This window comes from Schistocerca nitens, chromosome 2 (assembly GCF_023898315.1).
Source record: "Schistocerca nitens isolate TAMUIC-IGC-003100 chromosome 2, iqSchNite1.1, whole genome shotgun sequence".
Taxonomy (NCBI): domain Eukaryota; kingdom Metazoa; phylum Arthropoda; class Insecta; order Orthoptera; family Acrididae; genus Schistocerca; species Schistocerca nitens.
Window position 1 is genome coordinate 1,001,944,782 of NC_064615.1, and position 288,358 is coordinate 1,002,233,139.

The 288,358-nt window shown below is 41.6% G+C and overlaps 2 protein-coding genes across 3 annotated transcripts in view; both read left to right on the forward strand.

The window, feature by feature from the left end:
• The first annotated feature begins 20,580 nt into the window (after nucleotides 1–20,580).
• On the forward strand, nucleotides 20,581–146,022 carry LOC126237330 (outer mitochondrial transmembrane helix translocase). The gene is made up of 7 exons (XM_049947301.1): nucleotides 20,581–20,907; nucleotides 21,646–21,687; nucleotides 65,037–65,223; nucleotides 97,336–97,536; nucleotides 97,647–97,843; nucleotides 144,999–145,183; nucleotides 145,276–146,022. The coding sequence occupies exons 1-7, from the start codon at nucleotides 20,758–20,760 to the stop codon at nucleotides 145,436–145,438; spliced, it is 1,125 nt and encodes a 374-aa protein (XP_049803258.1). The 5' UTR covers nucleotides 20,581–20,757; the 3' UTR covers nucleotides 145,439–146,022.
• A 53,457-nt stretch (nucleotides 146,023–199,479) lies between these two features.
• The window catches only part of LOC126237331 (phosphatidylinositol 3,4,5-trisphosphate 3-phosphatase and dual-specificity protein phosphatase PTEN), a 97,596-nt gene continuing 8,717 nt past the window's right edge, over nucleotides 199,480–288,358 (forward strand). The window contains exons 1-10 of one of the 2 annotated variants that reach the window (XM_049947303.1): nucleotides 199,480–200,040; nucleotides 200,128–200,363; nucleotides 201,766–201,895; nucleotides 208,472–208,646; nucleotides 210,647–210,754; nucleotides 224,057–224,198; nucleotides 224,302–224,465; nucleotides 226,103–226,281; nucleotides 235,909–236,029; nucleotides 262,465–262,627. In XM_049947303.1, the coding sequence (XP_049803260.1) occupies nucleotides 200,021–200,040; nucleotides 200,128–200,363; nucleotides 201,766–201,895; nucleotides 208,472–208,646; nucleotides 210,647–210,754; nucleotides 224,057–224,198; nucleotides 224,302–224,465; nucleotides 226,103–226,281; nucleotides 235,909–236,029; nucleotides 262,465–262,627 (1,438 nt within the window). In that variant the 5' untranslated portion in view covers nucleotides 199,480–200,020. Of the gene's footprint in view, nucleotides 200,364–201,765; nucleotides 201,896–208,471; nucleotides 208,647–210,646; nucleotides 210,755–224,056; nucleotides 224,199–224,301; nucleotides 224,466–226,102; nucleotides 226,282–235,908; nucleotides 236,030–262,464; nucleotides 262,628–288,358 lie in introns of both variants that reach the window. The other variant, XM_049947302.1, reaches the window with a different exon arrangement.

Sequence of the window (288,358 nt, forward strand, 5' to 3'; positions counted from 1 at the left end):
ACAAAAGCCCCAATTGCAATCCTTCTTCTTGATGAGACCCACTGGTGATGACCATGGGCTCTGCAAAGGCTGAATGATGTCATTCTTCATCATTTTCTCTACCTCGTCACAAATTATTCAACATTCCATTACTGATACATGGTATGCTCTCTGGCTTATTGGTTGATGGTCTCCAGTGCTAATCGGGTGCTTCACCATAGATTTGTCTAATTTGCTCTTCAGCTGTGGACTGAAGCATTCAGAGAACTCTTGAAGAATGACGAGTAGCTTCTTCTGTTGTTTCTTAGTGAGATCAGGTGATAGTCGAGCTAGAAGATCTTGAAACTTCCTGGCAGATTAAAACTGTGTGCCAGACCGAGACTCGAAGCAGAACTGAAACTGTGAGGACGGGTTGTGAGTCATGCTTGAGTAGCTCAGTGGTAGAGCACTTGTCCGAAAAGGCAATAGGTCCTGAGTTCGAGTCTCAGTCTAGCACACAGTTTTAATCTGGCAGGAAGTTTCATATCAACGCACACTCCGCTGCAGAGTGAAAATCTCATTCTAGAAGATCTTGTCTCGTAGTGGTAGCACTAATTGCACCCACAGACTCGGCATGGGAGATTTATATGACGCTCAGCTGTTCTGCAATTAAAGGTTCAGCATTTGCTACGCACATGCGTCTTGGAAGGATCTGCAGGTTTTGGCAACAGTTAATTATGCACAATTCACTGAATCCATTCTTAAACAAGAAGACAGAGGCTGGGACAACCAAGTTATTCTTCAGTGGTATGCTTCTCTTACATTGCACTACAAGATCTGTGGGTTGATGCATGGCATGACACATGACAGTTACCCTTCTAGTGTTGACTGCAGGAATGATCACTTCATCCAGCACACATAGTCTCCACACACTCGGATGCGCATCTCCCTGTCCATCTCATCTCGTCTAGCATCATCTTCGAGCGACCAAAATCTATAATTACCTGAGAAGCTTGCAAAGAGTCCCATCAGAGAATTTACATATTTCCCATTAGCCACCTTCAGCAGAGATGTTTTGTTGTCAATGAATACGATTTTCTGCAACTGGTGATGGTACATCTCCAAAATGACTCAATATGATGCTCCAGAGTCCACAAGAGCTGGGGCAGGTCGGCCATCCATGAAGATATCGACGTAGTTTCCTACCGTTTTTGTAGTGATCAACAGCGGAGGATTTTTCTCTTCAGTGGCCTCACCTCCAAGGAAGGTCACACCCTTTAGTTTTCCAGGTTGCTGGAGCTTCTAAACAGCAATGGAGACCTTGTTTGGCATGTTAGGGAACATCCTCTCCAGTGGCTAGCTTGCAGCGATGATGACACATGTTGTCCTGCACCCACATCTTCTAGTTCATCTTAGTCGTCCCAGAGTTGGCGTCGGCTAAGATCGGTCTGCTGTCTTCTGGCATGGGCATCATCAAATATCCGGCACCTTTCTCAACAATAGCACACCACATGTCCTGATCGTCCGCAATGGAAACATACTGGTTGTCTTCCTTGGTGCCCAAACAGGTTCCTCATGCGGCGCTGTAGGAACGTAACTTCACCTGAGTCTCAACTTTTTTGCCATTTTAAAGGGAAATGAAAGACGAGAGACTGGGTTCAATGTCTGTTCCACTTCCTCCCTTATGACCTCTTGAAGTGTCTCGGTTTCTTGCTCGCCGAGCAATCCAAGTGCCTTCTGAACTTCCTCTCTCACTATCTGATGAAGAACTCTTGTGAAATCAGTTTCTTCCTCCATCACAGACATCGATACAACATTTGGAAGCCATTCAAACTTCTTGCATGTAATTCTTTTTTGATGCATTGTCTCGGTATACTGGCACCATTTTATGAAGTTGTCTGCTGTCGAAACCTCCTTCAGGAGTAGGGCTCGATACATGTCCTCAGCCCAACACCCTTCATGAGATGTGCAACCTTATCTTCCTCCTTCATTCTATGATCCACTATTTTACACAGCTCCAAGATGTCTTGAATGTAGGATGCTGTAGTTTCTCCTGGACACTGTGCCCTGCACTTTAATTTACCTTCAGCCTTGCACTTCTGTCATTGTGTGTCACAGAAATACTTGCGCAGTTCCACATCAAATGCTTCCCAGCTTGTGAACTTCTCCTCGTTGTTCTCATAAAATTGCTTTGCAGTGCCCTCCAAGTAGAAAAATACGTTAGCCACACATGGTGTCATCCCATTTGTTAAATCTGGCTATACACTCATATACCTTTAGCCACTTGTTTGGATCTTGGCCATCACCACCAGAGAACCTGGAAGGGTATCTCATGAGGTAGCACACAGTTGGTGTCATCGTAACGTCCTCTCCTTCTTTCATCTCCAATAGATCACGATCTTTTGAATATGGCTCGAACTTAGGTTTCTCGCCACATAAACAAAGGCTCTGTCATGGCCTGATGTCGTCGATAATGTGTGCTATCACAAGTTCCAATACCCAGCATCTACACCATAATAATGTCATGTAGAAGAAGGTGTAATTAGATGAACGACGAACACTAACTTCACTTAACAAAGGTTTATTGAACACTTGCACATACAAGAGTGCGGAGCGAACTGCCTCTGGCCAGAACACATACAGTATATATACAGTTACAGAACATTCCAGTACAATGATTCTTGACATTTGTGGATACTTCTAGAATGTACTCAAACAGAATATAGAAATTAAAATTTTACAGTTCCAGCAAGTTTTGAACTCACAACCCTCCATGCAACAGTCTAGTATCGTCACCACTACACAACAGTGGCTGTGCTACTGAGCTTCTTCTGTGACAATATTGCCTTAACAATACTTAGTGACTTTAAAATGACATTATCTATTGATGTCCTGTTGATTAGTTATAACATTGTCTTTTACATCAGTTTCTACTAAATAATTTGTGGGATGCGGTTATTCAAGATTTGTAAGTTGCTACTGTGGAATAATGTGTTTGAAATAAGAAACAAAAAGCTACCTTGAACAATGCCCCTCCAACCTGCAACCAAATGGCACCATTGGCAGAGAATGTCATACAGGTCCATCTGGACCAAAATGTGGAGTTAAAGAGTCTATCAGGATAAAACTGAAAATATATTTTCTAGCTTGTGTAATTCTGTGGCTGATCTCAAGTCCATTAAACTGTTGGATGTAAAAATGGACTCTAAATTAACACAGATCCTTTCTACAGACTCCATATTTATTAAACTATACAGATTTTTGCAGCAATTAAGTGAAGATGCATTTTCCATAGCCCGACAGGCTCCATATTCTTATGGAGCAGCCCTTCTTAGGCAAAAAGTGTTTATCTAGTAGAAGAAAGCAATGAAATGTATTATGGGTGTCTTAATACATAATGTGTAAAGTAGTATGCCACTTCTCACTAAAATTAGTGCATTGACTGATCTCTCATTATTCATTTACCTCTGCACACTACAGAAAACCTTGAATTATGAAAATTTTTCATCACTGTAATACACATCAACAAGATCTGATAAAACTCCAAATACTTACATATGCCTTGGAATTAAACTTTTCAGTGCATTGTCCTCACAAACACAAGCTTCTCATTAAACCTTTTCAGAAATGTTGTACAAAATTCTGTTTATTATTATCCAGCTTTGATTTACTCCAGCTTTAACTATTTCTGAAGAAACATTTAGTACCATTCCATTCTTCAAGTCTGGAATGGCTTTATACAGGTTATTGGGCATGACTTCCAGAATGTAATTATTTCCTTTATGAACTATCTGTGTTTCTGACTCATTTCTTGAAGTACACAAACATTTAAAAAAGCTTTGAATGCATCCACAATATCCTCTGGTTATTGGAACTGTACTGTCTACCATGTTAACTAATGAAATATAATGTCCGCCCAGCATACATTTCTGTTTGTGAATTTTTATCTTTATTGGTTTTAGTTTTTCCTTATTTCTTTTCATATCATTTTATGTAGGAGCCTGTGTAGAACTACAAAATGATTCTATGAGGTAAGTACTGTTCCCACAGATAAAGAAAACTTGTAAATTCACCCCAAATCGCTCCCACCAGTGCATCAGCCAGTCAACTGGCTTTTAAAAACACCCTTTCAGATCACTGCCATGCCAGCTGGCTTGATAATAAAAAAGTTAAAAGCTTTCTTTGTACCATGCACAACTTTTGCCTAATAGCTTCAACATCTAAAAGTAGTTTGATCTGTTCTCATTCTGCTTTCATTCAATCAATAGCACGTCTTCATTCATTTGTTTGTACATGTAACTAGTGACATGGCAAAAAATGACCTTTGCCTTCAACTAAGAAACAAATCCTTTAAAAGGTGGCAAAATGTTCTTAAACACTGTGGTAACAATCTCATTCTTGCCTTCAGCAAATCCTTATTATAGCTTATTTGTTTTGAAATAATAACACTGCAGTGCAACATATTCCAAGAGTAACGTAACACAGAGTATGAACTTTCAGAGGTCCACATTACTTCATAAATGTTAATATGTCAGAAGTATTCTGATCTATGATCATTCCATGTCATATTCTTACAAACTGTAACTCCCAGGCATTTGTAGAACTAACAGACACCAACTGTGGCTTATTAATACTGTAGTCACAGGAAGTACCTATTTTCATTTTGTGAAAAGCAAAATTTTACATTTCTGGACATTTGGAGTAGGCTGCAAATATACCACTTTGAAATGTTATCAAGATCTGACTGAAAATTTGTGCAGCTTTTTTCAGACAGTACTTCATTACAGATAACTGTATCATCTGCAAAAAGTCTGAGGATGCTGTTAATATTGTCTGCCTTGTCGATAGTATACAATATGAACACGAAGGGTCCCTGGGACATATCTTAAATTACGAAGCTGTGACCTCTTTACCAGGAAATTGTCCATCCAGTACCAATAACGAGTTTTGTTTGATATTCCACATGATTACACTTTTGAAAATAAGTGTGCTTGATATTGAGGCAAATGCTTTTCAGGAGTCAAGAAATCAACTGTTCTCAGTATGATTACAAAAAGTTTCAGAGTGGCAACAAATGAGAGACTGAGTGATCAGTTTACCATGCATCTCGCTGGTTGGCATATGAAATGTGACGCTCTTGTATAATAACAATTCTTAATACTTTATTCACCCTTGTACATGGAGCAAAATCATGTCAATGGAAAACACAGCTTTGAGAAGCTTTACTTTATGGTAGAATTATCCCTAAAAAAACTGGCAGGATAATTAGTCTATTACTAAGAACTATTTATCATCAGGGAAGGTAAAAGCTTCATTCTAAAAATAAGTGTGATCTTGCAGAAAGCAATGTCTCTGGGGCTGGCATGAAGATATTTTGACAGTGCAATGTAGATAAGCACTTGCGGCATCACATAACACTGCGCTACAGTGAGGAGTGGTGATCTTGGCCGCTACATCAGCCCCCTCTGGGAAAGTGGAGCACCATATAAGAAGTGTGCTGGAAAGTGAACAAGTCAACCTGATCTTATTGTGTGTCCTGGAGGCCTGCCTGTGCTGGCTGATGAATGTGACAGTGCTGGTGTTGATGCTGGTGCTAGTGCTGCAGTAGGTCAATATCATGGTACAGCAGTGGATGGCTCTTCTTGAAAAACATATGTGGGCTTCACCCAGTCGAGAGAGACGGTAGAGGGCTTGTTGTTAACAGCTATGTCAATAGTGCACACTCTCCATCATATTACTTTGTGTGCGCCTGTGTACAGTGGTTGTACTGTAGGCTTAACACATCAGTATGAAGTATGACATGTGTACCTGTCTAGATCCTTATGTACATAGCTGGAAACTGTGCCATGTCTTGATGCCTGTTGGGGATGAATACAAGACATGTGTTCCCTCAATTTATTAATAATGTCGCAATTGTCATGGTCAGGCATCTGTAGGGAATTTGCATCTACAAACTCTCCTGGTAGGTGTAATGCTTTTCTGTACACTTATTCAGCTGCTGAAGAGTCTAAGACTGGTTTGTATGTACCAGGTGATCAGAAAGACAGTATACATTTGAAATCTTAATAAACCACACATGCTTGGAATGACATAGGGTTTTATTAGAACAAAAAAAGTTCACAAAATGTCCGACAGATAGCACTGGACAGCAAAACGTCAGTGACTGCGCATGACAATCGTGTATAAAAGGAGCTGTAATGAGAGAGAGAATCAGATGTGCCAGCAGTTGCAGCATGTTGACGTTACCTGAAAAGGCACTTTTAGTGAAGCTGTATTATCAGAATGGGGATTGTGCTAGTTCAGCATTACGATCCTATCGCCATAGGAAGGGGATTTGAATGGGTAAAGGTCTGTTGACAAATGCAGCTGTGGCGAGAATGATTTCGAAGTTCGAAGCCACCGGTTGTTTAGATGATAGACCCCATAGTGGCCGACCGAGCACAAGGCGTAATGGGGCTGAGACAGTTCAGGAAGAAATGGAGACTGTAGCGGGTTCGGGTCTATGTATGGGGAAGTCAGCGCTTGTGCAGTCGCACGTCGCACTGACATTCCATACACTACTATTTGGTTGGCAATGACGTGTACCCTCCGATGCTATCCGTACAAAATCCATTGGCATCATGAACTGTTACCTGGTGATTTAGTGAAGCAGAGGGGATTTGTGGTGTGGGCATTTCAAAAGATGGCAGAAGATGACAATTGGTTGAGTAACGTGTTGTGGACCGACAAAGCTCATTTCATGCTCCCAGGGTCTGTCAGCGCCCACAACTGCAGAATTTGGGCTACCGAAAACCAGTGTGCGATTTGTGGTTTTACCAGTGGGGGGGATGTCTTAGGGAGTTAGTATAATTATATATGTTATTAGCTTGGACTGTGGCATTACCCATGGTTAAACAGTTATTTATAAATAGATGTTAAGGCCGAAACTCACTATTCACACATATGCACTATCAGAAAAGCTATCCCTTGTTGTATCTTTAAAAGTACGTTATAGGTAAAGCTTATTTACAAAATCATCTACATACAGGTATATGAGGGGAATTAAAAAAGTAAAGGCACATTTGTGAAAAGCTGTATTTATTCTGATGATAGAAAGCTGAAACATGCATTATTTTGCTAGGTAACCTCCCTGGACTTCAATGCAGTTTTCCCGACGTTTTACGAGTTTTTTTATTTCATCAGATAATACATTTATCGGTTGCATCTGTAACCAATTTTGCACCGCAGCAATGACGTCTTCATCACTTTCAAATCTTCTTCCCTGTAGTGCTTCCGTTAAGGGTCGAAACATGGGAAAATCGCTTGGAGCCAGGTCTGGACTGTATGGTGGATGTTCCAGCACCTCGAATCTGAACTCTTTTATTGCGTCGGCTGTCCATTTGGCAGAAAGTGGGCAAGCGTTATATTGCTGCAGGATGACACCTCTTCAGTTTTCCTCGACATTTGGATCTGATTGCAGGTTTTAGTTTTGTACGCAACACATCACATCCACCATACAATACAGACCTGGCTCTAAAGCCTCGTTTACGCTGGGGCAACGTCTTGCAACATTGTGGCATGCTACGGAAATGTGGCGTGCGTCGTCTTGTCATTTAGTTCTAAATGTTTTGAAATGCTTAACTACTACATAACACTTTTTCCAAATTTATAAGCAAACATATTAATAGTAAGCTTTCAGTGTTCGGCTCCACAAATTTAAATTATATGTAAAGTTTTACTCCAGTGCGTGGGAAATAAACATCCCAGATTGGGATGCATAAACTAAAACCAGAGGAGGGGATGGTCTGATGCAGAGGGGGGGAAATCCCCCCCATCCCCCCCTGCAAATCGCACACTGCCGAAAATCCTAGAACTGTTGTGGAAACTCCATTGCACGACGAGAAAGTCACGGTATGGGCTGGATTTACCACATCTACTGTTATCGGGCCTTTTTTCTTTGAGGAACGCCGATATGTTACAGAACCGCATCACCCCCAGCCTGGCTGATAAACACCTGCTGGAACATACATTTTTTATGCATGATGGCACTCCACCCCATATTGCTAGATGCGTGAAAGATCTCTTGCGCGCGTCGTTTGGTGATGATCGTGTGCTCAGCCGCCACTTTCGTCAAGCTTGGCCTCCCAGGTCCCCAAACCTCAGTCCGTGCAATTATTGGCTTTGGGGTTGCCTGAAGTTGCAAGTGTATTGTGATCGACCGACATCTCTAGGGGTGCTGAAAGACAACATCCGACGCCAGTGCCTCACCATAACTCCGGACATGCTTTACAGTGCTGTTCATAACATTATTCCTTGACTACAGCTATTGTTGAGGAATGATGGTGGACATATTGAGCATTTCCTGTAAAGAACACCATCTTTGCTTTGTCTTACTTTGTTATGCTAATTATTGCTATTCTGATCAGATGAAGCGCCATCTGTCCGACATTTTTTGAACTTTTGTATTTTATTTTATTTTTTTTTATTTTTTTTTTTTTTTGGTTCTAATAAAACCCCATGTCATTCCAAGCATGTGTGTCAATTTGTACCTCTCTATCTACATTATTCCGTGATTTATTCAGTTTTCAAATTTACACTGACTTTTTGATCACCCGGCAGAGCGGTAATCCAATCTTTATCGTGGCACATGAGGGCTGCCTACATAGAATGGTGCCAGTGTTGCATCATCCCATTACTGGTTGGGTGGTAGCTTGTGGTCTTATGGTGTATTGTGCCACAGAATTTAGTAAGCTGAGTGAACAGGTTGGACTCGAATTGGCTTCCGCGAGCCATCATCACATGTAGAGGACAGCTGAAACTTGATATCCAGATGCAGATGAAGGTGGAAGCTAAAGTCTCGGCTAATATGTTATCTACAGGTGCTGCTTCTGACCAACAGGTGAAACAGTCAATCACTGTCAATAGGTAACACTGGCCATTGGATGGAGGTCTAGAGCCTATGACATCAATACGTATACTTACAGCAAAAAAATTTTAAGTGCAGATTTGGTCATTTTTGGGTTATTTATGCATTCTGTATGAGCAAATGAATATATTTTGTCTGTAGAAACCAGTTAAGTGCATTTCTCATTCCAAGAAATGAAACAGATTGGTCAGAAATCTGTTAAGTGCATTGTTGAACATTTTATAGAGTAAGGTGCACTTTGGTGACTGGCAAATTGAAATTATTTGAACAATGATAATCCTTCAAGTGCACTTAATGGATTTTTCAAGTGCACTTAATGGATTTCAGTAGAAAAAATACATAATGTAACAGTGATAAATTTTATAACTAGACTGTGGTAAGCCTCAGCTACCAGAGAAGTGCGACATTAGCTAAACAGTGTGACGTAATTGTTATTGTCCTAGCTAAACAGTGTGACGTAAATGCTATTGTCCATTATTTGAAAGATATCAAAGAGAAATTTTATTAGCATACTATGATAAATTTGTGTTTCATATTCTCAACAGCTGGCAACAATGCAGGTGACTCAAATTTTCACGTAATAATATAAATGATATCCACAAAACATGAAATTGGAGGTAAGTAATAAAATGATACTCTAAGTGCAGATTGAATTCTTACGATACACTGTCGTTTTAAAAAAGCATACATTAATTTTATTTCATATTTACATTTTAAAGAAATGAAAGTGAATCTCCACACTGAAACAACATAAAGATTGTAAGGTATACTACTCAAATAAAGATAGTAAATAAGTCAAGAGTCTGCAAGAACTCCTTTATTAAAACTTCATGAATTTCGGTTGATGGTCACTGACAGTGCATAAAAAGGAAAAGGTAGGGGCAAGAGTGGACTTTTCGTATGAAGCAATAAGGAAGGGAAAAGAATCCCACAGAATAAAACCAAAAAGATGACGTACAGATATTTCAAGTACACTTACACAGAAAAGTTTCCTACAGTGGAATATCATTACTCAAGGAAATCTACAAAACTAATGTACCTAGACCCCAAAATAAGTTTAGCTGAAATTTACAGTCTGTACAAGGAAGAATGAAAGTATTTCAAGTCTGTCAGCGAAAAAACTTATAGGAAAATGTTTTTTCGGAACTACAATCTCATCTTCTATAAACCTAAGAACTATCAGTGTCAAATGTGTCAGTTCATTAAGCTTTTCTAGACATCATCATTGTTAGTTAATTACTGCAGTCCAACAATTCCTCTGATGACACAATTATTTGAGGCTTAATAAAGAAACTAAAAATTCATTTGTCTCAGAACTTGCTAAAATGGAGTTAACAGGTTTTTGCAGTAAGCAAGTATTGTGTTAGCCATACTGCAGAAAATTTGAGCATTTATACATACTGTAAACTGGACCAACTATGGACCACTTTTTCGGTTTTTCAGGATTAAAGTTGATTTAAGTCCTTCATTTTTGCTTCCAAACACAAAAAAATTATATGGTAATTGAAGGTTTTCTGAGTACATTATGGCACAAAGTCAATCATTATTGTTTAAAAAACTCTGTTTTTCTTAAATTGGCTAATGCTTCCCCAAATTTAGCTGATTTAGTTTTATTTTTTGGAAAATATTTTTTAATCAGTTGGTGAATGTTGTAGGCCTACTTAATTTATGAAGTAATAATGTAACATAAATTAAAGCAGAAAAAGGGCAGTTTAAGTTAAGTACTGATACTTTACTGAATATTTTATTGAATGGAAGTGATAGATATAGGGGAAGTATATTTATGAGATCAGAAAAGAATGAAGTTAACCAGTCAAAAACAGAGTAATATCCTCTCCTAATAGGTCTGGACTCATTTATTCCTATTTTTATACCTGAAAAACTACAGGTCATACATTGTGGTGACATAAGCAGTCAAATCAGTAACTGAAAGTGTGGACTATTTTTGTTCATAAGTGACAATTGATCTAACAGCATCTTTGTTTATTTGTTACCCATAATTTTGTGAGATCTCTCTGGTTATCTCCCAAGTATTTTGTTCCTTTATTTTTGCATTTGATTCTAGTAATAAACTGTATTTTGTTGTGGATGATAGTTCCCACAGACGATAAGCTAATAAAGAATGAGATCATTTTGCTACTAACATGAGCACTACACCTCCAAGACACTTACTGGGTGTTTCAGATTACCTTCAGACTATTCCACAGCCAGTGTTAACTTCCAGGCAAGTGGCAGGCACTTCACATCTTATGCATCTCACAGACAGTTTGCCACAAAGCTGCGTTGCAGCTTCTGACCTGAGTAGTAAATTCACTGCATCACTGTACATGCTGCAACAGCCTGATCTTGGTGCCAGCTTTTTGAGCTTTCCCTTAAGGCCTGTGGTATCTCAGATGATAACATGCTATTCGTCCTCATTACTGGAGCATTGGACTCACAAACTTTATTGTTATTTCAAATGTTGTGCACAGCATGCCTTCTGAGGGTAAATATACACATGTACAAAACAGGACATTTTTCTGAGTGTGCAAACCAACAGACATTCGCTTTCGATAAGTGCTGCTGGATAAAACTATTCATGACAAGCCCTCTTCCACTTTTTGGCATCTCCTACGATCATTGGATTCCATGAAGATTTGGGTGAGTCAGTTATCTTTTGGAGTGGAAACCACAGGGATTTTCAGTATTTCCTCACCTTTTGACTCACAATTACTGATTATGGATCAATTTTATCATGTTCTATCATTCAAAGACGCAAGTGGACCCCCACAAACAGGACAACACGGTACTGTCAATATGGTTGTGGATGCCGCTGCTAGGGAGCAGCAGCTTCTATTGATGAATAAATGAGTGCAGGGTCAACACTCTTCAGCGGCAACTCCAAGAAGCTCCAGCCATCCCAGCAGCACTGAAATTACCAGATGGTGCAGCACACAAAATAATGTCAGTCAGCATGCAAAACTGTGCTGATACCATTTGCATACAGCCACATGGGGGCAGTGACTTAAGTTAGGCATGACCTACTGCTCTGCTGTACAGTGTCTACTCCCTACTATAAACAATTCTAACCCCACCAGAAAGGTGTACCATCCATACTCTACTATGCAGTAACAGTGTACTCCCTTGTATTGCCAATGTACCCGCTCAAACACAGCTAAAGGGCACTCTGTTCTTCACAGTGTTTCAACGTCACACCAGCTGTACATCAAGGGCATGCAGAATGATCTAGTTGGTTTAACTGGCACAGGTTTGGACCTCAGTTTTCTTCCTGCAACATCAAGAAACCGATCATATATACAATCATGGCTCACAACATCAAACAGTATGAGAATTCTGACATTTTGGCACCTAGATGCAGTCACAAATTTCTGATTCTCACAGAATTTTTGATGGACTTTCCTGATTTCTGACACTGCTGACCTCATACTCAGTAAGGGTTTTGCTTCACTGTTACAACATAACTGTGTCCATATGGGAGGCTACACTTCACATGAATAGCGAAATTGTACATGGTCATATGGTAATTGTAGAAGATGCTTTTAGGTCAGCAACAACCACAGCCCCACATGAGAGGATCTCAGCATGTTCGGCAGCAGGTGCAAAAACACCACTGCTAAAGGAGCTCCCAGTGAGATCTCTCTGGTTTTCTCCTAAGTACTTTGTTCCTTGATTTTCATGTTTGATTCAAATAATAAAGTTTATAATACTTACACCATCTGTATCAGTTGTGGACTGTAGTTCCCGCAGATGATAAGCTAATCAACAACAAGATCACTTTGACTACCAACATGGACACTACAGCTCTGAGACATGTACTGGGCATTTCAGGTGACCTTCAGACTATTCCACAACAGTTCAGTTTTGGTGATCTAATTTCACAAGTGCACCAGACTTGATCACTAGCCTATACTCCACTTACATGATTTTATGGCTGCTTGGCCGGCTCACAGATATTTAATATTACTGACTTCCGAAAGGGATATCATCAGATCCCAGCAGCACCAAATGATGTACAAAAGAAAGCAGTAATCAAGCATTTTAGCATGTTTGAATATGTACATGCCATATTCAGTCTTAAGAATGCTGCACAAACATGAAAATGTTTTGTTGACAAGGTTCTCTGTGGCCTGAATTTCTGCCTTGTGTACCTCGACGATGTGTGAATTTGTTATGTATCTGCTACTGAGCATGAAATTCACCAACAGACTATTTTTGAGAAGCTTTATGATTATGGATTGAAGATAAACAGTGACCAGTGCATGCTTCAGAAGCAGTAATTGCACTTTTTGGGACACTGTGTGACTGCTGCAGGTCCTTTCAGTCTAAGGTGGGCTTGTAATTTTTTCCCCTTCCTAAAACGTGTCAACAATTATAATATTTCTCAGGCATGGCTAATTTTTACAGGCACCACATATCACATGCAGCAGTAATTCAGGCCACACTCACAGCAGCACTTTCCAGCATCACTCCACCAGGAAAGCACTCAATCACATGGACACCTGAAATATTGTCTGCTTTCCACAGAACCAAATCCTGCTTGTGAGAGGCTGTCCTCCTTGTTCACCCTCTTCCCTCAGCACCTCTGTGGTCATAGATGCTAGCCAGACTGCTATAGAGGCAGTGCTACAACAGAAGGTAAAAGTGTTATGGCAACTTCTCATTTTTTTCCCATAAGTTGTCTGATATACAAATTAAATGGAGTGCCTGCATCCATGAGCTGTCAGTAGCCTATCAAGCAATTAGACATTTCTGACCATAAGTTCAAGCACATCATTTAACTGTCTTTACAGACCATAAACTTGTTCCTTTGCTGTTTCACAACTCTCAATTCCTGCACTTCTTGGGATTTCTGCCAGTTTGAGTTCATTGTACAACTCATTACCAATTTCCATTGCCTGTGTCCATCACCTGTGAGGAGCTGACAACATAGTCACCAGCTTCTTACGAATTAACACACTCTGCAAGAGTGGATCTAACCCACCTAGCTATGGCCCAGGAAATAGATAAGGACTTACATGAGTTCCTTATGAAGGAAATGACTGGAATGCAAGTGAAACAAGCACATACGACAACTACCTCGACTCGTATGAAGTTTCTCAGCGTCAACCCTAACCTTACATTCCTTTCCATTGTAGGAAAGGTTTCTGATGTAATTTATGACATCACGCATTCTGGAGCCAACATGACTATTCATACAATAATGGACAAGTATGTTTGGGTGGGAGTACGAAGTGAGTGTCATTTATGGTTGTCAGTCGACCAATGTTGGTCACCACGCCACAAACCTCTGGGCTCTTTCTGAGACCAACAGATTGTTTTTCTCATGTCCATAGAGAAATCATAGCACTACTATCACCAGTGCAAGGATTTAAATATATTCTCATGCCTACTGATAGGTCTACTCGCTGGGTCAAAGCCACACCTATTAAGGCCATTTCCGCAAAGACAGTGGCAAAAGTCTTTTTGACTAGATGAATTTTAAGTTTTGGGTGCCCAACAGAGGTGATGATAGATCAAGGTTGACAATTTGAGTCTTCTTATTCAACAAACTTGCTGCTTTATGTGGATTCACTCATCATTCTTCCACCAGTTATCACCCGGCAAGCAACAACATCATGGAATGCTGGCACAGAATACTCAAGTCAACATTAGTGTGTCAGAAGTCTTCCTGGTTAACAACATTGCCACTGGTATTACTCAGGCCACAAATTGTATTCAAAAATGGCTTCGGTGCTTCAGCAGCAGAAATGGTGTGTGGCAAAGCCCTGGGATGCAAGTCCCTGAGGCTTCTGTCACACTTTTTCTCCATGCAACAAGAAAATCAACCTAAATATCCTTGCTCAATGGTACTCCATGGGTCTTCAGGTTGGCAGGAAGCTAAAACAATGAAATTTTCTTTACAGGCTGCAAGCAATTCCATGCTAATTCTGACTTGATAAATGTCTCCTATCAACAACTTTTTTCCATTTTGTTTTTTCTAACCCAAGAAGCACAAGACTATAAAACCAGTCCTTAAATGACGTGGAGTCAACCATCCCCTGTTTGATCGATTATAGCATGCACCATAAGGACCACCTTCCACTCAGGTGTTCCACAGCTTCTGTGTCTTGTATACAACATAAGGTTGTAGTAACTATCCTAATACATACGAAGTCCACCCCCGGTAGCTGAGTGGTTAGCGTGACAGAATGTCAATCCTAAGGGCCCGAGTCCGATTCCCGTCTGGGTCAGAGATTTTCTCCACTCAGGAACTGGGTGTTGTGTTGTCCTAATCATCATCATTTCATCACCATAAATGTGCAAGTCGCCAAAGTGACATCAACTCGAAAGAATTGCAGCTGGCAAATGGTCTACTCAACAGGAGGCCCTAGTCACACGACATTTTCATTTACTACACATGATAATCAATGCTGGTATTCTTGAGAAAGCCATTAGTTGCTCCACGTCTTATTTCTCATCTTGAAAAAGCTTTCCTACTTCTACAATCATCTGTCACGTTAATTTCATTGTAATTCCACATGTTTTCAAGTGAAATGCTATCAACACTGTTCTCTAAATTTGAGACGTACAATATCAGAGTCTCCTTGGATATTGTCACCCAATAACTTTCGATATTTAAAGGAAACATGAGTTGTTTGTTGAGGATGATAGTGGGTAAAGTATCTTCAACAGTCGCAAAAGGCACCTGAACCTGGCAGCAAGGGGGGGTACACCGACACCCCCGGGATAACAAGGCCGCCCAGCAGTGTTAGTGACATCACACTAAGCGGCCCATAGCCGACGCAGCAGTCCACGGACACCTCCGTACAGACGTGCCTGATGCTAACGATCTTCTGTCCGTCATACAGAAGGGAGCGAACTATAATTCGAACCAAAGACCAAATTATATATATTATTGTAAACAGCATAAAGGTTCATAACGAAATACCGATTACATATACGGGCAGGAATAGGTTCTAGAACTCCTCTGAAAAGTGTTTATCTTCAGTACCAGAATGAACATCAAATTGTCAGGTTTTCTAAATAGAAAAGCACTTTGTTAGTAACAGACAGCAATAATGAGACTTGCAGTTGGTGATTTCTATGTGGAAAAGGAAATAAGCTGTAGAGAAATTGAAAATGGTAAGTAAAGAGAGCCTCAGCCTTTTGCTCACATTCTTACACGTAATGCACTTGGTTGTTTTTCATTTCCTTACCTTTCATAACATTTTTAATATTGTTTTAAGAAGTGTATCTTCAATAGCAGAGTGAACCTCAAATTGTGAGGCTGTTCTTAAAGGAAAGAGCAGTCCCTTAGTATCACAGTGCAAGACAGAATCTTGTGTTCAGTGATGTCTATGTTAAAAGGAGAATATTTGATATCTATCTTTTGTTTCCATTCTTTATTACTGGGGATACACTTGTAAAAATTCTTGAAAAGAGCTGTCACCATGAACATATGAGTAAATTCACAATAGTCATGTGTTTTATGAGATAAAGCGAACTCTTGTTACCTTATTGTAAACGAAAGTTGTGAGGGTTTTGCTATGTATGACAGTGTTTAAGATAGTTTACTTTCAGTGTAATAGCTTGAAAATGTTAAGTCCTGCTGTCAGTTGACATTTGTCACCAACTGTATGCGAGTTTTAAAGCTAAATAGTGTTCTGACAATTATAAAATAGTGGTAAAGTTCCTCAATCGATTAAACTTATTCCTGCCCGTATATGTAATCGGTATTATGAACCTTTATGCTGTTTACAAGAATATATATAATTTGGTCTTTGGTTCGAATTATAGTTCGCTCCTTTCTGTATGACGGACAGAAGATCGTTAGCATCAGGCGCGTCTGTACGGAGGTGTCCGTGGACTGCTGCGTCGGCTATGGGCCGCTTAGTGTGACGTCACTAACACTGCTGGGCGGCCTTGTTATCCCGGGGGTGTCGGCTACACCCCGACTCCCCCCCACCCACCCACCCTCTCATGGAAAGAAAATAGTAGTGTAGCCAGGTGGTTTCCTTTCAAGAAAATGGTTGAGAAGTTGGTATTATGAAGATTTTTAAGAGTATTGGAACTGAAACTTTTTTGTGGCTATTTACAAGTTGTGATTCGTCTTCCAAAACGTTAAACACTCCATATCCACAGATCGAGCCTCCTGCCCCACTTACAAACTATCGTATCAGCACCCTTGCAGTCATAACCGGGTAGATTACCACGCAATTCTTTATCTTGTCTGCCCATCTTTTCTAAACACACATTGACAACACGCCTCATTTCATTTTTCGAAACGGAAACCCAAACTCACACGAAATTATGAACAACTGCTCTTTCTTCTCCCACTGACAGCACTGGTTTCTTCGTGTTTTTTTAGTTTGTTTTTAATGGGAGATGTTCTTTGCTGCCTCCCTCTGGGGGCAGTCAGCCTACCTTTATGTCAATCAAATACTTCCATAAAACATCACATAAGAGTCCTTGTTCCTCCAGCTGCCAATTTTTTTACTATTTCCGTTCCTCTATTTAACGATGTATTTTGTAAAAAGAAAAAGAAATAAACGAAGTAAAATATAGTCTAACTTGAAGACTATAAGCAACAGTATACTGTATGGAACGACCATATGAATAAAGGTATTTTACTGAAAATGGGACAACTTTGGCCGGTGACAAAGTTAAATAACGAAACTAAACTGGTACTTACTTGAACTTTTAAGTTAGAAATCAATATCCACAAACAATAAACTTCTTGTACTACTTCACGACGACCAAAGAGGGGAATCCCTCGTAGCAATGCTTCCAACATGAAAAGATAGTTGGAAAACAGTGTGACCAACTTAAGGCACCCGTAAACAATCAAACATTTTGTTTGACTTAACTATGCTTGTGTCCGCAGCTCGTGGTCTCGTGGTAGCGTTCTCGCGTACCGAGCACGGGGTCCCGGGTTCGATTCCCGACGGGGTCGGGGATTTTCACCCTCCTCGAGATGACTGGCTGTTGTTGTGTCGTCATCATCATCATCATCATTAATCCCCATTACGGTGGGAGGAAGGCAATGGCAAACCACCTCGAGTAGGACCTTGCCTAGTAACGCAGTGCGGGTCTCCCGCATCGTTCCCCTACACTCTATCAAGCAGTATGGGACTTCACCATCATCACTATGCTTGCCAAGTATTTGACCGTGTACGGTGCAGTTTGACGTGTTTGTCAAGCATACATCGTATTTGACGTGTTTACGAGAAATTTCGATTAGCAGAAAGTTTGACAAGATGTGTGGACGTTGTGTCGACGTTTCGCCGTATATGTTTAGTCATAAACTGGTTTATTACTGTTCATCTCACTGCATTGTGAGTTCCGTTGTACCATGAAAACTACGATCAAGTATAAAAACAAAATAACACTGACAATAATCAAAATTGCAGAGATGGCATGTCTTTCCCAGCAAGAAGAGGTTATGAACAACATCAATATTTTACACAAACAGTGACATACTAGAGGAGTGTAATGAAATAAAAGAAATCGAAGTTCTCTGGTTCTTCCGCGGACGACGTGGGTTATGTGTTCCCACGTTGCTGTGTCTTAATGACTTGTCATTAGGGGACCAAGTGGAAGAGAATAAATTTTCGCATACTTGTGTCTTCTTTTTCAATGTGAGAGTGAAGTAACACTAAACAAGTTATTAAATGTTTCACTGTCCATCCGCAGAAAGTTGATGTAATCATTAGGTTCCGAATGCAACATTTCCATTAACAGGTTTCCAGTAGTAGTACATTCCTCAATTTAAACCATTCCATGCATCATCGTGTTCTTTCCTTCTTCTTTGAACACAGTGCCAGACGCAATGTTAGAAATGCTTCATCTGCGTTTGTAGACATTCCCACTAGTGTCAAAATAAATCATACACGAAAAGCGTCTGCTTCAATTGTAAGGTTATATTGACAAGCTTTCTTAGTATGTGTACGCATTTGTTTGACACATCTGTGGCTACATGAAAGCGCACTTGACAGGCAAGGTTGCTCTTTTAGGAGGGACTTAATAAGTTTTAAAAAGTTTCGTTGTCCATTCGAAGGACATTGATGTAATCATTGGGTTCTGAGAGTTTAGGATATTTTCATGGAGAAATCTCTAAGCCATACCCTGGACCAGAGTCTTGTCTTCTTCTTCTTTAAACACAGTGCAAAGTCGTTGCCAGGACTGCATTTTCTGCATTTGTGGTCGTTCTCACTACTCTCAAATACACACAAATAAGAACTGCGCCTGCTTCAAAGTGAGGTTAAACTGAAAAACATTGTTTGGATGTATACGGGGTCACTTGGCTAATCTGTGACTAGATAAGAGCGATTTTCTTAAACACGTATAGTCGTTTATTGGAGTATTTAGAATGGGGTTTTACATGCTAGCGAAGTTTATAGAAACAACTGGATCTCCAGTATCTTCAGCATAATCTCTGGAGGAATATAATTAATCTTTTTTCTGTTGGGACAAAGTTGCCCCAAATGGTCGCAGTTCACAGTAGCGAAAACTCATTTAAATCGTATTCGCAACAGATACACATATTCTATATGTTCTCTTCTGTATTTTTGGCGCTACACTTTGGTTTCCCTTTTCTTCTTTCAAACGGTTTGTTTCCTACTTTACATTTGTCCTATACTTTTACCTGCAAGTACTGCTGCACCTTATATCAACATATAGAAATGAGATGTTTCTTCAGCTTTCTTTTGAAGCTGCCCAGTTCCTTTATGCTTTTCTACTAAGTGGAAGTCTGTTATAAAAGTAACCTTCCTGCATTTGTAGTGTCCCTATCTGCCATTTTCAATCTTTTGCTTTATTTCTTATGCTGTGGCTCTAAAAACTCTGTTTAAAGATGCTGTACAATTTATCATTAAAATAAATATTGTCTCTTGTATGTAGAAATTTGATACCATTATTATTTTCAATCCTTTGAATTTGTTTTTGGTAGAAATTCCTTGGTGTTAGTTTTGCTATGCATCAGGCGGCTTTTTTTAAGTTTTAAGATTTTCTGAATGTATACATCTGCTGATCTTCCTCATACTGGTATACAGCCAAAATATGTGGGAAGAAAAGTCTTATGGTAAACTTTAGCAAGGTTTCTGTGACCACAGTATAGCACATTTTTTACTTAAGACTATATTTGTACTTAGGTTTGGGCATAAAAAAATATCCAAGTCGTCATGGAACACTTGCAACGTTTGCAATTTGCCACGAAACAAAGCACAGTGATAGAATAAGTATTAAGAAGATGTAAAAACACAGAAGCCACTGCTATAATGTGAAGTGGCGAAAATAGGTGAACTTCCGATGTTAGCGGACGGCGCCGCGATCATAATTTTCTCCCCGAGAAATCATTGTATCCAGTGATCTCTATACTAGTATTCAGATCACTGATTATATCACATGACGTAACGTGGCGGTTCGTTGACAACCTGTGTGAATGCTGCCAGTTGAAATGCATTGTGGATGTTTTGACGTGACGTGGACCGACGTGAATTGACGGCTAGTGTGAATTGGTCTTCATGCACTCCTTATTATCTCTTCTTTTTACCATAACTTATATTTACTAAGTTGAATCCCCATTATTTTGTATGAACATCTGTTAAATCTTCATTGACGCACTGGCACAAACAGAAATGTATTTACTAGCGTCTCCTGCAGTAACAAAATTTCTGACTTAACTGACTGGAACTGTGACTTTGTGTCACATCTCTGGTTCACGTGTTGGTTGGTATCTTTGATTTGTGTGCACATCGTTGACAAAGTTTTGGATTTTCCCCGTTCCTTTGATTATTGCTGTTCAAGCTATCAAGGGAAGTGTAAAATTGGGCAGTAGCATACTCCAATGTGTTGGTTGTAATTTTGATTGGGCAATTCTTTAACTTCCGTCGCCGCCAAACTGTCACTTATTTAAGATGAGCGAGTCACACGCGATGTTACGATTTGAAATGATTAGCTTAATAGTCAGACTGACACTATTTGGGGCTGTTACTTACTATAGCGTAAGGTGGATGATCAATCAGATGGATCCAACCAATAATCAGAAGAAGAACGCCAAAAAGCGGGCAAGTACCAAAGCTAGCGTAATTTCTTTTGTAAATATACACGCACGAATTTGGATTGATTGTAATTTCAGAACGAGTTTGTGTGGTAAGAGCAGTTTTAATAATTAATGTAGTGTATGTATGTGTTCGGAAAAGAGGGACAGTATGCATTTTCAGGAGAAAGTAATTTGTTTGGTTGTTACTGTACCACAGCCATTAGGTACTCACATCATGGTAACCAGCATCTGTTAGCTTATAGAATGTAACAAAATTGAAAGATCCTCATGTTTCTGTTGAAGAGACATTAAAATTCGAAAAGCTGTCATATTAAGGTTACTGACAGAAATTTTCTCAGATTTTTCTGTATTCTTAGTCTTTTTTTCAAAAAAGTACAATTTTGGCTAATTCGCTACTTATTACATATTGATTTAAAGACTAGTGCTGTATAAATTTTGTCACTATTTGACATTTTCTGGTTTATAAAGGTTGACTCTGTGTGGAATGGTTTCAATGGTGGGGAGTAACTACTTCTATTAAACATTGTACGTGGTTTTATATTTCAGTTTATTAAAAGCAGGAACTTCACAATGTAGATTTGATACAAATAATAGTATTGTGTAATTGTGTACAAAAATTTAGCTGAGCATTGATTATGAATTCCTTTTTATCTTCTTTCTGTGAATGGTATGTGATTGCTTCTTTTTGTTACTTCAATAAATTTACTCCTGACTCATAGTTTGATTTTTTTTTTCCTATTAGGCTTTGGAACATCTTCGACGACTTGGAATAACTGGGAATGAGGTGGGTAGAACCTGTAAGTTTGCTGCTATTCCTGGAATAGAATGAAGTGATTGGCAGCTGATCGTGGTAGAGAGAACATTTTCTGTTCAGTTACCTGCAGGTGTTGTGGTCTGTTAGCAGCACCCATGCAGTTCCACATTGTATTTGTCTTCCCAGTTAACATGAAGTATCGTGTTCACATCACAGTAGTGTCCTCTCACCTTTCTAAGCAATTTTGTGGTTAGGCTCATAGATTCGGTGCATTGATAACAAAAAAGACACATTGCTAGAAGGAATCACAACTGTTAGACTGCAGTAATTGCTGCCTGCAGTGGACTGTTAATTAAAGGTGAGGTAGTGAAGTGGGGTGACAATTGTGGACAGAGCAGAAGTTGTGACCAAACTTGTGCTCTGGTTGTTACAGTAGCTGTTCTGTAAACAAGTAGCCGCCACTCACTTGATTCTGGTATAGCTGTTGTCACAAACTATTCTGCATTAATAGTATATCTATAATGTGGTCTCCTTTTAAATGTTTGTTTTGCTTTTATGTTGTCATAGCTTACAGCAACAGTTTGTTTTTATTGGTGTCTTTTGTTTTGGTGGTCTTATTTAGCTCTGGATTAAAGTGCTGGTGAATGTATTAGTGTGTTGTTCCTATTTGAATTCAGACATTTTTGTACTTGTAAACTGATTTTAGCCACATCCTTATTTAAAATTTTGTATTTGTGGGAATCCACAGCCTCCAGATGCTTATTAAATGTAAAGATGGTCCGTAGTAGGCTGTAATGTGATATTTAATCATTCAATTAGCTAATTTCAGCTACTTGTCATTGTCAAGAATGTGTAAAACCCACTTCGAAAAGCACTACATTCTATGCATGAATCACATGTATAACACTTTACGTGATTTGTGTGAAGTGTTATAAATGCGATGCATGCAGACAATGTAGTGCTTTTCCAAGTTGGTTTTACAAGTGTTTGACAGTGACAAGCAGTTGAAATTAGCTAATTGCACAATTAAACAAAAATCATGTTACAGCCTACTACAGACCATGTTTGCATTTAGTATTTGATGACCCTGCAGTTTCTTGACCTAAAACCATAATCCTGTCAGCTAAACATCTTAAGTCACATGTAATCACATACTGCTCCGTTTTGTTTGCAATATTTTTTCCCCAGGAGTCACGTATAATGAAACACCCAGTTATACCCTTCTGAACTTTATGAAAGTTGTTGATTGAAATTAATACTGAAGAATGAACTAATTTCAAATTTCTATAGTTTGTGGAATGTAGTAACAGCTTCAACTAGTCTGTAAATTTGTTCCCAAACCCTATTGGAAGGGTGAACAGGGAGAAGAGAGAAAAGGTTCACTGTGGATAAGGGATCAGCAGTGTTGTGGAGGTTATTGGCCTCCATCACACTTTAAAATTACTATACTGCTGCTTATATCTCATACAAAATACTTACCTTTAACTGTGAATAGTGTTTGTTTGAAAGAGTTGTAGATAATGCCGTGATGACCAGGAACTGCTTGATTAGTTATTTTAACCCAAACACAGTGCAGCAATATGACGCATCAATTATGCTGCTGCACACAGTATTGTTTTGTCATTAATATTGTCTGAGGTAAATTTGGAATGATAATGGTCAACTCCTTCAGTTTCAATCCTAAACTGGGTGATAGTGCTTAAGAAAGTTTCTGAATGCCAGAGAAGCTAATATTGTTTAATTCAAATAAGTTGGCCTTTAATAACGACCCAAAGTATTTGACAGTTGAGTAAGGAAGAGGCAGTGATGTCTGTTTCTTTTCTGCTGCTCTGCATCTCAAGAGTCTTGGGTCCTTCAACTATCTCCTTCCATTTATTCTGGTCCCTTGCTAGAATTTTCCAATTCCTTTAGCCCATCTTCTAAAGGTGTTCTATGACTCTGTCCTCCAGTCTAGTTTTTGGGTGATCATGTTCTCTCTGTCCACCTGGATTCACTAGAAAAACCTTGTTTGATATTTCCATATCATTCATGTGTCTAGCCCATTTCAGTCTAGATGACTTCACATTTCTTCTAACGGGCTGATCTTTGTAGATGGCATACAACTCGTGGTTGTATCTTGTCCTCCAATTTTCCCTTTTGCAAATTGGGCTGATGACTCTCCTGAGTATCCCCCTCTTGAATGCATCAAGTTATTCAACATCCTTTGCTTGTCAGAGCCTAGGTTTTAGAGGCATCTGTAACCACTGTGCTGATCAGAGTTTTATAGGTGGTTAGTTTTGTGATTCTAGTCAGGAGAGAAGCTTCGTTAAGGTGAAATAAGCTTTATTGGCTGCAATTAGTCGCTACTTTATTTTATAGGAGATATGACTGGTTACCGTCAAACCCAGTTACTCGGAATGACTTTCAAATGGATAACTAAACATTGTCTTTTTTGCATCCGTGTTCTTCCTGTGTGCTTTCCCAGCAGCTAGGTATTGTTTTCTGCTTGTTTAAATATTTAGTCCTACATTCCTGTTGGCTTGTTAGGGTGAATGTCCCTTTGATTGCCTTCAGAGTTCTTGCTATTATGTCAGTGTCGGCTGCATAGGCCAGTATTGGCACAGATGTATGGCATTGAATAGTGAGCATGCCATTGCATCATCTTGCTTTTAATTTCCATGGTACTGACAACATTCATTAATTTTAATGCAACATTGCATTCATCTTTGTCATTCTTACTATCCTTAGCAGTTTTTTGTACTGCCCAATCCACTTAAAGCTTGACAGTTGCCCTCGGTCTTGGCTGTTATATGCTGCTTTAAAATCAATAAAAAGATATGTTCTGATCCCATATTCCTTTTTTCTAGACTTTGCTTTGAAGTAAATATCTGGTTGATGGCAGACTCGGCAGGGTTACATCCACATTCACACGACTGTTTCCCTCTGTATTGTTGGAAGAGGTCAGTCATGCAATAGGTTAGAGAGTATTTTATCTCCCAGATTAAACAGTGTGATCAGTCTGTAATTACTGCATTCCATTGGGTCGTCTTTTGTATATATAGTGCATCTAATTCCCTCTTTCTGTGTTTGAGGCATTTCTTCTTCTTCCCATGTTGCATTAACCAGTTTCATGCTACTCCTTTCCAGTTCAGAGCCAGCGTGCTAGAAATTTCTGCTGAAATGCTACCTGTTGCTGCTGCCATGTTGTTTAATTTCCTCATTGCAGTCTTCTAAGTTAGGTGGGTCCACACTGTTATCTGGGTCCTCTTCCTCCTGCACTTATCAGTGCACACAGTATGAATAGAGTGGAAACAGATGGTAGTTTGTTCTGGATACATTCATATGCTATCTGTTAGCATGCAGTGTTGGGTTGGAAAGTTTGCACACTCCTATGTGCACTTTTTGCAACTAGTTTGACAGTCACAAAGTACTATACGGAGAAACAGTGAAATCAAATAGTTGTTAAATTACTAGCTGTAAGTGTTGTCTCCACCTGGCAGTTGAAATAGCAGAGCATGCTGACTGTGAAGAGAAGTGACAGCTCATTCTGATGGGTTAAGTAGCTATCAATCAGTTTATTCCCGTTATCTGATCTCCAGGTGTATATATCATTCTTAAGCTGTCATCCAACATTAACATAGTGTCGACAACTGGTTGCTGATACATTCCTTGCTGATGCATTCAGGAAACTGGCAGATGTCCTGTAGAAATAGCAAAATATGCAAAGAGCACAAAATACAGTACATATTAGGTTCATTAGCACAGAGCCACAGCCGTAGTCATAGTCAAATCTTCATATCTACCAGTGCCACTTCAGTGCCTTTTTACCTCTTCCAGCTCAATGGAAAACATCTTTATAATCATTAAGACAAATAATTGGTACTGACAGTTCATGTGGCCAGGTTGCAGTGTTGCTGAATGTGGCTTTTGGCACACCATGCCCAGGTGCTACTACTCGCATACTCTAGTGACAAACTGCGACACCATTCAGATTGTAATTGTATGCCTAAATTTACAGTTATTGTTATATATTACTAGAAAAATTGAAGAGTGTTACAGTATCTGAGGTGTCAGATCAGAGGGGTGTTCTGAACACACTTTTGACACAAAGCAGCTCAATAGGCTGTGGAGTGGAAGGGGTAGGCTAGCAATAGAACAGTGCATTATCATTGACTAGACACTCATTTATTGAACACACAAGTCAGGTAGTACCCAAAAGGAACAATCAGTACAAATTACAAAATATTCTTTTCCTTTAAGTCACTCAAACATATAAACAGGCAAATAGCAATCATTTAACTGAAAGCCTTTTAAGAAAGCAAGACTCGGAAATTTGAATGATGAGTTAAAATCATATTTAAATAGGCTCTGACCGAGCACATATTTTAAAATGAAATACTTCCTTTAAGGAACCATAAATTAATTACATAATCCTCAACAACCATATTACATCCAAGACATTTAAGATTAAACAGTAATATAAAACATCAGAGAGCTGCAGTCCCAAGTTTTAAGCAGCACGTTTCAGATGGACTGCACTGCAACAGTGCAGTAAAAGTCCCTCAGAGGATCTCCCCACACAGGAAGTTATTGCCGCAATCGACAAAATATCAACATCATTCCATGTGCAGACCTAAAACCAACTAAAAGCTGTCTTAAGTTTGGTACAGTTAATTCCCTTTCAACATAACATACATCACAAGCCTAGCCCTAGGATGGCACCGACACCCCGCAATTTAGCACGCGAAAAACTACAGCGATGCACTCATCACGTATCCTTACAAAATCCAAGAACAGAGAGCCGGCTCCCCAATAGCAGAACATTTAACCACGCACAGTGTGCGGGTTTGTGGGATGCTGATCTCGCCCTTAACATCAACACCAGTTCAAATACTAGTCAGCCTACAATCTTGAGCCACAATACACATTCCTTCAGTTACTGCATAGAAAGCCAATGTGGTAGGCAAACAGACCAGCATATGATAAAAGCTTAAGCAATTTCCTTACTAGACAATCCTGATAAATAGTAGCTGTAATTTATTTTTTAAACGTGAGCACACCCACAGTCAAAAGACAAACAACGCCCATCATAAGAACAGTAGCACATAAACAAGTAGCAATGGTAACTTATGCTTAGATTGGCTAAAAATCGGAGCGTGATTTAACACACCAGAGAACAGTCTTTACAACATAACCATCAATACAATAGCAAATTACTCAACGTGTACTCCCCCACGATTTCGATTCGCAAAGCCATAGGCCTAGACAAAATGTGGAGAACGTATCACTTACACCAACATAATGGTGCTTCCTCAGTTACCCCAAATAACTGACTCCCTTAGTTGCACAGCAAAGAACCAGACCTAATGAAACGACCACAGTTTTCGCCTCTAAATTGTGACAGTACAAGTGAAACTCAATCACAAATGTAATTTTACATCACCAGTTCCCATATAGTCAATACAAGTGCCTGATTTTCACCCGTTTATAACGTCAGGCAGCATCATCATATGGAAAATAGTGTAGACCCAAGCTCTTACCAATTTTCTTCTCTGAAAGCAGCCACCACAACTCTTGGGAACCACTGGGACATCCAATGCAAAAATCGTTACTCCTTGACACAAATTACAAGACGCCCGCTGCTTGCTACGGCGTCTTCCGTTCAGAGCCAACTTGTATATCTCCATGCGATAGGTCCGGTCCCACACTCGCTGCGTCAACCCGACAAGTCTTGCACCACGTCCCGGAGCACACCCCCCACTGGACCTCACCCCCCCCCCCCCCAGGGGATCCACTTTTGTGGATACGTGCGTAGCGAGCACGGGACCCCGAGCTAATGTGGCCCTCCTTCCTTTCCGGGCTGCATACCTTCACTTTCCGCATCCTTCCCCATCCCCCATCTTCACCCCCCCCTCTCACCTCTGGCTCTTCCCTTCCCTTTCTCCCCCTCTGGGAGTATGGTTTGTGCCTACGTCCGGAGACGGACGCTCCAAACTGTTACCAATTCCTTGCTTTCTACGCTTGCAAGTCTTAGTCCTTCCTCTGTCCTTCTCTTTTCCTTACTTCTTCTCTTTGCCATTTTCTCCGCTGCGGCGATCGAGACCTCTCTTCTTTCCTTTCCCTTTCTCTTTTTTCCTCCCTGTGCGTGTCTGAAGGCCGACCCACGCATTTCCATGCGTAGCCGGTGATGGGGTAACGCGTAATTCCCCGCCCCGGGTAGACAGGTAGGACACGTATGTACCCCCTGGTAACGGCCAGGCCCAGGGAGGGGTGATTACCCGAGCTGATACCTTCCGAAAGTGCCGATTGGTCCCTCCGTCCGTTTGTCGGGAGGTGTGACCTGAGGTGTGAACAATCACCTAAGGCGGGAGTGCCCTCTGAGAGGGCCCCCACAAGGGAGGAGCGCGCCATCGGAGACGCCGGTAATCATGGGGGATTCTTCCGCAATGGTTTCCTCACCTTCCACTATGTCTGCTCACAAACGTAAGTTCACTGAGTCTCAGCCACAGTCAGTTCTTCCATCGTTGCCACAGTTCCTTGTTGTTTCTCGGTCTGACGAAGGTCACGACTTCTCCACGGTCAACCCTTTCATTATTCAGAAAGGTGTTGACACAATTGCAGGTCCTGTAAAGTCTTGTTCCAGATTACGGAATGGCACCTTGTTAGAAACAGTCAGTGCCCTCCAGGCACAAAAATTGCTGCGTACTTCTCTGCTCCACACCTTCCCTGTCCGGGTTGAACCGCACCGCACTTTAAATTCCTCGCGTGGAGTCGTTTATACACGCTCCCTTGATGGATTGTCTGACGAAGAAATTCAGCACTACCTGTCTGATCAGGGCGTAACGGCTGTTCATAGGGTTATGAAAAGGGTTGACACGAACATCATTCCAACCCGCACTGTCTTCTTGACATTTGACAAAGTTCAACTCCCATCGAAAATCAAAGCAGGCTATGAGATAATTTCCGTTCGCCCTTATGTCCCAAACCCTACGCGTTGCTATCGATGTCAGCGGTTCAATCACACCAGCCAGTCCTGTTCCAATCCGGCCAAATGTGTTGCGTGTGGCAAGGATGCCCATGAGGGTGCTTGTCCACCTCCATCCCCTCACTGCATCAACTGTATGGGTGACCACGCTGCTTCCTCTCGAGATTGCCCCATTTATAAAGACGAAAAGCTCATCCAGGAAATCAGAGTGAAGGAAAAGGTGAAGACCTTTGCTGCTCGAAAATTATTCGCCAGTCGACAGCCCACCGTGCCTCAGACAGGAAAATACAGTACTGTCCTTGCTTCTCCTCGGCCAACAAAGGTGGAGGCCACGCAGACTTGCGACCTCACCTTTAGTACCACGGTCGTCCGATCGGCCAGCGTAAAGATTGCCCGTTCAACCTCAACACTTTCGCCTGCCCACTCTATGGCTCACCCTTCATCCGTTTCTGCTAAATCTCGAGCCCACAAGTCAGACACCAAGACTTCGAAAAAAGAGCATACTCGTGAAGATTTTTTACGTACCCCAACTTCACAACCATCCACAACCATCGGTTCCTCCTTCATCTAAACATCATATTTCCAAGAAGGCTAATGAGAAACCCAGTTCATATCCTTCTCTGCCAAGGCATGTCTCATCTACAGCACCACCTGGTGGAAATCGCTCTCTGCCATCTTCCGTGTCGCCGAGGTGCACTGCTGGCGGCAGATTAACCGGCCGATCACTGGTGGCAGGAGTTGCTCCTGAACAACCTATGGATCAGGATCTTCGGCTGAATGCCATTCCATGCTGTCGGTCGCAAGCTCTGAGCAGTCGTTGAGTTGACAGCAACCTTGATCACATTCCTCCATTTTCTGTTCACCCTATGTCCATTATCCACTGGAATATCTGCGGCATTCGAACCAATCGGGATGAATTGTCGATCCTCTTAAGATACTACTCGCCGGTCATCTTCTGTCTTCAGGAAACAAAGCTGCGTCCCCATGACCGCTTTGTTATCCCTCATTTTCAGTCCGTCCAATATGATCTCCCTTCTGTTGAAGGCACTCCAGCCCATGGAGGACTCATGATTCTTCTCCATGATACTCTTCATTATCACCCAATCCACTTAAACACTTCCTTCCAAGCTGTTGCTGTCCTTTTTTCCCTTTCTGGTTATACCTTTTCTCTTTGTACTGTATACATTCCATCATCCACACTAATGGCACGAGCTGATCTCCTTCATCTTCTTGGTCAGCTTCCACCCCCCTATTTGCTGGTTGGGGACTTCAATGCCCACCACCCGCTTTGGGGATCTCCACATCCTTGTCCACGTGGCTCACTATTGCTAGACGTCTTCCACCAAGCGGATCTAGTTTGCCTCAACACTGGGGTCCCTACATTTTTGTCGGCCTCCATGAAAAATTTATCTCATTTGGACCTTTCGGTCGGTACTGTTCCGCTAGCTCGGCGCTTCGAATGGTTCGCCCTTGATGATACACATTCGAGTGACCACTTTCCATGTGTCCTTAGACTGCAGCCTCAACTGCCATATATGCGCCCGCGACTCTGGAAGTTTGCCCTAGCCGATTGGACACTTTTTTCGTCTCTAGCGACGTTCGATGACAGTCACTTCCCAGCGTAGACGATGAGGTCACGCATATTACCGACGTTTTTCTTACAGCTGCGGAACGGTCAATACCACGCACCTCCGAATTGCCCCGGCGCCCCCCAGTTCCTTGGTGGAACGAGGCATGCCGTGACGCAATACGTGAGCAGCGACGTGCTCTTTGCGTTTTCCGCCACCATCCTACTTTGGCCAACTGTATCCGCTATAAGCAGTTCCGTGCGCGATGCTGTTGTCATCCGCGATAGGAAGAAGGCAAGCTGGAAATTCTTTATTAGCTCATTTAACACCTTAACTCCCTCCTCGGAAGTTTGGAGTCGGCTTAGACGGTTATCAGGCGCGCCTAGTTTCTCCCCAGTCTCTGGGCTCACTGTAGCGCATGATACATTAGTGGACCCCGTCGCAATTTCTAACTCATTGGGTCAACACTTTGCTGAGATTTCGAGCTCTTCAAATTACCCGCCAGTGTTTCTCCCGAAGAAACGTGCAGCGGAAGTGCGAAATCTTGCTTTCTCCTCTCAAAATCGCGAAAGCTACAATACTGTTTTCTCCATGCGGGAACTCCAACATGCACCCTCTTCTTCTCGCTCCTCCGCCCCAGGACCGGATGGTATCCACGTCCAAATGTTGCTGCATTTATCAACCCATAGTCTGCGTTACCTCCTTCGCCTTTATAATCGAATTTGGACTGACAGTAATTTTCCCAGACGATGGCGGGATGCTATCGTCGTTCCTGTTCCGAAACCTGGAAAGGACAAACATCTCCCCTCTAGCTATCGCCCCATTTCTCTCACGAGTAGTGTCAGTAAGGTTTTGGAGCGTATGGTGAATTACCGTTTAGCTTGGTTGCTGGAGTCCCGCAGTCTTTTAACACCGGCCCAATGCGGATTCCGAAAGCATCGTTCTACAGTTGACCATCTTGTTGCTCTCTCCACTTATATCATGAACAATTTTCTCCGGAAACGCCAAACAGTAGCAATATTTTTTGATCTGGAGATCTGTTGGAGGACAGGCATCCTCCGCACACTGTTCTCTTGGGGCTTTCGAGGTCAGCTGCCCCTTTTTCTTCGCGAATTTATGGCAGAGCGCACATTTAGGGTGCGGGTGAACACTACTCTCTCCCGTACTTTCTCCCAAGAAAACGGGGTACCCCAGGGCTCCGTGCTGGGTGTTGTACTGTTTGGCCATTGCCATAAATCCATTTATGGATTGTCTCCTTCCTGATGTCTCGGGCTCCCTCTTTGTGGACGATTTTGCGATCTACTACAGCTCTCAATGGACCAGCCTTCTTGAACGTCGTCTTCAAGGATGTCTCGATCGCCTCCACTCTTGGAGCATCGAAACTGGCTTCCGTTTTTTTTCCAGTAAGACCGTTTGTGTTAATTTTTGGCGACGTAAGGAGTTTCTTCCGCCCTCCTTACATCTAGGTTCTGTCAACCTTCCGTTTTCAGACGTCGCTAAATTCTTGGGTCTTATGTTTGGCAGAAAACTGTGCTGGTCCTCCCACGTTTCCTATCTTTCGGCTCGCTGTCTGCGATCCCTCAACACCCTCAGTGTCCTGAATGGTACCTCCTGGGGAGCGGACCGAGTGGTCCTTCTCCGCCTCTATCGCGCCTTAGTGCGCTCGAAATTGGATTATGGAAGCATAGTCTACTCCTCTGCTCGGCCGTCTATTCTTCGGCGTCTCGACTCTATCCACCACCGTGGATTACGTTTAGTGTCTGGAGCTTTTTACACCAGCCCTGTGGAAAGCCTTCATGCTGAGACTGCTGAACCTCCGCTGTCCAATCGGTGAGCAGTCCTGAGTCGTTATGCTAGCCATCTGTCTTCCATGCCTGCTAATCCAGCCCATGACATTTTTTTCGATGCCTCCTTTGATGTAGGGTATGCAGGCCGCCCCTCCTCCTTACTACCACCGGGAGTCCGCTTCCGTCAACTGCTCCATTCTCTTTCCTTTCACTTTCCTAAAACCTTCTTGACAACTTGGTGTACAGCACCGCCTTGGCTCCGTCCCCGGATCTGCCTGCTCCGTGACCTTTGTCAATTTCCCAAGGATGGTACCCCTTCACTTGTTTATCGTCGGGCATTTGCTGCTCTATGTGCACAAATGACGGACGCCACATTTATTTACACAGACGGCTCGAAAACATCGTTAGGTGTAGGGAGTGCCTATATTGTTGGCGACATCCAAAATCCCTTTAGGCTTCCTGACCAGTGTTCGGTTTATACTGCGGAGCTTTACGCTGTTCTCCAGGCTGTCCACTACATCTGCTGCCTTCAGCGGATACAGTACGTAATCTGCTCAGATTCTCTCAGCTCTCTCCTCAGTCTCCAAGCTCTTTACCCTGTGCACCCTCTGGTCCACCGGATTCATGACTGTCTGCGCTTGCTCCACCTGGGGGGCATCTCGGTGGCGTTCCTCTGGCTCCCGGGACACGTTGGTATCTGTGGAAATGAGGCGGCCGATATTGCAGCCAAGGCTGCAGTCTCTCTTCTTCGGCCAGCTATCCAATCGATTCCCTTCGCCGATCTACGGAGAGTTTTATGTCGTCGTGTTGTTCATTTATGGCATGCGCATTGGTCGACACTTCCCCATAATAAATTGCGGGACGTGAAAGCTTTTCCTTGTGCTTGGACCTCTTCCTCCCGAACGCATCATCGGGAGGAGGAAATTTTAACTAGATTCCGGTTAGGGCACTGTCTTTTTAGCCATCGACATCTTTTAAGCGGCGATCCTCCCCCACTCTGTCCCCACTGCTCTCAGCTGTGGACGGTAAGGCACCTTTTAATTGAGTGCCCCTATTGTAATCCGTTACGCTCCCGTCTACAGCTGTCGCCTGATATATCCTCAATTTTAGCAGATGACACGCGCTCAGCCGATCACGTTCTCGAGTTTATTAGTGCCAGTGAAATGACGTCAGTCATTTGAAGCTTTTTTTGGGGACAACCAACCCCTTTCTGTAGTCGATTTTTAAGCCTTCCTTCTGCTTTTAGTTTCTCTAATTTTATGACTTTCGTTCCCATTGCTGCTGGTTTCCATTTTCGGTTTTTTACTGTTTCCTAAGTCACGGACCGGGTGCTAATGACCATAGCAGTTTTGCGCCCAAAAAAAACAAAAAAAAAAAAAAACAACAACACTGGACCTCGCCTCGTTACTCCTCGTGTAGGCCCCACCAGAGGGCACTGCTTACCGCCCTGACCGTGGCAGGAAAGATAAACCACCAGAGTGGCACTATCGATATGAGCCGCCACAGCTCAGTATCTATAGTTGGCCATTTGTAAGAAGATCCCTGATAGTTGCTGTGGACTGAGCATGACAGCTTTGCATGTGTGCTGCAGCCAGTCAACTGTGTGTATGGGAACACCCTAGTGTTTCAGGAGTTCTATTTAGGTGGCTTTTCTGGATGTCAGTATTTCGGTATGTACCAATACTATTTGCAAGGACTCCCCTTAATAGGTCAGGGGCGCACTACACAAAGAAAGCAGCCACTCAGGTAGCAGAGTACTTGTGGAATGCACATGAGGGTTTTCTAGGCTATGCATTAGTTTGGGGTGCTCTGATGAGCACTTGCCAGTCGATGAACACCAAGGGTAGTCAGTGTTCAAATTCCCCCCAGGGGGTCCACAACTCTTTTGTGGACACGTGCGTAGCGAGCACGGGACCCCGAGCTAATGTGGCCCTCCTTCCTTTCCGGGCTGCATACCTTCCCTTTACGCATCCTTCCCCGTCCCCCATCTTCGCCCCCCCCCCCCCCCCCCTCACCTCTGGCTCTTCCCTTACCTTTCTCCCCCTCTGGGAGTATAGTTTGTGCCTACGTCCGGAGACGGACGCTCGAAACTGTTCCAAATTCCTTGATTTCTACGCTTGCAAGTCCTTGTCCTTCCTCTGTCCTTCTCTTTTCCTTCCCTTTTCTCTTTGCCCTTTTCTCCGCTGCGGCGTTTGAGACCCCCTCTTCTTTCCTTTCCCTTTCTCTTTTTTCCTCCCTGTGCGTGTCTGAAGGCCGACCCACGCACTTCCATGCGTAGCCAGTGACGGGGTAACGCGTAATTCCCCGCCCCGGGTAGACAGGTAGGACACGTACGTACCCCCTGGTAACGGCCAGGGCCAGGGAGGGGTGATTACCCGAGCTGATACCTTCCGAAAGTGCCGATTGGTCCCTCCGTCCGTTTGTCGGGAGGTGTGACCTGAGGTGTGAACAATCACCTAAGGCGGGTGTGCCCTCAGTGAGGGCCCCCACAAGGGAGGAGCTCGCCATCGGAGACGCCGGTAATCATGGGGGATTCTTCTGCAATGGTTTCCTCACCTTCCACTATGTCTGCTGACAAACGCAAGTTCACTGAGTCTCAGCCACAGACGGTTCTTCCATCGTTGCCACAGTTCCTTGTTGTTTCTCGATCTGACGAAGGTCACGACTTCTCCACGGTCAACCCTTTCATTATTCAGAAAGGTGTCGACGCAATTGCAGGTCCTGTAAAGTCTTGTTCCAGATTACGGAATGGCACCCTGTTGTTAGAAACACACAGTGCCCTCCAGGCACAAAAATTGCTGCGTAATTCTCTGCTCCACACCTTCCCTGTCCGGGTGGAACCGCACCGTACCTTAAATTCCTCGCGTGGAGTCGTTTATACACGTTCCTTCGATGGATTGTCTGACGAAGAAATTCAGCACTACCTGTCTGACCAGGGCGTAACGGCTGTTCATAGAGTTACGAAAAGGGTTGACACGAACATCATTCCAACCCGCACTGTCTTCTTGACATTTGACAAAGTTCAACTCCCATCGAAAATCAAAGCAGGCTATGAGATAATTTCCGTTCGCCCTTACATCCCAAACCCTACGCTTTGCTATCGATGTCAGCGGTTCAATCACACCAGCCAGTCCTGTTCCAATCCGGCCAAATGTGTTACGTGTGGCAAGGATGCCCATGAGGGTGTTTGTCCACCTCCATCCCCTCGCTGCATCAACTGTATGGGTGACCACACTGCTTCCTCTAGAGATTGCCCAGTTTTTAAGGACGAAAAGCTCATCCAGGAAATTAGAGTGAAGGAAAAGGTGTCGACCTTTGCTGCTCGAAAATTATTCGCCAGTCGACAGCCCACCGTGCCTCAGACAGGCAAATACAGCACTGTCCTTGCTTCCCCTCGGCCAACAAAGGAGGCGGCCACGCAGACTTGCGACCTCACCTTTAGTGCCACGGTCGTCCGATCGGCCAGCGCAAAGATCGCCCGTTCAACTTCACCACTTTCGCCTGCCCACTCTATGGCTCACCCTTCGTCGGGTTCTGCTAATTCTCGAGCCCAAAAGTCAGACACCAAGTCTTCGAAGAAAGAGCATACTCGTGAAGAGTTTTTACGTACGGCAACTTCACCACCATCGGTTCCTCCTTCATCTAAACCTCATACTTCCAAGAAGGCTACAAAGAAACCAAGTTCCTCTCCTTCTCCGCCAAGGCGTGTCCCATCCACAGCGCCACCTGGCGGAAATCGCCCTCGGCCGTCTTCTGTGTCGCCGAGGCGCACTGCTGGTGGCCGGTCAACCGGCCGATCGCTAGTGGCAGGAGCTGCTCCTGACCAACCTATGGATCAGGATCTTCTGCCTTCGGCTGAATGCCATTCCCTGCTGTCGGTCGCAAGCTCTGAGCAGTCGTTGAGTTGACAGCACCCTTGGTCACAATCCTCCATTTTCTGTTCACCCTATGTCCATTATCCACTGGAATATCCGCGGCATTCGAGCCAATCGGGATGAATTGTCGATCCTCTTACGATCCTACTCGCCGGTCATCTTCTGTCTTCAGGAAACAAAGCTGCGTCCTAATGACCGCTTTGTTTTCCCTCATTTTCAGTCCGTCCGATATGATCTCCCCTCTGTGGAAGGCACTCCAGCCCATGGAGGACTCATGATTCTTCTCCATGATACTCTCCATTATCATCCAATCCCCTTAAACAGTTCCTTCCAAGCTGTCGCCGTCCGTCTTTCCCTTTCCGGATACACGTTCTCTCTTTGTACTGTATACATTCCATCGTCCACACCAATGGCACGAGCTGATCTCCTTCATCTTCTTGGTCAGCTTCCACCCCCCTATTTGCTGGTTGGGGACTTCAATGCCCACCACCCGCTTTGGGGATCTCCACATCCTTGTCCACGTGGCTCCCTATTGCTAAACGTCTTCCACCAAGCGGATCTAGTTTGCCTCAACACTGGGGTCCCCACGTTTTTGTCTGCCTCCACGACAAATTTATCTCATTTGGACCTTGCGATCGGTACTGTTCCGCTAGCTCGGCGTTTCGAATGGTTCGCCCTTGATGATACACACTCGAGTGACCACTTTCCATGTGTCCTTAGGCTGCAGCCTCAACTGCCATACATGCGCCCGCGATGCTGGAAGTTTGCCCAAGCCGATTGGACACTTTTTTCGTCTCTAGCGACATTCGATGACCGTCGCTTTCCCAGCGTCGACGATGAGGTCACACATATTACCGACGTTATCCTTACAGCTGCGGAACGTTCAATACCACGCACCTCCGAATTGCCCCGGCGCCCCCCAGTTCCTTGGTGGAACGAGGCATGCCGTGACGCAATACGTGAGCGGCGACGTGCTCTTCGCATTTTCCGTCACCATCCTACTTTGGCAAACTGTATCCGCTATAAGCATCTCCGTGCGCGATGCCGTTGCGTCATCCGCGATAGCAAGAAGGCAAGCTGGAAATTCTTTATTAGCTCCTTTAACACCTTCACTCCCTCCTCGGAAGTTTGGAGTCGGCTTCGACGGTTCTCAGGCGCGCCTAGTTTCTCCCCGGTCTCTGGGCTCACTGCCGCGCATGATACCTTAGTGGACCCCGTCGCAATTTCTAACTCATTGGGTCAGCACTTTGCTGAGATTTTGAGCTCTTCAAATTACCCGCCAGCGTTTCTCCCGAAGAAACGTGCAGCGGAAGTGCAAAATCTTGCTTTCTCCTCTCAAAATCACGAAAGCTACAATACTGTTTTCTCCATGCGGGAACTCCAACATGCACTCTCTTCTTCTCGCTCCTCCGCCCCAGGATCGGATGGTATCCATGTGCAAATGTTGCTGCATTTATCAACCCATAGTCTGTGTTACCTCTTTCGCCTTTATAATCGAATTTGAACCGACAGTACTTTTCCCAGACGATGGCGGGAAGCTATCGTCGTTCCCATTCCGAAACCTGGAAAGGACAAACATCTCCCCTCTAGCTATCGCCCCATTTCTCTCAAGAGTAGTGTCTGTAAGATTTTGGAGCGTATGGTGAATTACCGTTTAGCTTGGTGGCTGGAATCACGCAGTCTTTTAACACCCGCCCAATGCGGATTCCGAAAGCATCGCTCTGCAGTTGACCATCTTGTTGCTCTCTCCACTTATATCATGAACAGTTTTCTCCGGAAACGCCAAACGGTAGCAATATTTTTTGATCTGGAGAGAGCATACGATACCTGTTGGAGGACAGGCATCCTCCGCACACTGTTCTCTTGGGGCTTTCGAGGCCGGCTGCCCCTTTTTCTTCGCGAATTTATGGCAGAGCGAACATTTAGGGTGCGGGTGAACACTACTCTCTCCCGTACTTTCTCTCAAGAAAACGGGGTACCCCAGGGCTCCGTGCTGAGTGTTGTACTGTTTGCCATCACTATAAATCCAATTATGGATTGTCTCCTTCCTGATGTCTCGGGCTCCCTCTTTGTGGACGATTTTGCGATCTACTACAGCTCTCAACGGACCAGCCTTCTTGAACGACGTCTTCAAGGATGTCTCGATCGCCTCCACTCTTGGAGCCTCGAAACCGGCTTCCGTTTTTCTCCCAGTAAGACCATTTGCATTAATTTTTGCCGATGTAAGGAGTTTCTTCCGCCCTCCTTACATCTAGGTCCTGTCAACCTTCCGTTTTCAGACGTCACTAAATTCTTGGGTCTTATGTTTGACAGAAAACTGTGCTGGTCCTCCCACGTTTCCTATCTTTCGGCTCGCTGTCTGCGAACGCTCAACACCCTCCGTGTCCTGAATGGTACCTCCTGGGGAGCGGACCGAGTGGTCCTTCTCCGCCTCTATCGCGCCTTAGTGCGCTCGAAATTGGACTATGGAAGCATAGTCTACTCCTCTGCTCGGCCGTCTATTCTTCGGCGTCTCGACTCTATCCACCACCGTGGATTACGTTTAGCGTCTGGAGCTTTTTACACTAGCCCTGTGGAAAGCCTTTATGCTGAGACTGCTGAACCTCCGCTGTCCAATCGGCGAGTGGTCCTTCTGAGCCGTTATGCTAGCCATCTGTCTTCCATGCCTGCTAATCCAGCCCATGACCTTTTTTTCGGCGCCTCTTTTGATGTAGGGTATGCAGGCCGCTCCTCCTCCCTACTACCCCCGGGAGTCCGCTTCCGTCAACTTCTCCATTCTCTTTCCTTCCGCTTTCCTAAAACCTTCTTGACAACTTGGGGTACAGCACCGCCTTGGCTCCGTCCCCGGATCTGTCTGCTCCGTGATCTTTGTAAGTTTCCCAAGGATGGTACACCTTCACTTGTTTATCGTCGGGCATTTGCCGCTCTATGTGCACAAATGACGGACGCCACCTTTATTTACACCGACGGCTCGAAAACATCGTTAGGTGTAGGGAGTGCCTATATTGTTGGCGACGCCCCAAATCACTTTCGGCTTCCCGACCAGTGTTCGGTTTATACTGCGGAGCTTTTCGCTGTTCTCCAGGCTGTCCACTACATCTGCCGCCATCAGCGGATACAGTACGTAATCTGCTCAGATTCTCTCAGCTCTCTCCTCAGTCTCCAAGCTCTTTACCCTGTGCACCCTCTGGTCCACCGGATTCATGACTGTCTGCGCTTGCTCCACCTGGGGGGCGTCTCGGTGGCGTTCCTCTGGCTCCCGGGACACGTTGGTATCTGTGGGAATGAGGCGGCTGATATAGCAGCCAAGGCTGCAGTTTCTCTTCCTCGGCCAGCTATTCAGTCGCTTCCCTTCACCGATCTACGGAGCGGTTTATGTCGCAAAGTTGCTCATTTATGGCATGCGCATTGGTCAACACTTCCCCGAAATAAATTGCGGGAAGTGAAGACCTTCCTTGCGCTTGGACCTCTTCCTCCCGAACGCGTCGTCGGGAGGAGGTAATTTTAGCTAGACTCCGGATAGGGCACTGTCTTTTTAGCCATTGACATCTTTTAAGCGGCGATCCTCCCCCACTCTGTCCCCACTGCTCTCAGCTGTGGACGGTAAGACACCTTTTAATTAAATGCCCCTATTTTAATCCGTTACGCTCCCGTCTACAGCTATCGCCTGATCTATCGTCGATTTTAGCAGATGACACGCGCTCAGCCGACCGCGTTCTCCAGTTTATTAGTGCCAGTGAAATGACGTCAGTCATTTGAAGTTTTATCGGGGACCATCAACCCCTCTCTGTAGTGGACTTTTAAGCCTTGTTTCTGCTTTTAGTGTCTCCAATTATTTGAGTTTCGTTCCCATTTTTGCTGTTTTCCATTTTCAGTTTTTATTATTTCGTCAGTCACGGTCCGGGCGCTAATGACCATAGCAGTTTTGCGCCCTAAAACCACAAAAAAAAAAAAATGTTCAAATTAAGACACAACTGTCAAAATTTGTCAGTAAAGTGTTGGAAATATTCGTATTAAAGTTTCCGAATTTACTGACCTCCAGGAAAGTTTGTGCACTGAAATTATTCTTGGGACTGAGAGCTGGCTGAAACCCGAAGTATAATGCTCAGTTATTCAGCAAGCCATAGAAGATTACATTGGAAGGACGGATTAGAGGACAAAGGAGGGGAGTGTTTATTGCAGTTGACAAAAATATTGAAGTTGGATGTGACAAAGTTCTCTTATCAGCCACCCAATTCCCCTGTGACAATTTTAGTCTAAGTCTAATCAGTAGTGTGTAAATACTTGGATCATTCAGTAGTAGTTGGAGGTGGCTTTAACCTACTGAGTATGGACTGGTATGTCTATGGATTCATTGTGGGGGTACAGTCAGTCATGTGAAATACTGTTGAGCAACTAGCTTGGCAGCCCACATGCAGTGGAAATATCTTAGACTTTGTAGGTACAGATAAGCTGGTCCTTATCAACAATGTCCGTATATAAATGGGGATTAGTGATCATGATGTTAAAATAGCAACAACAATTATGAAAGCTTATAAATCAGTCAAGAAGGCTGGGAGAGAGTTTCTGCTAGATAGAGCAGATATGCAGTTGTTAGCATCTCACCTACACAGTGAACTGACATCACTTGGTTCCAGTAACATGGATCTACAGGAATTATGTGCAAAGTTTAAATTGTGATCTAGAGAATTATGTGCCTAGTAAGTGGATTAAGGATGGAAAAGACACACTAAGGTTTAATAACGAGACTTGGAAAATGCTAAGGAAGAAGAGGCTGTTGCATTCTTGGTACAAAAGTGAATGTGCAAATAATAAGCAAAGGTCTGTGAAAAGATCTATGCACAAAGCACACAACTACTACCATTGTTGCCCCGTAGCAAAAGATCTATCAGAGAGCCCAAGAAAATTCTGGTTATATGTAAAAGTGGGCCCAAGGCTTCCATTCAGTATTGTGTTGACTAGTCTGTTATGGCAGTTGAAGCTAGCAAAACAAAAGCTGAAGTTTTAAGTTTCACATTCAAGAAAACATTAACACAGGGCAATTGCACAAGTATACCATCATTTGACCATCAGATAGACTCCCATATGGACGACATAGTAATAAGCGTCTCTTGCTTAGAGTAACAACTGAAAGATTTGAAAGCAAATAACCAGGTCCAGAGGAAATCCCAGTTCGGTTTTATAAAGCGTACTCTACCGCATTGACCCCTAACCTAGCTTATATTTATCATGAATCTCTTGCCCAGCACAAAGTCCCAAGTGACTGGAAAAGGTGCAAGTGACTCCAGTATATAAGAAGGGTTAAAGAGTAGACCTGCAAAATTAGACCAACATCCCTAACTTTGGTTTACTGTAGAATACTTGAAAATATTCTCATTTCAAATATAATAAACGTTCTTGAGACTGCGAAGGTTATGTCCATGAATCAGCGTGGCTTTAGAAATCATTGCAAGTGTGAAACTCAGGTTGCCCTTTCTTCATTTGATATAACGCGAACTGTGGGTGAAGGGGACAGGTGTCATTCACATACCTAGATTTACAGAAAGCATCTGCAAATGTTTAGTTACTACTACAAATACACATCTGGGACATGTTTTATTAGGTTCATCAGACCAATAACAACAAAATAAATGGAAATTGTGCTTTTCTTTAACCTTGTGCAGTTTTATGATGGCTTCATATTAGCGAAGTTAATAAATTTCAGGCAAAATCTTTTATTAGCCATAACTCCATAACAACATTTGTGGACCTATGTTTATATGAACATTTTTCTTCAGATTTACTTGTAGAATAACATATTAACATATTTGCATATCATCATGAATCACCCTGTATATAAATAAATGATTTGGTGGACATGGTGGGCAGCAATCTGCGAATGTGTTGCTGATGATGCTGTGGTGTAAAGTAAGGTGTCAAGAGTTGTTACTGTAGGAAGATAAAAGATGGTGTGATGAATGGCTCTAAATGTGGGAAAAATGTAAGCTATGCGGATGAGTAGGAAGAACAAACTTGTAATGTATGAATACAGTATTACCAGTGTCCTGCTTGACAGTCAAGTTGCTTAAATTTCTGTGCATAATGTTGCAAAGCAGTGTGAAATGGAATGAACATGTGAGAACTGTGGTAGGGAAGGTGAATGGTCAACTTCAGTTTACTGGGAGAATTTTCGGAAAGAGTGGTTCACCTGTAAAGGAGACAACACGTGGCATATATTAAGCATATTACTGTAGAAAACAATACCTTAAATGTAAACACTTATTTGACTGTTGGAAAGTGGTTTATTTACTGGCAGTGCAACAGATCTTTCCATTGTGTTAAGAAAAATTGGCTTAAATTGGAAGACTTTCTCGGGCGGAAAAGTAATGGTGGACCATGGAGAAATTGTGACAGATGTCATTCCTCTCTGGAAGTGCTAGCAGTGAATACGGAGCATTGATCACGCAAGCAGTGCACATTACCAACATGTTCCAAAATGCGGCACACAAAATGAGATTTTTGGGATATTATCAAATTATATTGATGACAGAGATAAGGGATAAAGTATTTTGGATAGCCTGTGGCCTAGCAGCATTTGTATGTATTTCAGAAGAAAGGGCATAGTGTAGCTGCCTACAGTACAGGGTCAACATTAAACATTACACAGTTCCTCCAGCCTAGGAAAATTGAGCAGTCATTGGTTCTTTTACATTGTGGTCTAGGGTGGTCCTTAGACTGCATTCACACTGCCGGCTGGTCCAGCATGACCTGTACTGCCCAGCCTGTGCCTAGCTGCCTCAAGCCACCATCCAGGGTGTTCACACTGCACACTGGGCTGGGATGGTGAAAAAGGGGAAATCCATTCTCCAATTTTCACATCATAAAAGCTCGTGGCAGTATATGTGGCTATACAACATGGTCATTGTGTGAATTTCTTTTCCATAAAAGCTTTAATTTTCATTTGAAAAAGGAAAACGCCTTTTTTCTTTTCCGCGTGGCTTTTTTCTTTTCCGCGTGGCTCTTTTCCTTTCCGCTAATGTTGGATGTCTTTTGACCAATCATTATTGTAAATGAAATATAGTGAAAAGCACCAAAAGGTTTTTAAAATGGCATTGTGACATCTCCATTCCTAAGTAAATGAGAGTTACTGAGTGGTGCCAGTGCTGCAATTGCAAACCTCCAGAGTTCACGCAGGTTCAGCTTGATGTGAAACACTGCAGGGTAGAAAAAACAATAACTAGCTGTCACTGCAGTCCTAGTGTCAGTCCCTTGTGTTATTTTAATGATCCACAAGTAGAAAAATACAAATACGTACTAATTTTCTCCCTGACATCAGACTGTACTCTCCTCCAGGGTGAGTTCGTGCTTGGCTACCATGGGGCCCCAGCCTTTGCAGCATGTTTTCTGTGCTGCATGTCTATCCTGCTGTTCTTTTTCCTCTCCCTTGGGAACATGTCTGGGATATTTTTTTAATGTGTTCTAAAGTTCCAGTAGCCTGACATCAGAAAGGTACTTCCACTGTTTCTTTGCTCTGTCTCATATCTATTAATCCTCTGCTTGGTGTTCTCTTTTCCTCATCCTCCCTGTTTTCTATTGAAGGCTGGTACACGAGTTTGACGTGTAACAGGTGGTTGGGTAATGTGTTATTTCATGATAATGTGTGATTTTCATTTTTTTCACACGAGCCCAATGGGCCACTTCCACTGAGCTGTGACAGTCTCAAATTGACATTTGATCCCTCTGTCAGAAGTTTGGGAGGTTTGACCTGAGGCATGTGAACAATCACCTAAGGTATGTGACACTGGCAGTTGTGGATTTTTTTGCAGTAAGCCTATCACCACCTCAGGCTGAATGTAACTGGAATGAGGATAAAGTTTCCAAGAATCTCAGAACTGCACCTCAGTTCCTTGCGGTACCATGTGAAGGCAGTTAGTCCTTGCTAAGGTTAATCCGTTTATTATTCAGAAGAGTGTTCATGCAATTGCAGGCCATGTAAAATCCTGCTCTCATTTATGTAATGGCACGTTGCTTTTGGAGACCAATTGCGATATTCAAACCCACCAACTGCTTGTAGCTTTACTCCTCTATGGCTATTTTGTTCGTGTCGAGGCCCATGAAATGCTGAATTCTTCGTGGAGTTATTTACAGTAGGCTGCTTGATCTGACTGAGGGAGAAATCCAAACTTACGTCCCTGGTCAGGGCATCACTGCAGTCCATCGGGTGACGAAAAAAATTTATGCAACTTGTGCCCACACACTTTTTTCCTCATGTTTGAGAGTAGTGCTTCCATCAAAGATAAAAGCAGGCTATGAACACATCACAGTCCACCCGTACATTCCATACCTGATGTGATATTGCCAGTGTCAACTTCATAACCACACTCAAATGTCCTTTCGAAACACAGCCAAGCGTGTTACTTCTGGTAGGGGTGCTCAAGAGGGCAATTGCCCGCCTCCTCCTCTCCACTGTATCAATTGCAATGGCAACCGTGCAGCCTCATCCTGAGAATGTCCCCCATTTCCTGATGAGCAAACCATCCAAGAGATCAGGGTGGAGGAAAAAGTTCCTTACCCTGCCACTCAAGTTATTGGCTAGTCGAAAGCCCTGCTTCTTACCATCTGGCACTTACAGTACTGTTTTTGCTATGCCACGCTCCACAAAGGACATGACCACGAAGGCTTGTGTCCTCAAATTCAACACTGCAATTGTCAAATCGCCCAGTGTTGCAGTAGCATCCCCCCCCCTCCTCCTCCTCCTCCTCCTCCTCCTCCTCCTCCTCCTCCTCCTCCTCCAGCTGTGAAGCAAGGCACTTAAACTTCATTTCTGACAGTGAAACTGTTTTTATGCCGTGGAATCTGCAGGCTTCCCCCAGTGGGACAACTCACACCTCTGTAGATCATGGAACCCGATCCTCCAGTCTCTGTGCCTTGTAGCAGTGTGTCTTTGAAGGCAGGCAATCAGCAGCTGCTGAGGTGAAAATCTTTCATATTTTTCCCTCCTCCCCTTTGCCCATCATGACTCGCCTCCAATGGAATGTACACAGCATTCAATCCAACAAGGCAGCATTACAGCTGTTCTAAGAATTGCAGTGGCCCCTTGTTTTCTGCCCCCAGAAAAAACATTGCATCCTCGCAACCGCTTTGATCTCTCGCATTTCTTTCTGGTCCGCTTTGACCCCCTACCATGAGGATGGCTTTCCATATCATGCTGCTCATCTTGGATGACGTTTAGAGTCAAACCATCCCACTGAACACCAGCTGTGAGTGGTTTAATTTCACATTTTCCTTCCTTGCTTCAACTTTTCTCTTTGCAAATTTGGTGTCACTGGGGCAGACTTCCTCCAACTCAGTGGTCAACTCCCTCACCCCTTTTTACTGCTTGGTTACTTTAATGCATGCCATCACCTTTCGGGACTCTTCCATAGCCTGCCTGAAAGGTTCCTCTTGGCTGACCTTAATCAGCTCAACCTCATCTGCCTTAACACTGGAGCACCTACTTTTCTTTCAGACTCCAGACACCTATTCCCATTCAGATCTCTTGTTCACCCCAGGGGGCTCACCACTCCTTGGCGAGTTCGTGCTTGGCTATGGCCCCAGCCTTTGCAGCACTTTTTCCCTTCTGTCCTGTATGTCTGTCCTCTTGCTATTCTTTTTCCCCTCCCCTGGGGAACATGTCTGAGGTATTACTGGGAATGTTCTGTCACAGATCTGCGAACAGTCTTAACTTTCTTTTTGGCTCCCTTTTCCTTTCTTTGTTTCCCTTCTCCTCTCATTCCTCCACTTCGTTGTTTGAGGATCCTCTTTTTTTTCCTTCTTCCTCCCTGTGTGCTCGTGAAGGCCGGCCCATGCATCTGATGCATAAAAGGTAGCTGGGTTACATAATTCACAGCCCTTGTGTCGACAGGTAGGGTTCGCACATATCCCCTGGTACAGGCCAAGTCCAGGGAGGGATGATTGCCTGAGCTGTAATCTTCTGACGTTGCTGATTGGTCCCTCTGTCAGTGGTTCGGGAGATGTGACCTGAGAAGCTGGCAATCGTGGGGATTTCCTTGTGATGTGTAAATCATCCTCTCCATTGACGCCGACGAAACGTAAATGTAATGAGGCTACTGATTCAAAGACCCTTCCCACTGCGCTGCGGTTCTTTGGGGTATCACGTCAATCCATTTATTATTCAGAAAGGTGTTGATGCCATTGCTGGCCCTGTGAAATCCTGCTCTCGTTTACGGAATGGCACTTTGCTTTTGGAGGCGGCTTCTGATTCTCAAGCACAACTACTTGCTGTCTCACTTCTCCATGGCTACCCTGTTTGTGTAGAGGCACATAGAACTTTGAATTCTTTCCGTGATGTAATTTACACCAGGCTGCTTGACGGTCTAACTGATGCTGAAGTACTACGCTACTGGGCATTAAAATTGCTACACCAAGAAGAAATGCAAATGATAAATGGGTATTCATTGGACAAATATATTATACTAGAACTGACATGTGATTACATTTTCACGCAATTTGGGTGCATAGATCCTGAGAAATCAGTATCCAGAACAACCACCTCTGGCCGTAATAACGGCCTTGATACGCCTGGGCATTGAGTCAAACAGAGCTTGGATGGCGTGTACAGGTACTATTGGCCATACAGCTTCAACATAGTACCACAGTTCATCAAGAGTAGTAACTGGCGTATTGTGATGAGCCAGTTGCTCGTGCAACTGTATCCAGAATGGCCCGTGCAGGACCTGCAACATTCGGTCATGCATTATCCTGCTGAAATGTAGGGTTTCGCAGGGATCGAATGAAGGGTAGAGCCACGGGTCGTAACACATCTGAAATGCAACGTCCACGTCAATGCAAACAAGAGGTGACTGAGACATGTAACCAGTGGCACCCCATACCATCACACTGAGTGATACGGCAGTATGGCAATGATGAATACATACTTCCAATGTGCGTGCACTGCAGTGCCTCCATACACGGATGCGACCATCACGATCCTGTAAACAGAACCTGAATTCATCCGAAAAAAATGACGTTTTGCCATTCATGCACCCAGGTTCGTCGTTGAGAACACCATCGCAGGCGCTCCTGTATGTGATGCAGTGTCAAGGGTAACCGCAGCCATGGTCTCAGAGCTGATAGTCCATGCTGCTGCAAACGTGGTCGAACTGTTCATGCAGATGGTTGTTGTCTTGCAGACGTCCCCATCTGTTGACTCAGGGATCGAGACGTGGATGCACGATCAGTTACAGCCATGCGGATAAGATGCCTGTCATCTCGACTGCAAGTGATACGAGGCCGTTGGGATCCAGCACAGTATTCTGTATTACCCTCTTGAACCCACTGATTCCATATTCTGCTAACAGTCATTGGATCTCGACCAACGCGAGTAGCAACGTCACGATACGATAAAACGCAATCGCGATAGGCTATAAATTGACTTTGATAAGTCGGAAATGTGATGGTACGCATTTCTCCTCCTTACTGGAGGCATCACAATGTTTCACCAGGCAACGCTGGTCAACTGCTGTTTGTGTATGAGAAATCGGTTGGAAACTTACCTCATGTCAGCACGTTGTAGGTGTCACCACTGGCGCCAACCTTGTGAATGCTGTAAAAAGCTAATCATTTGCATATCACAGCATCTTCTTCCTGTTGGTTAAATTTCGCGTCTGTAACACGTCATCTTCATGGTGTAGCAATTTTAATGGCCAGTAGTGTATCTTACCTCTCTGATCAGGGTTTTATTGCCGTCCATTGTGTAATGGAAAAGGTAAATTCCTCCGTGGTGCCCACCCGCACCCTTTTCCTCACCTTTGATAGTGTGGTGCTGCTGTCAAAGATTAAAGCAGGCTTCGAAATCATCACAGTATGGCCGCTCATTCCGAATCCGATGCGCTGCTACCAGTGTCATTGTCTCAACTACACTGGAACATCTTGTCAGCACCCAGCTGAATGTGTAACCTGTGGCAGTGATGCACACAAGGGCAAATGTCCGCCTCCTACTTCCTGCTACATCAACTGCAATGGTGGCCATGCTGCCACCTCTTGGGATTGTCCCATGTGTCTAGATGAGTGGGCTGTTAGTTGGGTAAAGGAAAAAGTGCCTTACCCAGTAGGTCGCAAGTTACTGGCTAGTCGCAACACCTGTGTTATCTCCCATATGGCACCTATAGTTCTGTTGTTACCCCTCACTCCATGAAGGACATAGCCACGCAGACATATGACCTCAAATTTGGCTCTGAAGTTGTGAAGTCACCCAGTGTCAAGCTAGCATTGCCCCCCCCCCCCCCCAAATCCTGCTGTGCAACAAACCGTCAAACCCTCTGCTAAAGGGGAAAAGCTACCCACTATACAACCAGCAGGCGGGAAAGGACAGGAGTACTCCCGAGAAGACTTCCTCTGTCCCTCCAGCCAAACAACACCAAAGTCTTCCTCTAACCAGAAGGGCTCGAAGAAGTCCGCTAAAGATTAACGGTCTTCTCCTTCAACTCGAAGATCCTGCTCGACAGTGTCGCCACGTGATCACTTAGCCCGGCTGGCCTCTGTCTTGCCGGCGCACGCCACCAGCCATTTTTCAGTGTTGGACTCCACAGACCAATTGCACAAGCATGCTGATGCTTGTGTGGACCCCATGGAGCAGGATACTCATGTTTCTGTGCCCTGTAGTAGTGACTCTACGCTGGCTGTCCCTTGGCGACCGCCGAGTTGATACCCCTACATCTCTTCCTCCTCGTGACTGTCCTCCAATGTAACGTTCGCAGCTTACGGTCCCACAAAGAGGATTTATGGCTGCTTCTAGCATTGCGGCATCCCCTTGTACTCTGGCTTCAGGAAATGAAATTGTGCCTTCAAGACCACTTTGAGCTTTTACATTACTTACCGATTTGTTTTGACCTTCCCCCCTGAGGTCGGCATCCCATCTCATGGGGCGTCAGGCTGCTCATACACGATGACATTCATAGTCAACCCATCTCCCTGGCTACCCGTCTTCAAGCTGTTGCTATTCACCTTTTCCTTCCCCACCTGCCCCCCTGCGGGTCCGAGGTAAGAATAGGCCCGAGGTATTCCTGCCTTTCGTAAGAGTCGACTAAAAGGAGTTTCAACCGTTTCAGCCTTCCATGTGATGGTCCCCCTTGGGGTTTGACCTCCATTTTTCAAAATTCTACAGAAGTACGAGCCTTTTGGGGAAGGACACCTTAAGTGGTGTCTCACTGGTCCTCAGTGCACTAAGACCTTGGCACTCAGCATTGTAACAGCGTTGTAACCACACCCACTATTCCTCAAATTGGGCCTAAACGCCTGATGGGTTGCACAAGTTACGCTCATAGTGCGTACCCATCTGCACCTACGATCATGATGGACTTTCCATGGCACCCGAAATCCAGCACGGTAGCCAGCCCATTGTGGTGGGGTCGTCATGTACCCTCTAGGTTGTAGCCCCCTGACAACACAGGGATCGTACTGCCGATACCTGAGCTGCACCCTCCCCACGTCGGCCAAGGAGTAGATGCCCGTCTCCTTGGGGCATCAGGACTCCCGGCAACAGTCATCCTACCAGGTGGCCCTTGCTGAGGCTGGGTGGCGCCCGTGGGGAGAGCCCCTGGTCGGAATGGGTGGTATCGGGGCGGACGTTTTGCAGATGAAACATCAACATGTATCGGGTCGCTCTGCGGCAGAGTCTTTTAAAAAGAAAGGTGCTGTCTCTGGTTCTGGTTCTCCTGCCCTTTCCCCCTTGGCCACTCCCTGGGAGGAAGGACAGGCCCACCAGCTTGGGGCGAAGTACTTCACCCGCTATTTAGTCTGTTCTTGGACCGATGGGGGGATGTTCGCCACCTCCAAGCCCATGTTCTTTGTCCAGCACATCGAGGACACCTTCGGGGAAATAGAGGCTCTCAGTAAAATGCGTTCGGGGTCCGTTGTTATAAGGACCGCCTCCGCCACACAGTCGGTGGCGCTCCAGGCGTGCGACCGACTAGGGGACATCCCAGTGTCTATTGTTCCGCATCTGGCACTGAATAGGACGCAGGGGGTTATTTTTCATCGGGACCTCCTGCTGCAATCTGAAGAGGAGGTCAGGGCCAACCTGGAGCGCTGAGGCGTGCATTTCGTCTGGCGAGTTCAGCACGGCCCCAAAGACCGTTGCATCAACACCGGAGCCTTTATCCTCGCCTTCGAGGGGGACATTCTCCTGGAGAAGGTAAAGGTGATGTGCTACTAGTGCGACGTGCGACCTTACGTGTCCCGCCTCCTATGCGCTGCTTTCGGTGTTTGCGCTTTGGGCACATGTCGTCACGGTGTGAGGCTGAGCCCCTTTGTGGCGATTGCGGATGTCCTCTTCGTGAGGAACATACATATACCCCACCACCTCGGTGCGTCAATTGTCTTGGCATCCACTCGCCTAGATCTTTAGACTGCCCCGCGTATCAGAAGGAGAAGAAGATTCAAGAATTAAAAACTTTGGATCGTCTCTCTTATTCTGAGGCCAGGAAGAAGTATGACTGCCTCCATCCCGTGACGTTGACAACTTCGTTTGCCTCAGTCGTGTCCACTCCTTACACAGTATCCTCACCCTTCTCCTGTCCCCCCTCCACCGCCTCACCCCATCCGGGGTCTATGCCTCCGCCTCCCAAATCCCTCCCTTCCAAATCCTCCTCCCTTGCGGCCCCTGCCCCCTCTGCCTCGGGGGCCACCCTTCCTCCTCCCCCCCCCCCCCCCTCCGCCGCCTGAGAAACGATCCTCTTCTGAGGCGTCCATTGGGGAAACGTTCCGGACCCCGGCTTCTGAGGTCCGGCGTTCAAACACGGACACCGCGCATGAGGACCTTCTTCGGGTCCAGCCCACCATCCCCGTGCCTCATCGGACTTCCAAGAAGGCCTCCAAGAAGAAATCTTTATCCCCCCCTCCACCCCGGCGCGTTTCGTCCGACGCTCCATCCGTGAGTCGCTGCTCCCGGCAGTCCTCAGTTTCGCCGGGATGCTCTGCTGCCAGGTGCACAGCTGGCCTCTCGTCGGCGAATGATGCTGCCCCTCCTACGCAACCCGGGAAAGCGGCCGCCGCTGGCGACGACTCGATGGAACAGGATCCGCCTCACGCTGGTTGTAGCGTTGTTCCCTCGACACCTGGCCCTCTGCAGCTGTCGAGGTGACCAGCTCTTCACCCATTTCGTTTCCCCTCTTTTCTGACTAGCGATGGCTTTGTTACATTGGAACATAAGAGGTATTCGATCTAATCGGGAGGAATTACAACTGCTTCTCCACCTGCACTGTCCGTTCGTCCTTGGTCTCCAGGAAACCAAGTTGCGCCCAACTGACCGTATTGCTTTTACCCACTATACCTCGGAGCAGTCTGACCTCCCCCCTGTGGACGGTATTCCAGCTCATGGTGGGGTCATGTTGCTCGTTCGGGACGATGTCTATTACCATCCCCTCCCATTGACCACCCCACTCCAAGCAATAGCTGTCCGTATTACTCTTTCTGCCTTTACTTTTTCTGTTTGTACCGTCTACACTCCATCGTCATCCGCGTTAGTCGGGCTGACATGATGCACCTGATTGTTCAGCTTCCTCCACCGTTTTTATTGTTTGGCGACTTCAATGCCCATCATCCCCTTTGGGGCTCTCCTGCATCCTGTCAGAGAGGCTCCCTCTTGGCGGATGTCTTCAACCATCTCCATCTTATCTGCCTCAATACTGGCACCCCGACTTTCCTCTCAGACTCTACTCATACCTACTCCCACTTGGACCTCTCGATCTGTTCTACCACTCTTGCCCGTCGGTTCGAGTGGTATGTCCTTCCTGACACCTATTCGAGCGACCACTTCCCCTGTGTCGTTCGTCTCCTGCACCACACCCCATCCCCACGTCCTTCGAGCTGGAACATACCGAAAGCTGACTGTGGACTTTACTCCTCCCTGGCGACCTTTCCGGACCACGATTTTCTCAGTTGTGACAGTCAGGTCGAATACCTCACGGCTGTTATCATCAATGCTGCCGAACGTTCCATTCCTCGTACTGCCTCTTCTTCACGTCGCGTTTCCGTCCCCTGGTGGAATGAGGCTTGTCGAGACGCTATCCGTGCTCGACGACGTGCTTTGCGCACCTTTCGCCGCCATCCTATGTTGGCGAATTGTATTGGATACAAACGACTCAGTGCAATGCCAGAGTCATCAGACAGCAAAAAAGCTTGTTGGGCCTCTTTCACCAGCTCCTTTAGCAGTTTACTCCCTCTTCTGTCGTCTGGGGTGGCCTGCGCTGGCTGTCGCACATTAAGGCCCACTCCTCGGTACCTGGCCTGACTTCAGGTGATGAGGTCCTGGTTGATCCTGTGGATATCTCCAACGCCTTCAGCCGCTTTTTCGCGGAGGTTTCAAGCTCCACCCATTACCACCCTGCCTTCCTTCCCAGGAAAGAGGCAGAAGAGGCTCAGCGACCTTCCTTCCACTCGCTGAATCTGGAAAATTATAATGCCCCTTTACTATGCGGGAACTCGAACGTGCACTTGCACTGTCCCAGTCCTCTGCTCCGGGGCCAGATGCCATTCACGTTCAGATGCTGGCACACCTTTCTCCGGCAGGCAAAAGCTTCCTTCTTCGTACCTACAATCGCATCTGGACCGAAGGTCAAGTCCCCATGCGTTCGCGTGACGCCGTCGTTGTTCCTATACCCAAACCCGGGAAGGATAGACACCTTCCTTCTAGTTACCACCCCTTTTCTCTTACAAGCTGTGTCTGTAAGGTGATGGAGCGCATGGTTAACGCTCGGTTAGTTTGGATTCTTGAATCTTGACGGCTACTTACCAATGTTCAATGCGGCTTTCGTCGCCGCCGCTCCGCTGTTGACCACCTTGTGACCTTGCGAAAGTGCCAAACGGTCGCAGTGTTCTTCGATTTGGAGAAGGCTTATGATACCTGTTGGAGAGGAGGTATCCTCCGCACTATGCACAGGTGGGGTCTAAACAGTCGCCTGCCCCTTTTTATTGATTCCTTTTTAACAGATCGACAGTTTAGGGTACGTGTGGGCTCCGTATTGTCCGACGTCTTCATCCAGGAGAACGGAGTTCCTCAGGGCTCAGTCTTGAGCTTAGCCATAGCGATCAATCAAATTATGGATTTCATTCCACCTAATGTCTCAGGCTCTCTTTTTGTCGATGACTTCGCGATCTACTGCAGTGCCCAGCGAACATGCCTCTTGGAGCGCTGCCTTCAGTGTTGTCTAGACAGCCTATACTCATGGAGTGTGGCAAATGGCTTCCGGTTCTCTGAAGAGAAGACGGTTTGCATCAACTTTTGGCGATATAAAGCGTTCCTTCCGCCATCCTTACGTCTCGGTCCCGTTGTTCTCCCATTCGTGGAAACAACTAAGTTTCTAGGGCTCACACTGGACAGGAAACTTTGTTGGTCTCCGCACGTCTCTTATTTGGCTGCCCGTTGTACACATTCCCTTAATGTCCTCAGAGTTCTTAGTGGTTCATCTTGGGGAGCGGGTCGAACTGTCCTGCTTCACTTGTATCGGTCCATAGTCCTATCAAAGCTGGATTATGGGAGCCTCGTCTGCTCGGCCATCCCTCTTACGCCGTCTCAACTCCATCCACCATAGGGGGGTTACGTCTTGCGACCGGAGCTTTCTACACTAGTCCCATCGAGAGTCTTTATGCTGAAGCTGCCGAATTACCATTGACCTACCGGCGCGACGTACTGCTTTGTCGGTATGCCTGCCGGCTGTTGTCAATGCCCGACCACCCCTCTTATCAGTCCTTCTTCGCCGATTCTCTCGACCGTCAGTATGGGTTGTATGTGTCTGCCCTGCTGCCCCCTGGAGTCCGCTTTCGTCACCTGCTTCGACAATTGGATTTTGCCCTCCCTACCACCTTCAGAGAGGGTGAGAGCCCGACACCACCTTGGCTCCAGGCTCCAGTTCATGTTTATCTCGACCTCAGCTCGCTCCCGAAGGAGGGTACTCCGGCTGCAGTGTATGGCTCACGGTTTGTCGAACTTCGTGTGCGACTTGCCAGTCACACCTTTATTTACACTGATGGCTCCAAAACTGACGATGGTGTCGGCTGTGCCTTTGTCGTCGGGGCCGTCACCTTTAAATACCGGCTCCTCGACCAGTGTTCCAGCTTTACGGCCGAGCTTTTTGCTCTCCATCAGGCCGTTCAGTATGCCTGCCGCCACCACCATTCATTGTATGTACTCTGCTCTGATTCACTCAGTGCTCTTCAGAGCCTTGGAGCTCCATATCCGGTCCATCCCTTGGTGCAACAGATCCAGCAGTCCCTCCATTCTTTCGCTGCGGGTGGCTCTCCTGTCAGCTTTCTGTGGGTTCCTGGCCATGTAGGAGTGCCTGGGAATGAGGCTGCTGATGCTGCAGCCAAGGCTGCAGTCCTCCTGCCTCGGCCAGCCTCCCATTGTGTCCCGTCATCTGACGTTAGTGGGGTTGTTTGTAAGAGGCTTGTGTCCTTGTGGTGGGATACTTGGTCCTCACTTCAAGGAAACAAGCTCCAGGCAGTAAAACCGTTCCCAACTGCTTGGACAACCTCCTCCCGACCATCTCGGCAAGAAGAGGTCCTTCTGACCAGGTTGCGGATTGGGCATTGCCGGTTTAGCCACTGCTACCTGCTCTCCGGTGACCCAGCCCCGCAGTGCCCTTGTGGTCATGCATTAACACTGCGCCATGTTTTATTGTCGTGTCCCCGTTTTAGTCAATCTCGTGTTGTCCTGTCTCTGCCATCTACTTTACAGGATATTTTAGCGGATGACACTCGAGCAGCTGCTCGTGTTCTTTGTTTCATTACTTTGACTGGATTGTCCAAAGACATCTAACTCTTTCACTTATTTTATCTGCATCTTTGTAAGAACTTTCTGGTGTCCCCCCCCCTCCCCTTGAGTTTTACTAGATTCTATGTGCTCTAACAATTGTGACTGTGCGCTGATGACCTCAGTAGTTAAGTGCCCTTAAACCCCAACAAAAAAAAAATGCAGATGTTGCCAAATTACTGTGCTAGTGTGGGGCACATCCCTCTTCCGTGCTACCTCCTATAGTGTGCTTTTGGTTATTGCTCCAGCAGCCTAACTTCACACTACATGCTGCTTTCCCAATGGGTGTGAACCCTTGGCTTAGCAGCAACACCAATCACCTTAAATGGCAACCCACCTTGGCCTTGTGCAGTGGCCCGTTTTCAGCTTGGACTTAGTTTGCTTCCTAATGAAACTACTCCAGATTTGATCTATCACTAAGTTTTTTGACCTGTGCACAGAACTTAGTGATAGTACCTTTTGTGTACACTGACAGCTCTTGGACTGACTGTTTGTTGGGTGTGCCTTAGTCATTGGCACTGACAATTTTTGGTGTCTCCTTCCGGAACACTGTTCAGTATATGCATCAGAGCTCTTCACCATGTATCAGGCCACACAGTACATCCAGTGCCATATGCTTTTCAATTGTCATGTGCTCAGATTCTCTCTGTGGCCTTCAGAGCCTCTGTGTGCTGTACACAGCCCATCCCTTACTGCAACAGATCCAAGAAAGCTTCTGCTTGCTCACCCTGGGGGAGCCACTGTGATCTTTATGTGGGTTCGTGGTCACATCTGTCGGCTGGGAAACAAGGCTGCTGATGCTGCCAGGGTAATTTCATGTGAAATCACCCAGTGGCAGTTGCTCTTATGTAACAGATTTTTCTGAAAATTTGGTGTAAGAATATACAAAATGAGTTAGGGTTAAAATATTTTTCTGGAATTTTTTGACCAAAATTGTAATTAGGAGACCATTTTGAAATGTTGGCCCCTTCTAACAACTGGCGTTGAGAAACAAAGTGCCTTGTAAGTTTGTAGCCTGTAACTTTTTATTTAATAATCAATTTTATTCAATTTGGTGTCATTGGAAAGTAAAAGAATAGAGCTATAACATAAAAATTATTAAAGTGCTGTGTCTGAGCAACAAATGTTTGAAAATTTGTAATTAATGTAATTTCTCACTTTTTGCAAATTGCAGGAATTTTTTTTCAGCAGAATCACAAGTTTCACCATCAGAATTTTTGTTTCAAATAATTCCTGTTGCCATACTTTTCAACATAAAAAAATCAGAAGGGCGTTTGTCCTCTATTGTTAGATTTTATAATTTTTCAGTAATGCTGCAATAATTAATTGCTTCAAATAGCTAATCAACATTACATGAAACAACAATGAAAAATTCATTCTAGCAGCAACTCGCATGCAACAGACTGTGGGTGTTAGGTTTTTGTGTGTCTGTGAACTTTATATATCTGAAGGACTGTTTTGTCTTGATTTTGTGCTTCTTACATAAACAGCCATTCTGTCTGGTAGGTTATTTGAAAGTACAGTCGAACCCCTCAATATGATAACGTTCGGGGAAATAATTGCGCATTAATGTATAACCAGGGAGACTAAATTTAACTTCCATAAGTGCAATGGGTTGCATTTTTCAACGTATTACAGTGCCCTCTGATGTATAATTTTTATGAAGTGACACTAGCCCACCCAATCATTATAACATACAAACAGTTGTTGCAGTATATGCTTTGTTTAGTTGTGGCTTATCAGATGTTTTAGCGAATTTTATTTATCAAATATTATGAGTGAAATAGAGCACGTATTTTATTTAATGTTGTTTTCTCATGTTTGATATCAATCATTAGAAATTGATATATTCATATAAATAATATTATTTATTAATAATTTGTTTCACACAAAATTATATTACGATCAATGATAATTCATTTAAAAATAATTTAAAATTTAGTCATATTTATAACTCCATTTTGAAGGTTTTTATAATTAGTTATTACTCTTTAAATTATTTATTCACTATATATCAATTTAATTAAAAATTAGATTTGTATATTTATTTATTAAACTTAATTTATATGCTTGAAATATATATATTACCTTCAAACCAGTCATTAATCCACTCAATTTTAACAATATATAATAAAGTAATAAATAAATAATAATTTTTGTCATTGATTTTGTTATTGACAGTTGAAATATTAATTTTTGTGTATTTCATTTTAAAGGCTGTTAAGACTTTATTAATACTACATTTTTAAGGTTATAAGTGTTTTACATATTTTCACAGAATTTAAACAAAAATATTTTCTTTATGTAAAATTTATTACTTACATACAATAATTCAAATCAAATAAATAAAACAAATTATAATAAACATAATTCAATTCCACAATTGGAGGTTTTATGTATTATGAATCTTACTATGCTCCTATAGTAGCATCTGATTGACTGTCATAAAATAAGTCACACTATAAAGTTGAGGGGTTTTACATATCAAGGGGTTCCATATTGAGGGGTCCAACTGTAATACAAAATTGTTCCATAATGTGAATATTAGAGATCACTTAATGAAGTGATCATTAACTCTTTCTCATTCCCCCTTACAGATACTTCATAGTACATTCTTGACTAATTAGAGAACAAGAAAGTTTCAAACCATCCAGTTCTTTTCTGCAACATACACAGTTGATTAAAAGTCACAATGGAAAACAAATGTTCTGTAGGTTTTGTCAGCAGTTGTGTGTCAGAAGAAAAGTAGTAGCAGTGAAGAGCTTGATTTAATAGATATGTCAAGCCTGAATCAAGCTGATATTGAATTATTGAAGCTAAGAAGCACCTGTGAAAATATTGAGTGTTTGTTCTTCTAACAAAAGGCTCTATTTGAGAACATTTGAAGACAAAGAATTTGCTGTGACCCTTTTAAGAAGCATGTTAAAAAGACTGCTAAGAAATCTTTGAAACATATTTCTTTAACCATGGCAAGGAAATATAAAACCCTTGGACTTATCCCAGGTACCAAGCTGTGCATAACATGCTGCAAGTACATTTTATCTCATATGGGGGATAACCTTCCAGGGATGGATGAATGTGAAGTTGAAGATAAAGAATATGCACCAGATCCATCTACAGCTCTTCAAAAACATAATGGAAGTTGTGAATTACTTGAAATTTCACCATTTAAGGGTATCAAGAGAGCACAAGACAGGTGTCCAGAATACATTCGATCCAAGTTTCGTTGCTTAGCTTTAAAATTCCAGCAAACAGCATCAGAAGTGCTATATGTTTCAGTGAAAATTGTCTGAAGAAACTGGCAGTGCCGAATGTACAGACTGTAATATTTTAATGCTAAAACTTAGAGAAATTCAGCAGAACTTCTGTTAAAGCAAAACTACAAATACTTACCTTACCTTAGCATCAGCTTCATGGAGTAAAGAAAAAATACAAATGTTTTAACACTACCGAATACATGGTAAGAAAATAAAGGGTATTGCTAAAAGATGGTATTTTGTCAAAAGGGAGTTATAAAGTGGGAAACAGAATAGGCAATGATATGTAAAAACATGTCAAGAATTTTTACTGTGAAGATGATATAAGTCGCATTTCTGCTAATAAGACAGTCTGTCCCTTCAGAAAATTGCAAGAGTGTATAAGACAGACTAACTTTACATCTGAAAGATGTATACTTAGCTTTCGGAGAAAAATACCCTGAAGATAAAATTGGTTTTGCTAAATTTTGTGAACTTAGACCAAAAGAATGTGTTACTGTAAACAGTCGTGGAATGCATAACGTATGTGTTTGCATGTATCACCAAAATGTAAAACTGTTAATACATGCTGCACATGTGAAAGAACCATAGCTGAACTTCTGCAGAAACTTGGGTGCAATCTGGAAAATGAGGAGTGCATGCTACATTGCTGTTCTTGGTGTCCTGACGAATATGAACTGTGCAGTTTTTTAATGGAGCTGGAGTCCTTAAAAGGTTGTGAAAATGTTGTATCCAAACAATGGATGCAAGCTGATTGATCTACACTGGAGACATTAATGAAGATGAAGATGACTGAATTTTTTGAGTATATCATGCAAAAACTTCAAAACACATAATTATGTATCCAAATCTGTCACTACTTCAAATCAAGCAAAGAAACCCTCCCTGATACATGTCGTCATAGTGGATTTTGCAGAGAACTATACCTGTTTGCTGCAGGATGCTGCACAAGGATTTCACTGGCAGAACATTAGTCACCCTTCCTTCTTTTGTGGTGTACTTTAAAACAGATGGTTGCATTAAGCTAATGTCATTGTGTTGTATAAGTGGCTGTTTGCAGAATGATACAAACACATTCTATGTTTTCCAGAAAACTGTTCTCACTTATGTGTTGGAAAAATTACCACACATCCATTATGTTTGTACTTCAGTGATGGCAGTTCTGTACAATATAAAAACTTTAAGAACTTTTTAAATTTTTCATCACAAGCAAGATCATGGAGTAACTGCAAAATGAAATTTTTGCCACTAGTCATGGCTAAAATGCATGTGATGGAGTAGATTAGATTAGTACTTGTTCCATAGATCATGAATACAACTATTCGTAATTATGTGGAATGTCAGGTTAATAAAAGGTGTCTATAAAAGATATTACATTACACAAAATATTGCAAGACACTTAATATTTTTTTTGTGGGAGGGAATTTCCCACTTACTATATCCAAAAATTCATATAACGAGTAGGAGTTGCCATTCAGAAATTCTTTTAATTTCCTTTTAAATGCTATATGGCTATCTGTCGGACTTTTGATGCTATTAAGTGACCAAAGACTTTTGTGGCAGCATAATTTACCCCCTTCTGAGCCAAAATTAGATTTAACCTTGAGTAGTGAAGATAATCCTTTCTCCTAGTGTTGTAGCCATGTACACTGCTATTACTTTCAAATTCGTTTGAATTGTTAATAACAAATTTCGTAAGTGAATATATATAATTGTGAGGCTACAGTGAAGATCCCTAGCTCTTTAAATAATTGCGTGCAGGATGATCTTGGATGAGCTACAGAAATTATTCTGATTACACGCTTTAGTGCAATGAACACTCTTTTACTCAATGATGAGTTACCCCAGAATATGACTCCATGCAGAAGCAGAGAATGAAAATAGGTGTGGTAAGCTAATTTGCTGAGATGTATATTGACAAAATTTGCAATGACCCTAATAGCATAAGTAGCTGAACTCAAACGTTTCAGCAGATCTTCAGTGTTTTTTTTTTTTTCCAGTTCATCCCCTCATCACTGCATACGCCTAGAAATTTTGAATATTCTACCTTAGCTACAGAGTTGGTGGTACTATTAAACATTTAGCAACAAGAGCAGGTTTACAGCATCCATATGGCAGTCACATTTTAAGTCCAAAAGATCTGTTTACATTTGCCAAAACTCGTGTTCCAGGAATAGAAACCTTTTGTTACAACAGAGGAGATAAGGAAGTTCAGACATGTTAAAAAAATGATTTGAGACTGGTTCTACCATTCCTGGGACAAGAGTGAATAATTTTTTCAAACCACTGAATGAAAAGTTGCTGATAGTGTGTTTCATCAGCTACTAAACTCATTAAAGTTCCTCTTGGAATTTGAAACACTGCCTCTAACACAATTAAAGAAGAAACATTTGTCGCAGCTATCTACGATAACCAGCAGTGGTTTCGAAAAATTAGAGTTAAGTGAAGAACACAGCTGCATGAGTCCAAGTGGCTCTTCCTCAAGTTATTTTTGGCCACTGGATACCTTATGAAAACATTTTAATGACTTTGCCTGCTCCTAGGCAAGCACAAGTATTGGTCGTTCATATACTTTAGAATCAGACATAATACTGTCTATTGAAAACTTGTTTGAAAGAATGAATGCTTTTTAGAATTTTATGAATGTGTTTTATGAGAACAGATCATTTGTGACCACTAGGTAAGTCACAAAATGAAATATGTATATTATTAATGTTCTTTCTGTTTTAAATGATTAAGCAGAACGAACATCCTTCTGATTTTTTGTTATGTTGAAATGTATGACAATAGGAATTATTTGAGACAAAATTTGAAATGGTGAAACTTGTGATTTTTGCGAAAAAATTCATGAAGTTTGTAAAAAAAAATTGAAAAATGACTAAGCACAGATTTGCACATATTTAAATGCACAGTTGTAGCATTTTTATAGTTTAGTGATATAGTTGGTCCTTTTATCTTTCTAATGACACCAAATTGATTAAAATTGACTTATAAATCAGGGAGTTAGAGTAGTTAAAAACTTTCAACCTACCCTTTGTACTGATGCCAGATGGAGAAAATGCTAGATATTTCAAAATGCCCCCTGCCTACAGTTTTGATCTAAAAATCTGAAAAAAATTATTATATCTCTTTCTATGTATGTACTAGCAACCCAGTTGCTTCATCAGGAAAGAGGGAGCAGAAAGACTTACCTTAGGGGCGGAAAAGGGACAGGTATACAATCGCGTGCGTGCGTGCGCACGCACGCACACACGCACACATATGTAAAGGCAAAGAGTTCAAAGCTTGAATTTGTGTGTTTGTGCGTTTTTTTGTTGTCTATCTACCAGCGCTTTCTCGTTTGGTAAGTCACAGCATTTTTTAAATATATTTATGTACTTCCTCACACCAAATTTTCACAAATATCTGTAACATGATAGCAACGAGATTTCTTTATTTTGGGTGACTAAATGAAATGAGCCGCCAAGGCTGCTGTCCTCCTACCTCGGCCCGCTAGTTCTTTTATTCCTTCAGATGATCTGTGTTGCTGTCTCTCAGCAGGTAATGTTCCTTTGGGATCACTGGTGGTCTTCTTTTCATAGGTACAAGCTCCGGGGAATTAAACCTCTCCCAGTGGCTTGGTCAATCTCCTCTCGGCCCTCTCACCATGTGGAGATCACTTTGTCTAGGTTGTGTATTGGGCGCTTTTGTTTTAGCCATCACCATTTAATTGGTAATCCCCCACCACTTTGTGCTCTTTGTCAACATCATTTGATGGTTCAGTTGCCTGACAGAATGCCCTTTTTTAAAAAACTTGCTTTCTAATGTATATTTGCCGAGTACTTGGTCGTTTTAGTGAACGACATGTGGGCTGTCGACTGTGTTCTACTTTTTATCTGTCTTAATAATACAGTGAAGGACATTTAATCTTTAATTCAGGACCTCTGTTGTCTCTTTGGTGTATTTTGTGGACTTCTCTGAGAGGAAGTCCTTGTTCTTAGCTTTCATATCCTTCAAGTGGGCTTAATATGTAGTTGCTGTTAACTCTTTTTGTATTAGTGTTCTAAGGTTCTGATGTGGAGGTGCATGAACTTAGTTGTTTTTGCACTGTAAAACAAAACAATAAGGTTGTACTGGACAGTCGTTTGCTGTGGTCTTACGAGCTACACTGTGCGTTGTAAAAGACAAACAATTGTTGTCTGTATCATATAATTATTAGAATGTACATTTCATGTTTGGAAGTAGAAGAATAAAGAAATGAGATGGCCTCCCTGTGCTGGACTGCAATAGTTTACGTTCTACATAAGTCCTTTCTAATCGGGGATGAAATTGGCATATGTTAAAAAATGTAATCACTTTTATTGATGTTTCTGTGTCTAAGTTGAATAATATGCAAGTTGCTTATTTTTGATATTTTTACTTTTGTAGTTCTGGGAAAGTATAGTTCTGCAAGGTGTAAATATATGCTTTCGATTGACCTTAAGTCCACTTTAAGATCAGTGTTAGCTCTCACGAATAGTTTACTTCAGGAAATTAATGGAGTGGCACACTGGCAGGGAGGAATGGCATTTCAAAGCAGGTTTTACTGGATCATTTGATGACAGTTGTTCTTTGCCTATAGTAGGATCCTTCCATTTTGATTATTCTACTTTAACTGAAGGGAAAATGTTCAGATTCAGTGTAGCCCCAAACACTGCAGGAGAGGTAAAATGACTAGATAGGTGTTGGATTGACATGCAGTTAAAACCAGTTTAAAGGTTGCAATGTGTCGCACTGTATCTGTGTAGTTCCTACCTCCTGTCTTCCTCCCATTTGGTGGGCTTGTACCCGGTGGCAATGAATCTTCACTCTGTAGCAGCTGAAAGTCAGACAATACAGGTGCAGATGGAAGTGTTTCAATGCTATCTGATTAGAGCTCTACATAAAAATGATTTTATTTTCTGTTTCATTTTCACATTGACATCAAAAAGGGTAACTTCCCCTCCTTTTCAATCTCCATTATGAATTTGATTTTAGGATGAAGACAGTTAAAATGGTTCAATAACCAGTACAAAGAGTCTACTTCATGTGGCAAAGCAAGAAACATATCACAAGTAGGCTTCCAAAAGTATGTTTTCAGGGCCATATGCTCAGTCCTCCATAGAAAGATTAGTGACTGGGGGGATAATGGACTTGCTATAACACCACCCTCAGTCTGTTCATAATATTTGTCATTGAATAAAAAAATAGATGGATGTCAGTACATGATGGCAGAGCTTTGTCGTTGATTTTAATTAATCAAAAAGTAGGTATGGAAATAACATACATTTGAGTTTGGACCACTACATAAACCAGCTGAAGACTTTAGTTCTGTGGCTTTCCTTCCATATGCAGAAAATATGCCATGATTGGTAGGGTTTTGAATAAACATGATATCAGATGTGTATTACTTCTGTCTGCTAAGACTAAAGCACTTCTTGGCTCTGTTAAGGATGATGTAAGTTTTGAGGAAGCCTGGCATTTACTAAATACCATGTGAGTGTGATAAAATATACCATACATTGGCCAAACCATTTGTACTGTCAGTGACAGGTGTGTTGAACATCGTCATATGTGATTATTACAACCTGACAAATCTTCATTGGTTGAGCACTGTCTTGCAGCGGGATGTTTGATGCTATACAGTGGACACAAGTGATTGCAAACTCCTTGTGTTATTGGGATTGTGTTTTAAAAGAATTTCAATACAGACTAAAAGGTAATATCATTAATCATGATAATGGATACCTGCTAAATAAAACTTGGAATCATGTTTCATCGGATACGAAGGAACAAGGGCATGTGAATCAGCTGGCTGTATTAATTTTTAACGGTATATCGTTTTTGTCATCACTAGTGGTGCTGCAGTTTTTCTTGCACAAGGGGCAGCAGCAACATTTGACTGCTTGCGTATTGCCTCCACGCATGTGCAGACAGCAGTTTGATTTGACTGTAGGCCTGAGAAGAATTTGATCTGTAAATACTTGGGGAAAGTCTAGTCACATCTCAGACTGACCTCTCATTGTCTTGTGGTCCAGAGAGATTGAAAGGTGAAAATTCTTGAGGCTCATTGGTTTCATTTCTGCTAACAATGAACTGTGGATATCTCATGGAATTAATATATAATTTAAGCATTACATGTGATGAAACCAAGGCGTAGTGGAATTGCATTCCTTTGGGCTTTTTCCTCTGATCTCACTTTTCCAAGTTTAAGTTCTTCTCTGTTACTGTCTAAGGTGTATCCATTTGGATTTTGCCATTTAACTGCATGAATAATAAAATTATGTAAGGAAATAGGCTCCTTAGTTCCTCACTGCTACAAAAGTATGAAAATAGACTGGCTAAATTAATATCCATTGAGCAGTATTGTCTTAAGACTAAAGGTTTTCCCGACCACCCTGCGACTCTTAAGGCAGAAAGGCATAATGGATATAACTTAGTTTAGTCAGGTTGCAGCAATTTTCAGAATTTACATTCTTTTTTAAAAATATTGTTTAACTACAGGAAACTTTCTTTAATTTCAAACTAAAAATTGTTATAATACCTGTGAGAATTCAGCAAAAAGAAATTTCTTGTTAATATTCAGCATCCTCTGTTGTCATCACATGGTGCTGTGTGGTGTTACACACACCATTTTAAAGAGCATTTGTAAATTTCAGTAGAATGTTCTCTGTGGTATGTAGGTGAAAGTTTGTTCAGTAATTTCTGCTGCTGACTGTGTAACCACTCCATGATTAAATGTTGCAGTTTAGACTATTTTCATTGAAACCTGAGGAACTAAGGCACCAGTAAAAGTATGAAAATTGTTGTGGAGCAAAATTGTGAACAGAATACACTACAAAACAAATCTCTCAATAGTATGCAGAAAAAATTGTCAGTATCTGCAATTGCCATTGGTTCTGATGTAGGTGACTAATTTCCTATAAAAGTATCAGATACTGACAGTTTTCACTTGCATTAGTTTATACATGACTACGTTTCTCCCCATGTTTATACTAGTTCCATCTCTTCCTCACCCCCCCCACCACCACCACCACCACCACCACCACCACCAAAACAAACTATCTTTGTTGATTAATCTTATTTTATAAAACTTTTTGTGTGTGGAAGTTACTTTGTCATTATGATTTGGTTTTTCCAGAAACTCAGCTTAACAGAATATGAAATGGTTATTGCTGCACATCTAGTTGATCCTACAGAGATAAATGTATCGTGGGATGACATCGCTGGACTCGATGATGTTATTCAAGAATTGAAAGAGACTGTAATACTACCAATTCAGCGAAAGGAACTTTTTGCAGATTCCCAGCTAACACAGCCACCGAAAGGTATTGGCTTTCTTGTAACTTTGGTTATTCACTTGATGTTTCCTGTCTAAATAACTAATCATGTTTGATGAAAGTTCATTCATAAGTCATTTGTTTGTGTCTTAGCACTAAAGTGTTCTTTTGATGCTATTTTTAGGCACAGTCGGTTTTCTCTTGACTCATCTCAAATATTGTTCCTGAATGTAAACATTTCATGCAGTCAGTTATGAGCATACGATTTTAATGTGCGGTGAAACTTTGTTACCAACATGTAGGTTAACCCTTATGCTGCTGTGGACGTGTATACATATACTGCTCTGTTGCTTCCCAGGTCCTGTGGACACTTATACAAACACGGCTTAGCTTTCCTACAGTGCTCTTGTCTGTCTGCATCCTGAGCTTCCAACCTCTCACTCCCCACCCACCCCCCACTCCCGACAAGTTTGCTTATATCTCGGTGAATAAAATAGGTTTAGTGTGTTTATCATACAACGTATTTGCTGCTTTGCATGCTACAAATTCTTGATCTGCAGGAACAGAAATGGATATTTCACATGCAACTGTCAGCAGGTTATAAAAATCAGTACCTAGAGAATGAAATATCATTCTGCTCTCGATTTTAAACAAAATATTGATATCTTACCAACATTTCAGATACTACAATTTAAAAGCTAAAATCAACCACGTGCAGTCTACACAATGCACTTTTACCATTGCAGACTCTTCTCAAAATTTCATGCAGTGTTATACTTAATGTGATGCAGTGCAGTAACTTTGATGAATAGCGGAAAGAAATTCAGTTCTTTATCAAGCAAAGGTATCTTACTTTAAGATTTGCAAAAATAAATTTTTTCAGTAAATAATTTTCTTAGATTAAAAAAAAAAATTAGTGGAAGAATACCATCTCTCAGCACAGATAGCAGCATTTGACAAGCATTATAGCCACAAATAAGCCACGCTAAGCACAGGAAGCAGAGCACGTGTGTAGTAGTGAAAGGGTTAATGGGTGCAGTCGTGAAACATAATCTGCAGGTAAAGCAAACTAATACGTAATTACTAACATTTATTATCATCAAATGTCGTCATTACAATTAATATACAGGAATACTGTTCTAAAGTAAGGATCTGACATGGTCAGTGATTAAATGTGGATTAGATTACATATGCTAATAATTCAAAAGACCATGCCATATTCATGCCTTTTCTTTTGTACGAGAAAGTAATTTGCCTGCCCTTGCTGTTGGGTGCACTGCTGAGGCTATGGCCCAGCTCTCTGATAGCTTGCATATCAGTTGTTTGCCCACCTTTGTCTGTGGGCACTTGGGTTGGAACACACTGCTGTAGATCCATATGAGATCATTTTGCTCTGAAAAGAAATGAATACAGAAGAAATGATAGTAATAAAGTCTAAAACACTGAAGAGACATAGTTGTAGCCAATAGGCAGTTGCTTATCATGTTATTGGGTGTTAAACATCCTTTCCACAGTTAAGAAAATTGCTAGGATAAAAATGCATTTTTGAATGAAATGTGTACAGTCAGCAGTCTACTTTCTTCCTTAATTTTAGGCTGCTTAGCTGGCTTCACCCAGTATGCTTCAAAATATAATAGCTTTGAATGATTTGTGGTAGTCAAAATAATATTGGCAACACATATTTTAACACTCCTCATTTATTATGTTACAAATAATGTGTTTCTAGATTTAAATTTCACAAGAGTGCTCTTCCTCTTAAAATTTATTTCCATTCTTGGTCAATGGCAAGTGGAAAATCTCAGCAGCTGACATTTTACTCAAGTGTGCAGCTAATTGATTAAAAAAAGATGAAAAATAAAAAAGTAATAATGTATAACATACTTCAAAACATTGAAAATGCACCTTGTCATATAGCAGGTGGTGAGTTGTGATATGACAACTACCTAACACCTGTTTAAATCCTATTTTAGCCAGACACTAAACAAAGTTCAGAAATGCACTTTGTGAGGTCACAAGTGATTTGCTGCAGTAAGCTCTCAGTATTGAATTATTTATCAATCAAAAGTATGATTGGAAATGGCAGAATGGCCAGCCTGACAGCTGCTGATGTGTGTTTGAGGTACACAAGTGTACAGGGTACTTTACAATATAACTACCGGAAACATTGCAACACAAGAACCACTGTAGACGCTTATGCATTACATATGACATATCTCCAGTCTAATAATGCCATATGTGATAGTGACCTTATGAGCTGTTTGTAAGTATCTGTAAGAGTGATGAAACCCTGATGTGACCTATAGAATCAAGGGTCATATGTAGAAAATGATTTAGTGACTGGTTTGTGGTTGTTCCTGTGTTTTGATTCTTGTTAACAATGTTCTAACGCTTTATGTATCTTCAGAGAATGATTAAAATACATTCAGACAGTATTTATGAAAGATTGACATGTCACATGGAGATAAATGTGCAAGAACTGAATTATTCTGAAAATTTTATTGTAGTGTGTTGTTGAATTTGTCTTATTACTGGTTACATTCAAATTTTTGACAGTCTTCAAATCCATTGTAGTTCCACAGAAGCCTGTCAGTTTTATGTACTGTGTGTGGCCTCCATTTTAGTGAGTTACAGAGGCTGCTCACAGAACATAAAACTGATAAATTTCTCTGCAAGCAAGAGTTTGTGCTGGACTACTTCATTTGGATAGTTAAAATATGTAATCTTTGTGTAATGGGAGTTTATAATATTTGTCATTGTCAGTGAGTTTTAATGACTTTTTCAAGAACTATACATGATTATCTGGGATAGCAATTTGATTCAAATTTAATACCAATTTTTAAGAGTTTGTGGCTTTAGTCTCCTTAAATCTCACTAAGTGAACTAGTGTCAGATAAACCCAGAGCTCCAAGAGCCAATAGAGAGCACTGATACTAAAACTGTTATGGGCAGTGAAAGCTGGAGTTAAGTTCAACCAGAATTTTTACAAAGGACCTAAACTTGATTAAGGAGGAGTGATAGAACAGCTATTATCCCCTCTACACCAGAATCAGTCCCATTCAGCCTTGCCACCTATGGACAGTGTATCTGCAGTGATTGCCTCCTTTCCCAGTATGCAAAATGTCTCAAGAGGCTCTTAATGGACAGGCTATATCCTTCAGACCTAGTCACCAAATAAATTTCCCATGACATGTACTCAAACAACCCTAGTGCTCCCATTCCCCCTTTGAATTGACTAAAAAGGAGCACCCCCCTTGTCATCCTTTGGACAAACAATTAAACCAGATCCTTCACCATTCTATCACAGTGTCGTAAAATAGGGACATTATACCCAGGATCCTTCTCACTGCTCCTAAAGTGGTATTGTGTTGCCTGCCCAACCTACACATCTTAGTCCATTCCTATGTCACTCGCACTCCCAACCCCTTGCCATAGTGATCTAATTTCTATGGAAGAATCAGGTGGAAGACCTGCCCAGTCCACCCATCCAGTACCCCTTATTCCAGTCACAGGTTTATCCTACCCTATTACAGGCAGGGCCACCATCTGTGAAAGCAGTCACAATGTATACAAATTCTGCTACAATCACTGCACAGTTTGTTATGGCAACCAACTAATGACCAGCATGAATGGCCAACAGCAGACTGGGCAAAAGCAAAGTTGACCGCCCAATGGTGCAACATACAGCTGAGCAAAACATGCTAGATTTCAGTGGCTGCTTTGTAACCTGAGCCATCTGGATCCTTCCCTGCACCACCAGCTCTTCTGAACTATGCAGGTGGGGGGGGTTACATAGGTGTCCAGGTTAAACACATAAGAATATAAAATGAAATAACTTGAAACATAATTGAGATATTTATTGGTGGTTTGCTTCTAAAAGTATGGTAACTCAATTTTTCCTGTGTTAGCTTGTTGCAGTTCTTACCGTGTGAATATGCATGTAACTGCTGTGTTGAGATACACACGTGTCAGTGGCCATGAGGTCTCTACAGCAAATGATCTTCTGTATGCTCTCTCTCATGGATGTACTGTCCTTCACACTGTTACAACACTGTTTTCGGTGTGAGTATGGACTATGACTGACGATGTTCCCTCTTACATAACAATCAAGAAATGGGACAAGTGGCTTTGGGAAACTGGGAGTTTGCTTTTGATGTTGAGCCACAACGCCAAGCCCACAGTTTGAGACTAGAGTTCTTTTCTTACGTACTTCCAGCGTAGCCCTCGTAAGTCAGTCTGACAAGCAATTAGGCAGTTATAGTTAATTTGTTTGACAATAGTCATCCACAAAAGGTTGAGCCTGTGAGCATAACAACTGTAGCTTCATCATAAAATCAAATCCTGAGGACAAGCTGTGACAGAAAGCATTTGCAGAATCAAGTCTGGCAAAAATGGATGAAAATGTAGCAGTCCTCAATTTTGAGGCTCCATTCCACACTTCTGGCTTGATAAGCATGCACAGTTGCCACATATAGGGAACTGAACCACAAACCACATAGTGTGAATGTGATGCTATGAAACTGATTGTGTGGAGGATTATAGGCCCAGCCATCTTCACACAGAATACATTTAATGCAGCAACTTACATAGACATGAGTTGCATACTGTGCCACAACTTCCCCGTAAAGTGACCTTCCAACAAAGTGGTGCACTGTGCCACTTTGAAAAAATTTTTTCTTGGATCATTAATTCCCAGATTGCTGGCTTGGGAGAGGTAATCCATTGATTACTTGGCCCCTGAGGAGCCCATACATAACGCCACTCAAATTTTGTGTGTGTGTTTGTGTTTGATTCTTGGCAACTCCCGACCTCCCCCCCCCCCCCCCCCCCAGGGAGACACCTTTTCGTCACCTCTTAAGACAGGCAGGAATACCTCAGGCCTATGCTAACCCCTGGATCTGCAGGGGGAGCACTGGTGGAGATGAAGTAGATCACAAACCAGTGTCTGGTCCATTTGATTCTTGGCAACTCCCGAACTCTCCCCACCCCCACCCCAACCCCCCCTCCTCCCCCCACCCACTAGGGTGGGGGCATTACTCGCTTGTGGCAAGTTGAGAGATGTTTCTGATACCACTGCTCCCCGTAAGAGCTTAAGTATGGTCCAGGGTATTGTGTTCCACAGGGACCTTCTTTTGCAGTCTGGCAATGAGCTGCGTGCCAATTTTAGTGCCAAGAGGTTCATTTTGTCTGGCATGTCCATCAGGATAATCAGATTGCCACCAGTGCCTTTATCTTGGCCTTTGGGGGTGACACATTGCCCAAGAAAGTCAGTGTGATGGTCTACCACTGTGATGTCAAGCCATATATACCTCCCCCAATGCGGTGCTTTAAGTGCTGAAAGTTTGGCCATATGTCTTCCCACTGTACTTCCAGCATTACACGTCGAGATTGTGCATGTCCATCACATCCCAATACTCCATGTGCCTTGCCTCCCATCTGTGGAGAGCATCATTCCCCTTGCTCACCAGACACTGTGATTTTACAGCGCGAAAGGGAAATAATGGGTTAAAAGATCCTCTGCTGACTAACCTACACTGAGGCTAAGAGGAAATTTGAGTGTCTACATCGTGTGGCTATGAGCACCTGTTATGCCACCGCTAGGAGAAAAGTTGTATCCCCATCCGTTCCGCGAATTCCGGTCTGCTCTCGGAGCCGGAATACTACACCTGCCCCTTTGATGGTGGAGGGCAGTTCCCTCCCTGTTGCTCCCACACCACCTACCTCGGGAGCACTGCCCCCCTAACCATCACGGACACCAGTCCCCACTTCTCAGCTGGAGAAGTGAAAGTCTTCTTTGGCACCTCTCACTAGGAAGGGATCCCTTGGGTCACTCCCTTCCCAGGTAGGTTTCTGCTAGTGGGAAAGATGGCACCCACCAGTGGCTGAAGAGTACAAAAGCATCTGGTCGTAGGGCTTCACGATCATCCTCAGTCCCAGAGACTGAATCAGTCAAGCCCTCCCAGCCAGAGAAACCCAAGGAGCAATGAGAGAAATCCAAAAAGAAGACCCCCAAGACCAAGGGACTTGGGGTGGCACCCACACCACCGCTACCTACGAGCTTTGCTTCTGAGGATGAGGTGTCTGCTGAGGACCTAGATCTCGCAGGACCCTCAGACGCCATAGGTACACACTGCTCAGGAAATAAATTGGTGGCAGCAAGTGACCCTGAGGCGTAAACTGCCTCATTAAATGTTCCGTGTCTTCCCAGCCTCACGATCAACTCATCCTCCATGCGGTTTTTTCCAACGCCTGGCTGAGTTATGGCAACTGTTAAGCTTTACACCTGCATTCTACATTGCCCTCCATAAAACCCAGTTCTAGCAATGCGGAACTCTGCCCTCTGCGGCTATAAGGGATATTGCAGGAACTGTAGCGACTATAATTGTCGGGTGGAGTTTGCATCTGTCCTGAACTCAGTATGCAGTGAACCTGTGCCCTTTCAAACTCCTCTTGAAGCTGTGGCTGTCAGGATAAGGACGACCCTGGAAATAACTGTCTACAACGTATATCTTCCTCCAGATGGTGCAGTCACCCTGAATACATTGGCTGCACTGATTGATCTACTCCCTAAACCTTTCCTAGATTTTAACGCTCTTAATCTGTTGTGGGGTGGCACTGTGCTAACTGGCCAAGGCAAAGATGTCGAAAATTTACTATCACAACTTGACCTCTGCCTCTTACATATAGGTGCCTCCCCCCCACCCCACCCCCACATATTCGGCCATTGATCTCTCGATTTGCAGCACTGGCTGGGTCCCGGTGTTAACGTAAATGGTGTGTTATCTATCGATGAAAATGCGATTGCCCAAGCACTTTGCCCAAGCCTCTGCATTGGAGAGTTAACCCCCAGCCTTTTACACTCTCTAACGGCACCTGGAAGGGAAAATGATTTCGTTCACTGCACACCACAGTGAATGCTAGAACACCCCATTTACAGAGTGGGAGCTGCTCAGTGCCCTGGCACAGCTCCTGGGCCAGATTAGATCCAATCAGATGATTAAAAATCCCTCATCTGACTAAAAGTGACCTCTCCTCGTCATCTTCAACTGTATCTGATGGTGTCTTTCCATCGCAATGGTGGGAGACCACCATCATTCCAGTGCTCAAACCCGGTAAAAAACAACTTGATGTGGATAGCTGTTGGCCCATCAGCCTCACCAATGTTCTTTGTAAGCTGCTGGAACCTATGGTGTGTGTGTGTGTGTGTGTGTGTGTGTGTGTGTGTGTTGGCGGTTGGGTTGGGTTCTGGAGTCACATGGCCTACTGGCTCCATGCTAGGGTGGCTTCTGCCGGGGTTACTCTACCACTGATAATCTGATGTCCCTCGAGTCTGCCATCTGCACAGCCTTTTCCAGATGCCAGCACCTGGTTGCCACCTTTTTTTATTTACGAAAAGCGTATGACAGGACCTGGTGACATCGTATCCTTCCCACATTTTACGAGTGGGGTGTCAGAGGCCCACTCCAAATCTTTATCCAAAATTTCCTGTCTCTCCATACTTTCTGTGTAAGATTGGGTGCCTCCCATAGTGTCTATTTTTAGTGGCCATTAATGGTCCATTGGCAACTGTAAGACAATCAATCTTGCCTTCTCTGTATGCGGATGACTTCTGCATTTCTTACTGCTCCTCCAGTACTGTAGCCCATGGCTTTGTTCTCTGCCGCGAAGTCATGTCATGCACTTCTGTCGGCATTGTACTGTTCATCTGGAACCAGAACTTTATCTTAGTGACGATCCACTCACTGCAGTGGAAGCATATTGAGTCTTAGGACTGGCTTTCAGTGCCCGATTGACTTTGCTGCCTCACCTTCGTCAGCTTAAGCAAAAATGCTGGTAGAACCTCAGTGCCCTCTGTTGCAGCAGCAATACCAACTGGGGTGCAGGTCACTCTACACTGCTGCAGCTCTACAGAACCCTTGTTCAATCCTGCCTTGACTATGGGAGTGTGGTTTATGGTTTGGCGGCGCCCTTGGCGTTGCGTTTACTTGACCCAGTGCACCACTGTGGCGTTCGCCTAGCAACAGGTTCCTTTAGAACGAGCCCATTGAGCAGTGTCCTGGTGGAGGCCGGAGTCCCACCATTGAAGGTTAGGCATGCATAACTGCTTGGCGAGTTACTTTGCACATGTTCACAGTTCTCGTGCGCATCCAAATTACTGTCTCCTTTTCCCATCTGCAGCAGCCCATCTCTCGCATCAGCGGCCAAGCTCAGGGCTAGCGATTGTGGTTTGCATGCAATCCCTTCTGTCTGAAGTGGAATCCTTCCCTTTACCACCTGTACTTGAGGTCCATTCACATACACCTCCATGGTGTACACCTGGGCCACAGCTTCGCCTGGAACTTTCACATGGCCCTAAGGACTCTGTTAACACTGTGACACTCTGCTGTCACTTCCTCTAGATTCTCGACATGTACCGGGGCGATGAAGTGGTTTATAGTGATGGCCAATGGTCATGTTGGCTTTGCCTATGTTCATGCAGGACATACAGAAGAGCACTCCTTCCCAATGGTTGCAGTGTTTCAACTGCAGAGCTGGTGGTCATATTTCATGCTCTTGAGCGCATCTCCTCACGCTCAGGCGAGTCACTTCTCCTGTGTACTGACTCCTTGAGCAGCCTACAAGCTATTGACAAGTGCTACCGTCGTCATCCATTGGTAGTAACCATACAGGAGCCCATCCATGCCCTGGAACAGTCCAGTCATTCAGTGGTGTTTGTCTGGACCCCAGTTCACGTCGGAATTCCAGGAAACGAACTTGCCGATGGGCTGGCCAAACAGGCTACGCGGAAATCACTTCTGGAGATGGGCATCTTGAACCTGACCTGCGTTCTGACTTACGCCGCAGGGTTTTTTGGCTTTGAGAGACAGAATGTCATAACAGTATGCACAACAAACTGCGTGTCATTAGGGAGACTAGAAATTTGTGGAAGTCTTTCATGTGGGCCTCTTGCAGGGAATTGGTTGTCTGGTGCCGGCTCCGCATTGGCCAGGCTTGGGCAACCCACAGTCACCTCCTGCACTGTGAAGACCCGCCTCGGTGTCGGTGCGGTGCCCGGTGACAGTGGCCCATCTTCTGGTGCACTGTCCCATTTTTGACTGCCCAGTGATGGAATCTTGGGTTACCGGACTCATTGCTAAGCTAATTTTATCTGACAACACCTCATTGGTTCATTTAGTTCTGCATTTTATTTGTGAGGGTGGGTTTTATCGTTTGATTTAAGTTTTAGCGCATGTCCTTTGTCCCTGTGTCTTGCTTTTAGGCTGGATGTTGTGATGTGTCGCAGAGTGGCTGGCTTTTAGTTTTTATTCTCGTGGTCGGCCAGCCACGGTCGCGTGCTCTCTTGTTTTATTCTCTTCATCCCGTTTCTGTGGTTTTCTTGTCCCTCTTTTGTCCATTTACACGTTTGTTGCCCATCATCATTCTTTTGATTTTCCTTTCATTCTGTTTTGTGTTGTCAGTCTCGTTTGTTTTATTCTTGCAATTGTGGCATTGTCTTATTCAGAACAAGGGACTGATGACCTTGTAGTTTTGTTCCTTCCCCCCTCCTTTATTTAATCCAACCAACCAACTCCCCTCTGGCTCTGGCAGTCGTGCATGACATGCCTAGCCTGTACACTTGACACCCTTCGCTCCAGCATTAGTAGCCAGAAAACTGGCTGCCTGCATCTGAGGCACAAGCTACCAGCCCCAACTCGTCTTCCTGCCTCTCACCACCTCTATCCACCCCGCCTAGTCCACCTGCCAAATTAGTTGTCTGTGTGTGTGCACTCTTGTCTCATTGTTTACCTGTTGACGACTAAATGCTTCTGCTGTTCAATGAGTGGTCTCCATTACTGCTAAGTTATTAACACACTACTGCACCTTTCCTACTATGTGTATCTTATAGTAAAATTGAAGTAGATAGTTCCTGTAAGTTATTATGGGTAGCAAGTAATTTGACAACTGTACTAAGTAAATAATGGGTTCCTTTTACTGATCCCCTGACTCTAAAATTGCTAAAAAATTTCAAAGAAATCTTGTCAGGTTTCAAATAGATACCACACTCAACTGCCCTCGATATGTTAGTAATGATGTGTGTAGAGGTAGTGATAGGCATAAAGCATCATCTGAAATTGTACTGAATGATTCCTCTGAGAATTATTTTGAGCAATTAGTTCAGGAAACAACTCCGTGTAAATGGCTGCAAAAACTTGACCTCTGCAACAAATAATCTTAAGCAAAGGTGAGCATCATGATGGAACAGGGATTAGTGACCACAAGGTCATTATAGTGAGACTGAATGCTGTAACACCCAACCCACCAAAAATACACACAATTTATCTATTCAAAAAGCAAATAAAAGTTTGCTTGATCTCTTCCTAAGAGACAATCTCTAATCCTAAACCATCTATGTAAGTGTAGGGCAGTTGTAGCTTAAATTCAAAGAAATGGTATCAACGGCAGTGGAGGAATGCATACACAGTGGAGGAATAGATACACAAAATTGATATGACAGAACTGTGATCCTCCATGGTACACAAAACAGGTCAGAAAACTGTTACAGAAGCAACAAAAAAAGCATATCAAATTTAAAAGAAAGCAAAATCTCAGATTGGCAATATTTTACAGTAGCTTGAAGTTGAGTATGAACTTAAATGTGAGATGCTTTTGACAATTTCCAAAACAAAGCTGTCTTGAAATCTGGCAGAAATACCAGAGATTGTATTTTTATGTAAAGTGCACCAGCAACAAGACACACTATACTGTATGGCATAATCCATATCAGTTCAGGTAAGCAGTTTACCTTCGTAGTCTCCGATGTTACTGAATTAAGCATATGTTAAAATTCACAAGTAAGAAACATGTATTTTTTAGCTTTCTCCAAACAATTTCTGCTCCAAGATACAGCCCTCCAAAGATGACACTGCGCATACCATTTTGAAGATGCGAATTTTGGAAAAATTATAAAATTCTGTGTATGGAACAGTTCTAGATATTTTGTTGGGTTTTTTATTTAAAAGATAATTGTTTTATGATTACAAAGAAATCCTCCATTTGGGCTAATCTGTCAATTCTTTTACTATAGTGTTCAGAACTTCAATAATTTACAGATTTTTTTTTCTCAAAAATGCCAATCCATAAAATATGGATTTTTTTGTTAGTACCATATAGTTCTACATTCCCTGAAAAGGAGAGCCTCCACTTTTAGGTTGAACAAACTTTTGTTTAAAAAACATTAAACTTTCAAGTCGTATGTCTTCACTGAAGTTGTTTCTTACTAATTTCTTTGTTAAATGTTTATTTCTAGTGTCTTTGTTGCAATTAGTTCTTATCACTTTTTGTTGCAGATATTTCTTACACTTCATTGTAGTTTCTTGTCAGTTTCTTGTCGTGGTTGTTCATTGCAGGTTTCTGTATTGTAGTTAAGTGCTAATTTGTTTACTGAAGAGGCTACTAAGAAATCTGAGAACATCCAGCGAGTGCTGTGTTTTCATGAGGAATTTGCCAGTTGTCACAGTTTGCAGTGTGTTTTGTGAAAAGGACTGTTTGAAATGTCTTCTGGCTGGGGCCACAGAAGAGTGAAGTGTGCTGACTATTTGCATATCCATAAAATGGTGATATATAAGACAAACAAAAACACTTTATTCAGGTTGGGAGTTAGTATTCTCATTTGAAGACTCTGTTTCAAAGTGAAGATGTTTCCAGTGACGACTTTTTGTTTTATAAATGTTTTGACAGAATAACAACAATGATAGTATCTGAACAAGGTGAAGCCTCCCATGGTGCAGATTTTGCATCAGTAGAGGAAGAATTACTCTGAATCAGTCAACTACAGAGGTGGGTGTTAGTCCTGTTAAGAAACTGTGGTCAATGAAGTAGAGTTGTAAGCTCTACACATCAAGAAAATGCAGAGTTGTTCCTAAAGCTATGGGTGACCACACTCTTCCATCTTCAGAAGAAAAAACTGAAGAACTCTTGCATCCCTTGCTAGGAATTTTTCACTAATATCAGTTCAGCTGTTGAATATTGAGCATCCCACAGTGAAAAGGTGTAAGTGTTTACTATTATTCCACAGAAATTTTCAAAGAAAAAATTTTTTGCCACTAAGTACATGGTAGACAAATCAAGAAATGTGAGGTCTTTAATCAGATTCTTTGGAAAACCAGACCCCTATTATGGTCTTCCTGTAGAAGCAGCTCAGTTCAACTAGTGCTGTTATTTCATCTGGAAGATAAATGGGACTGTTCTCACCAGATTGCCAAGAGAGACACTAACTGTAACAGTTAAAGGTCAAAAAGTTGTGATCCGAAATGTGAAAATTTGGATGTGTCTATAGGCCCCATGGCTCAGCAGCTGTTGTGGCTGAGCACCTGAAGGATAATTTGGAAAATATTTCGAGTAGATTTCCCCACCATGTTATAGTTCTGGGTTGAGATTTTAATTTGCCGGATATAGACTGGGAGACTCAAACATTCATAACGGGTGGCAGGGACAAAGAATCCAGTGAAATTTTTATAAGTGCTTTATCTGATAACTACCTTGAGCAGTTAAACAGAGAACGCTCGGGTTAGTCCGAACGCTCAAAATATCAAAGTACGGAAGACTATACGGTACAGAAGACTATTTTAATTTACACAATACAGTAAACATGTATCAGAAAAATTGGTGAGGAAAGATTAGGTTTAAACAATGCATAACAATGAAAGAAAAGCTGTCACTTTCTATAATACAGTTGACATTTATCCTTACTTTTAGATGACAAAAACTCATTGTTTTTTGGCCTAATGAAGACAGTCTGTTGTGAAGCATAGTTGTGCCATCGTCTCATAAACATCAAATCAGCAGGTGTAGCAGTGGGTTGTTTCTCCAGATACCGTAGTGCGAGGTCAAGGGCTTCTGCTGTGTCACTGTGCGGCACCAATTCTCCTTTGTCGCTTTCAGGCTCATTGTCACTTCCGTCACAGCAGTCCACTTCTTCCTGGTCTTGTCACAGCAACATCTAAATCTGCATCAGTAAGGTTCTCCACACATGCCTCATCTGCTGCCATCCACTCATCTACGTCTTTCACTGGCTTCTTCACATCCGGGGATTGTTTGTATCATTTGTAGTAGATTTTCCTCTTCATTTTCAACTAGGTTGTCCTGAAATTCAAGAAATGTCCAGTTTTCTCCACAATTTTCTCAGAGTATTTTCTGAAATATTCTGCCATGCCTCAGCGGCCCAATAAACATCCTTCACATTGGTCTTATTATTTTGTCCACTAAAGGATTGCTATCATCTTGAATCAGCATTCTTAAACATTGTTTTCTGTAAATCAGTTTTAATATTTGCAGTACGCCCTGGTCCACTGGCTATAGAAGTGGTGTAACATTCTGCGGCAAAAACGTCGCCACACTTTATCCATCACACAATTCCTCAGTGCTGCGGTGAAATGGTGCATTAGCAATCAAAATGATTGCACAGGTAGACAAATGATTTTTTCCTTAGAAAACCGTAGAACAGAGGGAACCAACTGGCCGTGAAACTATGCTTTTTTTCTGGTTGCGATAATATATGGGCAGAGACATCATGTTTCAGTTTTTAAAAGCTCTGGGCCTAGCAGATTTGTCGATCAGTGTTAAAGGCAGTTTATGATTACCAGCAGTGTTACTGCACGCTAATAGTCACACGATAAAACCAGTTACATGGTCTTCTGCTTTTGATGCCAGGCTTTTTGTTGGCAATGCCCTAAAATTAAGGCCAGTCTTGTCAGCATTATAAATTTTTTGGTGACAATACTTTCCCTCTCTTATTATTTTTTCAAACTCACCCAAGTATTCCTTCGGTCCATCACGGTCAGAAGAAAGCTTCTCTCCAGTAATTGTTAGTTGATGGATTCCATGATGTTTTTGAATCTGTCCAACCAACCCGTATTCACACTAATACTCATCACCATTCATTAACTTATTCAGGTAAACAGCCTTCTCCTGAACCAGTGCTCCACTCGTAGAAGTTCCCCTTTCTCTTTCTTGTGTAAACCAAAGGAAAAGAACTTCATCCACTTTATCGTACTGGGACTGTTTAAAAGTCTGCCGAATTTAGTGTTTTCCCGAAGACATTGCACAGGACGGTTCAAGCTTCACTCAGTTGTTCTTCCAATCACAAATGGTTGCTTTACCAACACCCAGTTCCGTTGCTAGTTTAGATAGATTCTCACCACTCTCTATCCATTTCAAAGCATTCAGTTTTTGCTTGAGAGTTAACGTTGTATGTTTCCATTTGCTCATGATGAAAATACATACACTACATCTGATTGAATACAATAAAACTGTGTGCCAGCGATCAATAACTAACATAACCAAGTGCTTTGCAAGCCAGCTGGCATTGCAATGACTAGACACTACAAAAGTCTCAACAACGCACAACAACAAGGGCAGGGAGTGGTGAGCCATTGTTCCCACACTTGTTCCCATTTGTTACCGTGGTGTACCTACTTATCTGCTTGGTATACTTCATTCTAGAAACTCGTCACCGTAGTTCCAGTTAATCCGAACAAGGTCCGGTCCCAGTTAGAATTAACGGGACTCTACTGTACTAGTAAGAGTTCAGTACTGTATTACTATAGTACTGTATTAGTTATTTTCAAATGCTTGAACTATTTCTAGGATATAAGACCGAATTAAGACCCACTTTTTTCATTCTTTTTGACTGAAAGTATTAGGCATACTGTATTAACTTCACTAACTGTATTAACTGAGATATTGTTTTTATTCAATGAACCCTGAGCCTTATTCAGAGTAAGCTTAAATTAGCTATTTCTAAGTGCTATTACTGTGCAACAGCAATATTTTGTTTTATTCTTTTAATGATAGTTTAGCATTTATTTAAATATAATTTGTCTTTCCAGATCTATATATTCACTGCTTTGTAATAGTCTGTAAATTAAATTAGCTTTTTCTGAAAATCCTTTGTGTATTTATTCTGTTTCTTTTTCAAAAGCCAAAAAATGCCAGGCTTGTCGAGTTTCCCCGGAGTGTCGAGTTATCAAAAGTCCAGTTTTCAGGATTTTAATGTTGATCATATGACTCTAAAATGCTTTTAAAAAACTTTAAAACTCAGTATTTTTCATCTAAAATTTAGAAAATTTCCTGGGGCAAGACCCCCAGTATGGATCTGCCCAATATTTTTTATAAGTCGGTGCCTCTGAAGACATAGCAGATAACTCTGTAGAAATTACATATGTGACATGAGAGGAAAATTAACTAATTAAGAAAATTGTTGCATCTGACAGGTCTATGTGCAAACTGCAAACAAGGGCAGAGTAGATCATTATTTCTGAAGGTGCTACTAGTCATTTTAAAAATAATACAATGGAGGGGTATCTGTTGAGAGGCCAGACAAACGTGTGGAAGAGGGGCAGAAGCCTTCTCAGTAGGTGCAGGGGCAACAGTCTGGATGATTGACTGATCTGGCCTTGTAACACTAACCAAAATGGCCTTGCTGTTCTGGTATTGCAAACGGCTGAAAGCAAGGGGAGACTATAGCCATAATTTTTCCCGACGGCATGCAGCTTTACTGTATGATTAAATGATGGTGTCCTCTTGGGTAAAATATTCTGGAGGTAAAATAGTCCCCCATTCAGATCTCCAGGCGGGTACTACTCAAGAGAACGTAGTTATCAGGAGAAAGAAAACTGGCGTTCTACGGATCAGAGCGTGGAATGTCAGATCCATTAATTGGGCAGGTAGGTTAGAAAATTTAAAAAGGGAAATGGATAGGTTAAAGTTAGATATAGTGGGAATCAGCGAAGTTCGGTGGCAGGAGGAACAAGACTTCCGGTCAGGTGAATACAGGGTTATAAATACAAAATCAAATAGGGGTAATGCAGGAGTCAGTTTAATCATGAATAAAAAAAATAGATGTACGGGTAAGCTACTACAAACAGCATAGTGAAGGCATTATTGTGGCCAAGATCGACACGAAGCCCACGCCTACTACAGTAGTAAAAGTTTATATGCCAACTAGCTCTGCAGATGAAGAAATTGATGAAATGTATGATGAGACAAAAGAAATTATTCAGGTAGTGAAGGGAGACGAAAATTTAATAGTCATGGGTGACTGGAATTCGAGTGTAGGAAAAGGGAGAGAAGGAAACATAGTAGGTGAATATGGATTGGGGCTAAGAAATGAAAGAGGAAGCCGTCTGGTAGAATTTTGCACAGAGCATAACTTAATCAAAGCTAACACTTGGTTCAAGAATCATGAAAGAAGGTTGTATATGCGGAAGAACCCTGGAGATACTAAAAGTATCAGATTATATAATGGTAAGACAGAGATTTAGGAACCAGGTTTTAAATTGTAAGACATTTCCAGGTGCAGATATGGACTCTGACCACAATCTATTGGTTATGAACTGTAGATTAAAACTGAAGAAACTGCAAAAAGGTGGGAATTTAAGGAGATTGGACCTGGATAAACTGAGAGAACCAGAGGTTGTACAGAGTTTCATGGAGAGCATAAGGGAACAATTGACAGGAATGGAGGAAAGAAATACAGTAGAAGAAGAATGGGTAGCTTTGAGGGATGAAATAGTGAAGGTAGCAGAGGAACAAATAGGTAAAAAGACGAGGGCTAGTAGAAACCCTTGGATAACAGAAGAAATATGAATTTAATTGATGAAAGGAGAAAATATAAAAATGCAATAAATGAAGCAGGCAAAAAGGGATAAAAACGTCTCAAAAATGAGATTGTCAGGAAGTGCCAAATGGCTAAGTGTGGATGGCTAGAGGACTTGTGTAAGGATGTAGAGGCTAATCTCAATAGGGGTAAGATAGATACTGCCTACAGGAAAATTAGACCTTTGGAGAAAAGAGAACCACTTGCATGAATATCAAGAGCTAAGATGTAAACCCAGTTCCAAGCAAAGAAGGGAAAGCAGGTGGTGTGGTGGAAGGAGTATAAGAAGGTCTATACAAGGGCGATGTACTTGAGGACAATATTATGGAAATGGAAGATGATGTAGATGAAGATGAAAAGGGAGATATGATACTGCGTGAAGAGTTTGACAGAGCACTGAAAGACCTAAGTTGAAACAAGGCCCCCAGAGTAGACAACATTCCATTAGAACTACTGACAGACTTGGGAGAGCCAGTCCTGACAAAACTCTACCATCTGGTGAGCAAGATGTATGAGACAGGCGAAATACCCCTAGACTTCAAGAAGAATATAATAATTCCAATCCCAAAGAAAGCAGGTGTTGACAGATGTGAAGATTACCGAACTATCAGTTTAATAAGTACAGCTGCAAAATACTAATGCGAATTATTTACCAACAAATGGAAAAACTGGTAGAAGCTGACCTCTGGGAAGATCAGTTTGGATTCCGTAGAAATGTTGGAACATGTGAGGCAATACTGACCCTACAAATTATCTTAGGAGATAGATTAAGGAAAGGCAAACCTACATTACTAGCATTTGTAGACTTAGAGTAGGCTTTTGACAATGTTGACTGGAATACTCTCTTTCAATTCTGAAGGTGGCAGGGGTAAAATACAGAGAGCGAAAGGATATTTACAATTTGTACAGAAAGCAGATGGCAGTTGCAAGAGTCGAGGGGCATGAAAGGGAAGCAGTAGTTGGGAAGGGACTGAGACAGGGTTGTAGCCTATCACCGATGTTATTCAATCTGTATATTGAGCAAGCAATAAAGGAAACAAAAGAAAAGTGCGGAATAGGTATTAAAATCCATGGAGAATAAATAAAAACTTTGAGGTTCGCTGATGACATTGTAATTCTGTCAGAGACAGCAAAGGACTTGGAAGAGCAGTTGAACGGAATGGACAGTGTCTTGAAAGGAGGATATAAGATGAACATCAACAAAAGCGAAACAAAGATAATGGAATGTAGTCAAATTAAGTCGGGTGATGTTGAGGGCATTAGATTAGGAAATGAGACCCTTAAAGTAGTAAAGGAGTTTTGCTATTTGGGGAGCAAAATAACTGATGATGGTCGAAGTAGAGAGGATATAAAATGTAGACTGGCAATGGCAAGGAAAGCGTTTCTGAAGAAGAGAAATTTGTTAACATCGAGTATAGATTTAAGTGTCAGGAAGTCGTTTCTGAAAGTATTTGGAGTGTAGCCATGTATTGAAGTGAAACATGGACAATAAATAGTTTGGACAAGAAGAGAATAGAAGCTTTCGAAATGTGGTGCTACAGAAGAATGCTGAATTTAGATGGGTAGATCACATAACTAATGAGGAGGTATTGAATACAATTGGGGAGAAGAGGAGCTTGTGGCACAACTTGACTAGAAGAAGGGATCGGTTGGTAGGACATGTTTTGAGACATCGGGGGATCACCAATTTAGTTTTGGAGGGCAGTGTGGAGGGTAAAAATCGTAGAGGGAGACAAAGAGATGAATGCACTAAACAGATTCAGAAGGATGTAGGCTGCAGTAGGTACTGGTAGATAAAGAGGCTTGCACAGGATAGAGTAGCATGGAGAGCTGCATCAAACCAGTCTCAGGAGTGAAGACCACAACAACAACAACGTGCCAACTGACTGGGTGTACAGTGCTGCTGGTCACAGGAAGGGGCCTTGTGATGGTGTAGGCAGCCTGCTGAAGCACCATGCTACAAAACATAATGTTTCCATACGAAATGCAGCTGCGATTCAGAATGCTGAGGATTTTACAAGAGTCATGAAATCTTACACATCCAAAGCCCTCATTCTTTTGCCCAAAGAGTAAAACGAAGAATTCCATGAACAGAAAAAAGAATGGTCCAAACAAACTACTCCTGTGAAAAGAATTCAGAGGACACATTTTTGGGCTCGAAGTGATGGGCGAACTCATACTGCACCCACTTTAAAGCGCAAGAAAGAAGAAATTTGTTCATTCAGCGAACACCTCAGAAACAGCAGGATGATGATCAAATTCACAAGCTGAGAAGGGGGATGTTTGTGCCGTGTGTGTATGAGTGTGACTGGTGAATTGTAGAGAATATAGACACCAGTTAGAGTTAAACAAAATTATAGTAAACTTTGCTACCACATGGGCTAGCTGCTGGATATAGGTTTCCAGCGGAAAGAACAGCAACAATGCCATCCGTGCTCACTTCCTGTTAACAATGTTTTTAAGATTGTAAGTGCTCCAGTTCCTATTGGTTCAACAGGCAGGCATCACTTTATATCAAAGGAAGATACTGAATAAGTGGAACACATTTTCAGTTCATTGACTGGCTAATTTCAGTACAAAACAGAGTACACAGAAGTTGGATAAATTGAAACCTTTAAGTCTTCATACCTTTCACGTACATTTTTGAACCATTTAAAATGCTTGAAAAAATGAGTATCTTATTCATCTTTCAAAACTATGTTAAATAAGGCTAGGTTTTGATTTTTATGAGCCTGTTATGTGATAATGTGGTAATAATAGTTTTTATGTAAGGCAAAAATTTAAACTGTTTATAAATCATGTGCAACCTGAAAGTGGAAGCTCTCCTTTTCAAGGAATGTAGAACTATATGGTACTAATAAACAGCAAAAATAAATTTATGTATTAGTATTTTTGAAAAAAAAATTCTGTAAATTTTTAAAAGTTCAGAATGATATAGCAAAAGTACTTTGACAGGTAAGTCCAAATGGAGGATTTCTTTGTAATCATAAGGAAATTATCTTTCAAATAAAAAACCCCAACAAAATAGCTAGAACATGTACTACCTCCAAACACGGCTTGTACATCACATGTAAAGTTCAAACTGAGTCCACGAAATACATTTGGACCTCCAATTAATTGTTGTTTATCGAACTGTCCAGGAAGATCAATGTCTATCGCCTTCAAAGCACGATATACAGGCACGCTGCGCCGCCAGCGACGACGGTAACCACGTCGCCGAGGCATTGCTGTGGCACGTTAATACAGGTAAACGTAGCAAGCCAACGCCCAGCGAGACACCCAGGGCTATGCATCCGCACTCCTCGACGTTCGCAGAGCGCTGTATTAACGTCCCACAGCAATGCCTCGGCGACGTGGTTACCGTCGTCGCTGGCGGCACAGTGTGCCTATATATCGTGCTTTGAAGGCGATAGACATTGATCTTTCTGGACAGTTCAATAAACAACAATTAATTGGAGGTCCAAACGTATTTCGTGGACTCTGTTTGAACTTTACATGTGATGTACAAGCCGTGTTTGGGGGTAGTACATGGCTCACACTTGCTGTAGTATGGGGGCAATCATTGTGATTGTGGTGGCCTTGAAGCTTTCCCAGATGCAAATATTCTTACATGGAAGACATGGAGTATAGCAGAGACAACAGGACTCTTAGCAAAAGTTCCATATGGTACACTTGTTCCCAGTATGCCATTTGTGTTGAGTACTAGAAGGAAGAAGAAACTAAATGCTGATGAGTATCTGTTTATATGGGCTAAGGTTGGTAATGGAAATTTTTTTCCAAAATCAGCATCTTCGAAATGGTATGCGCAGTGTCTTCTTTGGAGGGCTGTATCTCAGAGCAGAAACTTTTTTGTAGAAAACAAAAAATGTGTTCCTTACATTTTAACATATGCTAAATTCAGTAGCATCAGAGACTATGAAGTAAGATTTTTCCTAGCCTGCCTGAATTGATATGGACTATGCCGTATTTGTCATAAGAAAAAAAACTGATGTAGACATTACACCATGTATTCTTCAGTGTTTGTGTGAAGCTCACTGGGTTATTTTCATTTGGGGTGGCGTTGTCCATTACTGCCAACTACGATCATAAGGGCGCATTTTATACTGTTACACTAACAGAGACTGAACAATAATGCGGGAAAACAGCTTTGCCAGCACATTTAACTGGTACGGCACTGGCTGGCCAACTGGTCAAAGTAACCTGCAACAGTGTGAGCAGTTGTAGGTCAGATGTAGAGACGAATAGGGAAACAATATAGCTTCGAATGTCATTTAATTTCCAAGGAGAATGAAATAATATTCAGCAAATCTCCAGCACTACAGCACATTTTTTATGTGGCCAGACAGAAAGCATAAAATGCTCTCATTCTCATCTAACACAGTATTCTAGTTACAAACAAGAGTGATGAAAACTCCTGACTTAAACACATGGTAATTTTTTTGAGTGAGCTATGTGTGATGCAAAAACATACTGCAGGGATTTCACTGTATTGTTGAATACTGACACTACTAGAAGTATTAAGTAGTCAGTTGTTCCATCTTCAGGTGAAGACGGCCAGAAGACTTTGCGCCGAAATATTGTGGCAGGATGTTACTGATATCCGGCAGTTCTCCCGTGTTTTTATGGAACAATCAGTACGCCGGGAAAGCTTTAAACATCACAATTAGTCAGTTGTCTGGTGATCCTTTGGCTCCTTCCTTATCCAAATCCAAGGAATAATTTCATTTCTGGAACTGTCATCTGCTACTTTGATAATGCGTCAAACAACAGAATCCATAAAGGCATCCAGGCACCGTATTTTCTCTTTTATGATGTGACATTCTGTATCCCACCACTGTTAAACAGTGACGTGAAAAAGCTACGTACATTAGTTCCAGTACAGCTGGCAGCTTAACAGCCTTATTTCTTGTGGCAGATTCCTGAACTTGGCTCCAGGTCAGTTCTATTCGATACGTATTGTAATGGTACAGTGGCAAATGTAAAAATGCAGCATTTGTATGCTGTGCTCAATGCAGTGAAAATGTTTGTTTCTATGACACTTACCACTCTGGTTCGTGAGACTAAATCTGTGGTACTAAACAATGGACATAGTCCAAACAAAGAGTATTTGGTTTTTCATTTTTGACCAAAAAAATTGTTTTCTTAATTTAAGCAGACTTATTAATATCTTTAATATAAGATTGATAATTAAGAAATTATATTTGAAATGCAAACAGGAATTTTGCATGCAACATGTAATTAGGAACAAGAAGGCATGCACTATTTATAAAAAATTATTTTTGCAATTAAAAGATATAGGTATTTCAAATTGAATGAAAAAATAAGCAAGATGAGAGTTGAACCAGTAATCTGTGAACTGCACCTGATTATTAATCTACTGTGCTACCAATCCTGCTATACATCCAGTGTGTGTTCATGTTAGCTGTATCAAATACAGCCTCTCAGAAAACTTAAAAGCCAATATTTTTTTAATTTATGAAAAACATGGAGAATGACCTATTTCTCGGTAACTTTAACTGTGTTCCACACGTCTGTTCTACTATGGAGCAGGAAGCAGCCTCAGACATATTCGTACTGCATATTAACAGCACAATAAATTGGAGCAAAACGGTACAGAGACTGTGACTGACAAGATTTTTGAAATAAGAACTACATAGCTGAAGTGTGATTAAGGAAAACATTGATGGCTGTTTATGTATTACAATATCTTAGTTTCATTTAATGTAGCTTAGTAATAACTTATCTAATACATAAGTAGGACCTACTTCCAAGAGTGTAATGCCAAAAGTGTAAAAGTGCTACAGCTTCTGACCAATCATTGCTTTTTGTGTTTGTTCATATCAGGTTTATTCTCATGATGAACAGAGTATACCTTCACCATGTGATAACATTAGTAATGTTACATATGACAGCACCACTAAAGTACTTGCTAAACACTTTTCCCAAAATTTCCTTCACCAAAGAAGACGCTGACAATATCACAGAATTCAAATAAAGAACAGCTGCAAGCACAAGAAACTTAGAAATGGTTCGCTTCAGTGTAGTGAAGCAAATCATAGTTTGGTGGTATGGTTCTACATATGGAACTATTGTATTAATACATTCTGAAAGGAACATAATTGGTGTAAAACTGCAAGACTTTGATGTAGTAAGTGATTTGAGTAGCTTCACTACACCAAGGATATCTGCTTGTAAGCTGCTCAGGTTGGTAGCTGTTAGTGATTTGAATTATGGAATGTTTACTTTGTTTTAGTGGCAGTTTCAGAAAACTGTATATTTAGTAACTCAAACTTTGTTGTGCATATGATAGATCCACTAAGTGCCATATTTGACAGTGTTACTGAATGAGGTGTTGTGAAAAGGCAGCTTTCTAGTGATATGGAAAGCAGCTGAAGCAGTAGCATTAAAAAGGGAAAGAACAAACACCCACCATCATTGAAAAGCTATAGACCTGTTTTCTTATTAAACGTGTTGTCCAGAGTTCAGGAGTGTGTGCTTCGTGACTGGTTCCAGGTGCACTTGGAGCTCTTGTGTCCAAACCAATGTCAGTATGGATTCACAGAAGTGTCTAGATGATGCAGTTAATGCTGCTCTTCAGATTATAGAAAATTTTACAATGAATTATTCAATTGTACTCATGATTGATATTGCAGGCAGATTCGATAATCTCTGGTGGCCCACGATGTTTGCATGCCTCAGATCTGTTCCCCAAGATGTTTAATAGCTTTATAGATTACTGTAGTGGACATTGTGCCCATTGGCTTGTGGGGCAGAGCAAGATAATCAAAAAGATTACCAAGGATTGACCTCATGGCTCCATAAGTGGGATCTTAGTATTGGACCACTGCCAGTCTGTTAGATGGGGCAGATGTCATTGGTGGTCATGGTGTTGCATATCCAGGTGACATCCTGCTAGTTGTCTGCAGGGTGAGACTTAAGAAAAAACTGATGGGCTTGCTCAGATGCGGCATTGGTGCAAGGGCAACAGACTGACTGTAGCTGTTCATAAAACTACATACATACTTCTGAAGAGAAGACCCTCTCTTGCCAGAAAGCCTTCCATGAGGCTTGACAGAATCCCTGTGAAACGCAGCACTGTTAGAAGGTATTTAGGCTTTCCTGTAGATGGTTACTTTGTGACCACTTGAAAAATATCATAATCTAGTCTGATGCTTCAAAAAAATATTGTTTTTAATGATTTTATTATATTAAGATTCCATAACCATTTTAATTTTTGTAATAAAATGTAACCTAAAACGTCTTAGTGGTGAAAGTGACTTCTTGCAACAAATGTCATAGCCATATTTACAGGTTCAGGACTGTTTATACCCATCTGTACAACTTGAATGAAAATTAGCTATGATTAATGAAATTTGTATTTTTTTAATTTTTTGTGGTGGTCATAAAGTACTTTTCCACTTGCTGAAAATATTACAGAAAACAGGTTTGTGTTGCATGTTGTTTACCCTACGTGTAAATCAGTACTTATTTGAAAAGTATGTTTACAGAAATTACATATTTTACAAATTTCCTTTTTAGTCTTTTTGGTGGTGGGCACAAAGTACCCCTGTGCACTTGGTATTATACATTATGGAAAATGTGTTGGTATTGCTATAGCTACAACCTCTGACAGTTGTAAGTCTTCAACCGATTTTAATTATCACAGATGTATTTTTGATTAACTATAATTTATTGTAAATTATTTACTGTTCTTGAAATTACATTCCAGAGTGGCCTTGCTGATTAAATGTGCTTTTTGATTCATTATTGATGTTGGCATCATTACTCCAGGAACTATTTTACCATTCTTATCTGTTAAACTGTGGTGGCTATCATTATTCACACCAACCACTCTTAGCTTCAAAATACACATCGTAAGTGCATTCTCCTGACTTGTCCCAGTTACATCACTTGCATTTATATGGTGGAACCATGCATTCTGACAGCTTTCAATTTCGTCACAATACCCATCTGCACTAGTTTATTGACTACTGAAATGATGATTAAATGGACACCCTAGCTGCAAACAGGCGTTTATGTACTTCATTGGGGACATGTTGAAAATGTGTGTCCCGACCGGGAGTCAAACCCGGGATCTCCTGCTTACATGGCAGATGCTCTATCCATCTGAGCCACCGCGGGCACAGAGGATAGTGCGTCTGCAGGGACTTATCCCTTGCACGCTCCCCGTCATATCCACATTCCCAACATGTCCACACCACTACATTCGTAGTGCACCTAATAGATGTGGACATGTTGGGAATGTGGATCTGACGGGGGAGCGTGCAAGGGATAAGTCCCTGCAGATGCACTGTCCTCTGTGTCCGCAGTGGCTCAGATGGATAGAGCGTCTGCCATGTAAGCAGGAGATCCCGGGTTTGACTCCCGGTCGGGGCACACATTTTCAACATGTCCCCAATGAAGTACATCAACGCCTGTTCGCAGCTAGGGTGTCCATTTAATTATCATTTCATTTCTAGCAAAGCTGCATGGTCATCCATGGTAACTGTTCTTTCGGGAACAGATACTACAGTCATATATTGTTATTGACTGCCAGATCTCACCACATCCACTCTTGATCATACACACCAGTGTGTCTATGCTATGGGGGAGAGCTAGTAACATCATAAATCCTGTAAAGGATTATGACCTAGGAATGTAAGTTCCTGTTTTTGTTGTACATAAAAACTGTTTTCCATGTGGAAACATGTTACATATGAAGAACATCGAAGAAGCAGCAGGGTTTATCAAAGTAAATTTTCTTCTGCAATGCTCTTTCACAGCCAGTTTTAGCATGCATCAGATATATGTAATTTATACTACAGTGGAATCTCATTCACATGTTTTTGAAAGGACTGCAGATTTTGAGTGTCAAAAGTGGGGAAATGCACTACCAAAAATACCTAATTTGGTAATTAGACTTTTTCGTAGGTGAAAATGTGGAATTGCAGGGACCCGTACTTGGGGTAATAAGGGATCTCATAATGCCACACTTTGACCTGTGATGGCTATTAAGTATAATTCAAGATGCACATTTTTGAGATCACATTCAGACTATCAACCACAGAAACTCTACAAATTGTTAGTATACAAGAAGCAAAAAGTGTTAAATATGGAGACATTGACTAAATTTAGCATGTTGGACGTATTCACTTTAGACATCAGTCAACTGGAATGCAGGAAAGTCACTTCATGTGAGAATACACCCTCAACTGTCCAAAATATATACCTGGCATGTGATAAAGAAAAATAAAAATGCACAAAATTGCAATTATTACTTCCCAAAACAAATGTCATTCATTTAGTTAATCACTATTGCTAGCTGAATAGTGGTTATTTCAACAAACTATTGGTACTTATGTATCTTGTTAGTGTAATTACACTATAGCATAACATAAGGTGCATAGTCCTGTCTTAAGAAAGGTTTGAAAAACATGTCAGTAGTTGACTGTTTGCCCTAATTTTAATATTGCATTGTCCATCTTGGTTAGAGTTAATGACTTCTCAGTCAATTTTAAAACTCAGGTAGAAACATTTAACTGTGTCCATTGCTTCAATAGCTTTTGACACAGTGGGAAACTTATTTTTTGGCTATCTGTTCCTGCAACACATCATTAGTGTCTAGATGATGCAGTTAATAGTGCTCTTCAGATTGTAGAAAATTTTACAATGAATTATTCAATTGTACTAGTGATTGATATTGCAGGCAGATTCGATAATCTCTGGTGGCCCACGATGTTTGCATGCCTCAGATCTGTTCCCCAAGATGTTTAATAAGGTTTATCTGTTTAGCAAGAGTAATAGAAGGCAGATTTCAGACTACCTAACAGATCAAAGCAGAAAATTTCTGTTCCGACACTGACAATTTTGAGTGCTTATGGAAAAAGTTCAAGGCAATCGTAAAATGTGTTTTAGACAGGTACGTGCCGAGTAAAACTGTGAGGGACGGGAAAAACCCACCGTGGTACAACATTAAAGTTAGGAAACTACTGCGAAAGCAAAGAGCTTCACTCAAAGTTTAAACGCAGCCAAAACCTCTGACAAACAGAAGCTAAATGATGTCAAAGTTAGCGTAAGGAGGGCTATGCGTGAAGCTTTCGGTGAATTCGAAACTAAAATTCTATGTACCGACTTGACAGAAAATCCTAGGAAGTTCTGGTCTTACATTAAATCAGTAAGTGGCTCGAAACATCATATCCAGACACTCCGGGATGATGATGGCATTGAAACAGAGGATGACACACGTAAAGCTGAAATACTAAACACCTTTTTCCAAAGCTGTTTCACAGAGGAAGACTGCACTGCAGTTCGTTCTCTAAATCCTCACACAAATGAAAAAATGGCTGACATCGAAATAAGAGTCCAAGGAATAGAAAAGCAACTGGAATCACTCAACAGAGGAAATTCCACTGGACCTGACGGGATACCAATTCAATTCTACATAGAGTACGCGAAAGAACTTGCCCCCCTTCTAACAGCCGTGTACCGCAAGTCTCTAGAGGAACGGAGGGTTCCAAATGATTGGAAAAGAGCACAGGTAGTCCCAGTCTTCAAGAAGGGTCGTCGAGCAGATGCGCAAAACTATAGACCTATATCTCTGACGTCGATCTGTTGTAGAATTTTAGAACATGTTTCTTGCTAGAGTGTCATGTCGTTTTTGGAAACCCAGAATCTACTATGTAGGAATCAACATGGATTCCGGAAAAAGCGATCATGTGAGACCCAACTCGCTTTATTTGTTCATGAGACCCAGAAAATATTAGATACAGGCTCCCAGGTAGATGCTATTTTTCTTGACTTCCGGAAGGCGTTCGATACAGTTCTGCACTGTAGCCTGATAAACAAAGAGCCTACGGAATATCAGACCAGCTGTGTGGCTGGATTGAAGAGTTTTTAGCAAACAGAAAACAGCATGTTGTTATCAATGGAGAGACGTCTACAGGCGTTAAAGTAACCTCTGGCGTGCCACAGGGGAGTGTTATGGGACCATTGCTTTTCACAAAATATATATATATATATATATGACCTAGTAGATAGTGTCGGAAGTTCCATGCGGCTTTTCGCGGATGATGCTGTAGTATACAGAGAAGTTGCAGCATTAGAAAATTGTAGCGAAATGCAGGAAGATCTGCAGCGGATAGGCACTTGGTGCAGGGAGTGGCAACTGTCCCTTAACATAGACAAATGTAATGTATTGTGAATACATAGAAAGAAGGATCCTTTATTGTATGATTATATGATAGCGGAACAAACACTGGTAGCAGTTACTTCTGTAAAATATCTGGGAGTATGCGTGCGGAACGATTTGAAGTGGAATGATCATATAAAATTAATTGTTGGTAAGGCGGGTACCAGGTTGAGATTCATTGGGAGAGTGCTTAGAAAATGTAGTCCATCAACAAAGGAGGTGGCTTACAAAACACTCGTTCGACCTATACTTGAGTATTGCTCATCAATGTGGGATCCGTACCAGATCGGGTTGACGGAGGAGGTAGAGAAGATCCAAAGAAGAGTGGCGCGTTTTGTCACAGGGTTATTTGGTAACCGTGATAGCGTTACGGAGATGTTTAATAAACTCAAGTGGCAGACTCTGCAAGAGAGGCGCTCTGCATCGCGGTGTAGCTTGCTCGCCAGGTTTTGAGAGGGTGCGTTTCTGGATGAGGTATCAAATATATTGCTTCCCCCTACTTATACCTCCCGAGGAGATCACGAATGTAAAATTAGAGAGATTAGAGCGCGCACAGAGGCTTTCAGACAGTCGTTCTTCCCGCGAACCATACGTGACTGGAACAGGAAAGGGAGGTAATGACAGTGGCACGTAAAGTGCCCTCCGCCACACACCGTTGGGTGGCTTGCGGAGTATAAATGTAGATGTAGATTAGTAATCATGTACTGACAGGTGGCAACACCTTCTTCAGTCAACATATTCATCAAAGCTAAGACAGTATTTTCTTCTTGTGCCATCATTTGGTGCCCTTGCTCTGTAGCAATTATTTCCTTTCCTGGAGTGATGTCTTCTGTATCAGTATCCGATGAAAACAGCTGTGTGGAAGCAGTTTGAGATTGTGTTGTCTTGCTTGGAATCCGAGGCACTTAAAAAATTTATAGCGTCAGAGATCATAACCTTTCTCATGGTAGAATGAAGGTCAAGAATCTTCTTGTATTTTTGTTTCAGGCATTTTATAATGCTTTTGTCATGAGGCTGGATATGGCCTGTACAGTTGGTGAGAAAAAACACTGCCATAAATATATATTATGTAGATACAATGTGTCTTGAGGTTGAGTTACTCACTAGTCAATAAACAGTAGTTGTTTCCTGTTGTTTCTAATGCCCAATTTTACATTCCAGGCACAGAAAAATTGTTTGAAAGATTGTAGTTACCTGTGCACTTAGATTAGGTATATATGGACATGGATATGCTCACATTTTTGAACATTGTGGTCTCTTTGCTTTTCTAATTTGAGCATCATCAACTTTTCTGTTCCCCTTTTGTTACTACATAATAAAACATTTAGCCTCTCCTTACTAAATTTTCCACTGTGGCATTTTTCTCTTCTGAACGGAAGAGTTCTGTCAGGCAGAAGTTAAACAAAATAAGCATGTTTCATCTGCATTAAAAACATTGTTGGGACTGTACTTTTCTATGATTGATGGGTGTTTCTCCATGAGTGAACAGTGTCAGTGTTCACGCTTCCAGCCTCACCTTGATCAAATTGATACACTGAATTCTGTTCTTGAACCTTTCAATCCAACCATTGAATATCTTGAAATTTAAGAGCCCTAACTTTCTTGCCACATACATTGCTGTAGCACAAACCACTGTACTACCAGTTGGAATGTTGAGGCAAAAGTTTGTATTATCCCCTTAAATAGCACATTTTTTCCATTTCTAGAAGCTGACAAATGTGTGTTAGATTTTTTGCCATTTCCTACTTTCAAACATGCTGCTTCAATTATTTTTCATTTGCTCCTATTGGATTTAATATTGATGGAGGTATGTTCAGTCTTCATGTTATATCATCACACTTTGTGTGAATTTTTGTCCATTTCCAGAATGATGTTCCACGTTTTTCATTTGTAAACTGTCTCAATGTCTCTTTGCCCATGACAAACTGGTACACAGTATAACACAAAATTCCCTGCCTAAAAATCATGAAAAAATAACTGAGTCAGTCAAATACTAAAAATGAACAAAGGAGACCAGTGACTAAATTACATGCTTACCAATGTATGGAAATTACTTCCATGCCTCATTTCTATCATAGCAGATGATCCATAACAGTTGCTGAGTTGCCAGCACTGAATAGCACGTTCTCCATGCATATTTCCACACCATGCAGCAGTGAAAGTCCTACACCCTCCACTCTAGCAACTGTCAGCAACAAAAATTAAACTGGGCAAACAGTACAGATACTGCCAAATTTGAACATGCAAACTGGGGAGGGAGAGCACACAAACTAATCAGTTTAACATTTGTTTAATGGATTTGAACTGGAACTTAAAAAAATCGATGTACTGTGCGAGAAAGTGTGGTAACAAGGATGTACTGTGCGAGAAAGTGTGGTAACAAGGATGTACTGTGCGAGAAAGTGTGGTAACAAGGATGTACTGTGCGAGAAAGTGTGGTAACAAGGATGTACTGTGCGAGAAAGTGTGGTAACAAGATGTACTAAAGAGATTCCACTGTATGTAAAGACATGTGTTTAGCTTTATTACCAGAAATCTGAGTTCTTGACTAGTTCACCTCACATTTTCACAAAATACTCTAATAAACATTCAGATGGATGTAGCCAATTATTTTAAACAACAATGCACAGATTTTCTGTTAAAACCAACTGCTGGAAAGGAACTGCTATGCTGTGATGTGGAAAAGTGACTTTTTTTTTTTTTGCAGTCAGTTTAAACTGTGATAACAGGGCATTTAAATCCTTCCTTACACAGTACAGTATTGTAAACAAAAATTGTATACAAAGCTGTTTGCTGTTTTATTCTGCAGTGGTTAGTGGTTTTAACAGAAAACAGGAAAGTTATATTCCTGGTGTATCAACTTGTGGTTAGAATACTACTACGGAATCGGAATTGTATGAAATTCTGCTTCTCCCCAATTGCAGATTAAAACTACAAAATATTGTTATTGAAACTATTATCCTCACAGGTCCGGCAGCAGGAGAGGTCTTTCACATCATATACCAATGATCAGAACTGATTAATCCATTTATTTTAAGCACTCAAATTCCCAATCAAGGTTTTGTAGGTAATAACAATAAACTATGGTTAAAGGTCAGAGAAAAGGGGAGAAAGGGCGGACAGTGACTGGAGGAGATGGAGGGAGGAGGAGACGTATTGGGAGAGGGGGGGGTGAGGAAAGAGGAGACGGAGAGATAGGGATGTACATCTTGTGCCCATACATATTATAATTTTAAAAAAAAACTGCAAAGTATTGGCCGTTTCACTAATATTTTATATTGGCTATGAGTTTACAATTGGGATTCATGTTAGTACAACATGCAGATGCAGTTTATAATGGCTGCTTCTTTCTGCTATTCTACTTCATGACTGTATACATAAAGATGCTTCAAAACATGGATCAGTGTTACCCCTAAATATTGGTGAGTTAAGTATTCATGTGGTCTCTCTTTGACGGGGGTCCTGGGTTCGATTACCAGCTGGGTTTGCGATTTTCTCTGACTGTGTGTGTGTGTGTGTGTGTGTGTGTGTGTGTGTGTGTGTGTGTGTGTGTGTTCTCATCATTTCATCATTATTCGTAACAGTGGATAGATTGGATTGTGAAAAAATTGGATATTTGTACCGGCACGGATAACCACGCAGTTGAGTGTCCCACAAACCAATCATCCATCATAATCTCATTATCGATAAATTTTCTTGCAGGGACCTAATTACATTGAAGACTCATTTACCAACTATGAGCAGAAGTAGTTGTATTCAGACAAATTGTCACAGTAGTCTTTTACTGTGGTATTTGTGCATCATATGGCCCATGATAGAGGAGAACCCATAGCAGCAGCAGTAGTATTATAGCAGAGTTTGGGACACTTGTTGTGGACTGTTCTTACTGCAGTAACTAATAAGAACTGTTAATGGTAGATTGCTAATGTTATGAAGCACATTTGCACTACTCAGTTTGTCAGTAGGACATTAAACCCTAATCTTCCTTCCTTCCAATCAATTCATATACTGAAGCCAATAATCAAAATAACTTATGAAAATGCTACTAACAAAAGCAAAAGCATTCACTGCAGCAATGCATTTATACTTTTAAGCTGCTCATCTGCCCCTTAGATTTAATGTGCTTTTATAGATCTTATTGATTGTGATGGAATATGTAATGAGCAGATCTGCAGCTGAATTATAAAATTAACCACAGGTGTCTTTAGAAATGAAATAAAAATCATTCTGCTTCCCCAATCCAAGCTTTGAAAATGTCATTGCATTTACATGAAAATTTTGTTTGTGTTAGAAGCATCCTGATAAGTCATACTTTAACTTCAATTTGTTTCAATTGTAGGTGTGTTGTTACATGGCCCTCCTGGCTGTGGGAAGACATTGATTGCTAAAGCCACTGCCCGTGAAGCTGGCACTCGCTTCATAAATCTGGATGTTTCAATACTCACTGACAAATGGTATGGAGAAAGTCAGAAACTTGCAGCTGCTGTATTTACACTTGCTGTAAAGTTACAACCATGTATCATATTTATTGATGAAATTGGTAGGTTTTGAACTAAGTTAGAATTTAATGAGTTATAATTAAATTTGTGTAAAGTTACCTTGAACAATTCTTATATGGATATTTCGAACATATTGAGTTTTCTTTCCCAGATTCATTTCTGAGAAGTCGTAACACCAATGACCATGAAGCTACAGCCATGATGAAAGCGCAGTTTATGTCCTTATGGGATGGCCTCATAACAAATCCAGACTGCACAGTTATTGTAATGGGAGCCACAAATAGGCCTGAAGATTTAGATAGAGCTATTCTGCGTAGAATGCCAGCAACGTTTCATATTGGGCAGCCTGTAAGTGAATGAAATTTTTTACATTTTATAAATTATGTTACCAGGTAGTTACTGTGATATTGTTGGATCAGAATTGCTTAGTGTGTTGATCAGCAGTCTTCAGGCAGTACAGTTTTTTGTGGTGGTGGTGGTGGTGGTGGTGGTGGTGGTGGTGGTCGTATTCAGCCAAGAGACTGGTTTGGTGCTGCTCTCCATGCTACTCTAATCTGTGCAAGTGTCTTTATCTCCAAGTAACTACTGCAGCATATGTCCTAGTGTATTCATCTCTTGGTCTCCCTGTAAGATTTTTATCCTGCACGCTTTCCTCCAGTACTAAATTAGAATCCCTTGATGCCTCAGAATGTGTCCTACCAACCGATCCCTTCGTCTAGTAAAGTTCTGCCACAAATTCCTCTTCTCCCCAATTCTGTTAAGTACCTCCTCATTAGTTATATGATCTACCCATCTTATCTTCAGCCTTCTGTAGCACCACATATCGAAAGCTTCTATTCTCTTCTTGTCTAAGCTATTTATCATGTCGAAATTCCATACATGGCAACACTCCATACGAATACTTTCAGAAAAGGCTTCCTGACACTCAATCTCTACTCGATGTTAACAAATCTCTTCAGAAATGCCTTCCTTGCCATTGCCAGTCTACATTTTATATCCTCTCTACTTCGACCATCATCAGTTATTTTGCTCCCCAAATAGCAAAACTCATCTACTACTGTAAAGTGCCTCATTTCCAAATCTAATTCTGTGAGTGTCACTTGATTTAATTCAGCTACATTCCATTATCCTGATTCTGCCTTTGATGATGATCATCTGAACAATGTCATCAGCAAACCTCAAAGGCTTTCTTCTCTGTGGATTTTAATTTCTACTCCAAATTTTTTTCTTTGTTTCCTTTAGTGCTTGCTCAATATAGAGATTGAAAAACATCAAGGACAGGCTACAACCCTGTCTCACTCCCTTCTCAACCACTGCTTCCCTTGTATGCCCCTCAACTCTTTATTACTGCCATATAGTTTCTGTACAAATTGTAAATAGCCTTTTGCTCATTGCATTTTACTGCTGCAGGCTTCTACCAGTTTTTCCATTTGTCTGTAAATAATTCATGTTAACATTTTGCAAATCTGTCCTATTGAACTGATAGATCGGTTTTTTCACAGCTTTTGGTTATCATTTTCTGAGATAGTCACTGTTATCCGGTGCTCACCTTAGAAATTCTGTCATATTGTTTTGGTAACCATGCCTGTTCATGAGAGTAATGCTAAAATTGAATTTAAGATGCCCACAAGATGTCAAATGGATTCTGTACAAAGGTTTTATGTGATATCAACATGTCATTTCTTTGTAAACTCTAATGTTAATTATTTTCTGCCACATAATATGGCACAGACATTCTGTATTGCGTAGTAGTAACAGAATTTTGAAATAGCTATCAGGCGACAAATATTCTTTCAGATGATGACTCTTGTGTGCTCTGCATTTTTTGGGAGAATGCACAAAATGGTTATTACATAAAATTCAAGCTTAGATTCTTAACTGCAAAAAATTTCTATTAATTATAAAGGCAGTTAATGGCTTGTCATAGATAATGTGGCACTGACAATTTGTATCTGATAACACGTTAAACTGTAAATGGAAGGGGATCACTGCTGTCAGCTGCAGTGGGACGTTAAGTGGAATCGGCGGCGACGAGTGAAAATGTGTACTGGACTGGAATCTTGGCCCAGTACATGTTTTTGCTAATCACCACCGATTCCGCTTAATGTCCCGCTGCAGCGGGCAGCAGTTATCCCCCTTCCATTTACGTATAGTGTTTCACAATGGTGGAATCCGTGTATTGTCTGTTCTTTCAAGGGAACACACTACGCACTTCTATAAAACTTTAAATTATGTTTCTGCAATCAAGGAAAGCAGTAGTAATTATTTGTTAATCGGTACCTTCTTAGACTGTTTTATATTGTTGCATTTGGCACTGAGATTCACTTTATCTGTACCCAACTTTCTTAAGTGGTCTTGCGTGTGTTCGTCTATCTGTGGACCAGGTGTCATGTTTTTAGACTGATTCATGCATTACATGGAATGAAATGATTGGTTTCTGTTGTTATTGGTTGAAGGATATTAAATGTAACTGCGTGAGTAATATTTCAAACAAAACAAAACACATCTGTGCTCTTGGTGTTAATAAAGATGCTTCTCTTTTTTCCATAATTCTCTTTAATTTTTTTTTTTTTTTTTTTTTTTTTTTTTTTTTTTTTTTTTGGTGGGAATAATGTTCCTTATTCTTGTTACTTCTGTACATGCAGGTTATCCCCCAATTGTTGGATCATAGCCCTTTTGCAAATATATCTCATTTTTTAAGTGTCTGTGTCCTTTCTGTGTACTTAATTTTTCTACATTTTTATATTTTCTTCTTTCATCAATCAAATTTAATACCTTATCCAAGGATTTTTACTGGGACTTGTCTTTTGGCCTATTTGATCCTTTGCTGTCTTCACTATTTCATTGTTCAAATCTCTGCTGCATTTGTTTTGCGCTTTATTCCTGTTCCCTTTTTGTCACCTAACGGTCCCTTTGAAAATCTTAGCATCCTTTGTTTCTGGTTCTTTGTATTGATCAAGATCTAGATCAATACTCCACAATCCACCTTACGATGCATGGTGGAGGTACCCCATACTGCTACTAGTCATTTCCTTTCCTGTTCCACTCGCAAATCCCCCCAGGGGGCTCAACACTTTTTGGTGAGTTTGTGTTTGGCTACCATGAGACCCCAGCCCTTGCAGCATCTTTCCCTTCTGTGCTACATGGCCATCCTCTTGATATTATTTTTCTCTTCCCTTGGGGAATATGTCTGGGAGGTTGTTGGAAACGTGTTCTGCATATTCAGTCACCGATATCACAGCAGTCTCTCCACTGTTTTTCGTTCCTTTTTTCTTCTTTCGTTCCTTTTTTCTTCTTTCGTTCCTTTTTTCTTCTTTCGTTCCTTTTTTCTTCTTTCGTTCCTTTTTTCTTCTTTCGTTCCTTTTTTCTTCTTTCGTTCCTTTTTTCTTCTTTCGTTCCTTTTTTCTTCTTTCGTTCCTTTTTTCTTCTTTCGTTCCTTTTTTCTTCTTTCGTTCCTTTTTTCTTCTTTCGTTCCTTTTTTCTTCTTTCGTTCCTTTTTTCTTCTTTCGTTCCTTTTTTCTTCTTTCGTTCCTTTTTTCTTCTTTCGTTCCTTTTTTCTTCTTTCGTTCCTTTTTTCTTCTTTCGTTCCTTTTTTCTTCTTTCGTTCTTTCTCCTGCCCTTCCTCCACTTTGGCATTCAAGGTTCCTCTTCTTCTTCTTCTTCTTCTTCTTCTTCTTCTTCTTCTTCTTCTTCTTCTTCCTTGTTTGCTCCTGAAGGCCAGCTCATGGCATCTTGACACTTGGCAGGTGACTGGGTAATGCGTAATTCGCAGCCCTGGGTTGACAGGTAAGGTTTGCACGTACCCACTGGTAAAGGCCAGGCCAAGGGAGGTGTGGTTGCCTGAGCTGTTACCTTCATAAATTCTTGATTGGTCCCTCTGTCAGGTGTTTGAGAGGTGTGACCTGACATGTGAACAGTCACTCAAAGTAAGCCCCCGTCTGAGAGGCTCCCAGATGGAAGGAGTGTGACATCGGACACACTGGCAATCATTGGGGTTTTCTCACGATGAGTCAATGTAAATGTCTACGAAACATAAATGGAATGAGGCAAAAGATTCAAAGACCCTTATGTGAAGCCCTGCTCTCGTTTACAAAATGGCACTTTGCTTTTGGAGAACACTTCTTCCATCGCCCCTAGAGATTGTCCTGTGTATCTCGATGAGTGGGCTGTCCAGGAGGTACAGGTGAAGGACAAGGTGCCTTACCCAGTCACTCGCATGTTCTTAGTTTGAAGCTCACTTTGCATTCTACCATCCGGCACTTAAACAGTACTACCGAGAGAGGTGGCACAGTGGTTAGACACTGGACTCGCATTCGGGAGGACGATGGTTCAATCCCGCGTCTGGCTATCCTGATTTAGGTTTTCCGTGATTTCCCTACATCACTCCAGGCAAATGCTGGGATGGTTCCTCTGAAAGGGCACGGCCGACTTCCTTCCCCATCCTTCCCTTATCCGATAAGACCGATGACCTCGCTGTCTGGTCTTCCCCAAACTTACAGTACTCCCATAAGGGGCCCAGCATTTGTTTCTGAGTATGGTCTTGGTGACCCTGGGGTTCCTGAGCTGGGGACTGGGAAGTGCTGCCAGGCCTGTCACCATAAGCTCTGGGCATGCTTCAGTGACCATCGTGCAGCACAGCAGTGGAATATTGTGTGTTTTGGAGACTGGGGGTCTTGGCTTCACTGCCTGGACTACAAGGAAGGTACACATCTCTAAAAAAAATCTCAACCTCAAAGTGTGCTATGTGCTTATCAGGTGAATGCTGTTGAGGTAGAACAGTCTCTAGTGGGCAACCTCTGGGGCACCTGCCACTCCCCAGTTGTATAAGGCTTGCTCAGGAATACAGGGCTCTGCCTAGGTTGATAGTTGTTTCGTCAGCATCTCGAGCTCGGTTGGTCAGTCCTCCTGAAAAGAAGTCTTAGAATCATAGTAATAGGGCATTAGTGCACCATAACACTTTTGGACTCAATCGAACACGGGAACCTTCGAGAAGGTATCCCCTTTCTATATTCACAAGGTATTGCCAAGTCTCTAAAAAGTGTCAGATGAGTACGTAATGAACACTTCTAGTAGAAACTACTAATTCAAGCCAAATATCTAAGCTCGTGGGATGTAAGACCTTAGGTGACTACCTGGTAGAGTTTTGAGTTGCATAACATCCTTAACTCTAGTAAGGGTGTGGTTACCTGCTCCATTCTAATAGAGGTGGATCTCACGGAGTTTCACAAAGAATGGAAAAATATTGGTGTCATGGACTCCATGAAGATTTAAAACAAATGTCAATAGATGTGGACGAATGGCGGATAGCAGCAATGGACAGAATACAGTGGAGGAGGAAACTTGTAGATGCGTGCGGTCCACTGGGCCTGATCACGTAGTAGTAGTAGTAGTAGTAATGGAAGTGCAGACCTATATGAAGAGTGTCAATGGCAAATTTGAAAAATCGGCAACATTTATTCTAATGTTTAGTTCTACAGAATTACCTGAACATATACTGGCAGGCTGTATCCATCTTAGGGTTCACCCGTTTGTTTCTAATCGAATGGTATGCTACAAATGTCAGATTTGGCCATACCACTATGGGGTGTAATGGGAGGGCTACGTGTGGCAATTATGGAGGCTCAGCTCATAAGTAAGGCAGTTCTTGTACACTTCCTTCTAAATGTGTAAACTGCTCTGGGGATCACCCAGTGTGGAGCAGTCTGTATGAGGTTTACAACGAGAAAAGGAAAATAAAGTTGCAAGTAAAGAGGTGCCTACCCTATGGCGAAGCTAAAAAGCTTTAAACGCCATGCAGCTGCCGGTTTTTGCCACTTCTTTTGCATCAGCCCTTAAGACGCCAATCACTAAGTGTGATGCCTCCACACACTCAGGCCACAGATTAAAGTACAAGCACATACACTTGTCAGTGTACCTGCGAAGGAAGCATTCCGCTTGAATCTGAAGTCATACGGAAGCTGTCAGCAATGGGCTTACCACCTAAGCCACATACCATTACCCAACATCAGAAGCCAACTACACTGTCCCCACAACACAGGCAACCATCTCCTGTCATCAGAGCCGGCCGAAGTGGCCGTGCGGTTAAAGGCGCTGCAGTCTGGAACCGCAAGACCGCTACGGTCGCAGGTTCGAATCCTGCCTCGGGCATGGATGTTTGTGATGTCCTTAGGTTAGTTAGGTTTAACTAGTTCTAAGTTCTAGGGGACTAATGACCTCAGCAGTTGAGTCCCATAGTGCTCAGAGCCATTTTTCCTGTCATCAGTAAAGGAAAAAATCCTTCGAAAATGAGTTCAAAGTCCAAGAAAGCAGTAGTTAAACCTTCGGATCGACGACACACTCCCTCTCTGAAGGGACAATGGTCTTAAGGATATGGACTTCCAATCGGAGGAACCAGAGAATGGGAACCGGCTAGTGTTCCCCCTGCCCTCCATGGTAAACCACTGCTGCCAAGGGAGAAAGAAAATAATAAAGACTGCTAAACGATGGCTTCTACAGGAGAAACTGTTCTGCATCTGCTTACAAAAAATGCATCTTAGTCACTGACACCTGCACTGTGGGGTTACCATCCATACAGGAAGGTCAGTACTACTGGAGACAGGGGTCAAGGTGGAATGGCTGTTTTCATCAATGACTGATGTCATTCATCTCCTGTCCCTCTTACCACGACCACGCAATCAATTGCCATGAAAGTTCTCGCACCCTTTAATATAACAGTATGTTCTTTGTACCTTCCCCCTAATGATGCTCTGAATGCAGATGCACTGGCAGAACTCTTCCGGGCACTCCCATGCCCATTCCTCCTTGTGGGGGACTTAAGTGCACACAATGTGCTGTGGGGCTCTGCTACCACTTGCTCCATGGGTCGGGTGATCGACTCGTTCGTTTTGAGAATATTTGCCTTCTGAATATGGATCAGATGACACTTCTGCACATTTACAGGGTCTTTCTCAGCCATTGACATGTTTTTGTCTCCCAGCTATTGCAGACTCAGTTCAGTGGGAAGTAGCTACAGGTTTGCATTCTGGTGATCACTTCCCAGTGTGGATCAGTCTGCTGACTAGGGCGGTGGCTGGCAGGAAACCACGCAGAGGGATGATACCAAAAAGCACATTGGTTGCAGTACAGTCAACAGGCTGTTTTTGAACAAAATGATGATATACAGTAGGTGGTGGCCTGTGTCAGTTGTGAGATCAAACGGGCTGCCGCAGAGTCCATCCCCCAATCTCAGATGATGGCCTGTACCTTGGTGGAATGACGAGTGTCGATTGGCAATCAGGGCCAGATGAACTGCTCTGTGGAACTTCAAACACTATCTGGCTGCAGAAAATCGTCATGCCTTCAGATCTGTCAGAGTGCATGCGAGCAGAGTGATAAAAGAATGGAAGAGGGAATTAAAGACTTCCATTAATTGGTCCACTTCCACTGCGCAAGTTTGGGAATTAGTGAGATGGATTTCAGGCAAGGGTAGTACACATCCCCTTACAGCCTTGTCAAGTAATGGGCTCTTTGTGGAAGTGTCGGAGGACATGGCTCAGGTTTTAGCTGAACAGTTCTTTACTGTTACAGCATCCAGACAAGCTCCTGCTTTTCAGGTTTTCTGTCGGACTGCAGAGATTAGGAAGCTCAATTTCTTCTCGCATAATGAAGTAGTCTGCAAACTTCAGTTCTCCATGTGGGAACTGAAATTGGCTTTGTCTGCAGCCGGAGACATTGGTTCAGGACCTGATGAGATCCATTATGCTATGCGTTGTCACCCGTGCCCTGAGGAAAAAGGACAGCTCATTTCTTGTTTCAGTTGGATCTGGTTTGATGAACAGTACACCCACGACTTAGAAGGAAGCAATATCGATTCCATTCTGGAAACTAAGCAAGGAATGTAGCAGCCCTAACAGTTACTGGAGTGTAGCCCTTACCAGTTGAATGGGTAAGACTCTTGACCGTATGGTTAACAGCTGCTTCATGTGGCTGCTTGAATCCCAAGGTCACCTCAGCCACTCCCACTGCAGTTTCAGGCATTACCATTCCACCCTTGACAGCAGTCCTACTTACACCATAACCATTTGGTTCGTGGATTTTTGATCTAGAAACAGCACATAACACTTACTAGTTTATTTTTGTAATTTCTTGCGTGTTCGAGTGCTTACTAGGTAGAACCTTTTATTTCAATAACAGTGTAGTGTACAGTACCGCCATTGCTATCGACCGTTGTATCGACTCTCGTATCGTGCAGGCTTGTATGTTTGGTTAGAGCAGCTCAGTCAGTGTCAGTTAGACCGTCAGCGAGAGCGCATCGCTAGCTCCTGCTACTACTAAGGCGAGTACACCGTTTGCTTCTTACATATTTTACAAACAGCAGCGACTTATTTTCAGTTATCTGTGTAATTACTAGTTTATTTTTGTAATTTCTTGCGTGTTCGAGTGCTTACTAGGTAGAACCTTTTATTTCAATAACAGTGTAGTGTACAGTACCGCCATTGCTATCGACCGTTGTATCGACTCTCGTATCGTGCAGGCTTGTATGTTTGGTTAGAGCAGCTCAGTCAGTGTCAGTTAGACCGTCAGCGAGAGCGCATCGCTAGCTCCTGCTACTACTAAGGCGAGTACACCGTTTGCTTCTTACATATTTTACAAACAGCAGCGACTTATTTTCAGTTATCTGTGTAATTACTAGTTTATTTTTGTAATTTCTTGCGTGTTCGAGTGCTTACTAGGTAGAACCTTTTATTTCAATAACAGTGTAGTGTACAGTACCGCCATTGCTATCGACCGTTGTATCGACTCTCGTATCGTGCAGGCTTGTATGTTTGGTTAGAGCAGCTCAGTCAGTGTCAGTTAGACCGTCAGCGAGAGCGCATCGCTAGCTCCTGCTACTACTAAGGCGAGTACACCGTTTGCTTCTTACATATTTTACAAACAGCAGCGACTTATTTTCAGTTATCTGTGTAATTACTAGTTTATTTTTGTAATTTCTTGCGTGTTCGAGTGCTTACTAGGTAGAACCTTTTATTTCAATAACAGTGTTTTTGTACTTATTTGCTGCGCTTAGCTTTTAAATAGTTTTTCTGGGAAAACCTAGCGTAGTTTTCGCGTCTCGTATTTCAGTGAGTGTGTGTTGATTATCAGAGTAGCTCATCAGAAGATTATCTTGGGAATTTGTCACCGTATAGAGTAGGGTAAACATAGTCATGTGTAGGGACTGTGGTTGTTGTGAGCGGACGCAAGGAGAATTGGCCACTCTTCGGGGACAGGTGGAGGCTTTGTCTGTTAGGCTCATCGAGCTCGAGGCGCAGGCGTCGGCTCGTAGTGGCGTTGGGGCAACTGTGGTGAGACCTATGCCTACTTCGGTGGCCTTGGAATCACATGGAACCCCTGATGTCGCTGCGTCTTCCGGCAGTGAGCATCTTACCGGTCAGCCATCACTCCAGGGTGAATGGCGGACAGTGGTGGGCTCGCGCGTGCCTGGCCGAAAGGCGAAGGTGGGATCTGGCCGCGTGGCAGCTGCCTTACCCCTTTCCAACAGGTACGGGGTGCTTCCTAGTGGTGATGACATCGTTTCCGAGCCACCACAGGATGCCTCGCCTGTTGGGCCAGTGGCCGATTCTCCGGCAAGGTCCCGACAGTCACAGAGGGCGGGCCTATTAGTTATAGGGAGCTCCAACGTTAGGCGGGTTATGGAGCCCCTCAGGAAAATAGCGGGTAGGTCGGGGAAGAATGCCAGTGTGCACTCGGTGTGCTTGCCGGGGGGTCTCGTCCGTAATGTGGAGGAGGCCCTTCCGGCAGCTATTGAACGCACTGGGTGTGACCGGCTGCAGATAGTAGCACATGTCGGAACGAATGACGCCTGCCGCTTGGGTTCTGAGGCCATCCTTGGTTCCTTCCGGCAGCTGGCTGATTTGGTGAAGACAACCAGCATCGCACGCGGAGTGCAAGCTGAGCTTAATATCTGCAGCATAGTGCCCAGAGTCGATCGCGGTCCTCTGGTTTGGAGCCGTGTGGAGGGTCTAAACCAGAGGCTCAGACGACTCTGCGACTATAATGGTTGCAAATTCATCGACCTCCGTTATTGGGTGGAGAACTGTAGGGCCCCCCTAGACAGGTCAGGCGTGCACTACACACCGGAAGCAGCTACTAGGGTAGCAGAGTACGTGTGGCGTGCACACGGGGGTTTTTTAGGTTAGAGGGACCCCCCCTTGGGCGAAACGATAAAATACCTGACGGCTTACCAGAGAGAACATTATCATCGTTGATAAAGAACGTCCGTCCTCAGAGACCAAAAACAGGAAAAGTTAACGTAATATTGGTAAACTGCAGGAGTATCCAGGGCAAGGTTCCTGAATTAGTATCTCTTATTGAAGGAAATAGTGCGCATATAGTATTAGGAACGGAAAGTTGGTTAAAACCGGAAGTGAACAGTAACGAAATCCTAGACACAGAATGGAATATATACCGCAAGGATAGGATAAACGCCAATGGTTGAGGAGTATTTATAGCAGTAAAGAATTCAATAATATCCAGTGAAGTTATTAGCGAATGCGAATGTGAAATAATCTGGGTTAAGTTAAGTATCAAAGGTGGGTCAGATATGATAGTCGGATGCTTCTATAGGCCACCTGCATCAGCAACCGTAGTAGTTGAGCGCCTCAGAGAGAACCTGCAGAACGTCGTGAAGAAGTTTCGTGATCATACTATTGTAATAGGGGGAGACTTCAATCTACCAGGTATAGAATGGGATAGTCACACAATCAGAACTGGAGCCAGGGACAGAGACTCTTGTGACATTATCCTGACTGCCTTGTCCGAGAATTACTTCGAGCAGATAGTTAGAGAACCAACTCGTGAAGCTAACGTTTTAGACCTCATAGCAACAAATAGACCGGAACTTTTCGACTCCGTGAATGTAGAAGAGGGTATCAGTGATCATAAGTCAGTGGTTGCATCAATGACTACAAGTGTAATAAGAAATGCCAAGAAAGGAAGGAAAATCTATTTGCTTAACAAGAGTGATAGGGCACAAATCGCAGAATATCTGAGTGACCACCATCAAACGTTCATTTCTGAGGAAGAGGATGTGGAACAAAAATGGAAAAAATTCAGAAACATCGTCCAGTACGCCTTAGATAAGTTCGTACCGACTAAGGTCCAAAGCGAGGGGAAAGATCCACCGTGGTATAACAATCATGTACGAAAGGTACTACGGAAACAAAGAAAGCTTCACCATAGGTTTAAGAGTAGTCGAATCATAGCTGATAAGGAAAAGCTGAACGAAGCGAAAAAGAGCGTAAAGAGAGCAATGAGAGAAGCATTCAACGAATTCGAACATAAAACATTGGCAAACAATCTAAACAAGAACCCTAAAAAGTTTTGGTCATATGTAAAATCGGTAAGCGGATCTAAATCCCCTATTCAGTCACTCGTTGACCACGATGGCACCGAAACAGAGGACGACCGAAGAAAGGCAGAAATACTGAATTCAGTGTTCCGAAACTGTTTCACTGCGGAAAATCGTAACACGGTCCCTGACTTCAGCCGTCGCACGGACGCCAAAATGGAAAATATTGAAATAAACGATATCGGAATTGAAAAACAACTGCTATCACTTAGTAGCGGAAAAGCATCCGGACCAGACGAGATACCCTTAAGATTCTACAGTGATTATGCTAAAGAACTTGCCCCCTTTCTATCAGCAATTTATCGTAGATCTCTGGAAGAACGTAAAGTACCTAGCGACTGGAAGAAAGCACAGGTCGTTCCCATTTTCAAGAAGGGTCATAAATCAGATGCGAATAATTATAGGCCTATTTCACTTACGTCAATCTGTTGTAGAATAATGGAACATGTTTTGTGTTCTCGTATTATGACGTTCTTAGATAATACAAATCTCCTTCATCATAACCAACATGGATTCCGCAAACAGAGATCATGTGAAACCCAGCTCGCCCTATTTGCCCAAGAAATTCACAGTGCCGTAGACACTGGCGAGCAGATTGATGCCGTATTCCTGGACTTCAGGAAGGCATTTGATACGGTTCCGCACTTACGTTTAGTGAAAAAAATACGTGCTTACGGAATATCGGACCAGGTTTGTGATTGGATTCAGGATTTCCTAGAAGAAAGAACACAACATGTCATTCTTAACGGTTCAAAATCTGCAGATGTAGAGGTAATTTCGGGAGTACCGCAAGGAAGCGTCATAGGACCTTTATTGTTTACAATATACATAAATGACTTAGTTGACAACATCGGTAGCTCCGTGAGGCTATTTGCAGATGACACGGTTGTCTACAAGAAAGTAGCAACATCAGAAGACTCGTACGTACTCCAGGAAGACCTGCAGAGGATTAATGAATGGTGCGACAGCTGGCAGCTTTCCCTAAACGTAGATAAATGTAATATAATGCGCATACATAGGGGCAGAAATCCATTCCAGTACGATTATGCCATAGGTGGTAAATCATTGGAAGCGGTAACGACCGTAAAATACTTAGGAGTTACTATCCGGAGCGATCTGAAGTGGAATGATCACATAAAACAAATAGTGGGAAAAGCAGGCGCCAGGTTGAGATTCATAGAAAGAATTCTAAGAAAATGTGACTCATCGACGAAAGAAGTAGCTTACAAAACGCTTGTTCGTCCGATTCTTGAGTATTGCTCATCAGTATGGGACCCTTACCAGGTTGGATTAATAGAAGAGATAGACATGATCCAGCGAAAAGCAGCGCGATTCGTCATGGGGACATTTAGTCAGCGCGAGAGCGTTACGGAGATACTGAACAAGCTCCAGTGGCGGACACTTCAAGAAAGGCGTTACGCAATACGGAGAGGTTTATTATCGAAATTACGAGAGAGCACATTCCGGGAAGAGATGGGCAAAATATTACTACCGCCCACATATATCTCGCGTAATGATTCAGTTCAGTGGTCCAACCCATCTTTGAACGGCTGTTCAGGAATCAGCCCCATGCGACCAAGCCATTTGGGATAAATTCTATAAATTTTCTCAAGGATGTAGATCTATTGAGAATCGAAATACACTGCCAGGGATGGAACGCAGTGCACCTTGATGTCTTCAGAGGCTCCCTGACAGGGTTTTTTAAGGTGGGTGTTCTGGAGCAATTTACAAATTACGATGTAGAACTATATGGCATTCTGATGGCACTGGAGAGGGTTCAGACATCACCATACAAGGTTTCTTCTATGTTCTGACTCACTTAGTGCACTGCAACCACTTCACCAAATGTATCTAGTAGACCTGCTGATTCAGCTCATCCATGACTCCTTACAGTGGCTCCAACATTGTGGCAATGTAGTGATCTTTTGCTGGGTATCTGGCCACATTGGGATACAGGACAATGACATGGCCGACAAAACTGTCAAGGAAGCATGTTGGGTGGTACTCTTATGAATGTCCCATCCCGTTGCATGCCATCATCTCATTTTCTGACAGGCGCATCCTGCATTAGTGGGAGACTGAATGGTTGCAGGTGACAGACAAAAAACTGAATTCGTTCAAATTGACCACAAAGGCATGGCAGACTTCACGTCAGCTTCACCGCTGGGAGGTGGTTCTGCTTAAGATACTGTGCATCGGGCATAGCCCTTAAAACACGTGGCTTCAACCTCCGGCAGGAGGATCCACCACTCTGTGCAGTTTTTGCCATGCCATGCCATTTCCAGTTCCACATATTGTGGCTATGTGCCTCCTATATACTGGTATTAAGGCAGCCCTCTGTCTTGATGGAGATCTGCCCACTGTCCTTGCAGATACAGATTCCACTTTTCCAAGGGTGGTGAAATTTTGTGAACTATTAGGCCTCATTCCTAAATTGGTGAGGGAGGGAGGCAGACTTTAATACAATATAAACTGCTCTGCAAGTCGGGACAGCCTTTGTCCCCATCCATGAGATTAGCATGCTGACTTTCCATCAGGATGCTGGTGACCATGATGTCAAGTGCCCCTCACCTCAATCATCATTGTCACACTTACAGTACTGTTCTTGTTAAGTCTTGCTCCATGGAGGGCTTGGCCATGCAGACACGCAACCTCAAATTCAGCACTGCGGTTGTAAAATTGCTGAGTGTCATGACAGCAGCCCCATCTTCTCATCCAACTGTACCAGAAGCCACCAGACTTTTGCGTCATGGGATGAAGCCACGTGCTACACAACCAGCAGGGTGGAAAAGATAGAATGAATACTTCCACAAAGACTTCCTACATTCCTCCAGCCAACAAACATCAGAGTCTTCTTCTGCCAACTGGAAAGGCTCCAAGAAGTGTTTTACAAAGGTCTTCTCCATCACCGACTCGGAGATCCTCTTAGTGTCACCACATGACTCTTGCCCGGCCAAACTCGGTGTCACCGGTGCACGCTGCCAACTGTGTTTCCGCTGTGGACTCTGCAGACAGAAGAATGCTGACGCTTCTGTAGATCTCATGGAGGAGGATCCTCCAGCCTCTGCCCTGTAGCAGTGAGTTTTCAAAGGCTGGCACTTGGCAGCCACTGACGTTACACGCCTGCATTTTTTCCATCTTCCTCTTTCCTTGTCATGACTCCCTCCAATGGAACATTCATGGCCTTTGACCTAAGAGAGGGCTTATGGCTACTCGTAGAATAGCAGTGTCTGGTTGTTTTCTGCCACCAGGAAACAAAATTGCATACTCATGACCGCTTTCAGTGCTCACATTTCTTCCTGGTCCACTGTGAGACACACACACACACACACACACACACACACACACACACACACACACACACACACACACCCTGACTACCCGGCTTCAAGTTGTTGCAGTCCACAATTTTGTTCCTACCGTGACCTTTTCCCATTGTACTGTTTACATCCCTCCGTCATTTGCTGTCACCGGGGCAGACTTCCTGCAGCTTATTGAACAACTCTCCCTCACTTGTCTATTGCTTGGTGACTTCAATGCACACTATTCCCTTTGTCGTTCTCACTGAACGTGTCATTGGTTCCCTCTTGGCTGACTTCAATCAACTTAACCTAATCTGCCTTAATAGAGGACCACCCGCATTGGTTTCACTCTATGCACACCTATTTCCATAAGGCTGTCTGGGACCAAGGTCCTTTCCCCAATTTCTGGTCTGATCATAACAGATGTCATAGTGGATCCTGTTGCTATCTCCATTGACTTGGGCTGCCATTTTGTAGAGATCTCGAGCTCCACCCACTATCGCACTAACTCCTCCATTGGAGATGAGTGGAAGCAGCTCGAGTGATACCCTCTTCTTCACAGAATCATGAGTGCTACAATGCCGCTTTTACTATGGAGCAGCTAGATTGTGCTCTCACTTCTTCATGATCCTTTGCCTGTGGGCCGAACAATGTTCACATTCAGATGTTGCAGCACCTTTCTACGAAGTGCAAGCACTTCCTTCTTCATACGTACAATCACATCTGCGCAGAGGGCACGTTTTCCAGATGCTGGCATTAAGCCACTGTCATACCCCTATCTAAGCCTGGTAAGGACAAATGTCTTCATTCAAACTACCGCCCCATTTCTCTAACCAGCTGTGTTTGCAAGGTTACGGAGTGTATGATTTATGCCCGGTTGGTGTAGTGGCTCGAGTCTCACAACTAACTACTGCTCAGTGTGGATTCAGTGTGTGCTAGTCTGCTGTTCTTGTCGTTTTGTCCATCCATGCCATGGATGGTTTTCTGGATAAATACCAGATTGCGGCCATTTTTTCAATTTTGAGAAAGCATAAGACACCTGCTGGAGGAGTGGTGTCCTCTGTACTTTACACGTGGGGCTTCTGTGGCCGCATGCCCCGTTTCCTTCAGGACTTGCTATCTCCATTAATCCCATAATAGCCTGTCTCCTGCCAGGCTTCTCCGGCTCTCTTTTTGTTGACAATTTTGCGATCTATTGCAGTTCTCTACAGACTCAGCTCCTCGAGCGGTGTCTTAAACAATGTCTTGATCGTCTTTACTCATGGAGCATCCACAATGGCTTTCGTTTTTCCACTGAAAAACCCGTTTCTATGACTTTCTGGTGAACGCAATTGGGTTCTTCCACCATCTCTAAATCTTGGGTCTGTTGGTCTTCTGTTCATTGGAACTATGAAAGTCCTGGGGCTCATGCTCTATAGGAAACTTTCCTGGTCCACCCACATGTCCTATCTGGCCGCATGCTGTATGCAGTCCATCAGTTTCCTGTGTGTCCTCAGTGGTACTTACTGAGGAACAGATCAGGTTACTTCTCTCAGTTTGTATTGGTCCCTTGTCAGTTCGAAACCAGACCACCATCGTTTAGCCACTGGCACCTTTTACGCTAACCTGATTGTCTGTATGTAGAAGCTGCCACCATAACTTTCTCCTCAGCAGATATGCATGCTGTTTGTCTGCCATGCCTGGCCGTCCATGCCAGTATGGGGCAGGTCCCCCTTCTGCTACCTCCTGGAGTTCGCTTTCGGCTCTTTCTCCAGCAGCTTAACTTCACTGCGTTCCACTTTCCCAATGGGTGTAATCCTTCACCACTTTGGCTTCATGCAGTGGCCTGTATTCACCTAGGTGTTCATTCACTTCCTAAGAACACTACTCCAACCTTGATCTATTGCCATCGTTTCATGACCTTCGCACGGAACATCGCGACAGTACCTTCGTGTACACTGATGGCTCTCGGACTGACCATGGTGTCTGGTGGGCCTTCGTCATTGGTGCCGACATTTTTTAGTATCGGCTTCCAGATCACTGCACAGAGCAGAGCTCTTCGCTTTATATTGGACCATTAAGTACATCCAGTGACACAGGCCTTTCAGTTGTCATCTGCTCAAACTGTGCTTTTCAAAGCCTCTTTGCTGTACACCGTCCATCCTGCAGTACAATGGGTCCAGGAAAGCTGTCGTGCTCACTCTTGTTGGGGACACTTTTGATGTTTGTGGGTTCCTGGTCACATTGGTCTGACAGGAAACGAGGCCATTGACACTTCTTTCAAGGCTGCAGTGCTCATACTTTGACCAGCTAGTTGTTCCATTCCCTCTCATCTCTTTGTTGCTGTCTGTCAACATGTGGTGTCATCTTCGCATCACCACTAGTCTTTCGCTTCATGGGAACAAACTCTGGGGACTTCAGCCTGTCCCAGTGGCTTGTACAACCTCCTCTCACTGTGAGGAGATCATTTTTAGCTAGGTTGCATATTGGGCACTGTCGTTTTAGCCATGACAATTTGTTAAAGGGTGCTCCCCATCCCTTTGTGCTCATTGCTTTCAATCTGTGACAGTTCCCCATTTCCTGACGGAATGCCCTTCTTTAACCAATTACGTTCTCATTTGTGTTTGCCATATGAGTTATCGCCCGTTTTAGTGAATGACATGTGGGCTGTCGACTGCATTTTACATTTTATTCATTGTAGCAGTGTGGCGAAGGACACTTAATCTTTAGTTCAGCACCTCCATTTCTCTATAGCTTATTTTATAGACCTTTCTCTATGTCCCATGAAAACAGCCATTCCACCTTTCTCTATGTCCCATAGAGAAAGGTCTGCCTTCCCTTCCATCGATTCAGCTTAACAGGTTGTCGTTTCTAACTCCTTTTTTGTCTTCAGTTCTACAGTTCTGATAAGGGTTTTATGGTCTTCTTGTACCACAAAACAAGTGCTCATTAGTAGAGCAAGGGAAAAACGGCTGTCAATATGCCTCCATATGAGCCTAAATTTCTCTTATCTTACCTTTGTGGTCCTTATGTGCAGTGTATGTTGGAGGCAGCAGAATCACTTTGCAGTCAGCTTCAACTGCCAGTTCTGTAAATTTTATCCAGCTCACATCCCCTTAATTTTCTACCTTTCTGCAATTTCTTCAGCTTTAGTCTTCATTACAGGACTAACAAATAATGGGAACTCCATATCTGCCCCTGGAAATGTTTCATTGTTAGAAATTTCGTTTTGCAATCTGTCTCTCAATATGTAACCAGTTTGAAAGTTACCAGTGTTTCCATATCTTTCCCATGTTACAACCTGCTGTCATGATTCTTATTCAGAATGGTGTGCTCTGTCCAGAATTCTACCAAACTGTTTCCCCTTCCATTCCTTACTCCCAGTTCATGTCATCCTATTTTTTCCTTTTTTGTTTCTGTTGTCAAATGCCAATCCTCATCACAACTAAATTTTTGCCTCATTGAATGATCTGAATAACTTACTTCGTCTAATTTCCCTAAATATCATCTGCAGAACTAGTAGGTATGTAAACTTGTACCACTGTGGTGGATGTCGACTTCGTATCTCTCCTAGATACAATAATGCGTTTGTGTGCTGTTTCTAGTACTTGGCCTGTATTCTCATTTTCTTATTAAGTGTTAGACCTTACATTAAGCCTATTTCATTGTGTGTTTATGACCCTGTACTCGCCACACCAGAAGTCCTGGTCTTTTTCACCACTGCAGTGAAGTTCCCAAGATATCTAACTTCAAAATACCCATTTCTCTTTTTAAATTGTATAACCTACCTTCCCAATTAAAGGATCAAATATTCTATGCTCTGATATGCTGAGTACAAGATTTTTCCTCATGACAATATTGTGAATAACCTGTGCCCAAAATGTTTTCCCCAAGAGAACACAATCATTAAACACACAGCTGTGCTGCAATAAAAATATAACTATACTAAATTAGTGCATTTGACACTTTTAAAATTTGTTAGCTATGATTTTGTGATGTTTGTACAATAGGCTCCTCAATTACTTCTGAATGCAAAGGTTTTTTTATGTACAGTAGAAGCCAGATTGGTGAAAAAACTTCTTCAGGCTAATTGCAAGGTTTCGTAACCACCACACTCCAGAACCCCCGTAACTGAGCTGTAGAAGAGACTTGTTTTCATGTCCAAACTGCTGTAAGAAAGATAACTCTATTATTCAATGGTTTCATTTACACAAGTTGACACCTGACAGCTTGTATGCTGGACTGCTGCTTCCACCATACATCATGGGAACCTGCCATATCTTCCACTTCATTGCTTCCTACACTGAGCTACTTTCCAGTTAGCTATTACTGCAATAAATGAATGTAATATTTAGTTACACATGTTGTATAATAAGTGGTTAAACTAGTAAAGAGGTTCATTGACGCTATATAGATACGTACTGCACATGCATTTCAGAATTTTACTGTGACTTTAACAGGAGGTAACCTTTAAACTTCATAACTATTAAGATTTATTAAACAGTGATACAATTTTTTAAAAAGATTTTTCGGAATCTTGTACATAACAAACTAGATGCCATACGCAGCTTTGGAAAGATTTGTTACTGAGTGAAGTAGTTTGGTAAAGAGTGGAAAAAGTATAAATGCCTTGTAGCTCTCAGATAATGAAGGAGAGACACTTTAACACCAAAGCTGCTGTTTATTAACTGGCTGATTAGTTTCGGGCTTTGCCCATTTTTACAACCATTTGCATTTTGGATTAGGTTGATGTGGCCAGCTCTATTTGTCATCACACTTAGACTTTTCTGAGGTCTGTGTTAAAAGATGTCGCAAATGTAGTTACACTTTGTAGTATTATGTTAATTTATGTGAATAATATATATTTTTCTTAATTGTGGTACCTTCATTATCCAGCATGATGTGATCCATGTGAAACATTATTGTATACACAATGGAGAATTTTTTCTTTCATTGGATTACACTGTCACACTGGATTATTTGTCATAGGTGTTACTATAATTTTGCCATACTGACAAATTTTCTACTATGTATACGATCACATGGACCAAATCATGCTGGCCAGCCCCCCCAGGGGATCCACAACTCTTTTGTGGATACTTGCGTAGCGAGCACGGGACCCCGAGCTGATGTGGCCTTCCTTCCTTTCCGGGCTGCATACCTTCCCTTTCCGCATCCTTCCCCATCTCCCATCTTCACTCCTCCCCCCCCCCCCTCACCTCTGGCTCTTTCTTTCCCTTTCTCCCCCTCTGGGGTTATGGTTTGTGCCTACGTCCGGAGACGGACGCTTGTAAATATACTACATTCCTTGCCTTCCTTGCTTGTACGTCTTCATCCTTCCTTTGTCCTTTTCCTTACCTCTTCTCTCTACCCTTTTCTCCGCTGCGGCGTTTGAGACCTCTCTTCTTTCCTTTCCCTTTCTTCCTCCCTGTGCGTGTCTGAAGGCCAACCAACGCACTTCCATGCGTAGCCGGTGATGGGGTAACGCGTAATTCCCCGCCCCGGGTAGACAGGTAGGACACGTACGTACCCCCTGGTAACGGCCAGGCCCAGGGAGGGGTGATTACCCGAGCTGATACCTTCTGAAAGTGCCGATTGGTCCCTCCGTCCGTTTGTCGGGAGGTGTGACCTGAGGTGTGAACAATCACCTAAGGCGGGAGTGCCCTCAGAGAGGGCCCCCACAATGGAGGAGCGCGCCATCGGAGACGCCGGTAATCATGGGGGATTCTTCCGCAATGGTTTCCTCACCTTCCACTATGTCTGCTGACAAACGCAAGTTCACTGAGTCTCAGCCACAGTCAGTTCTTCCATCGTTGCCACAGTTCCTTGTTGTTTCTCGGTCTGACGAAGGTCACGACTTCTCCACGGTCAACCCTTTCATTATTCAGAAAGGTGTTGACACAATTGCAGGTCCTGTAAAGTCTTGTTCCAGATTACGGAATGGCACCTTGTTAGAAACAGTCAGTGCCCTCCAGGCACAAAAATTGCTGCGTACTTCTCTGCTCCACACCTTCCCTGTCCGGGTTGAACCGCACCGCAATTTAAATTCCTCGCGTGGAGTCGTTTATACACGCTCCCTTGATGGATTGTCTGACGAAGAAATTCAGCACTACCTGTCTGATCAGGGCGTAACGGCTGTTCATAGGGTTATGAAAAGGGTTGACACGAACATCATTCCAACCCGCACTGTCTTCTTGACATTTGACAAAGTTCAACTCCCATCGAAAATCAAAGCAGGCTATGAGATAATTTCCGTTCGCGCTTATGTCCCAAACCCTACGCGTTGCTATCGGTGTCAGCGGTTCAATCACACCAGCCAGTCCTGTTCCAATCCGGCCAAATGTGTTACGTGTGGCAAGGATGCCCATGAGGGTGCTTGTCCACCTCCATCCCCTCGCTGCATCAACTGTATGGGTGACCACGCTGCTTCCTCTCGAGATTGTCCCGTTTTTAAGGACGAAAAGCTCATCCAGGAAATTAGAGTAAAGGAAAAGGTGTCGACCTTTGCTGCTCGAAAATTATTCGCCAGTCGACAGCCCACCGTGCCTCAGAAAGGAAAATACAGCGCTGTCCTTGCTTCTCATCGGCCAACAAAGGAGGCGGCCACGCAGACATGCGACCTCACCTTTAGTGCCACGGTCGTCAGATCGGCCAGCGCAAAGATCGCACGTTCAACCTCACCACTTTCGCCTGCCCACTCTCTGGCTCACCCTTCGTCGAGTTCTGCTAAATCTCGAGCCCACAAGTCAGACACTAAGACTTCGAAAAAAGAGCATACTCGTGAAGAGTTTTTACGTACGGCAACTTCCCAACCATCGGTTCCTCCTTCCTCTAAACATCATACTTCCAAGAAGGCTAAAAGAAACCCAGTTCCTCTCCTTCTCCGCCAAGGCGTGTCCCATCTACAGCACCACCTGGCGGAAATCGCCCTCGGCCGTCTTCTGTGTCGCCGAGGCGCACTGCTGGCGGCCGATCAACCGGCCGGTCGCTGGTGGTAGGAGCTGCTCCTGAACAACCTATGGATCAGGATCTTCTGCCTTCGGCTGAATGCCATTCCATGCTGTCGGTCACAAGCTCAGAGCAGTCGTTGAGTTGACAGCGACCTTGGTCACATTCCTCCATTTTCTGTTCACCCTATGTCCATTATCCACTGGAATATCCGCGGTATTCGAGCCAATCGGGATGAATTGTCGATCCTCTTACAATCCTACTCACCGTTCACCTTCTGTCTTCAGGAAACAAAGCTGCGTCCCCATGACCACTTTGTTCTCCCTCATTTTCAGTGCGTCCGATATGATCTCCCCTCTGTTGAAGGCACTCCAGCACATGGAGGACTCATGATTCTTCTCCATGAAACTCTCCACTATCACCCAATCCATTTAAACACCTCCTTCCAAGCTGTCGCCGTCCGTCTTTCCCTTTCCGGATACACGTTCTCTCTTGGTACTGTATACATTCCATCATCCACACTAATGGCACGAGCTGATCTCCTTCATCTTCTTGGTCAGCTTCCACCCCCCTATTTGCTGGTTGGGGACTTCAATGCCCACCACCCGCTTTGGGGATCTCCACATCCTTGTCCACGTGGCTCACTATTGCTAGACGTCTTCCACCAAGCGGATCTAGTTTGCCTCAACACTGGGGTCCCCACATTTTTGTCTGCCTCCACGACAAATTTATCTCATTTGGACCTTGCGGTCGGTACTGTTCCGCTAGCTCGGCACTTCGAATGGTTCGCCCTTGATGATACACACTCGAGTGACCACTTTCCATGTGTCCTTAGACTGCAGCCTCAACTGCCATATATCCGCTCGCGACGCTGGAAATTTGCCCAAGCCAATTGGACACTTTTTTTCGTCTCTAGTGACTTTCGATGACCGTCGCTTTCCCAGCGTCGACGATGAGGTCACACATATTACCGACGTTATTCTTACAGCTGCGGAACGTTCAATACCACGCACCTCCGAATTTCCGCGGCGCCCCCCAGTTCCTTGGTGGAACGAGGCATGCCGTGACGCAATCCGTGAGCGACGACGTGCTCTTCGCATTTTCCATCACCATCCTACTTTGGCCAACTGTATCCGCTATAAGCAGCTCCGTGCGCGATGCCGTCGCGTCATCCGCGATAGCAAGAAGGCAAGCTGGAAATTCTTTATTAGCTCATTTAACACCTTCACTCCCTCCTCGGAAGTTTGGAGTTGGCTTCGACGGTTCTCAGGCGCGCCTAGTTTCTCCCCGGTCTCTGGGCTCACTGTCGCGCATGATACCTTAGTGGACCCCGTCGCAATTTCTAACTCATTGGGTCAGCACTTTGCTGAGATTTCGAGCTCTTCAAATTACCCGCCAGCGTTTCTCCCGAAGAAACGTGCAGCGGAAGTGCGACCTCTTGCTTTCTCCTCTCAAAATCACGATAGCTACAATACTGTTTTCTCCATGCGGGAACTCCAACATGCCCTCTCTTCTTCTCGCTCCTCCGCCACAGGACCGGATGGTATCCATGTTCAAATGTTGCTGCATTTGTCAACCCGTAGTCTGCGTTACCTCCTTCGCCTTTATAATCGAATTTGGACCGACAGTACCTTTCCCAGACGATGGCGGGAAGCTATTGTCATTCCCGTTCCGAAACCTCGAAAGGGCAAACATCTCCCCTCTAGCTATCGCCCCATTTCTCTCACGAGTAGTGTCAGTAAGGTTTTGGAGCGTATGGTGAATTACCGTTTAGCTTGGTGGCTGGAATCCCGCAGTCTTTTAACACCAGCCCAATGCAGATTCTGAAAGCATCATTCTGCAGTTGACCATCTTGTTGCTCTCTCCACTTATATCATGAACAATTTTCTCCGGAAACGCCAAACAGTAGCAATATTTTTTGATCTGGAGAGAGCATACGATACCTGTTGGAGGACAGGCATCCTCCGCACACTGTTCTCTTGGGGCTTTCGTGGCCGGCTGCCCCTTTTTCTTCGCGAATTTATGGCAGAGCGCACATTTAGGGTGCGGGTGAACACTACTCTCTCCCGTACTTTCTCCCAAGAAAACGGGGTACCCCAGGGCTCCGTGCTGAGTGTTGTACTGTTTGCCATCGCCATAAATCCAATTATGGATTGTCTCCTTCCTGATGTCTCGGGCTCCCTCTTTGTGGACGATTTTGCGATCTACTACAGCTCTCAACGGACCAGCCTTCTTGAACGACGTCTTCAAGGCTGTCTCGATCGCCTCCACTCTTGGAGCATCGAAACCGGCTTCCGTTTCTCACCCAGTAAGACCGTTTGTGTTAATTTTTGGCGACGTAAGGAGTTTCTTCCGCCCTCCTTACATCTAGGTCCTGTCAACCTTCCGTTTTCAGACGTCGCTAAATTCTTGGGTCTTATGTTTGACAGAAAACTGTGCTGGTCCTCCCACGTTTCCTATCTTTCGGCTCGCTGTCTGCGATCCCTTAACATCCTCCGTGTCCTGAATGGTACCTCCTGGGGAGCGGACCGAGTGGTCCTTCTCCGCCTCTATCGCGCCTTAGTGCGCTCGAAATTGGATTATGGAAGCATAGTCTACTCCTCTGCTCGGCCGTCTATTCTTCGGCGTCTCGACTCTATCCACCACCATGGATTACGTTTAGTGTCTGGAGCTTTTTACACTAGCCCTGTGGAAAGCCTTTATGCTGAGACTGCTGAACCTCCGCTGTCCAATCGCCGAGCAGTCCATCTGAGTCGATATGCTAGCCATCTGTCTTCCATGCCTGCTAATCCAGCCCATGACCTTTTTTTCGGCGCCTCCTTTGATGTAGGGTATGCAGGCCGCTCCTCCTCCCTACTACCCCCGGGAGTCCGCTTCCGTCAACTTCTCCATTCTCTTTCCTTCCGCTTTCCTAAAACCTTCTTGACAACTTGGGGTACAGCACCGCCTTGGCTCCGTCCCCGGATCTGCCTGCTCCGTGACCTTTGTCAATTTCCCAAGGATGGTACCCCTACACTTGTTTATCGTCGGGCATTTGCTGCTCTATGTGCACAAATGACGGACGCCACATTTATTTACACAGACGGCTCGAAAACATCGTTAGGTGTAGGGAGTGCCTATATTGTTGGCGACACCCCAAATCCCTTTCGGCTTCCCGACCAGTGTTCGGTTTATACTGCGGAGCTTTACGCTGTTCTCCCGGCTGTCCACTACATCCGCCGCCATCAGCGGGTACAGTACGTAATCTGCTCAGATTCTCTCAGCTCTCTCCTTAGTCTCCAAGCTCTTTACCCTGTGCACCCTCTGGTCCACCGGATTCAGGACTGTCTGCGCTTGCTCCACCTGGGGGGCGTCTCGGTGGCGTTCCTCTGGCTCCTGGGACACGCTGGTATCTGTGGGAATGAGGCGGCCGATATAGCGGCCAAGGCTGCAGTCTCTCTTCCTCGGCCAGCTATTCAGTCGATTCCCTTCACCGATCTACGGAGCGTTTTATGTCGCAAAGTTGCTCATTTATGGCACGCGCATTGGTCAACACTTCCCCATAATAAATTGCGGGAAGTGAAAGCCCTTCCTTGCGCTTGGACCTCTTCCTCCCGAACGCTTCGTCGGGAGGAGGTAATTTTAGCTAGACTACGGATAGGGCACTGTCTTTTTAGCCATCGACATCTTTTAAGCGGCGATCCTCCCCCACTCTGTCCCCACTGCTCTCAGCTGTGGACGGTAAGACACCTTTTAATTGAATGCCCCTATTTTAATCCGTTACGCTCCCGTCTACAGCTATCGCCTGATCTATCGTCGATTTTAGCAGATGACACGCGCTCAGCCGACCGCGTTCTCCAGTTTATTAGTGACAGTGAAATGGCGTCAAGTCATTTGAAGCCTTTTTTGGGGACAACCAACCCCTTTCTGTAGTGGATTTTTAAGCATTCCTTCTGCTTTTAGTTTCTCCAATTTTATGACTGTTCCCATTGCTGCTGGTTTTCAATTTCGGTTTTTTACTGTTTCCTAAGTCACGGGCTGGGCGCTAATGACCATAAAAGTTTTGCGAAAAACATACATTATGCAAATAAACTAACATAATACTGTAAAGTGTAACTACCTGTATGGCAACTTGTAAAACAGAAATGAGATACATCTAGATGTGATGACATAAATAGAATTTAAAACACCAATGCCACCTTAAATACAAATGTGGTTTGTGGTAATGGGCACAGCCCAAAACTACTCAGCCAGTAAATAAACAGTAACTTTGCTGTTAAAATGTCTTCCCTTCAGTGAAAAAAGTATTTTAATAAGGCCATGGTTGAGTAGTAGAAATTCTTTCTCCTGACGTTTCGTTGCCAGTTGTGGGCGACATCTTCCAGGGTGAGTCAACTACTGGCTGCTGGGCTGTCGAGGTCCCATTTATAGTGTGTGCATAGAGGATGCTGCTACTACTTGTCACGTGCTGTCGACAGTAAAACTGTCATTACTCTCAAAGGTGGTAGTCACATTGTTGGTACAAAGTCTACCACCATATCTTACGTAACTTTAAGCCTCCTTCTTTACTGTTAAAATTATTGTGGTGTTTATAAATCTCTATGGCTTCTCTGTACATACGTGTATAATAATGCGATGTCTTTGCACACTTGTCTCCCTAAATTTTATTTCAGTCTTCAAAAACATGTTGGGCTATAGCCGATATGTCAGTGTGTCCCCGATGACAGTTCCTTGCGTGTTTGGTTAATTGGGTGTTATCACTGCTTTTCATTGTCCCAATGTGAACCTTAACATTACTACGTGGAATTTTATACACTCCAGGGGCTGCTAAAGGGTGTCTTGCATCTTTCTCCGATCTTAAACATTCACTGATCATCTTCCTGGGTCTAAAGATTGCTGCTGCTGCATGTTTTTGGATACTTTTCTTCTGGGATGAAGTGCTCTATCTCATTATCAGCATATCCATTTTTCGTAAAAGCTGTTCACAAATGATTTAGTTCCTCTTGCAAATAAACTGACTCACAAATTTTACTAGCCCTGTCCACCAATGTTCTAATAACACCTCTCTTCTGTTTGGGATGATTGGAATCCTTATGAAGGTAATGATTGGTATGTGTTTCTTCATGACGTAAAGTCCCATCTTTCTGTTTGATTACTGAAAATCCAAAAAATTTAGCTAACCTTAAGTCTGTCTCCATAGCAAATTGTATCTTTGGATTAATAATATGTAAACACATCAAGAAACCATTCAGTTCCTCTTCACCATGATCCCATATCACAAAAGTGTCATCCACATATTGATACCGCCCCCAAGGGACTCGCCACCATTTGGTGGGTTCATGTGTGGCTACCAAGGGGGTCCCAGCCTTTGCAGCATCTTTTCCCTTCCACACTGCATCTGTATCATCCTGCTATTCTTTTTCCCCTCCCTTGGGAACATGTCTGGGGTGTTTTTGGGAAAGTTTCACATTGTCACTGACATAAGAATTGTCTCACCACTATTTTTCATTCCCCTTTACTTTCTTTGTTTCCCTTCTTCCATGTTCCTCCACTTCGGTGTTTGAGTTTCCTTTTTCTTCTTCCTCCCTATGTGCTCCTGATGCCGTCCCATGTGTCTGACGCACAACAGGTGACTGGGTAACGCATAATTCCCAGCCCCGGATCAACAGGTAGGGTTCACTTGTACCACCTGGTACAGGCCAGACCCAGGGAGGGATGATTGCCAGAGCTGCTACCTTCCCAAATTGCTGAGTGGTCCCTCTGTCAGGTGTTTGGGAGATGTGACATGAGGTGTGAACCATCACCTAAGGCAGGTGTGCCTCCTTGTGAAGGGGGCCCCCAGTTGGAAGGAGCGCACCATTGGAGATGCTGGCGGTCATGGGGAATTTTCTCTCAATCAGCCAATCATCTTCACAATCAGTCTATGAAATGTAAACAGAATGAGGCTAACGATTCAAAGACCCTCCTAGCTGCAGCCCGGTTCCTCGTGGTTTCAAGTACTGAGGACGGTCAGTCCTTCACAATGGTAAATCTGTTTATTATTCAGAAAGGTGTTGATGCAATTGCCAGCTGTCTGAAATCCTGCTCCAATTTACAGAATGGTACTTTGCTTCTGGAGACTACTTCTAATTATCAAGCACTACTGCGTGCCACCTCGCTTCTCTACTGCTATCCTCTTTGTGCCAAGGACCATAGAACTCTGAATTCTTCGTGTGATATTATTTACACTAGGCTGCTCAACAGTCCGACTAAGGCCAAAATCCAATCTTACCTCTCTGATCAGGGTGTCATTGCTGTCCATCGAGTGATGAAAAATGTAGATTCTTTCTTAGTGCTCACCTGCACTCATTTTTCTCACCTTTGATAGAAGGTGCTTCTGTCAAAGATCAAAGCAGGCTATGAAATTACCACTGTCAGACTGTACATTCCAAACTTGATGCTCTGCTCCCAGTGTCATTGCTTCAACTACACTAGAACATCTTGTCGACACCCAGTCAAATGTGTAACCTGTGGTAAGGATACGCATGAGGGTGATTGCCTGTCCCTTTTCCCTGCTGTATCAACTGCAGTGGCAGCCATGCCGCCTCTCGGGATTGTTCCAGGAAATCTGGGTAAAGGAAAAAGTGCCTTACCCAGCCGCTTGCAAGTTATTGGCTAATCACAAACCCTGTGTTCTCCCATCTGGCCCTTAGTTCTGTTCTTGTTACCTCTCGCTCCATGGAGGACATGACTATGCAGACGTGCGACCTCAAATTCAGCTCTGAAGTCATGAAATCTCGCCTCAAGGGGCGAAGCCACCAGCTACACAACCGGTAGGGTGGAGAGGATGGAATAACACACCTGTAAAGACTTCCTATGTCCCTCCAGCCAATCACCACTTGAATCTTCCTCTGCTAACCGGAAAGGCCTGAAGTCTTAATAAGGCAAACAGTCTTCTCCCTCACTGATTCGAAGATCCTCTTAGATGGTGTAGCCACGTTGTACCTTAGCCTGACCAGCCTCAGTGTCGCTAGTGCGCACCACCAACCATTTTTCTGTGTTGGACCCCACAGAGCAACAGCCCAAGCAAGCAGATGCTTGTGTGGACCTCGTGGACCAGGATCCTCATCCTTCTGTGGCCTGTAGCAGCAAGTCTTCACATGCTGTCACTGGGCAAATGCTGAGGTGACACCCCTTCATTTCATCATCATGACTCCCCTCTAATAGAACATTCACGACCTTCGGTCCCACAAAGAGGATTTACAAGCTGCTTTTAGCATCGCCTTGCATTCTGCTTTCTGGAAACAAAATTGCGTCCTCACGACCACTTTGAGCTTCCACATTTCTTCCTGGTTCATTTTGACCTTCCCCCAGAAGTCCACATTCCATCTCATGGGGGCATCATGCTGCTCATACGGGATGATGATCATAGTTAACCCATCTTCATGACTACCCATCTTCAAGCTGTTGCAGTTTGCTTTTTTCTGACTCTTCCCTGTTGTTGTTGTTGTTGTTGTGGTCTTCAGTCCAGAGACTGGTTTGATGCAGCTCTCCATGCTACTCTATCCTGTGCAAGCTTCTTCATCTCCCAGTACCTACTGCAACCTACATCCCTCTGAATCTGCTTAGTGTATTCATCTCTTGGTCTCCCTCTACAATTTTTACCCTCCACACTGCCCTCCAATACTAAATTGGTGATCCCTCGATGTCTCAGAACATGTACTCGATGTTAACAAATTTTTCTTCTCGACCATCATCAGTTATTTTGCTCCCCAGATAGCAAAACTCCTTTACTACTTTAAGTGTCTCATTTCCTAATATAATTCCCTCAGCATCACCCGACTTAATTTGACTACATTCCATAATCCTCGTTTTGCTTTTGTTGATGTTCATCTTCTATCCTCCTTTCAAGACACTGTCCATTCCGTTCAACTGCTCTTCCAAGTCCTATGCTGTCTCTGACAGAATTACAATGTCATCGGCAAACCTCAAAGTTTTTATTTCTTCTCCATGAATTTTAATACCTACTCCGAATTTTTCTTTTGTTTCCTTTACTGCTTGCTCAATATACAGATTGAATAACATCGGGGAGAGGCTACTTCCCTGTCTCACTCCTTTCCCAACCACTGCTTCCCTTTCATGCCCCTCGACTCTTATAACTGCCATCTGGTTTCTGTACAAATTGTAAAGAGCCTTTCGCTCTCTGTATTTTACCCCTGCCACCTTCAGAATTTGAAAGAGAGTATTCCAGTCAACATTGTCAAAAGCTTTCTCTAAGTCTACAAATGCTAGAAACGTAGGTTTGCCTTTCCTTAATCTTTCTTCGAAGATAAGTCGTAAGGTTAGTATTGCCTCACGTGTTCCAACATTTCTACGGAATCCAAACTGATCTTTCCCGAGGTCCGCTTCTACCAGTTTTTCCATTCGTCTGTAAAGAATTCGCGTTAGTATTTTGCAGCTGTGACTTATTAAACTGATAGTTCAGTAATTTTCACATCTGTCAACACCTGCTTTCTTTGGGATTGGAATTATTATATTCTTCTTGAAGTCTGTGGGTATTTCGCCTGTCTCATACATCTTGCTCACCAGATGGTAGAGTTTTGTCATGACTGGCTCTCCCAAGTCTGTCAGTAGTTCTAATGGAATGTTGTCTACTCTGGGGGCCTTGTTTCAACTCAGGTCTTTCAGTGCTCTGTCAAACTCTTCACGCAGTATCTTACCTCCCATTTAGTCTTCATCTACATCCTCTTCCATTTCCATAATATTGTCCTCAAGTACATCGCCCTTGTATAAACCCTCTATATACTCCTTCCACCTTTCTGCCTTCCCTTCTTTGTTTAGAACTGGGTTGCCATCTGAGCTTTTGATATTCATACAAGTGGTTCTCTTCTCTCCAAAAGTCTCTTTAATTTTCCTGTAGGCAGTATCTATCTTACCCTAGTGAGACAAGTCTCTACATCCTTACATTTGTCCTCTAGCCATCCCTGCTTAGCCATTTTGCACTTCCTGTCGATCTCATTTTTGAGACGTTTGTATTCATTTTTTCCTGCTTCATTCACTGCATTTTTATATTTTCTCCTTTCATCAATTAAATTCAATATTTCTTCTGTTACCCAAGGATTTCTATTAGCCCTTGTCTTTTTACCTACTTGATCGTCTGCTGCCTTCACTACTTCATCCCTCAGAGCTACCAATTCTTCTTCTACTGTATTTCTATCCCCCATTCCTGTCAGTTGTTCCCTTACGCTCTCCCTGAACTCTCCACAACCTCTGGTTCTTTCAGTTTATCCAGGTCCCATCTCATTAAATTCCCACCTTTTTTCAGTTTCTTCAGTTTCAATCTGCAGTTCATAACCAATAGATTGTGGTCAGAATCCACATCTGCCCCTGGAAATATCTTACAATTTAAAACCTGGTTCCTAAATCTCTTACCATTATATAATCTATCTGATACCTATTAGTATCTCCAGGATTCTTCCAGGTATACAACCTTCTTTTATGATTCTTGAACCAAGTGTTAGCTATGATTAAGTTGTGCTCTGTGCAAAATTCTACAAGGTGGCTTCCTCTTTCATTTCTTCCCCCTAATCCATATTCAGCTACTATGTTTCCTTCTCTCCCTTTTCCTACTGACGAATTCCAGTCACCCATGACTATTAAATTTTCGTCTCCCTTCACTACCTGAATAATTTCTTTTATCTCGTCATACATTTCATCAATTTCTTCATCTGCAGAACTAGTTGGCGTATAAACTTGCACTACTGTAGTAGGCATGTGCTTTGTGTCTATCTGGGCCACAATAATGCGTTCACTATGCTGTTTGTAGTAGCTAACCCGCACTCCTATTTTTTTTTTAATTCATTATTAAACCTACCCCTCATTACCTCTTATTTGATTTTGTATTTATAACCCTGTATTCGCTTGACCAAAAGTCTTGTTCCTCCTGCCACCGAACTTCACTAATTCCCACTATATCTAACTTTAACCTATCCATTTCCCTTTTTAAATTTTCTAACCTACCTGCCCGATTAAGGGATCTGACATTCCACGCTCCGATCCGTAGAACGCCAGTTTTCTTTCTCCTGATAATGACGTCCTCTTGAGTAGTCCCCGCCTGGAGATCCGAATGGGGGACTATTTTACCTCCGGAATATTTTACCCGAGAGGACGCCATCATCATTTAATCATACAGTAAAGCTGCATGTCCTCGGGAAAAATTACGGCTGTAGTTTTCCCTTGCTTTCAGCCGTTCGCAGTACCAGCACAGCAAGGCCGTTTTGGTTAATGTTACAAGGCCAGATCAGTCAATCATCCAGACTGTTGCCCCTGGAACTACTGAAAAGGCTGCTGCCCCTCTTCAGGAACCACATGTTTGTCTGGCCTCTCAACAGATACCCCTCCGTTGTGGGTGCACCTACGGTACGGCCATCTGTATCGCTGAGGCACGCAAGCCTCCCCACCAACGGCAAGGTCCATGGTTCATGGGGGGGGACTCTTCCCTATGTACCATTAATGTCCCTCCGTCATTCAGTGACACCAGGGCAGACTTCCTTCAGCTTATTGGGCATTCCTGATGGAATGCCCATTTTTTGACTGTTCACGTTCCCACGTGGGTTTGCCATCTGTTATCAGCCATTTTAGCAAATGACGCATGGACTGTCTACCGTATTTTACTTTTATCCATCAAATTAATATGGCAAAGGCCATGTAATTTTTAGTTTTTGACCTCTGTTTCTATATGGTGTCTTTAGTAGCCCTCTCTCCACGTCCCTATTTTTAGCTGTCTTATCTTATATCAATTGTGATTGATGTATAGTCATTTAACTCATCTGTCTTTGTGTTCTATAGTTTTGACTTGGGTGTGTATGACCCCAGTTATTTTTGTGCCTCAAAACAAAACATATCAATACTTAGAGGACATTTATTGGCTGACTGCAGTGCCTGCTGTTGAAACCATTGTGTAAAAAGATTAGTAGTAGCAGCTGGACTTAGTTTGTTCATTGAACTCATTATTGTACTGAAAATAAGTTGTGGATGGGCAATGTCGAAAGAAAGCTACAATATCAGCTGTATAAGATAGAGCTTCACTAATCAGAACCATAGTGAACAAGGATACCACATTAACTGATATCGCTTGGGCTAACAGTAATCCTCATCAATTTTTCGATAAAGTTTCAATATGATGATCAGTTTTTCCGATACACGGTTGTAACAAGGAGGCTAGATATCTAGCCAACTCCTGAGTAAGGGATCCAGTGGCACTCACTATCAGTCCAGTAGGACATTAGGTTTATGAATCTTAGATAGCCCATATAAACTAGGAGAGTAAACTTCAGTTTTGCAGAGATATATTTTATCCTCTGTAGGAGTGGAAGACTTTATTATTAAACGATTGGTAGCTGTTAACCTTTTTGTTGCAGGATCCTTTTCAACTTTTTGTAAGTGATAGGATCAAAATGGTCACTGATCTTCCTGTAGTAGTCTTCACTCTTTAAAACAGTGGTAGCATTACCCTTATCAGCAGTAAATATGATAATATTCTTGTCCATCTGGGACACAGACAAATCGGCTATAGTGGAACATGTTTTTGAAGACAGTGATCATGAAATAAAATTTGAGACAAGCGTGGTAGCTAAGACATTGAAATATTGTGCACATATATACAAAAACCCATATAGATTTATAAACACCACAATAATATTTACAGAAAAGGAGGTTTAAAATGAGATGAGATATGGTGATCACTTCGTACTTTCACGTAACTCGTGGATTGTAAATTGTTGCTCTTTTGTTTATTTAATTATGATTATTGGCGTAACAACGCATATATGAAAAGAGTTACGTGAAATACTTTTAGCAATGCTGTGCTTTGAATTTCTTCATCATCATTACCTTTTAGCAAAATAAAATATATATATATATATATATATATATATATATATATATATATATATATATATATATATATAAGTCTTATTGTTCTGTATCTGGCCTACAATTAAAGGAACGTTTTTTCGTAACTGTAACTCATGCTAAGAATCAATATATCTTCCCTACTTCATAGTTATTGAAAATTGAAATTACTTTGTTATGAACACTGATGTTACAGTTCGTCTGATCGTTCAACAACACAAGTTTGCAGTGGATTTTGTTTCTCGGTAAAATACTACTTCATATCACGACTAGTCCAAGAACATGAGACTCTCATAAAAAAAATACGTTTTCACTATAAAGTTTGCCAGACCAGAACGGAGCACAGCAAGATTCCTATCAGATTTTGAAGGTACATTAACTTATTTGTACTGTAAATTATATCCTATCAGCAGCCCGCGTCAACCTGCAACACATCGTAAAATCTGCTGATCTGCACTGCCAGTCTGGGAGCTAAAAGAAATAATATTATTTTACTATTATTTTACCGCTTCCTTGCGGTATACTCGACTATATTGTAAGTCGTTTGAATACGCCGCGGCAGCGTCTCTTTCGTTCTCCACGCAGCTCAGCACCACAGATAATATTTATATAACTGAAAAATGTCTCAACAGGATGGGATAATAGGCAAGCAAGCTTTAACAATTAATAATACAAGTTTTCATTTAAACAACTCTATTAAAACATTTAAATATCTCAGTGTTTACAGACCTTTGTGAATTCACACGTAATGGCGTACATTTCTCAGTCTCGACAAAAGAATGCTACAATAGCATTCTCTACTATAACATAGGAGATCTTACTCGCACGACTCTCAGATTACAAAGACAAAGACACTCATATTCATCACGTATTATATACTAGTTCCTTTTTTAATCTCTGTTTGACATTTCTCTTCTGTGGCGGTTTCATTACTCGCCGACGCAGACGTTCTCAAAAATAAATAATAAAAAAAAATACATAATTTTATACAATGACACAATACAATACATCTAATTTTCTAATTACTACATAATATGTTGTTTTTGTTTCTTGCTAGACGTTACAATGCCCCCTGGCAGCAATTGACTAACGTTGAAAATGTTCGGCAATATGCTGCCACTAACGTCTGTTTGGTTATTGTCTGTTACCTTGGTTGGAACATTCACTTTACACTTCTGAGTTCTTTTACACTGTAGGTTTAATTACACTTTTTATACTGTTCTTACACTTTGTGAGGTGACCGTAAACCTAGTCCCAGGGTCATTACATTTATTTGGCTCCCCCATTCGGGCTACGTGCGATCAGAAAACCTGGGAAAACTGCGCCGGAGCCATGGTCATCTCGCCTGGTTTGTTTTAATACCCAGTTTGATCACAAAAAGTTCAGACTCTATCCAATGTTCACATATAACAAAGGCTATTTGTGAGAGCATGTTAACCTTTTAGTCTCTTTGTTACCAATATAATATTTGTGTTCTGGATTATAATGAGTCACTCATTACACATTTTTACAGTAGTATAATGAATCGTCCTTGCACTTACTCACGACAATTGGTTTAAAATGTCTAGCATTCGTGCGAGTATACTTCATTAACATGACGAAAACATATTATATCCATACATCACTGAACCAATGAATACTTTGAGTCTGTATTGAATAACTCAAGAAAAAAAACAAATGTTTGTCACGTCATTTCGTGTCCACTAAACCCTATTCATTTTAGTGCATTAAACACATATTTGATAGTTCATTTGGATGACAACAATGTTGTACGGAGCTGGCGGCGCGAAGCAATTGTTGAGTAGCGTCGTCTGGAACGCCGCGTGCCGACGGCCGCTGGGTTCGACGACCGGCTCTCAGTAACAGCGACGTCGTGCTGACGTGGCGCCCAAGCAGTCGCGAACCGCGCTGAACCATTCGCCGATGTCGGCGAGTTGCAGTGGTTTACCGCGACCGGCTGGCTGGCGGCACGGCACTCGTCTCTGCTTCTCCGCATGGCTCCCCGTCGTAGCGCATGAAACAAACATTCCACAACGGTGTACTGTCTTTAAGGACACAGATTACTAGCTGTGGAAGAAAATGCAACTTGTTAAAAGCGTTTATTGTTCAGTAAGCCTTCGCTTCACTGGTATGCACAGGATGTTTTGGCGTGATAACAGGTTTCTTGTGGCATTGTGACACTGGTATTCAGGGTTCGTCACACGCACATTGTACTACACATTTTCACTCACTCCCACGGTTGATACACTGCCAGAGCGTCTTTCAACACGCGAAAATGTTTCGTTACACACATACTAAATGCCTCCGTCGAGCGATGTTTGTTTGAATCGACTCCGAACGGATCAATAACTGCTGTTTTTATACACTGTCTATTGTTCGTTGAGCACTGCACTAGGACAGTCTGTCACTCAACACTTGACTTATCGACGTATATATTGGTGCAGATACAACAGTCATTTTCTGTCCCTACTACACACAATATTCCGTCCTTTCCTCAATTGTTTATGCGCACAGTTTATTTTTTAATACCTTTTAACTGTTCTTCGCATAATCACTCTCATCTACATGGCGTCTATTTGTTTTTACCTTGTCACAACACACTTTTCATATTGTTACTAGGCGTATATGGCCCTTTTGTAAATTTTTTAAAGGTGTGTGATTTTTTTTTTTTTTACATAGTTTTCCTTTCCTCCTTTCAGTGTAGCTTGCCTGGTTATCACCCATCTAGCAAACAGATTTTACCATGTGCATGACAGCTTGACTTGGGCATATTGCTCAATAAATACTTCATTTAGCACTAGCATTATTTTTAGTGATTTTTCCTACATGACTACAGTGTAGGTTCCGCATTGGTTGACTTAATTCGCGTATCGCGTAGTGAATATTCAAGGGCGTGTACCAAGTACACAGGCTTCAATTGAAGCATTGCTACATACAAAGCGGAGTTTCCACGGAACGGGCTTGTTTTTAATTAGCTTCTGCTCCAGTGTCGTTCTCAAATCACTACTGGCAGCAAACATCACATCACATAATTGTTCCATATTACAAAGTCAATTTTTGGCTAGTAAAGACTCTCTCTCTCAGGGTTCCTTATTCTAATACAATTACAACTGTTACCTTACTATATTAGATTGCATCATTAATTGCACTTACATACTACACATAGAAAATGGTTCAAGAAATTAATCCTTTGTAAAATGATTCAAGAAATTAATCCTCACTTTATCAACAAGAAGATTGTTCGTTGTTTAATGAGCATATAGTATTTTAATGGCTCTAATTGTCTTTAAACAAAATCTTTCCTGTGTAAGCTATTGTTCATTTTCTGATTCCACTTCCTCCAAGTTTAATTACACACAAATTTCTTTCTTAATACTAACATACTTATACTCTAAAACATAATTAAAATCTTCTTACAACTTCTTCTTCTTCTTCTTCGGTTATCAACCCACAGGTTGGTTGGCAGCAGCACGCCATTCCGTTCTTTTGTCAACTTTCTTCTTCATATCTGCATAGGTCTGGCACCCGATGTCATTTATTACTTGTTGAATGTAGCTTAATCTAGGTCGTCCTCGGCGAGTTCTTCCTTCAATGATTCCTTCTAATATTCTCTTAATGAAATTGTTATGCCGTAAAATGTGACCTATGAAGGTTATTCTTCTTTTCTGTATATTTCGCCAAAGAGATCTGTTTTCTTTCACTCTTCTGAGGACATCTTCGTTTGTAGCCTTGTCTCGCCAGCTGATTTTTTCCATTCTCCGGTAGCACCACATTTCGAATGCCTCTAATCTTCTCTTTTCTTCTTTTCCACTAGTCCAAGTTTCACATCCGTAAAGGGCTGTACTCCACACATAGGTTTTCATGACTCTCTTTCTTACGTCTAAACTAACATTTCTACTCGTCAGTAAGTTTCTTTTTCCATTGAATGCTATTTTAGCAAGTTGTATTCTGTTTTTAATGTCACTTTTGCTCCTTCCATCTGCTGTTATTTTGCTACCTAAGTAGTTAAATTCTGTAACCTGCCCTAGTTTCTCTCCCTTTATTGTTATTCGTATGGGTTCATTGTAGTTCAGGGCGCCACTCACCATCACTTTAGTCTTTTTCTTATTTATTTTCATTCCATACTGTTCTTTTAAGGTGTTTTCCATTTCATTGAGTGCGGCTTCTAAATCTTCTTTCCTTTCTGTAATTATGGCGATATCATCTGCATATCGCAACATATCTATTTTCATTCCGTTAAGTTTTATTCCTACTTCAATATTCTCTCTTATTTTGTCTATTGCTTCTTGGATATATGCGTTGAAAATTACTGGAGATAGTGGGCATCCCTGTCTCACTCCTTTCCTTATTCTTGCTGTTTCTTCTTTGTTTTCCTTCTTAACTAAGGCTGTTTCATTTTGGTATATTTTAAAGATTATCCTTCTATCATTATATTTCAGACCAGCCTTCTTCAGAATTCTAAACATTTCTGGCCATACAACATTGTCAAATGCCTTTTCGAGGTCTACGAAGGCTATAAATACTTGTTTGTTTTTGGAAATTTGTTTCTCAATTATTAGTCTTAAAGATAAGATTGCTTCCCTCGTCCCTACACTGCTTCTAAAACCGAATTGGTCTTCACTTAGAGTGCTATTCAATTGGTTTTCAACTCTTTTCAAAATTATTCTTATTAGAATTTTTGATGCGTGTGAAAGAAGACTGAGTGTTCGATGGTTTTCACAGTCCATGGTAGATGCTTTCTTAGGTATGGGGAATATGATGCATTTCTGATAGTCTTCAGGAACTTCACCTGTTTTGTATATTTTCTGTATGAGTTGCAGTAATGTAGCTTTCATTTTGTCTCCTGATTTCTTAATTAGTTCAGAAGGTATATCATCAACACCTGCCGCTTTCTTATCTGGTAGTTCTTTTAGTGCTTTTTCAAATTCATCTTTCAGAATTGTGTCCCCTAGTTCTTCTTTCTCTACTTCTTCGCTTAATTCTATCATATTATCTTACAACTATTACTCTTTATATGTGAGATGTCACTGAATAAATAACTTCACATCTTTACGTGGATACAATCCTTTGATCTTCCCCGTATGGGGATGTGCTAACAAATAGCTACATTCGTGTGGCACGCTTATTACCTCAAAGGGCCCTGAATATAGCAATTGCCACTTACTATTCTGTTTTAAGGTGGCTGAGGATTTAGGGTGGTTACGAATAAGTACTAGGTCCCCTACGTTATATTTTTGTTCGTTAGTTACACCTCGATCGTACCTCTTTTTTTCTTTGGCCACTACTTCTCTCCTCGACCAAGGGATGGAGTAAGTTGCGCGACAGTATGTTTTGTGGGGCATCACCTCTATGTGATAGTGGTACCCTTTGACTATTCCTGGTCGGTCGGTAAATACCATAGTATATTCCGATAGCAGCTGCGTCAACTGTTGCTTTTGTGTATCGCTTAAACCTTCAGATTCCTGCACTTTGGTTTGAAATGCCTCAACATTTGTTTCAAAATTTCGATCCTCTAAATTCGGGTAATAGAGGTCTGCTGCATGTGAAAAATCATCGAGGTGTAGTACCCAAGGGTTCCTACCTTTGATATTGATTCGATTACAACACGGCACAAGTACCTCCTTCGATTTCATCATAGATAACTCAATCCTCCTACCCCTATTAACTATGCTTAATTTCCCCAAGGAGAGGTCGATCAATGCGTCCCTCTCACGGAGAAAATCTACTCCCAGAATGCAGGCCACCTTTAATCCTTTAACAACGAGGAACGAGCTCACTATGGCTTCGCCCTCCTTACAAATCTCCACCCGCACCTGGTACTTAACTAATTGGCTCTGTGCACTAATGGCTCCAGACACCTTACAATTATTAACCGGGAAAGTCGGAATGCTATGTCCCTTTCCCAGTGCTTTAAATAACTCCATACTCATTACATTTACTGAGGCACCTGTGTCGATGATTATATTCACTGCAACATCATTGATTTTCGCTTCGATAATAGCTTGCACATTTTCGTTATTATCTTTCTTACATTCGTGCGGTTCGTTCAGTAGATCTTTATCCATACTGACACCGTCGTTGTATCGCAGCATACGTATCCCAGGTATATTATTATCACTCGTGTTGCTCTCACTCCACCCCTCGGCCAGCGATGGAGAGCATATTGAGGCTGATTCTAGTTTGTTGGATTGCTTACTTGTGAGGTACTTGGACGGCTATTGTCCGCGACCTCCACTATATGTACACTCTGATTTGTAGGCCGCCACGGCTGCGCAATAGGCGCGTTTTGCGGTGGTGGTCTATTGTTGTCATACCGGTCATTACCCTGTCGCTCTGGGCTTCTTCGCTGATTCTGCTGCCAATTTCGATTACTATCACTATAATTGCTCTGCCACTGACCTCGCGCATTTTTCCAGCGGTTGGTCCCTGACATTCCGGATTCGTACCGGTCGTCAAATCGACGCTTTTTGTTATAAGTTGGTTGTCCATACCCGTTCTGGCCTCTACCATTACTACCATTTTGCGAATGTTCTTGCCGCTTGTTACCACCCCCACCATTTCCATGATTGTGGTTTTGTGCACTATTGTTTCTGTCATGTTTACATCCTGACCCATTATTCCGCGAGTGATCACACGCTGATTTTGCGTCTTCCTGGATCAAGTCTATTGAATCTAGAACCGACAGGAAGTTTTCCATGTCGCTTTCTGGTACATGTATTAATTTCTCTTTGATATGAATGGGTAAATGTGATTTTAGTAGTCTTATTATGTCTCTTGGTGATACAGGCTCGTCCCAGTAGCGCGTTTTGTTTATATACTTTTCAAAATACCGCCTCAAATTCCCAAGACGGGGTGAGTACGGTTCGGGATTATATACTTCTTTTCTTAGACGCTCTTGTATACAAGGCGACCAATATTTCGACAGAAATGCCCTTTCGAACTGTTCATATGTCATGCAGCTGTCTGCTACTTCTGTAGCCCACAACGCTGCGTCACCTTGAATGTATGACATTACGTATTGAATTTTCTGTGTTTCATTCCACACACTGGGCAAGATATTTTTAAAGCCTTTTATAAATACTACTGGGTGTACTGATTTCCGTTCAGTAGTAAACGTTTGAAACTGCCTATTTTTGATTAAACTTTCTTCCACTAATATTTTTGAACTACATGGGTTTGCTCCTGGGACATATGCTGTGTGCTCCGAACCGAAGCTACAGCTCTTCGCATTATCGACTACAGATTCCCCATTGTTGTATCGCGTATAAGTTTGTGCGTTGCCAATACCATGGGCTGTTAGCGATATAGGTTCCTGTTCCAGATGTTTTCTGCTTTGTGCTAAACCCTTCTCCAGGTCGGATATCCGTTTGTTAATATTCACTTGCCACTGCGGAATATCCTCACTGAGTATTTGTTTGATGGTTTGCACGTCGTTCTGTACCTGACTATTTACTGCGGTACTGAACGATTCGGAATCTCTATCTGCTATGGCTGCTTGTACTTTAGAATTAATATTTTTGTCAATCTCACCCTCCTTCACTTCTAGCCATGAGTTGAATTCTGTTTCAATTTTAGTTGCTTGTTCGTTCCACCTCTGCTCTACAAGCTGCGTGGAATCTATTTCTAGCTTTTCTACTCGGTTGGCTAAGACACCTATTTCGTCTACCCTGTTAGTGTTTGCTACTTGCAGGTTGTTGACCTGTTCAGTCAGCTCCTGCACGGCCTTAGGTATCGACTCATAATTCTGTTTCATATCTGCAATCTCTTTTTTCATACTTTCTAACGATTGCACTAGTTGTTGGTCCCGCTCAGCTTGCTGGGCGATTAAATTTTCTGTTAATTGGCGATCCCGCTCCGCTTGCTGGGCAAGAAACTTTTCCTCTAGCCGGCGATCTCGCTCAGCTTGCTGGGCAAGTAAATTTTCTGCTAACTGGCGATCTCGCTCAGCTTGCTGGGCGAGTAAATTTTCTGTTAATTGGCGATCTCGCTCAGCTTGCTGACGATCTCGCTCAGCTTGCTGTGCGAGAAAAATCTCAATTTTCTCGTCCTTTTCAGCTTGTTGTTGCGCAAATTTTGCCTGGTAATCTAACACACGCTCTAATATAGCCTGAAGTGAATACCCACCAGGCAGATTACCACTCTCTGGCTCCTGCTTTTCTGGTGGTGGTACAATTTCTTTATCTACATCTCCTTGAGCACTAGTGGGCGGTGGCACTACTTCCTGTGCCCCTGCCCCCACATTCTCACATGTTATATCCTCAAAGAGAGTACTTGTACTGCTTAAGGTACCCGGTTCTACATTTCCTGCACTAACTAATTGTTGTTCCTCAGTATCCATATTGCTCGGACGTTGACTACGCAACTTAACCATATTCCTAAATTGCTTACTAAAACACAAAATCTGACAGTTTTACCACTTGCACACAAAATACGTTAATTTAGCTACACTACACTACACACTAAAAATTACTATCTACCATCAACTTTGTCCTGTCACAAACACTAACATCAAACTACGTACAATATGCACACCACTAGCGATATGAGATCACTTCACTGGAGCTCAACTTCTACAAACAGGACAACTACACTGTAGTCTTACCTTTAGTTTATCTGATCTCAGGGTTCGGCTGCCCCCGGATTACGTAGTCGTTACAGTTTCTCAGTACTATCAGGATCGTCTTCTCTTACTCGCTTGCAGTAGTACGTTTTGTCATGAAAGAGTGTTTGCACATTCATTAATACATGGCATTGATTATGATATACATACATACATTTATCACTAAATACATATATATACATACATAACAATAGACACTGAAAGAAAAATACATAAAATTTTATATTTGTGGCCACTGCAAATTCGGGCCCCGCATTTTTGGGCGACAGTTTCACGTAACTCGTGGATTGTAAATTGTTGCTCTTTTGTTTATTTAATTATGATTATTGGCGTAACAACGCATATATGAAGAGTTACATGAAATACTTTTAGCAATGCTGTGCTTTGAATTTCTTTATCATCATTACCTTTTAGCAAAATATATATATATATATATATATATATATATATATATATATATATATAGAAGTCTTATTGTTCTGTATCTGGCCTACAATTAAAGGAACGTTTTTTCGTAACTGTAACTCATGCTAAGAATCAATATATCTTCCCTACTTCATAGTTATTGAAAATTGAAATTACTTTGTTATGAACACTGATGTTACAGTTCGTCTGATCGTTCAACAACACAAGTTTGCAGTGGATTTTGTTTCTCGGTAAAATACTATTTCATATCACGACTAGGCCAAGAACATGAGACTCTCATAAAAAAAATACGTTTTCACTATAAAGTTTGCCAGACCAGAACGGAGCACAGCAAGATTCCTATCAGATTTTGAAGGTACATCAACTTATTTGTACTGTAAATTATATCCTATCAGCAGCCCGCGTCAACCTGCAACACATCGTAAAATCTGCTGATCTGCACTGCCAGTCTGGGAGCTAAAAGAAATATTATTATTTTACTATTATTTTACCGCTTCCTTGCGGTATACTCGACTATATTGTAAGTCGTTTGAATACGCCGCGGCAGCGTCTCTTTCGTTCTCCACGCAGCTCAGCACCACAGATAATATTTATATAACTGAAAAATGTCTCAACAGGATGGGATAATAGGCAAGCAAGCTTTAACAATTAATAATACAAGTTTTCATTTAAACAACTCTATTAAAACATTTAAATATCTCAGTGTTTACAGACCTTTGTGAATTCACACGTAATGGCGTACATTTCTCAGTCTCGACAAAAGAATGCTACAATAGCGTTCTCTACTATAACATAGGAGATCTTACTCGCACGACTCTCAGATTACAAAGACAAAGACACTCATATTCATCACGTATTATATACTAGTTCCTTTTTTAATCTCTGTTTGACATTTCTCTTCTGTGGCGGTTTCATTACTCGCCGACGCAGACGTTCTCAAAAATAAATAATAAAAAAAAATACATAATTTTATACAATGACACAATACAATACATCTAATTTTCTAATTACTACATAATATGTTGTTTTTGTTTCTTACTAGACGTTACAGTACCAATGATGTGACAATAGATTGCCTTCGATTGAGAGTATTGATATTAGTCAGATAGTTATACTGTTGACAGCATGTGACGAGTGGTGGCACCTTGTATGCACTCTATATAAATGCGACTTCTATGGCCCAGCAGCCAGTCATTGACACACCTAGGAAGATATTGCCCGCAGTTGGCAAAGAAGTGTCAGGAGGAAGAATTTCTACTGTTCGACCATGGAATCTTAGTCCGAAAGTTTTAATGAAGACGCCAGCTGTGAAAGCCTACATGTTATGAGTATTAAGAGTTTATTGGTTGCCCATGGACTGGAAAATTTCAAACATTTCACAAAATTAACATGTTTGGATCTAATTAAAATCAGGAATCAGTCTGACACTTAAGTGGTCTATTCTGTGTTGGGATTTCACATTTGTATGATACTATAGAGACAAACTATAAAGCAGTTTTCTATCAGAATGGAGTGCTGTGGCATCTGTCAGCAGGCATTACTGGATGCTGCACTGTTGGGCCCTTGGACTTCTCAGAAGCCAATGAAAATAAATCACATTGTGAATTAAGTCAGTTCCATGAAATGTGTATAATGCTCACTTCACTTAGTCATTTCATTCGTAATTTGTACACTTCAGAAATTAAATGGAAACTTTGGTTGTATGTCCCGTAGTAAAAGCTAGGTTTTCTGTACATATTAGGCCAGGTAAATACATGGGTGGTTATTTCTCCACATGGTACCAATGGTCTAGGTTACAGACTAATTAAATGAGAATAGTTGAGTGTTGAGTCTTTGCACTAATTTTTTTGGTTTTCTGCAACTACCAATCAGTTTTTGATAACTTGTATGAGCTGCATTCAAAATACCAAACTGAATAATTAAAGGAAGCATTTTTAGTACATGATTGCACATAACAAATTATTTGGACAATTACATTATAAATCATTTCCCCTCTCCTGTTCTCTTCTCTTGAACCTCTGTAAGTGACATACATCTAGCACTGTTTTAAGGTAAAGCTCTAGAAGTGAGAAAGAAGTTCCTAGTTGCTTGAAATCTCACTTGCCCAGACTTTACTGAATAAGTATTGTAGAAAATAGGCAAATGAAAGCTAGTGCCTGTAATGTAGTCAGGAAAGAAAGGTTTAGCCTATTGCACAAATAAAGCATTCTAACTAGAAAATTATAACTTGATTTTTTTCTTCTGGGTATAATCCTAACTGTGATTACCAGAACGTGTTAGAAGATATTTTTGTTTTACTACCTGTGCTTGCATATGTAAAAGTTATTTTAGAAAGAGGTTATTTTGTATTTTGGACGATTTTAGAATGTTTGTGATAATGTATAATTGTCAGTTGTAGTGAAAATGTTCTCTGCAATGTTTATAAAAAACTTGCTTGTCAGTGAAGAAATATTTTTAGAGTATGTGATGCTTGTTCAGGATTTAGTGTAATAAGGTGTTGTACTAAGGATTGATTGGAACAGTACATTCATCTGTTTTGTCAGTTTTCTTGTGGTGTGAAAAATTTGGTTTCTTGGTGGTGGTCATATATCTTTATTCAGAAGTAGCTTGCTACTAGTTGATTGTTGTTAACTGAGAACAGCCTAAAAAGGTTGGATTTCTCTGATCAGATTGAAAATATTTTCTTGAAATCCTGTCATGCACTCACTTCATTATAGCACCTTGACACTGAAAAGTTCATTGTAATTTCTTGGAAAGTGCCTTGGGACATTGGTCTCCTGACAAAATTGCGTTTGCACCGATTGATGAGAATGTACCTAAAGCACGTTTCTGCATACTTGCATTTGTATCTGGTGAATGAGGTAATCATTCAATTGATCATTTAATTGCAGTCAAGGCAAATTCATTTTTACTCCCAACATGATAGTGCCTTGCCACAGGTGTATTACAGTCTGTTCAAAAAATTCTGGAACTTTGACAAAAACAATTTCTAAGCTTACCTTCTACTTACTTTGCTTGTTACCCTTAGAAATGCTCTTCTCCACAATTGATACCACTCCCAATCCAGTTTCCACTTCCAGAAGTAGTCTTGGTACGCCTCTTGCTGGATCGCATGACGTACTGTCTATGAATTTTTCTCGTCTGTCATTGCAAATCTTCGTCTTTTCAATGCTGTTTTCAACTTTGGAAATAAAAAGTCCACAGGCACCAGGTCCCTAGAGTATGGATGATAAGGCAGCACAATGATTTCATTTTTTGTGCAATTGTTACGCATCAGCTGGGATGTGTGTGCGTGTGCGTGTGCGCGTGCGCGTGCGCGTTATCATGATGCAGGAGCTATGAATTGTCTGGCCACATTTTAGACCATTTCCTTCTCACTTTTTTTGCAGGCGGCACAACACATCACTATAGTACCATTGATTAACAATTTGACCCTGAGGCATGGATTCATGATAAACTAATACTTCAAAGTCAAAGAAAACTATCAGCATGGCTTTGACATTTGGCTTGACTTGATGAGCTCATTTTTGGTCTTGGAGAACCTTTCCTGACCCATTGTGATTGAATTTTGGTCTCAGCATCATAACAGTAGACCCATGTCTCATAAACTGTTAGAATTCTCTTAAGGAACATCTTGTTCTAATTTGAGCAATCTAAAGCTGTTCACAGATTGTGAGGCTTAGTTGTTTCTGGCCTTGACCCGTGAGCTATAGGACGAAGTTGGTGGCAACATGAGGCATTCCAAGATGATGTCAGGATTTCCTGACATGATCCAACAGAATTATTATGTTCTTCCACAATCTCTAAGACAGTCAGTCTTAGATTGGACACACACAATTTTGTTGTTTCTGACAAGTGTCATTTGTAGATGTCAAAGGGCATCCTGAATGAGCGTCACCTTTAACTTCCACCCAGCCATTTTGAAACCATGTGAACCATTTGTAACATTGAGTACAAGTTAAGCACTCATCACTGTAGGCTTCCTGCATCATTTGGCATGTCTCTGTAAAGTTGCCTTGAGTTTCACGCAGATATGGTACTCCTCTTAACTCCACTATCTCGAAATTCGCAAAATGTTTGACCCAATGTTAAACTCTGTACAGCACTGAGCAATAACTAACAGATATAAAACAACGAAACTTCTGGCCATTACACATTAAACACTGGGTTGTGCGAGGATGCTAATAGCATTTCGCTGCATCACACCATTGGCGCGAAATTGCAAATTTTCTGGAATTTTTAGAACAGACCTCATATTTCCAGCCCCCTTTAACCTCCACCATTTTTTGATTGCCCATATGCATAAGTGGTCTCTGTGTCATATTCTTGCTGCTATGCTGTTTAATTGATAGATAAGTTCCTTTTAAACTAGGCAAACATTCTTAATTATTTTTGGGTTTATGTAAGTGACTTCACATAAATGTATATTGTAAATGTGTCTGCAATCCATACCATCAAGCATAAACATTAACACTCCTATTCCACACACACACACTGTAGGTAAAATTAATTGCATCCTACTATTGACATTTTGTGTTAAGTTAAAAAACTTTCACAAAAGTACAATGGGAGTATGTTCATGGATAGTATGTAGGTCATGTATGTTCTGCTATATAGCCCACTGATGTACACCAGTAAACAAGTATACCAAAGCCTCCTGTGGTACTGTTGGACCACCTAAACTGCACAAAACACAGATGATCTGAAACTTGAAATGTTCTATCCTTTTTCTTTCTCTCCATATCTTTTCGACACTATTGATTCCAAAAATGTCAACAGTTTATTTGGGAAATTAGTTTTTTGAGCTGCACGATATCCTGTGTGTTGGCACATGCTCTTTCTTGTGCGCACCATATACATTGAAAGTGAGAATTTAACATAGCGCTAAACATCTTACAGTTTTTCTGTATTTTGAATACAGGTGGAGCTTTATACATTTTCCTTTTTTTAATGTTTGCTTTTTCCCAGACGCCCACACAAAGGAGAGAGATACTGAGGCTTATATTGAGTAATGAACCCACAGCAGATGATGTAAATTACAATCTGCTTGCCAAATTAACAGAAAATTTCTCTGGTTCAGACCTTAGAGAAATGTGTCGCAATGCCTCAGTATATCGAGTAAGGGATTATGTCAGAACTGGAAACCACAGAGTGTAAGTAGTAAAATAAATAGCAGAGAACAATTTTAGATTAAAGATTGAAAGTATTACTGTTTTGACTTATAATTTTTTCCTCGTGCAAGCAGGTCCCCAACATTAACTAATGCACAACATGATGCGGAAGAAGAATTTCATGATGCATTGAGGCCGATAACAATGGATGATCTTACGAAATCGTTGGAGAAAATGAAATTATCAAAGTACCATTGTGGCATAATTCCTCCACCTCTCTCTATCAGACATGACTGAGCAAGTCCGCACTTGTAGTCACACTGAAAGACAGGCTGTAATTGCTGCTGTGTTGCCTGGACATATTCAGTGTGCTTGTGTGCTTTTTGTAGTATTGATGTGTGGCCTTCCCAGGATATGAGAGACAAGTGTGTAAAGTCATGAATTAGTGGGATATTTAAATTCTGACTCATAATGAGTGCCTATATCAATTGTAAATAAGTCACCATTTGTTTTCTATATTTATAGATGGTACATGCTTTGTTTAAGACAGATTTATATTGATACGTTTTACCTCAGACTTTTTTCTTCTCTTTTATGTGTCTTGAATGTGATTGTCATTACAGTAAGCTTGTATGTGATAAATGAAATTTTGATATTTGGGATTTACTTTTATGTGTGATACACAATCTTAAATTTAACATTTTAATAATTGTTTCATGTGGGTCAAGACAGAAAGACAGGATCCAAAGCAGTTAAGTCTGTCATGATTAAATGCTTCCATTTCCAAATTGTTACCAAAGATGGGAAATAATTTTGTACTGCTGCCATCTTTGTACAACGTAGTGAAACACTGACAGTGTTATTAAATGTTCTGGTCTGCAGATTGTGTATACTCTTTAATGTTTTTGTGGCTACATTTCAACATTATGAATAAGAATGCATCTATTTTTAAGTGATATTGTTATCCAGTGTCAGAAACACCTTTCCTACATTCCCAAGTTTAGTGCTGCCAGCCTTTCTCCCCCTCCCCAAAATGCAAGTGCTCGAACATGTTGCGTGCATACAAACTAGGGGTGTCTACTCTTTAACCCACAGCAGTCACAAGAGTCTGACAGAGCCCAATTCCAGACATACACTACAGGAAATAGCCGGTGTGACGGTAGTGACCTGACGTCCGGTGCCCCCCACCTCCCCCCTCGTCCTGTGCAAGCGGAAAACCTCAGCATGACTGCAGTTCTCACACTGCTGTCTAAGTGTACTTATTTTTGTTGAGTTTTCATCTGCTGGTCCCCCAGACCTTTCTTGTCGCAGTAAGTTTTACTTATTTTTCCTTCTGAGTATAATATTTTTATCGTATCAACTAGCTATACCTGGCGAACTTTGTTCCATCCCTGAAAATCTTTATATGTTATAGCTGACCCAGCAAACATTGTTTTGCCATATAAATTATCTCTAGGGAATATTTTGGTAAAAAAAATACTTATTATAAGTATGTGATGATGTGGTATATGAGTGGAAGAGGCAGGGTGTGCTGTGAATGATAAAAGAATATATAAATAACACCAAACATTTATTTTTTAATTTATTGTAATTTATTGTTTGAGATTATATATATAATCACTAATTATGACAATATTACTTAAAAACACCATCCCTTAATGCAATAATGTACAATATTTTTTGTTATCCCATCTTTAGCTAACACAAACTGGATAGTTTGCCCACTCCAGAGCATGCCACGTGTAATTGTCTGTGTGAAAAACATGGTGTTTCCAAATCTAAGCCAAAATACATCGTTTGGCCTTTACTTATTGACAGTCATTGCAAATGCCAATCTAATTGGAAATTGAAAATGTTTAAATTGAATTGGCACATCTGTGGGTGTAATAGGGATTCGTGGTAGTAATATATTTCCACCTTGGAATTTGGCATTTAAAATGATTGCTTCAACAATGTTTTTCATTAATTTTTAATGACTAATCTCGTGCCGTTACACAGCCTTGGTGGGTTCCAATTTCGAAGCAAAATAACCAGAGACCCAACCTTCAGTTATAAATTATGCGGTGGCATGCCCAGTAAATCCAAAGAGTTCAAAAAATCTATTGTATAATTCACAGCTTCGGTGGCATCACAAACAGTATCAATAGATTTGTATGACACAGTCCCCAGGCAACAACTGTTGTATTTTGAGATTCAATTTTTTGACGTCCACATTTTTTGCTGCTAAAATTGCTCATTTTGGCAGCCACTCAAGACTAGTGTGGGTGTGGAAATATTGGGTCAGTGAGAGCATCTTGCGAATTAATGATGTTGCAGAAATCGGTTGGTAATTTTATGCATCCAGTTTCATCTGTAGTAACTTTTCCATCACAGATATCTAACAATTGTTTTGAGAATGTTTCGGCGGATGGATCTTGAAGCATTTGAACATGCATATTTACGTTCAGTTGTACTTTTTCAACATTATGCCACAGTGGCGATAATTTTAAGCAAGTGTTGATCTCATCAGTGTACGTTGAACGTAGAATGACGGGAAGTATATGTCTGAAATCACCTGAAAGGAGTAACAGTGCCGCCAAATAGTTCGTCGTTTTTTATGTATTTCAATGTCCTGTTCAAGGGAATGTTTGTGCCATAGTGCATCCATCCCAGATGATAATTTTAGTTTCAGCACTGTAGCCATGGACGATTGTTTTTTATGTTGCACACTGCGTTAGTCTTATTTTGAATATTTAGTGGCAGCTTAAATACTGAATGCACTGTTCTGCCTCCATCCAATAAAGTTGACGCAGTGCCAGATGATGCAACGGCCAATGTGATGCAATTGTTTGATGGTATTTCGGCGAGAATTAGCGAAACAAGGAATGTTTTGCCCGCTGCGGTCGCAGGTTCGAATCCTGCCTCGGGCATGGATGTTTGTGTTGTCCTTAGGTTAGTTAGGTTTAACTAGTTCTAAGTTCTAGGGGACTAATGACCTCAGCAGTTGAGTCCCATAGTGCTCAGAGCCATTTGAATGTTTTGCCAGTTCCACCTGGTGCAGCCAAATAAAAAGAATCCACCTTATCCTGCTGAAATTGCGAGCATAATGTGGTTGTAAATGGTTCTTTGTTCCTTATTCATCAGTGGTATATTGCGAGTAACAATCGCTGCCATTTCTACAGTATTGTATTGCAGTTCACAATTCATTTCAGTGTTCATTAAATCAGATGCACTTTGATTTGGTGAATGCATACCGAAATGACTGAGTGGTAAGTTGGCAATGATATTGCAAAGATCCTCAATAGCAGTCAATACTTCCTTGTACATAGCGTCGCTGAATGCCATCGTTAGATTGTTGCATCGTGTACGATGTTGATAAAATATATCATCGGTCATTGAATCTTCGTGATTATCCCACAATGTCTCTGCTTGAGCTGGGAAACATGTAGACAGCACTATAGCAAATAGTCGATGAATTTGGTGTACAGTTCAATGCTGCTTCATCAAGCACACATTGCCACTGGTTGCAGTCTCCCAGCAAGCCAAGTACAAGTCATGCATCTTTATATGTTGGATGCTGTTGTCCATTCACTTTACGTATATCTTCAAATGACAATGGGCCAGTGACATTAACCAACAACAAAGATAAAAGCACTCAGTTTGCCTTGGATTGACTGTAAATACTCGCCCCATGTTCGAGCCCATGTGAAATAGCGTGGTATTTCTGAATATAGTAATGTCCATGCAAAGGCATCAAAAGCATCTGCAGGATTACACAATTCAAAAAATTCGGTGAGTGTAGTTTTTGGTAGATTTATAGCACGATCAATCGCTGTCTCGTTCGTGTTATATCCACGCTGACCGTTCTCAAGATTGATGGCTAAATGACTAACTGCTCGATCCTATTGATGAATTGGGAAACCAAAGATACACCAAACAGCTTCATTGGAGCTTAAGTACTGGCCAACTTGGTAGAGCATTATTTCATCATTCTTATTCATTGGAGGAGCATTCGCATTGGTATTTCAAACTCGAAATATGGCCATATTATTGCCGTTATTCATATACTTGCAAATGTATTTGATGCTCTTCACTGAACTGCAGAACTCGACATTAATATGAGCATCGAATGTTTTGCTTAGCAGAGGCGAGCTAGTATGGTACCACCCAACGATTGTCAATGTGTGTTTTTTATATTTTTAATAAATGATTGTCCGCCATTATCGGGATTCCTTCTATATATTTGATATCCATCGACATTTGTGATAGTGTCATTAGTGAAATTTTTAGGAAAACTTGTGGTAAATTTTCCATCTGCCATGCAGGGTGATGAGAGATTCAAATTACCGCATGGGCCATGGATCAGTGGACGGATCTGGAATTTCCTTAGAAATTATACTATAAATTTCTTCAGGACGGATTTTGCCGATTAACCAAACCAAAATGTGTGCGTGAGGCAATCCCTGATTTTTGCCATTCAACCAAATACATCCAGCAACGTGTGGGACTGAAGACATGTAATTTTATAATAAAACTTATTAAAGACTTTAATTTTTGTCTGAACATGTGCTGTAATGTTATGACGATGTATTGCATTTTGACCAGGCAATAGCAAGGATATAATCTCCGGCCATTTTGGATTACATGTGAACGTGAAAAACAAACACGGTCGTCCATATTCGGGCACGAAAGTCAGAGCATCCTGTATATATTCTTGCATATGATGTGGACTGCCTATGTATGACGACGGTAGAATGACAGTTACTGATTTCGGCGGCGTTGTTGAAAAGTGTGTCGCAAGTGAATGTATTCTTCCGCACGAAGCTTTTGTTGATTAAATCACAAGTATTATAGTCATTTGCTCTCTGTCTTCACATACAGGTCAACCATGAATTGTTGACAGAGCTCATGACATCGTAGAATGACATTGTCCTGACTGTGTGTAATCATCAACCGATACGCATAATAGTCCTTCAAACTAACATTCTTATTTGTTTCGGCTCCTATAATATATATTAATGGATATTAATTAGCATTAGTTAAGTTCAATAATAAATTAAGATTAATAAATAGTTTTTTGTTAAATGAGTAATGATAAAGTTTATAACGAATAAAGTACCTGTTGCGGAATCTCATTGTTTAATATTTATACAATATCCATCTTGTCCCTTCCAGAACATTAGCGGATATTGGAGTGTGTCATATGAACGGTGTGTATCAGTAATGAACCAGAGATTATTATTTCTTCTACGAATCACGATTTCTTGTGTAGCTGTATGATCGCCAACCATAATTCCAGCAACGCCATCAGCAACAGGTGCATTGAATCTACAAATGTGCTCCCCAGCAAGTGTTTCATCAGGATTGATGACAATAATTTTGCCTTTTATTTTGAATGTTGAATTGTTCATCATTTACACCATTATTCTTAACTATTTCTGTTGCTCCGAACGATGTCATTTGGAAACGTGAATTGAATGTTAGAATTGACTTCAGGAACAAGTTACAATATGGATCCGTGCCGATAAGTAAACCGTTCAGTGGTTCAGGTGGTGTATCAGTTGCAGGTAGTTGCACCTTTCCTGGTGCGTGACACATCCTAGCTGGTTCATTTTTAAATTTAAGAGCATTGCAGTGCGGGCGTTCCTTGTCCATAGCACCAATTTCATGAGCATAATATTGAATATCGGGCTCATAATCAAATGCTAGATGCAGTAATGAATCAGATGTAAATGATCGCTGTACCTGTTGGCGTTGTTGTTCATTTGCTATGCGTTAGTTAACTATGAAACAATGTGCTTGTCTTTGTTCTAATCTTCTGTGTTCATTCTGTTCAACTCGTGCGTCTTCTGATTCTGCTCGACACAACTGCACCATGCTCACGCACATTATTATTAACTTGCTGGATTTGTTCTTCTGTCCTTTGGGCTATTGTATTTTGCATGCCTGCAGCTTTACATGTTTGATGGCCCCAAGAAGCCCCCTTTGCACGTTTTTGACATTGTTCATTGTACAGATCACACATAAATAGAACAAATTGAATAACTCAATGATGAAAAACAGTATAGTAACGATGTATTTATTTGTGAATGTATGCTTTCCTGGCGTATACAGCTGGTGAAGAGTTCTCGGGCTTCCAGCCGGGTGGCGGTGTCTTCACACTGCGACGTTTCGACGAGTGACATACTCATCATCTGGCGAAGAAGATGATGATTATGTCACTCGTCGAAACGTCGCAGTTTGAAGACACCGCCACCCGGCTGGAAGCCCGAGAACTCTTCGCCAGATGTATTTATTGTTTGATTGTAAATCGGCCACGGTTAGTTCTAGTGTATCTACAGTTGATTGTGCAGATTTAACAATTGCAGCCGATACACGGCTCATCCATGAGCATACAATCATAGCGGCAATTTTGTGTTGAAGCGTGTTTGCCAGCATTATAAGGCCAAGTGCACATGCATTGATTTTTATCCTCCGTAAAAATATTGTACGATTAAGTTCTTTTAGAGGAACAAAGGAGAGCATAGGAACTTCTTTGTTCCACTAAAAGAATTTGATCGTACGATATATTCCTGTACGTGTGTGCTAGGACTAAATGTCGCTTTGGCGAATGACGCGTGCTACCTAGTTAAGCTTCTCAGTCTAGTTATGTCGATTCAAAGAGGGATATTTGAATCATTGCTTTTGATACGTTCTCTTCAATTACCTATGTATCGAATAGTGAAAGACCATCACTGGTAGACACCTGGCAAGGATAACTCTCCCAAGTGATGATTGATCTGTTATCGACCGGGGTTAAAAATTATTAAGTTAGTAAAATCGCTATTAAAAAATGGGGTTGGTGGTAGAAGGGTGAAAATTTAAGGTTGTGTGTATTTTTAATGCCACATCATAAAAAGAAGTTCTGTCCAAAAAATAAAGTTTTTGGGGTGGACCACCCTTTTCACTTATAGGTGTGAAAAAAGATTAGGACCGATTCTCAGACCTACCCAGTATAAACGTAAAATTTCATCAGAATCGATAGCCGTATGGCAGCTAACACTGTGACACGAGAATTTTATGTATTAAGATTATTGACATTATGTAATGCATTTATGGCATAGTAGGATTCCTAAATAGGCCTTTGAGGGGAGTGGGGGTGGGAGGGAGGTGATAAACTAGCTCTAATTAGAGAACTTTTTAAATAAATAGCTGGTAATTTCCAAAAGTGCTATATTATTGGGAATATGCTACAATTGACGAAAAGCGTCAGGCTTTTAGAGGAAGATGCCCTTTCAAGCAATATACACCTTCAAAACCCACGAGGTAAGTTGTAAAGATGTTTGCTCTTACCGGTGCACGGACCTTTTATACCCTCAATTTGGAAATTTATCCTGGAAAACGGCCGCCTGAACCCTTCTCGACTGGCATGTCCCCATACGAAATGATGTCTGACGAAGCCTAGACACGATACCAGCAGAAATATTACTATGGACAACTGGTTCAGTAGCTTTTCAGTGGTTGAAGAATTGAACGAAAGGTTGACAACGATTGTGATGGTAAGAAAAAATAAAAAGAATTATCACCTGAAATTGCAAATAATCAAAATTAGTATTGCACACAATTCCCTTTTTGATGATACAAAAACTCTTTGTCCATCAAGCCAAAAAAAAAAAGTTATCCTCTTACCTAGTATGCATTATGATGCTGTGATTGAAAGAGAAACAGTTGCCAAAAGGCCGGAAATAATTTCTTTCTAAAACGCCACCAAAACTGGTGTTGACACAGTGGATAGGATATGCAGTTCTGGGATGTGGCCAGAAATACTAGACGTTGGCCAATGAGCGTTTTCTATTCATTGCTGAATGTTAGTGGAATTAATGCAGTGGTAGTGGTCTTGTTGCTGACCAGGTGAAACGGAGGAAATACATGCAAAATCTTCCCAGGCAATTGAGATCATCGGTTGATAACTTATTTGCAATATTGAATCCACAACCATAGTGGAACCAGTTCTAAGACATCGAACCAACGAAGGTAAAGATGAAACTTCCTGGCAGATTAAAACTGTGTGCTAGACAGAGACTTGAACTCGGGACCTTTGCCTTTAGCAGGCAAGCTGCCGGAATTAAAGCTGTCAGGACGGGGCATGAGTCGTGCTTGGATAGCTCAGTCGGTAGAGCACTTGCCCACGGAAGGCAAAGGTCCCGTGTTCGAGTCTCTGTCCGGCACACAGTTTTAATCTGCCAGGAAGTTTCATATCAGTGCACACTCCACTGTAGAGTGAAAATTTCATTCTAGACGGAAAAGATGTTAAGATTGTTAGGAAAACAAACTACCAATGTATGAAATGCCAAAAGTACATTTGCATAAAGGACCATTCAATCTTTGTTTGTAAATGTTATGATTACTATTTAGAAGTAAACAAGTAAAGATTTTTCAAAAGGAAGCATACTATTAAAATTTCTCATTTATAAACATCGTTTATTAGTATGTATTTCCTATAACATTTCTTTATAAATATAATTTGTAAATACATGTACAGGGTGTTTCAAAAATGACCGGTATATTTGAAACGGCAATAAAAACTAAACGAGCAGCGATAGAAATACACAGTTTGTTGCAATATGCTTGGGACAACAGTACATTTTCAGGCAGACAAACTTTCGAAATTACAGTAGTTACAATTTTCAACAACAGATGGCGCTGCAGTCTGGGAAACTCTATAGTACGATATTTTCCACATATCCACCATGAGTAGCAATAATATGGCGTAGTCTCTGAATGAAATTACCCGAAACCTTTGACAACGTGTCTGGCGGAATGGCTTCACATGCAGATGAGATGTACTGCTTCAGCTGTTCAATTGTTTCTGGATTCTCTGGTCTTTCAAGTGTCCCCACAGAAAGAAGTCGCAGGGGTTCATGTCTGGCGAATAGGGAGGCCAATCCACGCCGCCTCCTGTATGTTTCGGATAGCCCAAAGCAATCACACGATCATCAAAATATTCATTCAGGAAATTAAAGACGTCGGCCGTGCGATGTGGCCGGGCACCATCTTGCATAAACCACGAGGTGTTTGCAGTGTCGTCTAAGGCAGTCTGTACCACCATAAATTCACGAAGAATGTCCAGATAGCGTGATGCAGTAATAGTTTCGGATCTGAAAAATGGGCCAATGATTCCTTTGGAAGAAATGACGGCCCAGACCAGTACTTTTTGAGGATGCAGGGGCGATGGGACTGTAACATGGGGCTTTTCGGTTCCCCATATGCGCCAGTTCTGTTTATTGACGAAGCCGTCCAGGTAAAAATAAGCTTCGTCAGTAAACCAAATGCTGCCCACATGCATATCGCCGTCATCAATCCTGTGCACTATATCGTTAGCGAATGTCTCTCGTGCAGCAATGGTAGCGGCGCTGAGGGGTTGCCGCGTTTGAATTTTGTATGGATAGAGGTGTAAACTCTGGCGCATGAGACGATACGTGGACGTTGGCGTCATTTGGACCGCAGCTGCAACACGGCGAACGGAAACCCGAGGCCGCTGTTGGATCACCTGCTGCACTAGCTGCGCGTTGCCCTCTGTGGTTGCCGTACGCGGTCGCCCTACCTTTCCAGCTCGTTCATCCGTCACGTTCCCAGTCCGTTGAAATTTTTCAAACAGATCCTTTATTGTATCGCTTTTCGGTCCTTTGGTTACATTAAACCTCCGTTGAAAACTTCGTCTTGTTGCAACAACACTGTGTTCTAGGCGGTGGAATTCCAACACCAGAAAAATCCTCTATTCTAAGGAATAAACCATGTTGTCTACAGCACACTTGCACGTTGTGAACAGCACACGCTTACAGCAGAAAGACGATGTACAGAATGGCGCACCCACAGACTGCGTTGTCGTCTATATCTTTCACATCACTTGCAGCGCCATCTGTTGTTGAAAATTGTAACTACTGTAATTTCTAAAGTTTGTCCGCCTGAAAATGTACTGTTGTCCCAAGCATATTGCAACAAACGGTGTATTTGAAACACCCTGTATTATACATATTATTATATCGAGTTTCATTTTATTGTATTCCATAACGATGGTAAACATGACATGACTTAGGATAACTAAATATACAACATTAAACAGCTAAAATCACTCTCGGCTCTGTGAGGTCCAGTGCAACCGCTCCCATTACCATGAGGAGTGCAGGAGAATGACCTCCACCGGCTGAAAGTGGAGATAAGGGATAAATGCAAAAATAAGGGATAACTCATACAGAACAACAAATGGTAAATAATCATATTCTCTACAAAATAAAATCGCTGCATTAACAACCCAAATTATTTACGTTTCTGTAAATACAAAAATGAAACAAAGCATACCAGTATAGAGGTTGAACACATCAGACTACACTCCGTGATTTAAAACTGTATCTTTTAATTATTGATGGCTTTCTGGTATTTGACAACAGATGGTCTCTTTTTGTAAAAGTGTTTTTTTGGTTTTTTTATTCAAGAGAAATTCCTTAAAACTGTGTTCAAAATTTACACTACCCTGAAGTTTGCTTTTATTAGGTCTAGATCACTCTTCTTTTGTGTCACTTCATTTATTATTAATCTGTGAAAATTCTGTGTGTCCCTACATTTGATCCAGGAACCCTGAAAACAAATCCAACTACATTTAAAAGATTAGGCAAATTCCCTTACATTTGTATTTTAAAAAAAAATTGAACACATTAACTCATTTTTACAAACATTTTCATCATGAGGGATGAAGCAACTTCATAAACTTCAGTCCAAAGTAATTTTGGAAGTTTCTGAATGTGCTTAAATTTAAGTTCAGATACTGAAGTAAAAGGTATCAAAGAATCTAATGAAAAAGTTTCATCAGATTTGAAGTGCTGGTTTAGATATTCAAGCAAAGTGGAACAGAAATCAATCAAGTCTCTCTAAATAACTGAATAGAACAGGTCATTCCTTTATCATTTTGATTTTAGCACTACAAAAGCATGAACTGTTTGAATTTACTAGTTTGTTTTTATTATTTCAAAGAACTCCACACTTACAGCACATTCTAGTTTCTTTGAGTATTCCATTATTATGTTACCAATATGAGAAAAACAGTATAAATATGACTGTAATATTGATTCCTTTTTCTTGGTCATTAGTCACTGAAATATTTGTCCAATACTTCAGGACAATCATTATTAACAGGGATCCAGGAAGTAAGGATGAATTTGAATTTTGCACCATTTTGGCATGTGACTTGCAGCCCATGGTTTTTTCATGTTTGTCTGTGAACCTTCCCATTAGTAGTCAGGTAGCTTTTATGTGGTGAACATTGTTGTTTGGTGTTTACTTTAGTCATGGAGCAGATAACTGATCAGTGTATCCAAGTGATAAGAAGTTATTACAAAACAGTGAAAGACCTTGCTTGTGACACTCAGATGTAAGCAGGTTGGAAGTTGGAGACCAAGGGTTCTGTTTCTAACATTAAGAAAATGGGACGACCACATTTTTGTTTGAACACACGAAAACATTGTTGTGCATGACAGTGTGACGGTAAGCCCCCAGAAAATCAATTCGCTGATGAGCTCAGCAGTTGAATTGCACTAAGTTCACTGCATGAAATCTTTTCAAAAGATCTGAAAATGAATGCGTAAGAGATTCAACTGACGCAAGAGCTGAAGTCTGCAGATCATGGAAAGACACATTGATTGGCTCAGTGGTTCTTGGCTCGACAAGCGGAGAGTGAGAACTTCGCAAAAAGAATATTTTTCTCAGGTTAGGTGCACTTCCACCTCAGTGGGTACTTCAATAAGCAGAACTGCAGAATTTGGGGTAATGAAAATCTGCAAGTGGCTGTGGAAGATATGCATCCACAAATGCACTGCTGTGATGTGGGTTCTGGGCAGTAGTAGTGATTGGCCCGTACTTGTTTTTGAAAATGGGGGAGCTGCCATAACTGTGATCGGTGGCTGTTACCGAAACATGCTTTTTGATTGGTTTTTCCTGTTGTTGACGAAAAGATGATTTTTGGTTTCAAGATGGTGCGAGTTGTTAAACATCTGGTGAAACAACTGCTCTGCTGAATGGAAAGTTTCTTCAAAAAAAAAATGATCTCTTTGCATGGCAATGAGGAACAGCCTGCCAGGTCATGTGATCTTATGTCTTATGACCCCCCCCCCTTTTTTTTACGTGAATAAACCAGACAATACACCAATTGAACGATGAAATTGAAAAGGTTATTAATGGTATCCCACCAGGTGTTGTGAACATGTCGAGAATGTCAGTGAACACTTTGCTCGATGCTGTGTGGCCTTGGATTGTGATGTGGAGGATGTAATTTTTCATTCATAAATGGGAGAAGTTACTTAATGTGTTCTATACCACTTTAATATTTGAGCCTACTTCCCAGACACACTCTACTTTTAAAATTACTTCTTATGGGTTCCTAGTTTTAATTAAACTTTCAACAGCAGGGATTAGTGTTAACCACCTGATAGGAATGTGCTTGTGAGTTTCACTCCATTCCATTTCTACATATTCAGAAAATGGGTTAAGAGAATTCCTCTTTTTTGCAGAAATGAAAAAATGCCCATACAATTTTAAAACTAGATTTTCTATATCAGCATTTAAAGTATCACTTACACATTTGACAGCATTATGTAAAACATGATTCCAACAGTGAGCCTTTAAAATATTTATCATTTAGCAGTTTCATAACTGAATTGTGCTTTCCAAAGTTTACATTTGGATTATCCACACTGTACAGTTGGAAACTTCTAAACTGTGTGGGACACGAGGGAAGTTTTCAGCAAGTTGTTAATGCCTATGGCTGTTTCATCACCTTGTAGAAAAACGTCCAAAAGTTTGTTACATTCCAACATATGGATCAAAATATCATAAAGACTACTGGGAACATTTTCCTGATTTTATGTTTTTTTTATTTTTATTTATTTTTATTTTTTTTATTTTTTAACTACATGAATCACCAAACACTTCCTCAGCTAGTTTCAAATTGTAGTCCATCCTACTATAACTGAGGTTATGTTTTACATTGTGATACACAAATGCCAGTTCTCCCTCAGTTGCCCTGCATAATTCCTTTTGTGATGTGCTGTTGAAGTTGCAAGTCGTGTTTGCCTGCTTGACTTTCCCTCTTTTTCTGATGTACCAAAACATAAAAAACTTAGTCACTGTTGTATTTCCAAGATTACGAAATGAATGACACAAAATGACTAAGCCTATAATTCATACCACTTATCAAATGTTGAAGACCGTCTGTGTTGCCATCCTGTGCAAAACTAAAATCCTTCTTGTAGAAAGAACAGTGTGTATTATGACGATTATTCTTTACATGTGCAGTCCATGACTGTCTTCTCCCAACTTTTTTTTTTCCTCCCTTGGTGAAATTTCTTATCCACTATTCTCACCAGCATCGCTCATCTTTAACTCTTCATAAAATATATAATGCCTAACTAGTAAAAATGTCCTCTCAGAACACAGTACGACGATTGAGCGATAATGGAAGAGGAACACCTAGGCGCACATAGTGATGTTGGGCCAACACAGCATCGAATGGAAGTTGTATTGTTGAGCATAAATTCATCAGGAAGGTGTAGGAAAACAAAAGAAAGGAAGCAAGAATGGGTGTGAAAGCAATTGTCTAATTTAAAATAATGGATGATGGGAATTCTGAAAATATGGAATATATGTAGAAAAGAGACCAGAGATTTTCGTCCAAATTAAGTGAAAATACGGGATGTATGGGATAATTGATAACCTTACACACATGCACAAAACCACAACCATAAACTAAATTAGAGGGATTGAAGTAGGCACAAATGATCTGTGTGAGATATGGTTGACATACAAGAGCCTGGATCTAATTATGCTACAGTAATAATGCATACTTGAAATATGTTGTTGGAACGTTTTTTGGTGATGGTCAGTGCTGCCTTTTCCCTTGTTATGGTGTAACAAATACTTGCAAATTTCTGCTATGGAGTTGCTCATATTGTACTACTTAGATTTTCCTTTTAGTTATTTCTAAATTTTGATTAATAGAAAATTTACAAAAACAAAGAAATTTTTAGTATTTCTGAAAGTATCTGCATATGTGTTTTAGTGATTGCATTAGTGTAACAGTTTGTGCACTAATTGTTAGAAGGCCCTGGTAGCTATCTACATCTGAGTAACTAATGTGACTATTTGCCATTTGTCCCCTGTAGTTGAACTTTGCTCCTTAGAACCATGACATCACTTTATTTTCTTGGTTTGCAGAATTTTCTTTTGTATTTCTCTATGCTTGTCTTTGACCCACCAAAGTTTCTGACGTGTGTAGGATCATAAATCTTTTATTCTCCTTCCATTGCCTCAGTTGTTCTTATGTTAGAAATGTGAACTAAGATAAATATATTGCACTAATTACACATCATCAGTATGTGATATTCTTGACTTTAGGCAATAGAAAGTCTAAAAATGAGCGCACATTTTTATGAAATGGATTGCATTATAAAATAAGTATTAAATTTCATATTCGATTAAACAAACCCTTATTTTTGTAGTTAATGTTCTTATAAAGTTAGGCTTTTGATGATCTATTTTGAAACTGTTCACTACCAGATTCAAATGATTTCTTTGCAGTTAATTTTTGTGTGTGCACCTCTGGTTTCACAATTTTAATCCATTGATTCCGTGTTACACTATCCAGGTTTTACTTAAAGGTTCATTTAGTTTGGACATCCCATAACTTTGTCTATTTCTTTCATCAGTCATAGAGATCAAACATTTAGATTACAGCTATTAACTGAGCTCAGGGTTCACAGTACGCATAACAAAGAAAGCCATCAGTGCTAAGTAATAATTCACATACTGCACAATAAAGTACAAAACAATGACAATAGTGAAATGTAGTTGAATGGATTCTTACTCTCATTCAAAATCTGATGTAAGCACAGTCAGTCAATGTTTTATGTAGTTCAGTGCCCCACAAGGAGAAAAATGACTTTTGTTGTATTGTTTTATAGCAAATAGAATATTAACACACCGAATATTTAATCATCATAGTAGAGTATTTTGCAGCTTATTAAAACTATTGTATACATTTTAAACTGCATTCAGAAGGTAGAAATACATTGCAGTCATATATAAGTGCTTAGGCCAAAATCAGGTATTCTGTTACTATAGGTGTTAATTGGGTGTCTGGTTATACTTGCTCTGTTTTAAATTATGATTTCGAATCTTGTGAAATTTTATATAACTCGATAGCAGGCATATCTGACAAATGTTATAGTTGTTCTCTCCTTAATATAATTTTTTAAAACCATTCAAACCTGTATTAATTCAAAATTGACTGCATACACAGGACTAACTTCCAGCAATGATATTCAGTTTATTTACTTATTGTAACTTTTAGTATTTGATTCAGTTCTAACTTTAGACTTTGCTTGTGTAGAGAAACTAAATTGTCGTACATGATTTTTGACACAAATTGTTTAATTTCTTGTTGTTGATTCCTGTTTGTTACTGCAGACTAAAAATATTAATAATACATATCTTATGATTAACACTTTGAAGACAGACACTTCACTGCTTTTTAAAGCATTACTGGCGCAAATGTAACTGATGTAACTAAAACTGGGCCAAGCTTCAAGATTTATTTTTCATGTTTGCTTTAGTTTTTTGATAGATTACAAATTTTAAAATAATAAGATAATTATCTCCTGAAGAAAAAAGTGTGAGGTGGGTAACTGTCAATTTCTTCCTCTTCAGTTTCCAAAATTTCTTGTTCACTCAAGAAAGGTGAGGTTTTTGTAACAGAATTACAGCAAACTGCCAACCTAACAAGTACAAACACGAAATTACATCAGTGAAGTCGTGCTGGTTCATCCATTCATGATAGCAGCTGTTATATTTGCAAATGTTTCTTTATAAATAATTCTAGAAATTGACAACAGAAGGCACTACCAGTCAAGGGGCAGGTAGTGAGATGTCATCACATTGTTTTCACATGAAATGAGTACAGTTTTCGAGCAATAGGTGGCTCACACAGGGAAATTGACCTATACTTGTACACAGTCTTTTTTAACACATTGTTGCTATCTGAGCTGTGCTCGGGCTTGGTCTCCAAAGTATTAATATTGCCTTTTGGTTGGCATTGTTATGCATCTTGATACTACAGTACTATAGAATGCTTCCATATTTCACTCCCACACATAAAACTGAAATATATGAAAACAGCACAGCAAACATTTTCTTCGTTCCTCTAAATATACAATATCAGTCGACGAACAACTGTCATCCATTATACATAGTCTGCATATCCCCATTCATTTTACAATGTACTTTACATTGATTAGTTTTCAGCAAACAAATTTTGTAGATTGTCATGAAAAAGGTGCTTAATTCTTGCAGAAACTGGCTTTCATGGAAATCTCTAAATCTGTTAAATGGAAAGAATATAAGTGTATTTATTTCATGATACTGTACTGGTAAACATCACTTACAGAGTTTTAAATTTTGTCTTAAATGCTATCATCATTGGACTGAGTGTCTTACCTGTCATGGCTAAGGCAGGAGAGATTGTAGGGCACATTTTTGTGACACTTTATAAAATCTTTTAAAATACCAAGACTTGCATAAAATGTTCACAATATCAATGAATAAATGACAATGTTTAATTTTTTTCAAAAAACTGTGCATCAGAATTAAAGGATCACTTTTTCAAAACCCTGTAATTCCCACCCATTGTGATGCCGAAGTTTGAAACTGGACTCAGATGTGTGTATAATCTTAATCTGTAATGGTGCAAAAGCATGGCGACCTGCAATGTCACCATTGGTCTTGTGATGGTTTAGATACATGCAATGAAAAGGCTACTGCTCCGAAGTTCTTGTGACCTGTAAGGTGGGTTAATGATGCCACATTAGCATCAAATTTCACCACAGTCCTGCGCAATGTTGTTGTGGACGTGTCCTTTCAGTGTGAAGTGTTAGTTCTTGTTAACAGCCCTGTTACTGTGCCTGGTATATGGTTCCTGGTTCTACACAATAGTTTAGTGGAGATGCCAGGTACCTTGGACATTATCGTTGTGGTTCCAGTGAGGCTCAACAAAACCACTGCCTTCATGATGAGAAATCCAAATACAAGCAGTACATCCCCTAGAAAAAGGTACCAGTGGATACAAAAATATTGGAACTGAGTGCCAAAACTATGAGGTGACAACTCTGTGAATGTGAATCTGAATATGATGGAAGCAATGTGGTAGATGACATCTGTAAAGTGATCCTTTTGTAGGACTCACATGATGCTAGCACATGGAGACAATGCACCAGGAAATAAACACTGTTAGTCTACAGACTTCTGTGATACGAATGGCAGTCGTGAAATACTATCTGTTACACAGAAAATACTCGGAAGAGATGTGACTGTTTACTACTGGTTTGAAAAGTTCTCGGGACGGAATAGAAAAACAGTACTTACAACACTGAAACTTTTTATAGTTTCCAGTTTTGTCTTCTTGCAGATTAATGCACTTGGTCCAATGATGTTCCAGTGCCTTGATACCATCTTGTAAATGAGTTTCCTCCAAGCCTGCAAAATAGTTGTCAACTCCGTCTATCAATTCTTCATTTGAAGTGAATCTTCATCCACCAAGAAAAATTTTCGGTTTAGGGAAGTGATGGAAGTCTGATGGAGCCATATCAGGTGAATAAGGCAGGTGTGGCAACAATTGATACCTTAATTCGTGTAATTTTGCCATAGTGATGGCACATGTGTGTGGGTGGGCATCAAGAGTTGCTGCACCCATCTTGCAGATAATTTTTTCATTTCAAATTCTTCACTTAAAATGTGATACACCCTGTCAGATGACATCTGGCATGCATAAGCAACTTAATGCACTTGCAGTCGGCGATCCTCCATGACCATTTTGTACACTTTTGCAATGATTTCTGGAGTAGTGACACATCTTGGCTGCCCACTTCGCGGATCATCGTCTAAGCTCTCCCGAACAAATTTAAATTCATTTGTCCACTTTGCAACAGTTGAATACGAAGGAAGAGAGTCACCCCGTGGATTCTGCGAATCAGCATGAATGACTTTTGCTTTCATACCTTTTTTCATTAAGTATTTAATCACTGCTCGAATGTCGTTTCTCCCCCTGCCCCCCCCCCCCCCCCAATCTTCCCAAATCACTACGTGGTAACAACAACAGAGCCATGTCACTGCCACAGCTCCCTTCCAAGAGCACTGACGTGGCACGTGTTTACGGGCAACTGTCCAATGAATATCTCGTGAACAACTCGTTGTGCCAGTTCTGACCTCTCTTGGTAATTCTGAGATCTTTCCAAAGCACCGTTGTAAATCTGTTAATGTTGTACCCATATAACCTGAAGTAGGCAGCATTGAATACTGAACACAACATGGAGGAAGTAGTGTCACTAACCCAAGAAGATAGTTTTTAAACACCAGCACCAATTTATATAAGATGTTGTTGTTGTGGTCTTCAGTCCTGAGACTGGTTTGATGCAGCTCTCCATGCTACTCTATCCTGTGCAAGCTTCTTCATCTCCCAGTACCTACTGCAACCTACATCCTTCTGAATCTGCTTAGTGTATTCATCTCTTGGTCTCCCTCTACGATTTTTACCCTCCACGATGCCCTCCAGTACTAAATTGGTGATCCCTTGATGCCTCAGAACATGTCCTACCAACCGATCCCTTCTTCTGGTCAAGTTGTGCCACAAACTTCTCTTGTCCCCAATCCTATTCAATACTTCCTCATTAGTTATGTGATCTACCCATCTAATCTTCAGCATTCTTCTGTAGCACCACATTTCGAAAGCTTCTATTCTCTTCTTGTCCAAACTATTTACCGTCCATGTTTCATATAAGATATGACCAAATTAATGAGTCAGATACTGTGAGTATAGGCTGACACATTCACATAACGTGAAAGAATCTTGATTTCACAGACACATCTGCCTATCTTGCCAGTTTATTCACCCTGCAGGAAAAGCAACATTTGGAGAACGGAGAGCAAGTGATTTCTTGTCATTCCCTGCCAAGAGATATCGTAGGTGTCAGCTGTAACTTAGATTCAAGTGCTTAAAATCTCTGAGTGACTAATTGTGATTTGTTCTTTGGACATGGCGACGAATAGTGCATCAATATTACATCATGAGCAGGTAAGCCAGGTGCAGAAATTTGATCAATACGAATTACTCTGTTTGGAGACTGGGTCACAAAAATATCGATAGTGATATGATTGTATGCAGCAAGATGAGTTCACGCAAGTGACAGCAGTGTAAATGAGCGGGAAAGTATACGCTTGAATTTTGAAACTGCAGGACTGCCATTTAGAAAACTTATGTTCACATCTCAGGCTACACTTATGTGTTCGTACAAGGATTCAAGACCTGAGAGTGAGGATTTAAACCTAGAGAGCTGTCCAGCTTTGGGTAGATTATATACTACACGGAGAGGCTCTTTCTGTTGAGAGTCTTAATTTCAGTGAACATATATTCTGTCTGTTTGTCCTCGTTTTTGGACGTACGACATTGAGAAGTAAGCACACATGTGTATATGCAACCACATCGCCACCTCTGCTATTATACCTGTCATGTGTCACATAGCCACTGAGGCTTATAGATCTGGAAGCGACAATCTGCTTATCTCTTCAATAGTAGTAGTATGTGAAATCTGAGGTCCTGAAATATACCTCCGAACTCAGTCAAATGGGTTGGTAACGACTGGACATTTGTATGTGTTACCTGTAGCGTTTAGCCGTCGCAAATCGTTTCCGTTAAAATGCCACAAGTAGGGACAGAGGGACAGTGGCTGTCCTGGACTTGCATCGTGGGGGGGAGGGGGGGGGGGGGGGGAGAGACAGCGAGGAGTTCAAGGCAAGTTACACTTCCCTAGAACAAAGGGCAGAGGTCAGCGTGAACACGGATATGCGGGAACCAGAGAGTATTCAATGTGAGGAAATATGACTGAGAATAGTGGACTGTTAAAAAAAAAAAACCAACAACAACCAACACTATATGCCCTTTGTATTAAAGGATGAAAGGTAGTTAAGTACACTGTACAGTTCAGGGTGGGGGAGAGAAGCAGATGACTTACAGGGGCGGTGCTGACAGCAGTGAAAAACGGGTTTAATAACAAAAAATTAATCCAGAAAGCTAACAATTAAATTAGAAACTACCAAAGTAACACTGACAGCGATTTTGTTCCTGGCAAGTTAATCAAAAAAGGTGAGTGAGCAATGTAACCAGGAAAAGAGTATTAATTACAGTACTACTATTACATACAAGATAGAGAATTCTCATGCAAATAGTGTTAACAGTAAATAAAACTAATATTACAGTTAAGGGTAATATAGAAGTAATAAGTGAAGGCACTAGTACAAAGATAATTACAGAGTTGTGACTACGCAACAGAGTTAGCGAGTTGGTGAGAAGTGCATGTCCACTCATTAACTGAGGGCGTTCACAGGCTCTCCATCATGTGGAAAAATCTATGCGGGCTAAGAACAGGCAGAACTCAAACTGTAGCTGACCCACACTCTTTCCTGTTGATGACCTAATTGTGTATTGTGCCTACTCCACATCTCTACTGGACCACTGCATAAGGACACAAGCCATCGAATCCCATGAAGTATCTGCAGTGTGTATAAACGAAAAACTTGTCTGTAGCCGGTAAGCCTTAACACAGGGTAAGCATTAACACAGTCAGGACATCAATTCATTCTGGAGCTGCAGGACATGACAGTATTACAATATAAATGATCAGTCTCCTCATAGGTCCATTACGGTGGATAATAATGTATATTTTTAACCATTCTCTGACATCCAGCATCTTTTCAATGACCTTGGGAAAGGGACTCATGTGAACCTCTATCCAAAATAGAATCTGCTCTAGAACATTATGACTACAGACCCATTTGCATTCTACCAGCATTACCTAAGACTTTAGAATACATAGATCACTATCAGCTTCCCAGTTACTTAACGTCAAATAGCCTTCTGGATGAGTATCAATCTGGTTCCCAGAAAAATTGTAGCATGACAACTGCTCTTAGAAAAGTGACTGACGAACTGAAACAAGCTGTGGACAAAAAAAGGTGCTTTTTGGATTTTAGCGAAGTTATAACTGTGTCGACTTTGATATTCTACTTGCTAAACTCAAAACTTTTCTTCAAATGCCCTACAATGGTTCCACTCACACCTTACATACCCCCAACAGTGTGTAATGATTGGAACAAAGAGGGCACACTGGCAGAATGTAGTATCAGACGTCCCACAAGGACCAGTATTGGACCCATTACTTTTCTCATTATATGTTAATGATGTGTCGACTATTATTTCTCGTTGCAAATATTGTTTAAACACTGATCATTATTTAGACACTGATGACGTTTAGTTATACCTAAGTGTAAGCCCAACAGCCATTCAGAATGGGCACAGAACATAGATTTGAAACTTAACCCATCTAAAATCAAGCAGTCTTAGTCACTCACATAAGACTTATTACTCCTCAGTTCAGAGAATCTCTTCCACCTTTAACACAGAACAGAAATCACCTTTTCCTCTTTTGCAAAGAATTTAGGGATAATTCTGGACCATCACCTAGAGTAGATTGAACACACATCTGCAGACTGTAAGTACATGTCAGCACCATTTCATTCATTACAGAAATATTGAAAAGTATTTCCTCTCAAGCTTAAAAAGAAACTCATAGAGTCACTAATACTCCCCATCATTGAATATGGTGATCCTGTTTTACAAGGACTTTTGTATGAGAGCTCATGTTGTTCGAAACTGGAGATGAATGATTGTGTGTGGTGAGTTTGTGATGTATGCTGTTTCGGCCATATCATTCCTGTGTGTTAACAATTATCATGCCTATGTGCCAATAAGCAAAGAGATTATAATACCTTGTGTTTGCTCTATTGTCTTCGCAATCATTACATTACTTCCTATTTATCTTCAACCCTTACGCTACTATCTGAACAACACAGTAGAAATACTCATTCTCAACAAAGTAAAATCCTCTCTGCACCATTACACAACTCTGCCATGTTCTCTAAATCTTTTGCTGTATCTGGAACCTGACAATAGAACAATATTCCTCAAAATATTAGAGAAATTAAAATCCTTTCAAACTTCAAAACGCAGTTAACGACCACCTTCTATCACAATAGCTATCTCCTCTAGCAGCTCTCTCTCTCATTACTCCTCTCCTCTCCTCTCCTTTCCTGGCAGTCATTTTTGCACCTTTTATTTAATACTCTCCTCTTTCATTATTCCTACCACTTCTTCTGGTACCAAACAAGGCTTCAAAAGGCCTAAAATAATTAATATCCTTCTTAATGTCTCCATTATTTGTAATAATAATTACTTTTATTACTATTATTATTGCACATTATTACTTTTTGTCAATAAATCAGGTAGTTATTATTGACTGTGGTATGTAAAAACTAATTAATATCATTCTTAATTCCTACAATATTTCATCTTATTGTTGCCAGTTATTACTTTAATTAATAATATAAACTATTATTATTGTGACTGTTATGTAATATTCTATTTTTAAGTGTAGTTTCAGGTCTGGTGTAAAAGCTCTAAAATGGTCAGATTAAATTAGCAATAAATAAATAAATAAACTCTTCTTTGAAAGATTCTGACAGTAAAATGGAGACCAGCTACCTCAACCCTCATTCCGCCTTCCTCACCAAAATCTTCGTCATGGGAACATATTTGCGCTCATTTAATGCGGAACATTCTAAATCCTTTTACCCGGTCACTCTTCATAATGAAGCCTTCATACCCAGTGTCTCCCTGTCACTCCCATTGTCTCCTTTTTCTCCTATTGGCACTTTCTCCTATTGGCACTCCTTTGTGCCTCCCCCACTGACACTGTCTTCGCACTGTTCTCTTACTCTTTTTTACCACTGTCTCCCTCTCTGCAACATTCATTGTCTCTCTGTCCCACTGCCAATATCTTTGTCCCATTCTTCTCTTCCATTGCCACTCACTGTCTCTTTGTTTCTCACCTATCATCTGCTGTCTTTTTCTTCAATAACCAATGTCTGGTCTTCGCACATTCCATTGCAGATTTGCTCAGGATTTGGCACCTAGGCAGGGAAACATTAACTCATAGGTATTGGAAATGGGGAAAGGGTGCAAATGTTTTTGTATTAGCACCTTGACTGGGCTGTTCCTTGCACTGCTATCTGGTGCTACCCATGTAGTTATTCCTGTGTCTCGCAGTGCAGCCTACTGTGACGCATTTTGATGCATTTTCTCAAATTGAGTGATTGTTGTGATTGTAAGTTGTGAACAATTCGAAGCTTTTGGCAGGAGGTATGTATATTACGAAAATAAGCACATTACAATTGATTTATTTGGCCAACTGTCTCATGAAGCCTTTTTCTGGAGGAGCAAATGCATGCACAATACATTTCGGAAAATAGATGTTTCAAGAGTTTCTTTCCTTGAATAATACATTTCAAAATCAGGTTTCTGAACTATGCCTTGTAGGGATAACATTGTCAACAGAGAATAGAAATCTCAGTTGCTGGTTGCTATCCATCTGTGCACATGTGTTCATTGTTTCAGTGCACTCATCTTGAACTTACAAACTGTGCAGCATATTTGTTTGTCCCATTAATTGTTACTGCTAACAACCCGTCATCAGAAACAAATGTGAAAATTTCAAGTGGACCCTTGTGGCTGATCTGAAACTCTAGATACACTTTGTAAGGCATCCTGAATGTTGCCAACTGCAGGCTCAAACTCTGTTCATTGAACATGCAGTGCAGCGTTGCCAGCAGGCATCCCAAACTCTGCTGCGCACGGTCGAGGGGTTAAACTTCACCCATATGGGGCATCCAGACCCTCAAAGCCTAGCTATGGTTTCCAGTCGTCTATCCTTCACCTCTCTTTGCTCCCACTGCTGCTATCTTCATCCATCTCTCTTTCTCTTTCACTTCTACTTTCTCCTGCCAGCACTGCTTCCTCTCTCTTCCACCCTCACTGTTTCTCTGCTAGTCTATTTCAGTACAAAAAAGTACGAATATGTTCGCATAGCCAAATTTATGGTGAGGAAGGTGGAATGAGGGTTTAGGCAGCTAGTTCACCATTTTCCTGTCAGAGTCGTTTAAAGAGGAGCATATTCTCCTTTTTGTGAACCGACAGGAGCATTTTTTAGCTGGATCACTTCTTTTCCCTGTTACAGCAGGGTGTGCTGCCTAGATAAAACGAATTCTGTTGGTCAGTAACTTTTCAACACTTTGTTTATACACTTCGACATATTTTCATATTTTGACACATAAAAAACAAAAAGTTCACATAATATAAGGGTAACAGGAAATCTCTTCCCATCCAATGTGGTTCACTTTACACTGTTTTACAAAAAAATGTACAACATTTTTTAGGCTAAACCTACAGGTTATCAGTGCCAGTCCAAGATATAGTGAGCATTGCTGATAAGATAAAGACTTTCGGTGCCAGGTTACACACTTGGGAGACTTACATTTAAGGTCACTGCCAATCAGTTTCGTCTGGGAAACTACAGGCAAGTGATCAAGGTTATCCAGGGTAACTCTAAGCACGTTATGCAGCTGTATCAGTTATATTCAGAGTCATCTAGGGGAACCTCTGCCCTAACCAAGCACCTTGGGCAAGTGGAGTAAGTCATGATGTAACTCAACACTTGTCAGGTGATATAAAATTGCTTGGAAACCCCTAGATCCAAGGGAGCACATGAAAATGGTGGGAAACTCCATGTACCAATAATATTCGAAAACTCCCTCTTCCCCTTTAACATCCGTTATAACTAGCCCAGCTGTGTATTCCTCTTCATTTGAGGTCTGTGCAACACAGTGGCGGGGCCGCCCGCATTGCCACCCGCGCCGCCCCCGCACGCTATTCGTTCATTTCTTCGTCAGTCAATTCGACTGAATCGAGTAGTACTTTCCTAAGCAGCACGCATGTCCGCGTCATTGTATTTGTTACGTTTGTCTGGCATATAGATAGCTAACACGTACTTGGGCGTATAGTCGCGACCTTTCTAATGATATCTATATGTTATTCTGTCTCGAATTTGTTGGAGAAAAGTCGCGAATATTGTACGGTTTTCTTGTACAGAGAACCTTCGATAAGTAGCGTTATAAATACGGACTATTCGCTGAATAGGAAGCTAGTTTACATTCAGAAGCAGAAATATTAAGACTGAAGAATGAATAAGTAAAAAGTCCTAGTTGTAGGAAGCGCAAGTTTGAAGATTAGTCAAGAGTGAGAATGATCAGTTGGTGTGGAGTATTAATAATAGTAATTCGTAGTAATTTCTCAGTAAAAATATTGTTACGAGACTCTGTTGAACACTCACCCTGACACTGATTGTCCTATTGACGATGTAATTAACCAATTTGCCAGGAAGAATAGGCGCACAGAATTCATCATTTAAGAAAGAGAACCACAATTGTAATTTTTTTATGTCATAAGATGGTATGATGCTACAGCCTCCCCGAAGATTATTATGAAGTGTCTGATACAACCTTTTTGATATGCATATTAAATATCAAATCGAGAAATTGAAGTAATAAGTGATTAGCAATAAATAACTAGAGACTTCAGAAATGTTATCATGAAAAATCAGTGCTTCTAATTAACAAAATGGTAATCTAAACCTCACTATCTTGAGAAGCAGCTTAAAAGTTATTACCAAACAATGTATTTTCATTTGTTATCTATTATTATGTCCTCCTCTGTAACTAATATTCTTTATAATTACATTTCTAATTAATTCTCCAATTGTTTACATCACACAGCTTTCCGATTTCCAGAATTTGAGGCATTATTTGTGAATTTTACATATGTAATGGAATAAAACACGAGCTCTGTACTGTCACTGAATGTTAGTAACCAAATCCAAACTGCAATTAAGTATGTAACTAAAATAATACAAGATGCATTATTGTAATTAAAGTTTAGAATGATTTTCATATTTAAAACTACAGATGAAACCACAAAAATTATGTCATTTGATATTGTATTTTATACCTATTTTGCCTGTAACATCAGTTCCTTTACATTTTGTACATTTTAATTGTTACATCTAAATTGTACAAAATTAAAAATGGATTATTTTGAAATTCATTGCTAAAATTCTATATAAAGGAAAGCAGCACTGCTGATGGGGCTCAGCCTTTTGTCTCAGTTTCAGTGTTTCATCCCAGTGTGTTTTGCCTTGATGTGCTTTGGACGGTCGGTCTTTAAGAATTCTGTTTATATCATGTGGAGAACAAATAAATGATAGCAAAATTGAAAATGCACCTGAATCTTTTATTCACATAGATTCCACATGCAAATCCAGATCCAGGCAAATTTCAAAAGAAGAATTCAACAAGGTGCAAGCAGCAACAAAAACAACAGGTTATGTATTATTTTAGTGTAACTTCCACTCATCCCCTGTATTAATGACTTTTTGACATTTATTATTGATGTGAGGGTGGCAGAGTTGCAATGGCATTGCCTTGTATACGTGTATAATAAGTTTAAATAAAACTTTCTTGAACCTTGTATGTGACTTGATTATTTTTTATTATGGTAAAAGTAAGGGTAGGTCAAGATATCATTAGTGCCTGCTCCTTGAGGTTTTTCTGTATCCACCACTGGTGCATCATGGGAAAGAGGTTCAGGTTTGTTATACACGAATCATTATCAACAATAATACTCATAGGGTTTGGATATAATAACAATGATGTAACGGATTAACTAATAGTTTTTTATGAAGTAGTTTTTTTAATACATTTTTTACAATACTTTGCAGTTTTTCTTTTTTTCTGTTTACAGTGCTATTTGTTATACAAATAGTGTATTTTTTACTAACAATTGTTTATTTGTTAATTACACTGTGTTTTTTATGAATGTATTTCCTTATATACAATAATTTTCAGTTCTTTGTTGGTGTATTTACACACACACACACACACACACACACACACACACACACAGATATATAGGGCTTATTGACAAAGTATTTTTTTCTTAAGATTTATGATTATCAGGTACAAGAAGTCAGTCCATATAGGCGCAAATTAATAATTTTCTTTCATCATCATTTTATATGTATGGTATTTACATTTCAATCATTTCTTTCAATATGTACAATGTTTACATTTAATCAATGCCTTTTTCCTCTATGTGCAATATATACATGAGAAATGTGGCCTAGCAGCATGTAAAGGAACTTAATAGTTTTTTCTTATTGATAAATAGATAGTTATTTGACTCTCATACCAAAGATTAATGTGAAAAGTATTTGACACTGATGGACAAAAGAAGCTTTTACACTCTTTGTTTATTAGTTTCAGTATAAGATACCTTTCGTTGTTCTCCTGTCCTGGTGATAAGATGTGTTGTGTAATTTTAAACTGAAATGGTGTTATGCAATGAAAGCTATTCACGCTCAATATGATTTTCTGATTTACGATATCTTGGATCCCAGCTCCTGTAACTCTTGGAGATTATTATTATTTTTATTTTTATTTTATATGGAGAATTTAGATGGAGGCGACAATATTCACGACGGCGCTGTTCAACAATCGAGGTATGTGAATGTGTTCATCTCTTTCCCTTCGTGGCCACCAATGTCCATTTTGATGTATTTGCTGCGACTTTTAGAATCTGCAATCTTTCTTTTCATTTAATTTGTAAGTCTGATAATTTTCCTTCTTAGATGACTAAATGCAATTTAATCACAATTCTTTTTATCTATGCCAGGGGGAATGATAGTACTTAGAACGTACGTGCCTCTATCCTGATCGTATGTTCGCATACAACTGAGTGTGTACCGACGGAACTATATTTATGACCCATTTCCTGTACGGCATATATTCTTATTTTGAACCACTCACTCACGAATGTACGTGCCTTCTTATTTTGTGGAGTCTATAATAACGTTACTTGTGGCTTAGTTTCCACAATTGACCTTTGCCTGTGTCGCAACAGTGCTTCACGTGAAATACTTATTACGCGACCACCATAACAACTCTCATTTTAAAATTACGACACCAGCTGACTTGAGCTTCCAACAATTTAACAGGGCAGTTACAAGCATCAGGTGAAGAAAAGCAACATATACACACACACATACATATACTTAACCATGACAAATGGTTCATTGAACTATTCTACACATATTAGCACATATGCATCAACTATTTACAACCACACTCTCAATTACTTCAATGAATAGTGTGAATATGGTAGGGTACCAACCTCATACCCACTGATGGAACCATTTGCCACCTTGATGGGACAGCCCTACTTCAAGCTGCAGTGCAGTATGGGCATGGCCTCTTGATAGAAATATTACCTGGTACACCATAAGTGTTGCTGCGCCAGTGCCCTCGAGGAGGCACCTCTTATAACCTCCAGTCATGAGAGCCTTAAGAGGCCACATGATGCACACCCGTAGCCCAACTCTCTGTGGCATCTGTATCTATATGGTATACGTACATCGTTGGTCTGAGCCTCACAAAGTCCACAGTCTTTCACCTCGTCTTTCGTCAGAAAAATAACCACCTTGTTTTGAGGTGTTATACCAAAAGGATTATCAGCCGCATATCCAGGCATGTTGATTATACCTAATAATGTCATATAAATTGCAGCCTTTCACCCACAAGATGAAACTTTCTGTATCCATATAAAGTGAAATGAGATCGTTAAAATTTGGTTTTGCAAACTCATAGTAAAAGAATTACATATGGAGCTTGGAGATGACCAGAACACACATATCTATAGAAAGGCTCTATGAACTGCGCTGAAACCTTGAATGTCTCTACAGTGACTAGTCCCTCTGTGAAGATAGTGACCCATTTGAAATTTAATCTGGCAATGTGATCTCTTGCAGCATAACGCCCATCCCACCAGTAAAAAATTAAATTTCGCGGTACTCTCAAAAATTTTCCACAAACTCTATTATTCATTAACTTAAAATAATCTTCTTCAAAGCCACAGATCGCGAGAGCCCTCTGTTTGGTGTTTGTATCAAAGTACTCCTTTAACCAGCAGTGCTGCTTGAATGAATTCTGCAGGCAATACTAAAATGTTCCATCCCTAATCTGAGAGGGATGTTTCTGTAGTGTAGAATATAACGATGTTTGTTCCCGAGTATTGTCAACAGCTCTGGGATGTATACACACATTTTGATGGCCTTAACCCGTAATTTTCATAAAAACTGTAATTAGGTTAATTAAAATATTTAATTATTAGTTATAAATAAGGAATGCAATATAGCCTAAAGAGAGTAAAGGAGTCAGAATACTCTAGATTAGATTTTGTTTGTTTGTATTAATTATAAGTAATAGAGACAATAGCGTCTCACTCTCATTATATTCTGATCTGTTCTGTAAGAACCTTCTCCATTAGCACTAATCACTTCGATGTGATGTGTAATTGTGAACTGGAAGTTGAAATGATGTATCAATATCATTACAATTTTGTTTTACTCGATTTTTTCCAAAAAAGTGAATTCGCCTCGTGGCCGGTATTGGTTCCAAAAATCATGTGTTTTTCTCAAGTGCGATAAATCAGTTAAAGAAATAGAAAGGATTGTATTCGGAGATAGTTAAAGAGACTGAAATCATTAACAGGTAAAGACTATGGAAAGTGAACAGCACTGAACTGTTAATACTTTATATTTCTTTTCTGAAATTTGAAAGTAGTGAACGGTATACTAAGCAATAGTCCATTTTCAGTAATCAGCCAATATTAACTATCACCCTAGCATCCCTGGTTGGTGTAGAAAGCAAGCATTGAAATCACTGCTACAAAAAGTAGTTTTAAAAATAACCAAAGTACATTCCAGTTTGCTTGGCCCTAAAGTATAAAACCAGATAAGTTCTGTCTTTTTCCACGTCCCTGAGATAAATCGATGTGTGCTTCATAATAAAATCTACTGCTAGAACTTAACAAGAGAGAAGCCACATAAGCACATCAAACTTGTAATACGATTATCAATAAAAAGTCCCAAGAGAAGACCATACTAAATTCACCAGTGCATGCCTCTGTGGGGCTGGACATCAAGAATATTTGGAGTCCTGCTCGAAACTACAGAAAAGATTTTGAAAATCCTGTAGCACGGTGGAGAATATATTGGTCCTAATCTTAATAAGCAGTAGAAATGGAATTCGACCCACTGCAGAGAAAAGGAAGAATTCAACACGACGACAGAGAAGTATTCGGAGTTCAGCCCGCACTACGAGATGACTGGAATATACAATTACCATAAAACAGCTAGGACTAAAACAATAAACACGTAATTGGTAATTATTCTTTATTTGAAGTCACTATTGTATGTAGAATCAAGAACAATCAGTGAAGTGTAATTATTTAATTGTGTGTATTGTAAATTTTATTGTAACTAATCTGTGATTCTTTTTTGTTCCCCGCTCCTCTCTTGTATTAATTTATGACTTCAACATAACTTCACTCAGAGAATAATCAGTGAAGGTTTATCTGAATACTGAAGTACTGGTGGTGAAATATCTCACGAATACGGTATTACCTATTTGAAAATTTTGCATGGTATTTTCATCTTGATGATTAATAGTGCACTAATTTAGACTAGTAATTAATTCAAGGCAAGATATTTTGTAGTTAGTGCTAAGTATGTCAGAACAATGTGAATTTCCCCAGTTAGGTGTGTGTTAACAACGATAGGGAATAGATTTGTTGAGAGAATTTCTTGGGATTTTTTGGTGATACAACATTATAATTACCAGGAAGGTATCTAAGGCTATCATGTTCATATGGCAATGGTCAGGACCAGAAGAGAAGGATAGATGCCGACAGACTTATAAATCTCCGATCACGAGAAAATTTAGGACCAGAAGAGGAAGGATGGATGCCGACAGACTTATAAATCCCCGATAACGAGAAAATTTAGCAGATTTTGACGATAATAAAACAGAAAGAATACATATACCAGCAGCTAACAGGGTGATCACCGAACGCAGGTCCCTTTGCCTCGATTATTAAACATTGTGAACCTAATTCGGAAACAGTTGTACCCGATAAGGTTGAGGAACACACAGAATCAGTTCCAAAATCAGGCGAAGTACCTGTCTGACAGATGACTTCTGATACTTTTACGACTCTTCTAACGAGATTAGACGAAAAACAGGAAGAAAGGGATAAGTGGTTACCCGCTAAGTTAGCGGAGAAAGATAAAGAAAGGGATATTGAGACAGGAAGAAAAGGGCAGAGGAAGGGAAACAGGACGAGATAGAAAACTCGCGAAAGGGGATAAAAAGATCTTTGACGACTTACATCAGGAACGTAACGGGTTGGACGTACGAAAGTTTACCAGCCTTAGATGCTTAGTTAAAATTAGACGTAGAACGTGCCCAAGACACACAAATTAGATTGAAAAAACTGTCGAGTCAATGGCTAATACGCTGTCGCGCCTTGAAATAGAAACCAAGAAGAACGTTGATGAATATCTCGTGAAACAAAGTCGAAAGCGGGAAGATGAGATGTCAAAATGGATCGAGAAAAAAACTGTTGAAATTAATACTAAAGTAAATTCCGAAATTCCTTCTGCTATACAGTCAGCTAATAAAGATTCAGACAAGGATTCACAAGCCATGAACGAAGATTTCAAAGCCGATTTTCGGCAAATTAAAGACAAAGTAGTGCTTGGACTTCGTAAATGGCCGGACGCAATTCGAAACGTTGAATCACGCGAAAGCGACGTCTCAGTAACACCAAACAGCAGGGGATTTTTCCAGCTAAGACGAAACTGAGCGAAAATTAATCTCGTCATTACAGATACGGCATTGAACATATTACGCCGATACCGTATTGGGAAAGCATAGATGAGTCAAAAGGCTGCTGTTCGTCTCTGTCATTATTACAACCTGGACCTGAATAGAGCTTTATTAAAAATCGAAATTCCAGACTTATTCTTCAGGAAAGAATACCTCCACATCGGACTGTATTCATAAAAAAATTTAGGAACATCATTCCACGATCGTGGAACGAAAATCATACAGTTCGTTGTGTCGAGCATTATTGGCGATGCTGTTTTGCGGACAAATGAAGTTGTGGATTTGTGTGACACTATGGACACAGGTTCACTGCCGAATTTCGGTCTGTTAGCAAACAAGAAAAGTTGAGAACAGATGTTTATAGTTCTGAGTAGTACAATCCCCGGAAAGGTAGCTTACGGAAATATTTCGAGCGCTACATTAATAAAATACAGTATTGGGACGAACTTATCTCACGTTGAAAAATACTGTGAATATTAAAAGCCAAGTTACCTGTCAATGTTCGAGAAAAATTGGTTTACGTGACAGATACCGACCTTGAATACTTTTTGTCAATAGCTGATTCCCTTGATTTCATTCAAGAGGACCTCAAACAAATGCAAGGAAATGAGAATACGGCAATCAAAATTTTGGTGGGAATTCTAGGGAAAATAACCACAACCATAACAATGGACATAACCCGATTCGGAACAATAATAATTATAACCTAAATAGGAATGTCCATGGAAATTGAAGTGGGAACGGAAATGGTAACTTTGCTTATCTGCCAGCTCCGCCCATTAATTTTAATGTGAACTTCCAGTCCATTCAGCAGCGATATTAACATTTTCTATCCCCAACTTACGACACTGCTGGAGATTTCTATAGTGCTGAATGTAACGCTGTTTGTTCTCCAGTATTATCAATAACTCTGGGATGGAACAATTTCGTGGGATAAGGCACTCCGAACACAGAAGCATGTCACTGTTCAAAGCACGCAAACAGGTGGAATATTCCAGTTCTATTTCCATGAAACACCGCTCACAAGCATCCCGAGACACATCACGGATCTTTTCCTTCAAACTGAGATTTCCTCCTCAGGCAGGCATCGGAAAACTCCAAATGGTAGACTTTGTTGTATGGTGTACCTACAGAGGTTGTTTACATTCAGGTAAAGAATGTAAATTAAATCGTCAGATGGCCCGTACTCGTCCTCGTTCACTCGTGGCTTAATCGCCTCGGTATACCTGTGCACACACTGACCAAATCACTCACGAATCTCGTGCTAGAAGACGGCTAGAGTGTCACCATCCATCAACAGTTCGTAGCTGACAAATCTCTCCCTTAACACCACATCTATGAAAGCCCTTGGATGGTGAAGCAGAAGGCAGGATCCAAAACCACACATCAAAAAAAGTTTTCCACCACCTCAGTTCCGAAAGTTACAGAACCTGTACAGAAAATTGGAATAGAGATCAACATAAACATCATTTCTGCTCTTTTTATTGCTCATGAAAACCACACGTTGCATGTCGTACCACCATACAGTGAGACCTTCAGAGATGATGGTCCAGATTGCAGTACACACTGGTACCTCTAATAGCCAGTATCACGTCCTCTTGCATTGATGCATGCCTGTATTCGTCGTGACATACTGTCCACAAGCTCGTCAAGGCACAACTGATCCAGATTGCCCACTCCTCAGCAGCGATTCGGCGTAGATACCTCAGAGTGGTTGGTGCGTCACATCATCCATAAACAGTCATTTTCAATCTATCCCAGGCATGTTCGATAGGGTTCATGTCTGGAGAACATGCTGGCCACTCTAGTTGAGCAATTTCGTTATCCTGAAGGAAGTCATTCACAAGATGTGCACAATGGGAGCGCGAATTGTCGTCCATGAAGACAAACGCTTCGTCAATACGCTGCCGATATGGTTGCAGTGGAGGATGGCATTCACGTATTGTACAGCCGTTATGGCGCATTCCATGACCACCTGCAATGTACGTGCGCCCCACATAATGCCTCCCCAAAACAGCAGGGAACCTCCACCTTGATGCAATCGCTGGACAGTGTGTCTAAGGCGTTCAGCCTGAACGGGTTGCCTCCAGTCACGTGTCCGACGGTTATCTGGTTGAAGGCATATGCGACAGTCATTGGTGAAGAGAACGTGATGCCAATCCTGAGCGGTCCACTTCCCAAGTTGTTGGGCTCATCTGTAGGCGCTGCATGGTGTCGTGGTTGCAAAGATGGACCTCGCCATGGACGTCGGGAGTGAATCTGGTCATCATGCAGCCTGTTGCACACAGTTCTAATCGTAATAAAACGTCCTGTGGCTGTACGAAAAGCATTATTCAACGTGGCACCGTTACTGTTAGGGATCCTCTGAGCCATAATCCGTAGGTAGCTGTCATCCACTGTAGTAGTAACCCCTGGGCGGCCTAAACGAGGCATGTCGTCGACAGTTCATGTCTCTCTGTATCTTCTCCATGTCCGAATAACATCGCTTTTGTTCACTTCAAGATGCCTGGACACTTGCCTTGTTGAGAGCCCTTCCTGGCACAAAGTAATAATGCGGACGAGATCAAACCGCGGTATTGACCGTCTAGGCATGTTTGAACAACAGACAACACGAGCCACGTACCTCCTTCCTGGTAGAATTCAGTTGTTTCCCAGTCAGTGAATTTCGTAATATGCTGGGAATGGAAGAATTTGCCCCTGTCACAGCTCGGGATATATTTAAAAAAGGAAGAGGAGGACAAGGAGTAAGTTATGGTGCCACCCTATTGCTAACACCAGACTGGAATTAGGTGTATTTGTTTGTCTACTCCATGCAAACAAGACATTCCAAAGCAGACATTTGTCTTCACTGCAGGTCAGCAGAAAGCAACTCTTGAACATGGGTTATTTTGTATGGACAGCAATGCAGGATGTTTAGTAGGATTTAAATCTCCGTCTCACAGGCATGTCCAAAGTTCAGGCACTTCTCCATACACTGAATGCTTGCACACCACCACTCGACCCCTCTTGCAATGCTGTGGCCACATCCTCAGTAGACATTGGATCAACTGCTACTTCCTTCCCTCTCTCACATTGCTTTTCAAAAGAACCTGTATTTTCACATTTTGTAATCATTTTCCCCAGACCCTTAGGGCCTTTTTAGATGGGAGACTGCGAGAACGCTGTAGCTAATCAGTCATGACAACTCTGGGGCAGCTCACTGTAGCAAATCCAGCAGTTCATGCGACCCTCACCTCACGCTGCAGTTGTTTCCCAGCCAGTGATTCTCGTAACATGCTGGAAATGGAAGAATTTGCCGCTGTCACAGCTCTGGATATATCAAAAAAAGGAAGAGGAGGACAAGGAGAAGGTTATGGTGGCCATCTATTGCTAACACCAGACTGGAATTAGGTGTGTTTGTTTGTCTACTCCATGCAAACAAGATATACCAAAGCAAACATTTGTCTTCAAGGCAGGTCAATAGGAAGCAACTCTTGAACATGGGTGATTTTGTATGGACAGCAATGCAGAATGTTTAGTAGCATTTTATAATCCGTCTCACAGGCATGTCCAACATTCAGGCACTTCTCCATGCACTGAATGCTTGCACACCACCATTCGACCCCTCCTGCAATGCTGTGGCCACATCCTCAGTAGACATTGAATCAACTGCTACTTTCTTCCCTCTGTCACATTGCTCTTCAAAAGGACCTGTATTTTCGCATTTTGTAATCATTTTCCCCAGACCCTTAGGGCCTTTTTAGATGGGAGACTGCGAGAACGCTGTAGCGAATCAGTCATGACAACTCTGGGACAACTCACAGTAGCAAATCCAGCAGTTCATGCGACCGTCACCTCACGTTGCGGTTGTTTCCCAGTCAATGATTCTCCTAGATATGGAAGAATTTGCCGCTGTCACAGCTCTGGATGTTTTAAAAACATGAAGAGGAGGACAAGGAGAAAGTTATGGTGCCACCCTATTGCTAACGCCAGACTGGAATTAGGTATATTTGTTTGTCTACTCCATGCAAACAAGACATTCCAAAGCAAACATTTGTCTTCACTACAGGTCAGCAGGAAGCAACTCTTGAACATGGGTGATTTTGGATGGACAGCAATGCAGAATGTTTAGTAGGAGTTTATACTCTGTCTCACAGGCATGTCCAACATTCAGGCACTTCTCCATGCACTGAATGCTTGCACACCATCACTCGACCCCTCCTGCAATGCTGTGGCCACATCTTCAATAGACATTGGATCAACTGCTACTTTCTTCCCTCTCTCACATTGCTGTTCAAAAGAACCTGTATTTTCCCATTTTGGCCGGCCGCGGTGGCCGCGCGGTTCTAAGCGCTACAGTCCAGAACCACGGGACTGCTACGGTCGCAGGTTCGAATCCTGCCTCGGGCATGGATGTGTGTGATGTCCTTAGGTTAGTTAGGTATAAGTAGTTCTAAGTTCTAGGGGACTGATGACCTAAGATGTTAAGTCCCATAGTGCTCAGAGCCATTTGATTTTCCCATTTTGTAATCATTTTCCCCAGACCCTTAGGGCCTTTTTAGATGGGAGACTGCGAGAACGCTGTAGCGAGTCAGTTTTGGAACTCTGGGGCAGCTCACTGTAGCAAATCCAGCTGTTCATGCGCCCCCCACCTCACACCGCAGTTGTTTCCCAGTCAGTGATGCTCGTAACATGCTGGAAATGGAAGAATTTGCCGCTGTCACAGCTCTGGATACATTGAAAAAAGGAAGAGGAGGACAAGGAGAAAGTTATGGTGCCACGCTGTTGCTAACACCAGATTGGAATTAGGTGTATTTGTTTGTATACATGACACTCTTCATAAAGATCCACAATTTCTTTTTAGTTTCTGTTGCATGTTAGTATGATCCTTTGACCAACTATTTGCTATTTTGAAACACATTTCAATGTGCAAGACACCAGCATGAGAAAATGCACTTCTCTTGGGGAGGGTGTTGACTCTAAAGTAATAAGAAAATAAAATAATGCACTGAAGTGTAAAAATGTTTATTGTCACTTCTTTTCTCCACATTGAGACAAAATACAACCTTATTTATTGTATGTAATCTGCAATGTGCTGAAAAATCTATTCATACCAGTGATGTGACACAGCTGGTCTATGAGACAGAAGGACAAACAGATGGACTGTCCAATGATGTTTGTTTCTGGGACTGTGTTAATTGAGGAATGTGATGATATTGGTTTTGTAGTTCCTCAGTCTGGTGTACTGATTGTGGGTAATGTGCCTTTTAGTGTGGTACTTCTGGAACAAACACAATTTGATATGGATGAAACAGCTGAGTTGTGTATTGTGGAGTTTTTTGTCAAACTTGATTGGGAAGAAATGGTGTTGGTGAGTGGTGTGGATGTTTGTACTTAGCAAGCACGCTTGTTAGTTCTCATTTGGCTTGCAATTTCATATCTGTAGGGATATGTCTTAAGTCATTCAGTTAAAATAGTAAAAACAGTCTGTCCTCATGTGAAGAATTCTCGTCTGAACGCTCTCATCGCTCAGTACTATTGTGTAGAACACACTGAGCTCGCAGGTAGAACATCAAAACGCTTATCGATACCAGACTGCTTTCCATTTGTACTGCTAGGATTCCATTTCTGCCGTGGTCCCTGTTCATTGGCAGCTTTGTCGTTCATGTCACTGATCCTCTTCACATTCCCCTGCATCTTGTGACAAATCTTCACCATCAGAAATGTTTGATGCTGTTCTGGAACGAAAAGCATTAATTCATATTGCACAACTAAATACACAATCAAAAAACTTTTGCATCACCACAGTTCCCAGAACTCCTGAGGACAGACGTTGACTGTGGACATTGTATCACAGACACAGTCCCTTTGACTGTTCAGAGATGTCACTAAACCCACCCAAAGATGTAAACAACCATGCATGAGCAATGCCTATTAGACGGAGGGGGTCCGACGGCTGATCAGTTCCAGTCATTCCACCAGGAAGGAGGTACATGGCTCGTGTTGTCTGTAGTTCAACCATCCCTAGACAGTCAGTACCGTGGTTCGATCGCGTCCGCATTGTTACATTGTGCCAGGAAGGGCTCTCAACAAGGGAAGTGTCCGGCGTCTCGGAGTGAACCAAAACACTGGACTCGCATTCGGGAGGACGACGGTTCAGTCCCGCGTTCGGCCATCCGTGATTTCCCTAAATCGCTCAAGGCAAATACCGGGATGGTTCCCTTGAAAGGGCATGGCCGACTTCCTACCCTGTCCTTCCCTTATCCAATGAGACCGATGACCTCGCTGTCTGGTCTCCTTCCCCAAACAACCCACCTCCAACCCAACAGGTGCAGTGAACCAAAGCGATGATGTTCGAACATGGAGAAGATACAGAGAAACAGGAACCGTCGATGACACGCCTCGTTCAGGCCGCCCAAGGGCTACTACTACAGTGGATGACAGCTACCTACGGACTATGATTCGGAGGAACCCTGCCAGTAACGCTACCATGTTGAATAATGCTTTTCGTGCAGCCACAGGACGTTTTGTTATGACTCAAACTGTGCGCAGTAGGTTGCATGATGCACAACTTCACTCCCAACGTCCATGGCGAGGTCTATCTTGGCAACCATGACACCACGCCGCACGGTACAGATGGGTCCAACAACATGCCGAATGGACCGCCAAGGATTGGCATCATACTCTCTTCACCAGTGGGTGTCGCATATGCCTTCAACCAGACAATCGTCGGAGACGTGTTTGGAGGCAACCCGGTCAGGCTGAACGCCTTAGACACACTGTCCAACGAGTGCAATAAGGTGGAGGTTCCCTGCTGTTTTGGGGTGGCATTATGTGGTGTCGATGTACGCTGCTGATGGTCATGGAAGGTGCCGTAACGTCTCTACGATATGTGAGTGCCATCCTTCGACTAATAGTACAACCATATCGGCAGCATATTGGCGAGGCATTTGTCTTCATGGACGACAATTCGCGCCCCCATCGTGCACATCTTGTGAATGACTTCCTTCAGAATAACGACATTGCTCGACTAGAGTGGGTAGCATTTTCTCCAAACATCATCTCTATCGAACATGCCTGGGATAGATTGAAAAGGGCTGTTTATGGACGACATGACCCACCAACCACTCTGAGGGATCTACGCCGAATCGCCGTTAAGGAGTGGGACAGTCTGGACCAACAGTGCCTTAATGAACTTGTGGATAGTACGTCACGACGGATACAGGCATGCATCAGTGCAAGAGGACGTGCTACTGGGTATTAGAGGTACCAGTCTGTACAGCAAACTGGACCGCCATCTCTGAAGGTCTCGCTGTATGGTGGTACAACATGCAATGTGTGGTTTTCATGAGCAATAAAAAGGGCAGAAATGATGCTTATGTTAATCCGTACATGTTTCGGAACTCTTGGAACCGAGTTGATGAATAACTTCTTTTGATATGTATATTTGCTCAAATTATTTGTCTGTTATTTCCACAACGCTGTTGCACATTACTAACACGTATTTTACATAAGGAAAAAAACTTCCACACTTGCAAAGAAAAAAAGCAGCAACATTACTTCCTGTTTGTTTTAAAAATTGATAGGTTATCAGCATACATATATTTCGCTCTTCCATCTCCAACAGAATCTGATTTCGAATTTCAGGTATCATGAAAAATCTCTCACCAAAATATGTCTTACATTTTTCCATTTCTTTTGTAGCTCATTTTCTGAAGTTCAGTATAGTTAAAATATTAACAGAACAAAATCCTTAAATGTATTTCAATTTTAAAATTAGTATTTATATCTTTACAGGTATCTTGGACCAGAATGTACTGTAAAACAATTATGCTACAGCCTCAGATTTGGAATTACAACAATATCTGAAATAATAAACTACGTGTGCCCAAAGATTTGGGGTCACTTGAGAGACTTCATAATGCTGACACCAAGTAACGAAATATGGAAAGAAATTGCAAATGGGTTTTTTTCCAGCACCTGATTTTTCCAAGCTGTATTGGAGCAACAGACGGGAAACAGGTGGAAGTCATTCAACTCAAAGGGAGTGGCTTTTACAATTATAAAGGCTACTTTTCTATTGTTTTCCTCGCCGTCTGTGATTCTAATGATAGTTTTTTGGCCGCAGACATTGGCGGATATGGAAAAAGCTCTGATGCTTTTCTATTCAAAAATTCAGTTTTTGGTAGAAAACTTGAGAAAGCGACACTGATTCTTCCAAGTCGATGCATGCTGCCTGGGAGCTGAACCAAAAATGCCGTTCGTACTTATTGTAGATGGGCATTTGCCCTGTTGTAATCGTATTGTCATATCGCTGGCTTAGTTGCGGAGTATCTTAGCGGGCAGCCGCGTCGTTAGTGAGTCGAGCACGGGACACGAAACTGTCATGTTGTGTAGTGTGTAGCTCTGCATGTAACAAGCATTGTTAGTATTCAGGTTGAAGTGTTGCTACAAGTTCTCCTCGGTAAAGTGATCAAATATGGAAGTAATCCAGAGGAAAGTGCGTCAAGATGTAATTAAAAATGAGCAGTGCTGTTGATAACGTATTTGTGTATCCTCTCGTTGAGTGTCGCACAGTATCAATCATCCGCGCCGTGTTCGGTTTCCCAGAATGAACTGATATGAATCAGTAGAAATTAGTTACCATAAAAGAGTGCAGTCAACTGCCAGTGCCTTGTAGCGAGCGTGAGGACGTGCGTTCGATCATCGCGTTTCCGCATTATCAACAATCAGCCGCGCCGCGACGGTTACGCGCACGCTCGTACAAGTGATTACTGAGAACTGAAAAATTAGCTTTACGAGCAGTGTTATATCATTACTAGTGACAAGGAGGACTATTACCAGATATCTGCATGTGTGACGAGCGTAAGAACTTTCGTTCGATCATTCGGCTTCCGCATCATCAACAATCAGCCGCGTCGTGTCGGTTACGCGTACGCTCGTCCGAAAGATCTTTTTGGACTGTTAATCATCAAGATTGTTAACTGGGATAAACATTTACGATTTAGAGTGTAAACAGTGCAACCTGTGGTTTCCATATCGTTCAAAATGGCTCTGAGTACTATGGGACTTAACATCTCAGGTCATCAGTCCCCTTCCATAACGTCTCAGAATATAGATGTTCATACCAGACATAGGACAGTGTTGTTTTAACGTTGAGTGGCTCCCCTAAACCCGCTTGCATATTTCGAAAGATAATTTCAGGCAAGCCAACAGCAGTGTGGAGCAGAACAGTACGACCGCCGCGGGATTATCAGGTACGTGGTGTGGATAGGGCGCACGGTCACGACAACCGAGAAGTCAGTATAAAGTGCCTCCACCCATTCGTACTCCCGGGTGTGTTACACTGTCATGTAATGTAATGCGTCCGTTTGCAGATAGAGCTTTATCATGGGAAAAGAGAGTGTTCAGTTATTGGTTGGCTAGAGCAAGACGATTTACAGAGTGTACTTTCGGATATCATGTAACAAACTTTTCATTTGATGTTGCAGAAAACATTGTGGAAGCCAGTGTCGTACTTTGCAACTTCGTTATAGTTCGTGACGGTTACCAATTGAAAGATATACTATAGTCAGAAGGTTTCAATGATTTCAACTGTGAAATGATTATGAACTACAGATCAAGCAAGTCTGTTGAATATTTCAACAGTGACAGTAGGGAACGTGCATGGCAGCACTTGTGTGTAAAACTTAAGGTGTACCTTATGTACTGCTGAATAATCATCTAGCACAGCAGACTTGAAATTAGTACTGAAATTTTGTCACAATTTACAGAAACAAATACAACCATTTAAACTTTCGATACTTTTTTTTAATCCAGTAGAACGAAGTAAAGCCTCATATCGTGGAAAGAATACTCATAGTCGTTATATACTTAAAAATTTAAAATGCAACTTATAACACGCTGTCGTCTGCGTGCTCGTATACTCTGTGTAATGTGAGTAGCAGTTGATTCGCTTTACAGCCGGCGTGTCAGCTGCAGAGAGCTGAAGCACCCATTATGCACGCTAGTCTGAATGCTCTCACTATTTTAGCTATTATGAAATAAAACTCATATGAAACCGTCCTACCAAGAACCGATGGAAGCAAGGAATCAAACTATTTTAAGTAACTGCATATTCCAAGGCTTCTTAGCGAACTATTTTATGAATTGTAAATAAAAACACACCGAGTTTAAATAAAAATGCCCAAAGTGTTTGTGTGTTTTTACTTATAAAAGCACTAATTAATCTGCACAGAAGGAATGAAATTGTACCGTATGAGGAATATCACAAATGAGTTCTGTTGGGAAAAAAATGTTGTAAGCTATGCAAATGGAATTCTTATTTCTCATTTTATATTCTTTCCGGGCAGCGTGTCATAGTTGGCTTTGTAAACCCTGCATACTTCCTTCCATGCCTTAGCTTTCTTCTTTTTATTAGAATAAGCTGCTTTGCAGGAACCCCAAATTGCCGCTCTTGTCGGAATTTCGTATATAAATTATTCAACATCAAACAGAAACTGGTTTCTCCATTTCTTTTCGGCGCGACAACAGTGTGCCAGCTGGAGAACACAGAGTAACAATGGATGCCACGAGTCACCTGTTCGGCTCACACACACGCTGTCGTCTGCGTGCTCGTATACTCTGTGTAATGTGAGTAGCAGTTGATTCGCTTTACAGCCGGCGTGTCAGCTGCAGAGAGCTGAAGCACCCATTATGCACGCTAGTCTGAATGCTCTCACTTGACTCTGTGTTAAGTAAACTGCGTCAGCTCACTGCAGCCAGCTCTTGGTTAAAAAATGTACATCTAGAAACAAACGTGAACACGTAAGGTTAGCAATTCATGCAAGCAATTTTCTTGGTTTTATTGTTGTAGAAGAAATAGAATAGAAAGAGCTACTGCTCAGGCATTCTCTCGTCGATGGCTGGCATCATCCCCTACTAACTAAAACTTATGAAAGGGTTCACAGAATGCCGCTGCGTTAAAACTTTCGCCTGGAGTCCGTCATCGGTTTCATAGAGCACACCTACAAACAGACAAGAACACATCTTACTGCAAGCATGCAATTTTGAGACGTATTATTAATACTGTAGAAGAAGAACAGACAGAACTGGTACTCATGCATGCGCCTCTCGACGACTGGTGTTATATCCCATTTCCTCATAATGGATAAAGATGTTGGCTCTAATTGGGGATCCCCAACACATCGCCACCATCATCATCCTCAAGTACTATAGGTGATCATGGTGACACTAAGTCAATAGTTATAGGACTCGGCTGTGGCATGGGATCCATCCCTATAGCTGTGAACTTGTGGAAGAATTCTGTAACAAGCAGAAACAAGAAGTGTGCTGTTAGATAACTGAATTATTTGTACAGAGTGAGGAGGAGGGAGAAAGACCGAAATGGGTACTTATGTTCACATGAATCAGGATTTATCCATCAACCATCCTCTATAACCCCAAGTTGCCTCACAAGAGCACTGTCCCTCAATAAGTGTGACATTATTGTCCCAGACCAGCCCTGTGGGCTAGTGATTGAGAATGGCATCATAGACTGTAGCATCAAATCTTCATCTATGTGAGGTGGCCGCCTCATTGTCCTCATCATGAAGGACATGGCTAGCCCTCACCCCCTGTTACATAGCTCCAGCCTCGTGATGTTTGGCGTGATATATCTAAAAAAAGTAGAGAGAGATGGTTATGTTACTTATGCAAATCATAATCATCTGCAGCTGGCATGCGCAGCTGGTCGACAAGGTATAGTCATGATATTTAGATGTACATCAATCTGGCTGAAATTTTGAATGATTTCAGCCTGATTGATGTACATCAAAATATTATGACTGTGCCTAGTCCACTAACTGCGCATACCAGCTGCAGATGGCTATGATTTGTGTAAGTAACATAGCCATCACTCTGTTTATTTTTTAAAGAGATATCAAGACAAACATCACAAGAGTGGAGGTTTGTGACACAGGTGAGGGTCAGCCATGTCCTTGACAATGAGGGCAATGAGACAGCAATCTGAAATCATTCGAAGTTCTGGGGAAAAACAAGACAATACATTGTATGAACCATGGACCTTGCCGTTGGTGGGGAGGCTTGCGTGCCTCAGCGATACAGATGGCCGTACCGTAGGTGCAACCACAATGGAGGGGTATCTGTTGAGAGGCCAGACAAACATGTGGTTCCTGAAGAGGGGCAGCAGCCTTTTCAGTAGTTCCAGGGGCAACAGTCTGGATGATTGACTGATCTGGCCTTGTAACATTAACCAAAACGGCCTTGCTGTGCTGGTACTGAAAACGGCTGAAAGCAAGGGGAAACTACAGCCGTAATTTTTCCCGAGGACATGCGGCTTTACTGTATGATTAAATGATGATGGCGTCCTCTTGGGTAAAATATTCCGGAGGTAAAATAGTCCCCCATTCGGATCTCCGAGCGGGGACTACTCAAGAGGACGTCGTTATCAGGAGAAAGAAAACTGGCGTTCTACGGATCGGAGCGTGGAATGTCAGATCCCTTAATCCGGCAGGTAGGTTAGAAAATTTAAAAAGGGAAATGGATAGGTTAAAGTTAGATATAGTGGGAATTAGTGAAGTTCGGTGGCAGGAGGAACAAGACTTTTGGTCAGGTGATTACAGGGTTATAAATACAAAATCAAATAAGAGGTAAAGGAGGGGTAGGTTTAATAATGAATAAAAAAAAATAGGAGTGCGGGTTAGCTACTACAAACAGCATAGTGAACGCATTATTGTGGCCAAGATAGACACAAAGCACATGCCTACTACAGTAGTGCAAGTTTATATGCCAACTAGCTCTGCAGATGATGAAGAAATTGATGAAATGTATGACGAGATAAAAGAAATTATTCAGGTAGTGAAGGGAGACGAAAATTTAATAGTCATAGGTGACTGGAATTCGAGTGTAGGAAAAGGGAGAGAAGAAAACATAGTGGTGAATATGGATTGGGGGGAAGAAATGAAAGAGGAAGCCGTCTGGTAGAATTTTGCACAGAGCATAACTTAATCATAGCTAACACTTGGTTCAAGAATCATAAAAGAAGGTTGTATACCTGGAAGAATCCTGGAGATACTAAAAGGTATCAGATAGATTATATAATGGTAAGACAGAGCTTTAGGAACCAGGTTTTAAATTGTAAGACATTTCCAGGGGCAGATGTGGATTCTGACCACAATCTATTGGTTATGAACTGCAGATTGAAACTGAAGAAACTGAAAAAAGGTGGGAATTTAATGAGATGGGACCTGGATAAACTGAAAGAACCAGAGGTTGTAGAGAGTTTCAGGGAGAGCATAAGGGAACAATTGACAGGAATGGGGGAAAGAAATACAGTAGAAGAAGAATGGGTAGCTCTGAGGGATGAAGTAGTGAAGGCAGCAGACGATCAAGTAGGTAAAAAGACAAGGGCTAATAGAAATCCTTGGGTAACAGAAGAAATATTGAATTTAATTGATGAAAGGAGACAATATAAAAATGCAGTAAATGAAGCTGGCAAAAAGGAATACAAACGTCTCAAAAATGAGATCGACAGGAAGTGCAAAATGGCTAAGCAGGGATGGCTAGAGGACAAATGTAAGGATGTAGAGGCTTGTCTCACTAGGGGTAAGATAGATATTGCCTACAGGAAAATTAAAGAGACCTTTGGAGAGAAGAGAACCACTTGTATGAATATCAAGAGCTCAGATGGCAACCCAGTTCTAAGCAAAGAAGGGAAGGCAGAAAGGTGGAAGGAGTATATAGAGGGTTTATACAAGGGCGATGTACTTGAAGACAATATTGTGGAAATGGAAGAGGATGTAGATGAAGATGAAATGGGAGATAAGATACTGCGTGAAGAGTTTGACAGAGCACTGAAAGACCTGAGTCGAAACAAGGCCCCGGGAGTAGACAACATTCCATTAGAACTACTGATGGCCTTGGGAGAGCCAGTCATGACAAAACTCTACCATCTGGTGAGCAAGATGTATGAGACAGGCGAAATACCCACAGACTTCAAGAAGAATATAATAATTCCAATCCCAAAGAAAGCAGGTGTTGACAGATGTGAAGATTACCGAACTATCAGTTTAATAAGTCACAGCTGCAAAATACTAACGCGAATTCTTTACAGACGAATGGAAAAACTGGTAGAAGCGGACCTCGGGAAAGATCAGTTTGGATTCCGTAGAAATGTTGGAACACATGAGGCAATACTAACCTTACGACTTATCTTAGAAGAAAGATTAAGAAAAGGCAAACCTACGTTTCTAGCATTTGTAGACTTAGAGAAAGCTTTTGACAACGTTAACTGGAATACTCTCTTTCAAATTCTGAAGTTGAGGTGGGAGGGAGGTAGATCTGGGAACAATGCAGCCTCACCTGAAACATACACTGCCCCACTACTTGCTTGTTGATTGCAAAAAGCGATCGGACTCATAAAAAAAATCCACATGCCAGTGACGATCAAAAGCGTTCTAGATGGTGGAGCACGACATTGGATCACTAACTGTCATGAGCAGCTACAACTTCCCCCAAAAGGTAAGTGTGTAGGGACATTGAAACTAGTCCAAGAAAGAGCTTAGTGTCGTGTCAAAAATTCGTGCATCGCTACCAGTACAGACAAGTCAGGGGAGGGACCTCTTACTGAACTGCCAATAGCATGTCTTTCACAGAGTAACAGTGTTAACATGTGAGACTCGTTCTGCATCAGGTTTTGGACAGTTTCAAATCTGCAGTGTAGAAAAGACAGGTCAAGTGGTCCACGGTAAAACACTGGGGATCATCGACCAGTTAGCCAGCACTCATATATTGTGTAGCCAACTGAACAACGAATAATCTGAGAAGAAGTTGTGAAGATGACATCATTGATCTTTCAGGGAGTCCTTGGTCCTCTCCTGTCATCCTGTGAAGAAGAATGACAGCACATGGCGTTTCTGCATCAAGTACCGACGAGTGAACAAAATCATGAAGAAAGGTGTGTGCCGGCTGCAGCATTTTGACGACACGTTAGTCAGCTGGAAAGGAGTAAAGCAGGGTCGGCCATGGCGTGCTGAACTTCACACGCGCTATGTGTGCAGACCACAGGCAGACCACAGCCCAGCCTCTCACTCGACTTTGTTCGGTCCTTCTAGGAAGTACCCGGAACAGTGCGACATTGCATTTAGCATTGCAGTGAGGCATTTTTCGGTCGGCACAACTCTCTGAGTTCGGCAGAATCGTACTGTCAACGCTATTTTTCATGGTACGGAAGAAGTTCACTGGTCCATTGGCTGTTTGCACAAAAAGAGACAGTCTAGCGATCATCGTCGCAATCCTTTAAAACGAATGGGAATGATGGAGGAGAGGGATGAGAATTCTCAGTTCCTGTAACGACAGCTTCTGCATATTTGCTGTGAAGTGACATTACAATACCATGCATAAAGCATTTAAAAATTTATTTGACAGTGAAAGAGCAATTAAATTACAACAATCGACATATGGGATTCGTTGTTCCGCACATTAAAAAGCGCATTGTGCTAAATTTTCAGGGCTGGAGCACGTGAAGAAACTGGTTGCATGAACAGCAAACTTTCTGAAGTCGCACGCATTATACGACTGTCAGTTGCAGCAGCTTTCTATGCAATTGAATGAAGAGTATGGAACTTTGTTGATTACAGCAAAGTACATTGGTTAACTTAAAGGTAATGCCTGAAACTATTTTCCGATTTAAAACCCGCTATTCTTGAATTTCTTTAGAAAAAATGAGTGCAGGAACGAAAATTAGAACATCCAGAATGGATTGCAGATCTCTGTATTTAAAGTGGGCCTAACTGCACATTGCCCACGGTAAAGGGGATATTATATGACGATTCGCCGTGGACGGTATTGGTCTAGCGCTACAACCATATAGCGGCAGACCAGGTGAAACTACGAAAATTAGCAGACACGGCACTCCAGAGTAGGGAGCAGTTCTAAACTGCTGTCGAACGGCGCATGTGCACTAGGCAGCTATAACTTGTGCATGCACAGAAGTGGATACCACAGTGCTTTCTGCTTGTTATTTGCTTTTTTTTAGATGGGCAGTGGCTAATTTCAGAATTTCGTGTTGGGTATTTTCCGCATTTTTTTCAGTAAGTAGGTTTTCATAGACGCAGAAAAAAACTTTTTTAGCCACTCGGCAATCGTTTCTTTTTGAGTAAAATGCTTATAATGTTACACGGTGGTTTTCAATTTGTACCGTAATGCGTTAGCTTATGAAAGTTCATGCTTGATTTGATAGTATCTCTTGCTTTATTTCAGTGTGCCAGAAAAGAGAAACTGGCAGTGATAGGCGAGAAAGTCTGTGCAGTTTGGCCCAGCGAGACAGACGAGGACGGCAAAACTCTGAGTAGTATATATATATGCCAAACTCGGAAAAATTAACACAAGTGTTGCAAATTGCAGTGTATACATCCATAAAAACGTTTGGAATGGTGGGCTGTGCTATTCTGTGGCTAAAAGCCAGACATGTAAAAGATTCCCCAGTCACCAGGAAACGTAATGTTACAACCAGCCTGCATGATAACAGGGCATTTACCGGTATTTTATTCGTGATCTAGGCTGGTATGATCACATAACTTATAAGCATATGATTTAACTCTTACTTTCAAGAATGTGATACGGCATCCCTCATAGCTGTGTCATAGACAACAGCTTCTCGAAACAGGTCATGTCCATTCTTACGATGTTCCGAAATTCTTGCAGGTCTTTAGGCCTCAGTTCTTTCATAAGCAGTGAATATAACCCCCCGCCTTCATCCCTTCTTTTCAGCCTGGGTCGAATACAACAAAGTCTTGCTTTTCGTTTTTGTCGTCGTTCTGCCCTAATCCGAAGATTTACTTTCACTGCTCCAAAAACAAATGGATGCTCCATGTGCAAAATGCTGTTTAAATGTAAATTTAGATATACATATACCTGTGTAACCAAGTGTCGTAATATAAAACTAGCACTTGAGTCTGTAATTCAGAACAGTGGTAAACTACATAAGAGAATAACTATTAATGCATAATTATAAAAAACCATTTCTTATTAAACAGGCACCTTGAACTCATATAAATAATTTGAACGAATGACATTCCAAAATGTCACACGGTCCCCCTTGTGTTTCTCGTGGTAAAACGAACGATTTTACAAGAGATCAGGCAGTTCTGTTTGCGTTTCGCGCATTGTTACCGTCTACTGCGCATGTGCGCAAGGTATATCGCAGGTGGATGGTGTAACGGTTCTGCGGGAACCAGCCTGTAGTCACAGATATGCACACTTGGGGCGCTGGTGCATAGGAGTACAGTTTATGCACATCGTGTAATAGGGGCTTAAGACGCTGCAAGCTGAGAAACAACTTATTTCTGATGTGATGGAGATGCATTTTAAAAGAAAATCGCGTTATAGAAGGGACACATTCTGACAAAGTCAGTCCACTTCCCTAAGCTCACTGTCGTTAAAAAATTTGGAGGTGTGAATAAGTCATCCCGGCCTTGAATGAATTACTATGAGGATAGTTTTATAAAGCTTTTAAGGACAGTATCAACCTCACATCTGCGTCCATGCTGTTTTTCAGATCGTTTGCTGTTTCAGTTGAGAGCGCCCCTATGCATATGCCAATGTAACATATTGACCTGCAAGGTAATTCCAGTTTTAAAGACAAATCTTTTTACACTCCTGGAAATGGAAAAAAGAACACATTGACACCGGTGTGTCAGACCCACCATACTTGCTCCGGACACTGCGAGAGGGCTGTACAAGCAATGATCACACGCACGGCACAGCGGACACACCAGGAACCGCGGTGTTGGCCGTCGAATGGCGCTAGCTGCGCAGCATTTGTGCACCGCCGCCGTCAGTGTCAGCCAGTTTGCCGTGGCATACGGAGCTCCATCGCAGTCTTTAACACTGGTAGCATGCCGCGACAGCGTGGACGTGAACCGTATGTGCAGTTGACGGACTTTGAGCGAGGGTGTATAGTGGGCATGCGGGAGGCCGGGTGGACGTACCGCCGAATTGCTCAACACGTGGGGCGTGAGGTCTCCACAGTACATCGATGTTGTCGCCAGTGGTCGGCGGAAGGTGCACGTGCCCGTCGACCTGGGACCGGACCGCAGCGACGCACGGATGCACGCCAAGACCGTAGGATCCTACGCAGTGCCGTAGGGGACCGCACCGCCACTTCTCAGCAAATTAGGGACACTGTTGCTCCTGGGGTATCGGCGAGGACCATTCGCAACCGTCTCCATGAAGCTGGGCTACGGTCCCGCACACCGTTAGGCCGTCTTCCGCTCACGCCCCAACATCGTGCAGCCCGCCCCCAGTGGTGTCGCGACAGGCGTGAATGGAGGGACGAATGGAGACGTGTCGTCTTCAGCGATGAGAGTCGCTCCTGCCTTGGTGCCAATGATGGTCGTATGCGTGTTTGGCGCCGTGCAGGAGAGCGCCACAATCAGGACTGCATACGACCGAGGCACACAGGGCCAACACCCGGCATCATGGTGTGGGGAGCGATCTCCTACACTGGCCGTACACCACTGGTGATCGTCGAGGGGACACTGAATAGTGCACGGTACATCCAAACCGTCATCGAACCCATCGTTCTACCATTCCTAGACCGGCAAGGGAACTTGCTGTTCCAACAGGACAATGCACGTCCGCATGTATCCCGTGCCACCCAACGTGCTCTAGAAGGTGTAAGTCAACTACCCTGGCCAGCAAGATCTCCGGATCTGTCCCCCATTGAGCATGTTTGGGACTGGATGAAGCGTCGTCTCACGCGGTCTGCACGTCCAGCACGAACGCTGGTCCAACTGAGGCGCCAGGTGGAAATGGCATGGCAAGCCGTTCCACAGGACTACATCCAGCATCTCTACGATCGTCTCCATGGGAGAATAGCAGCCTGCATTGCTGCGAAAGGTGGATATACACTGTACTAGTGCCGACATTGTGCATGCTCTGTTGCCTGTGTCTATGTGCCTGTGGTTCTGTCAGTGTGATCATGTGATGTATCTGACCCCAGGAATGTGTCAATAAAGTTTCCCCTTCCTGGGACAATGAATTCACGATGTTCTTATTTCAATTTCCAGGAGTGTACATTAAAACTGTCCAGGACGTTTACATTGCTTTCTGTTATAGAATTTTCAAGTCTCCATAATGAGGTCGCAAAAGTGCTAAAATATTTCAATCGAAATTTTTATGTGGGAGACCTTTTTTCGATTATGAAAGTAAATGAGGCACAATTATGTGGCAACTTCAGTGAGACACTCTTTGAAATTCTCCATCAGTCCATATGCCTACAGTTTGTACCAGATAAAAATTACATTTTGTCTTCAGCACGCCAAAAATAATTAAATATTACTGAAAATTTGTTTTGTTTGTGATCTATGTTGTTGAGAAATTTGAGATATAAAACCAAATAGTACGCAGTACGACTGCACTGCCATTCAAATGCAGCATGTTCGCAGTTTTCCTCTTTTTCCCCTGCTTATGCTCAGACAGAGTGGCGGGGCAGTGGGGAAAATGTAAAGCGAGGTTGAGCGCTTTGACACACGTGCCTGAGCAAGGCCCATGAGCCGAAATTTTGGCCATCTCTGGTGCAAAGTACTTCTTAACCATGGACATGCAGAGACGCTAATGGTAAATCCAGGTTTATGAGACTGGCTGAGAAAAGACTGCCTCCATAACTTTCAAAAGCTTCTCTTAGTTTAAAGTTATGCTGTTCGGACTGTGTAATGCTCTGGTCACATTCAAACCTATGATGAACAACCTGCTTCAACACCTTAAATGAACTATGTGTGTTTGCTGTCTGGATGACACTGTCGTTTTTCGAAGACATTTGAAGAACAAATAAGCCACCAGACAAGTACGTTGAAGTGTTTTCAGACAGTTGGCCTCCGCCTGAATGTCTTTTCTGCCCAAGAAATAGAAATCTTACGAGGGAGTTCTTCCCAGTACAGATAAAATAAGAGCAGTCAGGGATTACTGTCTCCTTGGCACATTTGTGATGTGAGGAGATTTCTCTGAAGGGGCTCGTACTACTGGCAGTACATAAAGGACTTCTGTACCAAGGCACATCCCTTGTGAAAACTATTTCAGGGAGCTGTCAAATTTTCATGGAGTGCAGGAAAGATTTTTCCTTGACCTTTGGGAGCTGGTAACATCTTCTCCACCCCTAGCACTGTTTGATGAGAATGCAGAGACAAAACTTCACACCAACTCTAGCAGCCATGGGATAGGGGCAGTTCTAGTACAAATTTAGGAAACTACTCAAAAGATGATCGCTTGTGCTTCCAGACTACTCTCCAAGTCCAAAATGAACCACTCCATAACGAAGAAAGAGCGCCCTGCAGTTGTTTGGGGCATCAACAACATATTGAGGTATTTATTTGGCAAACCACTCACCAATATGACAGATGACCATTCAGTATGTTGGCTAACTAGCCTGAAGAATCTATTGGATTAACTGGTGGAGACAGGCACTAAGGTTTCAGGAGTACAGCATCCAGTGGTATACAAAAATGGACGCAAACACAAGGACACTGACTGCCTTTCAAGCAATTCTTTAGTAGAACACCACATTGTGCATGAAATGTCAGTCACAGCTGCATTAAATGACATTGCTGCTGAAGAGAGGGAAGATACAGCACTGCTGAAAATCATAGAAACGTTGAATAGTGGGTACTGACCCAAGGAGAATTCCAATTAATAAATGGAGAAATTTATAAGGGGACAGAATTGGTTGATCTTCATCCCATCTCATTTATGGACAGCTATCTTGAAGTATTTCCATGATGATCCAACACCTCTGGTGGCCTCGGTTTCATGAAGACTCTAGACAGAATCAGATATAGATATCTACTGATATTTTACACACTATGTAAGCCACTGCAAGGATTATCAATGATGGAAGCATGTGTGCTGCAATTACTTCTGGGAGGTTTGGTATCAGTCCTGCCTGTAGCAACGCCCTTCCACTGAAATGGAGTCGCCCCTTAGGGAAGTTTTCGAACTCGACAAATGGGAGTCGATGGATAATGTCTGCACTGACTACCTCACCCACTGTGCTGTGACCAAAGCTATACTGACAGCCAAAGCTCCAGAAATTACTAAGTTCCTTGTAGACGACATCATTCTGAGACATGGAGCTCCCCATGCGATTATTTCTGAGCATTGGAAAGTTTTTCAGTTGAACCAGCTGATAGAATTACTATGTGAAATACCTCATCATGAGGATTGAAGGAGCAAGGCATACAGCTTGTGGACGCCCAGGAGAAAGACTGATAATACAAAGTACCCGAAAGTGAGGTACAGTCCGGGATGCATGGTATGGAGTATCACACCTGTGTGGAAAGTGAGACTACCAGAAAAGTTCATAAAGCATTACTTTGGGCTGTACAGTATCCTTCCTCTCTTGTAAGATAACACACATAAAGGCGAGGGTTATGACCCTTCACCAAAAACACAAAAACCTAGAGAGTTCGTCCATGTCCTCCATATGAAAACCTGCTATAGCCCAGACGCGCAGTTGACGATAAGAAGTTCAAGGAAACTGAAGACTTATTCGACGTACATGAAGCTTTGAGAGGAGGGGCTACCTTCAATGCTCATCATAGTGAAGATGATGTGACAACACGGTCAGAACACGAGGATTCTCCAGCGCCACCAAACACAGGAATGTTAATAACATATAGATCTAGAGTGCTGTAACCGGCAGCTGTGAGAACTTCTCAAAGAGCGCGTTGCTGTTTCTCCAGGATACGGAGCATTACCGCGAGCTGTGGTACCAATGGTGTGGTGGTTAGCACTGCACTGCACGCCGTCAGTTCAAACCCGACCATCAGCAGTTATTTTGTTTTAGTTTTTATCGGTTCTGGTAGATTCTTGAAATATGTTATGTATGTAATGTTTACATATTCGGGAATATTCGATGTAGCTACAAATACCTGCATTCTAGAATCTCGAAGTTTGCATAAATAGCTGCACTCTCTGTCCAGGAAGTCAACGCTTTTCTGGCTGTACGTTGGTGTTCGTAATAAACGTGCTTTCAGTGATAAATATGCTGTTTCAATGAAGATTCTACTTTCAGAGTTGGACTTGATTCTGGTTACGACGTGACGATGTTATCATTTACATGATTATTCAGTTTATCTGTTTTGTGTTATTTTGTATTTTTGGCGACACTGGTTACTTGTACAGACGCTCAAAAATGACTGTAGTATATTATTTGCATTTAATGTTGCCTTAACTTTTTATGCTGAGTCGCTGTTCTTGAATTTATGTTAAAAACGATCACTTCTTTTTCTATTGTTAGCAATATACTGGAAAGAAACTTCAAGTTCTTTTATAAGCAACATTCCCTCTTCATTTGTTATGGTTTGGGGAGTCTTTCTTCGATAATATTATGGTTACTGTTTTTATTTCACATCATATGTATCCGCTTTTGAATTCAGAAACGCTCCTTGGGTTTTGCTAATGTCGTTTTGAAGCTATGACTTCCGAGCAATGTTCAAAAACTGTTTGATTTTGTGTTGAATGTGGGTACTTTGTAATTGCTATAGAAGGCAGTGATTAATCAAGGATGTTACTTAACATCTCGATGTTCGATCTGTCCTAAAAACTGTGGAAGTTAATGGTTGAAATGGAATTGATATACAACTTTGAAATTTTTGTATGTGCGATGAAAACCATTATTTCTAGACTGACACTACATCAAACAGAATGTTGATTGTAAACGTACAGTCCAGACCGTTTCAATGACCTGATTTTCAGTACTGAAATAAGGAAACAGACGTGACGGAAGTGCGATATTTTCCGGAAATCGAACAGTGAGGCAGGCGCTTAGGACGGCAAGACAAAGCGTTAGTTTATGAGTATGTTGGTGAGACTTGGGTTAAAAGTCTTAAAGTGAATAGCATCTCGGAAAAGTATAGGACGCGAGATTTTGTAGGAAAGGACTGGCTATCAAAAATGCCGTGACATACCGTATTGATTACGCCTTCTTGTTACCGCAAACAAAAACTGATGAAGATAACGCAAAAGTAATAGTAGTGTACATGAGACCTGACAGATTGAATAGTATGAAAATTTGCCCCGGATGAATTTTATCGTCTGGTTTTGAAGAACAGTGTTTGTGTTGAAATGCGTTCATTTGCCTCAATGTTAGTTGACACATCAAGTGAAAGCTAATATTATTTATTCTTTGAGAGGTGCAGTGATTTTTTTATGGGGTTATGCTTCTCTTGCAGAAAGTCGAGACTAGAAAGTTTAAAATCCGAACAGTTTTCCGCTTCTGCAACTCCACTCCATGTTTGCGTGGAAGAGCAAAAGGGACCAGAAATTGGTTCATCTTCTAAAGAGATCTGTCAGTACACAAAAATGGCTAACACAATCTCCAACATAAAAATGACTAATCCTGTAAGGATCCTTGTGAGTAAAAGGAGAAAACGATATACGCAGGATGGATTTAATTTGGATTTGACATGTATCCTTTACGTATGTTTCTAGGTTTTTGATTGGTAAGAATGAAAAGCTCACCAAAATTAGTCTGCCAAATTTAGCCACAAAATGTTTTTTTGCAGCATCGCTACTAAGGTTCCAGCATTTCTTTTTCATCACCTTTTAGTTTTACGCTAATTGTACCATACGCGTCGGTGTCGTTCGCGAAGTGCAGTATGAATTACATACTGAATAATCTTCCAGGTAAAGCTATACAGTCCATCAAGATTTGTGAGCGAATCTTACAAAATAACAAATCTTTCATCCTTGGTAACCCTCAGATTTAGTAACTTGTTGACTGAGCGAGCAGCAGTTGATTAAAAATAGGGGGTAGAACATCTTATGTGAAACTCTCAAAAATATCTTGGCTCTAGGAATATGCACCCTTGTGGTCATTGTAGGTACAAATGTTAGGCAATGGTTGTGGTATTCAGTATGTGATATGTCAATTGCTGTGGCTGGACTTGCACATTAGAGATATGCCTTTCGTGAAGATATATTATGGGTGAAATACCAGTAAATAATGAAGAAATATGTTATATTCCTGCAGTGGGTTGAATGCTGAGTTTTTAATTATTTTCCCTGTTTTTCTCAACCATTCTTTGTCAGTATGTACGTGGAGTTCCTTGTGAACATTGTAGGTTATTTGCATTTGATTTTATAAGCTGGTTTCCTTTAAAGTATACATAATTAGTATACAGCAGATGGGAATTTTATAGTTCTCCCTATGCAAAGCTTAGAATAGTTGTTAGAGGCACCAAATAAAAGTTGCATATGCAGTACATATTCTCTCTCTCTCTCTCTCTCTCTCTCTCTCTCTGACTGTGTGTGTGTGTGTGTGTGTGTGTGTGTACACTAAATTCCACATTATTTACTCAAAGATCAGTTCTTCATTTGTCCAATTGACATACAGCTTATAAAATCACACTGAAAATGGTTAAGGTTAGATCTGCTAGTGTTGCGTGAAATTTCAAGTGAACAATTGGTGTTTAAATTGGCAGCAACAGTTTTTGCAGTACATACTTTTTTCTTCCTGGATGAAAATAATGTTAGTTACTTGCATACTCCTTTATGAAGTTATTTATGTAATTTATGGCATCTGTAGTTAAAGATTTGACTGGGTTGCATTCAAAATTATTTGCTATCCTTGTTACAGCATAAACATTAGTTCTTTCGGATATTAAATGTAGAGTCAAATTATTCTGCTTGTTGTGCTGTCGTCGCAATCATTGTTTGGGGGCTTAGCAAAGACAGAATTTGTGGGAAGGAAGAGATTAAGTGGAGTAATGAAGATGATTATTTAGTGCTATTTCCCAGAAGTTATGTGACCAATAATTGAATTTTGTCTCATTTTTGAATGACACAATTTTTCTTAATCAACCATACAGACATTAAGAGCAATCTCATAGCAATGGGGTTTCCAGCTCAGAAGCTTGAAGGTGTGTACCGCAACCACATTGATGACGTTGTGAAATTTCTGGAGTCCAAACACAAAGACCACTACAAGATCTACAATCTGTAAGTTGTCATGGAGTTTACTAATCAGTGACAGTCCAGTTTAATATGTTGCACTGAAAACTGTAATTTTAAGTGTGTGATTCTGTGGAGTTCAGAATTGACCCATAATCTAATACACGCTGCATCAATGGCGCAGAAGTTTCTTCTAGTAAATTATACCTGTTGTGCATAAGGTTGTGATGTTCATAATAAGACGTCATACATTTGTGTGACGGGCAGAGGAGTTAGTCAAATATTCAAAATGGAAAGTAAAAGTGCTATAAAAGTGATAAACCTTAAGAGTGCTAGCGTTGTTGTAATACACAATTGAAGGACTGTGGAAAATATAATTGTCGTCTTAACATGCAGAAGTTAGGCAAATATCTGGTCTGGAAAATATTGTGATATGAAAATTAAAGCCTATATAGCTCAAGCAAAGTTGTCTAGACACCCATAACAAGGGAGATTTGCTTCTAGATGTTACTTGTTAATTTTCCAGCGTGTAATTGTACTTCAGAAAATTTTGTTTACAAACAGTCACCACAAATTTGTGGAGTTAAAAATGTAGATATGAACTTTTAGCTGAATGATAAGAAATAAAATTTAGAGTTTTGCTGATGACATTGTAATTCTGTCAAAAATGGCAAAGGACTTGGAAGAGCAGTGGAATGGAAGGAATAACATTCTGAAAGCAGAATATATATGAGGAATGTCAACACAAATAAAATGAGTGAGGAAATAGAGTTAATCAGGTGATGCTGGTAGAATTAGATTGGGGAGTGAAACACTAAAAGTAGCAAAATAACTGATAGCAATAGTAGAGAGGATATAAAATATGTAGTCTTGCTGTAGCAAGAATTGCGTCTGGAAAAGAGAAATTTGATAACATCAAATCTAAATTTAAGTGTTGGGAAGCTTTTTCTGAAGGTGTTTGTCTGGAGTGTAGCCTTGTGAGGTAGTGAAACATGTATTATAGACAGTTCAAATGAGGAGAGAATGTAAACTTTTGAAATGTGGTGCTACAGAAGAATTCTGAAGATCAGAGTACTAAAAATGTGTGGTAGTATTAAATCAAATTGGAGAGACATTAAATTTATGGCACAACTTGAGCAAAAGAAGGCATTAAGGAATCCTCAATTTGGTGATGGAGGGAAGTGTGTCAGGTAAATATTATGGGAAACTGAGGCTTGTCTATATTCAACAGATTGAAATGAATGATGTGGAGTAGTTTCACAAATAAGAAGAGACTTAAATGGGAGAAACTGGTGTGGAGAGCTGCATCAAGCTAATCTTTGGACTGAAAACATCAGTAGCATTGGCAGCAGCAGAAGCAACAACAATGGGTGGGCCAGAGTGTGATACTATAACCCCCCCTGAAGTCTTGGTAGTGGTGACAGTAATTTGTAGCATAGCCCGAGATCTAGGGGATAATTTGATTGAGAGTTGGTGAAACCATTGACTGTGACAGACCGATGTGTAGCTTAGTCTGTTTGGAGAATCTGGCACTGATATGATGGTTAAGTCACCACATTGTTTACTACATTTGTTGTGTGTTTCCTCCATCACTGGTGAAAGCTGGTAACTAATAGTGATCATTCCTCTTTGTCCATACAGTGTTATAACTTTATGGACAACATAAGTTTCATCACAGTGGTGGCTTTTCTGGAATTGCAATTGCTTATTGCGTCTGGGTTATTAAAGATATTTTTTGAATAACAACAAGTTTGTTCGGAATGTGGAAGTTGCCGCTTTTATTGACTTTCTCAGTGAGCACCAAATATGACTGAATCTTAGTTTTCAGTACAATCTTTAAATCTAAGAACCCAGAATTTAGTCTGATTAAATATTGCACTTTGTGGCCTCATTCAAAAAGTAAATGTGTTTTTTTCTCCCCCCCCCCCCCCCCAAACAGAAGCTTGATAAAATTAATTTTCATGTCTCTGGCATAAGGCTATATGCTTGCAATCCAGTGATTCAATTGATCGTTTTATCCATTTAACTTTCCCACAACTCATGGACTACATTATAGTGAATTATTTTAGTAGTTTTATGTCCCTATAAGGATATGAGGATGTCACAACAGGTAGCAATGAGGTGAGCTGCTGAAGTTGTCACCTAAGATTTTAACCTAAAGTATATCTAAAAGCACTAAAAGTACTGAAAGATATTTTGACAAGAATGACATAGCTACTAGGTAATTTAAGTTTTCACATGCTTTACCATACTAATGGAACAGAGCCTGTGCTCAGTTGAGACTTTGGCCCTAAAATTTAGTTGGTTCTATAGTTTTTTATTCTTTCAAAGTATTGTGGCAAATTATCAGAAGTACGTGTCTGATGTGTATGTGAACATGTTTGGTTGTGGTAGGATCAGTCACTGCCATACGCTGAGCATGTCAGCAATCTTTGGGGAGCTCCTTCCTTATACTCCACAAGTGTCTTCTCACTGTATTCCTCTTCAATAATCTTGAACATTTGTAGCAGAAGTAGCCATATTAAAAAAAAAAAAAAAGAAAAAATGTATTACAGCATTTTGATGGATGCTATGGATATTGATTCCTATGGCTAAACCTAAAACAACTTGTTAAAAACCATGTTTGGATGTTTTTGATTGGATATGCAAGTATTTGAGGTAAACAATTTTGGGGCTTCATATTCTGTAACATTTGTTATAATTTGAGCTTCGTTTTATGATATGTGCCATATTTATTTCACCTAAAAATAGAAGTTGGTTTCAGAAGTAGTTGGAAAGGTGGAATTAGGAGGAGAATGGAAAGTCTGAAATTTTTTGTGTATTTGATGGATATAGTTACACAGGAAGTATGCACAAGGACAGGTTTTAATATAAAAGATATGGAGATACAGTTGTGCATCTGTCAAACACTTGCTAGATGAGATATAATAAGGAATAAGGTGAGTATAGAATTTATAGGGGGCTACCAAAGTATTGCTAACCCACGAACATAATTTTTACCATGTGTTAGCTCCTTTAGCCTGCTGTACAGATGTGATTTATTGTCACTGATTAACGCAATTAAATATTTACATGTGGATTATGTAACATTTGTCATTTCCATTCAGCACGTAGTTAAATCTGTAGTGAAAGAGCAAGTATATTTCACTGTATTCTAATTAATGATATGGTTATAATAGAGGGAAACACTCCACGTAGGAAAAATGTATCTAAAAACAAAGATGATGTGACTTACCAAATGAAAGTGCTGGCAGGTCGACAGACACACAAACAAACAAACATACACACAAAATTCAAGCTTTCGCAACAAACTGTTGCCTCATCAGGAAAGAGGGAAGGAGAGGGAAAGACGAAAGGATGTGGGTTTTAAGGGAGAGGGTAAGGAGTCATTCCAATCCCGGGAGCGGAAAGACTTAGCTTAGGGGGAAAAAAGGACAGGTATACACTCGCGCGCACACACACACACACATGGATATGTGTGTGTGTGCGCGAGTGTATACCCGTCCATTTTTCCCCCTAAGGTAAGTCTTTCCGCTCCCGGGATTGGAATGACTCCTTACCCTCTCCCTTAAAACCCACATCCTTTCGTCTTTCCCTCTCCTTCCCTCTTTCCTGATGAGGCAACAGTTTGTTGCGAAAGCTTGAATTTTGTGTGTATGTTTGTGTTTGTTTGTGTGTCTGTCGACCTGCCAGCACTTTCATTTGGTAAGTCACATCATCTTTGTTTTTAGAGACATTTTCACTGTATTCTAAAATTGACAAGCAAGATAATATTATGTTTGTCATCGTTGAAGTAGAAGAAATGTTAAAATTAAACTGAATAGTTGTCGCACAACTCCCAGAGAAAACTAGAATTGTGAAATGGGCATTATCATTTTGGAAGAGGGCTTCCTTGTGGAAAATAACTGTATAGTTTCATGTAGACTCATAGTTATAGTTTGTCCATGTATAGTAACACTAGCATGACTGGAATACTGCAAAAAGGTGATCCACATAATTGTGGCGTGCTCTACTTTTTGTAAGGAGGCAGTAGCCATCATAGTGGGTAATCTACTAATTGACGTCCATGATGTATAAACAATATCTGTTATTTTAAACAAATTTGAGAATGTCTCGCCAGACCTTATTACTAGCATTTGGGCCGTATTGCATGCAATGTTTGTATTATCACAGTAAATTTTTTGTTTCTCACTTAAATCAAACTTGGTGTTCAGAAATACTAAACAAGCTTAGGCATAACTTTTGTTGCTGTATGATTTTGGTGATAATATAGTCAATATTCCTAATACTGAAGATAGCTTTTGTGTACTTCTGATCTGTTTTGCAGTGGTGCCATGAGTCATGACATCTGTCATCATTTTAGATACCCTCACTTGTTATATTCTTTAGACTACCATACTGGTAGTGTTTTGTAAACTTACACCAACTAATCATACTTGAACATTGCTCTCGTTGGAAGTCATAAGGGTGTCATATTTTGCTTCACGTTTTTTGTCAATAGAACAAATGAGTATATAACATTTACTAGTGAATGCTAATTAAGTTCCTTTACTGCAACAACAGACACAGTGCTTCAATGATCAATGTTACTACCAAAGCCAAAGACACTGGGTAAAAGTACATGTTTATGATATCAGCTTTTGTGTTGCATGCTGTAGATGGTAACTATTTGTTTGGTGAATGATGGGAAATCAATAAGACAGATCATGAGTCGGATGATTAGGCAAGAAGGTGGAAATAAATAGAATACGGTGTTTGACAAATATCATCATGGTGAGAATGTATGAAATTACTGCCTTATGAAACAGAGCTACATTACAGATCAGTCCATCGCCATTGCTAGTTTTCCTGCAGTCACATTTGTTAGCTTTGCAATTCAGAATCAAACTATAACACCAGGATTCTAAACAATATTGCAAGAAATCGTGTCATATTGTGAGCAACATACAATACAAGAAGTAAATATGTAAAGCAGTAACCAACCTTTTTATTCATAATAGCCAGATAAATAATTGGCAATTTTGCACTCCGCTTGTTGAAAACAAAAGTAATAAACTTTTATCTTTTGCTAAAACAAGTAATTAGAATGAGTTATTCTCATTGGCTACCATATACAATCACCTGACAGGCTACAACCAACAGAAACAGTATAAGTGCCAGAAATTGCAATGCACAGTGTAGGTATTTCTTGCAATCAGTTTCTGCTGGCAATCAGTTTCTGTTGTTTAAACTGTAAATAGAATAGTTTGATTGAAATCCATTTTCAGTTTTGCTTTGTTATCTAGTGGATACTAGGGGTAGCTGGGGGTCTTTTGTAAAAGCTCAGTGGTTTATTCTTTCCTCACTACTTATTCAAACAAGTTTGAACTGTTTGAAAATATATTGTTGGACAACAAATCTGCACGAAGATGCAGCCAGTTATGTACATGACACATACCAAATAAAATAATCGTCTTTAGATGTCTGTAACATCAGTTTATCTTTTTTAAGTACTTCTCTCTCTCTTTTTCCTTTTTAGTTTCCATTCATATCAAGATAGTTTTATGCTATTTATCATTACAAAAAATTATTTGATGCTTTTTTTCACACTGCAGTAGCCATTTAATATTTCTCTGAATATGGCTATTTTCTATGCCTATTTACAGTGTGGGAGGTTTTCTTCTATAAAATACTTTTTATGGAATTATTTTTGGTTAATTTAATCCATTTTTATCAAGATACAGTTAATACATATGTAGAAGTAGCTTTTGCGACTTATTAGTTTCTTTCTTGAGGAGAAAAAGGGGTACGTTGGGAACGTTAAAAAAGGAAGGACAGGTGCCTCTGACATAAGGATTTCCTTTTTATTTTGACCAACCAACTTTCCTCCCTGAGAGAGGCTAGGATAGTTTTTTATACCTTCATGTGTATATTGGCATTTCTCCTTCTGAAGGTAAGTACTGCCCAGCAATTCTGTCCCTCAACTTTACAGTTTTGTCAGGGGAATTTTTCTTTAGATACTATATGCTGCCAATACATTTTGTTTTCTAAATTTATTTCTGCAAGAATGTTCTAGGAAGGAAATTTCTATTTCATATGATAGCAGCTTCCTATAATTTCACATTACTATTTTGTGTATACTTGGTCTGCAGTGTCACGTATTCTGATGCAAGATATGTGTGAGAGTAAAGCAGCCTGTGTGTTTACACTAGTCCCACATATTTTTTCTGTTAGAAAGTTAGTGTTCAGATCTGCTAGTGAAAATAGAAATTCTGGCAATACACTGTCAAAATTCTTTTTCTAGTATCTATGGCAGACTCATGGCACTGTGCAGATTTTTGTTAGCCTTAATTGCAGAAGGTAACTGCCTGGATGGCACAGTCACTTTCCTTCTTCATCATTGTCTGTTCAAGGTTTGAGCTTCATTCTCTAATGGCTTTGTGGTTGACAGGATATTAATTCCTGATCTTCTATACTTCTGTATTTTCATTAGAGAGAGACTGTTCACACTTTGGCTCTGTTTGCGTTGGCTGAGTTACATGAAATTTTTTCCCCATTTATATTTTTCCTTATTGCATAAACAAATTTTTTGGTTAAATTTTGAAGTGTAACAGTGAATATTTTTATTTTATTTTTTTGTTGCAGGTGTTCTGAACGATCATATGATGTGAGCAAATTCCAACAGCGAGTGTCTGTTTACCCTTTTGATGATCACAACCCTCCCAAAATGGAACTGATTGGTCCATTCTGTGCTGATGTTCATGAGTGGCTATCTCAGGATCCCAGAAATGTTGCTGCTGTCCACTGCAAAGCTGGAAAGGTAATATGCACCTTCCCTTCAGTGTCACACATTGCCTCATACGTAAAATGCTGATAGCGTCTAAAAACTACAGAGATTGTAAAAATAATTGATGCTGTTCATCAAAGCATATGGTGACCATAAGAACTACAGCATATTTGGTGTCTGGTATTACATGAAGTACATGTTATATGTATAGTTTGTCAATCCTGTGTAGTTGTAAGGCAGAGATGACTGTAAATAATTTCTTGTCAGTGAGTATGCTGAAAGTAACTGTCAAACTCAAATATGAATTCCAGTGCTTTTTGCCTTTTATGTAGTATTTTTGTGACTCAGAAGTTTGATATTTCATAACACAATTGGTATTTTCTTGCCAAACCAGTTCATGTACTCATGTGGTGACTACACTGATGTAATGACATTTTTTTTTCTGTTTTCTGTTGGAAGATGAAGAAAGGGTAGAGGGGAGGGAAAAAATCAACAGCACTGACACTAATGTAGCTATGATCTCAATGTGTAGTTATAATTTTATAGTAATGTGGTTATTATTTCATGATTGAGTGTAATTGTGCATCACTTACAACTGGTGACATCATTACTCTTGTAGAAATTTGCATGCCGCCTATTTCAGTCAAACCACCACTTTAAAATTCCCTTTCAGACGATCAGTTTTCTTCTGCTTGCTGTATTCACATGTGAAGTAAACCATCTGTGCTATACAAGGTAGCTAGCATAAAGGGTACCACAACACTTTGAGACATTTCCTGATCACTTTGATGAAAAGAAGTAAAAGGCACTGTGAAATGCAACACATAATACTGCTGATATTAAAATCAGAAGTATGTAATATGTTCCTCCTGATATGCATCTCTCACCCTATTCTTTGGAAGTTGAATTGAAGTGTACTGTTGTTTCTGCATTTTGATTTTGTGTAAATCCAAGGACACATATTGAGTATCATCTTCCAAGGGGACCTTTCAGACTGGCTGTCTTGGATTTCCTTCATACTTTTCACATTTGAGGGTTGGTGCACGGCATCAATCTCCTAAAGCAGTGTTATGCAAATAATAATTAAAAAAAAAGATAAAATAATTTTTGAAGATTGAAGTGTTTAAGTACAAATGTTCCAAGCTTATTAGTAGACTTTCTAGTAGCTGAGGAATTAGTATGCAAGCTTTGTAATCACAGTTGCTTGTAAAGTGTCTCATTTGTAGCAACACTTTTCTTCCCTTTTGTTCAGTTATATCTGTACTATCAAATGGAAATGTTAACCATGAAATAGTGAATAATAATTTTTTTTATAAAATATCATGTTTTTATTTTTAATTATTAATCACATGAAGATAAATCAAAATGTGATAGACATATGAAATGCCATATTTTTGAATGAAAAAATTATACACAGCAGTAGCACCATTCAATCTCTAGAAACCAAATATGTTGTTTCATCTGATGCATTTTTATACAAAATTTTATTTTATTATGAATACTCACGTTTTCATTTGATTAGTTATTAAGAGGAAAAAATTATTTATATTAAAATGTTGTTATTCTGTATTTGTTAACTGACATTTACATTTGATAGTAAATATACAATTGAAGTAGAGATAAAAAAAATTATACTAAAAGTGAGAATCAAACCAGCAACGTCACAACTGCGAAACTCTTTATGTTATGATTCTGCTAGAATGAGTTTGAAATGTTCGTGCTTACATTGATCAGAAATCTTGAAATACTATTTTTCAAGTGTTTTTATTTTACTTTTTAAAGAATTGTGTTCTGCTTCAGGAAATTGGGAGAAAATTTAAGAGATCCCCTTGTTAGTAATAGTGGGTACCTATCTCGTACCTGCAGAGTTTGATTTTAAGCACATTTAAAGAATTTGTTACTCGTTCGGTAGTGCACTGATTGGACTGAATTTATAGTATTTTTATGACTCTTTTTATTTGTAATAGAAATTTTGCTAGATAAAAGTTCATTGTTCAGAATAATTTAAGCATTTGTTCATTTTGGTTGTGCAGGGCCGAACAGGTGTTATGGTTTGCTGCTATCTGTTGCACAGCAAGCTGTACTCGACAGCAAATGAAGCACTCAGTTACTATGCTGGAATGAGGACGCATGATAAAAAGGTGAATATTCAAAGCATTGAGAAATAAGTTGCCTGTATTGAAAGCTGAAAAACTGTCTAAGTACTTGTTATGGAACCACATTAGATCTCTGAATATCTGATGTTTGTGATCCTTTGAGAGACTACACTCTCCACATCGTGTCTTGCATGAAGGTTTATGTTTTTCATAAGTATTACTATGTCATTTATTTGTGAAGAATAAAAGTGCATAATGTACAGTTTGGTTTTATGGCAAGTTTAGTAATCAAGGCAAAACTTTTTGACTAGTTTCATTCTTGTGGGAGAACTCATTACTTGCATAAGGTTGCAGGAAAACTCTATGCAGAATTGTTATAGAAATTTTTAAGTAAAAGTTTCCACAGCAGTGCTAAATACATTAACACATTGGAAGAAATATGTAATTTAGGCTGTGGTAAGATAGTCAGTGTCTGAAGAATGAGATGCATGTGGGATGTGGTAATGTAACCACATTGAAGTCTGTTGAACAAACAAATTTACAAAAGAAATACTTTCATTGAATATACAGATACAGATATTTAATTCTTGTCACCTACAAAGAACTCCTCTCCTAGCAACGCTTCCGCTTCGTTATGCATTTCTGGAAAGTTTATCTAGATGTCTTGTTGGTTCTGCATTGTTCTCCACAATGATCCTTTCAATAGTTTCAATTTTGGAAGGAAATATTGGTAAATTTTGTCAGTGGCCAAGCGCACACTGTTCTTCTATAAAAGGCTAGATCAGGTCCAGTGGTGTACTTAGGTGTTTTAGGCAGCAATGTTGTCAGCACTTGCCGTGATGTATGATTGGAATGAATGGGTGTGTCAGCTGCTGGATCTATGCAGCCAATGAGCCAGCAGCTGACAAAGAGTATATTTCAAAGGAATAGTGTCACATACTCATGTTTGTGTATCATAATCTCTGAATTCCTAATACATTCGGAAGAAACGGGCAAATATTTTGACAGCCAATATTATTAATTTAATTTAAGCTGTGCTCTTATGTCCCAACCTAATAACAACCTCATAATTTGTGACATGTTTGGAAGAAACAAATATATGCAACAACAAAGGTTATTAATATAATTTTTGCAAATACAGTAAAACTGTCTTATTCCAACATAACCTAAACCTGTAACTAAGCTACCAATCAGACTGTTACCACAACCAAGTTTTTTAGTGTTCACACTCATTGACTTTGTGAAATCGCAACCAAACTGCCACATTGCAACCTAGTCACAACCTCCTAATTAATAACATATTTCGTCAAAGTTAGCTATTTGTGACAACAATGAAGAACAGTGGTTTCTATTTTGGTGCCAGAAATTCGCTGCCTCATTTGTCACCTCTCATCGGTTATCTGAAAGTATTTCCCTGATAGACAGGCGAATGTGACATGTTGCCAAGCTGTGAGTAGTAAACATCACTGTGACTGCTGCTGGTCCTGATCTCGACTTCGGCCCCGCACGTGCCTGTGATGTATATCACATATTGGTCATGCAACATTATGTCCCCACAATGAGATTTTCACTCTGCAGTGGAGTGTGCGCTGATATTAAACTTCCTGGCAGATTAAAACTGTGTGCCGGACCGAGACTTGAACTCGGGACCTTTGCCTTTTGCGGGCAAGTGCTCTGCAAACTGAGATACCTAAGGACGACTCACGCCCCGTCCTCACAGCTTTACTTCTGCCGGTACCTCGTCTTCTGCCTTCCAAACTTTACAGAAGCTCTCCTATGAACCTTGCAGGACTAGCACTCCTGAAAGAAAGGATATTGCGGAGACATGGCTTAGCCACAGCCTGGGGGATGTTTCCAGAATGAGAGTTCAGAGTTTGAGTCTCTGTCCGGCACACAGTTTTAATCTGCCAGGAAGTTTCAAGTTTCAGCATTATGTCCGGTTGCAGGTTGCCAGTTAGAAGATGGTATATAGTAATTAAGAATCAGCTCTTAACCAGACGTCATCCATGTGCTGTAAGTATGGATTACTCATCTTCTTATGGATGATCCTCCTCTCATGTGCAGTGTTAACTTCCCACTGATGCTTGTCTTGTCAGTGTGTCTATAGTACTTCTGCACTTGTTATTGAAAATCTGTAATGTAGTCTGAGGTCTAATTTAGGTTGTGAGTTGCCATTTGGTTTAGTTGAGGAAGTAAGTGATTGTGAATATGAAATTGTATTCATATTCAACTCTGGTTGTGTTCATATATTGAGCTGTTAAGTAACATGAGACCCAAATCAAAGGAAGTTTTGAGATAAAGCTGCAAAATGTTACTAGAATTGTGCCTACTTGGGATAATTGTGTGCTGTCCACGTTATGTCTTAACTTATTTCTTAGGTGCTTGTATCTCTTTGCCACAGCCATATTTATCCTTGATAAAACAAGGATGATTCAGAAAATAACCTCTGTTTGGCTGTAAATAAAAAACCTACATGAAAAAAATTATTATATACATCTTAAAATTACAGCTTCTTGCCATTTTTCAACAGTCGCCATTTAAATTTAAGCATTATTCGCGGCATTTCAATAATTTACACATTCCTACTTCATAAAATTCTGTTGGCGTGGTGTGTAGGCAGTGTTTCACAGCATTTTGAAGTTCTTTGTTGCCATTGAAGTGCTGCAACACAAGCCACTTCTTCATGTGTGCAAAGAGATGAAAATCAGTTGGCACCAAGTCTGCACTGTATGGAGGATGATAAAAAAAATGTCCCATTTGAATTGCTTCAAAATGTCTAGTATTTTGGACACTGTGAAGATGGGCATTGTCTTGCAAAAACCCAACACCAAATGTTGGCACACACTGACATTTTGTTTTGAATGTCTCACTTAAGTTTTTACATAGTTTCGCAATAGTCATCTGAAGTGATTATTGTTCCACACTTCATAGATTCAACTAGCAAAACTCCCTCCCATAGCCATAACTTTCCTTCATGACAAAATTTGGCCGGCTTTCTTCAGCTTGCATGTAGAATTGGTATGGTCCGAAGCCATAGAATTCTGTTTTATTTCGGCATTAACATATGCTACCCACGTTTCATCACAAGTTACAATTTTCTCTCTTTTAAACCCCCCCCCCCCCCTTCTGTGTCATAGCAGGAAAGTAAGTATAAGGCAGAGACCGTTCGGTTGTGTGGACACCCCCCCCCCCCCCTCCCGCCGCCGCCTTGAGCAGTTTTGGTTCCCCCTGAGCATAGAACTTTCAGTAGCCTATGTTATCGGTGACAACCTCATGCAAAACCATATAGAAAGTTTGTGGGAAGTGTTCAGAAACATCTACATCCATACTCCGCAAGCCACCTGACGGTGTGTGGCGTAGGGTACCTTGAGTACCTCTATTGTTTATCCCTTCTATTCCAGTCTCATATTGTTCGTGGAAAGAAGGACTGTCGGTATGCTGCTGTGTGGGCTCTAATCTCTCTGATTTTATCCTCATGGTCTCTTGGCGAGATATACATAGGAGGGAGCAATATACTGCTTGACTCTTCGGTGAAGGTGTGTTCTCGAAACTTCAACAAAAGCCTGTACCGAGCTACTGAGCCTCTCTCCTGCAGAGTCTTCCACTGCAGTTTATCTATCATCTCTGTAACGCTTTCGCGATTACTAAATGATCCTGTAATGAAGCTCGCTGCTCTCCGTTGGATCCCCTCTCTCTCTCTCTCTCTCTCTCTCTCTCTCTCTCTCTCTCTCTTTTATCAACCCTATCTGGTATGGATCCCACACTGTTGAGCAGTATTCAAGCAGTGGGCGAACAAGCGTACTGTAACCTACTTCCTTTGTTTTCGGACTGCATTTCCTTAGGATTCTTCCAGTGAATCTGTCTGGCATCTGCTTTACCGACGATCAACTTTATATGATCATTCCATTCTAAATCACTCCTAATGCGTACTCCCAGATAATTTATGGAATTAACTTCTTCCAGTTGCTGACCTGCTATTTTGTAGCTAAATGATAAGGGATCTATCTTTCTATGTATTGGTACCACATTACATTTGTCTACATTGAGATTCAATTGCCATTCCCTGCACCATGCGTCAATTCGCTGCAGATCCTCTTGCATTTCAGTACAATTTTCCATTGTTACAACCTCTCGATATACCACAGCATCATGCACAAAAAGCCTCAGTGAACTTCCGATATCATCCACAAGGTCATTTATGTATATTGTGAATAGCAACGGTCCTACGACACTCCCCTGTGGTACACCTGAAATCACTCTTACTTCGGAAGACTTCTCTCCATTGAGAATGACATGCTGCGTTCTCTTATCTAGGAACTCTTCAATCCAATCACACAATTGATCTGATAGTCCATATGCTCGTACTTTGTTTATTAAACGACTGTGGGGAACTGTATCGAATGGCTTGCGGAAGTCAAGAAATATGGCATCCACCTGCGAACCCGCGTCTATGGCCCTCTGAATCTCGTGGATGAATAGTGCGAGCTGGGTTTCACACGACCGTCTTTTTCGAAACCCATGCTGATTCCTACAGAGTAGAATTCTAGTCTCCAGAAAAGTCATTATACTCGAACATAATACGTGTTCCAAAATTCTACAACTGATCGACGTTAGAGATATAGGTATATAGTTCTGCACATCTGTTTGATGTCCCTTCTTGAAAATGGGGATGACCTGTGCCCTTTTCCAATCCTTTGGAACGCTACGCTCTTCTAGAGACCTACGGTACACTGCTGCAAGAAGGGGGAGCAAGTTCCTTCGCGTACTCTGTGTAAAATCGAACTGGTATCCCATCAGTCCAGCAGCCTTAACTCTTTTGAGTGATTTTAATTGTTTCTCTATCCCTCTGTCGTCTATTTCGATATCTACCATTTTGTCATCTGTGCGACAATCTAGAGAAGGAACTACAGTGCAGTCTTCCTCTGTGAAACAGCTTTGGAAAAAGACATTTAGTATTTCGGCCTTTAGTCTGTCATCCTCTGTTTCAGTACTATTTTGGTCACAGAGTGTCTGGACATTTTGTTTTGATCCACCTACCGCTTTGACATAAGACCAGAATTTCTTAGTATTTTCTGCCAAGTCAGTACATAGAACTTTGCTTTCGAATTCATTGAACGCCTCTCGCATAGCCCTCCTCACACTACATTTCGCAAGGCTTTGGCTGTGTTTATGTTTGCTGTGAAGTTTCTTTTGCTTCCGTAGCAGTTTTCTAACTCTGTTGTTGTACCACGGTGGCTCTTTTCCACGTCTTATGATCTTGCTTGGCACATACTCATCTAACGCATATTGTATGATGGTTTTAAACTTTGTCCACTGATCCTCAACAGTATCTGTACGTGAGACAAAACTTTTGTGTTGAGCCGTCAGGTACTCTGTAATCTGCTTTTTGTCACTGTTGCTAAACAGAAAAATCTTCCTACGTTTTTTAATATTTCTATTTACGGCTGAAATCATCAATGCAGTAACCGGTTTATGATCGCTGATTCCCTGTTATGTGTTAACTGTTTCAAATAGTTTGGGTCTGTTTGTCACCAGAAGGTCTAATATGTTATCGCCACGAGTCAGTTCTCTGTTTAACTGCTCAAGGTAGTTTTCAGATAAAGCACTTAAAAAAATTTCACTGGATTCTTTGTCCCTGCCACCCGTTATGAATGTTTGAGTCTCCCAGTCTATATCCGGCAAATTAAAATCTCCACCCAGAACTATAACATGGTGGGGAAATCTACTCGAAATATTTTCCAAATTTTCCTTCAGGTGCTCAGCCACAACAGCTGCTGAGCTAGGGGGCCTATAGAGACATCCAATTACCATGTCTGAGCCTGCTTTAACCATGAAAGTTCAGAGATGGTGCATAATTGATTTTCATGAACTGTTTTGTCAGTTTTGTTGACAAGATCATTATTCACAACCGAAGGCCTGCCATTCCTCCATTCATCATGAATGTCCGAAGACTTTTAAAAAAATCTGACTGATTGCTGGGCAGCACCTTCACTCATAACATTTGGACCTATGTAATATGCAGTTGGATATGAACGTCTACTGCTGAAATTTTTTGCAGCGAAAGCTTATTATTGCTCGCACTTTGTGTTTCATAGGGTTTGTTATAGCTGTGCTCATGTTTTGAGGTTATAACAAGCAAATGCATGACAGCAAGGTTCCTGTTTTCACATATAGTTTCTTACTATATCAGACAAGATGTAGATGTGACAGTGGTGGCCCTCTGTGCAGAAATACCAGTGCCATACTAGAACAGCAGTTACTTTCCAAGATGCCTTTGTACAATTTGCTTACACTCTAACTGCAAGTAATTCATAGTGTTTTTATGTTAAAATCTGGTATTTATTTTTCTTGCTATTGAAAGAAAACAATCTCAATTATTGAATTAGGTGCTCTAAATTTGCTGCTGTTCCACCATCTTAATTCCTGTGGTTGTTCATGAACAACATTACAAACGTAGGTCTTACATAGCTCCTTGTAAAATTTTACCAAATAGTCTTACCATGGTGCGATAAGAGCCATCCGATTTCTTTCCTTTTCACGAAACTCCCAGTTGACAAAGTAGAAGAGGTAGGTGAATTGAATTGCCATGATGAAGAAACATGAGTTATCTTGACACGTCTGCGATCCCTTTCTGATTACACATTTTGAAAATGCTTGCATAATATAGATCTATATTTTATCAACAATCATACTTTTTTTGAATGTTAAAGATTTTTTGCAAGACGCCTGTAATGGAGACACATTTGTCTTACTTTTTTACCATAAATCTGTCAGTCACTTTCTGTGATGATCTTTTGTATGAATGTTTTGTCGTCATCATGCAAACATTCACTTGCAGTGCAGTCTGCACTATGACCGTGAAACAAGGGACGAACTTTGCTACAACTCAATATGTGTTCAATTTTTTGTTTAAAACCTCATGACATAAACAAGTTGCTACCAGCCAAATTCAGTAGGCTTTCTGGTTCAGTAATCATTGGGATTGACCACTCTTAAATTGGGAGTACCATTTGTAGCACTCAGTTGGAAAAAATGCATCTCCACATCTTCACTTTGAAATTTAAAGTTTTCTCCACTTCTACACAAAGTTTCTTATTGTATCATTGCTCATGTCTGTTGTAAATCAGGCACTGTAAAAAGTACAAGAAATGCTGATCCACCTTTCAGACAAATAACGATTATTCAGAGCTGAATGAGATGCCAGTAATGTTGATCCTACTCTACAAAAACACACACACCATCATTTACTAAATTGTATACCTCTTCACTTTTATTTAACTTTAAAGCATGTTCTGGCAATGACCAGTTCACATACAGACTTCATGTTACTAATTATTTGTTAGTAAAAATATGATTACTAATGTAGTTGAAAATGGGCTACCTTCCTTCATGTTGAAATGGTTACACTACATTAGCTAGTGCCATTAATAATACTTACACAGGAGCATTAAGTCCAAACTTCTATACAGGATGTGACCATAAGGAATGATAACTTCAGACTGTCACATAGCTGTAATTGTATTGAATGTTAGCTGTGGACCCATTCTCTCGGAAAGAGTGCACAGAAAGACTCACCACAGTGAAAGATTCTCAACAGATAAGTGTTCATTAGTCCATAGCTAATCCCAGACTTTCAGTGGTACTGAAATTACATATGGCAAGGTGGTAAGTGACATGGAGAAGGAATTTTATCTGCAGACTGCTGACATTTTGTCCGGAAGGGCTGTAGGGAGTATACAGACAGGTGTATGAATAATTGGTAATTACATTTTACTTTACAATAATATGAGAGTCAAATTCAGTAGTGGGGCCAACCTGTGTAGTCAAATGAAAGTTTTGATAGACTGGAAAAGTATTTAAGTTCAAGGTACTATTTGATTGATACATTGTGTATCTGTGTAGTGGATCACAGGGTTTCATGTAAAATCTCAGGTTCATAATTTATGTAATTTATTCAGTTTCTTAATTAGAGGCTTACTTGAACAACCAAGGGCACTAGAATCAATTCTCACACTGTAGTGGAGTGTGAACTGATTTGAAATTACGTGGCAGATTAAAACGGTGCGATGGAGTAGGACTTTGAACCTGAGGTTTTTGCCTTTTGTGAGAAATTTCTCTACATATTGAGCTGTCCAGGCACAACTCATGATCCACCCTCTTAGCCTTACTTGTGCCAGTACCTCATCTCCTATCTTCCAGACTTCGTAGAAGTTCTTCTGCACACCTTGTGAGACTAGCCCTCCTGGAAAAATGGTATTACAGAGACTTTGCTTAGCCAAAGCATGTGAGATTGTTTCCAGAATGAATATCCACTCTGCAGTGGAGTGTGCTAAGCTATGCCTCTTGCAGTACCTTTTCCTCCAGGTGTGCTAGTCCTGTAAGGTAGGTATGCAGGAGAACTGTGAAGTTAGGTAGGAGACAAGGTGCTGGTGGAAGAAAAGTTGTGCTTAGATAGCTCAGTCAGTAGAGCAATTGCTCGGCAAAAGTAAAAGACCAAGATTTGAGTTTTGGTCTGGAACACAGTTTTAATCTGCCAGTAAGCTTAAAACCAAAAGCACTGTCTTATTCAGAAAAATTAGGGCATCAGAAATATATCATCAAATCTGGGAATTAAATAAGCTTAAGGAATCAGGTAATGAAAGTATTTGTGAATAGGTCCAAAGTTTAGTTAAGAATAATTTCCAAGTTAACGAACTTTCAGAGAAAGTTAAATGGTTACTGTGGAAAATGAAATTAAGGCTATTCAATGAGCTAGGTGTTTTTGTGAATGAACAAATATTAGTAGACAACAATTTCATGATCACATGTCATATGATTAACTTCAATTAAACATTTATTTTTAAAGGAAATTTTTGATCGAAAACTAATTATATTGAGATTAGCAGCTGGCAAATTACAATGTGAATAATAAATGCATGTGAAAAGCAGTGAAGCACACATAATACTAGGTGAAAGCTAGCAGTGAGATTTATGGGGAAAATTTAATTGTATATTGAAAGGATAGACAAATGGGAAATGTAGGTCATGTATTTCTCACAGTAGACAAGAAACTCAAATCTGCCAAGATAGAAATTGAAGCTGCTTGTGAGACTGTTTGGCAAGGCTCAGTGTCAGGGGAGGGCATAAAATGATGATTGAATCCTTATATTGCCCACCACTTCATCTTCTGATGTAACCAAAAAATTTAGAGAAAACCTCAGTTCACTTGTATGTAAGTTCCCCTGTCGTACTGTAATCATCAATGAAGGCTTTAATCATCCAACAATCAACTGGAAAATTAGTTTTTTTAGTGTTGGGTGTGATAAAATACTATGTGAAACAATACTAAATGCCTTCTCTGAAAATGAACTAAAATAGATAGTTTGGAACACCACCTGTGATGGAAATATATTGAATGCAATGGCAAAAATAGACGTGACCTCTTTGAAGATGTCCACATTAAACTGATATCAGTGACCATGATGTGTTTGTGGCAGCAATGATTACCAAAGTAAAAGGGACATCTAAAACAAGAAGAAATCTATGTGTTCAGTAAACTAGATAAAAAATCAGTAGGGTCATATTTCAGTGAGGAACTTGAAACTTTCAGTACAGGGCAGGAGCATGTAAAGGAACTATTGCTCAGGTTTAAAAGAATAGTTGACCACGCACTGGATAGATATACACTAAGTTATCAAAAGTATCTGGACACCACCAAAAAGATAAGTTTTTCATATTAGGTGCATTGTGCTGCCACCTACTGTCAGGTACTCCATATCAGCAACCTCAGTAGTCATTAGACATCTTGAGAGAGCAGAATGGGGCCCTCTGCGGAACTCGCGGACTTTGAACGTGGCACGGACTTTGAACGTGGTTGGGTGATTGGGTGTCACTTGTGTCGTATGTCCGTATGTGAGATTTCCACACTCCTAAACATCCCTAGGTCCACTGTTTCTGATGTGATAGTGACATGGAAACATGAAGGGACATGTACAGCACAAAAGTGTATAGGCCAACCTCTTCTGTTGACTGACAGAGACAGTTGAAGAAGGTTGTAATGTGTAATAGGCAGACATCTATCCAGATCATCACACGGGAATTCCAAACTGCATCAGGATCACTCTGAGTGGAGTGACAAATCGCAGTACACAATGTGGTGATCCAATGGCAGGGTGTGGGGATGGCGAATGCCTGGTGAACATCATCTGCCAGCGTGTGAAGTGCCAACAGTAAAATTCGGAGGCGGTGGTGTTATGGTGTGGTCGTGTTTTTCGTGGAGGGGGCTTGCACCCCTTGTTGTTTTGCATGATACTATCACAGCACAGGCCTACATTGATGTTTGAAGCACCTTCTTGCCTCCCATTGTTGAAGAACAATTCGGGGATCGTGATTGCATCTTTCAACATGATCGAGCACCTGTTCATAATGCATGGCCTGTGGCATAGTGGTTACATGACAATAACATCCTTGTAATGGACTGGCCTGCACAGAGTCCTGGCCTGAATCCGATAGAACCTTCGGGATGTTTTGGAACGCTGACTTCATGCCAGGCCTCACCGACCATCATCGATACCTCTCCTCAGTCAGCACTCTGTGAAGAATGGGCTACCATTCCCCAAGAAACATTCCAGAACCTGATTCATCATATGCCTGCGAGAGTGGAAGCTGTCATCAAGGCTAAGGGTGGGCCAACACCATATTGAATTCCATTGTTACTGATGGAGGGCACCACAAACTTGTAAGTCATTTTCAGCCAGGTGTCCAGATACTATTTATCACATAGTGTATACCCAGTAGAACAGTCCATAATGGGAGGAAACCTCGATGTTATACGGTCACTGCAAAGCAACTTCTGAAGAAACAGACACGTGTTGCCTTCAATGACTACCATAGCGGAATATTGTCACATGATCTTTCACATAAATTCTGGTAAAGGCTGTAGTGGTTCCATGTTAGTGTGCAGTCCCTAGTGAATGAGAAAGGAACTGAAATTGAGGGTAACAAAGCAGGAGCCGAAATGCTTAACTCAGTTTTCATATATTCCTTCACACAGGAAAATCCAGGAAAATTGCCCCAATTTAATCCTTGTATCACTGAAAAGATTAATGAAATAAGTATTAGTGTCAGTAGTGTAGAGAAACAACTGAAGTCGTTAAAAATGAACAAAGCTCCAGGGCCTGACAGAATCTGTTATATTCTGTACTGAAGTTGTGTCTGAGTTGGCTCCTCTTCTGAGTATAATCTATCATAGGTCTCTCAAACAGAAAACCATGCCTGGTTCAAAAAGCACATGTTACACCTGTATACAAGAAGGGCAGTAGAAGTGATCCACGGAACTACCATCCAATGTCCTTGATGTCTATTTATTGTAGAATCTTAGAACATATTCTGAGCTCAAACATAATGAGGTTTCTTGAGCAGAATGACCTCAATGCCAACCAGAATGGATACCAAAAGCATCGATCCTGTGGAACCCAATTCACACTTTTCTCACATGACACACTTAAAGCTTTGGATCAAGGTGATCAGGTAGATGCAGTATTTCCTGATTTATGAAAATCATTTGACTCAGTACCACACCTATGCTTATTGTTAAAAATACAATCATATAGTGTATCAAGTGAAACTTGTGAGTGGATTGAGGACTTTTTGGTAGGGAAGATCCAACATGTTATCCAGGCTGGAGAGTTATCAGATGTAGAAGTATCTTCGGGTGTGCCCCAGGGAAGTGTGTTGGGACACTTGCTGTTTATATTGTATATTAATGACCTTGCAGGCAATATTAATAGTGAAATCAGGCTTTTTTCAGGTGATGCCGTTATCTGTAATGCAGTAATATCCGAAAGAAGCTGCATAAATATTCAGTCAGATCTTGATAAGATTTAAACATTGTGCAAAGATGGCAAGTTTCTTGAAATGTTTAGATATGTAAAATCATGCACTTCACAAAATGAAAAAATATAGTATCCTATAATATCAGTGAGTCACTGTTGGGATTGAACAACTCAGACAAATGCCTGGGTGTAACACTTTGAAGTGATATTAAAGCAGGTGGTAGGCTTCAGTTTATTGGTAGAATACTGGGGAAGTGCTATTGAAGTACAAAGGAGATTGCTTACAAATCACTTGTGCGACCCATCCTAGAATATTGCCCAAGTGTGGTGGTCTAGTACCAGATAGGAGTAGCAGGGGTTATTGAGCATATACATAAAAGGGCAACACAAATGATGACAGGTTTATGTAATCTGTGGGAGTGTGTCATGGAGATACAGAAGGAACTGACCTGGAAGACTCTTGAAGATAGACATAAATTACCCCAAGAAAGTGTATTAATGAAGTTTCAAGAAACAGCTTGAAATGATGAATCTAGGAATATACTATAATCCCTTATGTGTTGCTCACATAGGGATCCTGAGGATAAGATTAGAATAATTACTGCAAGCACAGAGGCTTTCAAATGGTCATCTCCCTGTGCTCCAAACATGAATGGAACAGGAGGACATCCTAATAACTGGTGCCATGTGCCTCATGGTGATTTGCAGAGTATAGATGTAAATGTAAATTACATAATAATATAGTATGTAAAAAAGAATTTGGCAAACCTATTATACACACACTATATACATTAGATATTTAATGGAAAGCAGAAGACGGAGGAAAAATCGGTAACCTAATGGAGTAGGATGGTAGCAAATGGAATATGTAATTCCACTGTGCTGCCTTTCACACAGTTAAGAAGCAGCTTCACTGCCATATAAGAAACTTGTTACTTTTTGAACAGTAAGTCAATATGAAAACTGGGCAGTGGAGTGTGCTGCCTTGCCCATAATTATTTTGAAGAGGGCCTTAATTTAAATGACCCTTGTGCACATTAAATGGCAAATCTGTGTGTGTGTGTGTGTGTGTGTGTGTGTGTGTGTGTGTGTGTGTGTGGGCGCGCGCATTTAATTTGTTACTTACTATTCTGCAACTTATGCTGCTTTAAAACTTATGCTGCTTTAAAACTTATGCTGCTTTAAAACTTATGCTGCTTTAAAACTTATGCTGCTTTAAAACTTATGCTGCTTTAAAACTTATGCTACTGAATTTAATAGATGTGAGGAGTTCGATTTAAAACTGGCCATTGTTATGTCGTGAGCATACAATATGCATATAAATTGTGGCTCACATAGTTTCATGTGAGCGATATGTCTTGCCTATATTAGTAATGGAGAAATGTATGCAAAGCAAAGTGTCGATGTTAGTCATGATATGTCATGATTACCATTTAACCACTTGGACTGCATGAAAATTTGTTTGTAGGACTTTTTTGTTTTGATGTGAACTTGTGCAAATGTAGTCAAAACTAGTTTACTTTTAACTTTTTAGGGTGTTACAATACCTAGCCAACGCCGGTACGTTGGATATTATGCAACATTAGTACAAGAAGAATTAAAGTATCATCCTGTTGTGCTCCTCCTTAAGGAGCTTCGTATAGAACCCTTGCCAAACCTAAATGGAGGACAATGTAGTAAGTATCATCGATCAATATGTTGATTGCAAATGTGTAAGCTACTTAATTTTCTGTACCGTTTTGAGTACTAATTGTATTATTGTATGCAACTCTTTTGTAGGTCTCCAGGTAGTGATCTCAGATTCAAACAAATTGATATTTACGTCACCTGTGTATGAAGTCAAGAAAGGTAGTCCATCTTTCTGCATACCCTTAGACCAGAGTGTTCGGCTGGAAGGGGACATAAAAGTGCAGTTTTTTAACAAACCAAAAATGAAACGAAAGGTATTAAATCTTGGATATAAATGTGTAATCAATTTGTTTAATTGGTGTTCTGGGCTGTACAAGTGTTTTTATTTTTTATGTCCCAAATGCCAAACAACCTGTAAGTTTCCATTCCTTAACATTTCACGCTCCTCACTCACTATGTATTTGATTGAGGCCTTCAGTTATTCCTTAAACACTTTTTGTATTTCTTCCATTCCTGGAATTGTTTTCATTAGATACTGCAGACATCTATCAATTGTCTGGATAAGAGTCTGCTGTGTATGAGTCCCCATGACGAGCTAATTTGCGCTATCAGTTCCTACATTGTAGATTATGGCGGGTCTGTCATTATTTTGTAATGATGGGATGTTGTGTGCTGTAGATGACATAGATGTTAAACTCTCTTTGTTTTGCTAATGAAGAAGATTTTTGTCTATGGTAATGAACTAAAAAATTGCTCTCAAATGATAAACAAAGTGCTGGAGGTATTAATAAATGTTGGTGTGGAAGTTTTGGAGCATATGTCAATTTTCTCTGTTTTGAAAAATGCTGGAGATATTAATAAATGTTGGTGTGGAAGTTTTGGAGCATATGTCAATTTTCTCTGTTTTGAAAAAAAAAAAAATGGTTGGGTCTGTCTAAGTGGGCTTGAAGTTTCTCAGTTACTCATTGGTGAATTAGGGAAGCTTGTAGTAATGATTGCGACCAACAGATAGTTGAGGAAAGTGTTCCAACCATGGGAGTCAGTCGTGAGGGGTGAGAGGGACATGCAACAAACATAGTTTAAAGCATGTGAAATGAGTGACACAAGTTGTGGCAAAGGTTATAGGCAGTGAGATGTGTTACTAGAGTGAACAGAGAAGAAAGAAAGAGCATAATCTAGGTTACATGGGTAACCTATTTCCTTATCTACGGGCAGTTTCTTATTTTATACTATTATCTAAAGTGGTTTAGATGTTTGAGAGATCAGTGAGCTGCAGCAAAATTGAAGAATGACTAGATAATTTTCAAAAAATTTGGTGGCAGAGTTGGATGATTGAGAATAAAAGTTTTCTGTTCGGGAGAAGCTAACTGAGAAGTGTGATGTAATGCTGTAGAGAATGGTAGGAAGAAGAGCGGTAGATCATGTAAGATGAGTTTGGCTGTGCTTTTGTCATAGATCAAAAGAATCATTGTAGATGATTTGCAGATACTGAAATTTTGAATGAATGCAACAAAGAAAATGGCTGGGAAAATAGTTTGGACAGTAAATATATGTTTAATGCAGTGTTCTAGCTGTATTTAACTTACATCTCTGTGCTTCCTCAGGCTGCAGGCCACTTGGTTGCTGATTTCAAGAGTGCTAGTTTCTGCAATGTAACAAATATCAGTGCTTTCTATGCTAACCCAGCCAAATTTTGATGTCACTGCTGAGCCATTGACTTAAATTTCTTTAATTTTGCATATTATATTGCTTTATTTATACGTTTTGATTTTGTTGGTTTACACAACTTACTGTATAAAGTGAGAGTGAGTGAGAGAGAGAGAGAGAGAGAGAGAGAGAGTAGGCCTAATGTGGGTATTACTCAACTGATCTGTTGTAGGTTTCATTGTGGAACACTTCTTACTAACAAAATTCAGCAACAAACACTTAACGTTGTTTTATTCTGTTGCAGGAGAAGATGTTTCATTTTTGGTTCAATACCTTTTTTGTTCGTGAGGAAATTCAAGTACCTGATACCCCTGCCAATGGGAATGAGGATGGGGATGTAATCCCACCTCCTGATAGGTCTAGTAGAGCAATGAGTTGTGATGGACAGTCTCACGTATCGCAACTTCCACTCAGGCATTCAAGGTAAATTGATTACGTCCTATTTGTATTGATTGGTTACATACTCCCATCTTCTTTCGAGAAATTGTTTCATTTGAGTATAGAACACACTATGTTGACAATAGCATTATTTAGAAAGTAATTTAAGTTTTATTTGAAGCTAAGTTATATAGTTTTTGCAGTGGTTTTAGTTTTTTTACTTCTGACTTATAATGCACAGTCTGTAAATTAGTAAGGAACTATGCATGGTGAGTGAGTGAGTGAGTTCTCAAAATTGTCATGCTCATCATTTGTAAGGACAAATTATTGTAATCAGTCACATTTATTCTACTTCTCAGTATGTGTTTTGGAGGAAGATATCTCTGTTATCAGATGAAATTTATTTCAATAAATAACACATGTATGTAAAACTTTTTTGTGGCCAACCTGTGGACCTGTCGTTCAATGGCAACAAGCTGCTTTTTCAGTCATTACGGTATATACTTGACTGTAAGCTGCATTTTTCTCTGGAAAAAAAAGCCCCTGCAGCTTAGAATAGAGTGCAAAGCAAATGGAAGTTCTGAAAAATGGCACTAGGAGCCACCACAACTAACTTTTGCTGTCGAATAGAAGCAGCATTAGACAGGCATGCTTTGCAAGTGCAAAGATAAATATGGGTGCCAGATTTCTGCACTAGTAAATGTGTAAATAAAGTTTGAGGATAAATCTGCCCCCCCACCCCGGCGTGTCAACCATTGAATTGTAATAAATCTTCCAACGAAGGAAATTCTGTATTACTCATCTTCAAATATAACAGCCTTTCAAATATTCATACACAAAAAGTAAATTTCTTTATGTAAATACCAAAATGCCTAATGTGCAGGTTTGCATAAGGCACCAGCAGAGGTCGGCTTGGTGCCACTGTTTCTACAGCACTGCCACTTCACTACAGATCTACTATGAAAAGCCTGTTGGCAAACGTGTGTTCATGATTATGTCAATATGGCCAACCCTTCGTCAGTACATCTTTGATGCTTTCCTACCAGTGACAGGAAATCATAAATCACATACTATCTTTGACATAAGAATAATACAGGGTGTGTATTCCCTGGGAAAAACCCGGGAATTTTTTTCATCTGGGAGTAAACTGGGAAAAACCTGAGAATTTTTCATAATTCCGGGAATTTTTCATTGTTTTGGTTTTCATTTAAATTTTTGTAATTTTGACTGTTAAAACCTGGTAGTCTAACAAAGAATATTACAGTATCGCACTACTGCCAAATGACACCGCTGCAATAAAACATAAACTAGAGGAAACAGAAACAAAATAAAACTTTAGTTGCAAAGGAAATGCACACCGTGCACACACAAGCGTCTGCCAACAGCAAAATGTGTCCAAGGTCTTAGGACGAAGACTATGCAATACTTCGTAACAGCAAACTACTTCTGATGAGCATGATGTCACAACCGTTTACATTAGTTTCATTTGAGCAGTTGCCAGCGGGCTCCATGCGCGTGCGCATTTCAGTTACACGTGAGCAATACCTTCTCCCACTTCTGGCAACTATGGGCAAGCTGAATGCTAACCAGAAAAATTTTTCTGGTGCACCCAAGCTGCCAGATTCACGCATGTAGTGGGGAAGGAGGTATTCTCCACGTGATCCATGTTTACGCTAAATGATTTTGCTGTTTCCTCTTAATTTACAGCTCCCACGTCAAATTAAAACAAAACGTATTTCTGTGGCCGGGAGCTATCAAGTGAATTAAAATACATTCACATAATTACTGAAGGGTGAAATATATTATTAGTTTCAGTTCCATGATTTTATTTCCACGTTTTAGGCAGTCAAGCAATAATCACCTTGAAGAACAATGAAGTTATTTTCGTTGGTTTGTTTAAGAAATTTGACTTTTATGATTTTTTTCCTTGAGACAGTCAATTTATTTGAAATGAAGCATTTCATTCCACAGTATTTGGCCAGTTCTAACTGTAAGTGCACGTTTTCATCTTCTGACACGTACGGCTTTTTGCCATAACAAGAACCAAACGTGGGACAGTACAGTTCTGGTAAGACAAGAAATATACATGCCGAAAACCAACCTGGAAAGCTTAATATGAGGTTGGAGCCTGTTTCATTGTGAATTTGGACATACGAATGTGCACTTCAAACTGAATTATACATTTTAGTGTGGTTTATGAAATTCTGCTGCTCTTGGAGTATCTTCTGATGTCCATTTTCTTTTATGACATAATGTAAGACCTCTTAATGCTTTATCTATACGAATATACGAGCTTCCTATGCCATCATAGCCGCGAACGCCACTAATGCCTATTTTTCTGGCGTTCTGTGGCAACTACTGAAATGAACCTATTTCTAACAGGTCTCAGGAAAATATTGCGAATGGTGATTAGTTAAGTACTTTAAAAGTAAATTTTGTTTTATGCAAGATGAATTATGTTACGTGTGAGAATGTGCAATGAATTTCTTAAATCACAGAACGTTTGACTCTCATTTAAAACTTAACACTTTGAGGACTGCCCATTAATAAGAATTTTGAGCCCAGAAGACAAGACATTTGTCATTATTTTAAATTTTGCTGGCACAATTGTGTGATGTATCTTAAAGTGTAGCACACACAAAAAAAGACCAATATTACATGTGAAAGCTGAGCTTCCCTTGTAGCTTATTAATCTTCGAGATAAATATTATATATGAAAGCTTAGCTTTTCTTGTAGCTACATTATGTACATTAATTTAAACCATTAACTTTTCCTATTTGTGTGTTTGCTCTACTTAAATGATATTGCTATTGGCTGACATCATCACGTGTCCTATGCTCTGAATGTGTGCTGTCATTGACTGGTGAGGTCACGTGACAAGATCCATGATTGGCTTACAAAGTGGCACTGCAATCTCAATTTCAATGCTTTGGAAACTAACATGCTGTGTGTGGTGGAATTTGAATTTATACTTTCCTAATTATGAAAATATGCAGCGCGCATGTTGCTGCGCATCAGAGATCTTTCTAGGACTTACTATATTTTTCTCGGTTTCGTTTTCTAAAGTGGCGGCGGGAAGATCTATGCCAGTGTATAAAACGTTACCCATTCAGTCAAAGGATTAATAAGTTTTAGAGTTCCGTGGGAAAGTATACTGTCTCTTAACATGGAAAAAGTGTATTTTCACCCAGGAAAAAGTCTTATTTTTTAACCGGGAAGTCCAGGAAAATTCCAGGAATTTTTTTCCTTGTCCATTTAGACACCCTGTAATACGAATGTAAACATATGCCATGTAGCCTTTTATTTTTCCATATTATCTGTTACTTCATTTAAATCCTGGTTCCCTAGCAGACTTGAGTGAGACGGTGGTAAATGCCAACGAATATACATATCATGTATTGTTTACATTCATCTTCTGATGAATAGTGATACAGTCAGAAGTGAAACAAGGCAGCTGATTTTCAAATCATCTAAGACTATAAATTCTGTGCACACAAGTTAGGTCATTTTAAATGTTTTAAAGAGTAAATTAATCTACAAAATAACCTTACGTAAGATTGACTGCTCAGGTAATGAATCGAACCGAACTACTGTAGCTGTAACTTCATCCATTCCATCTAACTTGTGTCTCGTGTTAGACTGAACCTACTTTGTTGCAATTTTGAAGTGCGGCCTACAATTTTTTCCCTTCTTCAATTTAGATTCTCATTTCTGGGTGAGGCTTAGATTCGGATACTATTTTTTTCCTTGAATTTTGAGTCTCATTTTTTGGGTGCAGCTTGGATTCGGGTAAATAAGGTACATCACAAATGCTTTCTGTAAACTGAAAAAACCAAAGATCTCTGGAACATTTTACTGTCTTTTTTTCCTTTCCCATATATTTTTTGTACACATGGTAGTAATCTAGGAACTGTAGATTCGTGCAGCACTTTTTCAAAGAACTGAGAAATTTAAGTGCCTGAGAAGACTTTTAACACCCGCAGTTATCTATTTATTTTCATTAGCTGCTGCTGTAGAAGGGGCTTCTTTTGGAAATGTGTCATCAAGAATTAATTAAAACCATGTACAGAATGTAGAGTATGTAGCAACTTTATTGTTTTCTGTATATACTTCATATCAGGATTGATTTGCTAACATAATAGAAAAAGAATGTATTTTATGTACCAAGAAGATCCTTCTGTAGGTCTGCAGTTTTGGGGGTTTTAATCAAGCTCATCTTCAGCTTTATTATCTGAGAGTAATGATCAGAAAGGCTAACATCTCTTATGAATACTTAACAATTTTCCCTGTGTAAGTACATGACCTAAGACTGATGCTGAACTTTTTGATTCCCTTGTAGTGGAGTTCACCATTTTTGCCTTGCCAAAAGTGGTCAAAATGCCTAGAAAATTATTACTAATTTCACCCTCAATATCTGTGCATATTCACATCTCCACATATTATCATCTTAGTTTTGTGGATAAGACACTTTCCAGGAATTGGTTAATTTGTTAAAGAAAATGTCCACATTACCGCTATTTGAACGCTACACACACAGAATAATTAACTTCCTACAAGTGTCTAGCTCTGTTAGTTCAATGGCAGCTAATTCAAAACGTTTGCCCACACTAATTGTAATCAGATCATCTCTAGCTTTAAAATGTGTGTCACCTCTGATATAATTACATGATCCCCCTCTCTTTAGCGTAGTTCTGCAGCAGCGACTAGCAGATTCATATGACAATAACACTATTCTTCTTTTTCTTGCGCCTTTCTCCCCACATACGCACAGTGTTGTCATGGTTATTAACAGATTTGGCTTGGTTAATTTAGGGGGTGGCTGAATGCCCCCTGTTGCAACTGTGTAACCCTGGGACAGAGTATGTGTACCTCAACTATCTGTGTAGTGTGATTCATGAGAAAGTGTTTTAGTAAATGTTTGGACATTGTTTAACAGTGGCAGGACTTTGGTACTAGCCTGGTATTCACCTAGTCCAATGTGGGAAACCACGTAATAACCTCATTCAGGCTGGCCGGTACACTGACCCATCTCATTAATTTCGGGCACACAGTGAAGAAATTTCTTAAACTGGTTGAGATGCTTACAAGGCAGGGGAACCTGTTCTCGTTGTAATATCAAGGCAGGACAGCCTCTTTCGCATAAGAATCACCCTATATCACTGTTTCAGGCAATTTGTAATGCCTTAGGCAAGTAGTTGAGGGTGGCTTGTACATGTGGGAGGAAAAACACTACATTTATATTACTTAGCCGTGACTTATCTTAGGGATAAGATGCTCAATGGTCAATAAACAAGAGAATTTTTCCTATTTCTAACACCCAATCTTGCATCTCAGGCTCACAAGAATTGTGAGAATGTAATAGTTGTTATTCATGCATTCATATTAGACATTTTATGTGGGGAATGCCACTCATTTTTGAAGCATCGTCGTGGGCTCTTCATCTTTCCAGTTGTTAGTGGCACCAACTTTTCTGTTCCACTTGCATTATAAGATAATGCAACAATTAGTCTCTCTTTACTTAATTTTCCACCATGCCATTTTTCTCCTCTTGAACTGAAGGTGAAAAAATAAGACTGTTCCGTCTGCATCAAAACCATCATTTACCGCTAGTGACAGTACCATCAAATATAATACTTGAATCACAAGCCTGTTTTATCCACTTCACTAGCACGTTTTTAAGATCTGGAAACTGAGAGTCAGACATTCCATTTTGTTTGCAATTTCTTACTTCCAAACATTCTGCTTCACTTGTTTTTCATTTGCTCATTATTGTATTTAATGTGATGGAGGTGCATTATCATATGTGTATGTTTGCCAACTTCCTGAATATTGTTCCACTTCGTTTAACTGCAGCACTGTCATTTTATTCATGATGTATAGGTATACTGTTTAACACAAAATCTCACAGATAGTCAGTCAAATGCTAAACATGAACAAAGAACACCAGAAACTGAGTTATGCGCTGTTTGGTTTGTTTGGCCATTATAGAAGTCAAGAGTCATTGGAGCTATTGCCAACCTGTACAAACCCTTCCCTGCTTTATTTCTACCACAGCAAATGATCTGTGTGACTTGAAAAGTTGCTGACAGTAAATCACACTGTCTCACTGTATTTTTCTGCACACTGAGGCTGCAAATGTCCACTTCTCACCACTCTCATAAATCTCAACAGCCAACATTGCGATGGCCAAACAGTACAAATACTGTCAAATCTGAATGTGCTAAGCAAGGAGGGAGGATGTGCAAATCATTATTTTTAAGATGAGTTCAATGCAATTGGGATTGGAACTTCCAAAAAGGATGTTCTATGCAGGAAAACACAGCAATGAGGAACATACTGATGAGATTCCACTGTATTATGGCCATAGTACTCTTTCAAGTATTAAAGAATGCAAAATAGTGATCTCCCTTTACCTAGTCGATATACTTTTGTATTAGACAAATAATAATCCGTAGAATCTGTGAAACAAACTCTCAAGAATATGGAAAGAAGTCAAAGATGTGCAGTTTAAGTACAATACAATAGACTGACTATACTCTTTGAAATATAGTATTACTTTGATAAAATTAATTACATTTAACTATATATTTTAATATTAAAAGTCTCTATGAAGAAACACTTCAGTGCAGTAGGAATAGGTGCCCAACAGATAGATATTTCATTTGCCCCTCATCTCATTGTAATCTTCCCCACTGTGATTGCCACTGTTGTCAGCCGTTTGACATCCACTGCTAGATAAAGACCTGCTTCATACTTGTCCTTACATTACATTCTTATGCTGCATGCATCCCTGCAATTCCTGCATGTTTTATGTCATCTACGCACCTTTTATTACACTGATGTGTGAATCTTTCCGTATGTCGTGGTATCCAGCATAGAATTTCCTTGTTCCAACTACCATTCATTTGTCTAACCACATACCCTACCCACCTTCATTTTATCTTTGTTATGGTTGTGCTCCTGTCTTCTGTTTCAATCTGTTTCCTGATAAGTTTGTTTTTCTACCTGTCCTATTCTCAACATGCATCTCTTTGTTGCTTACTGAGCAATCCCGTTTCACATTTAAGATCCATTCGTCACTGTCATAATTCATTAGTAATTTTATTATTAATTTGTAACTTTGTTTCTTTTGAAGTGTTCATTATGTATCATTTCAGTCTGATTTACTGGACTTGCAGGTCTGGTTTCAAACTCACTGTTCTAGTTCTTCCGTTAGTAGCTGAAGTCATCTGGAAGAAAGACAAATGATGTGGTGTCATCAGCAACAATAATGTTTACAATTTGTTTCACTAATACGTATGCCTTGTTTTTCTGAGTTGAAGGACCAGGAAACAGCTGTTAGGGCTGCTAGTAGTATTTTTGGTGTTATAAAATCTCTTTGTGATTCAGTTTTCAATTCTAAATTTCCCAGTGTTCTGATGATGAATTCTAATGGAAGCTGTAGTGCGTATGTACATGTTTATAGAATACAGTAACACAGGTTGAATTTGTGCCTTGTTTCTCAAGGGCTGGGGGTGCAGATTTTACTGAAACTTAGTCAAAAACCTTGAAATCTATGAATCTGAAAGTGGTAAGTCACACTTATTTATGTTTTCTATAATTTAATTTACAACTTGCAAAGGGTCCATTATAGTGAATCAGTAGCTAGAGCCAAATTATTCCTTACCTGATTAACTTTAATATTTGTTTCTGTGCCATTTTTGATAATTTTGGTGACTGGTTCTTATGTTAGAGTGGGGACTCATATATGTCAGGAGGTGTTTTATGTAATGTCCGTCTTGTAAAATAGAAAAATTGTGATATTGTTTCAATTTATGGAAACTATCTTCTCTTGCAGGCAATTTGTACCCTCTTATTTTACCTTGCCTCCAGCATAATCTTTTTTATTGCAACACCATCACTCGACACACATTTCATTCTTCTTACCTCGAGTAGCTTTAACCACCTCACCTAGAATTGCTCCCAAAATGCTATTGTTCTCATTATGAACTATCTTTGTTTCCGAGTCATCACTTGAAATACGCACACAAAAAAAAAACAACCCCTCTGGATGCTTGTATAGTTCTCTCTCTCTCTCTCTCTCTCTCTCTCTGTGTGTGTGTGTGTGTGTGTGTGTGTGTGTGTGTGTGTGTGTGTGTGTGTTGACGTGTTGACTCATCTCCCATTTTAAATGATCAAATTTCTCTCTCTCTCTCTGTGTGTGTGTGTGTGTGTGTGTGTGTGTGTGTGTGTGTTGACTCATCTCCCATTTTAAATGATCAAATTTGGTGTCTAACAAACTGTTTTGTTCAGACTCCTGTTGTTTCCAGTTGTTTCTGTTACTTGTCTTGTCTTCTGACATTACTTCAAATATAATTTCAAATGGATTAGTTAAATTCAGTATATTATTTAAGTTCACTATCACAGTTCTTTGGTATAGTACTTGCCTTGTTCCATTTGAGATTTTTGTTTGTAAGTATCAGAATGTAGAATATTGAGCATTAATTACAGTATTGTATTTCTTATATAAGTTCACTCACATTAGGGTCTCATGATGAAATACTGCAAACCACTGTTGTTATTCTGCATCAGCTTTATGGCCATGAAACATGGATAATAGTTGGTTGTATTAGGTTGACAGTTAGAAGAAATTTAATATGCTAATTTGCTTCATCTTAAAATGTGCTAGGGTGTTTTAATCCCTACTCCCTGATGTTATTCATCATATTTGTTTGGATAACTTTATTTCTCTATTCTTCTTTCTTTCCTTGGATTTTAACCAACCAAAGTGTATCAGTGGTTAAGTCAGGGGACTCTCAATCAGGAAGACTGTGATACAAATCCTTAAATCAAATTCCAGGATGCTTCCTTGGAAAGGCTAATTTCCTGCCATATCCGTCACCAATCTGAGCTTTGCTCTGTGTCTAATGACTTCACTGTAAAACTTCCTGGCAACTGAAAACTGTGTGCCGGACCGAGACTCGAACTTGGGACCTTTGTCTTTCGCGGGCAAGTGCTCTACCAACTGAGCTACCCAAGCACAAATCACGCCCCATTCTCATAGCTTCACTTCTGCCAGTACCTCATCTCCTACCTTCCAGACTTTACAGAAGCTCTCCCGTGAGGTACTGGCAGAAGTGAAGCTGTGAGGATGCGGTGTGAGTCATGCTTCGGTAGCTCAGTTGGCAGAGCACTTGCCTGCGAAAGGCAAAGGTTCCGAGTTCTAGTCTCGGTCCGGTACACAGTTTTAATCTGCCACAGTCTCATATCAGTGCACACTCCTCTGCAGAGTGAAAATCTCATTCTGGACTTCACTATAGATGGGATGTTACAGTGCAATCTTCTGTCCTTCCTAGATTTCTTTTATTTTCCCTTTTTCTTTCTTTATCTTCCTACTTTTCATCTTCTTGATTCTAAATTTACTGCTCGCCCTGTTACATTTTTGCTAATTATTTCCTTTTCTGTTCTATTCTAGTTACAGCTCAGCTTCTGCTACATGTTACATTTGAGTGACTTCCTTCAACTAGCACTTAATTAAGAAACTGGTCATTTCTGTCGCACTCTCTTACCCTGTTCTATGTCAGCCTGCACCATGTGTTGCTGTACTGACCCCAGTTTTTAAGTGTGTGTATAATCAAGTCTGAAGTTACTTCTGCTATAGTGCATAAAGTTCTTGTTACTATTTCTTCCAGAACAGTGTCACTTGTTTCTTTGGAGCCTGACATGAAAATGTTGGTGTTGAGGCTAAACAAATGGGCAATCGATGAGGCTCATAAAGATAAACAAAACAAGTTGTACAGTCCGGATTTTGAGGTAAGTCTCAGTAGTTTTGTGTAGTCGCCTCTAGAAAAGAGGTACTTTTATCTAGTATAATTACTTTCATAAATTTCTACTGCCACATATTTAAATAGTTAACTTTGTTGTAATACAGATGCGAGAAACATATTTGAAATTGGAAATTGAATTTGAGATGAGTTCAAGACAGATAATACATATGTGAATGCAGGGTACCTGGTGCATATTATTGATGAAAAGGTTTTGCATTTTCAGCCAGCTGGCAGCGTTGAAAAATTATGATATTCATACTCTTCTGGAAAAGTGCCAAGATGTTGATAATGTACCCCTGTTTACTGTTATAAGTAAGGACTAGTGACTATCTTGTCAACAGAGGCAAGAGCTACAGCTTAGCTTTGAATGGGATCCACTGTTCGTGGCTATGTACTAGTAGTGTGTCCAGTAATAGTAGACTTGCCAGCTTATCCAGAATAGCTACAGAAGGATTCAAACACAGTTTTGATTTCTGCCTCAGTGCTTCCTGGACCATAGAATCTTCATTCAGAGAAAGAGGCCACTCCCTCATTATTAAGCGACTTTTACAGTGCCTCTACAAAGCACCAGAAGATGAATGTGTCACTCTGAAATGTCATAGTTTTTCAGCTCTGCTTTTCATTAGATAAAACATTGTACTTGCATGTAGTTTCACGACTGAGATCTCTCTCTCAACATGTGTTTTTGAACAGTTTTCTGATTGTGGATCCCAGAGGAAATAGCAGGCCCTGGTCATTGCTTAGTTCTATAATTTATTTCTTAACAAGCAAATGGTCCAATGTTTTATATTCGCTTATTGTACATTATGGGGAGAGGGTAATAAATCATTTGGTTTTTGGTCTTGCCTATATTTTTGTGTGGAGTGGAAACAACTTTTATGACATGATTGGCTGGAAGTCCCTTGAGAGGTATGTAGCGCTTGGTGCAACTCTTTCAAATGGATGCCATCTTGATAACTTGCATGTCCCTAATATGACCCAGTAATTGTGGTGAAAAACAAAACCCCTTGCTTTCCATTTATGGCTCAAAGGATGTGTGTGTGTGTGTGTGTGTGTGTGTGTGTGTGTGTTAGAAGGTGAAGCAACAAATAGTAACAGCTCCTAGATTTGACAGTTGGTTGTTGTTTTGGGGGAGGAGACCAGACCACCTAGATTTGAGAGTTGGTTGTTGTTTTGGGGGAGGAGACCAGACAGCGAGGTCATTGGTCTCATTGGATTAGGGAAGGAAGCCGGCCGTGCTCTTTCAAAGGAACCATCCCGGCATCTGCCTGGAGGGATTTAGGGAAATCACGGAAAACCTAAATTAGGATGGCTGGACGCGGGATTGAACCGTCGTCCTCCCGAATGCGAGTCTAGTGTGCTAACCACTGCGCCACCTCCCTCGGTAGATTTGAGAGTGATTAGTATTAATACCATGTTAATGACCGTGCTGCAACAATGAAGATCTTATACGGATGCGTATTACATAAAAATTAATGCTTATTTCAATTAATGGGTGCTGTGGAACAACGTGGTGATAAATTTTATGTAATTGAACTTTAAACTACCCATATGCTTCCAGCCCACAGGATGTTTCAGGGTTAATATGTTAATTGCTTTCCTGCAAAATGTTAATTTTAAACTGCACTTTCAGCCCATTATGTTTTCAAATGTAGTTCTTGCTAAGCATCTTGCCTCTATTATTAATGAAGCAATCTGCCACTTAACTGCACACTACGAGAAAGTAACTCATTGTAGGATACATCTCTTATGATCATCTGTATGTTTGTCTACCTTTTTAGTGACACAGTATGTTATATCCAGGCAACACTCTGTCTCAACCATTACTTGTAACAAACTTCCTGGCATATTAAAACTGTGTGCCTGACCGAGACTCGAACTCGGGACCTTTGCCTTGCGCTGGCAAGTGCTGTACCATCTGAGCTACCGAAGCACGACTCACGCCCGGTCTCACAACTTTACTTCTGCCAGTATCTGAAGTTTGGAAGGTAGGAGAAGAGATACTGGCAGAAGTAAAGCTGTGAGACCGGGCGTGAGTCGTGCTTCGGTAGCTCAGATTGTAGAGGACTTGCCCGCGAAAGGCAAAGGTCCCGAGTTCGAGTCTCGGTCGGGCACACATTTTTAATCTGTCAGGAAGTTTCATATCGGCGCACACTCTGCTGCAGAGTGAAAATCTCATTCTGGAGATTTGTAACAAATCTTTTTTGGGCATACAAGCCTCTAACATGGCTCTAAGGGAGAGCTTCTATAGAGTTTGGTAGGAATGGCGAGAAACCTATGGCAACCTAAAGCTTTCAGTTGATATGCGAGATGTTTTTGAATAACACAATTGGTCCAGCAGAAGGTAAGTAACCTGGTTGGGCATTCTCTTCATAATTGAAGGTCCGAAAGTTTGGTATACCATAGGGGGATTGGATTTCTGTTTATACAACTCTTCAATATATATATAATAGAGGGAAACATTCCACATAGGAAAAATATATCTAAAAGCAAAGATGATGTGACTTACCAAATGAAAGTGCTGGCAGGTCGCGCGCACCCACACACACATATACAGACACAAGCAGACACATTTAAAGACAACTTTGTATGTATATATATATGTGTGTGTGTAGAATTTCTGCTCTACATGATGTTTGTATAACACATACAAATATTTCCTTAAAGGGGTTTGTATTAACTGTTTGACCCCATTCACTTTTTTTTCTATGTGAAAATAATTTTTTTCCTCAGTGGCTCATATTGATTGTCAGCAGTTCAAAGACTTCTTTGCTGCATCTTTCCAAGCTAGTCTATCGTGTGCATGCCTATTTATACCTGCATAACTACTGCAGCCTACATCCATTTGGATCTGCCTGCTTAGTAAAACCTTGATCTCACTTATTTGGTGGTTCAGGAGGTCTCCAATCAATCAAGCCCTTCTATTCATCAGGCGGGCGTGATGGTTTAGCAGCAAAGCACTTGACAGGAAACCAAGAGGTCACGGGGTTGAATCCTGGTTGGACATTGGATTTTTCAGTCTGCATTTTAACCTAGCTTCCATCTCTCAACGATGTGAGGCGTCATGAGAAACAACACATGGTTTGGATTCCATGTTAAAGTGTAGATTCCCTTTCGCTGGTGTATAACTGAGGTAGATTACGAACATGCAGGTTGCCAAAGTGGCGTCCAGTTGAAAGGCTTGCACCTGGCCAGTGAACTACATGAAGTCACTATTATATTCCTGAAATTGTGCTGTAAATTTTTCACTCTGATTCCATTCAGTGCCTCTTCATTAGTTATCCAATCTACTTATCTGATCTTCAGCATTTTTCTGTAACACTACATTTCAAAAACTTAAACAGTAAAACTCCTTATTAATGAACCCACTCTTAAGGAATTAACAATTTTTCATGAATATTTCTGTTGTTTCCTGTGAAATTCTGATAGTAACAATGTTACCAAAATTCAATTTTAACAAATTTTGCTTCAAGAAAAGGTCTGATTTTAAAGAATAATGATTAAATAGTTAACAAATTGAAAATTAACTATTATAAAACCCCTAACATTTTATAGTATTCACAGTTGATCCTTTCATTTTCGAATGAGTTGCGTTAAATTTATGCTGGAGTAGAAGTTAATAATTCAATCAATTCTTATTATCTTTTGGTAGTTCATACCTTTTGGGAGGTAATTTTGAACAAGTACTGATTTCCACATACAGGTTATCTAATCTGACGTTGCAAAAATCATTGCCACTGTGAGTCCAAGTGCACAGATTGATTGCATTGTGTTATTTATTTAAGTGTTGACGCCTGTTCTGTGAAAATTTTGTGTAGTTGTGGCCCTTCACATTACAGAGAGAGAACATTTGTCCCTCATTGTTTCAAGGAGCGTTGAACTGCACAGTTGTCTATTGAAGTCTAGATCTGTACAGTAATGTGAACTGGACGTAAGTCGGCTACATTCATTCCCCTCAGTTCTGGCATTTGTAGTATTCATGATGCCGGCCGGAGTGGCAGAGCGATTCTAGGTGCTATAGTCTGGAACCGCGCGACCGCTACGGTCGCAGGTTCGAATCCTGCCTCGGGCATGGATGTGTGTGATGTCTTTAGGTTAGTTAGGTTTAAGTGGTTCTGAGTTCTAGGGGACTGATGACCTCAGATGTTAAGTCCCATAGTGCTCAGAGCCATTTGAGTATTCATGATGATAAACTGGCAGTGGGGTACGGAGAAAGGAGAGCTGTTGTTTTTTGTTGTGTACTTGCAGCTGTGTTGCTTCTTCAATGCTTTCCGAGCAGTAGATTGGAGGTTGTTTATTTTGCACTCTACTTCATCACAAGTGACCAGGCTCTCGAAATTTTTGGTTTTTATGTTAACACATTGTATATCACCTTTTTTTTCCCCACTTGAGACTGTAGCCTTCATTACACACAGTAATTGTAAAATAGCTCCTAAACAAACACTCTACTGAAACAGTTGAATCTAAACAAAGCAGTGAGCCGTAGATAGCAATGTTGAAAACTTGTTTGGCTGTTAGGAGGACAATGTGTGAAGCTTTCAATGACTACCACAGCAGAATGTTATTGAAAGATCTCTCTCAAAGTCCAAATAAAGTCTGGTCAAATGTAAAGATTGTTAGTGGTACAAAATTTGGTGTCCAGATACTCTTGGACGAGACAGAATTGAAATTGAGGGTAGCAGAGCAAAAGCAGAAATGTTAAACTACATTTTCAAATGTTCCTTCACAAAGGAAAATTTGGTGATATTGCTCCAACTTAATCTCGCACCACTGCAAAGATGAGTGATATAGATATTATTGTCAATGGCCTTGAAAAACAACTGCATTGTTAAAACTTTTGCAATTGAGTTAGCCCCTTTTTATCCCTAATATACTGTGTGTGTGTGTGTGTGTGTGTGTGTGTGTGTGTGTGTGTGTGTGTGTGTCTAAAAAGGGGCTAACTCAATTGCAAAAGTTTTAGTAGTCCAGTACTTGGAAAAGAAATAGGATACAGCCATCTTCAAGAAGGGGAGCAGAAGTAATCCACAAAAGATAGTCCAATATCCTTGACATAGATTTGTTGTATAATTAATTTTGTACTCGAGCATAATAAGGTACTTCAAATAGAATTACCTGTCAAATAGAATTACATATCAACCAGCATGGATTCTGAAAACACTGGTCATGTGAAATCCAACTCTCACTTTCCTCATGTGACATCCTGAAAGCCATGGATCAAGGAAGTCAGCTAGATTCAGTATTTCTTGGTGTAAGAAAAGAATTTGACTCAGTACCACCTATATTTTTGTTCTCAAAAGTATGATCATACAGTATATTAAGTGAAATTTGTAACTAGCTGGAGGATTTTGTGGTAGGGAGGAATCAATATGTTATCAAGGATGTCGAGTCATTGACAGATGTAGAAGTATCTTCAGATGTGTCAGGGAAATGTGTTGGGATCCTTTCTGTTCATGTTGTGTGTCAGTGACCTTGTGGACAGTATTAACAGTAATCTCCAATTTTTCAAAGATCTATACTGAAGTATGGTCTGAAAATAGCTGAACAAGTATACAGTCAGATCTTGATAGAATTTCAAAACGGCCCAAAGACTGTTAGCTTGCATTAAATGTTCACAAAAGTGAAATTGTGCAATTCACAAAATGGAGAAATGTAATAAGCCATGACGACAATATCAAAGAGACACCATTGGAATCTGTCAACTCATAAAAACAAACGGGTGTAACAATTTGTAGAGATAAGAAATAGAAAGATCATTTAGGAATACAGTATTATGAGAAGGAAAGTTGCTACTCACCATATCACGGAGATGCCAAGTCGCAGATAGGCACAACAAAATGACTTTCACAATTGTAGCTTTCGGCCATTAAGGCCTTTGTCAACAATAGACACACATTCACACAAATGCAACTCGCACACGACTGCAGTCTCAAGCGATTGAAACCACGCTGTTTTCCCATTGTTTGAAAGATCATGTAGGCTCATTTATAAGTAAAATAGATGATAGATGGAATACTAGGGAAATGCATTAAATTTACAATGCAAAGGAGATTGCTTACAAAACACTGGTGCAATCCATTTGAGAATATTGCTCAAGTGAGTGGGATCTGTTCCAAATAGGATTAAGAGAGGTTAGTCTGCATGTGTAGAGGACAGCGCAAATGATGACAGCTTTGTTGGACCTGTGGGAGATCGTTGTAGAGGTGCTGAAGAAACTGAACTGGCAGATGCTTGAAGATAGGTGCAAATTATCCCAAGAAAGGTAACGTAAGAAGCATAAGGAACTAGCTGTAAGCAGTGAATTTGGGGATGTACTGCAGTCTCCTACATATCGCTGCCATAGGGACTGTGAGGACAAGATCAGACTAATTATTGTGTATGGAGGCATCTTAAGCAATCTTTCTTCTTGTGCTGTATATTTGACTAGAAACAGCAGCAGCCCTAATAATGGGTATAATGGGAAGTACCCTCAGCCATGCACTTCAGTGGTTTGCTGGGTGTAGGTTTAGGTGTAAATGTGAATCGAATTCTATATCTCAGTGTTCAATAAGATTCCAGAAGTCATCAATAATATCCATAAGTGTAGCCTTTTTTCCATGGCAGTAATGATAGTAACAGATTGAGGTTCAGGTGACTTGCAACAGTAAACCTGTGAAAACTGTAAAATTACTGGAGGAAACAGCATAGTTGATAGTCTCTGAACTCTCTTGAGAAAGTGAATGGCTTGTCTAAAATGCACAGTTACTTACAGTAATTGTGTAGTTTCACTCACACACATCACACATAACAAGACGTGTAACTAAACTGAATTCATATATGTCCTGTAATGACTTAACCAATCTCTTACTATAAAATGACTTCATGAAATGAAAGTGAAAATATTCCCATATGTGGAAATTTATTATGAGAGAAGGTCTGAGAAACTGCCTCGAAACTCTGGGATTGCCGATTTCAGTGCATGAATGACTGGCAGGATAGCTTTGCCTACTGAAACAGTAGGTGTGGAAAGTATTAGAAATGGGTGGGTAGAAAAGTTTGGCATAGTTAGTAACTGAGTTGAGCCCAGAAACTTTTTCATTGCTCATGGAACTGAAATATTTTCTAATTTACTTCCCTAATAAAAAAAGGGGTCTGCTATTTTTTTTTTTTTTTTTTTTCAGGGTAGAAAATGTTGCAGAGGTACACAGCAAAGAAAGCATCACTCACTTGCTGTGTATGAATGATAACAGCAGTGGAAAGTAGCCATTATTAATTATAAGATGATTTGAAAATACCAGGTTGCGTAATGGTACCTTGTTACTAGAAACTGAGAGCGCCTTTCAGGCACAAAAACTGCTTCGGGCCACACTCCTGTACACGTTCCCTGTCCGGGTGGAGGTTCACCGCACTTTGAATTCGTCTCGTGGTGTGGTATATACTAGATCACTCGACGGATTGACTGATGAGGAGATTCAGTCTTTCCTCGCTGAGCAGGGCGTGATGGCTGTCCATAGGGTCATAAAAAGGTCAACAATGACCTTGTACTGACCCGTACACTTTTCTTGACCTTTGATAGTGTTCAGCTGCCATCGCGCATCAAAGCGGGCTACGAGGTTATTTCTGTTTGCCCCTATGTCCCGACACCTATGCGCTGCTACCAGTGTCAGCATTTTAATCACACTCGCCAGTCTTGTTCCAATGCGGCTAAATGTGTCACTTGTGGCAGGGATGCCTATGAGGGTGACTGTCCACCTCCGTCTCCTCATTGTGTGAACTGTCAGGGTGACCATGCAGCGTCCTCCCGCGACTGTCCCATCTACAAGGAAGAACGCTGTATCCAAGAAATTCGGGTCAAAGAGAAAGTGTCCACCTCGGCTGCTCGCAAGCTGTTTGCTAGTAGGAAGCCCACGCTGCTCCCAGCGGGGAAATACAGTACTGTCCTCGCCTCTCCTCGCACTACCAGGGAGGTGGCGACGCAGACATGCGATCTGACCTTTAGCACCACGGTCGTCCGTTCGGCCAGTGCTAAGGTCGCGCGGTCGACGTCTCCTCTTCCTCCCGTCACCCCTCAGACACAAGCACCTTCATCAGCTTCTGCCAAGACGAAGACCCAGAAGTCAGATGCACGGGCCTTCAAGAAGGAACCGTCCCGTGCAGACTTCCTACGTACCTCGAACTCCCAGCCATCGATCAGTACTTCCACTAAACGACCTTCCAAGAAGGCTCATAGGAAGCACAGTTCTCCTTCTCTGCCATGGCGCATTTCTTCTCCTGCGCCACCCAGCAGTTGCCGCCCCAGGCCGTCATCCGTTTCGCCTGGCCGCACCGCTGGTAGCCGAACATCTGGCCGTTCACCTGCAGAGGAAGCTCCCCCTCCCGTCTATCTTAATAAGATGGCCAATGAACCTATAGAACCAATGGATGATGACTGTCCACCTACTGATAGTGGCGGCAGTGCTCGCTCGAAGCCAGGCCCTCAGCGGCCTTCGAGGTGACCCCTTCTTTCATCTTCCTTTTCTTCTCACGATGGCACTTATTCACTGGAATATTCGCAGCATTCGTTCCAACCGAGAGGACTTGAAGTTGCTGCTCCGCTTGCACCGTCCGCTCGTCGTAGCCCTCCAGGGAACGAAGCTACGCCCATGCTATCAAATTACCTTGGCACACTACACCTACCCCTTGTGGTAGGTATTTCGGCTCATGGAGGGGTTATGTTGCTGGTCCGGGATGATATTTACTACGATCCCATCACATTGCACACTGGCCTGCAGGCAGTTGCCGTCCGAATTACTCTCCCCACTTTTACATTTTCCATTTGTACCGTTTACACTCCATCGTCGTCTGCCGTTACCAGGGCAGACATGATGCAAATTATTGCTCAGCTACCTGCACCATTTTTGTTAACTGGAGACTTCAATGCCCACCATCCCCTTTGGGGCTCTCCAGCATCCTGCCCGAGGGGCTCCCTGTTAGCAGACCTTTTCAACCAGCTCAATCTTATCTGTCTCAATACTGGCGCCCCTACTTTTCTTTCGGACGCATCTCACACCTATTACCATTTAGACCTCTCTATATGTACTACCCAACTTGCATGCCGGTTTGAGTGGTGTGCACTTTCTGATACATATTCGAGCAACCACTTCCCGTGTGTTATCCATCTCCTGCATCATACCCCCTCTCCGTACTCAACTAGTTGGAACATCTCCAAAGCAGACTGGGGGCTATTCTCTTCCAGGGCGACCTTTCAGGATCAAACCTTCACAAGCTGCGATAGTCAGGTCCCACACCTCACGGAAGTCATTCTCACTGCTGCTGAATATTCCATCCCTCACACTACTTCTTCTCCACGTTGCGTACCGGTCCCCTGGTGGACCGCAGCATGTAGAGACGCTTTACGTGCTCGTTGACGTGCTTTACGCACCTTTAAACGCCACCCTACAGTGGCGAATTGTATCAATTATAAACGATTACGTGCGCAGTGTCGTCGTATTATTTAAGAAAGCCAGCTGGGCTGCTTTCACGAGCACCTTCAACAGTTTTACTCCTTCTTCTGTTGTCTGGGGCAGCCTGCGCCAGCTATCTGGCACTAAGGTCCACTCACCAATTTCTGGCTTGACGGTCGCGAATGACGTCCTTGTGGCCCCTGACGATGTCTCCAATGCCTTCGGCTGCTTTTTCGCAGAGGTTTCGAGCTCCGCTCATTACCACCCTGCCTTCCTCCCCCGAAAACAGGCAGAGGAGGCTAGGCCACCTAACTTCCGTTCCTCGAATCGTGAAAGTTATAATGCCCCATTCACCATGAGGGAACTCGAAAATGCACTTGTCCGGTCACGGTCCTCCGCTCCAGGGCCTGATTCTATTCATATTCAGATGCTGAAGAACCTTTCTCCTGCGGGTAAAGGTTTCCTTCTTCGTACTTATAATCGCATCTGGATTGAGGGACATGTTCCCGCATGCTGGCGCGAGTCTATTGTTGTACCGATTCCTAAGCCGGGGAAGGACAAGCACTTGCCTTCCAGTTCTCGACCCATCTCACTTACCAGCTGTGTCTGTAAGGTGATGGATCGAATGGTTAACTCTCGTTTGGTTTGGCTGCTCGAATCTCGACACCTACTTACCAATGTACAATGTGGATTTCGTAGGCGCCGCTCTGCTGTTGACCATCTGGTTACCTTGTCGACCTTCATTATGAATAACTTCTTGCGGAAGCGCCCAACTGCGGCTGTGTTCTTTGATTTGGAGAAGGCTTACGACACCTGTTGGAGGGCGGGCATTCTCCGCACCATGCATACATGGGGCCTTCGCGTTCGTGTCCCTCTTTTTATTCGTTCCTTTTTAATGGATCGACAGTTCAGGGTACGTGTGGGTTGTCTCCTGTCAGACACCTTTCGCCAGGAGATTGGGGTGCCACAGGGCTCAGTTTTGAGCGTCGCTCTCTTCGCCATAGCGATCAATCCAATAATGGATTGCCTCCAAGCTGATGTATCAGGCTCCCTTTTCGTGGACGATTTTACCATCTATTGCAGCGCGCAGCGTACATGTTTCCTGGAGCGCTGTCTTCAGCGTTCTCTTGACCGTCTTTACTCCTGGAGTGTCGCCAATGGCTTCAGTTTTTCTGCCGAGAAGACGGTCTTTATTAACTTCTGGCGCTACAAAGAGTTTCTCCCACCGTCCTTACGACTCGGTCCCGTTGCTCTCACATTTGTGGAGACAACAAAATTTTTAGGTCTTACATTTGACAGGAAACTTAGCTGGTCTCCACATGTCATATTTGGCTGCCCGTTGTACCTGTTCTCTAAATGTCCTCCGTGTTCTCAGTGGTATGTCGTGGAGAGCGGATCGAACTGTCCTACTTCGCCTATATCGCTCGATCGTCCGCTCCAAGCTGGATTATGGGAGCTTCGTATACTCCTCTGCACGGCCGTCCATCTTACGCTGCCTCAACTCCATACACCATCGGGGTTTACGTCTTGCGATCGGAGCGTTTTATACTAGTCCCGTCGAGAGTCTTCATGCTGAAGCCGGTGAATTGCCACTGACCTACCGGCGCGATATACTGCTTTGTCGGTATGCCTGTCGGCTACTGTCAATGCCCGACCACCCGTCTTATCGTTCCTTTTTTGACAACTCTCTCGACCGTCAATACGGGTTGTATGTCTCTGCCCTGCTACCCCCTGGAGTTCGCTTTCGTCGCCTCCTTCAACAACTTGATTTTTCACTCCCTGCTACCTTTAGGGTGGGCGAGAGCCACACACCACCTTGGTTCCAGGCTCAGGTTCGCGTTCACCTTGACCTCAGCTTGCTCCCAAAGGAGGTTACCCCCGGTTCGGTATACCACTCCCATTTTGTCAAACTTCATTCGAAGTTCATTAATATGACCTTCATTTATACAGATGGCTCTAAGACCAATGACAGGGTCGGGTGTTCTTTTATTGTCGGGGCACAAAGTTTCAAATACCAGCTCCATGGCCATTGTTCGGTCTTCACAGCTGAGCTCTTTGCCCTCTACCAGGATGTTCTTTACATCTGCCACCACCGACATTCTGCTTATGTCATCTGCTCCGATTCCCTGAGCGCCATCCAGAGCCTCAGTGATCCGTATCCGGTTCACCCTTTCGTGCACCGGATCCAACGCTCTCTTCAGCAGCTGGTGGACGACGGTTCTCCGGTTAGCTTTATGTGGGTTCCTGGTCATGTCAGTATCCCTGGGAATGAAGCTGCAGATGCCGTGGCCAAGGCTGCGGTCCTCCAGCCTCGGACAGCTTCTTGTTGTGTCCCTTCATCAGATTGTAGCAGGGTCATTTGTCGGCGCATTTTATTGCTGTGGCATGCCGATTGGGCTGCACTTACGGACCACAAGCTTCGGGCGTTGAAACCTCTTCCCGCGGCTTGGACGTCCTCCTCACGCCCTTCTCGGCGGGAGGAGGTCGTTTTGGCCCGGTTACGAATTGGACACTGCCGGTTCAGCCATCGCCATCTGCTGACGGCTGCGCCGGCGCCGTTCTGCCCATGTGGGCAATTGCTGACGGTCTGCGACATTTTAACGTCCTGTCTCCGGATTTTAATACACTGCATCTTGATCTTGGCCTGCCATGTACTCTAGATGCCATTTTAGCGGATGACCCAGGAGCAGCTGCTCGTGTTCTTCGTTTTATCAACTTGACAAACCTGTCTAAGGACATTTGATTATGCTGTTTTTTTAATCCTATGCCTGTCAATCTGTCTTTTATTGTGTTTTCCCTTTTAGTTGCTGTTTTAAACTTGTGCCTCGCGGTGCATTCCTAACGTAGTCTGGGTGCTAATGACCATTGAGTTGTGCGCCAAAAAAAAAAAAAAAAAATAAATAAATAATTCAATTTTATAACCATTAGCTGGGTGCTTTCTGAAATTTGTACATAGTTTCTTAGTAGTTGAGATGACAAGATGGCTGCAGCAGGATGCAAGATCATTATTGACAGATGCCTTGGACACTCATACGTAACGACATTACTCAGGAACGTTGATGTTATGTTTCTTTCTGTAAAATGTAAAGGTCGCATGCAGTCCGTAGGCCTGAGCATAATTCGTCAGCCTATGAAAGCTAAATATGGTGTGGCTATTGTGCAGAGGTCAAATTCTTTCCACAGAAGAAAGGACAGAGTGATGATGAATGTTTTCAGGCTGTGCACATTTGTTGTTGCCTGAAATGCTCTACTCAGTTTTATAAAAATTGACTGTAGGTCAGTGTCATTTGCTGCAGATGATGATGATTTCCATAAATGCTGTCTGATATTGTGGTGACATTTTTGGATTTTGTTGTGATGATATCGTGATCTATTCCCCGAAGTTAGATGTAACTGCTTTATACATACATACATTAATTCTTGTTCCATAGATCATGAATACGACATTTTGTAATGATGTGGAAGTGTCACTTTAACATAAGTCTTCTTTACACAAAATGATATTTTAAATGCTGTTTGGCTACCTGCCAGAATTTTAATGCTATCTGGCAAATGACCATAGATTTTTGTGGCAGCTGTGCCAAAGTCAGATTTAACCCAAAATAGTGAAAATCGCCCTTTCTTCTAGTATCGTAGCTATGCACTTCGCTGTTATTTTTGAATTGGGATGTGTTATTAATAAAAAATTTCTGTAGTGAATATATGTATTGTGAAGGTACTGTGAATATCCTGAGTTCCTTAAATAAATGTCTGCAAGGTGATCTTGGGTGGACTGCAACTATTATTCTGATTTCACACTTTGGTGCAATGAATACTTTTCCTCTTAATGATAATTACCCCAAAATATGATGCCATATGAAAACAGTGAATGAAAATAGGCATAGTAGGCTAATTTATTGATATGTTTATCACCAGTTGCAATAATTCCAACACTGTAAGTAGCTGAACCTAACAGTTTCAGCAGATCATAAACGTATTTCTTCCAATTTAATTTCTCATCAGTGCACACACCCAGAAACTTTGAATATTCTGACTTAGCATCAGACTTCTGTTCATAGTCTACATTTATCAGTGGTGTTGTGCCATTTACTGTACAGAATTGTATATACTGTGTTTTCTCAAAATTTAGCGAAATACCCTCAGACTTCAAGAAGAATATAATAATTCCAATCCCAAAGAAAGCAGGTGTTGACAGATGTGAAAATTACTGAACTATCAGTTTAATAAGTCACAGCTGCAAAATACTAACACGAATTCTTTACAGACGAATGGAAAAACTGGTAGAAGCCGACCTCGGGGAAGATCAGTTTGGATTCCGTAGAAATATTGGAACACGTGAGGCAATACTGACCTTACGACTTATCTTAGAAGAAAGATTAAGGAAAGGCAAACCTACGTTTCTAGCATTTGTAGACTTAGAGAAAGCTTTTGACATTGATGACTGGAATACTCTTTTAAATTCTGAAGGTAGCAGGGGTAAAATACAGGGAGCGAAAGGCTATTTGCAATTTGTACAGAAACCAGATGGCAGTTTCAAGAGTCGAGGGGCATGAAAGGGAAGCAGTAGTTGGGAAGGGAGTGAGACAGGGTTGTAGCCTATCACCGATGTTATTCAATCTGTATATTGAGCAAGCAATAAAGGAAACAAAAGAAAAGTTCGGAGTAGGTATTAAAATCCATGGAGAAGAAATAAAAACTTTGAGGTTCGCTGATGACATTGTAATTCTGTCAGACAGCAAGGGACTTTGAAGAGCAGTTGAACGGAATGGACAGTGCCTTGAAAGGAGGATATAAGATAAACATCAACAAAAGCTAAACGAGGATAATGGAATGTAGTAGAATTAAGTCGGGTGATGCTGAGGAAATTAGATTAGGAAATGAGACACTTAAAGTAGTAAAGGAGTTTTGCTATTTGGGGAGCAAAATAACTGATGATTGTCGAAGTAGAAAGGATACAAAATGCAGACTGGCAATGGCAAGGAAAGCGTTTCTGAAGAAGAGGAATTTGTTAACATCGAGTATAGATTTAAGTGTCAGGAAGTCGTTTCTGAAAGTATTTGTATGGAGTGTAGCCATGCATGGAAGTGAAACATGGATGATAAATAGTTTGGACAAGAAGAGAATAGAAGCTTTCAAAATGTGGTGCTACAGAAGAATGCTGAAGATAAGGTGGGTAGATCACGTAACTAATGATGAAGTATTGAATAGAATTGGGGAGAAGAGGAGTTTGTGGCACAACTTGACAAAATGAAGGGACCGGTTAGTAGGACATATTCTGAGGCATCAAGGGATCACAAATTTAGCATTGGAGGGCAGCGTGGAGGGTAAATATCATAGAGGGAGACCAAGAGATGAATACACTAAGCAGATTCAGAAGGATGTAGGTTGCAGTAATTACTGGGAGATGAAGCAGCTCGCACAGGATAGGGTAGCATGGAGAGCTGCATCAAACCAGTCTCAGGACTGAAGACCACAACAACAGTGAGAGTCCATTTGCAGAGAACCACCCAATAATTTCTGAAAGACATTATTTACAATTTCCTCAGCTGATTCTTTTTGTTGGGTATGATTATGATATTTGCATCATCAGCAAAAAGAACTAGTTTGCCTCTTCATGAATATAGAGTGGGAAGTCATTAATATATATTAAGAACAATACGGGGCCCAAGACTAAACCCTGTGGGATACCATTCTTGATACCTCACCATTTTGGAGTCTGTGGATTTTTTTCATACTATCTGTACTGTTAATTTCAACCTTTGCATTCTTCCAGTTAAATATGAATTAAACCATTTGTGCACTGTCCAGCTCATACTACAATACTTCAGCTAAACTAGAAAAATTTCATGATTCACACAATCAAAAGCCTTTGAGAGATCACAAAATATCCGTATTGGTGATGTTTGGTTATTCAATGAATTTAATATTTGATCAGTGAAAGCGCATATATAGGGAAACATTCCACGTAGGAAAACTATATCTAAAAACAAAGATGATGTGACTTACCAAATGAAAGTGCTGGCAGGTCGACAGACACACAAACGTACACACAAAATTCAAGCTTTCGCAACAAACTGTTGCCTCATCAGGAAAGAGGGAAGGAGAGGGAAAGATGAAAGGATGTGGGTTTTAAGGGAGAGGGTAAGGAGTCATTCCAATCCCGGGAGCGGAAAGACTTACCTTAGTCATTCCACACACATATGTGTGGATGGATATGTGTGTGTGTGTGTGTGTGCGAGTGTATACCCGTCCTTTTTTTTCCCCCCTAAGGTAAGTCTTTCCGCTCCCGGGATTGGAATGACTCCTTACCCTCTCCCTTAAAACCCACATCCTTTCGTCTTTCCCTCTCCTTCCCTCTTTCCTGATGAGGCAACAGTTTGTTGCAAAAGCTTGAATTTTGTGTGTTTGTTTGTGTGTCTATCGGCCTGCCAGCACTTTCGTGTGTGTATATATACAAAGATGATGTGACTTGCCAAACGAAAGTGCTGGCAGGTTGATAGACACACAAACATACACACAAAATTCAACCTTTCGTTAGGAAAGAGGGAAGGAGAGGGAGAGACGAAAGGATGTGGGATCAACACCTTCAACCCATTGCATGCAGTCTCCCATCCTTCATCAAAGACACCATCCACTTTCTCGAACGCCTGGGATCCTTACCCAGTCTGTTACCCCCGGAAACAATCCTTGTAACCACTGATGCCACTTCCCTATACACAAAGATCCCGCACGTCCAGGGCCTCGCTGCAATGGAGCACTTCCTTTCATGCCGATCACCTGCCACCCTACCTAAAACCTCTTTCCTCATCACCTTAGCCAGCTTCATCCTGACTCACAACTTCTTCACTTTTGAAGGCCAGACATACCAACAATTAAAGGGAACAGCCATGGGTACCAGGATAGCCCCCCTCGTATGCCAACCTATTTTGGGTCGCTTAGAGGAAGCCTTCTTGGTTACCCAAGCCTGCCAACCCAAAGTTTGGTACAGATTTATTGATGACATCTTCATGATCTGGACTCACAGTGAAGAAGAACTCCAGAATTTCCTCTCCAACCTAAACTCCTTTGGTTCCATCAGATTCACCTGGTCCTACTCCAAATCCCATGCCACTTTCCTTGACGTTGACCTCCATCTGTCCAATGGCCAACTTCACACATCCGTCCACATCAAACCCACCAACAAGCAACAGTACCTCCATTATGACAGCTGCCACCCATTCCATATCAAACGGTCCCTTCCCTACAGCCTAGGCCTTCGTGACAAACGAATCTGCTCCAGTCCTGAATCCCTAAACCACTACACAAACAATCTGAAAACAGCTTTCGCATCCCGCAACTACCCTCCCGACCTGGTACAGAAGCAAATAACCAGAGCCACTTCCTCATCCCCTCAAACCCAGAACCTGTCACAGAAGAACCCCAAAAGTGCCCCACTTGTGACAGGATACTTCCCGGGACTGGATCAGACTCTGAATGTGCCTCTCCAGCAGGGATACGACTTCCTCAAATCCTGCCCTGAAATGAGATCCATCCTTCATGAAATCCTCCCCACTCCACCAAGAGTGTCTTTCCTCCGTCCACCTAACCTTCGTAACCTCTTGGTTCATCCCTATGAAATCCCCAAACCACCTTCCCTACCCTCTGGCTCCTACCCTTGTAACCGCCCCCGGTGTAAAACCTGTCCCATGCACCCTCCCACCACCACCTACTCTAGTCCTGTAACCCGGAAGGTGTACACGATCAAAGGCAGAGCCATGTGTGAAAGCACCCACGTGATTTACCAACTGACCTGCCTACACTGTGACGCTTTCTATGTGGGAATGACCAGCAACAAACTGTCCATTCGCATGAATGGACACAAGCAGACAGTTTTTGTTGGTTATGAGGATCACCCTGTGGCTAAACATGCCTTGGTGCACGGCCAGCACATCTTGGCACAGTGTTACACCGTCTGGTTTATCTGGATACTTTCCACTGACACCAACCTATCCGAACTCTGGAGATGGGAACTTGCCCTTCAGTATATCCTCTCTTCCCGTTGTCCACCAGGCCTCAATCTCCGCTAATTTCAAGTTGCCGCCACTCAAACCTCACCTGTCATTCAACAACATCTTTGCCTCTACACTTCTGCCTCGACTGACATCTCTGCCCAAACTCTTTGCCTTTAAATATGTCTGCTTGTGTCTGTATATGTGTGGATGGATATGTGTGTGCTTGCGAGTGTATACCTGTCCTTTTTTCCCCCTAAGGTAAGTCTTTCCGCTCCCAGGATTGGAATGACTGCTTACCCTCATGAACAAGAAACCTAGAAGATAGTTAAAAAGTTTTTATTACAAGCTGTACAAATTTGCTTCTGCCGTTTCTTCCCCAACATTTGAGGCTTTAATGAAACAAATTAGTTACACATGTATCATTCAAAGTATTTTCCATCGCTGGTCACTACTTTCTCCCATCTTTTGGGCAGTGTTCGAATCCTATGCTGAAAAAATTGTTCATCTTTTGAAACGAGCCACAAATCGATCCAATTTGTGACTTCTTCATGAGATCGGAAGTGTTGGTCAGCCAGGCCATGCGCCATTGATCTAAACAGGTGATAGTCAGAGGGAGCAATATCTTGAGAATACAGCGGATGGGGTAGGACTTTCCATTTTAACATTTCCAAGTATGTTTAAACCTCTTTTGCAACATGGGGTCGAGCGTTGCTGTGCTGCAAAATCACTTTATCGTGCCTCTCACTGTATTGTGTCCGTTTGTCTTTTAATGCTCTGCTGAAACTCATTAATTGCGCTCTATAACGAGCACCTGTGATTGTTTCACATTTGGTTTTAACACCTCATAGTACACGACGCCAAGCTGGTCCCACCAAATGCAGAGCATGATCTTGAAGCCATGAATATTCGGTTTGGCCGTCGACGTGGAAGCATGGACGGGATATCTCCATGATTTTTTGCATTTTGGGTTATAGTAATGAACCCATTTTTCGTCCCCGGTCACAATGTGATGCAGAAATCCCTTCCGTTTTTGCCTCTGAAGCAACTGTTCACAAACGCACAAACTCTGTTCAATGTCTCTTGGTTTCAGCTCACACTGGACCCAGTTTCCCTCTTTCTGAATCATGCCCATAGCCTTTGAAATGTTTTGAAATGCCTTACTTTGTCACTCCCACTAATTGTGCCAATTCTTCTTGAGTTTGATGAGAGTCTTCACTCAGCAAAGTCTCCAATTCTGCATCTTCGAAAACATTCTCTCTTCCACCACTATGCAAGTCTAAGACATTAAAATCACCATTCTTGAAGCATTGAAACCACTTAAGACACTTTCTGTCACTAATAGCGTCCTTACCATACGTACTTGAGAGCAGTCGAGGATCTTTTCATATTGAAACAAAACAGTAACACTTCCCACAAATGACGAGAATTAGGCTTGTAAACTGACATTTTCAATCAAGAACAACTTTATGATGCAGACTCAAATCGGCTAATGTTTGAATGAGGTTATGTTGACCGAGGTCCAAGCTAACTACCTGACGTCTGCGATCTGTTTCTTTTGACTGCTACTTACCGTTGTCACCACCTATTGGCAAACGGCGGTAGCAAAGTTGTACACCTTGTATCTCCAACAACTGTCCTTTTCCTTTGCTGTCTTTTTGATGAGAACATCTTTATTATAAAGATGTGTGTGCTGACATATACAACAGGGTTCTAGCGCTTGCATCTGGGGTGTATTCATAGCCTTGAATCATCCCAGTAGTCAGAATTTTCTGTTACATAAAAAGAGCTCACACTCAGTGCAAAGACCAAGGAATATTTATCCATTGTTTTCCTATAACACACTCCCATCCATGGTTGGATGTCATTTCTCAAATTAGTGTTAAAATTGCCAAATAACAAGTGCTTATGTGACGCGGGTACCTTATGAGAAATGTCCATCTACTCGTAGAAACAGTTAGAACCATTGTCATTATCTAAAGAAGGGTCGTGAGAGAAAGTGTAACATTTCCGGAGGCATGTGAAGGGTTTATGACCCATTCAGTTATTGCAGCAGGAGCAAGTTTATCACTAAGCTAGTCACACCATTAATGGAATGTAAAGCTTTTGCCTTCCCATTCCGAAAAGTAGTTAATCTATATTATCATGTATGTTCTTTCATTCACCCGAATACTTGGTTACATCCAGAGCAATGACATCAATATTATGGTGTGTTAATTCATGGAAGTTGAGAGCTTTTCTTCTTTATGGTCTCATGTTGTTATTAATCAGATCCAGTACTGTTCGTATATTCCATGCTAAAATTTTCATTCTGATTAAATTATTTTGTTTTTGACTGCAAAGTTGGCCAACCATTTGTGTATCACTGCCAAAGTGAATGATACTTGGCCTTCCATTTCTGGTGACTTCATGGTGTGAGCTGAGCACTGCACATAGAGATGCAAGACTGGATCTCTGGGTAGTCGTGGATCACAGTGCGGCAACCATAACATACCTGCCGCCAACTGGCTGGCCCGTACTATACATTACCAATTTCACCTGAATGGGAAGAGAGAAGAGAACAGTTTAAGAAATTGACTAGAATTTGTTTAAAGTGGATCTCAGATCGATAAGAAAATTCAGGAGCCATTCACCACATAGTATGATGCAGGTGATGCCCAGCATCCAAACTGCAGTGGACTGCTATGCAGGGTGGTCCATTGATTGTGACTGGGCCAAATATCTCACGAAAAAAACGTCAAACGAAAAAACTGCAGAGAATGAAACTTGTCTAGCTTGAAGGGGGAAACCAGATGGCGCTATGGTTGGCCCGCTAGATGGCGCTGTCATAGGTCAAGTGGATATCAACTGCGTTTTTTAAATAGGAACCCCCATTTTTTATTACATATTCGTGTAGTACGTAAAGAAATATGAATGTTTTAGTTGGACCACTTTTTTTTTTTTTGCTTTGTGATAGATGGTGCTGTAATAGTCACACACATATGGCTCACAATTTTAGACGAACAGTTGGTAACAGGTAGGTCTTTAAAATTAAAATACAGAACATAGGTACGTTTGAACATTTTATTTCGGTTGTTCCAATGTGATACATGTACCTTTGTGAACTTATCATTTCTGGGAACGCATGTTGTTACAACGTGATTACCTGTAAATACCACATTAATGCAATAAATGCTCAAAATGATGTCCGTCAACCTCAATGCAATTGGCAATATGTGTAACGACATTCCTCTCAACAGCGATAATCCTCCTTCCGTAATGTTCGCATATGCATTGATAATGCATGACGCATGTTGTCAGGTGTTGTCGGTGGATCACAATAGCAAATATCCTTCAACTTCCCCAACAGAAAAAAGTCCGGGCATGTCAGACTCAGTGAACGTGCGGGCCATGGTATGGTGCTTCGACGACCAATCAACCTGTCATGAAATATGCCATTCAGTATTGCTTCAACTGCACGCGAGCTATGTGCTGGACATCCATCATGTTGGAAGTACATCGCCAATCTATCATGCAGTGAAACATCTTGTAGTTACATCGGTAGAACATTATGTAATACATTGCACCGTTTAGATTGCCATCAATAAAATGGGGGGCCAATTATCCTTCCTCCCATAATGCCGCACCATACATTAACCCACCAAGGTCGCTGATGTTCCACTTATCGCAGCCATCATGGATTTTCCATTGCTCAATAGTGCATATTATGCCGGCTTACGTTACAGCTGTTGGTGAATGACGCTTCGTTGCTAAATAGAATGCGTGCAAAAAATCTGTCGTCGTCCCGTAATTTCTCTTGTGCCTAGTGGCAGAACTGTACGCGACGTTCAAAATTGTCGCCATGCAATTCCTGGTGCATAGAAATATGGTACAGATGCAATCGATGTTTATGTAGCATTCTCAGCACCAACGTTTTTGAGATTCCCGATTCTCGCGCAATTTGTCTGCTACTGATGTGCGGATTAGCTGCGACAGCAGCTAAAACACCTAGTTGGGCATCATCAATTGTTGCAGGTTGTGGTTGACGTTTCACATGTGGCTGAACACTTACTGTTTCCTTAAATAACGTAACTATCCGGTGAATGGTCCGGATACTTGGATGATGTCATCCAGGATACCGAGCAGCATACACCAACACTATATCGACCTTTTCTGCAATTGGTAAACTGTCCATTTTAACACGGGTAATATATCACGAAGCAAATACCGTCCGCACTGGTGGAATGTTACATGATACCACGTACTTAAACGTTTGTGACTATTAAGTGGTCCAACTAAAACATTCATATTTCTTTATGTACTACACGAATATGTAATAAAAAATGGGGTTTCCTATTTTAAAAAACGCAGTTGATGTCCGTTTGACCTATGGCAGCGCCATCTAGTGGACCAACCATAGCACCATCTGGTTTCCCCCTTCAAGCTAGACGAGTTTCGTTCTTTGTAGTTTTTTCGTTTGATGCTTATTTTGTGAGATATTTGGCCCGGTCACTATCAATGGACCACCCTGTAGACTCTGTTTACTTGAGCTCCAACTTCGTAGCCAGTCTGTGTGGCGTAATCTTATATGCTGATGTAACTGTTGGGTTTCAAAGCAGATCTATTGGTTCATCTTTATGTGGTTAGCCTTGAGCATTTCCCACTTGGCCTTGATTGATCATGGGTGCTTATTTGGCTATAACTTATTATGAAAAGGATAGTTGCTACCTACCATCTGCGGAGATGCTGAGCCACAGATAGGCACAACAAAAAGACTGTCACGCATTGAGCTTTTGGCCAACAATGCCTTTTTCGAAAAAAAGACCCCCCCCTCCCACACACACACACACACACACACACACACACACACACACACACACACACGTGTGTGTATTTTGTTCTTTGGTGACAATGACCTTGTTTGCTGAAAGCTCATTTTGTGACAGTATTTTTGTTGTGTCTATTTGCGACCCATCATCTCTACTGTATGGTAAGCAGCAACTATCCTTTCCATATATTATTACATCCATCTTGGATTTGCCATTGTTTGGCTGTAACTTATTTACAGCCATTCTGTCTATCCCCTTCTTGGGGATTAGGCTCGCTTCCACAGTACCTCAAGTGCTCGGTTAAAAGCCGAAGTACCAGACAACTTGACAAGGAATACGATTTGGTATGTAATTCATGGAATACAGAGGTACAGTGTAGATCCATTTTACTGACATTATTTAAATCATATTATTCAAATTGCTGAACTAAACTGGGGAAGATTAAGCATCAAAATATCTAGGAAAAATGTTCAATTTGTGGGTAAATATAATTTTATTGATTTTGTTCGCAGAACAGCTTCAACTGTGGGGGGAAAAACACACTGAAAGAAGCATGATAGTGCAGATTAAGAGCAAAACATTGTATTACCAGTATGCTGTAAGGAAAATATTGAAGACTGACAGACATTATTGAACCAGCCGTATTGCGGACAGGCAGAGAGATAATAAAATGAGTGGGAATTAACTCAGGAAATGATTGCTGTAACCAAAATAAAATTCTATTTGTGTCAGAAGTTCGACATGGAACTATTGTGTAATGCCAGCTTTAACCTCCAATAGTGTACTGTATGTCTTAAGTGTTCAGACCATCTAAAAATTGTGCAAAATAAGCATATTGGGAATAATTGTAATGGCTAAATGGGTGATAATATTGGCGTTGTGTTCGTGACTGTTAGGAAATGAAACTGGAGATGGGCCAAGCCTACAGGCCTACGAACTTAACAAAGACATATTATGAAAATTGTGTGTGGAATATTTGATGAAGGTCAGTGACTTTGTTTGTGGCCTAATGAGAGCTCCGTAGCCAATTAGAGAAATAAGCAGACAGATTTGAATGTGTTAGACTGCAGATAGTAATATATAGTGAAGTCTGCAAGAGGTTCTTATTCAGAATTGAATAATTAATTTTTAACAGTGATGGTAATAGCGATGTGTTTGTTCATTTTCACCATCTTTCCTTATACATTATTAATTCCCTGGCAGTTTTATTTGTTATTATCAGTGTGAGCAATACATGACCTAATTTGTTGGCTTGAGCTGTTATGAAGTCATAGGTGTCAGTCATGCACCGTCACTTTAAAGCCTATACATTTGTTGTGGAATTGATCCTTGCAGAATTGACAAGTCAGTGAATAATATGTGGTTAAATCATTTTCGGTGAACAATGTTGATGAAACCGGGGGCTTATAGTTTAAACCAAATAATTATTTGTTGAAAAATCTTTACATGTGTGATTGGTAGCCTCACATAATTTATGAATTCAAATAAAAAAGCTAGATAATAGTTAATATAAGTACTGTCAGCAGAGCATTGAATATGGCAGTGTGTAAGCAAAGTTCGTTTAACAAAAATGGTTCAAATGGCTCTGAGCACTATGGGACTCAACTGCTGTGGTCATTAGTCCCCTAGAACTTAGAACTAGTTAAACCTAACTAACCTAAGGACATCACACACATCCATGCCCGAGGCAGGATTCGAACCTGCGACCGTAGCAGTCGCACGGTTCCGGACTGCGCGCCTAGAACCGCGAGACCACTGCGGCCGGCGTTCGTTTAACAGCACATTATTTCCAAATGTTCAGTTTCCCACTACCAAATTCAATCTACACTGAAGTTTGTTTTCCTGACTAACCACTACAAAAGCATGCAAGTACATCACACATGAATATAAATATCAACTGCAACAAAAATTATAGTTTGTAGCTGCCTCAGATCCTGTAAGTTTGTGAAGTCATACAAAATCAGTCACTAAAACCGCAGTCAAATAATCTGAGTCCAGCAAGAAGCTAGTGTGTGTAACTTGTGCTGACAAAACTAGTGTGTGTAACTTGTGCTGACAAAACTAGTCCAACAATAAGTTAAAGTATTTCTGGTTTCATCAATATTGTTAACCCCAAAGGATTTAACCATATATTATTCACTGACTTGTCAATTCTGCTCACACTGATAACGACAAATAAAACTGCCAGTGTACTAATAATGTATAAGGAAAGATGGTGAAAATGAACAGACACATCACTATTACCATCACTGTTAAAAATTAATTATTCACTTCTGAATAAGACAGCTGGTTGGTGTATAGTTCACTCAAAAAAAGCACAACCACCAACCTCCAGCAAAAGATGACAGGCACGCCCTACAGCTTGCCCTTCGAATACTTTGAATGAAACCAGTCACAACGTAATAAATGTGTTCCAGTACAGCTGTGGAGCTCAGAGTTGTGTTTGTTCCACAATGAACATCAACTTCTTCAGTGATTTTTACTTGTTCATCTCTTTAAAGTCTTCCTGTCTCTCTTTGTGTTATTTCCTATAATTAAATGGTGACAAAAGATGCTGTGCTTCAACTTAAAACAAACAGTGCAACCCTCTGATCACTTACATAATGTCTATGTACAATTCTGTGTACAGTATGTAGTTATTGTTCGGTTAGCGATGATAGTGGCAGGAGATAAAGCATATTGGCATGAATTTTTTAGACTAGTTTCACACTACTGTTTCAGAACTAGCAAGTCCAGGGCACAAGAAAGATGACACTTCTTATAGTGTTTATACACACTACTTGGAGGCTGTTGTCACACTAGTGTCATGTTATACTAGTTACATCATTTTTATCCTCTATGAGCACTGTTTCATTAAGTGCAAATGGTAGGAAATTTATAATCATGTTAATGCGAAGTGAGTGTGAATTAATACTGTAAACATAGGAAATATGAAGGAACCAATAAAAGATGTTGCAAACAGCAGGAAAACATTGATTCCTGTGACATGAAAGTAGAGTTAAAGTGTATATTACCAGGGCAGACTTCATGAACTTCTCATTAAGATGGCTGGACTAGTGACTTAATGTTCTGTTACCTCCTTACCCATTCCCTGTCATCTTTTATCATTTAGACCTTCATTGCTTTTATTGTTGACTGGTTTTTCTCCCCGGTTGACTGCTCCTTCTCTTTTTCTGTTGCTGACTTTTCTCCTTTCATCCTTTCCTTTCCAGAAACTCCTCAGATTATTTCTTAACTATCCAGTTACCTTTATACCATTTCAAGTTTTCTAAACTCACCTATCGCTAGAATGTGATCGTCAGCTTGCTGTTCTAATTTTCTGTTGGCTTGGGATTCTGATGACTTTTCAGTTTTGCCACAAACATTCCACATGGGAAAAATATATCTAAAAACAAAGATGATGTGACTTACCGAACGAAAGCGCTGGCAGGTCGATAGACACACAAACACACACACAAAATTCAAGCTTTCGCAACAAACTGTTGCCACATCAGGAAAGAGGGAAGGAGAGGGAAAGACGAAAGGATGTGGGTTTTGGGAGAGGGTAAGGAGTCATTCCAATCCCGGGAGCGGAAAGACGTACCTTAGGGGGAAAAAAGGACGGGTATACGCGCGCGCGCACACACACACACACACACACACATATCCATCCACACATATACAGACACAAGCAGACATCTCACAAGCAGACATATTTAATCTGCTTGTGAGATGTCTGCTTGTGTCTGTATATGTGTGGATGGATATGTGTGTGTGTGCGCGAGTGTATACCCGTCCTTTTTTCCCCCTAAGGTAAGTCTTTCCGCTCCCGGGATTGGAATGACTCCTTACCCTCTCCCAAAACCCACATCCTTTCGTCTTTCCCTCTCCTTCCCTCTTTCCTGATGAGGCAACAGTTTGTTGCGAAAGCTTGAATTTTGTGTGCGTGTTTGTGTTTGTTTGTGTGTGTATCGACCTGCCAGCGCTTTCGTTCGGTAAGTCACATCATCTTTGTTTATATATATATATAATCTCCCTCTAAGTTCACATTCTCTCTGTGCTGGATGAAGGACTCACTGTTTCCTGAAAATTAGTATTTGTGATCATTTATTTGTGTTTATATCTGCTGCCATTTGGTACAATTTCTTTCTGTTGGCACTGTCATTTAATTTCGGAGATAAATTTGTCATATATTGAAATCAGACTCACTTTCATTTGCCATGGCAGGTGACACTTTACATGCGCCGTGTACCAAGTGACCTGTCAGCCAGTAAACTTTGGCAGCATACAGACATGCAGCAACGAACACATTTCCAGGACACCCCTAGTGAGTCCTCTGAGGCTGAATCCAGTGACTCAGAATCAGCAGAAGATGAAGACTGGGAATCTGGTAAGTAAATGGACACTATAAGCACTTATATTACTCTGGATTGACAGCACATATCTGTGCTACACCAAAACAATGAAGATTGCCTATACTGTGTTATTTTACTTGTATTAGTCAGTCTAATGTGAGAAATCTGACATTTTATGTATGACAAAAATCAAAAATGCATACCACTTCATCAAAATCCTTTCCAGATTTGGTTTGGTTTACGAAATCACAACTGTGCTTCAGTCAGAATTTGGTGTTAGACTGCGGATCATGTAGCTTAATAGCCAACAGCTAGAGATAAGAATGTGGGGTGATCATGATTAGAACCTTCTCTTTAACAAAAGTTTATTACTTTTCATTTTCTGTGTTTATAAGGCCCAATCAAAAAGTTTGTTTGTAGGCGTTGGTGCAGTGTATTATCCAACATAGTGTGACTCTGATGTGGGTATATAAGCACCAACATGTAGGCAAATGATCAGGATGGCAGTTGTCTTTCAAACATGTGTGCAGTGAATGTGGAAATGTGAATTATAGTGACACCAAATGTATCCAAACAGGGCCAACATAGTGTTACTCTTTTCTTGGCTGCTGAAAGACAAACACTGATAGAAATCCATCGGAGAATGAAGAATGTGTATGGGGCAGCATGCCTGTTAGAAACCACTATTGTGGAATGGTGCACCAAGGGGTGCTGTTGCTTCATAATAATGCGCATACTCCTAACACAAATATCATAATGCAGAACTTACGCCAACTCAAGTGGGGGACAATCAAGCCCCTGCCCTATTAGCTTGATCTCTCCCCATGCGATTATTAGGTCCCTTAGAAAAAGGCCTCAAAGGGTTGAGGATTCCTTTTGGATTAGGATGTGGAGCAGACAGCTATGGATTTTTTCCACACAGCAGGACACTGTGTTTCACCAAATGAGCGTCTCCAACCTGGTGCAATGGAGGGACGATTGCCTTGCATTGATTTTGCATGTTTGGCGTACTAATTCTGTACTGTATGGCCTTTAAACAAAAAACATTTTGGCTGTCTCCTTGTAGAATAATGCATTATAATGCTTACTACTGGTTTTGTAATGCTTCTTTGATAGTTTTCATTGAGAGAGGAGCACAACTCAACAACACTCCACTACCAATTATCAAAAATCATGTTAATACATCAAAAAGTTCTGAAATATGCCTACAATTTCTTTGCCGAAGTATGTGAAGTGCAATTATGTGATACTTTTATAAGAAATCTTTAACTGAATACAGAAAGTAGAACTTTCCTTGTACTACATGAGTGTAAGTAATTATGAAAACAAGCATTCCTTGTGGTGAAAGTACCTGCTGCCAAATGTGAGTTTTGTAGATTACTTAAGTGTAGACTGAGTGCTACTAGATTTGTCCTTATAAGTTATTCTGAATGGCTTCCTTACTAGCTTTCTACAACTCCCACTGGCTGTGTCAAATTTATTTAAAATAATTTTCAGATAGATTGTTAAGTTTTCAGAATTTAAATTAAGTATCTAAAAGAACAATTATGTGTAATGTCATTCGTACAATGGTTACTCTCCTATTAAGGGATTATCAACATCCTATACCTACAGTGTTAAATGTACAATATTGATGACTCATTATCTCAGAACTTTTGGCAGATAGATCTGAAATTTTTGGGAAGTATAGTTTCACTCCTTTTCTGATTACTGAACCAGAATCATAATACACAGACAAATAATTAGTTAGTTATGGTTTTTTTAAAATTTATGTTCAATTTTTTATACCACTTTTGCTTCTGTAAGTAAAAGACCATTATAAGTAGAAATGTTTTGGTGGTTCAGCAACAGTATACTGAGAGGTAACATAGTGGAAAATTAGATGTACATGTTTCTAATAGTTCCTGAGATAATGGGTGAATTTTTTTAAGAAAGTCATTTTCTAGAAGTAAAGTTTAATTGTTGCATTTGATATTAACTTAATACAGGCATGCTAGCTCCTAGAAACAGCCATGCCCATAATCATCTGTATCTGGATCCGGTTCTTGATGACCCTGCACACCTAAAAGCTTCTTTCTTTTCCCGCCTCTTGCTTCTTTAGTCATTTCCACTGCTGCACACTGGGCTTTCATGATCCTAAGTTGATCCATTCACTGGAAGGCTTACAATATGTTGGCTACTGGAGTGATACCCAGTTGCTCTAGTACCCTGATTCTTCCCTTACTACCATCATTAAATGTTATCACAAACACCCAAGCACAGTGTTTTCATTCCTACAAAGATATTTTTTGGTATGCAGGTCCAAATGACATTATTGAAAGCCTCATTCGGGTTTTGCATTTGACCATGGAGACATTTGGAAAGAGGGCCAGGATGAGCTGTCTTTCTGTATATTGGTTTAATAGCTTCCATCACTGCAGATGGTATCCATTTTTGTGCCTAAAATGTTTCTCTGTACCCACTTTTTGAGCTTTGTGGTGCTTGCACCATGAACCAGTAACAGGTGGCAAAGACCATATATAGCGGTATCATCAGTGGATAATTTGATAGCCCACACTGCTCTTTTCATCCCCTGCAGGTCATGTGTATTGTTTCTTATCACCATTTCATAATGTTGCTGGAGTTCATCAATGTTTTTGTCTGTAAGTCTTCCTTTACCGTTTAGAGTCTCCACAAAATGCATGTGCAATACTGATATTTCTGATTACACACTGCATCCAACTTCTTAACACAAACATTAACATAAATTCAAGGAATAAATAGCTGAAAATCACAGCCATAGTCTCCCCCAGGGGGTCCACACCTCTTTTGTGGATACGTGCGTAGCGAGCACGGGACCCCGAGCTAATGTGGCCCTCCTTCCTTTCCGGGCTGCATACCTTCCCTTTCCGCATCCTTCCCCATCCCCCATCTTCGCCCCCCCCCCCCCTCACCTCTGGCTCTTTCCTTCCCTTTCTCCCCCTCTGGGAGTATGGTTTGTGTGTATGTCCGGAGACGGACTCTCGAATCTGTTCCAAATTCTTTGCTTTCTCCGCTTGCAAGTCTTCGTCCATCCTCTGTCCTTCTCTTTTCCTTACCTCTTCTCTTTGCCCTTTTCTCCGCTGCGGTGTTTGAGACCCCTCTTCTTTCCTTTCCCTTTCTCTTTTTTCCTCCCTGTGTGTGTCTGAAGGCCGACCCACGCATTTCCATGCGTAGCTGGTGACGGGGTAACGCGTAATTCCCCGCCCCGGGTAGACGGGTAGGACACGTACGTACCCCCTGGTAACGGCCAGGCCCAGGGAGGGGTGATTACCCGAGCTGATACCTTCTGAAAGTGCCGATTGGTCCCTCCGTCCGTTTGTCGGGAGGTGTGACCTGAGGTGTGAACAATCACCTAAGGCGGGAGTGCCCTCAGAGAGGGCCCCCACAAGGGAAGAGCGCGCCATCGGAGACGCCGGTAATCATGGGGGATTCTTCCGCAATGGTTTCCTCAGCTTCCACTATGTCTGCTCACAAACGTAAGTTCACTGAGTCTCAGCCACAGTCAGTTCTTCCATCGTTGCCACAGTTCCTTGTTGTTTCTCGGTCTGACGAAGGTCACGACTTCTCCACGGTCTACCCTTTCATTATTCAGAAAGGTGTCGACGCAATTGCAGGTCCAGTAAAGTCTTGTTCCAGATTACGGAATGGCACCCTGTTGTTAGAAACAGTCAGTGCCCTCCAGGCCCAAAAATTGCTGCGTACCTCACTACTACACACTTTCCCTGTCCGGGTGGAACCGCACCGTACCTTAAATTCCTCGCGTGGAGTCGTTTATACACGCTCCCTCAATGGACTGTCTGACGAAGAAATTCAGCACTACCTGTCTGACCAGGGCGTAACGGCTGTTCATAGGGTTATGAAAAGGGTTGACACGAACATCATTCCAACCCGCACTGTCTTCTTGACATTTGACAAAGTTCAACTCCCATCGAAAATCAAAGCAGGCTATGAGATAATTTCCGTTCGCCCTTACGTCCCAAACCCTACGCGTTGCTATCGGTGTCAGCGGTTCAATCACACCAGCCAGTCCTGTTCCAATCTGGCCAAATGTGTTACGTGTGGCAAGGATGCCCATGAGGGTGCTTGTCCACCTCCACCCCCTTGCTGCATCAACTGTATGGGTGACCACGCTGCTTCCTCTCGAGATTGCCCCATTTTTAAAGACGAAAAGCTCATCCAGGAAATCAGAGTGAAGGAAAAGGTGTCGACCTTTGCTGCTCGAAAATTATTCACCAGTCGACAGCCCACCGTGCCTCAGACAGGAAAATACAGCACTGTCCTTGCTTCTCCTTGGCCAACAAAGGAAGCGGTCACGCAGACTTGCGACCTCACCTTTAGTACCACGGTCGTCAGATCGGCCAGCGCAAAGATCGCCCGTTCAACCTTACCACTTTCGCCTGCCCACTCTATGGCTCACCCTTCATCGGGTTCTGCTAAATCTCGAGCCCACAAGTCAGACACCAAGTCTTCAAAAAAAGAGCATACTCGTGAAGATTTTTTACGTACCCCAACTTCACAACCATCGGTTCCTCCTTCATCTAAACATATTTCCAAGAAGGCTAATAAGAAACCCAGTTCATCTCCTTCTCCGCCAAGGCGTGTCCCATCTACAGCACCACCTGGTGGAAATCGCCCTCGGCCGTCTTCTGTGTCGCCGAGGCGCACTGCTGACGGCCGATCAACCGGCCGTTCGCTGGTGGCAGGAGTTGCTCCTGAACAACCTATGGATCAGGATCTTCGGCTGAATGCCATTCCATGCTGTCGGTCACAAGCTCTGAGCAGTCGTTGAGTTGACGGCCACCTTGGTCACATTCCTCCCTTTTCTGTTCACCCTATGTCCATTATCCACTGGAATATCCGCGGCATTCGAGCCAATCGGGACGAATTGTCGATCCTCTTACGATCCTACTCCCGGTCATCTTCTGTCTTCAGGAAACAAAGCTGCGTCCCCATGACCGCTTTGTTCTCCCTCATTTTCAGTCCGTCCGATATGATCTCCCCTCTGTTGAAGGCACTCCAGCCCATGGAGGACTCATGATTCTTCTCCATGATACTCTTCATTATCACCCAATCCACTTAAACACTTCCTTCCAAGCTGTCGCTGTCCGTCTTTACATTTCTGGATATACCTTTTCTCTTTGTACTGTATACATTCCATCGTCCACACCAATGGCACGAGCTGATCTCCTTCATCTTCTTGGTCAGCTTCCACCCCCCTATTTGCTGGTTGGGGACTTCAATGCCCACCACCCGCTTTGGGGATCTCCACATCCTTGTCCACGTGGCTCACTATTGCTAGACGTCTTCCACCAAGCGGATGTAGTTTGCCTCAACACTGGGGTCCCTACATTTTTGTTTGCCTCCACGACAAATTTCTCTCACTTGGACCTTTCGGTCGGTACTGTTCTGCTAGCTCGGCGCTTCGAATGGTTCGCCCTTGACGATACACACTCGAGTGACCACTTTCCATGTGCCCTTCGACTGCAGCCTCAACTGCCATATATGCGCCCGCGACGCTGGAAGTTTGCCCTAGCCGATTGGACACTTTTTTCGTCTCTAGCGACATTTGATGACCATCACTTTCCCAGCGTCGACGATGAGGTCACACATATTACCGACGTTTTTCTTACAGCTGCGGAACGTTCAATACCACGCACCTCCGAATTGCCCCGGCGCCCCCCAGTTCCTTGGTGGAACGAGGCGTGCCGTGACGCAATACGTGAGCGGCAACGTGCTCTTCGCGTTTTCCGCCACCATCCTACTTTGGCCAACTGTATCCGCTATAAGCAGTTCCGTGCGCGATGCCGTCGCGTCATCCGCGATAGCAAGAAGGCAAGCTGGAAATTCTTTATTAGTTCATTTAACACCTTCACTCCCTCCTCGGAAGTTTGGAGTCGGCTTAGACGGTTATCAGGCGCGCCTAGTTTCTCCCCGGTCTCTGGGCTCACTGTCGCGCATGATACATTAGTGGACCCCGTTGCAATTTCTAACTCATTGGGTCAAGACTTTGCTGAGATTTCGAGCTCTTCAAATTACCCGCCAGCATTTCTCCCAAAGAAACGTGCAGCGGAAGTGCGACCTCTTGCTTTCTCCTCTCAAAATCGCGAAAGCTACAATACTGTTTTCTCCATGCGGGAACTCCAACATGCACTCTCTTCTTCTCGCTCCTCCGCCCCAGGACCGGATGGTATCCACGTCCAAAAGTTGCTGCATTTACCAACCCATAGTCTGCGTTACCTACTTCGCCTTTATAATCGAATTTGGACCGACAGTACTTTTCCCAGACGATGGCGGGAAGCTATCGTCGTTCCTGTTCCGAAACCTGGAAAGGACAAACATCTCCCCTCTAGCTATCACCCCATTTCTCTCACGAGTAGTGTATGTAAGGTTTTGGAGCATATGGTGAATTACCGTTTAGCTTGGTGGCTGGAGTCCCGAAGTCTTTTAACACCTGCCCAATGCGGATTCCGAAAGCATCGTTCTGCAGTTGACCATCTTGTTGCTCTCTCCACTTATGTCATGAACAATTTTCTCCGGAAACGCCAAACAGTAGCAATATTTTTTGATCTGGAGAGAGCATACGATACCTGTTGGAGGACAGGCATCCTCCGCACACTGTTCTCTTGGGGGCTTTCGAGGCCGGCTGCCCCTTTTTCTTCGCGAATTTATGGCAGAGCGCACATTTAGAGTGCGGGTGAACACTGCTCTCCCGTACTTTCTCCCAAGAAAATGGGGTACCCCAGGGCTCCGTGCTGAGTGTTGTACTGTTTGCCATTGCCATAAATCCAATTATGGATTGTCTCCTTCCTGATGTCTCGGGCTCCCTCTTTGTGGACAATTTTGTGATCTACTACAGCTCTCAACAGACCAGCCTTCTTGAATGACGTCTTCAAGGATGTCTCGATCGCCTCCACTCTTGGAGCATCGAAACCGGCTTCTGTTTTTCTCCCAGTAAGACCGTTTGTGTTAATTTTTGGCGACGTAAGGAGTTTCTTCCACCCTCCTTACATCTAGGACCTGTCAACCTTCCGTTTTTGGACGTCGCTAAAGTCTTGGGTCTTATGTTTGACAGAAAACTGTGCTGGTCCTCCCAAGTTTCCTATCTTTCGGCTCGCTGTCTGCGATCCATCAATACCCTCTGTGTCCTGAATGGTACCTCCTGGGGAGCGGACCGAGTGGTCCTTCTCCACCTCTATCGCGCCTTAGTGCACTCGAAATTGGACTACGGAAGCATAGTTTACTCCTCTGCTCGACCGTCTATTCTTCGTCGTCTCGACTCTATCCACCACCGTGGATTACGTTTAGTGTCTGGAGCTTTTTACACCAGCCCTGTGGAAAGCCTTTATGCTGAGACTGCTGAACCTCCGCTGTCCAATCAGCGAGCAGTCCTTCTGAGTCGGTATGCTAGCCATCTGTCTTCCATGCCTGCTAATCCAGCCCATGACCTTTTTTTCGACGCCTCCTTTGATGTAGGGTACGCAGGCCGCCCTTCTTCCCTACTACCACCGGGAGTCCGCTTCCGTCAACTTCTCCATTCTCTTTCCTTTCGCTTTCCTAAAACCTTCTTGACAACTTGGGGTACAGCACCGCCTTGGCTCCGTCCCCGGATCTGCCTGCTACGTGACCTTTGTCAATTTCCCAAGGATGGTACCCCTTCACTTGTTTATCGTCGGGTATTTGCTGCTCTATGTGCACAAATGAAGGAAGCCACATTTATTTACACTGATGGCTCGAAAACATCGTTAAGTGTAGAGAGTGCCTATATTGTTGGCGACACCCCAAATCAATTTCGGCTTCCCAACCAGTGTTCGGTTTATACTGCGGAGCTTTACGCTGTTCTCCAGGCTGTCCACTACATCCGCCGCCATCAGCGGATACAATATGTTATCTGCTCAGATTCTCTCAGCTCTCTCCTCAGTCTCCAAGCTCTTTACCCTGTCCACCCTCTGGTCCACCGGATTCAGGACTGTCTGCGCTTACTCCACCTGGAGGGCGTTTCGGTGGCGTTCCTCTGGCTCCCAGGACACGTTGGAATCTGTGGAAATGAGGCGGCCGATATAGCAGCCAAGGCTGCAGTCTCTCTTCTTCGGCCAGCTATTCAATCGATTCCCTTCACCGATCTACAGAGCATTTTATGTCGTCGAGTTGTTCTTTTATGGCACGCCCATTGGTCGACACTTCCCCATAATAAATTGCGGGACGTGAAAGCTCTTCCTTGTGCTTGGACCTCTTCCTCCCGAATGCGTCGTCGGGAGGAGGTAATTTTAACTAGACTCCGGACTTTTTAGCCATCGACATCTTTTAAGTGGTGATCCTCCCCCACTCTGTCCCCACTGCTCTCAGCTGTGGACGGTAAGACACCTTAAAAAAAAAAAAAAAACCATAGTTCCTGTGATTTGTGATAATTAAGGAAGTAAGAGCAGAATGCCAGGATGTTTTTATATGCACACTATTAATTTTGAAATAATAAAAGCTGCACTTCCGATTGGAATTAATTGACAAATGACGCATCAAATTATTCAGGAGAGATCAGTTATTATTAAGAGATAATAACTCGAAAATGTCACACTCTGACCATTTTCATCACACACATATTCCCCTTAAAGTAGGAGAACAAACTGCCCACAGAAATAAAATGTTAACAAAATATTATAGCTATGCACAATACTTCACTCCTGTCAATTACTCAGGATAATAGTGTAGAACATTATTCCGCCTGTATTTTGTGTGTTTTGTTTATGACTATCAGTCTTGTCCTGACAATAGAACAGTTTGAAGATAAAGTGGTATACTGAGAATAAATGTGCTGTGGCTGCCGAGACATCAGAAACATACCACGTTAACATGGCTATAAGATTACCCTCTCTTTTTAAACATACTTATCTGCCTAAAATAAGTTAGCATTCTAAACTTATGCCATTTACTGTATACATTTCTAAGCTTATGCCATTAACTGTATACGTTTTGGTAATAAAATGAGAAATAAAATAAACAAAAATAAATGGCTTACAATAATTTTTATTTTCACTTCTTTTTTGCTTACTGTTAAGCAATCAGATTTTTGTAATTTGTGTATTTGTGGTTAGGTGAAGTTGAACTCAAGGCAGTTGAGGCAACTCTCAAATTTTTGAGACATTCGACTTTGAAGGTTTCAGGGCACCTCTAATATGCTAAAGCAGGGATTCTCAAACTTTTCCTCTGATGGAACACTTGGAGAATCCTGGTACTTTGATGGGATACTTTTTGGTTTTGAAGGCTAGAAAATTAAAAAAAAATCAGAGTAACTTGCTTTGTTGAATGATTACTTCAGTTTTAAATCATTATTAATAACACAAAAAACCTAATAAAACTTTAAAAAAAATTGTATCACAAAGTGTAGCGAAAAAAACACCATATTGTTAAGTTTATCGCAGAGCAGGTATTCACTTCCAGTGGAACACCAGAGTTCCACGGAACACAGTTTTCCCTAAAGTAGACAGGCAGTGTGGCTCTGTGGTGGAATTCCCACATGTTACTTACAGCTCCTGTGTTCGATTCCTGGTGGTGTATATTTTTAAACAAAGGTGGATGTTCCACGAACATGTCCATCAAGCGTGAAACACATAAAGGTGGAAAAAAGTCAGTATCACTCAAGACTGATAATCAGTGGATTGAGTCTTGTTTCGGTCATTATTTTTTTAGTTTTTTTATTCTTCTATTGAGTTCCAACACCTAAGACCTTAAATATATAATTCATCAAATATATGCTAATTAATGCTTATCAAATTGTGCATTTTTCATAAAAATGACACCACCTTGCTTCTATTAACATATGACGTGTTAAAATCTTTTTTCATTGCAAATTCTTGATTACTGAAGTTTTACTGGAGATTATTAATAAGGATTGCTTATCATCATCATAATCATCATCATTTAAGACTGATTATGCCTTTCAGCGTTCAGTCTGGAGCATAGCCCTTTTATAAAATTCCTCCATGATCCCCTATTCAGTGCTAACATTTGTGCCTCTTCTGATGTTAAACCTATTACTTCAAAATCATTTCCCCCTGCGGGTTCGGGGGTTAGAATAGGCCCGCGGTATTCCTGCCTGTCGTAAGAGGCGACTAAAAGGAGTCTCAAACGTTTCGGCCTTAATGTGATGGTCCCCATTAGGGTTTGACCTCCATTTTTCCAAATTCCGCAGAAGTACGAGCCTTTTGGGGAAGGACACCTTACGTGGTGCCCATGAGTCCTCTGTGCCCTAAGAGCTTTGCACTCTTGATCGCCTTGGCGTCGTCCCTGCACCCTCCATCGCTCATTTTGGGCTTACGCAGCTGATGGATTGTGCAAGTTACGCCCTTAGTGCGCCACCATCTGCACCCACGATACCTATGGACTTCCCATGGCACCCAAAATCCAGCACGGTAGCCAGCCCGTTGTGGTGGGGTCGTCATGTACCCTCTAGGTTGTAGCCCCCTGACAACACAGGGATCGTACTGCCGATGCCTGAGCTGACACCTCCCCACGTAAGCCAAGGAGTAGATGCCCGTCTCTCTGGGGCATCAGGACTCCCGGCAACGGCCATCCTGCCAGGTGGCCTTTGCTGTGGCTGGGTGGCGCCCGTGGGGAGAGCCCCTGGTCGGAGTGGGTGGCATCGGGGCGGATGCCCCGCAATGAAGCGGGTGAAGTCTCAATCCGGTGGTCGCACGACCGCCAACGTCTCTAAGCGTGGTAAGACAGAATTTAATGCTGTGACATATAACCCCAAATCGTTCCCTTCCCTAGCCACGCCATGGGAGGAACGTAGGGCTGCGGACAGACAGGAGCCGTATTCACCGCGATACCTAGTGTGCAGCAGAACCGATGGGGATTCGTTTTTGGGGACTAAGCCTCTCTTCTTTGTTCACCATCTTGAAGATAAGTTTGGGGAAGTGGCATCTGTTTCCAAAATGAGGAGCGGGGCTATTTTGATACAAGCAGTTTCATCTGCACAGTCACGGGCGTTACTCGCCTGTGAGAAGCTCGGTGACATCCCCGTTCATGTCACTCCCCATAAGTCCTTAAATTTGGTCCAGGGGATTATCTTTCATAAAGATCTTCTGCTACAGTCTGATGACGAGCTACGGGAGAACCTGGCACGACGAGGTGTGCACTTTGTCCGTCGTGTCTTTAAGGGGCCCAAGGATAATAGGGTCGCTACCGGTGCCTTCATCCTGGCCTTTGAGGGTGACTGCTTGCCTGAGAAGGTCAAGGTCATGATCTACCGGTGCGATGTTAAGCCCTATGTCCCACCCCCTATGCGATGTTTCCAGTGCTGGAAGTTCGGACATATGTCCTCCAGATGCACTGCCAGCCCCACGTGTCGTGATTGTGGACGACCTTCCCATCCTAATGCTCCATGTGCTCCGCCTCCCACCTGCGTTAACTGTGGGGAGCATCATTCTCCCTGCTCGCCAGACTGTGCAGTCTACCAACGAGAGCGGAAGATACAAGAAATTAAGACCCTGGACCGTTTAACTTACCAAGAGGCAAGGAAGAAGCTCGAACGGATCAACCCCACATCTATGTTGAGAAGTTATGCTGCTGCAACTCTGCCGCCACCAGTTCCTGCAACGACTCCCTTCTCAGTTGGCCCACAGAACGGTAAAGTTACGCCTGCCCCACCACTAGTAGGGTCCACACTCTCTTCCACTGCTCCCAAAACACCCGGTTTGGGAGCAGTGGACCCCAAACAACTGGGGACATCCATCCCCACCTCTCAGCCGGAGAGGCGTCAGCCTCCTCCGACTGCTCAGCCGGAGAGGCAAGCGTCTCTTCCGGCTCCTCAGCTGGAGAAGCAACAGCCTTCTCCGGCTGCTCAGCCGGAGAGGCAACAGCCTCCTCAGGCCTCACTCGTTCGGAAGGGATCCCTTGGGGGAGTCCCTTCGAAGGATTTTACCAGTGTCTCGCAAGACGCTAGCCAGTGGCTGAGGAAGCCACCAGCTGCTGGTCGAAGGGCTTCACGCTCTTCCTCTGTTCCTGACAATGCATCAGGAAAGCCCTCCCAGCATGCGAACCCTCCTCCCAAAGACAAGAGAGAGAAGAGGAAGCTCTCTAAGAAGCCTAAAGACCCGGTGGTTCCCGCGCCAACGCTTCCTGTCAGCTCAGCCTCTGAGGATGAGGTCGAGCTCTTTGCGTCCCCTGATGACCTGGATCTCGCCGTCTCAGATACGATGGCAGCTGCGACGTCAGTCACTCAGTCGGTGGCAGCATGTGACCCTGCGACGTAATTCGCTTTTTCAGTTCCTTAATGCCCCTACAGGACACACTTTGTACAATCCTCCAGTGGAATTGTGGCGGTTATTTTAGCCATCTCCCTGAGCTACGACAGCTTCTCAGCATGACACCTGCATTCTGCATTGCCCTCCAGGAAACCTGGTTCCCGGCAATGCGGACCCCTGTCCTTCGTGGATACAGGGGTTATTACTGCAACCGTAGCACCTACAATTGTGTGTCAGGTGGTGCCTGCGTGTATGTCCTTACCTCTGTATATAGTGCTCCTGTGCCCCTTCAAACATCATTGGAAGCTGTGGCTGTACGTGTAAGGACTACCCAGGACATAACCGTCTGCAGTGTCTATCTCCCTCCAGGTGGTACAGTCTCCCTGACCGACTTGGCTGCACTTGTCGCCCAACTCCCCACGCCTTTTCTTCTCCTGGGGGATTTTAACGCCCACAATCCCCTGTGGGGTGGAACGAAGGTTACTGGCCGAGGCAGAGAGGTCGAGAATCTCATCTCCCAACTCGACCTCTGCCTCTTAAACACTGGCGCTGCCACACATTTCAGTGTGGCGCATGGCACGTTCTCGGCCATCGATCTGTCGTTGTGCAGCCCAGGGCTTGTACCATCGGTCCACTGGAGAGTCCATGACGACTTGTGTGGTAGTGACCATTTTCCGATCTTCCTTTCACTACCACAGTGTCGCTCCCTTGCACGCTCGCCTAGATGGGCATTTAGCAAGGCAAACTGGGACACGTTCTCCTCTGCTGCCACTGTTGAATCTCTCCCCCATGGTACCATCGATGTGGCGGTTGAGACACTGACTGCAGCGATTGTTTCCGCTGCGGAACGTACCATTCCTCGTTCGTTAGGGTGCCCCCGGCGAAAGTCAGTGCCTTGGTGGTCTCCAGAGGTCGCTGACGCCATTAAAGAACGTCGACGGGCTCTTCAGCGACATAAGCGGCACCCGTCTTTGGAGAACCTCATTGTCTTCAAACGTCTCTGTGCACTGGCACGGCGGCTCATCAAGAGGCGGAAACAGGAGTGCTGGGAGAGGTACGTTTCCACCATTGGTTCCCGTACTTCACCCTCCCAGGTGTGGATGAAGATTCGGCGCCTCTTTGGATTGCAGCACTCTACAGGTGTCGCAGGGCTTATCATCAACGGGGCGGTATCCACCGATGCCGATGCAATCGCCGAGCATTTCGCTCAGCACTATGTTCGGGCCTCTGCGTCGGGGAATTACCCGCCCGCGTTTCGCGCGCTCAAACGCCGAGAGGAAGGCAAACGGCTTTCCTTTGCTTCTCGCCACCCTGAGGCGTATAACGCCCCATTTAGTTTGTGGGAACTCCAGAGCGCCCTGGCACAGTGCCCTGATACAGCCTCTGGGCCGGATGGCATCCACAATCAGATGCTCAAACACCTTTCCCCGGACTGTCAGCGGTGTGTTCTTGCCCTCTTCAACCGCATGTGGGGCGATTGTGTCTTTCCGTCGCAGTGGCGGGAGAGTACCGTCATTCCGGTGCTGAAGCCTGGTAAGGACCCGCTTCATGTAGATAGCTATCGGCCCATCAGCTTGACAAATACTCTGTGCAAGCTATTGGAACGTATGGTGAGTCGTCGGCTGTGTTGGCTGCTCGAGTCTCGGGGTCTTCTGGCTCCATGCCAGAGCGGCTTCCGTCAGGGCCGTTCTGCCGCCGATACTTTGGTCTTTCTTGAGTCTGCAATCCGCACTGCTTTTTCCAGGCGCCAACACCTCGTCTCCGTCTTTTTCGATCTCTCCCGAGCATATGACACGACGTGGCGGCACCATATTCTCGCCACATTGCACGGGTGGGGTCTCCGGGGCTCTCTCCCCATTTTTATTCAGAATTTTTTATCTGTTCGGACATTCCGCGTTTTAATTGGCACATCCCATAGTTCGCTTCATATCCAGGAGAACGGAGTTCCACAGGGCTCTGTATTGAGCGTGCCCCTTTTCCTTGTGGCCATTAATGGCCTTGCAGCAGCAGTAGGGTCGTCTGTCTCACCCACGTTATATGCTGACGATTTCTGCATCTTTTTCAGCTCCTCCACCATTGGTGTTGCAGAACGTCGGTTGCAGGGAGCCATACGCAAGGCGCAGGCGTGGGCCCTAGCCCATGGGTTTCAGTTTTCCCCTGCGAAGACTTGTGTTATGCACTTTTGTCGGCGTCGAACTGTCCATCCCCACCCTGAGCTCTATCTTCAGGATGCCATGCTCAGGGTTGTTGACACTTACCGTTTTCTGGGATTGCTGTTCGATGCCCGGCTTACTTGGCTTCCACATATTCGTCAGCTCAAGCGTCAGTGCTGGCAGCATCTGAATGCCCTCCGCTGCCTCAGCAACACCACTTGGGGTGCAGATCGTCACACGCTGCTGCAGCTCTACAAAGCCCTTGTGCTGTCCCGGCTTGATTATGGGAGTGTGGCGTATGGCTCAGCGTCGCCCTCAGCGTTACAACTGCTGGACCCCATTCACCACTGTGGGGTTCGACAGGCGACAGGGGCATTCCGCACCAGTCCTGTCAATAGCCTACTTGCTGAGGCTGGGGTTCCTCCGCTCCACATTCGACGTCTACAACTCTTAGTCAACTATGCTGCCCACGTCCGTTGTTCTCCCCGTCACCCTAACTACCGTCTCCTTTTCGCCGATGCGGCAGTCCATATTCCACGCCGGCGGCCGCGATCAGGCCACGCAATTGGGATCCGTGTTCGGTCACTCCTTAGTGAACTCGAGTCTTTGCCTCTTCCATCTGCTTTTCAGGTCCGCCCACATACACCACCTTGGTGTCTTCGTCGGCCGCAGCTTCGGCTGGAACTTTCCCGATGGCCAAAAGATTCAGTTCCTCCTGCAGTCTTGCGCCGCCGATTCCTTGCTCTCCTTGGCGCATTCCATGACTCGGAGGTTCTCTATACCGATGGCTCGATGGTTGATGGCCGTGTGGGGTACGCTTATGCTCATGCGGACTATGTAGACCAGCGCTCCTTGCTGGAAGGCTGCAGTGTTTACACCGCAGAGCTAACAGCCATTTTTCGTGCCCTTGAGCATATTCGTACCAGCACTGGCGAGTCTTTTGTCATTTGCAGTGACTCACTCAGTAGTCTCCAGGCTCTTGACCAGTGCTACCCACGCCATCCCATTGTTGTTGCCATCCAGGAGTCCGTTCATGGTATTGAACAGCGTGGACGTTCAGTGGTGTTCATATGGACCCCGGGACACGTTGGGATAGCGGGAAACGAACACGCCGACAAGTTAGCTAAAGAAGCCACCCGCAAACTGCCGTTGGAGATCGGCCTCCCGGCAACTGATCTCCGCTCGGTGTTATGCCGTCGGGTCCTTGGGATGTGGGCAGACGAATGGCGCACTCTGTCTGCCCCCAACAAGTTGCGGCAGGTCAAGGAGACAACGACTGTGTGGGGTTCCTCAATGCGGGCCTCTCGCAGGGATTCTGTTGTTCTGTGTAGGCTCCGCATTGGCCACTCTTGGCTGACGCATGGTCATCTGCTGCGTCGAGAGGACCCCCCTCATTGTCGCTGTGGTGCGAATATGACGGTGGCCCACATATTGTTGGACTGTCCTCTTTTAACCGCCATCAGGCGATCTTTTAACCTCCTGGGTGATTTAACATCTCTTTTGGGTGATGATGTCTCTATGGCAGATCGTGTTTTAAGTTTTATTCGAGCAAGTGGCTTTTATAGGTCCCTCTAATTTTATTGCGTCACCCTCTTGTGTACTGTATATTTTACTTCGTTTTGTGTTTTAATTTGACTCCACCCTAATCTTTTAGGCTGGTGGTTTTAACGTGTTGCAGAGTGGCTGGCTCATTCTATTATTTTCGTGATCAGCCAGCCACAGTCCTCTGCTGTGCAGTTTTAATTCCTTCTGCCTTTCTTCTCTATGTTGTTTTTGTTGCTGTGCTCCGTTTTCCATGGTTCTTTATTATTGACCTTGGGGATTTTCTTCCCCTGGGATTTTTATCTTCTGCTTCGAATGCTTATGGATGGTTTCCCTGTGCTCTGTGTGTTTGTGAAACAAGGGACCGATGACCTTTGTAGTTTGGTCCCTTTAATCCTCAACCCAACCAACCAACCAAAATCATTCTCAACCGAATCCAAGTACCTTCTCCTTGGTCTGCCCTGACTCCTCCTACCCTCTACTGCTGATCCCATGAGTCTCTTGGGTAACCTTGGTTCTCCCATGTGTGTAACATGACCCCACCATCTAAGCCTGTTCGCCCTGACTGCTACATCTATAGAGTTCATTACCAGTTTTTCTTTGATTTCCTCATTGTGGACACCCTCCTGCCATTGTTCCCATCTACTAGTACCTGCAATCATCCTAGCTACTTTCATATCTGTAACCTCAACCTTGTTGATAAGGTAACCTGAATCCACCCAGCTTTCGCTCCCATACAACAAAGTTGGTCGAAAGATTGAACGGTGCACAGATAACTTAGTCTTGGTACTGACTTCCTTCTTGGAGAAGAGAGTAGATCGTAGCTGAGCGCTCACTGCATTAGCTTTGCTACACCTCGCTTCCAGTTCTTTCACTATGTTGCCATCCTGTGAGGATATGCATCTTAAGTACTTGAAACCGTCCACCTGTTCTAACTTTGTTCCTCCTATTTGGCACTCAATCCGTTTATATCTCTTTCCCACTGACATTACTTTCGTTTTGGAAATGCTAATCTTCATACGATAGTCCTTACATTTCTGATCCAGCTCTGAAATATTACTTTGCAAACTTTCAATCGAATCTATCATCACAACTAGGTCATCTGCATATGCAAGACTGCTTATTTTGTGTTCACATATCTTAATCTCACCCAGCCAGTCTATTGTTTTCAACATATGATCCATAAATAATATGAACAACAGTGGAGACAGGTTGCAGCCTTGTCTTACCCCTGAAACTACTCTGAACCATGAGCTCAATTTACCGTCAACTCTAACTGCTGCCTGACTATCCATGTAAAGACCTTTAATTGCTTGCAAAAGTTTGCCTCCTATTCCATAATCTCGTAGAACAGACAATAACTTCCTCCTAGGAACGCTGTCATATGCCTTTTCTAGATCTATAAAGCATAGATACAATTCCCTGTTCCACTCATAACACTTCTCCATTATTTGCCGTAAGCTAAAGATCTGGTCCTGACAACTTCTAAGAGGCCTAAACCCACACTGATTTTCATCCAGTTGGTCCTCAACTAATACTCGCACTTTCCTTTCAACAATACCTGAGAAGATTTTACCCACAATGCTGATTAAAGAGGTACCTCTGTAGTTGTTACAATCTTTTCTGTTTCCATGTTTAAAGATTGGTGTGATTACTGCTTTTGTCCAGTCTAATGGAACCTGTCCCAACTCCCAGGCCATTTCAATTATCCTGTGTAGCCATTTAAGACCTGCTATTTCACTGTATTTGATGAGTTCCGACTTAATTTCATCCACCCCAACTGCTTTATTGCACTGCAATCTATTGACCATTTTCTCCACTTCCTCAAATGTGATCCTATTTCCATCATCATTCCTATCCCATTCTACCTCGAAATCTGAAACATTACTAATCGTATTTTCACCTACATTGAGCAACTCTTCAAAATATCCCCTCCATCTGCCCAAGGCGTCCACAGGATTCACCAGCAGTTTCCCTGACCTGTCCAAAATACTTGTCATTTCCTTCTTACCTCCCTTTCGAAGACTGCTAATTACACTCCAGAATGGTTTTCCAGCAGCTTGACCCATAGTCTCCAACCTGTTTCCAAAGTCTTCCCAAGATTTCTTCTTGGATGCTGCAATTATCTGTTTGGCTTTGTTTCTTTCTTCAACATAACTTTCTCTGTTTACCTGAGTTCTAGTATGTAGCCATTTTTGATACGCCCTCTTTTTCCTTTTACAGGCTGCCTTGACTGTGTCATTCCACCAAGCTGTTTGCTTCATCCTACTTTTACACACTACTGTTCCAAGACATTCTTTAGCCACTTCTAGTACTGTGTCCCTGTACCTTGTCCATTCCTTTTCCAATGACTGCAATTGACTGCATTCAACTAACTGGTACCTTTCTGAGATCGCTGTTATGTACTTGTGCCTGATTTCCCTATCCTGAAGTTTCTCCACTCTTATCCTCGTACATATGGACCTGACCTCCTGCACTTTCGGCCTCACATTCCCAATTTCACTGCAGATTAAATAATGATCAGTGTCATCAAAGAATCCCCTGAATACACGTGTGTCCCTCACAGCCTTCCTGAATACCTGATCTGTTATTATATAGTCAATGACAGATCTGGTTCCCCTGCCTTCCCAAGTATACCGGTGAATGTTCATATGTTTAAAAAAGGAGTTTGTGATTATGAAGCCCATACTGGCACAGAAATCCAAGAGTTGTTTCCTGTTCCTGTTGGCCTCCATATCCTCTCCAAATTTACCCGTAACCTTTTCATACCCTTCTGTTCGATTTCCAATCCTGGCATTAAAATCACCCATGAGCAGAACACTGTCCTTGTCCTTTACTCTAACAACTACATCACTGAGTGCGTCATAAAAACTATCCATCTTATCTTGAGCTGTCCCTTCACAATGCAAATGTACTGACACAATCCTAATTTTCTTGCTAGACACTGTCAAATCTATCCACATCAGTCGTTCGTTTACATATCTTATTGCAACTACGCCGGGTTCCATTTCTTTCCTGATGTAAAGCCCTACACCCCATTGTGCTATTCCTGCTTTGACTCCTGACTGGTAGACCTTGTATTCTCCCACTTCCTCTTCTTTCTCACCCCTTACCCGAATGTCACTAACAGCTAAAACGTCCAGCCCTATCTTACTTGCAGCCTCTACCAGCTCTACCTTCTTCCCAGAGTAGCCCCCATTGACATTAATAGCTCTCCATCTCATTACCATTTGTTTGCCAAGTCGTATCTTAGGAGTCCCTGGTTTGTCAGAGGTGGGACTCCGTCACCTCCAAAGGTCCGAGGCATTTTGCTCTGATTGTTGCCAGCATCATATTTAAAGTACCAGGGAAGCAGGTTGCTAGCCTTACTTGCCCCAAGTCCCATTGGGTTTTACCCCTAACGGTTGATGGACTAACCGGTGGATTTGGTAGTCTTTGCCATATGAGCACAAAGGTGACCACGACTCAGAATATGTCCAAGGTGCCCCGCCTTATTCCAAAGTAACTGCTATCCCGACTGTCGGGACCACTTACTTGGCCACTCATACGTTGCCCGTGGTTCATGAACTAGGACATGACTACAGGAACCCACACCATGAACCACAAGGATTGCTTAAATCAAAGAAAATCATACACACAAAAAATTAAAATTTTTCATCTTTATGTATTTTATTCTTCATGGAAGAACTCATGGAACGTGCAACTTTGTTTAAAATTTACCACGTGTGGGAACTTAACAGAGGTCACCCACGTGGTAGGCGAGCATTCCACTACAGGGCCATGTGCCCCCATCGAAAAAAAGACCTTATATTGGGTATTATAGACATTTAGGAAACTTCAGTGTTGATTTTTCTCAAGAATTTTTGATGGCTGCATCTAACAGCTTTGGCAAATTGATTCTGAGTTCTGTGCTTAGTTTACCATAAATATAAAAATTACAGAAATCTGATTGTCATGTAGTTTCCGTGTGAGTAAGTAGTTGAGTGACTGGTCTGTGGTACCACTACTGATGATGATGATGATGACGATGATGACGAAGTATCAGAAAATCTTTTCCCTATTTTTATTAGCCTATATAAGGTACATACAGGTAATTACCGATATACGTGCTAATCTAGATACCTAACACTCTTTTTTTCCACAGTACCCACACCAGTTCAGCTATTTGTCATCTCGCAGCACTAAATTTTGTATGGACATGTGGCAGAATTCATTCAGCTGACTGTGGAACCATCGTAGGACTGCTGCTTTAATTCTGGGGTGAAATGCAGTACCCACATTTCACCGCCAGTAACAATGCAGTCAGGAAATTGTCACCCTCCTCGGAATACCGTTGCAGATGATTGAGCGAAGCAATAATTTGTTTGCCTATCATCATATCTGCCAACAGCTTTGGCATCCACTGAGTTGAAACCATCCAGTATCCTAAGGGCCCATGAACAGTGACATAGACACTACCATACGAAATGCTGAGACACTAGGAAATGTCCTTGAGGTGCACACGCAGATCAGTTTTCGCCATTGCATACACGCAAGATAAGTTGTCATCAGTCACTGAACCCCGTGACCTTCCTGAGCTCTCATTTTCGCACAAGTCTTCACACATTTTGCCAACTCACAACACCAACACATCAAACTTCTCAAAGTGAGACATTTTTCTCCATACGTTCACTGCAGCATTTCACAGTGGTTTTCAGTGGGCATTTGTCCCTTGTTCCATAGAAAATGTATAAATCTTGGTTGCTCGTACACTGTGGATGTGTGAAGCACACCCATCATCTTCAGCAGCTGACAGTAGCACCGTGCTGCAGAACTACTGGCAGATAACGCCAGTGTGGGGCAAGACGGGTCCTTTAAATACTTTCAGGATAGATTCAATTGAAATCCTGGATTCTGCTCCGGGAAATAAGTATCCACTGATCCACCATAAATATTGAGGGTTTCTTTAACTCCCACCCCATACCCCACCCCACCGGCATGGTCACCTTGAAGCTATTCACTGGAAAACTGCTCCAGGTGAGCTTTAAAAGGTCTGTTAACAACAACATCCATTTCTTGAAGTTGTGAGGTCATGCCACCAGGAATTGTTACCTGGTCTGTGTTCTTCATAAAGTGTGGTTGTCAAACAATCTAATGTCGGGTCATTTGTCATCCATCCCTTTTCGTGGAACATAAGGGTGAGCCATGCAGGCGGTTTTCCTTTTGTTATATTTTACCTGAGTGGAATCACATATGGGAGGAGCTTCTGTCCATCTTAAAGTGCCTCCAACATTACTGTTATTCTGGCTTTTTCATTTCCATAATTTTTTATGAGAACACTTTTAATGCTCTTTATGTTTACAGTAACAGTTCATGGCATATCAGAATAAACAGGCATTTAATTGGCGTTGCCGATATGGCCAGCAAATAGTCATGCAGTTTTCTAAAGTTGATTACATAATGATTATATGTAAGTTGTTTTTCGTGAAGTGCTGTGGAAGTCAGTGAGCTATCATTGTCATGCATCATGAAGTAAACCCTGCCATCATATCATCATCGTCGTTGTCATGATCATCATGCACCAGCCAGTACTTGCATTGAATTCAGCGACATATGCAGTTGGAAGATTCCTATTTATCTCCAGCATTTTCATTTGGTTAATTTCTTTAGTAACTGAGAAGTCTTCATTGCATTTCTCACACGTGCTGAGCAACCTAAAGCACCAATTCATGCAATTTTTCCTGCCTCAGTCCCAGGAAAGTTTGGCATACAGAATGGGTAGTCTTTAATTTATTCAGCTGGCACCATCTATGAACATTCACTTCTGTGATACCAGATTTTCGTCCTGTGGTGTTTCCTTCATGAATTGTTATTAACTTAAAACTAGTGTCATATTGGCTGCATAAACCAATTGTGAACTGCGAATTCACAGATTCACATTTTTCAACAGTCATGGCTTTAATTTGCATGCATTATCAATTGCTACAATTTACAGGTCTTACAGCATTGACAATACAAGCAAACTGAACGACAACAAGATGTTGTCCTCTGGCCCCTTAGAGCTGAATTGGCAAAAATTTACCACTTCAAGTCAACACTGTTGGCAGCCCTGAAAATCAGTGGCACTGTGGAATAGTGGTAGCTTTAGTGCCTTTGTTGAAGCTCAGACATCCTTTGTTGTCCCAGTTTTTAGGTGTTCTACATGATGGTGAATTTTTTTAGTATTTATTTGTCTCCAGTAGAAACTTACAGTATAATTGTGTTCAATTCCAACAACAACTGGATTCAGGCAAAACACAGTTTAAGCATGGTAGATGTTTGTAAAAAGCCATGGTACATGGTATGCATTCCTGTTGTTGGCAGCATAACGAAACTTGCTGCCCTTCTCTCTCTCTCTCTCTCTCTCTCTCTCTCTCTCTCTCTCTCTGTCCTAGTTCTTGCCCAAGCTGGTGCCACTGTCTCCCCTACTACTCTCTGTGTTCAGCTTGAGTTGCCAAACTTTGTATGTAAATGTAACATGACCCTTGAATTAGGCTGTTGTACAATGTAAAAACATTGATCTCGGGAACAGCAGTTTAATCTATGACTGTAAGGCAACCTGTGTCTTATTGTTGGATAAATATGGTATACCGGGTGATCAAAAAGTCAGTACAGATTTGAAAACTTAATAAACCACAGAATAATGTAGATAGAGAGGTAAAAATTGACACACATGCTTGGAATGACAAGGGGTTTTATTAGAATCACCCCATATTGCTAGACGCGTGAAATATCTCTTGCGCCCGTCATTTGGTGATTATCGTGTGCTCAGCCGTCACTTTCGTCATGCTTGGCCTCCCAGGTCCCCAGACCTCAGTCCGTGCGATTATTGGCTTTGGGGTTACCTGAAGTCACAAGTGGATCGTGATCGACCGACATCTCTAGGGATGCTGAAAGACAACATCCGACACCAGTGCCCCACCATAACTTGTGACATGCTTTACAGTGCTGTTCACAACATTATTCCTCGACTACAGCTATTGTTGAGGAATGATGGTGGACATATTGATCATTTCCTGTAAACATCATCATCTTTGCTTTGTCTTACTTTGTTATGCTAATTATTGCTATTCTGATCAGATGAAGCACCATCTGTCAGACATTTATTGAACTTTTGTATTTTTTTGGTTCTAATAAAACCCCATGTCATTCCAAGCATGTGTGTCAATTTTTACCTCCCTATCTACATTATTCTGTGATTTATTCAGTTTTCAAATTTATACTGACTTTTTGATCACCCGGTATATGCAAGAAATTCCTCACAAAATTGTAATTAATTTCATTTACGCAAAGACTGCTTTTCCCAAGTGTAAATTGATGCTTAATATTTGAATGACAGTATGCAAACTGTGTTATTTATTGATTTCTGTATCTACAAATCTGCTAGTCATTACTAAGCCTAACTTGATGCAGAAAGGAAAGAATGTGTGACCAGGTATGATCATTTGTTCAGTTGCTCCTGCAGAATGTAAATTTGGTTTTGTAGAAAAACAAACTGAATTTAATTGTTTTAGGGAATAAAGTTAAATTTATTTCTAGTTTAAATTTCTGTCAGTTTGCAGAAATAGCTCTTCTCTTTTCTACCTGTTGACAAATTTGTTGGTGATTATAGAAAAAGTACAAAACTGAATTGACTGTGTCTTCTCAAATTTTGAAGTTAGCCCATAAGATTGAATAGATTGAATCTTGTGAAACACCTCTCCCCCTCTCCCCCTCCCCCTCTCCCCCCTCTCCCCCCTCTCCCCCCTCTCCCCCCTCTCCCCCCTCTCCCCCCTCTCCCCCCTCTCCCCCCTCTCCCCCCTCTCCCCCCTCTCCCCCCTCTCCCCCCTCTCCCCCCTCTCCCCCCTCTCCCCCCTCTCCCCCCTCTCCCCCCTCTCCCCCCTCTCCCCCCTCTCCCCCCTCTCGCCCCTCTCGCCCCTCTCCCCCCTCTCCCCCCTCTCCCCCCTCTCCCCCCTCTCCCGCCTCTCCCCCCTCTCCCCCTCTCCCCCCTCTCCCCCCTCTGCCCCCGTGTCTTTTTCCCTCTCCATGCTGATGACATGTCATCCCTCTTAAAAGTTGACATACGTAACATGACATTGTGCTTCATATCTCTCAAGTAAGAAGTGAAGTAGTAATGCTGGTAGGACTAGTTTCTTAAAAATGCAAGTCCTCTAACTGAATGTCATGAATAATTTACAGAAAATCCCAGCCAGCATTATTTTACCATATAAAATTTCTAATACAGTAGTCAATCAACCATTGAAATATGTATCAGAAATTTGATGCTTTGTTGATTACATGTTGGTCTTCCAAGAGTAAATTAAGCATTCTTCAACATTGATATGTGAGCTTTAGAGTACTATAGCTATCAAAGTAAGCAAGCTCAATTTTAGCAGGTACGCAGGTGTTTTCTTTACAAACAAAATTTTGTTTACTCCACGTTACATACCACAGACTTTCTGTAATAGGTTATGAAAAACTTAACCTATCCCCATCTTTTCAGTTAGTAATACAAACTAAATGTGACCAAGATTAATACTTTATTATGACTGCAACAACCAAGGCCAACTATTGTAGCAATGGAAACTGATTAGAGGAAGATGTCTTTTAATGATAAGTGCAAATGTACATTGGTCAGAGACAGCAAAGGACCTGGAAGAGCAGTTGAACAGAATAGACAGTGTCTTGAAAGGAGGATATAAGATAAACATCAACAAAAGCAAAATGAGGCTAATGGAATGTAGTCAAATTAAATCAGGTGATGCCGAGGGAATTAGATTAGGAAATGAGACACTTAACATAGTAAATGAATTTTTCTATTTGGAGAGCAAAATAACTGATGGTCGAAATAGAGGGGATATAAAATGTAGACTGGCAATGGCAAGGAAAGTATTTCTGAAGAAGAGAAATTTGTTAACATCGAGTATAGATTTAAATGTCAGGAAGTCGTTTCTAAAAGTATTTGTGTGGAGTGTAGCTATGTATGGAAGTGAAACATGGACGATAAATAGTTTAGACAAGAAGAGAATAGAAGCTTTCAAAATATGGTGCTACAGAAGAATGCTGAAGATAAGGTGGGTAGACCACATAACTAATGAAGAGGTATTGAATAGAATTGGAGAGAAGAGAAATTTGTGGCACAGCTTGACTAGAAGAAGGGATTGGTTGGTAGGACACGTTCTGACGCATCAGGGGGTCACCAATTTTGTATTGGAGGTCCGCGTGGAGGGTAAAAATCGTTGAGGGAGACCAAGAGATGAATGTGCTAAAGAGATTCAGAAGGATGTAGGTTGCAGTAGGTACTGGGAGATGAAGCAGCTTGCACAGGATAGAGTAGCATGGAGAGCTGCATCAAACCAGTCTCTGGACTGAAGACCACAACAACAACAGGAGGGAAAAAGAAGAAAGAAAAATTAGTACACCTGGAAAGCCACTGCCGATTTTGACCCGAAGGATGGCATATGCCAGCTGGATGATAGATGTACTGGTAATTGTGCAAACGTCGCCTGCCAACAGATAGCATAGTGGCTTGCAGCCAGAAGGCTCAGTGTGGTGAAAATGTGTGAAGCAAGCAGGCAACCATGCCATAGAGATACTCACGCTTCCTAGAGCCAATGGAGCGAGTTTCAAAGGGGTGGAACTGTGGCCTTCAGAGTGGCAGGATGGTCCTTTTGGAGAATTACCACACAAGTTGGACATGCTGCATCATTTGTGCAACAATGCCAGTATCAGAAGTCACATGAACATTCTCACATCCATAGATGATGTTCTGGATGTCCACAAAGCACGTATGCCTGCTGGGATTGTCATATTG

What these genes read in the sequence shown, in the direction of transcription:
- LOC126237330 (XM_049947301.1), top strand. Translation starts at nt 20,758, where the DNA reads ATGAGCGAGTCACACGCGATGTTACGATTTGAAATGATTAGCTTAATA. An exon ending in GCTAACACAGCCACCGAAAG is followed by an intron (nt 65,224 to 97,335) that starts GTATTGGCTTTC and finishes TTTCAATTGTAG; the next exon opens with GTGTGTTGTTACATGGCCCT. An exon ending in CATATTTATTGATGAAATTG is followed by an intron (nt 97,537 to 97,646) that starts GTAGGTTTTGAA and finishes TTTCTTTCCCAG; the next exon opens with ATTCATTTCTGAGAAGTCGT.